At 47.9% G+C, this 282,257-nt stretch overlaps 5 protein-coding genes, 1 long non-coding RNA gene and 2 pseudogenes across 12 annotated transcripts; 6 read left to right on the forward strand and 2 right to left on the reverse strand.

Moving 5' to 3' along the window:
* Positions 1–75,468: 75,468 nt before the first annotated feature.
* LOC144153302 (uncharacterized) lies at positions 75,469–104,466 on the forward strand. The gene is made up of 6 exons (XM_077684954.1): positions 75,469–75,486; positions 77,139–77,215; positions 96,264–96,452; positions 96,496–97,453; positions 103,052–104,245; positions 104,359–104,466. Exons 1-6 carry the CDS (start codon positions 75,469–75,471, stop codon positions 104,464–104,466), a joined length of 2,544 nt encoding a protein of 847 aa, XP_077541080.1.
* A 1,836-nt stretch (positions 104,467–106,302) lies between these two features.
* Positions 106,303–195,620, reverse strand: LOC144152261 (uncharacterized). Of its 7 annotated transcripts, none has more exons than XR_013319121.1 (5): positions 195,466–195,603; positions 195,193–195,309; positions 179,037–179,210; positions 169,236–169,379; positions 107,265–107,550 (listed from the first exon to the last, which is right to left on the reverse strand). XR_013319121.1 is itself a non-coding variant. In XM_077683492.1 (4 exons), the coding sequence occupies exons 1-4, from the start codon at positions 195,559–195,561 to the stop codon at positions 107,264–107,266; spliced, it is 501 nt and encodes a 166-aa protein (XP_077539618.1). In that variant the 5' UTR covers positions 195,562–195,576; the 3' UTR covers positions 106,303–107,263. The 7 variants fall into 7 exon arrangements, 4 of the variants coding, with proteins under 4 accessions (XP_077539618.1, XP_077539620.1, XP_077539619.1 ...); XR_013319122.1 differs by lacking the exon at positions 195,466–195,603 and adding an exon at positions 195,390–195,442; XM_077683492.1 differs by lacking the exon at positions 179,037–179,210 and having other exon boundaries at positions 106,303–107,407; positions 195,466–195,576.
* On the reverse strand, positions 137,264–138,995 carry LOC144152246 (uncharacterized). The gene has a single exon (XM_077683480.1). The coding sequence runs from the start codon at positions 138,979–138,981 to the stop codon at positions 137,797–137,799; it is 1,185 nt and encodes a 394-aa protein (XP_077539606.1). The 5' UTR covers positions 138,982–138,995; the 3' UTR covers positions 137,264–137,796.
* LOC144152259 (uncharacterized) lies at positions 154,745–157,930 on the forward strand (annotated as a pseudogene).
* Positions 157,940–163,713, forward strand: LOC144152263 (uncharacterized). Its single transcript, XR_013319124.1, has 3 exons — positions 157,940–158,414; positions 158,495–158,606; positions 163,346–163,713. It is a non-coding gene; the product is annotated as an uncharacterized LOC144152263 (long non-coding RNA).
* LOC144152260 (uncharacterized) lies at positions 171,375–173,194 on the forward strand. The gene is made up of 3 exons (XM_077683491.1): positions 171,375–172,708; positions 172,777–172,863; positions 172,925–173,194. The coding sequence occupies exons 1-3, from the start codon at positions 172,518–172,520 to the stop codon at positions 173,178–173,180; spliced, it is 534 nt and encodes a 177-aa protein (XP_077539617.1). The 5' UTR covers positions 171,375–172,517; the 3' UTR covers positions 173,181–173,194.
* On the forward strand, positions 178,890–186,556 carry LOC144152391 (uncharacterized; annotated as a pseudogene).
* A 33,917-nt stretch (positions 195,621–229,537) lies between the features above and the next one.
* On the forward strand, positions 229,538–281,247 carry LOC144152720 (uncharacterized). The gene is made up of 20 exons (XM_077684126.1): positions 229,538–229,619; positions 235,341–235,504; positions 237,573–237,766; positions 240,051–240,180; positions 242,569–242,685; positions 243,918–244,046; positions 246,077–246,181; positions 247,418–247,557; positions 248,672–249,243; positions 252,339–252,511; positions 254,917–255,002; positions 257,511–257,589; positions 262,750–262,792; positions 263,728–263,972; positions 265,550–265,626; positions 268,813–268,881; positions 269,072–269,121; positions 270,037–271,595; positions 274,423–274,864; positions 276,154–281,247. The coding sequence occupies exons 1-20, from the start codon at positions 229,562–229,564 to the stop codon at positions 276,180–276,182; spliced, it is 4,461 nt and encodes a 1,486-aa protein (XP_077540252.1). The 5' UTR covers positions 229,538–229,561; the 3' UTR covers positions 276,183–281,247.
* Positions 281,248–282,257: the final 1,010 nt, after the last annotated feature.

The following is a 282,257-nucleotide window of genomic DNA, read 5'->3' on the forward strand; positions in this document are numbered from 1 at the left end:
TTTAAAGCGGAAGCTTTAGTGAGACCGATGGCATCCGTTTAAAAGATTAATGCATCGCCGCATTATCCGGTTGGTCGATTAAAATGCTCCATTAAGATCTCTGGACACACGCAGCGTGCCTGAAACCGGCCTTCCATTGTGCTCAACGGTTACTCTAAAATCGCGAAAAGGGAACGGTTCTAGATGAAACAATGGACGCGTCGATTATGAAGAAGGTGCACAATATAATACCTTTATCTCATAAACCACGCATCCGTATTCATTTAGGCAGTGCGTAGACGCCTTTACGCAGTGGGCCGAAAATGGAGGCATGGGTTATTGTTGTTGTATTTTTGCATTTTTTAAGGATAGACGATTGATTGGACGCATTTTCAGCGAGGTTGGACGCACTTTTTGCGAAGGTTTTGACAAACGTTTGGCGCACTTTTGATGTTAGAAAGCCTTCGTGCTTCTGTCAGCTTTCTTTCGTAAGGAATGCTCAATTTTGGGGTGGGGTTCCCTGACCCCTGTGGCTGAAGCCAGGGTGCTGCGGGGAATCCGAAAGGCAAAAAGGGTGGGAGATGAAAGTAGGCACCCACGGAACCTGCGATGCAGCCTTGGCTTTCAAGACCATTTATTTGAGGAGATAACAAGATATGTCCATACCGTTTCCAGTACGGGAACTCTTACCATTGCAAGGCGTTAGGCGGATAACTTGCTTTGCAGTAGCACCCTTTCCCAAACCTGATGAGAATTACACCACTGTTGTCATAAAACAGTTCGTACATCACCCGGCACATAAACGGATTGCATTTGCATGCACGTATAGTCGCCACAATTATGGCACTCACTTCCAGGGTATATTGCGTAGTCATGAAAAACCTGTCACTTACAGTCTCGCCTTTGAGAACAATCTTCCAACGCGCTATATTCAGGCGTCGTATAAAAATGTGCAGAAAATACTCTCAGCGGAAAACTTTAGGAGAAAAACTGCGCCTGGAGCAACGACCCAGGGGGACAAATGCCTTTTCGGGGAGCTGTAAGATGGTCGAGTTGTTGTTCGAAGTGGGATGCCACGTGACTTGGCATTTGATCATTGGAACAAGCTAAACTAGTTTCAAGGGTGTGGGCGCGCCACAGACACCTTTTGTTTACTGTGCAGGAGAGTGTGCCGACTAGTTTTGTCCTACCCGCTGTGGTAGCATTTGCGGTCTGGCAATAAAGTACTCGAGGGCTCTTGAGGTTCTCAGGTGAGCTGGTTTAATTTACTGACGATGGCGTTTTCTTATAATTCAAGACATCAAAATTATAGTATTAACTAATTTACACGGAAACAGGAAAATACTAAGTACACTCAGCCAAACACATGAAATTCGGGACGGTAACTCGCTGTCCGCCCTCGCCTCCTCTCTTTCGTTAGACTGACGCTTGTCTCTAGAGTCAAATCTGAAGCTTCCATGCCTCACCCACAATTACGAAACACTTGATTCAATTTCATTGCACAAATACCACGTCTCCAACGGCGTATAAGAACAAAAAGGGAGGAGGGCCTACTAACTTAATTACACTAGGCCGCAGACTGCCACATCAACAACCACGAATCCTAGGTTTATACACAAATAATTGCGTGATTTACAGTCTCATTCTCACTCGAAACTCCAAAGTATTCAACAAGGCACCAGTACAACACAGAAAAGAACCAACCAAGTAGAAGCAAACTACGAACGCTGACAATAACATTCGGCCGGCTCGTATAAAGTATTGTCCATACGATTTACGGCGACATTGCGCCCCACGACGACAGGAATTCCTTTCTTTGTCAACACGTCGCGCGCATAAAAAACCTGACCGTCGACCCAGTGACGTTTGCCGACGCACCGGGTACTTTCTATTAATAGCTTGCCTTCGGTCAAATTAAGCAGCTTTCAAGCAAGCACAACATGCCTCTCTCACCAACTGGGGGCGATTACTGAATGTGAAAAAAATACATGCTTCAACAGCATTACAGCGAGAACTTAAAATGCAGAAGATTTCCGTAAGGCAAGCAAAATATAGCGGCCATTCGTTCATGCTTCTTTTTTATTGGTCGCCATTGTAGCCAAGACAGAGGCCAAACACGGCTGGTTTTTTTGTCGCTGTTTTTGTTTCCTGAGCACCGTTTGTCGAGAATTTTTTTCAATTCATTAATTTATACCTTGCAGGGAAATTTTTTTCTGGGTAATTTTACAGGTTCCCAAAACACCCTTCATGATTACATGAATACCACTTTCCGCTGTGTTTTTCCACTGGCGGAAAAACGTTTCTCCTGTTGCTGTTGCTGCTTTCTATACCAAGTGGTTCTGTGATATAGTTAAAACTTGGCGAGTACTACAAATTTCTAATAAACGGGCTTTCCTATCTATTGATTGCATTGCACGCAATTTTACCTCTTTCAACCTTGAACGTTGGTCGCTCTTAAGTGAAGCATATACCCAAAAAAATATTTTCTTTCCTAAGAAGCCTTTTGGTTATAGGAGACAGTGCTGGCTTGCCATTAAGACCCCAGCCCCCGACACGCATTGTGTCACAACTACGGCGTTTCTGTGTCACAAGCAATATCTTACCAAGCAGCTGAGCATTAGCTTTTACAGACCTACCTTCTATTGCTTTGTTCACAAGGCTGGTCTGCACAAAGACGAATGGTGGTTTTCCCAGGCCATCCCATTCCAACAACTGTTCGTTCACGCTTCCCAAAGTGCTTGCGTCCGCATCACTGTCGTACTGGCTGTTCTGGTTCCAGGAAAAAAGCTCCGTAGGATCGCCACAGGATGTTTGGTTCGTCTGCGGGCAGTCAAAAACACGCACCAGTGCTCCAGCCGCTTAATACACCGTGTTTTAAAGTGAAAGCTTTCTTAGTGAGACCGATGCGTTCTGTGACAACAACACAGCGCTTCCCCATAGACCGGTTGGCCGATTAAAAATCTCTGATAAGATCTCTGTACACACGGCCCGCGCATGAAACGGGGCTTCGATTATGTCAAAACGGTCACTTATCAATCGCGAAAGGGGAACGGTTCTAGATAAGGGAATACACGCGTCGATCATAAAGAAAGAGAACAACAGTATCGCTTTATCTCATAAACCACGTGTCGGTACATATGGACATTGTTCGTAGATGCATTTACTTAGTACGCAAAAAATGGTTGTATGGTTCGTTCTTCCTTTGCGATGTGTGTCTTTGTCGGACGATCAATTGGACGCACTTTCAGCGAAATTTGAACGCACTTTTATCTTTCGCGCTTTGCTCAACCTAAAGAAGGCGTGGTAATTTTTGATGTACCTGAACAAGTTCGAAACACTTAAATGTTCACTGCTTGCTTGTATGTTCCCGTTGTAATTATAGTTATGAGCGAAGCTTGCCCATTACGCCGCAATTCTAAATGTGTCCCGCACCTGTCTCTGCATGGGCTAACTCGTGGCTCGTCATTCGTCGGGAAAGAGCATTTCTAGCGGCCTCTCAGTGAAGGAGGCGTTTTAATGAGAGGTCTGGCTTGAATTTACACGCTAAATCAAATAAGCTGTGGGATCGATGCGTCGCAGCTTGAAACGCAACTACAAGGTCCTCGAAAACGGTTTCATGAGGCAGGGTCGATAGGCTAATGTGATGATGATGATGGTTGGTGTTTTATGGCGCAAGGCCAACGAGGGCAAAGAGCGCCAAAGCAGTTATTGAGTTTTCATCAGACCGTAAGTACTAAAACATGTAACTAAAAGTAAAGGTGATGCAAAACAAAAGACAATGGAGATGGCTGGTGTATAGGGCCAGGGTGATTACACATGATATGACAAGAGCTGCAGAAAGTTTACCTCAGCTAAAAACTTAAAAACACGTTGACTAGAAAACATTGGTTCGTCGGCTAAAAAGTATGATGGGTGCAAAGGAATGTGTTGTCTGTATAATTCAGGGAAATGTTTGTGTCGTGTTGTGTCAAGTGCCTTGCATGTGATTAGTATGTGGACTACGGATAGGCCCTTTCCACACCTGCTACACGTGGGTCCCGAAGTACCAGTGAGCAGGTGGGAGTGCGTCGCATGTGTGTGGCCCATCCGCAGCCTAGCCAGGGCGACTTCAGTGTATCTGTTGTGTGAGTCAGTTATGTAGCGTCCAAGTTGTGGCTTTATTATGTGTAGTTTGTTGTCTGTTTGTTGACTCCAGTGTAATTGCCATGTGTTACGAAGCTGTCGTCTGATGTGTGTCTTTAGGTCGGTGTAAGGTACTGTTGTAACGTCAACTGTAGTCATGAGAGCAGCATCACCAGCCATTTGGTCGGCGGCCTCATTGCCAGGGATTCCACAATGCCCTGGTACCCAGCATATAGTTATTTCAAGATTTGAGGCATATGCAGACATTAGTACCTTGAAAAGAGCATTTATGACATAGTTTTTAGATGACCTTCCTAATGACAGTGCCTGTACAACGCTTTGAGAGTCTGTGTACACAATGGACTTGGGAATTTTATGTTTGATGATGTGGTTTGTAACGAGTAAAATGCCATATGCTTCTGCCGTGTAAATACTGTTATGAAAATTCATTGTTTTGCTTACTCTAAAATTTGGTCCGTGCGCTGCACAAGATACCGTAGAACCAGTTTTCGACGCGTCGCTATAGAATTCTGCGCACCTGTACTTGTCCTGCAGGAAGAGGAAGTGCTGCAGAATTGCATTCTTGGGTACCCTATTTTTTTCTACAAGAGTGAATGACAGGTCGCATGATACAGGACGAAGATGCCATGGTGCGATGAAATTTTGAATGGGTGTCTTGTGCGTGTCTGAAAGAGGGACCGTGAGTGCAGAAGCCTCCTCCCTAACTCTGAGAGAGAAAGGTAAGGAAACGGATGGCCTGTTTAAAAAGAGTTGCAAGTTTGATGTATTGTTCATGATGGGATTAAAAGGATGGTTGGTAAGGGACATAATCTTAGATGCATACAGCAGGTCAACATACTCCCGCTGATGCCCTAGACACCACTTGTCGCACTCGACATAAAGGCTTTCGACAGGGCTAGTGCGGAAAGCGCCGCATGAGAGGCGAAGGCCAAGATGCAGCACTGGGTCGAGCATTCTCAGTGCGGTCTTTGTCGCCGACCCATACACGACACTGCCGTAGTCGAGCCGGGACCCCACCAACGCTGTGTACAGGCGCAGCAGGAGTTGTTTGTCGGCCCCATAAGATTGATGCGAGAGAACCTTAAGAATATTCATTGCCCTTAGGCATTTACATTTCAGCTGTCTGACATGAGGAATGAATGTAAGTTTTTCATCGAATAAAATGCCTAAAAACTTGTGCTCCTTGTTCACAGGAATTGGCACATTCGCAAGAGTGATGTCTGGGTCCGGGTGGACCCCACGCTTCCTGGAGAATACAACACACGAGCTCTTTCCGGGATTAATTTTAAAACCATTCTTGTCTGCCCAGCCGGCAAGCCTCTTGACGCCGAGCTGGACTTGACGTTCGCAGATGGACATATTACATGATTTAAAAGATATCTGCACATCATCTACATACATGGAGTAAGAAATTGTAGGCGGCAGTGCCTTCCCAAGGGAGTTCATTTTTACTATGAAGAGAGTGCAGCTTAGAACTCCGCCTTGCGGCACGCCATTTTCTTGCACGTGTACCTTTGACAGTGCAGAACCAACTCTGACGCGAAAGGTTCTCTCCGACAAATAGCTAGCAAGGGTGTTAAACATATTACCAGACACACCGAATGACTTCAGGTCAGTAAGAATCCCATGACGCCAAGCGGTGTCATAGGCCTTTTCTAGGTCGAAAAACACAGTTAAACAGAACTGTTTATGCACGAAGGCATCCTTAATATACGACTCTAGTGCCACAAGTTGATCATTCGTGGATCGCCCCGCCCTGAACCCTGCCTGGCAGCTCTCGAGAAGGCCGTTATACTCCAAAAAGTACACGAGCCTCCGGTTTATCATCTTCTCGAGAAGCTTGCACAGGCAGCTGGTCAGGGCAATGGGTCGATAGCTAGCGGGAGAAGAAGGGTCCTTCCCTTCTTTCAAGAATGCTACAACTATGGCATCCCTCCAAGACTTTGGAATGTGCCCCGAAAGCCATATCTTGTTGAAAAGGTGAAGAAGTGTTACAAGAGTGTCTGTGTGTAAGTTCTGTATCATTGTATATGTAATGTTGTCTGGGCCTGGAGCTGAGGGTTTACACGTGCTCAGAGCAGCCCTCAGCTCATGTAGTGAAAACAGGGAGTTGTACGAAGTCTGTGATTTGTTGTTGTCGTGTAGGGACTTCTTTTCACAAGAGGCTTTATGTTTCAGGAAAGTGTTCTTGTAGTGTGCTGAACTGGACACGTGTTGAAAGTGTTGTGCGAGTGTGTCAGCCTGGTCTTCCAGAGTGTCCCCTGTTGTACTGACCAGGGGCAGGCTGTGTGTCTGTAGTCCTTTGAGTTTGCGTATACGTGTCCATACTTTCCGTGTGTCTGTGTAGGAGTTTATTGATGTTATGAATGTACGCCAACTCTCTCGTTTTGCCTCACGGCGCACACGTTTTCCTAATGCCTTGGCCCGTTTGAACAAGAGGAGGTTTCCCGACGTGGGGTACCGACGAAGGATACCCCACGCCTTGTTCTGGGCCTCTCGCGCCCGCCTACAGTCCTCATTCCACCACGGCCTCCACTGGTTGCGCGGGGCACCAGAGACGTGGGGAATGGACTTTTCGGCGGCGTCGAGGATGTGCGCCGTGAGGAGTTGGGTAGCTTCTTCAACGTGTAGGTGTCCTATGGATGTGTGGTGTAGTTTGGATGTCTCTGTGAATGTATTCCAGTTAGCTCGTGCTTCATTGAACCTATTATGGGAAGATGAACTGCTTGGGCCTTTATCTATATATGTAAGTGAGGTGGGGAAGTGGTCACTGCCATATGGGTCAGTTCCCACACCCCACTCGAGAAGAGGAAAGAGAACTGCGGAGCCAATCGCCAAGTCAAGACATGAGTATGTGTTGTGTCCTATGTTATGGTATGTAGGCTGTTTACTGTTGAAAAGGCATGCTCCTGAAGATGTAAGGAATTTCTCTATGAGGCGACCTCGGGCATCCGTGCGAGAAGAGCCCCAAAGAGTGTTGTGAGCATTAAGGTCGCCTGTCAGGATGTATGGTTCGGGCAGCTGGTCAACCAGCGCCTCGAAATCAGAGCTTAAAAGTGAAACATCAGGAGGAATGTATATGGAGCATACCGTTATCAACCTATTAAATATTATCGTTCGAATTGCCACAGCCTCCAGGATAGTGTTCAAGGTGACAGGGTGGCATGCTAAGGATTTGCGGGCGATTATGGCCACACCGCCAGAAGAGTGTGTGCAGCCAACCCTGTCCTTTCTGTATACCAGGTAACTATTCAAGAAATTTGTGTTCTTGGAATTCAGGTGTGTTTCCTGAACACACATTACACTTGGCTGATAAGCATGCAGAATCTCATAGACGTCGTCAAGATTATTTAGAAGGCCTCTGCAGTTCCATTGAACGATATTTTCTCTTCCCATTATTATGTATTAGAGCTACTGGAGTGTGACTATTTATGTAGGGTCTTTCGGGGCTTGGATTCTTGGACGGGGTTTTTTTACCTCCTCTGGAGGTTTAGATGGGGGGACCCGTTCCTTCCGCTGCGAAGCAGACAGGAAGGGTCCCACATCCATGTCATCATCTGATTTGGAAGGGGTACCCGGCGTACCGGACCCCCCGGACCTGGCACCCTTTGCGGTGCCCTTCGTTTTGGCCGCGACCGCCGAGGGCGTCAGGAGCGCCCCGGGTGGCACAGGCGGTGCGGCGGAGGTGGGAACTGCTGCGGTTTCCTCCAGCTCCATCTCCTCCGGGCCCTCGCATGTGCTTCGGGCCGGTGGAGAGGAGGAAACAGAGGGTGCAGCAGCATCCCCAACGGACGTGGATGCCACCACAGCCGCTGCTGACTTAGCAGGCGGTGCGGTGGCGGGTTGGGCTGCCAGAGGCAACCCAGGGGGGGGGCGGGGGCGGGACCAAGTCCGACTCGCGGTACTGGGTCCCCGCCGAAACAAGACGCCGCTCCGCCCCCCGGCGAGCTGCGTCGGCGTACCTCCCCAGGGGGAAAGAGGCGAACCTCTTTCGCGCCTCTGGGAAGGTAAGATTCTCAGTCACTTTTACCTTGATGATCTCCTTCTCCTGTTTGAATTTCTCACATGTTCTAGAGTAGGCCCCGTGGGGTCCCTTGCAGTTAGCACAGATGAGGGTTTGTGATGGGCAGTTGTCAGATGCGTGATCATGTTGTGCACACTTGGCGCATGTTAGTCGACCACGACAAGCATTAGTGCCATGTCCAAACCGCTGACACTTGTAGCAGCGGCGTGGGTTCGGCACGTAGGGTCGGACCGGACATCTCAGGAAACCTGCGCTGACCGATTCGGGAAGTGTTGAGCGGTCAAATGTCAATATTATGTGTTTAGTAGGTATTATTTGGTCATTTCGTCGTATCGTGATTCGCCGCACAGCTGTTACGCCCTGATCGCTAAGCCCTTCCAGCAGATCTGCTTCAGTCTCATTCATTAGATCTCTATCAGAGATCACGCCCTGGCAGCTATTAAGACTGCGATGGGGCGTGATCCTGATGTCGACATCGACCATGCGCGTTTGCTTCAAGAGGTTACAGGATTGTTGTTTGTTTTGGACTTCAATTAGGACTTCTCCGGTTGTGAGCTTTTTAGCCTTGTACGATTTGCCTACAAGGCTTTCAAGAAACTTGGAAATGACAAAGACAGACTGGGACGTGACGGGTTTTGATTTATCTAGGGATTCCATTACCAGGAAGCGCGAGAAATTATCGGGCTTTGGAATGGAGATCGAAGACAACGGAGGAAAAGATACTTCGGTGCGGCCCCTTTTCAGGGACCGATCACGTTTGGAGGGGGGGTTTGAAAATGCCATATGATACATTGGAAAGCAGGGGACGGGGGTACTTTCTTCCACAACCTTACCCTGATAGCTGAGGAGGTCCCGGAGCTCCCTGCCTGGTAAACAGACAGGGAGCCCATCCGCCGGAGCTTGACCTGGGCTCCGACGGCCACCGTTCGTGGTTTCTAACCCTCCACCTATAAACACATTGCCACGGTTGGATCCAGCGTATGTTTGGGGGCTCGGGGTCCGCGGTATCGCCAGTACCGTCACCAAAATTGCTCAAGGTGCCCCGTGCGGGGGATAGGCTAATGTGCGTGTGCGTGTGTGATTTACAAAATGGTCCTTATCAGATTTTTTTTTTCAGAGAAGCATTACACTACACTGCTTTTTCCAATACAAGCCACCAGGTTAGAGTGAGTACTGCGACTTGTATACTGTATACACAAGCAGTAGATAAAGCACAGTGAATGTTAGCTCATATTCGGAAGTTGTGCGTTAAGTACCCGCTGGAAGTTACCTCACTATCTCTTATTTGCCTCCTTTCCGGGGGCTCTATTCCCAGTGTCGGGAGCACCATCGAGAGACACGGCGGTCACAGTCTAGGAAAAGGCCAAGCTCACCACCATGTGTTGAATGCTGCATGGTCAAAAGTTATGGCAAAGGAGCTAACATGAAGTTTTGGTATTGAGGCTGTCGCATCTTGGTTCCGCACCCTCCCGGTCCGCACGATGCGTTTCGCATCTTGCGGACACGCATCATTGGATTCCGGTTCGCGCGAGCCTGGACCTGGTGACAGTGATGCAAAAGATGGTGCAAGCTGCGGAACGCCAGAAAAATTGAATTGACTTTAGCAAACCTCCTTCGTGTTTATCGCGGGAGGGTCGAAAGGGAGTGGAGGACCATACGAGGCGGGCGAGGGAGAGATGAGGGCCATTTAAGTTGCATGCGCTGCAGAAGGCTGTCGCCTCTCGACTACGTTTGCGCCGAAGTGAGCAGATACGCGGCCGTTTTTTTCACGATGCAGTAAGGGCACTCGTCCATTCCTCCTCTTCCCTCAACAAACACAAAAACTTTGAATGAAGGGTGAGAGGGTGCCACGGTCCCTTCTCCACCCTCATCCCACCTGCGCGCACTGCTGCCACATCGTCTTCGAAGATATTTATTCTATTTTTAAATCTAATTATTTTATTCAATTATCCACTTCGAATTGATTACTGCCGATATTGCAAGTGCGGTCCTTTGTTCTTTTACTGCCCGCAAGAGATATTAATCGTGAACGCGTTTTTATCAGTGAATGCGTTTTGTATGTATTGAACTGCGGCCGCTGCGGTCTAAACATGGCTCCAATTTGTATAAATCAGTGAATACATCTATGACTTAGTATTCAGGCAGACTTGAAGCTAAGTTAGTTTATGAAGTCAGGGGCTATATTAGGTGGAAGATCGCTCGTGTGAATGTGCTTAGCTCAACGTTAACTTCGCTGGAAATATTGAGGTGGGGCTGAAAAACGTTGAGCTTCAGGTGAAGTCGAAGCTGGTGGACTCGTTTGCCCACTTTTACGTGAAGAACTGCTGTGGTCCAGCAAAATATTTCAAGCGGTTATAACAGCGTTGAAATGCCAGCAGTAGTACAAGTAAACGCCTATTTCGACAAACAGACGAGATACACGGCGGTACCTGAGCTCGTTAAACTGTGCAGACATGCTATAAATAGGACAGTCATGTGCGTCCACTCATATAACGTCGCAGTTCCCCTCTTCTTTCACCCACATCTGGCGTAGCAAGTCGGGAGGCTGGTGTGGCAAACCTCGCTTGTTCATTAAAAAAGCTCCTCCACCACTTCGCCTCTTTTGAGACCTTCACGAAACTATCTTCTCACAAGTTCATGGTTGTCTGCGTCGGCGAGCTAAACCCTATAGGCATATAACCGCGCCACATAGCTACGTTGCTGCAGAATTTATTTGCTCTAGCCGACAGGCTATATAGAGCAAACTGAATAGAAGCTTCTACCGCGCTTACCCGCATAGGGGCTGAAACTCGACGATTCCCTCTGAATTCATCTCAAGCACAGCGCAAGGACTACCAAACACAGTCGCAAAGAAGGTACACGTCAACGCCTGCCTTTTTCTTGTCAGCCTGTGTTTCGAGGTCCTCGTACTGTGCCTAAGGTGAATACGTACCGGGCCGTCCACTTTAGGTGCCAACACTGCGCAGCGTGGCCGTGCTCCGCGGAGCACCAGCGCACAAGCCGCGGCCGCGCATCGAAGCTCAGCGGCGGAAGCGCACACGGGCTTGGAGGCGGGACTTCGTGTCGTCTGCTATTGCGCGGGAGCGAGCCGTTCTAGCTTTGCTGTGAAGCTCGCCTAACTCTCGGCATGCTTGTAGCGTCCTAGCGCGCAGCGACGCGTTGCGGGAAAGCGCACTTCGCTCACTGCGGCACCGTTTGTAGTTTCTGCGTAAGACAACTGAGCGCTTCCTTTTTTCCGTGCCACCATTCCAGTTCAATGCATGTGTTCTTACAAACATTTAAGGACTGCTTGGTTGTGATTATGGAGTTTAATGCGGCAAAACGACTCTGGCTATGAGAGGCTGTAGAGTAGCACTCAGGATAACCACCTGAAGCTCTGCAGTGATATAGCTCAGCAAACGCGCGTTCTTCCATTTTGCCTGTGTTGAAACGCTGCACCTGCTACCGGGATTGAACGTGGATCTCCTGGCTCAGTACCGGCAAGCACCATAACCACTAAGCCGCGGCGGCGGGGCATTCTCGGGTCTTCTCTGCATTCAGGAACTAAAGAGGGTCACGAAGCAAAGCTTTATTGTCTTCATGTGCTCCCTAAAGCAGATGGCCAATTTACCTGGAGAGGGCGTCTGGCTCGCTTTTTTTGTCTTATTACTTACATGCTCAGTGCAGCTCGGAAGCGCTCGTGGGTGGCTTGATGCGACTTCGAATGTGCCCAACGCACTCATAGAAATCTACAACAATTGTCGTAAATATGCAAATGCAAGTGCTTGTTTATATTTAAGGCATTGCTCGCATTATTAGGCAGGCTGTACGACGAAGTTATAATCATAGTGCTGAAACGCCTTATAATGGGTCGCTAAATCTCATGGTCTCGGCTGAGGTTTTTCCGCCAGCACAGATCCATCTAGTGTCACGCGGAATTCAACCCAAAGCACAGGAAACAACCGTAAAGAACCACAAGAACCGCTGCCAACTAGCAATAAAACTTTTATTGCTGCTGAGGCTACTAAAGCTTCACTGGTGCGACGTCTTTCGCGTGTGGGGCGAGCTTCCAGAAGTACCCGATGCTCAGTAGCGGGTCGGTTCCCGCCCAGCATTCAATGCAGCCGGTATTCTGTGCGACAGGGAGCAGTATAGGGACCGGCAGTAGTTGGTGTTAGATCTGAGCCGCTCCCATTCCTTCTGGACAATAGCCCACAGCGCGTCCGCTGTGAGGGCACGGAGCTGTCGGGTGGGCCAGAGCAGTCTTCATGTTGTCCCGGACATTTTCAATTACATTGAGGTCAGGCGACTGTGGAGGCCACTCGAGGACTGCCACTTCGCGACTCTCCAGCAACGCAGCAACTTTATTTGACTTGTGTATTGGAGAGTTATCGTGCTGCAGGATGAAGTATCCTCTTCGGGAAATGGTCCTCCAAGAAGGTATGGGAGTAGCACATCGTCGAGGACGGCGCAGTACGAATCGCCATTAAAGCGGTTCTCGATCCTCGCGAGGGGTCCCAGACTTTCTGCTGTCACGACGCCCCAAACTCTCACTGCAGAGCGACCACTGGCTGCGACTCGCTGCATGTCCTCCGGCATATACCTACAAAAAAATCAAAATGTTTTGTTGGCATCAGTATAAAATGCAAATGAAACCATTGGCTACAAAGAACAAGTACTAAACGGGATTCTCTTTTAGCTTTCTATTATGAACATGAACAGGGAAGAACTAATTTTTTTTAAACGCAGTTATGCAGAATATGCAAAACGCGGTCTCTCTTTTCTCAGTTCATGTGTTTCGGATATTATTACATAACCCCAGTTTTTGGCAGAACATCGTCTCTACGTATGCCACTGTGTGTGTAAATCGGATTTCTAACTGCTATTTCTTAAGAAGCAGTACATTCTACATGACTTATGATCTGAACTTGGCTAAACTCAAATTGTTGTACTGGCGCCATGCCCCGATGATTATATTTGTCTTCTCAATGTTCTGTTTAAAATGTTTAGCCGGATAAGCACAACGTAAATCTTAATTTCATACCATTCCGCCTGCGTTGCGTAGGCCCGTTAAACCTTACAATCAATCTAATTTCATCCCATTCTATCACGTCTCTTTCCCAACGTGCAGCTTTGGGACGTTCAAACATTATTATTATTATTATTATTAATATTATTATTATTACTATTATTATTGTATTCCTCTCTTAACCCAAGCGACTTATTTATTGCGAGAGAGAGAGAGAGAGAGAGAGAGAGAGAGAGAGAGAGAGAGAGAGAATAAACATCTTTAATTTCGAGCTTAATGGTGCAGGATGGTGAGGGCACCGGTGGGGGGCGTCCGCTAGTCCGAGAGAAATGTCATATGAATGCGGTTACTGTGGTAAGTTAAACATATTTCACATGCACTGATTCCGTGAAAGGCGCATTGTAGAGTTGCAACTCTGGCCTCAGGGATCTGCACGATTTACTACCTCGCACGCATGCTATATTCTATAAATCTCAAAGTCGGTGGTAAAGTGCCGTGACAATGGAATTCCTATTTTTTTACACAAACTTGAATATGCATGTGAACAGCCAAACCCGAAGTGCAAAATTTAAGTTAATACTTTCTAGGATACGAGAGCTTCTGTAAGTTGTGCTTACCGGCAGTTTTGGGGGTCGCCAGACTCGCTGCCGCTGGTCCCACCTTGTCGTGAATGTAGATTCGTCCGTAAAGACGACCTTCCCCCAGTGGTCCTCGGTCCATTGTTGGTGCTCCCGAGCAAATTCGAGGCGCTTTTGCTTATTAGCCTCGCTAACAATGGGCTTCTGAACCGCTGCTCTAGATTTGAGTCCAGCCTCGGGCAGACGACGCTTCACTGTTGTGGCTGACACAACGTCGAGCCCTGCACTGTTCTTGATTTCGCGAGCAGTTGCAGTTCGACCGTCCGCAACTGCTGTGACAATGGCCATGTCCTCGTCTTCTGTTGTCACTTTCGGGCGCGCTTTACAAGGAGCATCGTTAATTCGCCGCTCTTTTCGGTAGGCTTGGACTATCCGGTTTATTGTTGAAAGCGGCCGATTCGTCATTTCGGGTATCTGCCTCCAAGCGTATATGCTTGCAAGCTGAGATCCACAATTTGCCTTCTTTGGTCATCTGAAACACGCGACATCGCTGTCCTCCCGGTCGTTCGTGGAAAAGTGGTGCAGCTCTGCAAGGTTGCAGCCGTTTTAGTACCGAACAGGTGTGGAAAACAAGAAGAAATAAAAAAGCGCAATCCGTAACTAAAATGCTCATAGCGTGACGTTGCGTCAGGCGATAAAAAGACAGCGAGTAAAACGTCGGGTGGCTTCAGCGTTCACAAAGAATGGGACAATATTTCCCTTGGACAAAGCCGAGTTAGCTTAGAAATCTTTTTCAACCCGCCAGCAGATAAGACACTGCCATGCCCATGATAGCACAAGCCGCCACAGCCCGCTTTAGAGCGATCTTCGGAAGCGAGAACGCGAAGCGGGGCGAGGCGACAGGCGTCTTCCGAGGGTTGGGGGGGGAAGGGGGGGGGACACCAGAAATTTTAAGCATACTGCCTAAGGTTAAGCGTAGGTTGAGCATAGAAAAGGATTGATTTAAAGCAGTCGTTTGGTGACCTTTACTGCCGGATTGGAAAGGGGATGAACTACAGTAAGCTGTCACAATCCTTGCGATTGAATTGAAGACATTGAACCTACTGGTTATTTTTCTGTTCGTGGCGTTCAGCTAGGAAATGCGTTTGGGGATGGTAAAGAGAAGGACGCAGAAGTTATGGACCGCAAGAACGGAGAAGCTGTTACACAACGGTTGGGCATGGAACTAGTGACCACTGCTTCATTACTCGCGTAGGCCCATTGCGGGGAAGTACGGATCAGAACAGAAAAAAGGGTACGTAGCAGGTGGCAAGAAATGGTAGGTAGGGCCCCTGTGTCTCAAAAATTAGCCAGGTATATGCTTCGCAACTAATTATTTATGAATTATAACGCAGCAGGCTACAGTGGGACCAGCACAAGGCTCTGCCGGAGAGTAGGATGATCGTGCTGGATGCGTGAGACACGCTTGCTGGGCGGCTGCTTGAACTGTCTCGACGATGGGCGATACGTCTTGTAAAAAAATTGAAAAATCTTGCACTAAGTTACGCAAGGCTTGAACCATAGCGAAGATGGAGGATTTGTTTCTATGTTAGCACTGAAAGACCCCACCACGCATTGCATTAGTTTTGAAATTGTTTACTTACATGGCCTGTCGCTGCTTTTCACTTCGGTAGTAGTAGTCATAGTCATATTCCATCTTCTTCCTCATGCATAACTGCCGGATCCGGAACGTTTTGTAGGCAGGTTGGCACATTTCGCCCAAAGTGGAATGCGCCAGGACGCGCTAAAACCGGCGGCAACCGCCTTCGTGAACTGAGCGTCTGTAGCGCGAGCTGTATTGTCCCCCTCCCAGCCCCCCCACCCCTCGCTGAGGCGCGGACGCACGCCAACTGTTTTCTTGGTATTTATTTTGCGAGCGCCGACTGGACTTCTCCAAGCGCTCTTCGTGAGGCGCGTGCTCACATAAGCGGTAAACTGCGGAGTAACCATGGCCCAAGGTTTCCTGATGACACCGCACACATTTACGGCCTGCATCGAGAGCACCGCTGTTAAACATGCCAACAGATGTCGAGACCAAAGTCGCGGGATCGAAACCCAGCCGCATGTTGCCGAAATTCCATGGACGCGAAATGCACGGACCGTCATATACTGCATAATGCCAGTGCACATTAAATGAATCCTGCGGTCGAAATTATCCGCAGCACTCCCCTACATTAAACCAAACCAAACCAGTTCTGAAATGTTTGAAACAATACATGCAGTGAACTGGAATGGTGGCACGGCAAAAAGGAAGCGCTCAGTTGTCTTACGCCGAAACTACAAACGCGCCACAGTGAGCGAAGTGCGCTTTGCCGCAATAGGTCGCTGCGCGCAAAGGCGCTACAAGCATGCCAAGAGTTAGGCGAGCTTCACAGCAAAGCAAGCACGGCGCCCTCCCGCGCTATAGCAGACGACACGAAGCCCCGCCTCCAGTTCCCTGTGCGCCTGCACCGCTGAGCTTCGATGCGCGGCCCCGGATTGTGCGCTGGCGGTCCGCGGAGCACGGCCACGCTGCGCCGTGTTCGCACCTGAAGTGGACGGCCCTGTACATCGAAACACAACTACTCCAAACTCAGCTTCTTACCGTGTCTGCGCTGCATGTCTGGGACTCTTCGACATTCGGCAAGGTGGTCGTCGGGGAATTTCCCGGTGATTCTCCGAAACCTCGAACCGTGGCCGTCGCTGGGCGGACCAGGCCGGTGGCTGCTTGCGTGGTATCCTTTAAAGACAGCTGCTCTGCCCCGACATCCCCACATGCAGCGATATCCGGCATGGACGAGCTCCATCCCTTGCCCAGACCCAACTTCATCGCCAGAGCAGTAGTCACCGGGAGTCACCCTGGCCGCGATGTGCCTCCTGTGGCTCAGTTCGAACAAGAGGTGCCCTCTTGCTTTCGGAACGCCGACACGCTGGCGGCTATACGATGATAGTGATGACTGTGATTGTGATGATGATTGCGATGGCTCACACAAACTGGGGCATACCCACTAAGGGGGATTGGCGAATCAGTGCTGCGGTCACTCACTGTGCCGATTCACTCATTTGGTGTCAGTGTGAACGATGAAAAGCGCGTTAAACCTGCCCCCCCCCCCCTTCCCCCGCCGAGTAGCATGTCGGTGTCGTAATTCCGGCAAACATTTCGGCTTTTTTTCTAATAAAGAGCCTTCTTCTTCTTCTCACGTGGAGGGAGGTTGTTCAGATGATTCTCCACGTGGAGATACTTTCGTAGCTCAGCGCGTGTGCCACGTTTGGTGTAAAATAACAGTGGTCTAGTGATACTGCATCTTTTCTGTGAAATTTAAAGTAATGAAAAAGGAGAGCAGAAAAATACTAGACAAAGCGCAGTGCCTGAGAACCTTCTGCGATTCAAAGAATAGATCGTGAGGGGTGACGCGGAGTGTTATTGTTGAGCACCTGTAACTTGCAACAGAAGTAGCGCGATAACCAATTGCGTGGAAATGTCGCACTAATTATACTGCTCATTTCCGTCTGAGTAATTATACTTCACGAATGATTCGACACTTTCAATATTCGCTGTGTCTAAACGGCACTCTAGCCATGGCTCGAGTGTCGTCCGACGATATTCGAATTTTTAAGACTGGGCTGACCTAAGCCACAGCGTCTGCAGTTGTGGTGTACAGGTTCCGTCTTCCCTTCCTGTTGCTAAGGGTGGTGGTTTGAATACGGCTTTTCCCTGTGCTTTTTTTTAACATATAAACTTTTCATTCAAAGCTTCATCACTTAGCTTTCTTTTCGGCGTTTCAAATTACTTCATTCTGTTCGTTACGTAAAGTTAGGTTAGATTATGTTACCGTACGTTAGTGGAGCGTGAGTGAGTGAGTGAGCAGACTTTAGTGAAATCGCCTGCTGTGGTGTCCCTAATTGAGCACCATGACGCGGCCTACGTCATCCTGTCAAAGGCCCTTTACTCGGCAGCCGCCTCTATACTCCCCTCGGGGTCGTTCAGCCGCCACTGGATGGGAGGCCGAGCCCTCTCGGCTTTCGACCGGCTTCTGCCTTTCAAGGGCCGCCAGGATCAGCTGGACGTATTGCCTGACGCGGCAGTTTTTCATCACCCCGCACGGGGCACCTTGAGTATTCATGGTGACGGTACTGGCGATACCGCGGACCCCGAGCCCCCCAACATAAGCTGTGACCTACCGTGGTGACGTGTTTTTAAGGTGGAGGGTTAGAAACCACGAACGGTGGCCGTCGGAGCCCAGGTCAAGCTCCGGCGGATGGGCTCTCTGTCTGTTCACCAGGCAGGGAGCTCCGGGACCTCTCAAGCTATTAGGGTAAGGTTTGAGACGAAAGTACCCCCGTCCCCTACTTTTTTCCAATGCCACATGGATAAATCAAAACCCCCCCGCAAACCCGATCGGTCCCTGATAAGGGGCCGCACCGATGTTACGTACGCACCCCTTCCAACTCTCAATCTCCCGAAACCTGATAACTGTCCCCGATTCTTGATTATCGAATCCCTTGAAAAAGACAAGCCAGTTGCCTCAATGTCCGTTTTTCTGACTACAAAATTCATAGAAGGAATAATCGGTAAACACTACAAAGCCAAAAAGCAAAGAACTGGAGAGTTGCTGGTAGAAGTCACCACCCAGCAACAGGCCACAAGCCTCCTGAGCCAGACCCGTATTGCCGATCTTGGCATCAAGGTCACCCCCCACCGCAGCCTCAACAGCTCGCAGGGCGTGATCTCAGAGTCAGATCTGGCAAACGAGACGGAAGCCGATCTTCTAGAAGGCCTGAGAAATCAGGGTGTGACGGCAGTCAGGCGGATATCCATAAGACGAGATAATAAGGAAATACCTACCAGGCACATAATTCTCACTTTCGACCGTGCAACTCTTCCCGACCATATCAATGCAGGATTCATCCGGTGCTCTGTCCGAGCGTACATCCCGAATCCTCGGCGCTGTTACAAGTGCCAGCGGTTCGGGCATGGTACCAACTCGTGTCGGGGCCAACTAGCCTGCGCCAAGTGCGCGCAACAAGGTCATCACTCTGATAATTGTCCCTCTAACCAATTGCTTTGTGTGAATTGCAAAGGACCTCACGGCGCGTATTCGCGAGCCTGCGAGACATTCAAAATTGAAAAGAAAATTATCAACGTCAAAGTCACGGAAAACATCACCTTCCCGGAGGTGCGAAGGAGGTTCGCCTCTTTCCCCCTGGGGAGGTACGCCGACGCACCTCGCCAAGGGGCGGAGCGGCGTCTAGTTTCGGCGGGGACCCAGTACCGCGAGTCGGACTTGGTCCCGCCCCCCCCCCCCCCAGGGTTGCCCCAGGCAGCCCAACCAGCCTCTGCACCGCTAGCTCACCCAGCAGCGGCTGTGGTGGCAACAACATCTGTTGGGGATGCCGTTGCATCCACTGCTTCCTCTCCACCGGCCCAAAGCACATGCAAGGGCACGGAGATGGAGATGGAGACAGTCGCAGCGACCCCCTCCTCCGCCTCACTGCCGGTGCCATCTGTGGTACTCCCCACGCCTTCGGCACTGGCAGCGCAGGCAAAGAACACCCGAAAGGGTACAATGTCAAGGGGGCCCAGTCCGCTGGGCACCCCCTTGCCTTCAGATGACGACATGGACGTCGAGCCCTTCCGGCTTCCATCGCAGCGGAAGGAACGGGCTGCGACATCCAGGTCAGTAGAGAAGGCCAGAAAACCCCTTCCAAGAGTGCAAGCCCCGAAAGACCCTACATAAATAATCACACTCCAGTAGCTCTGAACACATAATAATGGGAAGAGAAAATATTGTTCAGTGGAACTGCAGAGGCCTTCTGAATAATCTTGACGACGTGTATAAGATTCTGCATGCCAATCAGCCAAGTGTAATGTGTGTTCAGGAAACACACCTGAATTCCAAGAACACAAATTTCTTGAATAGTTATTTGATATACAGAAAGGACAGGGATGGCTGCACGCACTCTTCTGGGGGTGTGGCCATAATTGCCCGGAAATCTTTAGCATGCCACCCTGTCACTCTGAACACTGTCGTTGAGGCTGTGGCAATTCGAACAATAATATTTAATAGATTGATAACGGTATGCTCCATATACATTCCTCCTGATGTTTCACTTTTAAGCTCTGACTTCGAGGCGCTGGTTGACCAGCTGCCCGAACCATACATCCTGACAGGCGACCTTAATGCTCACAACACTCTTTGGGGCTCTTCTCGCACGGATGCCCGAGGTCGCCTTATAGAGAAATTCCTTACATCTTCAGGAGCATGCCTTTTCAACAATAAACAGCCTACATACCATAACATAGGACACAACACATACTCATGTCTTGACTTGGCGATTGGCTCCGCAGTTCTCTTTCCTCTTCTCGAGTGGGGTGTGGGCACTGACCCATATGGCAGTGACCACTTCCCCACCTCACTCACATACATAGGTAAAGGCCCATGCAGTCCATCTTCCCATAATAGGTTCAATGAAGCACGAGCTAACTGGAATACATTTACAGAGACATCCAAACTACACCACACATCCATAGGACACCTACACGTCGAAGAAGCTACCCAACTCCTCACGGCGCACATCCTCGACGCCGCCGAAAAGTCCATTCCCCACGCCTCTGGTGCCCCGCGCAACCAGTGGAGGCCGTGGTGGAATGAGGACTGTAGGCGGGCGCGAGAGGCCCAGAACAAGGCGTGGGGTATCCTGCGCAGGTACCCCACGTCGGGAAACCTTTTATTGTTCAAAAGGGCTAAGGCGATGGGAAAACGTGTGCGCCGTGAGGCAAAACGAGAGAGTTGGCGCTCATTCGTAATATCCATAAACTCTTACACTGACTCTCGCACAGTCTGGACACGAATACGCAAACTAAAAGGACAACAGACACACAGCCTATTCCTGGTTAGTACAACAGGGGACAAACTGGAAGACCAGGCTAACACACTCGCACAACACTTCCAACACGTGTCCAGTTCAGCACACTACACTAGCACTTTCATGAAACACAAACAATCGGCTGAAAAGAAGTCTTTACGTGATAATGATAAGTCAACCTCCTCTTATAACTCGGAGTTTTCACTTCATGAGCTGAGGACCGCTCTGAGCACTTGTAAACCCTCAGCTCCAGGCCCAGACAACATCACATATACAATGATACAGCACCTACACTCGGACACTCTTCTAACACTCCTCCACCTATATAACAAGATTTGGCTTTCGGGGCACATTCCTCGCTCTTGGAGGGAGGCCATAGTAGTGGCTTTCCTAAAAGAAGGGAAAGACTCTTCCTCTCCTTCTAGTTACCGGCCCATTGCTTTGACAAGCTGCCTGTGCAAGCTCCTCGAGAAGATGATAAACCGTAGGCTCGTGTACTTCCTTGAGTACAACGGTCTTCTCGAGAGCTGCCAGGCTGGCTTCCGGGCAGGGCGATCCACAAATGATCAATTAGTTGCACTGGAATCTTACATTAAGGATGCCTTTATACACAGACAGTACTGCATGACCGTATTTTTTGATATCGAGAAAGCTTATGATACGGCATGGCGTTATGGCATTCTTGCAGACCTAAAATCCTATGGTGTGACAGGTAACATGCTTAATACTCTTTCAAGTTACCTGTCCGAACGAACATTTCGTGTCAGGGTCGGTTCGGCATTTTCAAACGTTCACGTGCAGGAGAATGGCGTGCCTCAAGGTGGGGTATTGAGCTGCACCTTGTTTATAGTTAAGATGAACTCTCTGCGAAAGGCACTGCCGCCAACCATATCCTGCTTGATGTACGTAGATGACGTTCAAATATCTTTCAAATCATGTAACATATCCATTTGTGAACGTCAGGTCCAGCTTGGGGTAAATAAACTTTCTCGCTGGGCAGATGAAAATGGGTTTAAACTTAACCCTTCTAAAAGTACCGGCGTTGTATTCTCAAAAAGGCGGGGCATCCTGCCCGATCCAGACTTAAAACTCTTTGGTGACTCGATTCCAGTAAAAAGAGAGCACAAGTTTTTGGGTGTGGTGTTTGACGAGAAACTCTCATTCATACCCCACATAAAACGACTCAAACAAAAATGCCTAAAAACAATGAATATTCTAAAAGTCCTGTCTCACCAATCGTACGGTGCAGACAAACAACTCCTGCTTCGACTTTATGCCGCGTTGGTGGGGTCACGGTTGGACTACGGAAGCGTTGTGTATGGGTCAGCCACAAAAACGGCACTTAAAATGCTCGACCCAGTGCTTCACTTGGGGCTTCGCCTGTCTTGTGGGGCATTCCGTACCAGTCCTGTCCACAGTCTTTATGCAGAGTGCGACAAATCGTGCTTAGCGTACCAGCGAACTTATGTTGACCTCCTATATGCCTCCAAAATCTCATCAATGAATAACCATCCCTTTAAACCGGTTTTTAATGATACGTCCACAACTAAACTCTTTTTAAACCGCCCATCAATTTCCCTTCCCTTCTCGCAGAGAGTGAGGGACGAGGTGACTATTCATGAGGTCTCCCTCTTAGACACATTCAAATCATCTCACACTGATCTTGTAGCACCATGGCATCTTCGTCCTGTAGCATGTGACTTGTCTTTCGTACAATACAATAAGAACAGGACACCAAGAAGTGGGATTTTGCAGCATTTCATGCATCTGCAGAATAAATACAGGGCTGCAGAGTTTTTCAGCGATGCATCTAAAACGTCCACTGCGGTGTCTTGTGCTGCGCATGGGCCCAATTTTGAAGCATGTAGAACAATGAATGTTAATACAAGTATTTTTACGGCAGAGGCATATGTCATATTTCTAGTTGCAGGTCACATAGTTGAACATCATATTCCTACATCCGTCATTTATACAGATTCGTTGAGCGTCGTCCGTGCATTATCATCCGGAAAGTCATCAAAAAACCATGTCATTAATCTTGTCTTCAGAACGATTATGGTAGCTTATTCTTCAAACCTTGGGGTGACTGTGTGTTGGGTGCCAGGCCACTCTGGCATTGGCGGTAATGAAGTGGCGGATGAAATGGCCGCCAATGCTGCACTCCGAAACACAGTCGACATGTCAACACTACCTTACACAGACCTCAAGCCACACATTAGACAGCAACTCCGTAAAACGTGGCAAGCAGACTGGAGCAAACAGACAGACAACAAACTACACGTAATAAAACCACACCTGGGACAATACACTACTGACTCACACAACAGGCACATTGAAGTTACCTTAGCTAGGTTACGGATAGGCCATACGCATGTAACGCACTCCCACCTGCTCACGGGATCTCCAAGACCCCTGTGTAGCAGGTGTGGGGAGGGCCTATCCGTAGTCCACATACTTATACAATGCAAGGCACTTGACACAACACGACACAAACACTTCAGAGAACTCTACAGACAACATATTCCCCTACACCCATCTCTGTTTCTAGGTGACGATGCCATGGTTTCTGTGAAACGCGTTTTTAAATATTTGTCAGATGTTAAGTTTTTAAACCTCATTTCCTATCATGCGTAATCACATCTGGCCCTATACACCAGCCATCACCATTATCTTTATTGATCTTACTATGTCCACTTTACACATTTTATACCTACCTTTTGTGGTAATCACTTGTTTTCATTAAATAACTTCTCTGGCGCTCTTTGCCCTCGTCGGCCTTGCGCCATTAAACCCCAAACATCATCATCATCATCAGTTTTTCATCAATACTCCAGTGGATGACGCTTTAGGGTAGTGCTTATTTTACCATTGGACGCCACTCCAGATACAGCCCTCAAGATTTATATCCGCACGCGGAGCTTCGTGGTTGCTGTTGCAAGGTTGATTAGAAAGTGTACACTCTTAACAAGAAAGCTCGTAAAAGGGTAGTAACGGCTGTATTTGCTAACTCCTTACGGAGTTTACTACTCCCAAGAACGGTACGTAGGTCCTACCACTAAGTCTGGAACCGTTACTAGTCTAGGCCATGCACTTAGTAACTGCTGCTGCTTTGATACTAACATTCAGTGAAGTAACAAATTCTATGAATTATTGAGCATAATAACTAGAGCTCTTTTTCCACCAAATCACGATTGAAAAGTTTTTGCAAATCCACATGCTATCTTGTATATGCTCACATTAAAATGCATAATTCTAAAATTGTCGCTACAATATTTCATTTTTACGACAAGCCCACCGACTCTCTCAGGGGACTTTCCGCTGCTAGCTATATAAAAGCAGGAAGAGCAAATGCATTTCTAAGGTAACTAAGTAATACTCGCTCTCCTCGCGCATCCCGTTGGATTTCTTGCTCCATTTAGTTGTTGATTGTACACGTGTGATATGTGCGTGATGAATGTGTCTATGTCGCGCTGCGCACTCAGCAGATCCACATTGTTACGCGTAGCTTTTTACTAGGTCATGCATGACCAGTTAGTGATGATGATGGTTAGAGTTTTTTGGCGCAAGGCCAGCTGGGGCAAAGAGCGCCAAACAAAAGTATCTAAAATAAAATAGTGGCTACTAAAGCCAAAATAACAATAAAATCAATTAACGGCAATGGTGACGGCTGGTGTATAGGGCCAGATTTGATTATGCGTGATAGGAGATGAGGTTTAAAAACTTCACGTCTGAGAAGTACTCAAACACGTTTCACGGAAAACATGGCATCGTCACCTAGAAACAGCGATGGATGTAGTGGGATATGTTGTCTGTAGAGTTTTCTGAAGTGTTTGTGACGTGTTGTGTGAAGTGCCTTGCATGTGATTAGTATGTGCACTACGGATAGGGCCTCTCCGCACCTGCTGCACTGGGATCTAGAAGATCCCGCCAACAGATAGAGTGCGTTGCATGGGTGTGCCCTATCCGCAGCCTACCCAAGGCGACTTCCGTGTGTCTGTTGTGCGAGTGATATGTGTACCGTCCCAAGTGTGGCTTTATTACATGTAGTTTGTTGTCTGTCTGTTCATTCCAGTGTGTTTGCCATGTTCTGCGCAAGTGTTGTCTTATGTGTGGCTTGAGGTCTGTGTAAGGTAGTGTTGTTATGTCTGCTGTGTTTCGGAGTGCGGCATTGGCGGCCATTTCATCTGCCAGTTCATTTCCGCCGATGCCAGAGTGGCCTGGCACCCAACACACAGTCACCTCAAGGTTTGAAGAATATGCCAGCACAATTGATTTTAAGACAAGGTTAACTACATGGTTTTTCGAGGACTCTCCGGATGACAATGTACGGACGACACTCAGCGAATCTGTATAGATGATGGATTTAGGAATGTGATGTTCAACTATGTGACTTACAACAAGAAAAATGCCATATGCTTCTGCCGTAAAAATACTTGTCTTTACATTCATTTTTCTATATGCTTCAAAATTCGGCCCATGCGCCGCACAAGACACTGCAGTGTACGTTTTCGATGCATCGCTGAAAAACTCTGCAGCCTTGTATTTATCCTGCACATACATGAAATGCTGCAAAATCCCACTTTTCGGTGTCCTGTTCTGATTGTATTTTAAAGAAGACAAGTCATATGCAAAAGGACGAAGATGCCATGGTGCTACAAGATCAGTGATAGATGACTTGAATGTGTCTACAAAGGAGACCTTATGAATAGTGACCTCGTCCCTTACTCTGAGCGAGAAGGGAACAGGAATAGATGGGCGATTTAAAAAGAGCTTTGATGTGGATGTATCATTAAAAACCGGTTTAAAAGGATGGTTGTCCATTGATGAAATTTTAGAGGCATATAACAAGTCAACATAGGTTCGCTGGTGTGATAAGCACCATTTGTCACACTCTGCGTAAAGACTCTGTACAGGGCTCGTACGGAATGCGCCACAAGAGAGGCGAAGCCCCAAGTGAAGCACTGGGTCGAGCCATGACCAGTTAGTAAAAGCAACTAAGTACCTAGTCAATACTGGGACAAGTAACTGGTTAGTGTTCTGTTAGTAAGTGCGCCGACCTTTTTTGTAAGAGTGTAGAGACAGCGAAGAGGCCGACACACTCGCTGCAAGATAGAACGACATCTGTCTGTTTATTGTGTGCTCCCGCGCAGCCCACGCTGGCCGCACGCCTCGTTCACCTCGTTTTCTGGGCTTGGCACAGCGCTTGGGAATTTCCCACCATGGCACTTGCCGCTGTACACTCAACGTCCTCGCGAGGCCGAGCATCGGGTGCCCTCCTCCAAAGTGTGTAAGCCATTGTAAGCGCTGCGTAGCCCGTCGGACTTGCTGGCCGTTTGGGAAGGTGATGGTGAAATGCATATCGATGCCATCAATGCCTTGGAAAACGCCTCGACCACTAGGTCGAGCTTCCGTTGGAGTGCCGGCACGTTGTCGTCCGGGGCAATCACTAAGTCGTTAACACGCAGTCGCCTCGATGACGATGGGTGGGCAGTGATGAGCGGAGCGTGGAAAGAAGGAAATATTTTACCTTCCAGCGTTTTAATAGTCGGCGCAGAAGCTCTTCTCTGTACGTCCCCCGCCATCGTAAGGAGAAGGCGGATAAACATGCCTATTGTGGACCGAATTTGCATGGCGTCTTCAGGAGGTGAAATCCTCAGTCCAGGACCCCATGTGCCTTGCCGGCCGCTGCAGCTTTCTCCACCAGTCGAAGCTGGTTGGACAGGCATGAGCTGTGCAAGGTGCGCCTCCAGAGTTCGGGAGAGTTCTGAGGATTAGGTTTGGGGAGTCATGCGCGGATGAGCTAGTCAGGCAGCCAGCAGTTCGTACTGGTAGCCTCACGGAGCGTTCGCCAACCAAAGAGTGTGATGGAGTTAGTGGTCCTAGGACCGTTTCGTTAGAGGCTGGCAGTTAGTGGCTGGTCAGCCTTGAGCCGAAGGCTGACCAGACGTGCTTGACGAGCCCTCGATTGAAACAGACAAGGTCGAGGCAGACATTGTTCAATTACGACCTTTATTGTGTTCCATTTCCGCTATCGCCTCATTTTTTAAAAAGACGCAGGTCAAGGGTTCCCTGTATACATCTTTGGTAAGAGCCGTTACTACTTCCCTCGAGATTTTGCTGTTGAAACACAAGCTAAAATTATAGCCACAGACAGGTGCTAAGTAGGGTCGAAAGACATCGCTTAGCGTTTCCGCTCATCAACTCAATAGTTATATGTATGTAAGGCCGCTTTAGGAAAAATTTGGCAGACATAGGATAGTTCCGAATACGACATAAGACCACATTACGAAAGACCACAGTGACGGCCAATGGCTGCTGTGTTTCAGGACATGGTCATTTCTTAGCGCAGGCAAGACGGTGCGCGCTACTCTGCCGTCATTTCGCAGTGCGTTGCCGCCGCGAGTATGTTGTTGGAAACCGTGGTTCGAACTTCCCGCGGAAACGTCGCGTGTTGGGTTGAGCCACGTAACGACAAGAACGACTAAGGATCGATTCACGCGCAGCGGATTCTGTGCTTTTGAGCGTTTTCTGAACATGAAATAACAAGGAACTTGCTTTCATGAATGCCGGATTTGAGTCTGTTTTTTACGGGCGCCACAAGACCCCAAATTTTTCCACACGTCTCGCGCAGCCTCAACGTACCGCCGTGCCCCTCACAGTTGAGCAATGTTTTCCTGCTCTGGTTTCCTTCCGACCCTAACTCGTCCGTCTTGCGTGTCTTCTTCGTTTGTTCGGTTACGACGAAGCTGACGCCGATGAAGGACATGAAACCAAAAGCGGGTGCCAAAGAGCTGAGCTGTAAAAATGCACCACACGGCTGAAGTCTACCAAATCGTTGAACAATTAAGTAATATTTTTTATAACTGCGGGCAAGTGTGCCAACATTCAAGCTTCTAAAAGTGCAGTGGCGAACACACAGCGTGAAAACATCGGCGAGATGCTTCTGCCGGCTGTAAACCGGTAGGAAAGTTTTCAACCGCGATACAAGTGTGAATTCTGATACGGTTTCCGGCTCTTAGTGCGGTATTTCAGGCGGTACCCCTGGTGCTCAGAACGACACACACTTTATTAGCATGAAGAAGCAAAAAACGATGTAGTACATTTTTTTTTAATGTTGACCCATCTCATGCACACCGGTCCAGAATGCTAGGAAATGTAGCCCTGCCGCACTTTCGATGCCATTATATATGATGCTGTTCGCTGCCTTTGTTGTGATACTGCAAAAGCAATGCTAGTGTTGATTCAGTGTATTAGCATGAGGATGCACAAAAGGATCTAACGCACTCGCTGAGGCGTTTGGCCATCACACACAGCCACGACCGTGCTGGTACAGAATGTAGCGCTTCAGCGGCTTCGGTAGAGGCAGCTGTTCAACTTCCCTCGGCATGGCTTGGCGCCTGGCTAGCGCAGCTCGGATTGTCAGTCTACAGAAGTGTCGCAGGCTTTGTTTCTCACGCAGAAGAGTTTCGTACTCGGCAGAGGGAGCGAAGGTCTTGACGAGAGTGAAGCATGCCTCGCGCAACTCCATGTCACCACGAGGTATCACGAGGGCGGCCAGCTGGTGGCAGCGCACAGCGTTGACCGAAGCGGGTATGTTCCTGAGCCCGTAGACAAGACCAGGTGGGTTCCTGCACAAGCCTATGAGCTTCCTGTAGACCCTCACCAACTGGTGCATGCTGGGGGGATCTTCACAACGACACGTGTCCTCGGGCCTCACCTCGGCCCCGTAGCGGAGCAGGGTGCTCAGCATCTGTGCGTTGCTAAAGTAGATGGCCGCGTACAGTGGGCGCATAAAGCAGCCACACAGACTTAGCTTGACGCAGGGGAGCTCAGCCGGGAAACCCATGTTGCCGTACAGCCACGGAAGATCTGCCTTGGTGGCGCGAGACAGCACCGTTTCGAAAAGGGACGTGGAGGCGAGGTTGGACAGTTTTGGAGGCGTGTGAACCTTGCCGAGCTCGTACTCAGTAGTCTCATTGCTCATTTTCGCAGCTATCAGGCACAGCTCACTCATGCAGGCGCCGCAAGAGAGAAGCAGGTGGAGACTGCGCTGCAAGCTCTCTTCGTTGTGGCTTGTACTGCAGGCCAGGTAGAGCACCAGAGCAGTCTCGTGAGGCCGATGCAACACGCTGCCTATCGGGTCAGGGTTTACTGAGCGCAAAGTTTCAAGATTTCTCTGGCAAGTGTGGATTGCGAACATGGTGCCAGTGCGGCTTCTTCTCACCTCGAGTGGCCTAAAAACAGGCGGCGGGTCTGCCTGAGGAGGTGGGGCGGGCATAGCCACGCCCACTTGGTTTGTTGAAGCGGCGGGACCGAGCGTGTTGTTCTGGTCAGCGCTCGAAGGAGCCTCGTCGAAGTCACACTGGCTTCCGGATGACATGTGGACTCTAGTGGCACACACCGCAGAGCAGGAGGACGTGAGATAAAGTCTGAAGATGCAGAATTTGCGTCAAACCTCTGAGGTAATCGGAAGGCTTCGCGCTTGCTGTTCTTTCCTTGCTTGGTGTAAGATTGACGATGGTGATTGCCCAAAGAAAATTTGAAACATACACACTCAGGGGGATTGGACCCCAGTAATTACGTTTACGTTTAACTAGACAATATATTCAGTCTAGATGAAATCAGCAGATGGGAAGAAAACATTTTGTCTGAATGGAAACACAATAGAAGATAGGGAAGGGAAGTTCAATTTGTCCAGAATACCTCGAGGGCGGCACATCCGCACCTCCAAAATTAATGGTTGGTGGCGTGGCATACCAGGCCCTCTGAAGATGAAACACAGGAAAGGTTAAAGGTGGTGGTGGCCCGAAAAATGGCGCATACCCGCTTAGGAGGATTGGCCAAGAAGAGTTATGTTTTCATTACAATCAATCATGCGAGGCAAAATAATGGAGCAGAAGAAAGAATTTGGCCTAGGTTAATGAGAGAGAGAGCGCGAAAACACGAAAAAAACAAAAAAAAACAACAGAGAAAAGAGTAGGAAAACTTAGTAAAAGTCAGCCTAATCGGAATGTTTTAAACACTCCAGACGAGCTGTCTCCGAAATGAAGGAGTGGATGGCGTTGCACACGTCCCTATGGCATCGGCCCAGCCTAGTCCCCCCAAACGACAATTGCACATTGGTTTTTGACCGTCTTCTTCGTTGGTTATGGAAACGGCGGAAGGCAAGGAACATCTTTAATTTACCGCATTTCTTCACACATATAACACAAAAGAAATGCCGGCAGGTAGACCACTGCGAAACGGTGTCAGTGACACTTCACACAAGCCATTTTGGCCCAGGCGTTTTCTTCCAGCTAAACCGGAGGTGTTCAAGCTCACGATATGAGTGCAGCCCGCGTATACGACATATCTTGGGCCAACATCTATTGCCGACAACGTGCCGGCAGCGCACCAGCAAAATAGTGTAGCGTATGAATAACCAGCCAGACAAGTGTGGTTCTAGCAATAGTATCAAATAGCTGCAATAAGAGATAATCCATAATGGCCATGCATCAAAACAAAACAAATTTCGCGCTGATGAGTTGGAACGCAAGCAACAACTTTTGACCGCAGGAGAAGTTCCCGAGGGAAGGTCTTCGCACACGGCAAAGAAGACCATGAGGAGCATCTCCCAAGGCAACGCGAAGACAAGTCCAAAGGCAACGCAACAATAGAGAATCATTTAGTGCTGGTGAGAAAGCACCTTTCAAACCTGGCGATGGTGTTTTTTTCAGAAACAGGGCTCCCTGTTAAAATTAGGTGGTTTATCCGCACGGGCATGCAGTGTGAATAATGTGACCCATAGAAGTGGGGACGATGGAATTTCAGGAAAGTGCAATGGTCTACGTCGCAAGTGTTTTTGCGATGCAAGCTCTTCCCGTAAAATGATCCCCAAATGTTTTCCAGAAACTGACCTTTGGTAAGGACGGTAAACAAACTTTCTCACAAACAACGCATACACAGTTGATTATTGCAATGAACAGCTTTATAACTTGTTAATTAATTGTATTTTGTGCATTATCAATAGTTGTCTAGAATAAGGCGAATTCGTTCTTTTCGCTCAACCCCTTGCTCAAGAGAATGCCATCTTAGGCCTGGCTGATCCCAGTCGCGGATCCCAGCCCTCATTTTTATCGTCGCAGCCGACAAAATAAAAAGTTAGGACAGGTCCTGACGTCACGTCTTGTGAAGCCACTCACGCCATGTCCGAACGTCATGTGAGGCCAATATTTAAGGAGTGGATGCGGGCGAAGTTTCATGGCTCCCCATGACTAATGGGGAAGGGGCCATAGTTGTGACGGCGATGGCTTTTCAAAAATGTTGAAAAAAATGGAGGAAGCTCACACTAACCGGCAAGACTTGAAGGTAGGGAGGCTGTACACAACCTTTACGACCATCACGGAGGTTTAAGTCCACGAATGCAGCTGATTTGCTTCTTTTACGCTGCCCCAACAACTTTTAGATGACACGCATCTCTTATTCGACCCTCCGTCGTCCGTCGGCGTCCGGCGTCCGCACCTCTCCTCCCCGTACCCCTCTCCACGCCAGCTGTGATAACGCTGCTATCCTCCTCGCCGCTCAGCTCGTCTCGTGCCGGCTCAGGGAGACACCGGCAACACTGTCGCTTCTGGAGCCCTGACCAGCTGTGATAACGCCGCTCTCCTCCTCGTCGCTCCTTCTCGCCACTCGGCTGTTCTCGTGCCGGCTTAGGAACACACCGGCAACACTGTCGCTTCAGAAGCCCTAACCAGCTGTAATAACGCCGCTCTCCTCCTCGCCGCTCGGCTCGTCTCGTGCCGGCTCAGGAAGACACCGGCAACACAGTCGTACAAAAGCCCTTAAAGGGGAAGCGTGCTCGTCTTGTGCCGGCCCAGGAAGACACCGGTGACACTGTCGCTCCAGGAGCCATCTCATGGTCGGATCTATGTCCCTCCCTTGTTGTTGCGCCGTCCACACCCCCACTGCGCATGCGCGTCTCTCCTCCATTCTCCTCTCCTCCAGCTGTATAAAAGCAGGTGCGCGCGCTGCGCGGCGTTGTCTGCTCCAAGACACCGCCTGCGCCGGTTCTGCTCCGGTGTGGAACCTACACGGAACCCCCATGCTTTGCATCACCACATAATACGCTTCGGGGAGATGGTGTATTTTTTTACTCCATCATTGTTGCTATAAGTGTGACCATCCTTCGTTCTTGATTCAGGTGCGAAGGCCAACGTCGACACAGAGTACGGTGCCGCTTTGGCGAAGGCCGAGCGGAAGGCCGTTCTTCAAAACAAAGTTCCGGAAGACCCCAACCCGTTGCCGCCCGGGAAATAGCCATTGGGCAACAGTGAGGCTAAAGCGAATAAGAACGGGCACGGCCCTCACGCCTAGTACGGCTCACGACCTCCTGGGGCGTGGCAACCCGTACAGCACTCCTAACTGCCAGAAATGTGGTACCGGGGCCCTGTGCAGTGTGCGACACCTCCTGTGGGAACGGCACTCAGTGTTCCTAGATAACGCTGCCAGAAGGCACTTGGCTTGGCCCGCTACGACCGGTAGACTAGGAACTTTGGGCTAATCCACTTGGAGCCCAACCTCAAAGGAAGCACCTGCTAGAGTCCGCTGACTTTCATCAGAGAAGCTGGCATTGAGGACTGTTTCCGGCTGCCTTCCTTTTTTCACTGTTCTCCCCGTTTCTTATTTCCTATCCTATTTCTATTTCCCACTCGACCGAGGCGTCGGGTCATGTCAATGGGACCCCCTCTCTCTCTCTCTCTCTCTCTCTCTCTCTCTCTCTCTCTCTCTCTCTCTCTCTCTCTCTCTCTCTCTCTCTCTCTCTCTCTCTCTCTCTCTCTCTCTCTCTCTCTCTCTCTCTTCATCAATAAACTTGTGTTCATTCATCAATTCATATTTTTGGACGTGGTAACCATTGCACATCACCCTAGCCGGTCGTAAACTGCGACGTGTCTTTCTCTTTCCGAGCAAGTGTTGCCCGGACTACGGCAACCGCTGGAGTCTATCTCGTTCCCAGCAAGTGTTGCCATAAATACGGCGAACGATGGAGGTTTTTTTTACCAATCTTGGCCAATCTCCCTAAGTGGTAATGCTCGGCTTGACAAACATGCGCTGGGGACGCTGGGCGGTCGCCGCGAAGGCACGCAGACCAGCACTTAGCATTTTCTTGGTTTTGTTAACTGCCGAGGGGTCGCCGCTCGGCCCGCGCTCACATGCGCGCGCTCCGCAGTTTCTTGGTATTTCTAACTGCGGACACGAAAAATTACGATTTGCTGAGCAGCCTCTCTGTTAAAATAGTTTACCTCGTTTAATTTGCGCCTATTTTCTGCTGGCAAGACTGTGGCTGGACTGAGTCTTATTCATGGCTGTGTACCAAACTGCAGCAATCTTTAAAGGGGCTGACGACCCCATGTTTGGAGTACAGGTCCTCTAGCTCAGATGAAAGCCAACGTGGTGAGGTAACAACAAGAGAATTCTAAATAAATTGGCGGAAATTCTTTCAATTCGGCACTCAAATTGTCTGAAATGTGAATGGGACTGCAATGTCATGTCTAAACGTGCCGCCTACCGTACGCAAATAGCTCCGTCGTCTTTATAGCGCGACTGAAAAATCCGTTAAAGGAATGAGAGTGACTTTATTTATCGTTTTTTTTAGTTTGGACAATTCTTAAAGCAAAGATGTTTTGGTTTCACTGATGGCGGTGCCCTAACCAAAATTCACTGCACCGTACGCAAGAAGAAAGAACTATAATAATAATCGTCGGGAAGTTAGACCACCCGACCTGTGCACATTGGCCCACGCTGCGACGATCGCGACAGATCGCTCAGAAAAGCCGATAAATCGCCTTGTTGTAGCCAACATTATTTTGTTTATCCTCTGCAACTACTTTGAGAGAGAGAGAGAGAGAGAGAGAGAGAGAGAGAGAGAGAGAGAGAGAGAGAGAGAGAGAGAGAGAGAGAGAGAGAGAGAGAGAGAGAGAGAGAGAGAGAGAGAGAGAGAGAGAGAGAGAGAGAGAGAGAGAGAGAGAACAATTTTATTTAGATCACCTGCAGATCGGTTTAGACGTCCCTCAGCAGCTTGGAGGGCTTGTCTTCGCCGCGACGCGGCCTGGACGTAAGGGATATTTTATTCAGTATGCAGTCATTTCAACGCACCACAACGCGATAAAATTAAGTACAACCAACTTTCGCTTTGGCTTCTAATCGAAAACACAAAGGGCGGCGAGGGTCGTCTGCTTTTGCATTACCCAGAGGTGTCGGACACGAGGGGGCGCTGCATGTCGCCAAACCTCCAGCGCACAGCCATATATAGTCGTGTAAGCCACAGTTTATGGCGCGAAAAGTACTCTTAAGCCATCCAGCAGTCATTCAGCGCCAAATTCAATTGGGATACACATGCAAGGTAAACTGAGCGAGTGTAAGATATTCAATGTGCGAGCGCGCGACCTTCTTCCGGTTGCACAACCCGCCACATTATCAAAAGGGAAATTGTTGCGTTGTGATAAATAAACTTTTGCAACCCCCCATTTTTGCACCCCTTATTGTAAGCACGACTTTCTTTTTCTGTACTTGTACACACACACTAGAGAAGAACAAAGAGCAGATTTTTTGTAAATGTTTTATTGCAGAAACGTACCATCGTACAGTAAAAACAAAACATGAATATTTTACGATTTTAGTCGCATGCAAAAAGGTACGCCACTTGCCGGATAACTAGGTATCAATCCAGTGCATATACATTATTTACGGAGGCTTTTTACAAAAGAAAAACACCAAAACCTATACACAAGTTCACAGCACTTACTCCGATATAAAATCATCCCGTGTATGGGACAAGACATTGAGGTATACCCGCGCACTTAAGACGTAAAGGAGCTCTAGGAAGTGGATAGAAGAATCCTAAGGTACCTGAGTTGGACATTGACACATTTTCTATTCCGCAGAAATTTCTTTATAAAAAATTAAGCATAAATATACAATATATTGAAGCGACTACAAGGTGACATGGGAAAATACCACGAAGGGTTTATGCATTCTTCAGCGGGACATATCTGCATTGTTTAAGGATAAAACCAAATACAAGCAAATAATTTGTACACACATACATGCCCCCTCCCGAGGCAAAAAATAGTGACCCATTATACAAACGAAATACTAACAACTACAAAAATTTCCGCATCTTCCGTGCCACAGCAGATTTTCTGCTGCGTTGTTTTCCAAGGGAAATATTAACAAAACGAATGTGCCACAACAGGCGAATCCTCGCGAAAAGGTGCACGAAGGCTTCCTTGCACTCTACCGTGCAGAATTCTTGCCTTTTCCCATAACCGTGCAAAATGCTTGCCAAAACTCGATTGACGTTAGGCAGGTGCGCCACAACACCAATATGCTCCAAAAAGCAAGCTTCCATGACCTTAAGGTCTTCAAAGCAATCGTCAGAAGGCACTGTAATACTTCCAAATAAGTCTGGGGAGTTCTTATTTGCCTTCAACATTGCAAAATATTGGTGTGAGGCACTAAGCCGGCGATCAACATTCTTCAGAAGGGCGCTGCACACACAGTGCGGAGGCCTCTTCAACAAAAATTGTCGCACAATATATCCCCCAACATAGTAGAGAACGTTATCTTCCACTATATCATGGCTAGCTGGCTGTTCCTCATGGGGAAGGATATCAACTGTTGATGCTGAATCAAAAGTAGTAGCAAGTGACGGAGGTCGCTCTGACATTTGTGCCAGCACAGTGCAGCGATCCTGCTCACAGTTTCCTTCGGAAAAAAGCGCAACCAGTTTGCCAACAGAAATGTGTTTTAGACCTGATGTGAACTGAAGCACATTTGGATTGTCATTGCAGCCATGCTTTAACCTAAGCAACCCGAAAAGATTCTCCAGGGAGTCCTGTTGTAACCAGCGAGTCAACAGAACACGAAAATCAAAATCTTGAAAGAGGTCGTCCCAGAGGAGAAGGATAGCCTTTATGGTGACCTTCCATGCTTCAACTGTGTGTGGTTGCCGAGACCCTTCAAATTTCCAGCTTTCAACCCATGACAGGCACTCCCGCAGAAAGGCTAGGTGTTCGGACCCTTCCGAAATTGCATAACGCAACTTGTCACCGTTTTTTTTTTACAGAAGAGCTGTTGAGACAGTCGAACAACTTATCGATCTTCTCGAGAAAATCAGCTGTCGGTTTTGCGAGTGTCGGTAACTCGCCAAGAGCAATGAACACGTCAATGGCCACTGAGACCGATTCGCTCATCACCTGGCTGGCATATTTAACTTTCATGTTATTGAAAGGCTTCCGGTAAATGTGGTTGTCGGTTAGTTTCTTTGCCAATTTTAGTTTGAGAGGATGCGAGCTTTCGTATAGTTGCGTAATGAAAGCCCAATCAACAATTTCTTGCCCGACATGGAGCTTGTGAGGTGCGCGAAGATTATTCCTTGTGCATTTGATTGATTGATGGTTGGTGTTTAATGGCGCAAGGCCGACGAGGGCAAAGAGCGCCAGAGAAGTTATTTAATGAAAACAAGTGATTACCACAAAAGGTAGGTATAAAATGTGTAAACTGGACATAGTAAGATCAATAAAGATAATGGTGATGGCTGGTGTATAGGGCCAGATGTGATTACGCATGATAGGAAATGAGGTTTAAAAACTTAACATCTGACAAATATTTAAAAAAAACGCGTTTGACAGAAACCATGGCATCGTCACCTAGAAACAGAGATGGGTGTAGGGGAATATGTTGTCTGTAGAGTTCTCTGAAGTGTTTGTGTCGTGTTGTGTCAAGTGCCTTGCATTGTATGATGATGATGATGGTTGGATGTTAATGGCGCAAGGCCAACTAGGGCAAAGAGCGCCAAAACAGTGGTTAAATATGAGGTGAGAACTTAGACACTGAAATCAATAAGCAAGAACAAAAGTAAAATCAATAAAAGACAGTGAGGATGGCTGGTGTAAAGGGCCAGATTTCATGATGCGTGATAGGAAATGAGGTTTAAAAACTTCACTTCTGACAAATACTCAAACACACGTTTGACGGAAACAATGGCATCGTCACCTAGGAAAAAAGATGGATGTAGGGGAATATGTTGTCTGTAGAGTTCTCTGAAGTGTTTGTGTCGTGTTGTGTGAAGTGCCTTGCATGTGATTAGTATGTGCACTACGGATAGGGCCTCTCCGCACCTGCCGCACTGGGGTCTAGGAGATCCCGTCAGCAGATACGAGTGGGTTGCATGGGTGTGCCCTATCCGCAGCCTACCCAAGGCGACTTCCGTGTGTCTGTTGTGCGAGTCAGATGTGTACCGTCCCAAGTGTGGCTTTATTACATGTAGTTTGTTGTCTGTCTGTTCATTCCAGTGTGTTTGCCATGTTCTGCGCAAGTGTTGTCTTATGTGTGGCTTGAGGTCTGTGTAAGGTAGTGTTATTATGTCTACTGTGTTTCGGAGTGCAGCATTGGCGGCCATTTCATCCGCCAGTTCATTTCCGCCGATGCCAGAGTGGCCTGGCACCCAACACACAGTCACCTCAAGGTTTGAAGAATATGCCAGCACAATTGATTTCAAGACAAGGTTAACTACATGGTTTTTCGAGGACTCTCCGGATGACAATGTACGGACGACACTCAGTGAATCTGTATAGATGATGGATTTAGGAATATGATGTTCAACTATGTGACTTACAACAAGAAAAATGCTATATGCTTCTGCCGTAAAAATACTTGTCTTTACATTCATGGTTCTATATGCTTCAAAATTCGGCCCATGCGCCGCACAAGACACTGCAGTGAACGTTTTCGATGCATCGCTGAAAAACTCTGCAGCCTTGTATTTATCCTGCACATACATGAAATGCTGCAGAATCCCACTTTTCGGTGTCCTGTTCTTATTGTATTTTAAGAAAGACAAGTCACATGCAACAGGACGAAGATGCCATGGTGCTACAAGATCAGTGATAGATGACTTGAATGTGTCTACAAAGGAGACCTCATGAATAGTGACCTCGTCCCTTACTCTGAGCGAGAAGGGAACAGGAATGGACGGGCGATTTAAAAAGAGTTTTGATGTGGATGTATCATTAAAAACCGGTTTAAAAGGATGGTTGTCCATTGATGAAATTTTAGAGGCATATAACAAGTCAACATAGGTTCGCTGGTGTGATAAGCACCATTTGTCACACTCTGCGTAAAGACTCTGTACAGGGCTCGTACGGAATGCGCCACAAGATAGGCGAAGCCCCAAGTGAAGCACTGGGTCGAGCATTTTAAGTGCTGTTTTAGTGGCTGACCCATACACAACACTCCCATAGTCCAATCTAGACCCCACTAGACTTGTGAAAATACGTAACAGGAGTTGCTTATCCGTTCCATACGACTGGTGGGACAAGATTTTAAGAATGTTGAGAGCCTTTAGACATTTATGTTTCAATTGTTTAATGTGAGGGATGAACGTAAGCCTTTCATCCAGCACCACACCTAAAAACTTGTGTTCCTTCCTCACAGGAATCGATACGCCATTAAGGATAATGTCTGGGTCCAGATGGATCCCACGCCTCCTGGAAAAGACAACACAGGTGCTTTTTTCTGGGTTAACTTTAAAACCGTTCTTGTCTGCCCAGCTGGCAAGTTTTTTGACACCGAGCTGGACTTGACGCTCACAGATGGACATATTACATGATTTAAAAGATAGCTGGATGTCGTCTACATACATTGAATAAGAAATTGTAGGTGGCAATGCCTTCCCAAGGGAGTTCATTTTAACTATGAACAGAGTGCAGCTTAGCACTCCACCTTGCGGAACGCCGTTTTCTTGCACATGAACTCTTGAGAGTGCGCTACCTACTCTCACGCGAAACGTTCTTTCGGACAAATAACTAGCAAGGGTGTTGAGCATATGGCCCGAAACACCGAAAGACTTTAGGTCACTTAAGATCCCGTAACGCCAAGCGGTGTCATAGGCCTTCTCAAGGTCAAAAAATACCGTTGTGCAAAACTGTTTGTGGATGAAAGCGTCCTTTATGTATGATTCAAGGGCGACAAGTTGGTCATTTGTAGATCGCCCCGCCCTGAAGCCTGCCTGGCAGCCCTCGAGAAGACCGTTGTACTCAAGGAAGTACACAAGTCTCCTGTTTATCATCTTCTCGAAGAGCTTGCAAAGGCAGCTTGTAAGGGCGATGGGCCGATAGCTAGCAGGAGAGGAAGGGTCCTTTCCTTCCTTCAGGAAAGCCACTACTATGGCCTCCCTCCAAGAGCGAGGAATGTGCCCCGAAAGCCATATGTTGTTGTATAGATGTAGGAGTGTTTCAAGAGTGTTTGGGTGTAGGTGTTGTATCATGGTGTATGTGATTTTGTCTGCACCTGGAGCTGAAGGCTTACATGTGCTCAGAGCAACCTTCAGCTCATGAATTGAAAAAGGAGAATTGTAAGAAGTGTGCGACTTCTTGCTATCACGCAGGGACTTCTTTTCCGCAGACGTTTTGTGCTTCATGAAAGTGTTTGTGTAGTGTGATGAGCTGGACACGTGTTCGAAGTGTTGTGCAAGTGTGTTGGCCTGGTCTTCGAGTGTGTCCCCTGTTGTGCTAACCAGGGGCAGGCTGTTTTTTTGTTGTCCTTTCAGCTTGCGTATTCGTGTCCAGACTATGTGTGTATCAGTGTATGAGTTGATGGAGGTGAGGAAGGTGCGCCAACTCTCCCTTTTCGCCTCACGACGCACTCGCTTCCCTAAAGCCTTTGCCCGTTTAAAAGAAATGAGGTTATCTGACGTGGGGTACCGGCGAAGGACACCCCACGCCTTGTTCTGGGCCTCTCGCGCCCGCCTGCAGTCCTCGTTCCACCAGGGCCTCCTTGGGCTGCGGGACCCACTGGAGGCCTGGGGAATGGACTTTTCGGCGGCGTCGAGGATGTGTGCCGTGACGAGTTGGGCGGCTTCCTCCACGTGTAGGTGTTTTATGGTTGTGTGGTGTAGTTTAGATGTTTCTGTGAATGTACTCCAGTTTGCTTTGGATTCATTAAACCTGTTATGGGAAGATGGACTGCTCGGGCCTATACCTATATACGTTAATGAAGTGGGGAAATGGTCACTACCATATGGGTCCGTGCCCACACCCCACTCAAGACATGGAAAGAGAACTGCGGAACCAATAGCCAAGTCAAGATGAGAGTATGTATTGTGTCCTAAGTTATGGTATGTGGGCTGTTTTTTGTTGAAAAGGCATGCTCCGGAGGATGTAAGAAACTTCTCTATCAGGCGACCTCGGGCATCCGTTCTAGAGGAGCCCCAAAGAGAGTTGTGTGCATTAAGGTCGCCTGTTATGATGTATGGTTCGGGCAGCTGGTCGACCAGCGCCTCGAAGTCAGAGCTCAGAAGTGCAAAATCAGGAGAGATGTAAATGGAGCATACCGTTATTAACCTATTAAATATTATCGTACGGATTGCTACAGCCTCAAGGACAGTGTTCAGAGTGACAGGGTGGCAGGCTAAGGATTTCCGGGCGACAATAGCCACACCTCCTGAAGAGTGTGTGCAGCCAACCCTGTCCTTTCTGAATACCATGTACCTATTTAAGAAATTTGTGTGTTTAGAATTGAGGTGGGTTTCCTGGAGACACATGATACTTGGCTGACTGGCATGCAGAATCTCATACACATCGTCAAGATTTTTAAGGAGGCCTCTGCAGTTCCATTGGATGATGTTTTCTGTTCCCATTATTTAGGTTTAAGAATGAATGGAGTGTGTGTATGTGTTCATGTGTCGTCTTTCGGGGCTGTTACTCTGGGGTTAGGCTTTTTAGGCCTGTCTGTAGGCTTGGAAGTCGGTGGCCGCTCCTTGCGCTGCGTTGCAGGCAGGAAGGGCCCGACATCCATCTCGTCGTCGGATGTCCGAGGGGTGCCCGACGGACCGGGCCCCCCGGACTTGGCCCCCCCTCGGGAGCCCTTCGTTTGAGCCGCCACCGCCGAGGGCGTCCGGGGCACCAGGGGTGGCACGGGCGGTGCGGTGACGGTGGGAGCCGGTGCGGGGCCCGTGGTGTCCATCACCTCGGTACCCTCCAACGGACTGGAGGACGGGGAGACAGAGGCGGGAGCGGCACCGGTCCCGACAGAAGTGGTTTGCACCACAACCGCTGCTGCCTCAGCAAGCGGCGTGGTGCCGGGTTGGGCTGCGTGAGGCAACCCAGCGGGGGGCGGGGGCGGGACCAGGTCAGACTCGCTGAACTGGGTCCCTGTGGAAACCAGACGCCGCTCCGCCCCCCGGCGAGCCGCGTCTGCGTACCTCCCCAGAGGGAAAGAGGCGAACCTCTTTCGCGCCTCTGGGAAGGTGATGTTCTCCGTGACCTTGATGTTAATTATCTTTTTTTCTATTTGGAATTTCTCACACTTGCGGGAGTACGCTGCATGCGGCCCCCCGCAGTTTACACAAGTGAGAGTTTCGGATGGGCAGTTCTCGCTCGGATGGTCGTGCGCCGCGCATTTTGCACACGTCGTTCGGCCACGGCAAGAGTTCGTACCGTGCCCGAACCTCTGGCACTTAAAACAGCGCCGCGGGTTCGGGATGTAGGGACGGATGGAGCAACGGATGAAACCTGCGTTTATGTATTGTGGAAGAACTGCGCGGTCGAAAGTCAAGATAATGTGTTTGGTCGGAATCTCCCTGTCGTCTCTGCGGATAGTGATGCGTCTCACGGCAGTGACGCCCTGATCCTTCAAGCCGGCAAGGAGATCCGCATCCGTTTCATTCAGGAGGTCTGTCTCGGATATCACACCCTGCGAGCTGTTGAGGCTCCGATGGGGTGTGACCCGGATGTCGAGATCAGCCAGTCTAGTCTGAGCAAGAAGCTTTGCAGACTGCTGCTTGTCATTTATTTCAATTAAGAGTTCACCAGACCTTTGTTTTTTGCATTTATACGATTTGCCTACTATGGCTTCAAGATACTTGGCAATCAAGAAGACTGACTGAGATGCAAGAGGGTGGGTTGGATTGATGGATTCCATGACAAGAAATCGAGAAAAATTATCTGGTTCAGGAAATGTCAAAGATGGCAATAAAGGAAAAGATACTTCGGTGCGGCCCCTTTTCAGGGACCGATCACGTTTGGGGGGGGGTTTAGAGAATGCCATACATCATAGTATAGAAGCAGGGGACGGGGGTTCTTTCTTCTCAAACCTTACCCTGATAGCCTGAGAGGTCCCGGAGCTCCCTGCCTGGTAAACAGACAGGGAGCCCATCCGCCGGAGCTTGACCTGGGCTCCGACGGCCACCGTTCGTGGTTTCTAACCCTCCACCTATAAACACATCGCCACGGTTGGATCCAGCTTATGTTTGGGGGCTCGGGGTCCGCGGTATCGCCAGTACCGTCACCAAGATTGCTCAAGGTGCCCCGTGCGGGGTCCTTGTGCATTTGAGTAAGTGTGGTGTGTCATATAAGAAGTAAATCTTACGGCCTTCAAGCACAAAAAATGGCTCTTCAGACGTCACACCTAGCTTATTTGCCACGGTGATGTTGCTCCCACCCTGGTCACAGATAAGCGCCTTCACAAACAACTGGATTCCTTGCAGCTGCTTAATTAACGTTATGATTAAATCATGTAGAGTATCTGCGGGCGCCTTGGTCCTTGATACTGTGTAAGCAACAGGTTCAATCCACGTTTTTGAAATGCCTGCAACAAGTATCAGGAGCGCTGAATTTGCCACGGCCGGTGTTCTTTGCGTACCACTATCGGAAAATCCCATCACAATGTCATGCCTTGCATCGTACTGAAGATTTTCCTTCAAAGACATTTCGTCAAATATTAATGTACACGCACGATCCGTTAAAGGCCAATCCCGAGTAGCTTCTTCGAGGGCTTCAATAACGGTTCGAATAACTCCGGGAGTCATTGGAATATTTGACAACCACTGTTTTAGCGACCTCACAGTTGGCATGTCAAGCAGTGTAGACAAATGTCTGTACGCTTTGGGACCATGAAAGTACAAGTTTAAAGCGAACTGGCGGTGCTCGGGCAACCACCTCCTTCCTCTGTGTTTCACACCATTACTTTTCACTTGCGCCTCAAGCAATCTAAAGAATTTCTTGCTGACGTAGGGCCTGATAGCATTCAACGCGTCTGACTTGGAAGTCTTTGTAACTTTTTTCTTGCCAGTTCTTGACATTGCCTTCCGAAGCCTTGCGTTTATCTTCCGCAGGTTGTCGATTTTTCTGGCTGTCCGGGGCGAGCACCTAGAAGTCTTGTGTTGCCGACCCGCTGGCATGGAACCTGAAACAATTATAAATAAAAGCTTAATATCCTACTGTATCTTTCCGAAATGCCACGATGATTTTTAAACGCACTAAAACTTTGGGCCGTCTCTACAATTAAAGTATTTTAATTATCTGTGATAGAAGTAATCACTTGCTTATATTTAGTTCTAGATGCTTCCCTTATTCAAACTTGAGGCATTGGGAGCAGGCCTCCCAGCAGCACATTGCTGGGTATTAAGCTTATTATTGGCCTATATAAACACCTAATGCATATGTATAGAGAAATCTTCATAATAAAAAACAAGAAGTGCCGGCTAACTATCAGTAATCATTAGCATGTTACTTCTTAACAACATTATTGATTATGCGTTGAAAATTGTATGTTTAAGAAAAAATAATGAATTGGTAGACTTTTCTTTCAAAGAAAATAATAGCGTTTAGTAGACAAACACGCAAGAAAGGGATCAGACAAGCGCTCGTCTTCTCTAGCCTTTAAGTAGTTCATCGCTCTTGTTCTCGTCTTCTAGCAATGTACGAGCTTCCCGATCTCCCATAATAGTGCATGTTAAGATCTGTGAAATGATTCGTGACATTAAAACGCTAAATTTACGACAAAATGTATGTGGAATGGTTTTAAAGAGCTTAAAAAGTAAAATAATTTGCGTACATGAGGGCGTAGTCTGTTGAGCTTGTTTATCGGCGCTGTCAGCGGACATCCTGCTCTTTTTTGCGGGCCGAGAAGAGCCTGTGAAAAGAGTGTAAAATATCACAGACTTTAGAGTGACGTTCTTAAAATTGGTATTAGGCGCAACATCAAACAATTACAAATAATCTCTTTTATAACACTTCGAGCATTCCTGCAAAAAACTATCACGCCGCTTAAAGGTGGCTCATGGCATTTAAAAAGACATAATTAAAAAGGCATAAGGGTTGTATAAAGAAAAAATGACCGTTTACACATTGTCAGTATTTAGTGTTGTACTAGTTTAAGGTCAGCTGATTCATACTTCTTGTTCGCTCAGGGACCGTGGTAGGCTTAAAATTAACCCTGGAGGTGCTAAATGAGACTGCATTACTAAACACGCATTAGCAATTTAAGTGATGATTTTTAAAGAGCTCATAAAGTAAAACAATTTTTTACACGTGGGCTCATCTTGAACTTGGCCATCTTCGCTGTGAGCAGGCATCGTAGGGGTATTCGCGGGCCGAGAGAAGCCTGTGAAAAGAGTAAAATTGCACAGATTTTAGTGTGACATACATAAAGCTGCTATTATGCGTCACATTAAATACTTATGATTAGTTTCATATCTAACATTTACAGCATTCATGCAAAAAACTATTACACCACTTAAATGGGGCTCAGAGAATTTAAAAAGGCATAAACCTTGTATAAGGGAAAAATCACTGTTCACATATTTTCAGTGTTTAGGTATGTACTAGTTTAAGTTTAAGGCTAATTTTTTTACATGGCTAGTTATATCTAGCAGCAAAATTATGCCGGCGAATTTATGGTTGCTCTGTGCACCATGCATTGGTATTGTTGGTGTAATCTACGGGGGAATCTCCAAAATACTGCGCCATGATAACTTTGGCAGGGAGACATTGTGTATTAAGCACATTTCTTTAAACAGATGTTGCAGGTAATAAAGTTTTTGCTGTTGTATGTTCAATTTACAGTAATCTCACCTGGGCTCTCGATGTGTGTCTGCCCATCGCCAAAGATGGAAACTGTTGGCACAGCACATCTTAGAAGCCTTGTCTGTCCAGGGTCCGCGTAGTCTCTGCTGGTGAAATGGGCAGAGCACAGCCGGTAGCTGCTGTAGATCTGACGAGGCGGCAAATGAGCCAGGTCTTGCCTTCTCGCATACTGGAGCCAAACGCGAGATCTGGAACACCAACGTTTGCATGTGTAGTATTTCGGTTATAATAGATTCTAGCTTCTTCCTATTTTCAGGGGCACATGAAATAGTTTTGAGTGAAAACTGTTTTCGAAATTAACGTTATTTGATATATTTCAAATCTTCATTTCTCAATTTGATTTTTCCTACAAGAACGACTTGTGACAACATCAATCATGCAGCATGAACATCGATCGTTTAAATTAAAACGTGGTTTTATTATTCAGAAACGCGAATACATAATTCTATGTGTGTGATCATAATGTTCTGTAGCAACGACCCAGCTTTCCTTTTAACCGAATATATATTTCTTGAGGCAAGAGCAGTCATCTCACATTAGGATTTTTAAACTATTATTCATGCATATACACTCTCCCGCACTGCGTAATCATGAAGTATTTCTTGGGCCTTGCAGTAAACCTGTAATTAATTATTGGGATATGTTATGCCTTCATTTTGCAATTATTTATCGGCTTATAGTAGTAACTGCATCCTTGCGAGTTTATTGTAATTTTACTTAAAGCTGAAAACCAAAGCATAAAATTGAAACATTGAATTCCAATACTTATAAATTATAAGTATTCGAATTATTATAATTATGATTATTATTACAAACATATGCAGTAATTGCTTAGTTGGAGTATTAATTGCTACCAATCACTCCTGCTATATGCCGTGGATTCATGTGAAGTCAAAACGCTAAACATACAATTTAGATGCAGTAATTTAAATAGCCCCCATGTAAACTCACATGTGTAAGTAATTTATGTAGTCATGAATTAATTAACATAGTGCTAACCACACCTGCTATGGACCCTCCCTTTGAGTCATGGACCTCGAGATGCCTTCCTCTAGGTTTAGACATTAATAGGCTGATGCTGCTGATGCTAATAATAATAATAATAACGAAAACAACAAGAATAACGCATGCTACGAAAATAAACTCAACGCAGGCAATGGAACGTCAATAAAAAGAGTCCGGATAAGGCCACGCTGTTCTATTAGTTATTTATAGGGTGCTACAAATATAATTTTCTGCATACCGCGAATTCACTTGAGCCAAAATGCAAAACACACAATCGAAATACAGTAAATTAGAAACCAACAACGTGTGTACCTAATGTAGTAATTGGATTAATTGCCAGATGATCTTCCGCGCATGTCATGAAGACGCAAAACTGAAGACGCAAAACAGGCAACCGGAAAGTAATTAATAACTAGCCTGCGTGTATGCTCAATTAAATTACATAGCTACTGCACCAACCGCATCCTGCTATGCCGCGCAAGCGTCGAAAATCAAAACGAGCAGCATGCACACCGTACAGGGGGGATTAAAAGAAATGCGAACAACGGAGCGCACAGCCTCCGACGCATGTCGCACCGTCTGGCTGCACCGTCAGTAAACTGCGCGCATGCATAGTTGTTTGGGAGCATTTGAGAGTGTGTCCTACATTTATGGGGGATGCTTGATCAAGAAGCGACGCCGGTCATTTATTTGAGGGGCCTTTTCACGCTGTGTCGCCACTGAGCAGGATGATCGTTGAATGGCATCTGCTATATGCAATCAGCTTGCTGCGGGCTTGGCTAGCGTATGTAGTAGATAACAGTATGCCCAGTGGCGACAGATCATAAAAAGATGCCTCAAAATAAATGACCCGCGTCCCTTCTTGATCAAGCGTTTCCCCAAACAGTAGGCCACAGTCTCAAACGCCCCGAAAGAACTACGCATGCGCGCAGTTTACTGACAGTGCAGCCAGACGGTGCGGCATGCTTCGGAGGCTGTGTGCTCCGTTGTTCGTATTTATTTTAATCCCCCCTGTACCTTTTGTCTGCCGGGATCCGGAAGAATTTTATGCCGGTGTGGCGTGCAGAATTTCGGCACCACTCAGCACAGCAGGATTTGTGATGACGGCGCGAATCCATGCATGCGTCTATTTCGCTGAAGGAAACTTGACGATGGTAAAAGCGGCCTTTCGAACACCTGAGACGGTATCATACATGTGCTCGCGACAAGAAACGCCCCTTTTCATCGGTGCGAATTAGAAAGGCGCGGTTCCCGTTTTCCACACCGGGTGGCGCTCGTATTTTCGCAATCTCGAACTGCAACTTCTAAGTTCACTTGCATATTAAAAACTCCGTTATTAATAGGTAACCTGTAAATAAATATAAAATGCAACAACAACGTTCATTTATGCTCGTATGTAGTACAGCCCCCAAACGTTAGGATCGCTGCAGTCACGGGACAGGAGAACGGCGGAGTTTCATCCCCCTGGCAGCGTTCCCGACTCGCTAGCAGTGACGTAAGGCGAGATGTCCGCCGGCGCGCGCCACATAGCGGATGAGTGCCTGAATAAGCGTCCCTACCTTTCCCACTGAAAAGCGCGCGACGCGTTAGGCAATGTTTATACAGGCGGCGTTGCTTAGACGCGACCGCGCTCATGTTGTCCTCGCAAGCATCGCCATGAACGGGACTAAGATAGTACAGCGTGCTCGTAAGTCTACCTGATGCGGAATCCTCAGTTTGCTTCTGTTTTCAGAAATGTCGTACTACATGAAGGGGTTCTAGACTGAATGATACACGGCGATAATACTGCTTTCCACATCCACTTCATTCCAGACGTGCAGTATTTGCCCATTGCAGTCGCTAATTTAGGACGCTAACAACAATTCTGTTCCGGAACGAGTCGTCAAGGCTTTCGACGCCGAAACAAACTGATGGCGCCGAAAAATCCGAGGCCTAGTACACATAAAAACAGTTAAGCCTCAGGTTAAGCCAAGTTCGTTCGAAAATCACAGGCCTGCGCCACACAATCAGACCCATGGTGGTCTAATGGTTTCCGCGCCAGTGTTCCCTATAGTTATTGGTATGAAGCTCTATGGCATGCGATGCCATATTGACAAAGGTATCTGCGCAATTGAAAGTTGTGCGAACCGGTGATACATTCTGGGAATAAGCGTGAAAAGGAAGACACGTAAAAAAAAGAAAAAAAAGACGACACTGTTGACAAGAACATCAAGTCGGAGCAGAGCAACAACACAGGCTGCCAGATGAAACATGGGATGCAGTATGTGCCTTGCGCACCCTCAGTTGTCTATCGTGTTCCGCTTGCTTGCAAGAAGGCCTATATCGGGCAGACTGGTCGGTGCCTTAACATCTGACTGCATGGGCACAACAGCCCTTTGAAGGGCAGGCCTTACACGCACTTGGCAGTGCCTTGTAAGGAGTGTGAAAAACATGGGTGCATGCCTGTCTTTGAAAAGACGACAGTCATGTAAAGACACAAAGGAAGAACTTAGAGATAAGTGAAGCGTACCATATCCGCCGGGAGCGGTCGATGCACGTTAGTCAACCTTCGCTAAGACTGCAGAATGCTGAATGGGAATTTCTAGAACCGCACGTGTAGTATGTGGCGTATGTACATCGTTCTGTTTTTAATTTGTTTTTTTTTCCTGGTGTTTTTGTTTGTTTGCACGCGTGCGATAGCACTGGTGAGTTGGAGTTTTTTTCACATAACACATATCTGCTTTTTTCACATAACAAATATCTGCTTTTTTTCTAATAAAATACCATTTGCTAGTAGCGTGGCGTCCTGTGTGTTCTTTTCTATGTGTCTTTTTTTTTCGCGCTTATTCCCAGAAAAGGGTGTCTTAGAACAGAACACCCTTCCGAGTGTTGCACTTAGGCATAACGTTAATGTCCTCTTCAATGCACCGCGCAAATTAGCAAAGATATGCCGATGCTGAAAAGGCGAAGTGATGCCGCTGCTCCAAAAAAACACGCAGTTCGAAACACGCAATAAACGAGAAATGTTGGACAATGAAATCTCACTAAACTGAAACGAGTTTACATCGGGCAAACGGGCCTTCGCTACAATTAGAGGGCAACAGAACACAACTGCGCTGTTAATAATAACGCCGGGGGACATTTGGTGGACAACTGTAAGCGTTGCAAGAGCAAACCGATTCTTAATAATACTAGGTGTATTGCGCGTTCCAGTGACAAGCCTGAAAGGGAGATACTAGAAGCTTTTCATATCGCAGGGGTTAGTAATAAGTGCATTAGCTCCCCGTCTGTGGCGGTTGCCGATGAGGTGGTGGCCTTTTTGACGCAATAAAAAACGTCGTCATGACAACACTGCGGTGCAATCCCTTATGTATCAAGAAGTTGTTTGTGTAAATAAAATTTGGTGGTACAGTCAAAAGCTTTAGAACAGCAATCACGGGAGTACGTGCAGAGCACTCTGGTGAGAGGCTGGCGCACTCTCCAAGTTCGTATGTTTAGGGGACACTCCATGACCAAACAACTTCTGGGTCGTGTATTCATATGCCCTCCGTCCGGCCATATGAAAATATCAGAGCCTGAATATAGAACACCTTGTATCACCCAATTGTCCAGCGAAGAATAAACGTTTGACGATTGGGCTTTTATTTTATATTATAGCCCTCTAGCTTAATGTTTTCCACTGCCTGAAAAAAGCCCCTGATGTACATTTGTCTTCCCTGCAATCATATCTAGATATCGGGACCGTAAAACAAAACCGTGCGATCACACCCTATCAGGGAGTGTGTAGGCTAAACTTGCAAATGGCGGGAAGGCCCTGGCTTGTCGCTAGACAACTCAACATGTAGTGAGCGGGACGCCCTCTCGTGTTGACTGACATAAAGCGTTTGACTGTACTTACTGCATGTCCAAAATACTTTTGGCAGAGGTGAAACTCCGGTGCAGTTGGCCTTTAACTTCTCTTGCTTTCTGTTGCGCCCCCTAAAATTCTTCCCGTAACGCACCCTTTCCACGATGCGGAGGAACCCACGGTTGCTATAAGGCGTAGCGTCAACATCCGTTGCTGTTCTTAACTTGTAACCGAGTCAAGCCCATACCTGTACTCTGCTGACGTTTGTAAAACACGCTACTTGAAGGCTAAACGTCCGTATTCTGGTATTTTCATAGAACCCCTGAAGGTACCGCGAAAGCCTTGTTGCGTTTGATGTAAGTGCGAAGAAGTGGAAGCTGTCAGCGCGAGTCTGTGCGTTCGACACCTGCTCCTGTCACGGTTTTCTTGTTTAGTTGCTGAAAATTTTGGGTCTTCCGTTCCTCATTACATCCAATGTGGCGCATATAATGCTGGCGGAATGATAAATTTATGTGCGGATTTGTGCGCAAGTGTGACAGTGAGCGAAATGTTAACCGAATGGTCCAGAAAACGGCGCAGGCATGATCTGTGCGAAATGCTTCTCCGGATCGAAATCGCCCGGAACATCTTGAGCGCCGATATCAACAGTAAGATCTGGTGCTATTGGCTTACTTTACTGAGATACGACACCTGCTACTGTTCGTTAAAGCACAAGTGTATTAGCATGAAGAGACACAAAGGGATTTAAGACATACTGTAGCGTTCGGCCATCACACGCATCCAGGACCGTGCTGGTACAGAATATAGCGCTGCAGCAGCTTCGGCAGAGGCAGCTGTTCAACTCCCTTCGGCATGGCTCGACGCCGGGATAGTGCCGCTCGGAGTGCGAGCCTGCAGAAGTGCTGCAAGCTTCCTTTCTCACGCAGTAGCATCTCGTACTCGGCAGGAGGAGTGAATGCCTTGGCGAGAGTGTAGCAAGCCTGGCGTAACTCCGCGTTATAACAAGGCATCATGAGTGCAGCCAGCTGGTGGCAGCGCACAAAGTTTACCGAAGACGACCTTTTCCCGCGCTTGTAGGTCGCACCAGTAGAGGGACAATACATGTCTGTCAGCACTAAGTAGACCCTTAACAACAGGTGCATGCGGCGTGTCTCCTCGCAGTGGCATGTGTCTTCGTGCCTCACCTCTGCCCCGTAGCGGAGCAGGGTACTCACCACATGCGCGTTGCTGAAGTAGATGGCAGCGTACAATGGGCGCAAGACGCATCGACACAGACCGAGCTTGACACAAGGGAACTCCGCCGGGCCACCCATGTTGCCGTAGAAGGACGGAAGGTCTGCCGTGGTTGCATGGGACAGCACTGTTTCGAAAATGGACATTGACGCGAAGTTGCGCTGTTTAGGTGGCGTGTGAGAACCACAGAGCAAGTCCTCAGTGAGGCCGTCGGTCTTGAGCACAACGATCATGCACAGTTCACTCATGCAGGCAGCACACTTGAGAAGCAGGTGGATGCTTTGCTCCATGATTTTCCCATCCTTGTTGTTTCTGGTGCAGCTCAGGCCAGCGCCCAGAGCCGTGCGTCCACGCAAAATGCTAGCTATCGGGTCCGGGTTGTCCGAGAGGAATGTCTCGAGATCTTTCTTGCAAACATGGTTCTTGAAGATGGTACTGGTGGGGCTTTTGCGCAGCAGAAGCTGTCGGAAAAAAGGCGGCCAGTCTGCTTCAGGTGATCGGTCAGACGACGCTACGCCTGCCTGGTTTGTTGGAGAGGCTAGTGTGGGCGATCTCCTCTGGTCGCCGCTCAAAGGAACCTCTTCCAAGTCACCTTCCCTTTCGGAAGACATATGGGATATCGAGTGCGCACTACGCAAACCAGGAGGACGGCGGGCGAAGTCGGCGGACGAACAGTTTGAGGAGAACCCTTCGGCGCCACTGGAAGGCTCGGCGCTCTGTATTCTGCCGTGTTTATCGCTGGGGTGGGCATGAGCGCATTGATTCAGGGCTTCATCGGGACCGTCTTTTTTGCTATCGACAATTGATAAATAAACAAGAGATAGCCCAACGCGTTGTTGCTGAACTTGCTTTTATGAAGCAACGTGATGCTGTAAGTTGACTGGTATGCAAAACGAATACTAACCAGTAATGGCGCAAAAATTACGACACGAAAGCTTTTCTGCGAAGTCGTAAGTGCAATTACTGTTACATGATATGCTCGTAATTTCTACGCGGTAGAGCACCTTCTTTGCCCATTGGTGAAGAATGTCTATGCGAAAAACTGCGCGTAAGAGGCGGGACTGTAAAGAAAGACAGTACGGGAGCACTGTTAAATTTTTTTTTGAAAATACCAATATAGAAATGCACCCCTCTCTGATCATGCGCACAAAGGCAGCCACTTGATTGAGTGCATTGACCGGTTTAAAAATTCCTGCTATTTTTTGCACAGGAACAGACGCCTCACTTGCACAACTGGCCGGTTCTTCGTACGAAAAGGGCCGCTATCAATTCGCCTGCGACTCGTTCCCAGCATCTGCTCAGCGCTTTTGTTTCGTTCACGCGTGGCTTGCATGGGCTTGCTATACAGTAGTGTGGCGGTGCAAACTCGTTTTTTTGTTGTTGTTGTTTAGAAGCCGTGTTTCGTAAGTTGATCATTTATACATCGGCCATTGCAAAAAAACAACTGGGCAGCTGACACTCCTCCTTCTTGAGTATGTGTACAAGGATGGAATAGAAATATTTATTTCCCTGGCCACTCTATTGCGCTGATAAACGCAAAGTAAACGGAGACTGTCCACAGGGGCCCACAGTTTATTCTTTCTGTTTTAGGCCATACAGTAGAGTAGACAAAGATAACAAGAACGAACGTTAATTGCTTAATTTATATCCCTGTATAATATGCCGTGGCGATGGAGTCGACGTCAGCGGAGACTACTGTGCATATTTCTACTGTGCATCCAAGCTTCGATAGCTCAGATAACGGCTGGCTGCGTGAGCTACGGTTCGCATACTCACAGCTGGGTATTTTGTACTTTGCATTCAAACACATCCACAAAGACGAATGTGCAGAGGCATCTAAAACAACTCATGAATTAAATAATGGTGGTACCCGCCGCGGTGGCTCAGTGGCTAAGGTGTTGCGCTGCTGTGCACGAGGTCGCGGGTTCGATTCCCGGCCGCGGCGGCCGCTTTTCTGATGGAGGCGAAAAGCAAAAACGCCGTGTGTGCGAGATTTCGGCGCACGATAAAGATCCCCAGGTGGTCAAAATTAATCCGGAGCCCTCCACTACGGCGCGCCTCATCGCCTGCGTTGCGTCGGCGCGTTAAACCCTACAATCAATCTAGTCACCACAAGGGACGAGCAAATTTCATACAATACAGTAGCCGAGCGATTTTTCGGACCTGGAGGGGGACGAAAAATTGTACGAATAATAGGGCTGCCCGAAAAATCCGTTAGCCATTACTCCTACGAGAAAACTGGCGCTTCCTCGGGAAAGTTCGGAATATCCAGCCAGTCCGAATTTTTGGAGTCCGAAAAAACTGTCGGCTACTGTAATACCTAGGGTCCTATTCTCGACTTCATAAATTCACCGTGAATTGGCCATGTTTTTCTCGTAAGCAAAACTTAAGCAACCAGTGACGTATGCACGTATACCTATGACGACATGCCGCGTAATTTGACGCTCAGTTTATAAATACCGGAACCAAGCGATCAAATAGTTTGCATGGGAGATATAGGAACACTTCTTATGTATCATAAAAAATATGACAGCAGGTGAGGCTGGCAAGAAAAACACATTTTTAAGGCTAAAATGTTCGTAATCACCACAAAGTCATCAAGTAACGGCGATTCAAAATCTACAAAATCGCGCGAAAGGCGTGTGTTAAGCTAAATAACATCACGGAATCTTTTTTGTATGCGTATTTATTTCTTTCAATTGCTGTTAGCAACATAGTTCATTTTTGTATGCTGAAATGAAAGTGTTGTTGCGTTATCACCTTCGCGGCCATCACCTGGTTACCGCCGCCACGCTATCTTCTGCAGCTAAAATACCAGTTTATGGCGTGACCACAGAAAAAGACGGCCGTAACCATCGGTTGTATGACGCGGTGAGGAAAGCGAAACGCTACGCCTTCTAACGGCATAGCGTACCGATGCCACCGATACACACATTCCTCAAGCTCGAATTCAATCACCGCCGTAATGAATAAAACAGCCACATTGATTTGTTATTTTTCACTTGAATTCGATCATATGACCCACCAATTTGCTACGAGGAGTGTGAAATAATGCCATGGGTTGTGTTTTTTTTTTCTTTTTTTTTTTGTAATGGAGGGGCTTTTACGGCCTTGTTATGTTGCTGTTGCGCCAACCAAATAATTGATATTTTATTGCCAAACATGAAAACAAAATGCGGGACGTTATTTTTATGCTCCGTTGTCGCTGGCTTGGAAACAGTCAAAACTATTCGTTCGCTAGAAAACTACGTTAAACTGCGCCTCGTGCAAGACAGCGCCTTCTGCACCTTCACGAGGATTTCATGGCGGCGAAAATTAGTGAAATGTTTTCCCTATTTCACGGCGACGGCAGTTGCCATTTGCAAGCTGTTACGCAACATCACGTCACTTTTACGCAGTCTTATGTCGCCAATGTGCAACGAAAACGTTCATGCCAACTTTTTATATTACGCCACGTCTTCACAGTCAATTACAGAAAGGGCGTGCCTTACAAGTCATATTGTTGCTGCGTAGCAAATACAGGGCTACGTTGTCATGTCTGCTGCATTTTGTCTAGTTTTTCATTGCCGGCCAAAAATTATGCGCTTTCAGTAGATACAAATAAGTCAAACTTTAAAACTGGGGCTAGTAAGTGTCATCAAGGTCAAAATTGTGAGCGCACACCCAGCCGCTTTCCCAGAAGCACGTGACCAAAAATGAAAACCAATAAGACAAGGCTTCCTACAGGCGAATTCACAGTTCACGCCGAATTTACATAGCCGAGAATAGGGACTCTAGGGCCATATTCTCGACACTCTGAATTCGCCATGTTTTCTGCGTAAGCAAAACGTGAGCAGTCAGTGACGTGTACACATACAGCTATGACAAAATCCACTGTAATTTGACGCTTAGCTTATAAAGATGACAAGAAAGGTGTCAAGTATTGAGCATAAAAGATACAAAAAACGGTTGGCGCGTTTTATAAAAATTGGATGCTGGCTGAGGCTGGCAAGAGAATAACATTTACTACTAAGGTTAAAATTGGCGCAAGCACTAAAAAGCGATTAAGTTACATTGACCCAAAAACTACAAAAGCGAGCGAAATGCGCGTATTAGGCTAGGTAACAGCCCACAGTCTTTTTTGCCGTATCTATTTATTTGTTTCAATCGCTTTTAGTAACATAGCGAAGCTCCCTGCTTAAATGCAAGTTTTGTTTCGTTACCATCACCTTCCCAGCCATCACCGCCGCCACTATATCGTCTGCTGCTCTGCTACAAGGCAGGTGTATGGCGCGGCCGGTGGACCGGTGTAGCACCAGGGTGACAATGTGGATACCGAGAGATAGGTCTGGAAGGAGCGCAAGGCCAAAAACCCGATGGAGGGACGAAATAAGGAAATTTGGGGGGCAAAGAATGGATTCGAGCAGTGTAGGACAGGGGCGATTGGAGGACAGTGGAAGAGGCCTTCGTCCTGCAGTGGACCTGTGTAGGCTGGTTATGATGATATGCTAACTGCACTGATACTATGTGTCATGCCATTATGGTTCACGACGGGCATCAAAAAAGTACTCTGACTACATCGACTTCACTGCATTGCAACACTCTTTAAAACGGGACTCATCAAACGTTACCCTTAAGAGCCTCCACACGTCGGGTGACTCGTAGAGGACGAAGTCGCATGTTGAAGTGCTCACGATCCCCATTTAATAATAATACTACTTTATTGATGGCATGAGTGCAATAAAATACAAGAGACGGGCCTGCCACAGCCACATAGGGGTTGAATGGCAGTGCCTGGCAGACAGCGACAGAGCCATCAGTAGCAAGTAATTAGCTTGAACGCAACAGTGAAATAAAAGTTCGGAAAAATTATAGGATTCCGATCACGCATTAATGTGTCTAAGAGCCTTTCTGAGACTACGTTTCGTTTTAACTTATTGTATGCAGGGGGGGGGGGGAGAGTGAACTAAACATTACAGGGACATAGTAGTTACGGAGTCTTCTACCGTATCTTATATTACAGCGGGGTGTAGCATAAGGATTCTTTGGTCTCAGGCAATGAGCAGGCACATAGGGAATTTTGTAGTGGCTTAACCAAAAATGTTTTAAGACAACGGTTTTGAACAGCCGAGCATTAAAATCTGGTAATGACAAGTCTTCTACCGTATCTTATATTACAGCGGGGTGTAGCATAAGGATTCTTTGGTCTCAGGCAACGAGCAGGCACATAGGGAATTTTGTAGTGGCTTAACCAAAAATGTTTTAAGACAACGGTCTCGAACAGCCGAGCATTGAAATCTGGTAATGACAAGATTTTGAACACATCGGATTAGGGGGAGACATCATAAGCAACATTCTTCAGAATACCACGAAGGATGCAATTTACCCGGTTTACCAAATGTTGAACGCCATGACCTTATATAGGTATCCTATACCGGACTACACTGTAGTACAGGGCATGAACTACGAGCTTTGAGACAGACAATAGCATATAGAATTTAATATTGTACAAAACACAAGACACGGCGCGAAGTCTTTGACAAACAGGTGCGAAATGAGAATTCCAGGATAAATCATTATCGAAGAAAACACCAAGGTACTTAATTGAATGGGCGTATTGCACAGGGTTACACGAACAGGGATTGCAGCATGATGTGTGCAGATATAATAGAGACGATTTGGCAAATTGCTTCACAGGGTTCTGAAAACAGATTCGTTGAGTTTTGGACACATTTAATGATGATGATGGTTGGATGTTAATGGCGCAAGGCCAACTAGGGCAAAGAGCGCCAAAAACAGTGGTTATTATGAAGGATGAAGGCCTAAACATTAAATCACTTAACAATAATGAAAGTAGAATCATTAAAGACGATGAGGATGATTGGTGTAATGATGATGGTTGGATGTTTATGGCGCAAGGCCAACGGGGGCAAAGAGCGCCAAAACAATAGTCATATATGAGGGGTGAAACCTTAAACACTAAGTAAAGTCAGCAAAAACAAAAGTAAAATCACAAAACGACAATGCGCATGGCTGGTGTATAGGGCCAGATTTCATTTTGCGTGATAGGAAATGAGGTTTAAAAACTTGACATCTGACAAATACTCAAACACACGTTTCACGGAAACAATGGCATCGTCACCTAGAAAAAACGATGGATGTAGGGGAATATGTTGTCTGTAGAGTTCTCTGAAGTGTTTGTGTCGTGTTGTGTGAAGTGCCTTGCATGTGATTAGTATGTGCACTACGGATAGGGCCTCTCCGCACCTCCTGCACTGGGGTCTAGAAGATCCCGTTAGCAGATACGAGTGCGTTGCATGGGTGTGCCCTATCCGCAGCCTACCCAAGGCGACTTCCGTGTGTCTGTTGTGTGAGTCAGTTGTGTATCGTCCCAAGTGTGGCTTTATTACGTGTAGTTTGTTATCTGTCTGTTCATTCCACTGTGCTTGCCATTTCCTACGAAGGTATTGTCGAATTTGTAGCTTAAGGTCACTCTGTGGTAGTATTGTTATATCTACTGTGTTCCTGAGTGCAGCAACTGCGGCCTTCTGATCCGCAACCTCATTGCCAGCAATCCCAGCATGGCCTGGAACCCAGCACAACACCAGAACAAGTTTTTGGGCATATATAGACATGATAGTGTTGAAAACCATATGGACAATTCTGTTTTTGCATGGCTTGTATGATGCCAATGCGCGCACAACGCTCAAGGAATCTGTATATATGATGGACTTCGAGATTTTGTGTTCAAGAATGTGTTGTGCAATGAGTAAGATGCCATATGCTTCAGCTGAGTAAATTGTGGTGTATGGGCTCATGGTTCTGCATGCATCAAAGTTTGGTCCATGAGCAGCGCAAGACACTATGGTTGCAGTTTTTGATGCGTCACTATAAAACTCTGCACATTGATACTTGTACTGCAGGGAGAACAAGTGCTGCAAAATTGCAGTTTGTGGTACCCTGGTTTTATCAATATTCATGAAAGACAAGTCACAACACACAGGTTGAAGCTGCCAGGGTGGTAAAACGCCAGTAACAGAAGATTATGTAAATGTCTGAAAAGGAGATGTTGAAATCCGAAGCTTCCTGTCTCACTCTAAGTGAGAATGGCAAAGGAACGGACGGGCGATTTACATACACTGGTGATGTGGATGCATCATTAAAAACAGGTTTAAAAGGATGGTTATTCATCGATGAAATTTTGAAAGCGTAGAGCAAGTCCATGTACGTTCGTTGGTCCTCAAGGCACCATTTGTTACATTCAACGTATAGACTCTTTGCCGGGCTAGTGAGGAACGCACCCGACGCAAGGCGGAGGCCAAAGTGGAGTACTGGGTCAAGCATTTTTAGTGCGGTTTTTGATGCCGACCCATACACGACGCTGCCGTAGTCTAACCGGGACCCGACTAAGGCGGTAAAGACCCGGAGAAGTAATTCTTTGTCTGCACCATAGGATTGGTGGGAGAGGACCTTGAGAATGTTTAGTGTTTTGAGGCATTTATGTTTAAGTGCTTTGACGTGAGGTATGAACGTGAGCTTGTTATCAAATATGACACCTAAAAACTTGTGCTCCCTTTTAACAGGAATAGATGCACGGCCAAGAGCAATCTCATGGTCCGCATTAAGCCCGCGCTTGCGGGAGAACAGAACACAAGTACTCTTGCCCGGGTTCAGTTTAAAACCGTTAAGGTCCGCCCATCCAGCAAGCTTCTTAACAACGAGCTGTACTTGACGTTCGCAAATTGACAGGTTACAGGATTTAAAAGATATTTGAAAATCGTCTACATAGATGGAACAGGAAATGGTTGGTGGCAATGCCTTTCGGAGGGAGTTCATCTTAACTATAAACAATGTGCAGCTTAGAACTCCACCTTGCGGCACACCATTTTCCTGCACATGTATCCCGGACAGGGATGACCCAACCTTAACACGAAATGTCCTCGTGGACATGTAACTAGAAATGGTATTTAACATGTTACCTGACACACCAAAGGACTTCAGGTGGCTAAGGATGCCATATCGCCAGGCTGTGTCGTAAGCCTTTTCAAGATCAAAGAATACCGTAAGGCCGAACTGCTTATGAGCAAATGCATCTTTTATGAAGGATTCCAACGCAACAAGTTGATCGTTGGTAGATCGCCCCACCCTAAAGCCTGCCTGGCAGCTCTCGAGAAGACCGTTGTACTCAAGGAAGTACACGAGCCTGCGATTTATCATCTTCTCGAGCAGCTTGCACAGGCAGCTTGTCAGAGCGATGGGACGATAACTGGCGGGAGAGGAAGGGTCCTTCCCTTCCATCAGGAACGCCACTACTATGGCCTCCCTCCAAGAGTGTGGAAACTGCCCCGAAAGCCATATTTTATTGTATAGGTGTAGGAGTGTTTCAAGAGTGTCTGGGTGAAGGTGTTGTATCATGGTGTATGTAATCTTATCTGCCCCTGGAGCTCAAGGTTTACATGTGCTCAGGGCAACCCTCAACTCATAGAGTGTAAATTCAGAATTGTAATCAGATTTTGACCTGTTATTGTCATGTAGGGACTTCTTTTCACAAGTATTTTTATGTTTTAGGAAAGTGTTTGTGTAGCGTGCAGAGCTGGAAACGTGTTGGAAGTGTTGTGCAAGTGTGTTAGCCTGGTCTTCTAGTGTGTCCCCTGTTGTACTGACCAGGGGCAGGCTGTGTGTCTGTTGTCCTTTAAGGTTACGTATTCGTGTCCAGACTTTGTGTGCATCAGTGTATGAGTTGATGGAAGTGAGGAAGGTGCGCCAACTCTCCCTTTTCGCCTCACGACGCACTCGCTTCCCAAAAGCCTTTGCCCGTTTAAAAGAAATGAGGTTATCTGACGTGGGGTACCGGCGAAGGACACCCCACGCCTTGTTCTGGGCCTCTCGCGCCCGCCTGCAGTCCTCGTTCCACCAGGGCCTCCTTGGGGTGCGGGACCCACTGGAGGCCTGGGGAATGGACTTTTCGGCGGCGTCGAGGATGTGCGCCGTGACGAGTTGGGCGGCTTCCTCCACGTGTAGGTGTTTTATGGATGTGTGGTGTAGTTTTAATGTTTGTGTGAATGTGCTCCAGTTTGCTTTTGATTCATTAAACTTTTTATGGGAAGATGGACTGCTCGGGCCTATACCTATATACGTTAATGAAGTGGGGAAATGGTCACTACCATATGGGTCCGTGCCCACGCCCCACTCAAGACATGGAAAGAGAATTGCCGAACCAATAGCCAAGTCAAGATGCGAGTATGTATTGTGTCCTAAGTTATGGTATGTAGGCTGTTTTTTGTTGAAAAGGCATGCTCCGGAGGATGTAAGAAACTTCTCTATCAGGCGACCTCGGGCATCCGTTCTAGAGGAGCCCCAAAGAGGGTTGTGCGCATTAAGGTCGCCTGTTAGGATGTATGGTTCGGGCAGCTGGTCGACCAGCGCCTCGAAATCAGAGATCGAAAGCGCATGATCAGGAGGAATGTAAATGGAGCATACCGTTATCAACCTATTAAATATTATCGTACGGATTGCTACAGCCTCAAGGACAGCGTTCAGAGTGACAGGGTGGCAGGCTAAGGATTTCCGGGCGACAATTGCCACACCTCCTGAAGAGTGTGTGCAGCCAACCCTGTCCTTTCTGAATACCATGTACCTATTTAAGAAATTTGTTTGTTTAGAATTGAGGTGGGTTTCCTGGAGACACATGATACTTGGCTGATTGGCATGCAGAATCTCATACACATCGTCAAGATTTTTAAGGAGGCCTCTGCAGTTCCATTGGATGATGTTTTCTGTTCCCATTATTTAAATTTAAGAATAACTGCAGTGTGTGTGTGTGTGTGTGTGTGTGTGTGTGTGTGTGTGTGTGTGTGTGTGTGTGTGTGTGTGTGTGTGTGTGTGTGTGTGTGTGTGTGTGTGTGTGTGTGTGTGTGTGTGTGTGTGTGTGTGTGTGTGTGTGTGTGTGTGTGTGTGTGTGTGTGTGTGTGTGTGTGTGTGTGTGTGTGTGTGTGTGTGTGTGTGTGTGTGTGTGTGTGTGTGTGTGTGTGTGTGTGTGTGTGTGTGTGTGTGTGTGTGTGTGTGTGTGTGTGTGTGTGTGTGTGTGTGTGTGTGTGTGTGTGTGTGTGTGTGTGTGTGTGTGTGTGTGTGTGTGTGTGTGTGTGTGTGTGTGTGTGTGTGTGTGTGTGTGTGTGTGTGTGTGTGTGTGTGTGTGTGTGTGTGTGTGTGTGTGTGTGTGTGTGTGTGTGTGTGTGTGTGTCCATGTGTCGTCTTTCGGGGCTGTATTCTAGAATTTTTAGGCTTTTCTGTCGGCTTAGACATCGGAGGCCGCAAGGGGGATGATTGGTGTAGAAGGCCAGGTTGTGATTATGCTTGGTATGAAATTAGGTCTAAAAATTTTGCTTCTGCTAAATATTTGAAGACACACTGGACAGAAAACATAGGATCGTCTGAGAGGAAAAGGGCTGGTTGTAATGAGATGTGTAGTCTGTACAGTTGTGGGAAGTGTTTCCGTCGTATTGTGCGGAGTGCTTTGCATTGAATGAGTATGTGAACTAGAGATAGGGCCTCTCCTCACCTGCTACACAGAGGTCTTGAAGACCGCGTGAGCAGATACGAGTGGGTTGCATGTGTGTGCCCTATCCGTAGCCTTGCAAGGGCAACTTCTGTGTTTCTGTTGTGGGTGTGCCAGTGTGTATGGTCCCAAGTGTGGTTTTATGACGTGTAATTTGTTGTCGGTCTGTCCACTTCAGTGTGTTTGCCAGGTTTTTCAAAGTTGTTTTCTGATGTGTGGCTTCATGTCGGTGATTGGTACTGTTGTTATGTCAACTGTCGTACTAAGTGCAGCAGCAGCGGCCATTTGATCTGCGGTCTCGTTCCCTAGCTGTGATCCAAGAGTGACCTGGCACTCAGTACACGGTCACTTCGAGACCTAACGCATATAAAGACATAATGGTGCTAATCAGAAGATTGACTACATCGTTTTTAGAAGTTTTTTGCGCTGACAATGTCCGCACAACACTTAAAGGAGCACTGACACGAAAATTTTGTTACACTTTTATTGCTTTTATCGATGCTTAATGGTCTGGCCAACCTGAAACAGCATTTCAAATACTTCAGCGCGCGATAGTTAATTACATTGAACGGCCTGAAAATCGTTTGTTTCAAATTCCCGCGCTTTCAGCCCGAACGGCGCATATGACAGACTCCCTGCCTGACCTTACCGCTTTGTGCGGACGTCACCGGCGCCCGCTTGAGAGGGTGTTGCGCCCGCTCGCCGCTCATGGGACCGCGCGCGTGAAGTGACGTCACGAGTTTTTGACGAGCGGTGTCGCGTCACTTCTTTTTCCTCTCCTGGAGTGATGTCACGCTGATGCCCATTTCCTGAGTGCCGCTCCGCGCGCTGCTCCGTCGGCGCGATAATTGAGATCCGATTGAACTATGTTCTTCGCGTCGCAGGCCGCTCATATTTCAGCCAGGGTATTCTGTTGAGTGAAGGAAGCGAACTGTGCAATAATATTAACGCCGAAAATTGGTGTCAGTGCTCCTAAGGAATCAGTATAGATTACGGACTGTAGAATTTTAGTTTGGAGGATATGGTTCATGACAAGTAGTATACCGGGAGCCTCGGCCGTGAAGATACTCGTGTACACATTCATGGTTTTACTAATATTCAAGCTGGGCCCGTGTGCAGCACAGGACACTGTGGTGGAAGTTTTTGAGGAGTCAGTATAGAATTCTGCACACTTGTATTTGTGTTGAAGAGGCAAGAAGTGTTGCAGGATCGCACTTCTTGGCGCTCGGTTTTTGTCGATATGTATAAAAGATAGGTCACATGGTATAGGACAAAGATGCCATGTGGCTATAGAATTAGTAACAGTCGGGTTCATGGTATCTAAAAAGGAGACAGAGTTCTGATGCTTCCTCTCTAGCTCTGTATGAGAACGGAGAAGAAATAGATGGGCGGTTTAAAAGAAGCTGGGATATGGATGTATCATAAAAGATGATGATGATGATGATGGTTGGGTTTTTTTGGCGCAAGGCCGACTATGGGCAAAGAGCGCCAAAGAAGAAGTTACTGAATTTTGATGACACCGTAAATACTAAAACATATGACTAAAAGTAAAAGTGACGCAAAACAAAAGACGATGGAGATGGCTGATGTATAGGGCCAGGATGATTACACGTGATATGGCAAGAGCTGCAGAAAGTTTACCTCAGCTAAAAGCTTAAAGCACGTTGACTAGAAAACATTGGTTCGTAGGGTAAAAAGTATGATGGATGCAGTGGAATGTGTCGTCTGTATAATTAAGGGAAATGTTTGTGTCGTGTTGTGTCAAGTGCCTTGCATGTGATTACTATGTGGACTACGGATAGGTCCCTTCCACACATGCTACACGTGGGTCGCGAAGATCCACTGAGCAGGTGGGAGTGCGTTACATGTGTGTGGCCTATCCGCAGCCTAGCCAGGGCGACTTCAGTGTATCTGTTGTGTGAGTCAGTTGTGTAGCGTCCCAATTGTGGTTTGATTACATGTAGTTTGTTGTCTGTTCGTTGACTCCACTGCAATTGTCATGTGTTACGAAGCTGTCGTCTGATGTCTGTCTTTAGGTCGGTGTAAGGTACTGTTGTAATGTCAACTGTAGTCATGAGAGCAGCATCACCAGCCATTTGGTCGGCGGCCTCATTGCCAGGGATTCCACAATACCCTGGTACCCAGCATATAGTTATTTCAAGATTTGAGGCGTATGCAGTCATTACTACTTTGAAAATAGCATTGATCACATAGTTTTTAGATGACCTTCCTAATGACAGTGCCTGTAACGCTTAGAGAATCTGTACACGATGGACTTGAGAATTTTATGTTTGATTATGTGGTTTGAAACAAGTAAAATGCCATACGCTTCTGAATGTAAATACTGTTATGAAAATTCATTGTTTTGCTAACTCTAAAATTTGGTCCGTGCGCTGCACAAGAGACAGTAGAAACAGTTTTCGACACGTCGCTATAGAATTCTGCGCACCTGTACTTGTCCTGCAGGAACAGGAAGTGCTGCAGAATTGAAGTCCTGGGTACCCTATTTTTTTCCTACTAGTGTGAATGATAGGTCGCATGATACAGGACGAAGGTGCCATGATGGAATAAAATTATGGATGGGTGTCTTGTGCGTGTCTGACAGCGACCTTCAGTGCAGAAGCCTCTTCCCTAACTCTGAGGGAGAAAGGTAAGGAGATAGATGACCTGTTTAAAAAGAGTTGTAAATTTGATGTATAGTTCATGACAGGATTAAAAGGATGGTTAGTAAGAGACGCGATCTTAGATGCATACAGCAAGTCAACATACTCCCGCTGATGTCCTAGGCACCATTTGTCACACTTGATATACAAACTCTCCACAAGACTAGTGCGGAAAGCACCGCATGAGAGGCGAAGGCCAAGATGCAGCACGGGGTCGAGCATTTTGAGTGCTGCCGTTTTAGCAGACCCATACACGACACTGCCGTAGTCGAGCCGAGACCCCACGAAGGCCGTGTAAAGGCGCAGCAGGAGTTGTTTGTAGGCCCCATAAGATTGATGTGAGAGGACCTTAAGAATATTCATAGTTTTTAAGCATTTGCATTTGAGCTGTCTGATATGCGGGATGAATGTAAGCTTTTCATCGAATAAAATGCCTAAAAACTTGTGCTTCTTGTTCACAGAATCGGCACATTCGCAAGAGTGATGTCTGGGTCTGGGTGGACCCCACGCTTCCTAAAGAACACAACACAAGAGCTTTTTCCGGGATTCAGTTTGAAACCATCCCCTGTGTCCATCCCCTCGGCACCCTCCAACGCACTAAAGGACGAAGAGGCAGGGGCGGGAGCGGCACCGGTCCCGACAGAGACGGTTAGAACCACAACCGCTGCTGCCTCAGCAAGCGGTGTGGTGACGGATCGGGCTGCGTGAGGCAACCCAGCGGGGGGCGCGGGAGGGACCAGGTCAGACTCGCTGAACTGGTTCCCTATGGAAACAAGACGCCGCTCCGCCCCCCGGCGAGCTGCGTCGGCGTACCTCCCCAGGGGGAAAGAGGTAAACCTCTTCCGCGCCTCTGGGGAGGTGATGTTCTCAGTTACCTTGATGTTTATTACCTTTTTCTCTATTTGAAATTTTTCACCTTTGCGGGAGTACGCTGCATGCGGCCCCCCGCAGTTCACACAAGCGAGGGTGACATATGGGCAGTTGTCGCTCGGATGATCGTGCGCCGCGCATTTTGCACACGTCGTTCGGACACGGCAGGAGTTGGTACCATGCCCGAACCGCTGGCACTTAAAACAACGTCGCGGGTTCGGGATGTAGGGACGGATGGAGCACCGGATAAAACCTGCATTGATATGTTGCGGGAGAACTGCGCGGTCAAAGGTGAAGATGATGTGCTTGGTGGGAATTTCCTTATCGTCTCTGCGGATGGTGATGCATTTCACGGCAGTGACGCCCTGATCCTTCAAGCCGGCAAGGAGATCCGCATCCATTTCGTTCAGGAGATCTGGTTCGGATATCACACCCTGCGAGCTGTTGAGGCGCCGATGGGGTGTGACCCCGATGCCTAGATCAGCCAGTCTACTCTGAGCTAGAAGTTTTGTGGACTGCTGCTTGTCATTTATTTCGATGAGGAGTTCACCAGACCTTTGCTTTTTGCACTTATACGATTTTCCTATTATGGTTTCAAGATATTTTGCAATCAAGAAGACTGAGATGCAAGAGGATGGGACGTACTGAGGGACTCCATGACAAGAAATCGAGAGTAATGATCCGGTTCAGGAAATGTTAAAGATGGTAATAGGGGAAAAGATACTTCGGTGCGGCCCATTTTCAGGCGCCGATCACGTTTGGGGGGGGGGGGGGTTAGAAAATACCATATAGCATAGTATAAAAGCAGGGAGACGGGGGTACTTTCTTCGTCAGCCTTACCCTGATAGCTGAAGAGGTCCCGGAGCTCCCTGCCTGGTAAACAGACAGGGAGCCCATCTGCCGGAGCTTAACCTGGGCTCCGACGGCCACCGTTTGAGGTTTCTACCATTCACCTTAAAACATATCGTAACGGTTGATCACAGCTTATGTATGGGGACTCGGGGTCCGCGCTGTCGCCAATACCGTCACCAAGATTGCTCAAGGTGCCCGTGCGGGGAGGTCAACATACTCCCGCTGATGCCCTAGTCACCATTTGTCGCACTCGACATAAAGAATTTCGACAGGGCTAGTGCGAAATGCGCCGCATGAGAGGCGAAGGCCAAGATTCAGCACTGGGTCGAGCATTTTCAGTGCTGTTTTTGTAGCCGACCCATACACAACACTGCCGTAGTCGAGCCCAGACCCCACCAAGGCTGTGTGAAGGCGCAGGAGGAGTTGTTTGTTGACCCCATAAGATTGATGCAGTGGCGTAGCCAGAGGGGGGGTTTAGGGGGTCAAACCCCCCCTCCGAAATTTTCACTGCAACCCCCCCCCCTCTCCTCATCCGTAGTTTTTAAGGAACCATATTCTGCCCACAGCGCCCCGCATAGTGCCTCCTTTTAGGCTCGTAGCAAGAGAAAATTATGAATGACGGCGATTTTCTTGCGACTTTCCGTAAGATCTCGATCAAGGTTTGGGTTCTAGTCGCTGTTGTGATCTCCCGGGTCGTCTAGTTTGCCTCCCTCACGCGGGTTTCTCTATCCGTCCGTCGCAAGTTCCAGTGTCGTAGCCAGGGGGGGGGGGGGGGGGGGGGGGGGGCGCCGACCGGGCTTCAGCCCCCTCCCCCGAAATTTTTCATGCCGGCGCCATGCTGCCTGTTATGCCTGGTACGTCGCCTGTGAACAAAGCCTCATACCCTTCGGATGTGCCACTATTAAAAACATTCACGACCCAATGCCTGTCCTAACGCATTGGTGTTTACACAAAACGAAGCGCCCGGGTCAGGATAATTGGGTTGGAGGGGTGCAGCTCCAAAAGCGATAATAGCCCGCTGGTACGCTCAGCGCACTCGACGCCAAAGGCGTGCGTTGTGTCCCTTTGTGTGTGGCATGTGGCCACACAGACAATAATTGGCCGGCTGAGTCGTTCTCAGCAGACGAGATTGACTCGTCACGGTACAACCGGGGAAGCAAGGAGTGGTCCACACTGACTCACGGCGGAAAAAAGAGAGACCGCCCGCCATTGATGGGTGAACACTGGTACGATAAAGAGCTGAAAGGAAAAAGGCGATCTTTGTATGTATAAACAGAACCACGTGCAAGCGGCGGTGGCAGACAGTCCTGCAAGTTAACTGAAGAAAGCGATGGGCCTGCGTATTGGGCGGAACGTGTGCTTTAGCTGGATGAATGTCGTGGATGGGCAGAGGGCCTTTGTAGATGAGTCGCATAGCAAAGTATACCCCTCTTCTGCGCGTCACCCCTTCATTCTTTTTTTACCTTTCTGTGGAGCCCGGGAGTGTGTTGGCGTGGGATAATTGAATGGACTCAGCTTGCGTGCACTGCGTGTCTTCTTCAGAAAGCGGTGTTGCAGACAGCCATATTCACCTCCGCGATTAGGCAGATTCGGTCGGCGGTATTTTTCGCTAACCTTGGAAACTGGGGAACAGCGAGTTTACAAAAAGGGCACGCTGCGACTCGCCGAGCGAGTCCCAGACTTTATCCTACGCGTGAAGGCTTTACGGTCACCAGCCCTGCAGACGGCGCTCGCGACAGTAACAAATACCCGATGGCCATCTTAATTCGACCTCGGTCACAACTAGAGTTCCTGTATATAGCTCCCGCAGGGAGCTAAGAGTTGCGCGACCGACCGCCATCTTTGTTATCCGGATTGCTGCGGGAAAGCCGCCCGTCGCGAGTGAAGGAGCCTCGCCGCCACGCTTCCGATGGCGGCCGACGCGCGGTGGGGGCGCTTCGGTCGGCGGCGCCTTACGGCGGCTACGCTGGATTCCTGCGGTGCCGCCCGCGTCGGCGGCTGCGGCGCAGCCGTAGTGGGGGCTTCTCTGCGCGGCATGGATAACTGGAGTGTCGCAATCACGGCGGCGCGTGGAAAAGGGTCGCGCAACTCTTAGCTCCCTGGGGGAGCTATATACAGGAACTCTAGTCACAACTAAAGCCTATTGCGTCAACAGCCGTTTTTTTGCCTGGGCGGCGGCTGCCCGGAGCACTGTATATTCAGGGGCCTGAGTCACAACAACGCCGACATGACAAAACAGTGCAAGGGCCGAAGCACCCTGGCTTTGGGAAGCTCATACTCGAAGTGCCATGCAACACACAAAAGAGGTTGCAATTGTAAGTAATTTTCTTCCCATGACCTTTGATTTATGCTTGCGTGATCACTGTTTCTTTTAATATTGAAATAATCGCTTCTTAATATTTACACAATGTCACAGTACCTTTATGTCTGCAAGCCAAAAAATTTATATCTCGTTTTATTTCTAATGCAATATTTGCGTTTGAATTGGTTTTTGAAAGGAGCGCCAGCTATGAAGCGGGTAGGTAACTTAAAAAGAGGGAAAACGTAAATTCTACTCATATAAACGCCTAAACATCTTATGATGCACAAAGTTGACGAGGGTTACTCAAAGCGTATCAGGAACGTTGCCGCTGTCTGTGATGTACGTGAACAGTTAAGGTACATGAAGAGTTAAAAACATATTAGTTCTCGCTGCAGTTTTAGTAGTTTGCTTCTACAGGCACGCAACTTCAAGTGAGGTAGCGGCTGTCGCATGGTGTGCCCGTTATCGTGACTTGCTACCCCATTTCACACCACGCGATCGGCCGCAGAATGCTAGCAAAAAAATTTTCTTCTGCGTTTTGGACAGCAGCAGCTAAGAAAAAAATCTCATTCTTACGGCTGCGCCATTTTATTGCGGATGTCACACTCATCATACCAGACACGTTGAAATAAAGCAAGTAATCGCATGAAACTATGCTCATTTAATGCAATGCCTGTACAAGGTGCCCATGCGTGCAGTATACGTACCGTATCACGGGCGCAGATTTGCACCCCGCGATTGTGGATTTTTTCCCAGTTTACAACTTCATCTGGCACTAAATACCATCATAATCAACACCAATATCATGAGAGACCTTAAGCCCATTTGAAGACAAAATACAACCTTGTTGAATTCGAAAGAACTAGCCTTTGGTAACTCACTCAGCTACATTCCAACCCCAGAAGACGTTTTTCAACCGGAGCCATGCAACAAATATCAAAAATTTTCAAATTTCGCGCTGCAGTGACGTGTATGGGCAGGAGTGATTTAGTATAGGCCAGCACTAAAACTTAGTTGAGTATGTTAACTGCACGTAACAATTGAAATGATAGCATCAATGGAACTACATGCTATCTGCTATCTACAATCGCGCAGCCATGTTGATTGGCTGTGTCTCAGGTCGTTTGACGCCAGATCCTGTGATGTCATAGAGAAATCGCCGGAAAGTGGGTGGGGAGTCACCGCTGCTTCATATGTTTTATTTCATATCTCAATTATCCCTTTGAAGTTTGCGATAAGATTGGTATCATTGTTATTGGGAAAAGGCTGTCTGTTTAATGAACCAAGCATGTAGTTTGTCTTGATAGCCTTTAAGGGCACCTGCAAACTACCTCGCTTTTTCTCTGCCGACGGGGGGAGGGGGGGTCTTAAAAACAACTTTAGCCCCCCCCCCCCCCCCCCCCTTCCCGAAAAAAAATCCTGGCTACGCGCCTGGAGTGATGTGAGAGGACCTTAAGAATATTCATTGTTTTTAAGCATTTGGATTTGAGCTGTCTGATATGCGGGATGAATGTAAGCTTTTCGTCGAATAAAATACCTAAAAACTTGTGCTCCTTGTTCACAGGAATCAACACAATCGCAAGTGATGTCTGGGTCTGAGTGGACCCCACGCCTCCTACATAACAGAACACAAGAGCTCTTTGCGGGATTAGGAGTAATACCATTCTTGTCAGCCCAGCCGGCAGGTTTCTTGACGCCGAGCTGAACTTGACGTTCGCAGATGGACAGGTTACACGATTTAAAGGATATCTGCACGTCATATACATACATGGAATAAGAGATTGTAGGTGGCAATGCCTTTCCAAGAGAGTTCATCTTTACTATGAAGAGAGTGCAGCTCAACACTCCACCTTGCGACACGCCATTTTCTTGCACGTGAACCTTTGACGGTGCACAACCAACTCTGACGCGAAAGGTTCTCTCCGACATATAACTACAAAGGATGTTCAACATGTCCGCAACACCGATTGACTTCAGGTCACTAAGGATGCCGTACAAGCGGTGTCATAGGCTTTCTCGATGTCGAAAAACACCGTAAGACAAAATTGTTTGTGCACGAAGGCATCCTTTATATATGATTCAAGAGCGACAAGTTGGTCGTTCGTAGATCGCCTCACCCTGAAGCCTGCCTGGCAGCCTTCGAGAAAACCGTTGTACTCCAAGTAGTACACGAGTCTTCTGTTTATCATCTTCTCGAGAAGCTTGAACAGGCAGCTGGTCAGGGCAATGGGTCCATAGCTAGCAGGAAAGGAAGGGTCCTTCCCCCCTTCTTTCAAGAATGCTACAACTATGGCCTCCCTCCAAGAGTTTGGAATGCGCCCCGAAAGAAATATCTTGTAAAGGTGAAGGAGTGTAACAAGAGTGTCTGCGTGTAAGTGCTGTATCATTGTATATGTTATGTTGTCTGGGCCTAGAGCTAAAGGTTTACAGGTATACTCAGAGCACTCCTCAGCTCATGAAGCGAAAACTCGGAGTTATAGGATGTGGTGGATCTGTCGCGGATATGTAAAGGCTTCTTTTCGGCTGAGACTTTGTGTTTCATGAAACTGTGTAGTGTGCTGAACCAGACACGTGTTAGAAGTGTTGTGCGAGTGTGTCAGCCTGGTCTTCGAGTGTGTCCCCTGTTGTGCTGACCAGAGGCAGACTGCGTGGTGGCTGTCCCTTGAATTTGCGTACTCGTTTCCATACTTTTCGTGTGTCGGTGTAGGAGTCTATTGATGTTATAAATGAGCACCAACTCTCTCGTTTTGCCTCACGGCACACACATTTTCACATCGCCTTTGCCCTTTTGAATAAAAGGTTTCTCGACGTGGGATACCGACGGAGAATACCCCATGCCTTGTTCTGGGCATCTCGCACCCGCCTACAGTCCTCATTTCACCACGGCCTCCTATGGTTGCGCGGGGCACCAGAGGTGTGGGGAATGGACTTTTCGGCGGCGTCGAGGATGTGTGCCGTGAGGAGTTGGGTAGCTTCTTTAACGTGTAGGTGTCCTATGGATGTGTGGTGTAGTTTGGAGGTCTCTGTAAATGTATTCCAGTTAGTTCTTGCTTCATAGAACCTGTTTTGGGAAGACAGACAGCATAGGCCTTTACCTATATACGTTAGCGAAGTGTGGAAGTGGTCACTACCATATGGGTCCGTGGCCACGCCCCACTCAAGACATGGAAAGAGAATTGTAGAACCAATAGCTAAGTCAAGATATGAGTATGTATTGTGTCCTAAGTTATGGTATGTGGGCGGTGTTTTGTTGAATAGGCATGCTCCCGAAGATGTTAGGAAATTCTCTATCAGGCGACCTCAGGCATCCGTGCGAGAAGAGCCCCAAAGAGAATTGTGCGCATTAAGTTCGCCTATTAGAATGAAAGGTTCGGGTAACTGATCTACCAGATCCTCGAAATCTGAGCTCGAGAGCTGGAGGTCAGGAGAGATGTAAAGAGAGCATAGTGTTACAAGACTATTAAAGATTATGGTTCAAATGGCAACAGCCTCTAGGACAGTCTGTAGTTGGACAGTGTGGCACGCCAAAGATTTTCGGGCAATGATGGCCACACCTCCTGAGGATGTGCCACACCATCTCCGTCCTTCCTAACTACCATGTAACTATTCAAGAAATTTGTGTGCCTCCAGTTTAGATGTGTTTCTTGAAGACATATTACACTTGGCTGATTGGAGTGCAGTATCTAGTACACATCGTCAAGGTTTTTAAGAAGGCCTCTGCAGTTCCATTGAATTATGTTTGGCGTCGGGACGCGTTCCTTGCGTTGCACCGCAGACAAGAACGGTCAGATGTCCATTTCATCCACGGATGTCCTCGGAGCGCCTGAGAGATCGGGCTCCTTGGACCGCGGACCCTTCGGGGCGCGCTTTTCCTTGCCCGCAACCGCCGAGGGTTTCAGGAATGCCTCGGATGGCGCAGGCGGTGCGGTGGGGATGGGAGCTGCCGCTGGTTCCCCCGTCTCCACCTCCTCCGGGCCCTCACGTGTGGTTTAGGACGCAGAGCGGAAGTTGAGGATGCAGCATCACTCCCACCAGACGCGGTTGTCTCCACAACCGCTGCTGGCTCAGCAAACGGTGTAGAGATGGGATGGGCCTCCAGAGGCAGCCCAGGTGGGGGCGGGGGCGGGACAAAGTCTGACTCGCAGTACCGTGTCCCCGCCGAAACCAGACGCCGCTCCGCCCCCCGGCGAACTTCGTCGGCGTACCTCCCCAGAGGGAAAGAGGCGAACCTCTTCCGTGCCTCTGGGAAGGTGATCTTTTCAGTGACCTTGATGTTTATGATTTTCTTTTCCAGTTGAAACTTTTCACATTTCCTGGAGTAGGCCGCGCGTGGACCCTGGCAGTTTACGCAAAGAAATCGTTGCACGTTACAGTTTTTGGACAGGTGGTCGTTCTGGGCGCATTTTGCACAGGTAAGTCTGCCGCGACAGGTGTTCGTGCTGTGACGCTCCCCGAAAGGAAGATGCCGTCACGCTACCAACTAGGTGGGTCCACGCAGAGTTGAGGGGAAATGAGACAACGCAGGCTCAAATATACCATTTAATTAACAATAATTAGTGCTGGTGCCAGTGCGCTCACCCGTTGAGAGGCTGGGACTCGGTAGAGGTGGGTCAGGTGGGCGGCTGGCGCCGGGTCGTGGAGCCGGGAACTCTTTCACATGCGGCGTTGCGGTGTGCACGTGCTCGTCTGGGCCGTTGAGTGGGTACCGGAACTCTCGTGCCGGGCAGCGCAGGTGGTCCGTACTCCGCTGGACCGTGGACGCAGTCCCGAGATGAGGCCGTTGGCTGGCTGGTCAACGAAGTTCGGGAGAGTCAGAAGCCGGAGGTCCCCTCGTCGCAATCTCGGCCCGGGTTGGGGAGGGAGCGCGCGATCGAATGACTCCTACGGTGGGCTTCCTCGTTCGGCCTAGCCGGATGGTGCACCGTACGGAGAGAGTCCTGGTGCCTCGTTCGCTGGCCTTCTTATACCCTCCTTGGGTTGCTGCAGGGAGGGCAAGGACGAGCTCGTTGTGGAATACTGCGAACCGGCCGGTCATCGCCCCGCGTGCGGGCACGCCACCCTGCATGCCTTCCGGGCGCTTCAAGGGCAACATTTCTGAATACGCGGGGGGGTGCATGTTCCGCGCGCGCGTGGTCTTTCCTCGTGGCAGCACGTGTTTGTCCGCGCACGTTGTCTCGCCACGTGGGAGCACGTTTTTGTGTGAGCACGTGTTGTCCGCGGCAGCCAGTGGCGACGTCCGACCGTCACAGCGCCGTGCCCGAACCATTGGCCCTTGAAACAGCGCTGCGGGTTCGGGATGTAAGGCCGGACTGGACATCGCACAAAACCTGCATTGATGTATTCTGAAAGGCTCGACCTGTCAAAAGTTAAGATGGGGTGCTTTGTGGGTATTTGTTTGTCCTCTCTACGTATGTTTGTGCGCCTGACCCCTTTTACTCCCTGACCTCGAAGGCCTTCCAGCAGGTCGGCTTCAGTTTCATTCAGTAGATCGTGATCGGAGATCACGCCCTGGTAGCTGTTTAAGCTGCGGTGGGGCGTGTCCCTGATGTCAGAATCAACGATTCGGGTCTGGCTCAAGAGTTTTTCTGCGTGCTGCTGCATGGTGAATTCCACCAGCAATTACCCAGTTCTTTGTTTCATGGCTTTGCACGCCTCTATTCACATGACGTCACCGCAGCGCAAACGTATGCTGGCACCGGGGTCGTGCAAGCGGCGGCCATAACGGTGGCAGCGATCAAACTTTTTTGGGCGAGCTGGGAGGCGATGTCTTTATGTTAATGTTGTTATCATGCGCGGAGTTGACAGTGATCAGACCGGTGGTGGTTGTTTGGTTGTGTTTGAACACTTGTGGTCCAATTTGGGTGCAGTCGCTTAAAAGTGCAATGAAGAAAAAGCAGCGGTGCTGGTGGCGTCGATCCGTCCCGGCTCTAGAACCTCGAAAACCGACGCTGCGCTTCTGCCTACAGTGGAAGGCTCGGACATTGAATATTACCTCGTTCACACGATTAGTTCCGTGACGCATCAACCCTTTAAAGCCGTTAGGTCACTAGGTGACCACAACCGTTTGACTAGTGGCTGATCGTTCAGCGGCCACAGCTGAAACAAGTTGGCGGCGGCGTCATTGTGCGCGGAAAGGTAAGACCTTGCCCGTATCGCTTTGGATTAGCGGCAGTGACTGTGTTTATAATTTCGTACGACAGAAACACCGGTGCTGGATGCTAGCGATCGCACTTGCAGCAACTCAAACTTTTGAGACTTCGCAAAATCGGGGCGAGGCAAGGAATCGAGAAAGACACGCTAGTCTTGTCTGATACGTTTTGGCTCTGTTTCATACGTTATCTTGTGTACTGATAAGCTCACACTCGGGCGCTCTCCAGCTAGCGGCTAAAAATGCTCGAATGAGCGCTATCGCGAAGCCGGTGTTCGTACGGCGCATTTCAAGCTCGGCAGATCTCGGCAGCGCTCGAGCGCAGCAATGAAACGGGAACGCTCGCAACTCAGTCCTCGACAGGGCGATGCTTTTCATGGACAATTGCAACCACGTTGCGAAAAAACTGTACTGAGAGAACAGCCAGGTAATTCAGCTGTTTCAGCTGATTTACTGATTAGTAGCTCCCCTAGTTTTTGTTGAGTACCTCGTAAGCATTACTTTGCTCATGCTTAACTTTTCATCATTCGCTCAGGGATGCTTATGCCCCTCTGTTTAAGTTCAGCAGTCCATGTCATAACGAGTAACCTTTACACAAGCTCTGTTATTGATGGCTACAAGTAGTGTTGACATTTGTTTGCGCTGTTCCCAATACATACTTCATCACCCTTTAACCACGCTGTTTACATTCGCAGGTGAAGAACTCCTAGGCCCTGTCGACAGAGCCACTGGAGCCATGGCTGCTGCTGAACGGATGTAGAGGCTCAATGTGTCCGACTCACCTCAATGCTTATTCTTTGTCGACGTGTGTGTTTAACGATGTATCAATTAGTAGTTGCTTAGTGGAATCGCCATGTTGTGAGCACATTGCTTATGATTTTTTTCTTGTAAGGAGGCAGTCGCAGTGTTTCTCCCGGAGTTGCCGCTGGTGAGGTTAAAATGCAAGTTGTACCGCAAATGTGTCTGGTCGTTCTTTGTTCACTATCATCGCTTAATGTTTGCAAATGTGGGTATTCAAGTATTCATTTCGTTTTTAATCTTAATTGTCATCTTGTTTTGCACACTGAAGCAGCCCGTTCAGTGTTCTTTTTACTTGTGTAAAATTTTATTGTTTGAATATTTATAAGAACCACTTAGCCACAGAATGGTCTATGAGAAAGGCGAGACGTTTATTATACGTGAACTACTATGTACATATGCACACATCATTGCCAGTCTCTGATTCCTAAAGCAGTCGAGCTCATGTTACATTTGAACCACCCACAACTGCCAATAATATGCTATCACCTGGTGGCAAGCTGTCGAGTATGCTGTACTCTGTCACCTTCCTGTTGCTTGTCCTGCCTCTCCAGCCTTCACAAATAAGAGCACTGACTCGCTCTCGGGCAATCACAAATAGAAACGTGGCGGTATGGTGATTATTGTAGCTAGACCACATCTTTGCACTAAAGATGGCCTGTTAATAAGCACTTCGAAACCCATGCTACAACTGCCACCAAGGTTCCAAATGCCTGTATGAAGCACGTGGGCACGGTGCGCCCTAGATATCCTTGTTCTGGCCCTTTTGCAATGTAAACAGGTGCACATACACAACATTGAGCCCCCGGCGTTCCCCAATCCTTGTCCGAGTCGCTTGACTCACCTGCAGAAAAGGGGAGGGGCTGTGTAAATAGTGGCATAGTTGCACTTCTTGTCCTCAAATGCAACTACAAGCTACACCATTTTGTTTTGAACGTCCTTATATGTGTGTACATCTTTCACAAGTATTGTAGTTCTGACTCAGGTCCCTGTAAACAAAAGGGCAGCCAGTAATAAAAAAGAAACATGAAAACTTGAGTGTAATAAATTACGGCCTCTAGCTATGTCACCGATGTCAACACATCCATTCACACTTTGTGCTGGAAGGTTGCAGTACTGAGCTATAGGGCCTGCAACTTCATGGTACTTCTTTTTGTCGGCTCTCATGGACCATTTATGCCTGCAACAATTGTACGAGAATTCCTTACCCTGCATCTTATGCGATGGCAATGAAAATATCCATGGCACAACAGCACACATTTTCTTCATGCACGTGAACATAACAGGGCAGCATTCAGAACAATGCCCCACAGTGTAATTAGGGCACAACATATCGTCTTTTTGCTGTCAGAAGTGCTGTTTCAAATAAACTGGTGGATGTAATAAAACACAAGAAGACCCACCTCACTATGTACTGCACTTGTCTCATAACCACAAGGCAGACAATCAGGCCACCATGTGTCCAACTTGTGCTGCAGAGTGAGAAAATACCTCAATCGAAGCAGCTTTGGTTAAGTCTTAGCCGTGTTGAGTAAGTTTCATCTATCAGGTAGTTTCCACGCAAAATGCAAGCAGACGCAAAATTGTTGGCGGCAATAAGAGGAAACAATCAGGTCATCGAGAGGTCTCATGTAATCAGCGCCGAGCCGTACGGTGCATGCGGGAACATAACAGCGTACGTTTCAAGCTTTTAGATGCAAAGCATCTGTTGCTCTCGACTCCGTCGTCCGTCGTCCGTCCATCCACCGGCCCAGGAAGACACCGGCAACAATTCCGCTCCAGGAGCCCTTTAAGGGGAAGCGTGCTTGTCTCGTGCCGGCCCAGGAAGACACCGGCAACACTGTCGCTCCAGCATCTCATCGTCGAACAAGCATATCGGGCCAGCAGGAGCAGAACCCTGATTGGTCCGTTAAAATGACGTCACACACACATTAACCGGATGTGACCTCTGATTTTTTTTTTCTCGCCAGGGCAGTCATTTGGCAATGCGTGAGTTCAGAGAACGGTTCTCTGTTCTGTGGTTCATCCTTTGTGCAACGCCAGACAGCCAGGTTCGAGTGATGTCATTACGCGGAGTTTTAGTTGGCGACAGCCAACTCAAATACATGTGCAGGTTGCGGCTGCGCTTGTTGCCGTTTGTGGAGACCTGTACACTTAGCTTCGGTGGCCACAACGCACCCCGGCTGTCCGAAGCAGTGTCGCGCTTGCGTTGCCGGCCGGCAGATTTCGCCGTTCTCTATGTTGGGGGGAACGATCTAGACCGGACCGGCGCAGATACGCAGCGGATATGTGACAACATCAAGGTGTGTACAGAGGAAACACTCGCACAATTTTTTTTGTGGGTGAAGGCGGGATGGACATCAAATGTCGCCCTGTTTGTGTTGTAGGCCCTGGTGACCCAGCTGCAGCGCGAGGTGGCCCCTGCCGTGTACGTCTTCAGGTGTTGCCTCGTTGCATCCAGTCGGCAAGCGCGAGTTCCACTCGTCGCTTGCTGAACAGGAAGCTAGCGGCCACCCTGAAGCGTATGCGGGACGTCTACATACTGAACGCCGAGGTAACAATGGACAAGCTCGTATAGGCCTACGTGTATGGTTTTGTACTCTAGTGGCTACGTATAACTATATTTCTAACGTGGCCTTAAAAAATTAGAAATTGTACACAACTTTAGCCAGTTTTGCGTGGAAGATATATATGTATAGAAGGTACCATTCTGTTGTAAAAACATGTTGACCGGCCACGTGCTTCGCCTGCGACGTCACTGTGTTCTCGAAATGCATGTTATCAAACTTGCCGTACCCCCTAGCGTTTGCGCTGAATTACGTTTATAGAGTCGGAAATAGGAGCTAAAAGTCCCACTTTGTATGAAACTGGTTTAATACCCCGGCTACATTAGAGTCCGAATGTCATTTGAACCAAATGGGGTGCTTCGAATGTCATTCAGCATCCGCCGTGCTACACTACAATTTCGATGGTATTTGAAAGATTTCACTATTTCTCGCCGTGCTGTATTGGCACTGTTGTCGCCCCGTTCCTAAACGATCAAATTTAGGAGCAGTCTAGGGCAGTAAAATTATGTCAAACTAGAAGAGGCACCAGTTTTTACTCTAATGTGGCGGCTGTCTTGCGCAGTTTTTTTGCGACTGACCCACTGGTTTTGAGAGTATTAAAATTAAATGTTTGTTTCATATTTTAAGTAAATCAGCAGTGAACAAAGTTCCACAAACAAATATTTTGTTTGTTTTACGTACGGAAGTATTACATATTTTATTGCCGATCGAAGACGCTGCGTGCGAGTGCTAGAAATGGAATTTGAAATCCCAAATGTCTCTTTTGGTGCTTATTTGGCTCGAATGTCATTTGAGCCGAATGGCATTTCAAAACCTAGTGTAGCAGGGGCATAAAAAGAACCTATTTATGGCAGAGAGTCGCACTAAATGTTTGCATACATGGTTAAAAAAGAACTTAGTAGTGAGCCGATGCCTTCTTCGCATTTCTTCGCGAGTCCTGTTGTTACCAAACAACAAATATCTGTACTGTGAAGTGTGCTTGCATTTGCCTTGACAGTCTGCTTGCTTTGTGGTTGAATTTGTGCGCAGCACCGTTTCCTGAACGCGACCAAACAGCCGAAGCGGTCCCTGTTTGCCGCGGATGGATACCACGTGTCCAGGGATCGTTGATGATGATGATGATGGTTAGGTTTTTTTTTGCGCAAGGCCAGCTGGGGCAAAGAGCGCCAAGCAAAATTATATAAGAGAAAACAGTGGCTACTAAAATGTCTAAGCCAGAATAACAGTAAAGTCAAATAACCGTTTGTGTTTAAAACCGTTTGTGTCCGCCCAGCCAGCAAGTTTGTTCACCCCAAGCTGGACTTGGCGTTCACAAATTGAAAAGTTACACGACTTAAAAGATATTTAAACGTCATCTACATATACAGAACAGGAAATTGTTGGTGGCAATGCCTTCCGGAGCGAGTTCATCTTAACAATGAATAGTGTGCAGCTCAGGACACCGCCTTGAGGAACGCCATTTTCCTGCACATATACATTGGAAAGTGCATCGCCAATCCTCACTCGAAAGGTCCTTTCCGACATGTAGCTAGTGAGGGTGTTCAGCATGTTGCCGGAGACACCAAACGACTTGAGGTCACTCAAGATGCCATACCGCCAGGCAGTGTCATAGGCCTTTTCCATATCAAAGAAGACTGTTATGCAAAACTGATTATGGATAAAGGCATCTTTTACATATGATTCCAACGCAACCAGTTGATCGTTGGTGGATCTCCCAGCCCTGAAGCCAGCCTGATGATTGATGGTTGGTGTTTAATGGCGCAAGGCCGACGAGGGCAAAGAGCGCCAGAGAAGTTATTTAATGAAAACAAGTGATTACCACAAAAGGTAGGTATAAAATGTGTAAACTGGACATAGTAAGATCAATAAAGATAATGGTGATGGCTGGTGTATAGGGCCAGATGTGATTACGCATGATAGGAAATGAGGTTTAAAAACTTAACATCTGACAAATATTTAAAAACGCGTTTGACAGAAACCATGGCATCGTCACCTAGAAACAGAGATGGGTGTAGGGGAATATGTTGTCTGTAGAGTTCTCTGAAGTGTTTGTGTCGTGTTGTGTCAAGTGCCTTGCATTGTATGAGTATGTGGACTACGGATAGGCCCTCCCCACACCTGCTACACAGGGGTCTTGGAGATCCCGTGAGCAGGTGCGAGTGCGTTACATGCGTATGGCCTATCCGTAACCTAGCTAAGGTAACTTCAATGTGCCTGCTGTGTGAGTCAGTAGTGTATTGTCCCAGGTGTGGTTTTATTACATGTAGTTTGTTGTCTGTCTGTTCGCTCCAGTCTGCTTGCCAAGTTTTACGGAGTTGTTGTCTAATGTGTGGCTTGAGGTCTGTGTAAGGTAGTGTTGACATGTCGACTGTGTTTCGGAGTGCAGCATTGGCGGCCATTTCATCCGCCACTTCATTACCGCCAATGCCAGAGTGGCCTGGCACCCAACACACAGTCACCCAAGGTTTGAAGAATAAGCTATCATAATCGTTCTCAAGACAAGATTAATGACATGGTTTTTTGATGACTTTCCGGATGATAATGCACGGACGACGCTCAACGAATCTGTATAAATGACGGATGTAGGAATATGATGTTCAACTATGTGACTTACAACTAGAAATATGCCATATGCCTCTGCCGTAAAAATACTTGTATTAACATTCATTGTCCCACATGCTTCAAAATTGGGCCCATGCGCAGCACAAGACACCGCAGTGGACGTTTTAGATGCATCGCTGAAAAACTCTGCAGCCCTGTATTTATTCTGCAGATGCATGAAATGCTGCAAAATCCCACTTCTTGGTGTCCTGTTCTTATTGTATTGTACGAAAGACAAGTCACATGCTACAGGACGAAGATGCCACGGTGCTACAAGATCAGTGTGAGATGATTTGAATGTGTCTAAGAGGGAGACCTCATGAATAGTCACCTCGTCCCTCACTCTCTGCGAGAAGGGAACGGAAATTGATGGGCTGTTTAAAAAGAGTTTAGTTGTGGACGTATCATTAAAAACCGGTTTAAAGGGATGGTTATTCATTGATGAGATTTTGGAGGCATATAGGAGGTCAACATAAGTTCGCTGGTACGCTAAGCACCATTTGTCGCACTCTGCATAAAGACTGTGGACAGGACTGGTACGGAATGCCCCACAAGACAGGCGAAGCCCCAAGTGAAGCACTGGGTCGAGCATTTTAAGTGCTGTTTTTGTGGCTGACCCATACACAACGCTTCCGTAGTCCAACCGTGACCCCACCAACGCGGCATAAAGTCGAAGCAGGAGTTGTTTGTCTGCACCGTACGATTGGTGAGACAGGACTTTTAGAATATTCATTGTTTTTAGGCATTTTTGTTTGAGTCGTTTTATGTGGGGTATGAATGAGAGTTTCTCGTCAAACACCACACCCAAAAACTTGTGCTCTCTTTTTACTGGAATCGAGTCACCAAAGAGTTTTAAGTCGGGATCGGGCAGGATGCCCCGCCTTTTTGAGAATACAACGCAGGTACTTTTAGAAGGATTAAGTTTAAATCCATTTTCATCTGCCCAGCGAGAAAGTTTATTTACCCCAAGCTGGACCTGACGTTCACAAATGGATATGTTACACGATTTGAAAGATATTTGAACGTCATCTACATACATCAAGCAGGATATGGTTGGCGGCAGTGCCTTTCGGAGAGAGTTCATCTTAACTATAAACAAGGTGCAGCTCAATACGCCACCTTGAGGCACGCCATTCTCCTGCACGTGAACGTTTGAAAGTGCCGAACCGACCCTGACACGACATGTTCGTTCGGACAGGTAACTTGAAAGAGTATTAAGCATGTTACCTGTCACACCATAGGATTTTAGGTCTGCAAGAATGCCATAACGCCATGCCGTATCATAAGCTTTCTCGATATCAAAAAATACGGTCATGCAGTACTGTCTGTGTATAAAGGCATCCTTAATGTAAGATTCCAGTGCAACTAATTGATCATTTGTGGATCGCCCTGCCCGGAAGCCTGCCTGGCAGCTCTCGAGAAGACCGTTGTACTCAAGGAAGTACACGAGCCTACGGTTTATCATCTTCTCTAGGAGCTTGCACAGGCAGCTTGTCAAAGCAATGGGCCGGTAACTAGAAGGAGAGGAAGAGTCCTTCCCTTCTTTTAGGAAAGCCACTACTATGGCCTCCCTCCAAGAGCGAGGAATGTGCCCCGAAAGCCAAATCTTGTTATATAGGTGCAGGAGTGTTGATGATGATGGATTGATTTTATTGGCGCAAGGCCGACATGGGCAAAGAGCGCCAAACACAAAGTGATTTGATAGGAGAGAACACGAAATAAAATCAGTTAAAAACAATGAGCACGGCTGGTGTAAAGGGCCAGGGTGAAGAACAAGAGTGGTTAAAAATTAAATAAGGTGGCTGGTGTATAGGACCAGGGGTAAAACTATGGGTGATAAGAGATGAGTTGTAAGCAATGAACTTCAGATAGGAACCTTAAGGTTCGCTGAACAGAGAACATGGCTTCATCTCCTAAGAAGTATGACGGGTGTGGTGGAATATGTCGTGTGTGTAGTTGTGGGAAGTGTTTTCGTCGTGTAATGTCGAGTGCCTTACATTGTATGAGGATGTGGATCACGGATAGGGCCTCTCCGCACCTGCTGCACAGAGGTCTTGGAGACCCCGTGAGAAGGTGCGAGTGCGTTGCATGAGTGTGCCCTATCCGTAATCTAGCCAAGGCGACTTCAGTGTATCTATTACGTGTGTCGGTGGTGTATGGTCCCAAGTGTGGTTTTATTACGTGTAACTTGTTGTCTGTTTGTTCACTCCAGTGCGTTTGCCATGTTTTGCGAAGTTGTTGTCTGATGTGTGGTTTCACGTCGGTGTAGGGTAATGTGGTTATGTCTACTGTATTCGAGAGTGTAGCAGCAGCAGCCATTCGGTCCGCTGCTTCGTTCCCGGATATACCACTGTGGCCAGGGACCCAGCAAAGAACCAGTTCAAACTTGCGTACATACACCGACATAATACCCTTGACTATTAGATTTACAACGTGATTTTTCGAAGACTTTGTTGACGACAACGCCCGCACGACACTGAGGGAGTCTGTATATATAATGGATTGTGTGATGTGACTTTGAAGTATATGATTGACAACAAGAAGTACACCGTAAGCCTCTGCCGTAAATATACTAGTATGACTATTCAGAGTTTTGGTGACACTAAGGCCGGGCCCATGCGCCGCGCAGGACACAGAGGTGGAAGTCTTAGAGGCATCCGTATAAAATTCAGAGCACTCATACTTCTGCTGCAAATACAAGAAATGCTGCAGAATTGCACATGTGGGAGCTCGGTTTTTATCTACATGTGTGAATGATGTGTCGCATGAGACAGGGCGGAGATGCCATGGTGCTACGAGATCTGTTACAGAACTTTGGATGGTATCTAAAAAGGAGACAGCAAGCTCTGACGCTTCCTCTCTAACTCTGTAAGAGAAGGGCGCAGAGAAAGATGGTCGATTTAAAAGGAGTTCAGTCATGGAGGTATCATGAAAAACTGATTTAAAAGGATGGTGAGGCATGGATGAAATTTTAAACGCATAAAGAAGGTCTGTGTATGCTCGCTGACATTGTAGGTTCCATTTGTTGCACTCTACATACAGGCTTTCGACTGGACTAGTCCGAAAGGCACCACAGGACAAGCGGAGCCCTAGATGAAGCACAGGGTCCAGCATTCTGAGGGATGTTTTAGTGGCTGACCCATAGACAACGCTGCCATAGTCCAATCGTGAGCCTATCAAGCTAGTAAAAACACGCAACAGAAGCTGTTTGTCAGCACCAAAAGAGATGTGCGAGAGAACCTTCAGGATATTCATTGTTTTTAAGCATTTATGTTTTAGTTGTTTTATGTGTGGGATGAATGTGAGCTTTTCGTCAAAGATTATACCTAAAAACTTGTGTTCCTTTTTGACAGGAATCGAGACACCGTGGAGTTGGATGTCTGGATCCGGCCGGATGCCACGCCTCTTGGAAAACAAGACACAAGTGCACTTCCCTGGATTAAATTTAAAACCGTTGCTGTCTGCCCAACCAGCTAGCTTGTTAACACCAAGCTGGACTTGGCGCTCGCAGACAGACAGGTTACAAGACTTAAAGGATAATTGTACGTCGTCTACATAAATTGAGCAGGAAATCGACGGTGGCAATGCCTTCCTCAGGGAATTCATTTTCACAATAAAAAGGGTGCAACTTAAAACTCCACCTTGTGGCACTCCATTTTCCTGCACATGCACCCTAGAGAGTGCATTTCCAAGTCGCACGCGAAACGTCCTTTCGGACATGTAACTGGAAAGCGTGTTTATCATGTTACCCGACATGCCAAAGGACTTCAAGTCGTTAAGGATGCCGTACCGCCAAGCAGTATCGTACGCCTTTTCAAGATCAAAGAAGACTGTCATACAGTACTGCTTGTGGAGGAAAGCATCTTTGATATAAGACTCTAATGCAACGAGTTGATCGTTGGTAGATCGCCCCGCCCTGAAGCCCGCCTGGCAGCTCTCGAGAAGGCCATTGTACTCTAAGAAGTACACAAGTCTCCTGTTTATCATCTTCTCGAAGAGCTTACACAGGCAGCTTGTCAGGGCAATGGGACGATAACTGGCGGGAGAGGAAGGGTCCTTCCCTTCCTTTAGGAAAGCCACTACTATGGCCTCCCTCCAAGAGCGTGGAATGTGCCCCGAAAGCCATATTTTATTGTATAGGTGTAAGAGTGTTTCAAGAGTGTCTGGGTGTAGGTGCTGTATCATGGTGTATGTAATCTTATCTGCGCCTGGAGCTGAAGGTTTGCACGAGCTCAGGGCAGCCCTCAACTCATAGAGAGTGAATTCAGAGTTGTAAGAAGTTTTTGATCTGTCTTTGTCGTGTAAGGGCTTTTTTTCTGCAGATGTTTTGTGTTTCATGAAAGTGTTCGTGTAGTGTGCTGAACTGGACACGTGTTCGAAGTGTTGTGCAAGCGTGTTAGCCTGGTCTTCAAGTGTGTCCCCTGTTGTGCTAACCAGGGGCAGGCTGTGTGTCTGTTGTCCTTTGAGCTTGCGTATACGTGTCCAGACTTTGTGTGTCTGTGTATGAATTAATGGATGTCAAGAAGGTGTGCCAACTCTCTCGTTTCGCCTCACGGCGCACACGTTTTCCTAACGCCTTGGCCCGTTTGAACAAAATGAGGTTACCCGACGTGGGGTACCGACGAAGGATACCCCACGCCTTGTTCTGGGCCTCTCGCGCCCGCCTGCAGTCCTCATTCCACCACGGCCTCCGCTGGTTACGCGGGGCACCAGAGGCGTGGGGAATGGACTTTTCGGCGGCGTCGAGGATGTGCGCCGTGAGGAGTTGGGTGGCTTCTTCAACCTGTAGGTGTCCTATGGATGTGTGGTGTAGTTTCGATGTCTCTGTAAATGTGTTCCAGTTAGCTCGTGCTTCATTGAACCTATTATGGGAAGAAGAACTGCTTGGGCCGTTACCTATATATGTTAGTGAAGTGGGGAAGTGGTCACTGCCATATGGGTCAGTGCCCACTCCCCACTCAAGACATGGAAAGAGAATTGCCGAACCAATAGCCAAGTCAAGATTTGAGTACGTATTGTGTCCTATGTTATGGTATGTAGGCTGTTTCTTGTTGAAAAGGCATGCTCCAGGGGATGTTAAAAACTTCTCTATCAGGCGACCTCGGGCATCCGTGCGAGATGAGCCCCAAAGAGAATTGTGTGCATTGAAGTCGCCTGTAAGTATGTATGGTTCGGGCAGCTGGTCAACCAGCGCCTCGAAGTCGGTGCTCGTAAGTGCAACATCAGGAGGAATGTATATGGAGCATACCGTTATCAATCTATTAAATATTATTGTGCGGACGGCTACAGCCTCGAGGACAGTGTTCAAGGTGACAGGGTGGCATGCTAAGGATTTGCGGGTGATTATGGCAACACCGCCAGAAGAGTGTGTGCAGCCATCCCTGTCTTTCCTGTATACCATGTAACTATTCAAGAAATTTGTGTGTTTGGAATTCAGATGTGTTTCCTGGACACACATTATACTTGGCTGATTGGCATGCAGAATCTCATAAACGTCGTCAAGATTATTCAGAAGGCCTCTGCAGTTCCATTGAACTATGTTTTCTCTTCCCATTATTATGTGTTCAGAGCTACTGGAGTGTGACTGTTTATGTAGGGTCTTTCGGGGCTTGGACTCTTGGGAGGGGCTTTCTGGCCTTCTCTACTGACCTGGACGTCGCAGCCCGTTCCTTCCGCTGCGATGAAAGCCGGAAGGGCTCGACGTCCATGTCGTCATCTGAAGGCAAGGGGGTGGCCAGCGGACTGGGCCCCCTTGGCGTGGTACCCTTTCGGGCGTTCTTTGCCTGCGCTGCCAGTGCCGAAGGCGTGGGGAGCACGACAGATGGCACAGGCAGTGAGGCAGGGGAGGGGGTCGCTGCGACTGCCTCCGTCTCCATCTCGTCCGGGCCCTTGCGTGTGCTTCGGGCCGGTGGAGAGGAGGAAACGGTGGGTGCAGCAGCATCCCCACCGGACGTGGATGCCACCACAGCCGCTGCTGGCTCAGCGAGCGGTGCGGAGGCGGGTTGGGCTGCTTAGAGGCAACCCAGGGGGGGGGGCGAGGGCGGGACCAAGTCCGACTCTCGGTACTGGGTCCCCGCCGAAACAAGACGCCGCTCCGCCCCCCGGCGAGCTGCGTCGGCGTACCTCCCCAGGGGAAAAGAGGCGAACCTCTTCCGCGCCTCTGGGAAGGTGATGTTTTCAGTGATTTTGAGATTTATTATTTTCTTTTCCATCTGGAACCTTTCACACGTGCGGGAGTACGCAGCATGAGGTCCATGACAGTTGCTGCACATTAATTGTTGAGCCTGGCAGTTATCTGTATCATGATCTTGGGATGAACATTTTGCACACGTTGTTTTGCCGCGACAGGAGGTGGTGCCATGCCCGAACCGTTGGCACTTGAAACAGCGCCGCGGGTTCGGGATGTAAGGCCGGACAGAACAGTGAATGAAACCTGCTTTGATGGATTCGGGGAGTGTGGAACGGTCAAATGTCAAGATTATATGCTTTGTCATGATTTGCTTATCATCTCGCCGCATGGTGATGCGCCTCACTGCCGTCACGCCCTCGCCTTTCAGACCTTCGAGCAGATCGGCTTCCGTCTCATTTATCAGATCTGGCTCAGAAATCACACCCTGAGAGCTATTGAGGCTACGGTGGGGTGTGACTCTGATGTCCAGATCTGCCATGCGATTCTGGGTAAGGAGGCTTGTGGCTTGCTGGTGAGTGTTCACCTCGACCAGAACTTCGCCGGCTCTCAGTTTCTTGGCTTGAAAAGACTTGCCAAGGATGCCTTCAAGGAATTTGGTGATAAGGAACACTGACTGGGAGATGGGATTTGATTTGTCAAGAGATTCAACAATCAAGAAGCGCGGATAGTTATCTGGCTTTTGGGATGCAATTGTTGGCAAGGGTGGGAATGAAGCTTCGGTGCGGCCCCTTTTCGGGGGCCGATCACGTTTGGGGGGGGGGGGGGGGGTTTGGAAAATGCCATATGATACATTGGGAAGCAGGGAGACGGGGGTACTTTCTTCTTTGACCTTACCCTGGTAGCCAAAGAGGTCCCGGAGCTCCCTGCCTGGTAGACAGACAGGGAGCCCATCCGCCGGAGCTTGACCTGGGCTCCGACGGCCACCGTTAGAGGTTTCTACCCTTCACCTTAAAAACACATCACCACGGTTGGATCCAGCTTATGTTTGGGGGCTCGGGGTCCGCGGTATCGCCAGTACCGTCACCAAGATTGCTCAAGGTGCCCCGTGCGGGGATTTATGATTTGTTTTTCTTGCTTAAATTTCTCACAAGTACGAGACCACGCTGCGTGGGGCCCCTGGCAGTTGGCACAGGTGAAACTCTGGGTGTTGCAGTTTTCGGACGGGTGGTCATGTTGGCCGCATTTCGCACAGGTAAGGCGGCCGCGGCAGGAGTTGGTGCCATGGCCAAACCGTTGGCACTTAAAACAGCGCTTTGGGTTAGGGATGTAAGGCCGGACCGGACATCGAACAAAACCTGCATTTATGTATTCTGGAAGGCTCGACCTGTCAAAAGTTAGGATAAGATGCTTTGTAGGTATTTGTTTGTCCTCTCTACGTATGTTTATGCGCCTGACCCCTGTTACGCCCTGACCTCGAAGGCCCTCCAGCAGGTCGGCTTCAGTTTCATTCAGTAGATCGGGATCGGAGATCACGCCCTGGGAGCTGTTTAAGCTGCGGTGGGGCGTGACCCTGATGTCAAGATCACCGATTCGGGTCTGGCTCAAGAGTTTTTCTGCCTGCTGCTGCTTGGTCACTTCGACCAGCAATTGCCCAGTTCTTTGTTTCTTGGCTTTGTACGCCTCACCAATTATACTCGTCAGGAACTTCGATAATAAAAAGACAGACAATGAAGCGACAGATCTTTCTGTGTCAGTTGACTCAACTACAAGAAAACGGGAATAGTTGTTTACAGTTGTTGGAAAGACAGTTGTTGAAAGAGGTGGAAATGGAACTTCGATGCGGCCCCTTTTCGGGGACCGATCACGTCTGGGGGGTGGTTTTGAAAATGCCATATAGCATAGTATAAAAGCAGGGAGACGGGGGTACTTTCTTCTTTGACCTTACCCTGGTAGCCAAAGAGGTCCCGGAGCTCCCTGCCTGGTGAACAGACAGGGAGCCCATCCGCCGGAGCTTGACCTGGGCTCCGACGGCCACCGTTCGTGGTTTCTAACCCTCCACCTATAAACACATCGCCACGGTTGGATCCAGCTTATGTTTGGGGTCCGCGGTATCGCCAGTACCGTCACCAAGATTGCTCAAGGTGCCCCGTGCGGGGGACAACCAGGCTGTAATTGCGGGGAATAAATAGGTAAAATACGATGGTGCCGTTGTGTCAAGATTACGGTGCACATTAAATAGCCCCAGGTTGTCTAAATTAGTCCGTATCCCTCCACTATGCTGTGCTTCATGGCCCAGGTGTTGCTTTTTTTAAAGATTAGACAGCGTAAGCAAAAGCAGGCATTTTCTGTTGTACAGGAGTATCTGTCCCCACAGTTGGCCTCTTGTAGCACTGCTAGTTTAGCCGTGATCAATTGTGGCAGCATGGAATCCCCCCCTCGGCTATCCAAAAAGAACCCATGGCAGCATGCTACCGAAGCGTGAGTGGACGGGGCTGCAGCACCGGGTGGGCCGTGGCCCAGGGTGGAAGTCCTCTGGAGCTTAACGGGCTCAGGCAGCGTTGGGTATGCACCATCCCCGGGAAACGGGCACTGGATAAGGGGTGCAAGAAAACATACAGGCAGTCCACAGCAACACTTTCAGCTCCGAAACAGGCTAAGTAGACTGCATGCGCACACATAAGCATGATATAGAAGACCGATTTCTGTGGCAGAACACAGGGCACTAACTTTCATTGTCCCGTCACCTGTTAGTCCCCGGGTAAGCATCAAGTAAGATTACTTTCATAGGCTGTACCAAGCATAAAGCGCCGAGCGCACAGCATTTGCTGTATTCAATACGCGACGGTACACTTCGTCTGCTCAGGAAGCTCGCTGAAGCGGATTAACGCAGGCGAAATAAAAGCAAACTATTCCAAGTTTTCTTACCTTCAGCACTGCCGAAGACCAGTTGCACAATCTCAGCGTCGAAATCGTGCATCGATCTGTGGTGGACGAGGTTATCAAAAGTTGCAACGCGGTGACCGTATTTGTCACACTTCATGTGGCTTTTTGAGCTTGTCCCCTCTTTGTGGTGCACGTTTCTCTCGTGTTTAAGCATGTGTTTTCGGTGCGAAAAGACCTTGTCGCAGTCAGAGCAGCTCCGACGATCCTCATCGGTGGGAGCAGCACTCTACGAGCCCGCCATGCCGCAGAAACGTAAACATGCCGCAAACCTCGGTGGTCAGAGCACGGCCGGATTCGACTCTCCTTAGAGCAGCGCGCATTTCTCCCATAAAAAAAGGCGATCCTTAAAAATGACGTCACATCCGCTTGTAAACCAACCAATCAGCGTGTTTAGAATCGACCAATCATGGTTCCGCTCCTGCTGTCCCCATATTCTTGTACCGTCGGGGCTATGTCCCTCCCTTGTTGTGGCGCCCCAAGTGCCCATTAGTTTTCAGTTCGTCGTTTCCGTTAGGTTGAGGTACGTAGCTACCGTTATATTTAGTTTTGTTTCCATGGTAACTACCACACTTTTCACGTACCGGAACTACGAAATGGGAAATTGCGTTAAGCCGATGGCTGTTTCGCATACTACTCAGGGTTCCCCTGCGGGAAGATGGTGTAATTTTAAATGCAGAGCATTTCTTTAACTCACGATGTCACCCGGCGTTGTCGGCGTTGGCGTGCCTCGGCGTCTGCAACAGCCGTTCCAGGTGCGCCCTCTCCCCCACTCCTCTCCCGCATCACGCTACCCTCCTCGCTCTCAACAACAGGTCCGCACCCCTCCCCCTACACTATATAAAAAAAATAATACTAACCGGCGTCTGGTTCCGATCCCACGACCCTGCGGGCGGAACGCGAGGTACATGGTGCTCTTCCCACTGCGCCACAAAACCGACACAGAATGAAAGGCTACGAACGCACCTTATATCCTTGACTCATTCAAACTACGTCAAGAAGCTGCTGATACAACGCATTTACTACCACCAACTCCCCAAACAATAAACGTTAACGTAATACACCCATCACCTATGCGACGCATTTACTCGAGTCCCCCTCGCGGGGAGATGGGCCCTTTTTTCATAAAACATTCACGCTGCCATCGCTTCGCACTTTCCCCATGAAAAACCAGGGTGATAAGGCAGGTGATTACGGTCAGGGGGACGCGTACTGTCAGATGAATTTGCAGTTGATTACACAACTGCGAGCACCTAAGCTGGACGATTGTCGGTGCGCATTATTTGTGCGCGCCGTGGGCAGTGACGATTATGCGGAGGCACTTTCTACCCTTCTGACACGCACCTCAAACCTATTTGCGCGCACACGCAGCATTAGGACCAGACGGCATCGTTCATTGCATTTTTCTGTTGTTTTTGGGCCCAGCGAGATCACGCTTGAGAAGTAAAGTGAGAAGCTCGATACAGTGCCAGTGCGCTCGCTCGGCACGCACGAAAACAGCGCGTGCACATGCGGAGCTGTAAATATACTTACCAGAAACCAAATGATCGCAGTAAACTTTGGCGTATCTTGTCTGTTGATGCCACCGCCGTTGACAGGACGAAACCACCCCTAGGGCACTCGGCGCGACGCTTCGGCGACATCTTTCGTCTTGTGCACAGCGTCAGGCGCCAAAAGGAAGCTCACCAGCTGATCGTTTTCACATCTGCCTCTTGTTCGCATCGACGTGTTACTGCAGTGTACGTAGTACTGAAGTACTATTAACCGCCACCCACGAGCTGCTAACCAACAAGCACACCAGAAAACTCCCGCCAACGTTATGGCGAATCGCTGATTCGCCCTTCCCATAAGGCCTTGCGGCAGCGCGATTGGGCCGGCGGTGAATGCTCCTTATACTTTCCAGGAACTTCGATAACAAGAAGACGGATAATGAAGCGACAGATCTTGCTGTGTCAGAATTACAAGAAAACGAGAACAGTTGTTTACGGTTGTTGGAAAGACAGTTGTTGAAAGAGGTGGAAATGAAACTTCGGTTTGGCCCCTTTTCGGGGGACAATCACGTTTGGGTTGGGGTTTAGATAATACCATTTAGCATAGTACAGAAGCAGGGGACGGGGGTGCTTTCTTCGTCAGCCTTACCCTGATAGCTGAAGAGGTCACGGAGCTCCCTGCCTGGTAAACAGACAGGGAGCCCATCCGCCGGAGCTTGACCTGGGCTCGGACAGCCACCGTTCGTGGTTTCTAACCTTCAGCATACAACACATCGCCGCGGTTGGTTCCAGCTTATGTTTGGGGGCGCGGGGTCCGTGGTGTCCCCAATACCGTCACCAAGATTGCTCAAGATGCCCCGTGCGGGGATGATGTCGTCCGGATATCTGTGAAATGACCGCAGAAAGTTTCCACGAATTTTAAGGACATCCTGTAGATATCCAGACGAAAGGCAATAGGGACATCGCCTGAATATCCTGTGGACATAAAGTGGGCGTTCACGGATATTCTCTGCACATTGAATATCGGGGAAGTTACATTGAATGGACATCCACAGGATGTTTTATGGTTTGTTGGGTTAATTGTTCTCTGATAAAGGTAGCTCGTTTCCTGTCCCCGAGTGTTAGTCCTAACATTATTCGTTCCATGGCCCATTCAGCCGACCTAAGCTTGCTTTCTAGTTGTTTAGTCAGGCGCCAAGTTTGAGCTCCGTATGTCATCACCGGCAGTGTGCACTGGTTGTAGATTTTTCTGAGTGACAGAGGTAGCTTGTCATCCGCAAACCTCAAACGGCTCAAGTATTCCCCATTTATACTTAATCCTGTTTCCCCACTCAAGCTTTCTAAATACCCCCTCGACATGCTGTGAAGTTTTGGAGATCGAATCTCCATGTCTTATTCCCTGTCGGATTGGGGAATTTACCGCTTCGCTTGTGAAGGGTTATCCTGCTTGTGCATTCCTTATATATTCCTTCTAGAGACCTTATGCAGGTCTCTATTCCCTGGTCTTTCATTGCTTTTAGCATGGCTGTGGTGCGTACAGAATCTCCATTCGCTGGTCTTTCAGTGCTTCTAGCATGGCTGTGGTACGTACAGAATCAAATGCTTTCTTAGAGTCTATAAATATCAGGTAAAAGGGTTTAGTGTATTCTGCAGATTTTTCTATCCCCTGATTGACAAGGATGTGATTCCTAGTCGAGTACCCTTTCCTAAACCGAGCGTGCTCTCTGGGTTGCTGGAAATCCAGGCTGTCACATACATGGCTCACTATAAATTTGGTAAACAGCTTGCAAAGAACTGAGAATAGGCTGGCAGATCTGCAAATCTTGAGGTCCTTGGGATCTCCCTTCTTATGAACCAGAATAAACCAGAATAATGTTGGCGTTTTTCCAGGCTATGGGCACTTTTTGAGTCTTCAAGCATTTCGAGAATAGTACAGCAAGCTTTTCCAACACAATATATCCTCCCTCGTTCAAAAGATCTATGGTTATGCCATCGTCACCTACAACTTTTCATATTTTCATGCCCTTGAAAGGCTTAACTTCCCCTTCAGTTACTAGTAGGACACGGCAAGTTGAGCTTGTACTCTCACTAGTTTCCCCTTCTCTCAATAAAAGGAAGCTCAATCAGTCGATAAATGGAAGCTAAAACTCCATATATTAGATAAGTGGAACTTCTTTTGAATAAAAACCATCTAAATGACCGTCATATCTCAATAAAATTGTTTTTTTTTTTAATGCCGCAACACTGCCGTGCTCTGCACTATGTAGGCTTCATCACAATTGAGGCGGCGCAGTCAAAGTGGCAGGTCAGCTGTCACTTGTACCAGCAACGCCTCTTTTCAGGGCAAACCTTCTCGTATGCCCAAAGTGCCGACGAAATCCGAGATCGAGAAAAAAATCAAGGCAGACGTTGCGAACTAATTGTAATGCTGCTATTGTGCTTTCCGTTTAATCGGAGGTTCAGTATATTTGAAGTGTTTTGCAGTCCCCGTGGGCTTCGTATTAACAGGAGTCGACTGTCTGCGAGTTCTGCACACCGGATAGCCAAGAGACACCTGATGCTAATGAAACCGTCCTGCTGCGAATTTCAGAACTTACCTGCAAATACTGCTGTGGCAGAAATGTTGGATTTTCCGTTCCAGCCCCTGGTGTGTTAGGACTCCGGAAGTTGTTGGCTAGAAAGGCAATTGCTTCCCTTCAGAAATTTCCGGTTGGTCGCTAAGGATGGGGTATGCCCTCACTAAAATGCTTTTAAAGTGCTTCCTGCAGCACCAGCTTTCTTCTTTGGTCCTTGCATGCTGGCCACGATGACAACTAAGGTATTAGAGTGAAAACAATAACTAGCAGGGACAAAGAAGACACCTTGAAGGCACTTCTGTTCCCAACATATTTACATTGCATTATCTAATACGATTTCCAAGCTTTTTGGTGCAGCTTAGGTTTCCTGTATTTTTTAGTACTTCCTTTCCCTAACTGTTTTCAAATAATGTATTGGCCAATCCCCCTGAGTGGGTACGTGTTATTTTCGTTTTCGACAACCCTGCTCTTCTATTTCTCCAATGAAGGGGGGAGGTGGGTCTTTGGACAATTTTTTTATTTTCAGTGCCAGCGTGATGAAAATTGGCAGGCTTGAGCAGTTTTTTATGCTGATTTCAAATATGTAATTGGTTTTAACATAGCAGAATTTGTTGAAGAATTACAGTCATTTGAAATGAATTTATTGAAGGATTTTTTTACGGGGGTTTAGAGCTATTTCGCTTTATCAAGCTCAAAGATGAATTATATGGACATAATGCCAAAAGTCCACTCTGCCAGGCTATGCTATTTTTATTCATTTCAAAAGCTTTTGCAAAGTATGAAAAAAGTGAACATTTCATACCAACAATTTCTATAAAATTATTTCATCTTTACTCAATTTCGCTTATAGGTGAACACTGTCAGAGTAATAAAAATAGCATAGCCTGCTAGATCAATTCAATACGAATACAATGATACCAGTCTTGTACCCTGTAAGGTGGAGCACGGTCTCGCAAAAAAAGAAACTGAGAAAAATGCATTTGAAGTTTCCGATCATGGTAACTTTTGTTACAGCACAGCTACAATAACAAAAATGGCATCACTGTGTAGCTCAGTTCTTTATGAAGAAAAGCACACTAAGTATGTGCCTGTACCACAAAAATAAGCATAAAACATTCAGCGTAAAGCCAAGCATAATCTCTGAAAACGGTTGAGAAAAAGTAGATTTTCTACTAATAAACTTCAGAAACCAGATTTACTATTTCCCAGCTTATTCCCGTGCCTCTGAAAACTACATACAAGCCCACACATCACATACTGCAGTCTCTTCTGCTACCTGTAATGCTAAAGCACAGCAGTCAATGAAAAAGTGACATTATTCCGTTATGCTTTTCAAAACTAAAGCAAAGACGTAGGTGAATTGCAATTTTCTAATCAACGCTAGGGCTGTACAAATAGCATCACCTGCTAGAGAAATTCAATACGAATGCAATGATACCAGTCTTATCATCATAGCTATACTGCAAGATAAAAAAAACACCCCGTAAAGGGGTATTCACACGAGAGAGAAATCCGCCGTTTCGCTCCTAGGAGTGCGCACCACGTGACCCCTACGTCACGGTTTCTCTCCGGCGCACCGCCTCCGATGGGAGATCGGAGCTTCTGCTCGCGAGCTACGGGATTTCGTCTGCTCGTCGGGCAGCTGGCCGCGACTGAAGTTCTAGAGCGGTTGCAGGCACTTTATTTTTATCGCTTCTTAATACATTGGACGCGAAAATGCGTGGCGCACATGACAGGCGCACTGAGGGAGCCGCGTATACCACCAGCACGGGCGCTTGGCGAGCGGCGGCTGCGGCTGCGAAGTGGCGCAGGCCGGCGCCGGTAGCTTGAGCGACAGCTTGTTATTGCTCCCCAAGGCGCAAACAAAGCTGCGTATACGAGAAATGGAGTAATGATGTGATGGAGAGTTGCTTTAAAAATCGTCACCTGAGCCGCTTGCCAGAGCGGCGATCGAATATTCGCCGCGGTGTTAAGCCTAACATCAGTATGCGGGCCTGTAGGTGGGCCGGTCGGCTGCTACTACGTCGCGCGCCGTTCTCTCCGCGCGGCAGCACCTGCATCGCGTCGACGACCAATTTTTGGTCGGTTGACAAGATCAGTACGTATGCGCATAACAGAAATTGCCGCCGTCGCGGAATCGGCGGTGCTACGGCAGCTATGCTTTCGAGATAGGCGGCTGCAAACAGTGATGTCCGTCCGAAAGTCGCATCCTCCGTGTGAGCGAAGGAGCTAGCCGAGCGGAGGTCCGCCTGCGGTGACGTCACGACCTCCCTCGGATTTCTCCGCTGAAACGCTCCGTCGTGTGAATACCCCTTAAGGGGGAGAGGGATCTCTCAAAACTAAAAACTGCAGGGCTGTAGCTGGATATTGCAATTGTGTGATCAACACTAGGGTTGTACAAATAGCATCACCTGCTAGAGAAATTCAATACGAATGCAATGATACTAGTCTTATCATCATAGCTCAATTGCAAGATAAAAAAGACCCCGTAAGGGGGAGAGGGATATCTCAAAACAAAAAAAACTGCACGGCTGTAGCTGGATATTGCAATTTTGTGATCAATACTAGGGTTGTAGAAATACCATCACCTGCTAGAGCAATTCAATACGAATGCAATGATTATCACGAATTTATCACGTCCAAGTCCACGATGACAAATTCCATGCCACTTTCCGAGCTTTCGCTCGCTGGTTCTCTGTCCGAAAGTTTCAACTTGCGCTCTATCGCCGACTGCGACGCCAAACGCTTCTTCACATCCTCCGCATGTTTAGCACGCCTGGCAGATTCACCAGCGGTCTAATACACGGTGTCGATGCGGTCCTGATTGGCACTCGAGGAGCCGGATGATGGTTCGCTGACGCCTGAAGCACTGCAACTTGCCATGGCCGGAGATTCCAAAAATCTGTCTCAGACGCAACAGGCAATAGCGTCCCCATGTTCCACGCGCGTTTCTGCCGCTTCCTGCACGCTTGACGCGTAATTTTTTTGATGCGAACATCTCCCGGTATTCTAGCACGAAAAAGAACACGTTGCACCAAATTACAGCAGCAGAGAGAAAAAGAGACGATGAGATAAACTACCGTGGAGGCGAACGCGAGGAAAGAAAAACAAAAATACAAACGCAAAAGGCGCCTGGTTCGCCGCGCCAACCAAACCCAGCCAGGGCCTGGCGTGTCTTCAAAGCCTTGCTGCGGCCTGCCACAACCAGCCGGCGCCCGCTGCAAACTGCTGCCATCGCCCGGGGCATCACCGAGGCAGGCCTGGCAGAGATTCTTGCGGACCAGTTCACCCAGTCTGTCCAAGCCCGCCCGCCTCCTCCCCCTCTCCGGCGGAACGTCACTGCGGCCGTCCTGCCGGAGCCCCGGGTCGTGGCCCTGTGCATCACGGAGCTGACCTTGCGGGAGCTGCAGGCCGCCCTGGACCGCTGCCCCAAAACGCAGAAGCGCCCCGGGAATCGATGGGGTGACGTACCAGATGCTGCGAAACCTGGACGTCACCCACCTGGGGCCACTCCTGCGGCTCTTCAACCACGCGTGGACAACGGGCATCCTCCCGGCAGCCTGGCTGGTGGGCCTGGTGTCTCCGATCCTCAAGGTGGGCAAGCCGCCGTCAGAGCCAGAGTCTTACCGGCCGGTGTCGCTCACGTCCACGGCGGGCAAGGTCCTGGAGCACGTGGCCTTGGCGCGCCTGCAGTGGATCGCCGACCAGCGGGCAGTGTTCCGGGAGCAGCAGAGCGGCTTCAGGCGGCACCGCTGCACTGCTGACTCCCTGGGCGATGTCGTCTCCATGCTCGAGCAGGTCCGCCACGACAAGGAGGTGGCCTACCTCCTGCTGCTCGACATGAAGGCGGCGTTCGACACTGTCCCACACGGCGCCATCCTGGAGGCGCTGGACGGCTTGGGCGTCGTGGGGCACCTCAAAGCCTACGTGCAGGCATTCCTCGCTGGCCGAACCTTCCGGGTCAAGGTCGGCCGGGCAACCAGCAGCCCACGGGACGTCTGCTCTGGGGTGCCCCAGGGGGGCGTGCTAAGCCCCTTCCTGTTCAACCTGGTGCTGGCCCCGCTTCCAGACTGCATCCCCGCTGGCCTCCAGTACCCAGTGGGGATGGCGGTCTATGCTGACGACATCGCCATCTGGACGCACAGGCCCACCGGGGAGAACAGGCGCGTGAGGGCGTGCCTGCAGACGGCACTGGACTCGGTCGCGGCTTTCCTGGCAAGCCGCGGCCTGGTGCTGTCCGAGGCAAAGACACAAGCCTTCATGCGGCACCCCTCCGGGAAGACCGCCCGCCGTCAAGCGCCGGAGTTTGTCCTGAATGGCAAGCCCCTTCCATGGCGCCTCCAAGTCACATATCTGGGGTTCCTGGTGGACTGCCGGCTCACCTGGATGATGATGATGGTTGGGTTTTATTGGCGCAAGGCCGACTATGGGCAAAGAGCGCCAAAGAAGAAGTTACTGAATTATGATGAGACGTACATACTAAAATATCTGACTAAAAGTAAAGGTGATGCAAAACAAAAGACAATGGAGATGGCTGGTGTATAGGGCCAGGGTGATTACACATGATATGACAAGAGCTGCAGAAAGTTTACCTCAGCTAAAAACTTAAAAACACTGACTAGAAAACATGGGTTCGTCGGCTAAAAAGTATGATGGGTGCAAAGGAATGTGTCGTCTGTATAATTCAGGGAAATGTTTGTGTCGTGTTGTGTCAAGTGCCTTGCATGTGATTAGTATGTGGACTACGGATAGGCCCTTTCCACACCTGCTACACGTGGGTCCCGAAGTTCCAGTGAGCAGGTGGGAGTGCGTCGCATGTGTGTGACCTATCCGCAGCCTAGCCAGGGCAACTTCAGTGTATCTGTTGTGTGAGTCAGTTATGTAGCGTCCCAGTTGCGGTTTTGTTACGTGTAGTTTGTTGTCTGTTTGTTGACTCCAGTGTAGTTGCCATGTGTTACGAAGCTGTCGTCTGATGTGTGTCTTTAGGTCGGTGTAAGGTACTGTTGTTATGTCAACTGTGGTCATGAGAGCAGCAGCACTAGCCATTTGATCAGCGGTCTCATTGCCAGGGATCCCACAGTGACCTGGTACCCAGCATATGGTTATTTCTAAATCTGAAGCATATGCAGTCATTATGACCTTTAAAAGAACATTGATTACATAGTTTTTTGACGACCTTCCTGATGACAATGCCTGCACAACGCTTAGAGAATCTGTGTAGACGATGGACTTTGGAATCTTATGTTCGAGGATGTGGTTTGAAACGAGTAATATGCCATAGGCTTCTGCCGTGAAAATACTGGTATGAAAATTCATTGTCTTAGTTACGGTAAAATTTGGTCCGTGTGCTGCACAAGATACAGTAAAACCAGTTTTCGACGCGTCACTATAGAATTCTGCGCGCCTGTACTTGTCCTGCAGGAACAGGAAGTGCTGCAGAATTGCACTCCTTGGTACCCTATTTTTTTCTACTAATGTGAATGATAGGTCGCATGATATAGGATGTAGATGCCATGGTGGAATTAAATTATGGATGGGTGTCTTGTGCGTATCTGAAAGAGGGACCGTGAGTGCAGAAGCCTCCTCCCTAACTCTGAGAGAGAAAGGTAAGGAAATAGATGGCCTATTTAAAAAGAGTTGCAAGTTTGATGTATTGTTCATGATGGGATTAAAAGGATGGTTGGTAAGGGACACAATCTTAGATGCATACAGCAGGTCAACATACTCCCGCTGATGCCCTAGACACCACTTGTCGCACTCGACATAAAGGCTTTCGACAGGGCTAGTGCGGAAAGCGCCGCATGAGAGGCGAAGGCCAAGATGCAGCACTGGGTCGAGCATTCTCAGTGCGGTCTTTGTCGCCGACCCATACACGACACTGCCGTAGTCGAGCCGGGACCCCACCAACGCTGTGTACAGGCGCAGCAGGAGTTGTTTGTCGGCCCCATAAGATTGATGTGAGAGAACCTTAAGAATATTCATTGCCTTTAGGCATTTACATTTGAGCTGTTTGACATGAGGAATGAATGTAAGTTTTTCATCGAATAAAATGCCTAAAAACTTGTGCTCCTTGTTCACAGGAATTGGCACATTCGCAAGAGTGATGTCTGGGTCCGGGTGGACCCCACGCTTCCTGGAGAATACAACACAAGAGCTCTTTCCGGGATTAATTTTAAAACCATTCTTGTCTGCCCAGCCCGCAAGCTTCTTGACGCCGAGCTGGACTTGACGTTCGCAGATGGACATATTACATGATTTAAAAGATATCTGCACGTCATCTCCATACATGGAGTAAGAAATTGTAGGCGGCAGTGACTTCCCAAGGGAGTTCATTTTTACTATGAAGAGAGTGCAGCTTAGAACTCCGCCTTGCGGCACGCCATTTTCTTGCACGTGTACCTTTGACAGTGCAGAACCAACTCTGACGCGAAAGGTTCTCTCCGACAAATAGCTAGCAAGGGTGTTAAACATATTACCAGAAACACCGAATGACTTCAGGTCAGTAAGGATCCCATAACGCCAAGCGGTGTCATAGGCCTTTTCAAGGTCGAAAAACACAAACAGAACTGTTTATGCACGAAGGCATCCTTAATATACGACTCTAGTGCCACAAGTTGATCATTCGTGGATCGCCCCGCCCTGAAGCCTGCCTGGCAGCTCTCGAGAAGGCCGTTATACTCCAAAAAGTACACGAGCCTCCGGTTTATCATCTTCTCGAGAAGCTTGCACAGGCAGCTGGTCAGGGCAATGGGTCGATAGCTAGCGGGAGAAGAAGGGTCCTTCCCTTCTTTCAAGAATGCTACAACTATGGCATCCCTCCAAGACTTTGGAATGTGCCCCAAAAGCCATATCTTGTTGAAAAGGTGAAGAAGTGTTACAAGAGTGTCTGTGTGTAAGTTCTGTATCATTGTATATGTAATGTTGTCTGGGCCTGGAGCTGAGGGTTTACACGTGCTCAGAGCAGCCCTCAGCTCATGTAGTGAAAACAGGGAGTTGTACGAAGTCTGTGATTTGTTGTTGTCGTGTAGGGACTTCTTTTCACAAGAGGCTTTATGTTTCAAGAAAGTGTTCGTGTAGTGTGCTGAACTTGACACGTGTTGGAAGTGTTGTGCGAGTGTGTCAGCCTGGTCTTCCAGAGTGTCCCCTGTTGTACTGACCAGGGGCAAGCTGTGTGTCTGTTGTCCTTTGAGTTTGCGTATACGTGTCCATACTTTCCGTGTGTCTGTGTAGGAGTTTATTGATGTTATGAATGTACGCCAACTCTCTCGTTTTGCCTCACGGCGCACACGTTTTCCTAATGCCTTGGCCCGTTTGAACAAGAGGAGGTTTCCCGACGTGGGGTACCGACGAAGGATACCCCACGCCTTGTTCTGGGCCTCTCGCGCCCGCCTACAGTCCTCATTCCACCACGGCCTCCGCTGGTTGCGCGGGGCACCAGAGACGTGGGGAATGGACTTTTTGGCGGCGTCGAGGATGTGCGCCATGAGGAGTTGGGTAGCTTCTTCAACGTGTAGGTGTCCTATGGATGTGTGGTGTAGTTTGGATGTCTTTGTAAATGTATTCCAGTTAGCTCGTGCTTCATTGAACCTATTATGGGAAGAGGAACTGCTTGGGCCTTTACCTATATATGTAAGTGAGGTGGGGAAGTGGTCACTGCCATATGGGTCAGTTCCCACACCCCACTCGAGAAGAGGAAAGAGAACTGCGGAGCCAATCGCCAAGTCAAGACATGAGTATGTGTTGTGTCCTATGTTATGGTATGTAGGCTGTTTACTGTTGAAAAGGCATGCTCCTGAAGATGTAAAGAATTTCTCTATGAGGCGACCTCGGGCATCCGTGCGAGAAGAGCCCCAAAGAGTGTTGTGAGCATTAAGGTCGCCTGTCAGGATGTATGGTTCGGGCAGCTGGTCAACCAGCGCCTCGAAGTCAGAGCTTAAAAGTGAAACATCAGGAGGAATGTATATGGAGCATACCGTTATCAACCTATTAAATATTATCGTTCGAATTGCCACAGCCTCCAGGATAGTGTTCAAGGTGACAGGGTGGCATGCTAAGGATTTGCGGGCGATTATGGCCACACCGCCAGAAGAGTGTGTGCAGCCAACCCTGTCCTTTCTGTATACCAGGTAACTATTCAAGAAATTTGTGTTCTTGGAATTCAGGTGTGTTTCCTGAACACACATTACACTTGGCTGATTAGCATGCAGAATCTCATAGACGTCGTCAAGATTATTTAGAAGGCCTCTGCAGTTCCATTGAACGATATTTTCTCTTCCCATTATTATGTATTAGAGCTACTGGAGTGTGACTATTTATGTAGGTTCTTTCGGGGCTTGGACTCTTGGACGGGGTTTCTTTACCTCCTCTGGAGGTTTAGATGGAGGGACCCGTTCCTTCCGCTGCGAAGCAGACAGGAAGGGTCCCACATCCAAGTCATCATCTGATTTGGAAGGGGTACCCGGCGTACCGGACCCCCCGGACCTGGCACCCTTTGCGGTGCCCTTCGTTTTGGCCGCGACCGCCGAGGGCGTCAGGAGCGCCCCGGGTGGCACAGGCGGTGCGGCGGAGGTGGGAACTGCTGCGGTTTCCTCCAGCTCCATCTCCTCCGGGCCCTCGCATGTGCTTCGGGCCGGTGGAGAGGAGGAAACAGAGGGTGCAGCAGCATCCCCAACGGACGTGGATGCCACCACAGCCGCTGCTGACTTAGCAGGCGGTGCGGTGGCGGGTTGGGCCGCCAGAGGCAACCCAGGGGGGGGGCGGGGGCGGGACCAAGTCCGACTCGCGGTACTGGGTCCCCGCCGAAACCAGACGCCTCTCCGCCCCCCGGCGAGCTGCGTCGGCGTACCTGCCCAGAGGGAAGGAGGCGAACCTCTTCCGTGCCTCTGGGAAGGTGATGTTTTCGTTGACTTTCAAGGCAATGATTTGTTTCTCTTGTTTGAACTTTTCACAGCTCCTAGAATAGGCAGCGTGTGGTCCCTGGCAGTTGGCACAGGTGAAGTTCTCGGATTTACAGTTGTCAGTTTGATGATCATGTGCTGCACATTTTGCGCACGTCAATTTACCACGACAAGACGTTGTGCCGTGCCCAAACCGCTGACACTTGAAACAGCGCCGTGGGTTTGGCACATAGGGTCGGATTGGACATCTCAAGAAACCTGCATTGACCGACTCAGGAAGGCTAGAGCGGTCAAGTGTCAAGATTATGTGCTTAGTTGGAATTATTTCATCATTTCGGCGTATGGTGATTCGCCTCACTGCTGTCACGCCCTGATCTCGGAGGCCCTCGAGCAGATCTGCTTCAGTCTCATTCATTAGATCCCGATCAGAGATCACGCCCTGGCAGCTATTGAGGCTGCGATGGGGCGTGATCTTGATGTCAACATCTACCATGCGCGTTTGCTTGAGGAGGTTAGAGGATTGCTGTTTGTTTTCAACTTCTATCAGAACTTCTCCCGTTGTGAGTTTCTTAGCCTTGTAGGACTTTCCGACAAGGCTTTCAAGAAACTTGGAGATTAGAAACACAGACTGGGAAGTGATTGGTTTTGCCTTGTCAACAGATTCCATGATCAGAAAGCGCGAAAAATTATCGGGCTTTCGGGAAGAGATCGATTGCAAAGGAGGAAAAGAAACTTCGGTGCGGCCCCTTTTCGGGGGCCGATCACGTCTGGGGGGGGTTTTGAAGATGCCATATGATACATTGGAAAGCAGGGAGACGGGGGTACTTTCTCCTTTGACCTTACCCTGGTAGTCAAAGAGGTCCCGGAGCTCCCTGCCTGGTAGACAGGCAGGGAGCCCATCGGCCGGAGCTTGACCAAGGCTCCGACGGCCACCATTCGTGGTTTCTAACCCTCCACCTATAAACACATTGCCACGGTTGGATCCAGCGTATGTTTGGGGGCTCGGGGTCCGCGGTATCGCCAGTACCGTCACCAAGATTGCTCAAGGTGCCCCGTGCGGGGCCGGCTCACCTGGACACCAGCCGTGCGGGCCCAACAGCGACGTGCTGCCGGGGTACTGCATGGAGTACGACAGCTGCTGGCCCGTGGCAACGGGTGCTCCCACCGTGTGGCATTGCGTATCTACAACAGCATGGCCACGTCGGCCGTGCTGTACGCGCTGCCGCTGGTGACGCTAAAGCGCCGCCGGTGGGGGGAGCTGGAGCTGGACCAGCGCCGGGCCATCCGACTCTGCCTCGACCTCCCCAGGTACTCTCCCGTTGCAGGCACCTACACCGAGGCGGCCACTTGGACCATCGAGATGCGGGCCCTCCAGACGGGTCTGCGCCACATCGATCGGCTGCAGAAGTCCCTGGATGGGGCCGCCCTGCTGCAGCGGTTCCGTGGCCGGCCCAACTCGCAGATGGGCACGCTGCTGAAGCTCTACGAGGAGAACATCGTGGTGCCGCAGCGGCCCCGTCTGGAGCCGCCTCTGCCTGGCACGGGGGAGGCCCTGCAGATCGCCACCAAGCTCCCCGGGGTACGCAGCAAGCGCACCACCCCACACGCGGCCATCTACCAGGAGGTGGCTACCCTGCTGCACGAGGGCGCCAGCGGACGCCTACATGTCTACACAGACGGCTCGGTGCTGCCCCACACGGGCACTGCGGCAGCTGCCTGCACGGCTCCTGCGCTGGGCGCCAGCCGAACGTGCCGCCTGCCCTTCCCTGCGTCGTCAACCACTGCAGAGCTGGCTGGCCTGCACCTGGCTGCGGACCTGCTGCTGGAACGGGCGGGCCAGGACAGCCAGGCTTTGGTCCTGACGGACTCTCGGCCAGCTCTGCTACGACTGCGGGAGGCAGACCAGCCGTCCAGCTCCTGCGGGCATGTAGAAACATCGTTCGCTGCCAAGCTCCATGCGGTTGCCTCTGGCGGCTGCAACATCCGCCTGCAGTGGCTGCCGTCCCACATGGGGATCCCGGGGAACGACGCCGCCGACGCCCTGGCCAAAGGTGCCCACCAGCCAGTCACCCCTGTCTCCCAGGACGTCACAGAATTCGACGCTGCACGCCAGCAGCTCGCCAAAGTGGCCCTTGCCATGCACCCAGACCGCCGTGTGGTGAGTGGCCAGACCCCTCGGGTCCTCCCGGGGCGTCTGAGCAGGGACGTCCGCAGCCTGCTGCTCCGGCTGCGGCTGAATTGTGTTGACGTGGCAGCCCGACTGCACCGCCAAGGCCGCCGCTCCTCCCCACCTGTGCCCACTGTCCCGAGCCTGAGACGCTGGAGCACCTGCTTTGCTCCTGCCCGGAGTTTGCGGCACACCGGGGAGTGCTGCAGACTTCGCTCCGTCTTGGGCTGCCCCACCAGCGCCTGGAGAACCTGCTACACCCAGCAGGCCCCGACGCCACCCGCCGTGATGTCTTCCGCCTCCTGCTGGCTTACTTGGAGGCTACAGGACTTGCTCAGCGCCTATAGACAATAGTCTGCTGGACGCGCCATTGCTGCTGCTTCACGGATATTCACGTCGAGGCTCCTCGCTCTTGTTGCTCGCCTACCTACCCTTTTATCACTCCCTTTCTCCTCTAATCTTTATATACCCCTCCTCCCCCTCCCCCCGCACTGGGTTGTATGCAGGTGAGCCCCCAGCTGGGCTCAATATCCCCAGTGCATATCCTTTCCTTTTCACTCGAACCACTTCGTTAGTTAGTTAGGGGCTCGCTCGCGCGCGCGCGGTCTGGCCAATCAGGGGCTCGTAAGTGACCTTCCGAAAAACGGCGAGCGAGGGCCCTCGCCATGCTACGCCATTTTGAGATATCGCAAAATACGCACAAAGAAACGACCTTCAAAACGCGTCCAAGATGGCTGCCGCCAGTCGTCTCCTTCGCGCATGGCGCGCGCGCGAAGTTCAAGCATTTCTTTCCCGATTTTCGACAATTTGGGGTCACCGTCATGTTTACAAAGTTGATTTTTGGACCCTTTTCGATCGAATTCAGCGGTGAAACTTTTAGAGTAGGTTCTTGAAGTTACAAAAGCTTCAAAACTGTATTTTTCTCAAAACGCGTTTTTTCGCGATTTTTGGTCATTCTAAGACCCGCGTCCCCCCTGAAATGGACCACCAAGCTACCACGTTGATCTTAGACAGCCCATTCAAATGACTATATGGCTGAAGCCCAAATGACTAAAGCCATCGATTCCACATGGGTTTAAAGAAACTTAATTTAATTTAGGGTTTCACACTTCCAAGCTACACTTTGGCTATCGGGCAGGCATGGTGGGGTGCATTGCCCTAACGTAGCCGGAGTGGTCACTGTGAGGGCAAAGCAAACGGGGCCCAGCCATGACGGATGGAGCAGACGGGGCTATACACGATAGTTTCGTTCCTGTACATCTTTATTTCTGCATTTACAGGTTACAATTGCAGCAGAAATTGAGTGCTTTATTGTGGTAGAGGGGGGGAACAATGCTTCTCCAAGGTGGCGCAGCAAAAAAACGGCCAGGTCCTCCTTTTCGTTTACACGGCACGTTCAGTTTTTCAGTTCAGTTTTCATGTCGTGAGAATTCCTGGGAACCACCCAGCACCCTACACGACTGAATTCGTCGCATGACATCAAAGCGCCCATGCGCACACAGCGCGTCGGATCGATGCCATTTCCACTGCTAGAGTCCCACGTTCAACAAGTGAACCCTCCGAGGCTAAGGAACAAGCTTCCAGATTTTTGGGCCCAGTAATGGTTAACCGGTCAAACGGTCAAAAAGTGGGTTTCTTGACTCATCGGACCTCTTCACTCGCTCGATCTTTCAACAAATTAGACCTTTTCACACGTCTAAGCCGAGTAAAGAGGTCCAATATTGGACCTTCTGACTTATTGGATCTCAGACTACCCTTTGACTCATTGCACCTGATGCTTGGATGTGCAAGCATCTAGCACCTGCAGAGCTCTCTTTCATCATTATTGCAAGACCATGCATTCATTAAGAGAGATCTGTACGGTTCTAGCATCATGCCTATGTTAAATAATTTACTTTTATTCTTTTGCATGTCTGGAGGAAAAAGCTGCCCCAGGCCCACTAGTGTGTCTTCTGTTTATATTTTCCCCTGTCAATGAGGCGCGATCTTGCTTTGTCGAAAGCGAAGCAGTTTATAATGCTGGTCACACAGTGTGTTGCGGCATCAGGGACGCGACCAATGGCACAGTGAGCATTGAGAATTGTCTGGACATTATCACCTGCGGAAGCACGTTTGGCATGTTGCATTTGAAAAGGATGTCTAGTGTAGTGGTGTTTGCGAAGGACGTAAGAAGCACCGGCAGCATCACTGTACGAAAGAAGTTTATTGTACACAACACATCAAATATATACATAAAAAACAGACGCGCCCCCTGGGGGTGAAAGAACACAAAGTAAAACCGAAACTGAATTTAACATGTAGGTGTAAATATATATTTCTGGAATTAATCAAATTGTTATCCTTGTGAAATATCTCGTTTGCATTTTAGCTAGCCAATGTTTCCCGAACGCAGTGTTCAATGAGAGAGGCTGATTAAAGGCCTTTAATTTGTGCGCGTGATGATGAAGGGACACTAGGCGATGTTATTAGTTTAAGATAATAATTGCACACCTTTGTTTGCAAAAGTAAAAACAGCTGCATTGCATTTTGTGCATCCTGTGCAGTCATTACAAACTTTGCTTCACCAAATGCATGCAAATTGTACTACAACGAAAATCTGCTGACTGTATGCCTCATGCGGTGGTGCTGTCTTGCATTTGCACAGTTTCAGGGCAATCAGCAAGGCCCCCCAGGGGGTCAGCAGATTCTGAATGCCCGTTCTACCAGATGCCTTAGGCTGCCTGCCAGTTGACCAGCCTCATGGAGGAGTTGGCGAATTGAAGATATGCCATTTGAATGGCTCAGTCAGCTACAAAAACTGAGCAGTGATCTTTGACATGGTGTTAACCTTCCTAGGTAACAGACATGTGAAGTCAACAGCAAAACTTGAATTTTCTTTGAAAAGCCAAATATGTCAAGTGCCCAAATGACATATATAGTAAGGGCAACAGCATGATCTAGGGCAGAAGGTTTTGTTGTGCACAGGCATTTTATACTCAACACGACCTATATGTACTCGAATGCCAATAAACCATACGATAATTGGCCCTCTCATTCACAAAGTTTATTGCCCGAAGTTGTGACAAAAAAAACATTACATGCAATGCTTCTGCACACAGGAGCAAATGCAAAAAATGAGATTTTCTGTACTGCTGCTTTTTTTATTCAGGTGGAAGTTGTTGAGGGGGCCCCTGAAGATGCAGACGTGCTTGCTGTGGGCATTGAGGTGCACAGCAGCTGCAGCAGTGTGCTCGAGGGTGGCAGTCCCGGGCCCAGCATCGCTGAATGCAACAGTGGCAGCAGGCACATCTGCAAGTGTTGCAGGGCCAGCCAAAGGACGAAAACGTTCATACAATGCTGGGCTTGATTGCGTCGTCCAGCTTCTGGAGGAGTCCAAGCAGGCGGGAAAGCTGCGCCAAGCTGAGCTGAAGATGCCCAGGCAGGCACTGCACCTGCAGAAGCAGTCTGTTGACCTCCAAAGAGAGATGAACGGCATCATGGCGCAGTATTTTGGTAATACAGATTAAACTGCTGCGTGTACTTGCAGAATTTACAACTTTCTCGTAGAAATGTGTTTGCTATGGCACGAGTTGTTGTGAAGCTTGTTGGCAACAGCGACAACAGTATTTGGTGTTGCCAGAGTCAAACAAACAGCTAAAGGTGACGAATAGCGGGAGGGCTGCTTTATATTTAGCACTAAGCAAAGGACAGCGCCGCAGCCCCTTTATGTCAGTCTGTCACTGTGGTGATATGGGTGCTTGCATATATGGTTGAAAGCATTGCTTGCAAGCACAGTATGGTTTGACATCACAGCTCAGGCTGTGTACTTAAGCCAGACAATGTGTGAAAACTCGTAGTTCACGGCGTCGACACCACCATGGTCGTGCCATTACATCATGCACACCTTCTACGACGACACTGCCTTGCTAATACACACAGAAACTGGATGCCAAAACGCGGCCAAAATGTGACGCCTTCCCGCTGCCAGTCTTTGCTTCTGCAACAACATCTTTATTGCCAACGTGTGCAGCTGTGCCTTTTTCTCTGCCAATAAATTTTAGTAATGCGTAAGCACTAACACGAACTCTTCCTCACGACTGCGGCCGCAGGTCAGCCTGCTTAGAGCCAATTCAGAGGATCGCGTGCACACACAGATTTCTAAAGGAACACCACTCTAAGAACAGGAGCGCGTTATTACATGTATGACAACGCTACACTTAAACTTTTACGCAAACACAAAAAGACACAGGGCTTGAGCCATACTGATCAGTACTGCCAACCAATGAGCAGCAACAAAACGACCGGCTTTGGATTGCGGTGGATGTGAACGAGCTGTTATAATATTTCCTTTATTTTCCATCCTTAGAGGTGGGGAAGGCAAGGAAAAAAAGCTGTGCAATCATCCACGGCCGGGCCAGAGCGCCGGTGCGCGCTGCGTTGATATTAGAGAGTTTTAATATAGCGGGCGCTAGCGTTTAGCGCGCGCAAAACATTGCGCTTGCGCGCCGTAAACGTTTTTCGCCAAACACGTTTTTAGTTTAGCATCCGCTAATAGCATTTCAACTGGATGTACGTTCATAAAAGTTGGGCTGCTTAGAATAGTTGCCAGCGCCATCTAGGAAGTAAAACGATAACTGTAATTTAACGAGCCAACCAGCCAGCCGATACGAGCGCGAGCCAAGCCTAGCCGGCGACGAGGCGACGGAATTTGTTTCTTCTATTGCTCACTCACGTTGCTTGGTGGTGCCTCAGCTATGCCACAAAGTATCTTGTGCGACAGGCGCTATCTGTCAATTTTTTGTCAATGTCGCCCTGTCGCCCTGTCAATGGACAGGGCGACAGCTTGTGTGACAGGATTTATTTGAAGGCGATAACCTGTATGAGTATTTTCGGCTCAAGGCCGAACGGCATATGATCAGTACCGGTCAAAAACCGGTCTGCTGGACTTCGCCGCCATCGATCCGGTTGTGTTCAGACAACAGTTCCGATTCGCAAAGGAAGACTTCAACGACCTGTACTGCAACCTGCGTGTGCCAGATGTTGTGACCAGTGCGCAGGGTGTGCGAGTGCCCGGGCGTGAGGCCCTGTGCATCGTACTGAGGAGGCTCGCTTACCCGAACCGTTAGTGCGACCTGGAGCCGATTTTCGGCCGCCACACCTCCATGATGTCAAGTGTGACGAGCCTGCTCCTGACAGACATTGCGGGCAGATTCAGGCACCTCCTCGAAAACATGAACTACAGTTGGCTGTCTGCCGAAGGTCTGGAGTGCTTGTCGCAAGCGAGTATTCAGATACTTTCGCTTATACTTTCAACGAAACATACCTATACAACGATCTCTATGTAACTCGAACTGTTTGTTTGACTAACGTTTCATGTGTCGCAGGATATTGTGGCCGTGGTTATTTTATATGCAGACTTACGAAATTAGTTATTGCTACTTTTGCCGGAAGCCTCCACAGAATTTTCGGTACTGCAATGCAACCCGCGATTTTTCTCTTGATCTTTAATATCAGTAAATGTCATTGCAGGCTGTGGAGGACAAGGGAGCCCGTCTTCCAAACTGCTGGGGCTTCATTGATGGAACTGCGCGGCCAATAGCTCGGCCGAAGCACAATCAGCAGGAGTACTTCTCTGGGCACAAAAGGTGCCATTGCCTAAAATATCAGGCAATCATGTGCCCAAATGGAATCGTGTGCAAACTCGATGGACCCCATCAGGGCAGACGCCATGACTCAGGTGAGCATCAACTATAGTTTGTGAATGACAGTTTAATTGTATCAGATGGCTCACTTTGTGAGTTCACCTAAACAAAACACTTATCACAGCATTAAAGCGAGTCATTGCTCCTTTAAAGAAGAACAGCTCTACCCCATTATTTGTCCCTTTGAGTTTGGTATAATATACCAATATATTCCCGCATTGTCGTTGCACAAGTAATGTCATGTGAACGCCCTCATTCCTCAGGATGATACCATTGCTCCTATCGTACTTATCTTTATTGCCCGTTGGCCTGACCGAAGTTTTCCTACAAGGCACTCGGTAAGGTTTCACTTCTCTGCCCCATAAAGCAGTAGGCATTGGTTGTCTTTCCAGTGGTAGGCGACAGCTGTTCAGTTAGCCCTCCCAATTATCGAAATCAGTTACAACTGCCTTGAATTGCCAGAAGCCCCTCCCCCCCCCCCCCCTTTCGTTTCCCTGTTTCACGAAGTATGCACCTTGTTTTGGCCGGCTGATCAGCCTACATGTCTGTTCGAAATAGACACAGCTTAAAGTTGTGGGGATCCTGGCGCCCGAGCGCGGCTCTTTTCCCCCTTTCTCCTTCGTCTCCTTCGAGTTGCTGGCTCGTCTCGGCGCCGCTGTGTAGAGCCGAGCCGTCTTCTAAAACTCCTGCAACCGTTGCGGCGATAAAACACTGTCACGCAGCGGGGGCTCCGCCCTGGTGTTGGAGCTAACCTCACCTCATTGGCCCGTTTGAACGATGCCCGAACACCACCCTCGCCAGGACGCGAACGCGCGCCCTGCGCGGGGGTCCGTTCGGGGAGACGCTCAGGAGGACAGCCGAAGGTGCGTAACTATTTTCTCACCGCCCGGTCGCAGCTCTTTTGCACCGGCTCTAAGCCGCTAGCCCTTCCGGCTGCCGGCCCGTGCCTTCGGTTGATCCTCAGTCCGTTCACTCACATATTAGCCGTACCTGACACTCGACGATCGCGCCGTGCGGTACGTGCCTGGGAACGGAAGGACAGTGTCTTTCTATTGCGAGCCCATCGGCCAGCACCCCAGATTTTGCCCTTATTGCTGAGCCCACCGGTTCAGCGCGCCGAGGACGCGCACACTTGCGCGTGGCGCCAGATCGCCCATCGTCCCTTTCCACCCACGGGGATGTTGAACTGTAACTGAAGGGGTTGGCGCGAATAAACGCCTTCTGACGTACTACACTGGGCTTATTCCTTTGTCGCCCTCTACTCCACCTGCCCAACAGAGGCGGTGTTGAGCTGGCGCGACGGCGTCTCAGTTCCGTGAGCGTTCTCAAATAGCTCGAACCCGCGGTGGCTCCTCGCAATGTGCATGAGTGCATGCCTTATGCAATGCTAGGGTGGTGCATATTGTGAGGTAGACATGAATGCCTGCCTTGTTCAAAGCTAGCGTTATGCATATTGTGAGGTAGAGAGACCACAAACTGGCGCCCAACGTGGGGCCATTGGCTCATTAGCCTTTGGCCGCTAATTAAACTGAGTACGCAACCGGAATCAGTCTTGATGCTTATCCGCTAGCGGTAGCTGCTACGGGGACGAGGCGACTGCCCCTCCGTACGCGAGTGTGCGTGCACCCCTCGTTAACGCAGCCCCACGGGGCAGTGCGACGGTTCAACCGCGCCCCACTGGAGCGGCGGTATACGTATTCCGGGAGAAAGGCCACAGCCGCCACTCGGAGTAGTGCACGCGAGATATATGCTTGTTGCCGTCCCCTGAGAGTAGAGCACGAACGTGGTAGTTGACGCGCTATCTCGTGCTTCGTAATATATCGAGATTCATTGTCCAAGTGTGACTTTAGCCGGCGGCGCAAAAGCGCGTGCCAGTAAAGGAGGCAAAATTGACAGCCGTTCAGTGGAGGAAGAGGGCCCAGAGTTGAGAAAGAGCGCGCGGACACCCCGCAGAGAGGGGCAGGCGCTTTTCGCGAACTCCATGCCGCCGGAAAGCGGACGGGCCTCGGCTGTAAAATCAGGAGGGGGAAGCGATGCCCGTTGCAAGGCGGTTGTATTGAGCCGAAAAGAGCTAGTAGCCGGCCAGCAGAGTGACCCGTTTGTCGCTGGATGTGCGACGGTCTCTGGGAGACAATTTTTTTTTGTTTGATTTTTTTTAGACGCCGAGACGTAGCTTGTCCTGCTGCGGGCGTGCGCCGAGATGCTACTTGTCTTGTAGCAGGCGCGGGAGGGGGGCTGAAGTCAGCGTGTGTTGCCGACGCCCCGGGGGACTCATTTCTGCTGGACGGTGAAGGACTCGTGCTTAAATACGTAGCCACCGATGATGAGGCAATTAAACCATTCAATGTGGTAACCCCCTAAGTCTGAGTTGCGCACTTCTGCGCTAACCTCATGACGAACCATTCGCCGGGCATTTAGGCGGCTCCAAAGTTTTGGTAAACTGAGTCGCTCCGTGACCTGGCCCGGGACGAAGCGAGATCATTTCACTGTTGCCGGTCCTGCCATGTCTGTGAAACGGCGAGGGCGCGCGGTGGGAATCCGCCTGGAATTGTGAAGCCATTTGATAGTGTGCGTCCATGGCAGGTAGTTGCTTGCGACTTGAAGGGACCTTTGCCGAGAAGCAAGCAGAGCTATTACTTATACGGTGTCACGGGCTGACTATTTGGCGCTAGAGCACAGTGGCTCTGCGCGGTGATGACAAGGCACCCACGCTTATCCAGGCTTCTCTCGGCCAGTTCATCAATATAAATTCGCGAAGAGGTCACCTCAGTAATTATAGCACGCTAAACGGCAGGTACTTTCGCCGCCCGTGCAGACTTCACTTCTTTCAGTCTCAGTGAGCGCGGCCGCCCTGGCCGCCCCAGCCCATTGTGTGTGGTCAGTTCCCGCTACCCTCCAGCAAGTTGTAAGCAAATGTTTCTCTTTTTGTTCGGTTTGCAAGAGTGTGCATGTTACGGGGCGTTGTTTGTAGTGTCATCGTGTTCCATTTTATGCCTGCTGAGGGCGAATGGTGTTTTGTCTGGGTGACTGTTTTGTGCGCTCGCTTTAGCGTACTGCAGGATGGAGTTGTGTTGACCATTTGTATATAGCGTGTAGCGTGAAGGCATTTTCTTTTTTTGCTTTTTTTTTTACATGGTTCTGTATGGTCCGAGTGGTTGGCCTTGCTGAAGGCGTTAAGTGTTACTTTTTTTGTGCAGGATGCAAAGTAGTGTTTCTTTTCTGTGTTTTTTTTTTTGTTATTTGTTTGGGCACAGGAACCCTCCTTAGTCTGTGCATGTAGGACGAAGTATGTACTATGGTTCTTTTTATTTACTTCTACGTAGCGAGAAAGGCTAGCATTCTTTTGGAGTTGCTTCTTTCGGGGCGTACGGTGTTGGCGGGAGAGCGAGGGTAAGAGGGTGATAGCTCGGTCGGTCTTCGAGGACATCCCCTGCTCCTCGCGCGCGGGGTTCGAGAAGTAATGGGCTTGTTTTTGAAAGTGTCCGATTTCGGCCGTCCGCGGCCCCTGTGTTCGGGCGAGCAGCGCGTACTGGAGGCCGTTGCGTGAACTGTGTGAAGTTGGGAGAGCAGGCCAGACCTTGGGGGACCATATACTCAATGCCAACGGGAGGTTGTGTTTTCCTGGAAAACGCGGGCCGGGCGTATGCTACGAGTGGGGCGCACCGCGTTGTGGCGAAGGAACTTGGCCCTGGTGGCACGAACACTGTGACACGCATGTTGTGCGGGTATTCGTGAGTGCGTGTGGTGTGTGCTTCTGCCGGCTTCAGCGAACCCAATGGTGCATTCCGCGAGTGGCTTCGGCTTCGTCCGGTGCGGGCCGCCGTCACGTGGTGTCTCGTCGGTGTGGTGGAGGGTCCGCAGGTGCCCGTTTCTGGAACTTGACCGAGCCCGGAACAGTTACGCTGACTATGGGGGTTCAACGGCATGTAAGGCTGGCGAATGCAGCCGGGCTGCCCGGCACCGACGAGAGCGGGACTGGCGGCCGGTTGCGAGCTGCGGAAGAGGTGCCCTCTTCAGATGTGGACAATGTGGTGCCATATCGGAACTGCACCATGCGTCATCGGCACCACGGCTGTCGTCCGGCAGCTGCCTCGCTCGCACTGGGCGGCAGCCACCACCAGCGTCGGGTCACCGCTCTTTGGCGGGGAACCCACCGGGTTCCACGCGAGGTCTACACATGAGCAGCGCCCTCGCGGTCATCATACCTGCCGGCTGGCTGCTCAAGCCGCATTTCCTTCTGGCTGGTACCCCCCCTTCACGGAGCTGCTGTCTCGACGCTACGGTGAGGTCGTTCCGGCACTGGCGCCCACCATCTTCCTTTCTTGACTGACCACAACGGACGTTACCCCTAAAAAACTTTCGTGCTCCCAACCGCAGAACTTTGCACAAGCCCCGCGGAACTGAGTCTCCTGAATTTGTATAAATATTATTTTCGTAGCTCAGCGTAGTTTCTAGCATGCCTGTGCCTTCTCTTTTGCGCTAATTCTTTGTCGTCGTAGTGTGTTTCTTTCTTTTTTTTTGTAATCCTATGTTGCATAGTGTCGTCCTGCATGTATATATTATTACCCTTATTGTTATTATTATAGTATCGCATTGATTGTAATTGTACATTTCAATAGCTTCATTTTGTGCATGCATGTGGAACCAATTACTATGTATTATGTATCTCAGTGTCGCGTGTAGTTTTCCGGTATGTATCATTTGTGCTGGAGGGGGGGGGGGGTAGTGTTGTTAGTGTAGTTTGTAAATATTTTGTATGGGCTGGGGACTGAGACTGCCCTGTGCATGCATTCTTTTCTACTCTTTGCCGTCTTTTGCATGCCTGGGCGATGGCCGGTCAACTCTTCTCAGACCGGCGAGGGCATTTAAGGAGAGGGGAGTGTGGGGATCCTAGCGCCCGAGGCCATTGCGCGATCACTGGGTTTGTGCCATCACGCGGCGCTTTTCCCCTCTCTCCTCCGAAATTCCGGCTCGTCTTGGCGCCTCTGTGTAGAGCCGAGCCGTCTCTCAAACTCTTGCGTGAGGTGAAGCCTGCAGAGACCGTTGCGGCGATAAAACACTGTCACGCAGCGGGCGCTCCGCCCTGGTAGCGGAGCTAACCTCACCTCATTGGTCTGTTTGAACGAGGCCCGAACCCGACTCTCGCCGGGAGGCGAACGCGCGTCCTGCGCGGGGGTCCGTTCGGGGAGACGCTTCCAGGACGCCGAAGGCGTTGGCCGAAGGTATGTGACGCTTTCTTTACCAGCCGGCGGCAACTCTGTTGCGCCGGCGAAAGCCCACCAGCCCTTCCGGCTGCGGCCCGTGCCCAAGGCTGCTCCTGTTGTCCCTACGCCTGCATATAGTAAGGCCGTACCTACCACTCGACGAACACGCCGTGCGGTACGCGCCTGTGAGCGAATGGGCCCCGTCTCCCTCGCTGCTGCGAGCCGATCCGGCCAGCACGGCGATGCGCGCGCGCACAACGTGCGTGCACCCCGGAATTTGCCCTGTCAGAAGAGCCCACTGGCTCTGCGCCGACGAAACGTGCGCACTTGCGCGTGGCGCCCCATCGCCCCTTTCACCTAACGGGAAGTACGTACCTGTACAGTAAATTGTGTAATTGGGACTGTAAAATATGTGATTAGAACGTCAGTGTAAAATAAACGTCTTCCCTCCGTACCCTGGGCATATTCCTTTGTCGCCCCCTTCTCCACCTGCCCAACAGAGGCGGTGTTAGGTTGGCGCGACGGCGTTTCAGTATCGTGAGCGTGCTCAACTAGCCCGAACCCACGGTGGTTCCTCGCAGTGTGCATGAATGCCTGCCTTGTACAAAGCTAGCGTTATGCATATTGTGAGGTAGAGACACCACAAAGTGTAGCATGTTTAACTGAACATAGCTTACAGAATCATGCAGAGCCATAAAAGCTGCACGAAAAAAAAAATTTCACTTCTGAAAGTGAACTGCTTCACTTCTCTTATCAGTCATGGTGACGCTTGGCTGTTGCTTGTTTCCTTAAGAATAGGAAATTCAAAGCCTAAATCATTAAACATTTCGCTTCGTGCATATTTTCTGAACACCTTTTTTTTCCCATGTATCTTGAGGGACTGTGGAGCCTATGAAAAGCTGCAGCGGCTGATGGAGGGTAAGGAAAAGGGGTACGCTATTTATGGCGATCCAGCGTATGCGTTGCTGCCACTGCTCATGAAGCCGTATGGTGGGGCTCACATCACTTCTTCGCAGCAAACATTCAACATGAAAATGAGTCAACTGTGTCAAGCCGTTGAATGGGGCTTTGGAAAGGTTATAGCCGAGTTTGCGTTCTTGGACTTCAAGAAAAATCAGAAACTGCTTCGGCAGCAGGTTTCACAAATGTACAGAGTGAGCACCTTGCTCAGCAACTGCCACACGTGCCTGTATGGCAGCCAGGTTTCCCAATACTTTGACCTGGAGCCACCTTGCCGAAGGCATTACCTTCAAGTCAATGAGCCGTGAAATGCCACAGGGTTGATAATTCCTACCTCAACATTCAGGGACTTTTATTTCTTTAGATGAGATTACATCTAGAATCTTCAGGAAATTCTCTCGCTGATTCTCGATCAACTGCCGATGCCGGTCCCTCTCTTCGGCACTACGTTGCTCTCGCTCTCGCTCAAGTGCCTGGCGGTCCTCTTCCAGTGCGAGCCGAGCCGCCTTTCTTCTAGCGCCAGACACATTTCCTCCAGCTTCAGTTCTCTTTCCTTTAACTCTTTTTCAATGTACATCCGCTTCTGTAGATACTCAACATCTGCATCCTTTTTACGTTTTCGTGCAGTGGAAAGGAACATTGCTTGGAACTGAAAAATTGCCCAGAACCACTCTTTTTAATGGAATAAAGAGAACATTATGGGAAGGAATTTTCTGTGGACCTGCTGCAATCTCCAAGCTGCGGGACAGCAATTTCCGGCAAGGTCATTGAGAAAATGACGACGCAGGATCCCACCGCAGCGTGCGCGCCGCGAGACTCACAGCGTCAGCGCAACCAAGTCCATTTCACGCGCGTTGAAGAGGAAATGCGTCGCCTAGGATATACTTTGACGTGGCAGCAGCTCAGGACGCACTGGAAGAATTTGAAAGGAAAGTACAACAAAGAAAGTGTTGCTGTTTATTCTTCTTTAACGAGTCCATAGACCTCGCAGACGACAATGCCTGCTTAGTAGTCGGGCTTGAAATATTGTTTTCTGCGTACTCTTTGAAAGGGAGCTGCAGAAGCTGAGTGGTGCGCCGCCATCGAAGTGGCTCTGGAACAATGAAATGAGTGCGATTCTGGCCCATCGCCCTATGGTTGAAGCCCAAGAATACGGTGTGGATAGCGACGCAGTCAACGACAACGATGCTGCGAACAGCCCAACACCAGGTAAGTAAATTTGTTGTTTTGGTGCCATTCGGTGTAAAGTGATATTGAAAAACAACGGCGTAAAGAAATAACGAACAGAACACCTTTCTGTGTTCTTGTTTCCCACGGAGATTGCGCTCCCGAGAAGCTGCCGGACACGCGAGCCGTCTCCTCCCAGAGCTTCGCGCGCACGACCTGGAGTACTTCAGAGAGTAAGTTTTTTTTTTTTTTATTTCTGCCTCTGTAATCCTTAAAACCGCTGCAAGCAGGATCTTGTATATGTTCCCCTCTCCTACAGCTTCATCAGAATGCCGCCTCAGGCTTTCGACCAGCTGCTTGAGCTGGTACGGAGCCGAATCTCAAAGCAAGATACCAACTTCAGAGACGCGATCTCCGCTCACGATCGCTTGGCCATAACGTTGAGGTGAGAAATATGCCACAGCGAATCGTGTCGATGTGTACGGCTGATCACGAAGCTGTTAATGGGACTGAGCTCTGTTCATTGCGCTTTCTCTCCCTCTCGTCGTCGCAGGTTTCTAGCTGCCGGCAGTACACTTCGCAGCATTTCTTTCGACTTCCGGGTGGGCCGCTCAACCGCGTGCGATGTGGTCGCGGACGTCTGCGCGGCCCTCTGGGACATCCTGAAGCCTCTGTACCTCGTCTCACCACAAACAGCTGACGAGTGGATCAAGGCAAGAAATTGGTTCAACAGCCTATGCTTCCGTGTTCATACATTTTCTTGAACAGCTTTTGTGTTCATACGAGTAGACTTCAGTTGATGTTGGTATTATTAGCAGCTAATTCCATTTTGTGTTCATACGATTAGCCTTCAGTTGATGTTGGTCACAACTAGTCATGCACTGCCAATTTGATAAGTTGCTGTTCTTTTATTTTCACGTTCAGATTGCAGCTGATTTCGAGCAGCGCTGGAATTTTCCCCACTGCATGGGTGCTATCGATGGGAAGCACGTGAACGTGGAATGTCCTCCAAATTCCGGGAGCTTGGACCGCAACTACAAAGGTGCCTTCAGCAAGTCTCTGCTTGCTGAAGGCACCTTGTGTATGGGCTGAAGGTCCCATATCTATGCTGCTTGATATTGAAAAACAACGGCGTAAAGAAATAACGAACAGAACACCTTTCTGTGTTCTTGTTTCCCACGGAGATTGCAGAGCAGTAAAAAGAAATTGTTAGTGCAAATAAAGAATGCATTATATTTTGCATGCACTTATTACCAGAGGAAACCTGTACAAGTATGGGCAAGACTAATTTATGCGACAACCTCCCCCTTCAGGTTTTCATGCCTGGGAACCATATTTCACAGTGAAATGCCAAACAATTTTCGCTCACAGCTGAATTCGCCCGCATATTTATTCAATGCCCACCTTTTGTCTGACTTTTATGCTGATGCTTGTCCTTTTGTGAAGGAATTTGCTCTTGCCAATAAATGTCACCAAACCTATATGCAGTCTCTCGTGTGTCTGGCTTTTCTGAATAACTGACGCGTTGTGCAAAAGGCCGACCTTAAAAACATGCTACATTGGGAAATTAAACGTACAAGTCGTGAGGCGAAGTGACTTTTTTTTTTGACATACCAAGCGAGGTTTGGCAAAAAAGAATGTGAGGGGGCAGGGCAAAAGTTTCGGGAAGGGTTTCACGGGTTCTTGAAATGCCCATGGGACCCCCATTTGAGAAGCATTGCTATAGACAATGCATGGTGAATACAAAAGCAGGTTCAGGTAAGTGGTTCAAGGGAATTAGCTGTGCATGCATGCACATATCTAAAGCAGTTTGCAATATCATTATAACAGTAAATAAAAATATCTGCAATTTAGGTCCCATTTAAAAGCCCATGTAACAAATGAATTTTAATTTTTGTTAAAACATTCACAACCATATGTGCCCTATCTACAGTAAAAATATATGTAATTTAGGTCACATTTAAAGCACACGTAACAAATGAATTTCAATTTCTGTTAAAACATTCACAACCTTGTGCGTCCTGCCTGCATCAGTATAGGAACAATGTAGCTCTGCGTAGAGCTTTATACCACACACAGGAGGCCCCACATAAAGCTGCATGGAGCTCCATGTTCCACCACATGGGCCCATGTATATATTCATGAATCACATACAACCCTGTATGGGGGTTGAAACGTGCTTGTAAGAATTCACATGGGGATATCATATGGTTCCATTAGAATTCATATATCGGTAGCCCTCTTTTGGGTCCGTATCATATGGGCCCGTAAGAATTCATTTGGACCCCTATATGAATTCTTACAGGCCAGTATGAATTTTATGGTCTCTATATAAAAATCATATGGTTTTTTTCGATAGGGAAGTTAATAAATGTGGAAGTAAAGGTACAGATGCTGTGTTATGTTTACAGAAGATCAAGGCAATTGAACTGCTTTACTGCCAGCATGTGCCATTTTACAATGATTTCAAAAGCCAGAACCTTGGTTTCAACTGGTGATGCCCACTGAACACAATTTGAAATAATACCTATTGAACACAATTGAGAGACCAACACAATTGGTTCAACTTGTTAGGAAACAATTGGTTCAACCTGTTGGAAGCAATTGGTTCAGCCCAATAGGTTTCAGTTGGGTACTACAACCCAACTGGTATACAGAATTGGAAATTTTACAATTGCTTACAATTGTTTTTTCTACCGAGATACTGCTGAAACCAAACGCAGTATCCAATTAAATTTAGACTCTGAGCATCATTACAGCATTGCAGTCAGGTAAACCTAGTAAGAACCATTTCCATTTTTTATCAAGTTAATAGCAGGCTGTACTTTTACAAAAACCGGGGAGCACTATAATAGTTCGGTTAACAATCAGAAAAACGAAGGTCCTGGAGACCAGCAGAAGCCATGTCTAGGCTGAAACTTTCACGGGAAAATGGAAGCTCATTTGAGCAATGATACTCCGCGGCAACATGCGACAACACCCGCATATCACTTTTAGCAAAGTGCCACAACCGCAACTAAGCTTTTAATTTTTGCGCGGACAAAACACGAGACATACACAAACAAACCTGGCCCAGTGGGCCACCCAGAGTTAGTCTTCACAGGGTTTGTTCATGCAATGCCGTCCCGTTGCTGTATTTCCCGCATCAGCACGAGCTTCACTACGTATGAGTTTATAAAAAAAAGTACTGCAAGCAGCCAACCAATAAAAACAAACTTTTCCCTCACATAACCTCCGTGTCCAGTAACTTTCAAATGACTACTTCAAAACTGCAACTATAGTGGAGCAAATGGCTGGGCACCAGACATTGGTGGCAAACTGAGTTTGCCTCTGGAATCAAAATTTCGTTTAATTTTCATTACACCACACTAATCATGCCTCAGCAAAAGGCTCCAAAGAAAAGCAAGATACGGATAACAGATGACACGATTTGTGGTGCAAGTGCTAGTTGAGAGGAAGAAAGTTAACAAAAAGCATAAAAGTGTAGTTACAGCAGCTCCCTGCACCTGAATAGATGGCACACATGCCCAGTGTAGGCACATACACCAGCAGTGGTGGCGTATGTTAGCAAGATACATCAACAAAAACACCGATTAGAAACGTGTGGAAGAGGTCATCTTCAAGAAAGATTGCTATCTACAGTGAGGGCATGTTGCTTTTCAAGACGTACTGGCATGAAGTACTGGATGGTGTTTTCCCACATATGAAGTCAGTACCACAACATAGATGCCTGTGTATAAGATGTTAAAGGTGCTCATCTGAACTAAGCTAACTGTAGCACTGCTCTGGGGATCAGCTTGCTGTTTACACACAAATCCAAGTTAAAGCAAGCACATCATAGTTTTGCTAAACAAAGTAAAATTACCATGCACCTTTCATGTGCTTTTGCCACTTGCCTGAAACCAAGTCACCTTCCTTTTGTGATTAGCATTGTGATATTCTGTGAAGTAGCTTTACAAAATAACAGGTGAACACTAAAGTACCAACTTGCATTGGTGATGTTTGTTTTTTACCTCATTGCTGTTGTTCTGTGGCATTTTTTATGTGCAGGCAGCCTGACAGAGCACAGACAAAGCCAGAAGCAGGAAACATTGAAAGATGTCAAGAAAGCTGCAATGTCTTGGTTTCGACACACGATGGAGAGCATCGTAGAACAGAAGCCTCTCAAGGACACAAGGGCCAGCACTGTGGATGAAGAGCTCAACTAAATTGAAAGATTTCTGACACTTTTCTGAGCTTCTAAATTTCAATAAAAATTTTCTTTGTACGTGGTGTTTTTGTCACAGCTTTATCGTCAAGCACAACATATTTCAAGTCACTCCTAAAAGTATTTCAGAGACATACCAAGGCAGTTCTTTTTTGTTCTGCTTGGGATGACAAGTAACCATACAAATGAATAAAACATGTCCCAAAAAGGACCTACAAGCACATTTTTGGAACATCCAAGGGAACTCCTTTCTTTAAAAGACATGGGAGATTCGACCTCCCAGTAAAGTCCTATCTGGGACATCCCAGAGAGGTCTTTTTTGTATCACTTGGGATGTCTTTGCAACTTAATTGGGATGTCCTTGGGAGATTCATAACTCTCAAGTGGGACATCCCTAGCACTTACTTAGGATGTCTGTGTGTTGTCTGGGTGGAGGACATCCCCGTTTCTTCGGAAAATTGAGATTATTATTATTTGGCACCTCTGGTAAGCTGTCAGTGGTAGAACGCTGACCTTGACAAAAGGCAATATTTGTTTCGAAACTGTCACTGGTCATTTTTTTTATTGACTCAACTGCAAGAACAACTTTCTGCAAGCGACTGAAAATGTATGCGTCATGTGCCTCCTGTTATGCTTCAGTGGACAAAGAGACTTTCCAGCGCCTTCAGGACCCAAACATTGGCCCAAACATTGCTTTCCCAAGCCTTTTGAGGGAGCCCTCTGCGAAAGCTTCTTCTGCGAGTTGAAAATGAAAGATAATACCACACATCATGAGCAAGAAACTTGCCTTAACAAAATGTTCGTGGTCTGTGGACGAAAGCGAAGAGTTTCGGAGCAATTTGCCGCATAGTTATCGCAACTGAGACATGGCTTAGTCCTAATATTTCATCTCACTACTACTTCCCACCCGACTATAATGTGTTCCGCAGTGACCATAACTGTTCCATACCCAAAGGTATGGTAAATGTAGAGATGCGTCGCTCAGGAGCGAGCCGGATCTTTTGAACCGCTTCTTTTGAAAATCAGGTGAGCCGTGGCTCAGTAAAAGTGAGCGGTGGTTCTTTTGGAGAGAGGGAGTCCCTTCTCGCCCGCTCTGTGATCCGTGCGGAACCGAGCAAGCCACAGCAGAGTCACCACGGAGGAAGAGCCAACTGAGCCGAAGAGCTGAGTCAAATGAGCCAGCTCTTTGGTGCGAGTTTCGCGCCAGCTATTACCGGCGCAAGAAAGCAGCTGCCCTGCCGGGTCAGGTGGGGCAGATTTGCCAAAGTCCTCCAGCGCCTCCTGTCGTGTGAGCAGACAGATTGATTCAGGAGAGCCGGATCTTTTGAGCCGTTCTTCAGATCTTCTGAGATGCTCTTTAGGAGGGAGCGGCGATTCTCAGTTCTCGGCGGATCTTCTCAAGAGCCGCTCTTCGTAGAGCCGGTTGAGAAACTGTGAGGCCGCAATGGCAGCAGTGAACGAACTGAGTCTGCATTTTGAAAGTAATAAGAAAATAAACACTCCTGTGACCTATATGATTCACCACAGTTGCATTTCTGCACTCAGCTATAGGCAGCCTGCATCCGCCAGGAGGCTCCCCATTTGCAGTTGCAAACAGCGCCACGAGTGGCCACCAGCGCGTTGGAATTGTGCATGCTCTGCCGATACTCCAGCAACCGTAGTACAACTGACAGCCATGAAGCCCAGTTCGTCCGTTCCTCTGTTAATAACAGCGGGGTTCAGGCCTGTGGTGGCATATGAGAGCGTTTTTAGGGGAGAGAATTTAGCAAAAGGGACACTTCTTTTCGAAGCCGACATGTGCATGACAAGCAGGAGCTTGTGTCCAGTGAGTGCATCGAAGTGGCGGAGCAGTGCATACCGCAAATGCATAAACACAGCACATCCAAGTCGGTAAAGCTGTCGGCAAGTACACGCTTTCCTACCTGAAATTTTGGTCGTTTATATGTAGTTTTATGCTTTTTGCAGCTGTCCTTGGAAAGGAACATCATAAAAGCCGCGTGCGACTGCAAAGCAGGGGTTGCCGGGAAATGTAAACACGTGGCTGCTGTCACTGTGTTTCTGACCCGCTTTGACTCGTCCAAAACAAGCCATCCACGCACATGGGGGCTGCCTGCCGGGCCAAAAAAAGTGTACGCGAAGTTCGCTAAGCCACGAAAGTTGACCAAGAAAAACGGTATGGCGAGGCTTGTCAAGCGGTTGTTTGGACTGCTTTTTTCTTGCCACCCTCAGTTTTTTGTTACCCCCTGTACCAAAACACTGGAATAATGATTGATTGATTGCATACACAACGGCCGGGTCCATTTGATGCAAATTTTTGCCTGAACATCATTTGCGAGTGTGCGCCTACAATGCAGACCCGACGAATTTCGTGACCTGAGGTCCCCTTGCAAGGGTTCATTTTTTATTCTTTTAAAAGTGTATGGCGATGCAGAACTTTCTTAATCTCTGATTTTAGTGACTGCGAAGGCTTTTCCAGTACAACACATTTGGTGGCATTTTGGGGACTTGAAATGCGCTCTGAACGACCTTCTAGGGGAAGGTCTGAACGACCTGAGCGGGAAGCGCTGGTCAGCGAACTAGCCAAGACGGGGAGTGCAAAGGCCACTCAGTTGGTCCGTACAGTGGCCGAGCTCGAGAGAACAAGGACCAGCTAGAAAAAAATTCACAGCACATCCACGGGGTGAATGATGATGAGTGGGCGAAGCTCCTGAGGGGAAATCATCAGTAAAACCGTGACTCTTCAGTGAAAGTTCGCCCACTACATCTGTGTCCGAACGTAACGTCTAGAAAGTCTCGCTTAAACCGCGCGTCGGCACCTTGGGGCTGAGCTCGCCTGATGCATTTTGCTGACGCCTCACGAGCTCTCACTGCATTGGGGTCTGCCTGCCGATACGCGCGCTTTCTCGCCGCTTCCCGTTCTCTGACGTTTTGGAGATCCTCTTCGCGCCGCAGCCGTGCCGCTTCGCGTATGGCAGGGTCCTCGCGCCGTTGCCGTGACGCTTGGGCCTCTCGTTCTCGAACGCTGGGATCTTGGCGGCGGCGTCGCGCAGCCAGACGACACGCTTCGGCCTCCCGCTCTCGTACGGCAGGATCTTGGCGGCGGCGTCGCGCAGCTTCACGGAGCGCTTCTGCCTCGCGGGCTCGCACATCTGCAGCCTTATCCATCGGGCGACTCCGAGCGCGCACCAACAGCGAACGGATTTTATTACAACGCCCCCCGCCATCTAGTAAACAATCCAAGAACTAAACTAGAGGTAGCCACGCCATCTAGTAAACAATCCAAGCGCATCTTTTCATCATATACAAGTACCGCCATCTAGTAAACAATCCAAGAACTAAACTAGAGGTAGCCACGCCATCTAGTAAACAATCCAAGAACTAAACTAGAGGTGGCTACATACATACGTCGAGGATGGACAGACCCACGCCTTAAGGAGCTTCGCCCCTAAAACGGGTTGAGGAGCTAGCGACTCTGGCAGCGGGTGGCGACAAGCCTGAGTGGTGGCGTCAGCACAAAGCATAGCACAACAGTGAAGGCAAAGAGGCACAGGGGGCTAGGGATGTTGCGCACAAGAGCGATGGTGGGCACCCCAGTGCGGACCCAGATAACAGGGATAGCTCCAAGGCGGGACACGGAGGAGGAGGGCAACCAGCCAAGTCATTTGCTGACATGGCTGACCTGAGTGGACCAGTTGCCCAAGCACATGCCAAGGAAAACGAGAGGAGGTGATGGGTCATCGTGGCTGGCGACTCAAACATGAGCAAGGCAGGAAAAGTGATCAACGGTGCACAACGACAAACGGCTGAAGGGCAGCAAGCTTCCTGGACAAAGACTAGGAGCAGTGATGGAGCAGGCGAAGGTGCGACTGTGGGACACAAAGAATCGCAGCCTGGTGGTGATCATGGAGGAGTAAACGACATGCTGGAAAAATGCGGGGAGGATTTATGAAGCCCATTGCGAAAGCGGTGACCGAACTGAGGGCAGTCTCTTGGAATATGGGCAAATCGCGGTCTGCACAGTACTGGAGGTTCAGAAGTAAGCGTCCACGGAGAAAGGGCTGTGGTTGCTGCAAATAGGGAACTTTGGACTCTAGGTAAAGCAATGAACTTTACTCTGGTCAGCCTCAACCAGAACCTAGACCGTGCAGGCTGCAACAGGTGTTGGTGTATGACGGCGTATACATAGCGATCGCCTCGCAGAACCTGTATAGAGTCCTTCCTCTGGATCGTGCAACAGCAGGTATCTTAGTGGACTGCATTGAAAAAGGCCTGACTGAGCCACCGAACGAGAATGTGCTGTGCTTCTCCAGTGATGACCCAAACACCATGAAAAGCGTTGTTGGGTGTGGAACTCTGGGAGGGGAGCCCTCCCCAAGGCCGAACAGAAGCAAGTGTTTAGACCGTCGGCTGACTGGCCGACTCATTTGGAGCATATATGACAGGTACTGGAACGATTCCGAACTGCGGGCCTAACTGTGAATGCGGAAAAACGTCAGTTGGGAAGGGCGTGTGTCACCTATTTGGGAAACACGATAGGCCGGGGAAAGCATGAGCCTATGGCAACGAATGTTGCTGCCATCCGTGAATTTCCCAAGCCGCTGAGAAAGAAGGATGTGAGGTCTTTTCTGGGAATGACAGGCTATTATCAGCACTACATCTCGAACTACTCGGATGCGGCCAGTCCCTTAACTGATAGTTTGCGTAAGCTAGAACCTGAGGTTGTAACTTGGACGGCGGCCAAAGTAGCAGCATTTCAATCTCTGAAGGAAGCTTTGGCTTCGAGACCAGTGTTGGCTTCACCGGATTTCGACCGTGAATTTGTAGTTCAGTGCGACGCGAGCAACCGTGGGCTAGGTGTCGTTCTGTCACAGATTGATCAAAATGGTGAGGAACACCCCGTGCTGTACCTTATTGTCCTTATTGTCAATCTGTCCATTTGCAGCTGCTAAATAGCTTACGTAATTGTTATTTTCATGCGAGCACTTTTGTCTTCTGTAATTTCACAACTAGAGGTTATACTTCCTGCCATACTGGTTCACACTTGCTCGCGCAGTCATGTCTCAATCGTCAGACTTGGATGAGTCGTTTCCACCGGATTTTTTAAATGTTGCTGCGGCAGTAGCGGCGAAGCATTTTCAATTCGACCCGCTGGCCAGCAGCGACTCGGAGAATGGCGACGACGGAATCGACGCGGGCGGCGATGATGACGACCCAGAATGCTGGAGGTTGGGCAACGTGAACTGGCATTTGAGTAAATGCCAATGACGCTTCCATGTTGCAAGTGCACTTAATGTCCCTGTTTGCAGCCTTTACAATTGTACGGTTCCTGAAGAGTAATGAAGTGGAGGCTGTACCTTCTTCATGGGCATGTAACAAGATTTGCTTTTGGCTGGTCGACTACAGTACAACATGGCTGAAAAGGGGCAATTACTCACTTTGAGCAACCGGACTCTTCCTTCAAAAAACACAACGTACAGGTTCTTGGCACAGTAAGTAAGTGCTTATACCTACCTCGTGGACAGTGTAAGGCTAAATGATGGGGCAGGGAAAACTGACTACACTGCTGTGTGCTATCTCAGGTGTCAGCCGTCTCCAAAGCTTCGGATAATTCTCGCGCCGAGAGTCAAAAACGAAAGCAGACACTGGCGGCCTGCCGAAGGGACCAAGCTCGGAGAACGAAGCACTTGAAACCACGACCGCCGCAGCAACCACGACCGGATGTTTATACCGAGCGTGCATGGTGCGAGCTTTGGACTCTTGCGTGTTGCGTGTGTATGCTGTTCGCCCAGGAGAGTCGCCCCACGCCTGCGCACCGCGTCAAGACGTTTCCTCCCCGTGCACCTCTGTCCTGGCCCACTGTAACCTCAGTTTTCTCAATAATTAAACCTTTTTAACTCTCAAAACCTAGTTTCTCCCAGTCGATCTTCATTCGAGCCACGACCTAGCTAACACAGGTGAGTAGTCTTTTTCCTTGCGCCTATTATTCGGGGAAAAACCCAAGGTGGTAGAGACTGCACATGAATGAAGCTCATTTGTTTAATTGCAGTGGCTGTCATCCGCATTTGGTGTGTCTAGTTACTCATTTACCTTTTCATTGCATGCGTTTTCGGCGTTAAGTTTGTGTTACGCAGAACAGTAAATGTTCTTTTTGTGCTGTGTTGGCAAGTGCCATTTGCAATAGTGATTGCTGATAATTTGGTTTCAACCGTGCTTACAGTGCTTACTCCAAGGAGAAAAGTGTTTTCATGCTGTTCATGGCGTTTTATCTGTTTAGAAAAAGTTTGACATTGCTGGCTCCAGGTGAGCACTGGTATTTATTCTGCCTAGCCATTTTGTTACTTTTTACGGCGATCTTTCAAATAAACTCCGTTAGATTGTTTCACTTTCTTAAGTGGCTGCCATGTTTTGCAGAACACGCTGCCTTTGCATTTTATTGTTTAACCTTAAAAAGCAAACGTAGTCGTCCACAGGCTCATGTGGAGCGCCTGAGCGGTGTGCTTCGCCACACTTGGGAAATTCCTGCCGGTGGCGTATGGGTTCGGAGCAGCTTGCTTCATGCATTCGAGGCTTTATCAATGCTCGCACCTTCATTGTTTTGCCGCATCACGGGTTTCCAGTGGCTGACTGTCATGTTGGGCAGCGTAGGCACAGCCCATAATGTGGCGCAAAATGAACAAATAAATGACACGGGAGCGTGATAATGGAATGATGCTAAATTCATGTGGCTTGTGTGGCGTCACTTTAAAGGGAAGCTGGCTGCTACAAAGGCGCAACTCCTCCAGTCACAACACCAGCTCAAATACTGGAAGGAGTTGTACTGGAGAAGAGGGGGCTGACTGCTGAACCTGAACCTCATTCATGAGCTGAGCGAATGCCAGTATTACAGTGGTTTACCGTCGTTCGCAATGTTTTAAGCCCTACACAAAGCCCTTGCAAACAATATGCCATGCCCCAGCAAAGAGCCTGAGCCGAAGTTGAGCATGCGGAAGAGTTTTCGATGGTGCTAGTGCACCTGTGAATGGGACTTATGATTAAGGAGCTTCCGCGCAACTTTGGAGTGACAATGTCACACTGCAGTAAGACATTTTCCAAGTGGGTCCTGTACATGCAGGCAGCCCTAAAAGCATGACAAGGTTTCCCGCATTTTCTGAGGTTTAGCGAAACCTGCCGCACCATTTCAGAAGCTTCAAAGACATGCGGATAGTCATTGATTGCACTGAAATTGAGATTCAAAAGCCAAGTGCTATATAAGTGCAAAAACATACCTTTTCCCCTTAAAAACACGACAACACGCAGAAGGTGTGACTTGGAGCCACACCTGATGGCTTTATTTGCTTTGTGTCGAGAGCGTAGGGAGGTTCACAGTCAGACCACGAGATGGTGATCAAGAGTGACCTGCTCAGCCTCTTGAGCCCTGGCGATGCAATCATGATGGATAAAGGGTTTAAGATTTTTTATGTTCTGGCATCAAAGTCCCCATGCCCCCATTGAATAGGCCGCCACAGAGTCAAATGAGTGCGGCAGATGTGTTAAAAACTAGACAAATAGCAAGAGCACGTGTGCACATCAAACGAGTGATCCGTCGCATGAAAGAATACCCCATTCTTGGAACAGGTTGCTACCGACTAACCATGGCTGATGTTGACGCAGTCGTCCGATCCTGTGCTTATTTATGCAACTTTATGCCTCGTCGACGGGAGCAATGGGTGGCCACTGCCACCCATTGCTCCCCGACGCCACGACTTCCCCCGACGTTACCCCGACGCCATGTAAAAAGCAACTTTTTGCGTGGCGTCGGGGAAGGCTTTCCTGTCCTCCAGACCTTCGCGGATGGGCAGGGGGGATGACCATTTGTGGAGCTTCATGGAGGCGTCAGTGAACATCTCGTTAGCCTCGTTGTAGAGTTTCAAGGCCGCTTCCTAGTCGTTGGCTCCCGTTAGGAGGTCATCCACATAGAGGCTGCGTCTCAATTGATGTGCAGTGAGGGGAAACTGCTCCTCGCAGCCACTCAGGTGGTGCTGTAAAGTGGCCGACAAGAGAAATGGGCTTGCCGTCGTCCCAAATGGAACACGTGTCTTTCTCCAAGTGTCGACCGGAGGCATCGTGTTGCCAGGCTGGTGTGTCTCACGGAAGTTACGGAACCACATAAATCAGAGGGCATTTCTGTCGTCTTTCCTGACACCTATTTGCAGGAAAGCTTGTTCAATATCCGCGACGAGAGCTATTCGATGTCTCCGGAAGTTGAGTAGCAGTCCGACAGGATTGGCCGTCAAGTTCGGCCCAGTCTCTAGGTTTTCGTTGAGGGACTTCAAGTTCTTGTGGTGTGATGAGGCATCAAATACTATTCGGAGTTTTCTGGACTCACGAATCAGTGCCTGGTGTGGCATGTAGTAGACGTTCTGCCCATCGTCCACTTCTCCTTCGACGCGTTCTACAATGCCTTGAGCAATGTATTGTCTGATGACCGCATCATATTCTTCAAGCAGCTCTGGCGACTTCAAAAGCCTTTTTGTTAACTGCTGCAGCCTTTTTGTAGCGATTTTCTTTTTGTCGTCAAGAGATATCTCCGTTTTCCAAGGCAGTGCCACTTCGTACCGGCCGTCGACATTCGTTAATGTCTGTTTGAAGACCTCCATTGCAGTGCATTCGGTTGGCTTGCATTCTTCCTTGTCAGTGATTCCGATGGATTCCAAGGTCCAGAATTTGCTCAGGACATCTGCCGTCTTGTCTTAAACGACCGATGTCCGCAAAGTAACAGTCCCAGTACACTGGTTCTGCTGAGATGTCCCTTCTATTGGACCCTGCACGCACCAACCGAACACCATCTCAACAGCCCTCAGACTTTCACCAAGGTTTCTCGTTCGGCCAGTTGTGAGGCCCCAGACGTACTTGGAGCCGATGAGTAAACTAATGTCCTCAGGAGCATCACCGTTGGCGAGGTCGGCGATGTCGCAGTCAAGGTATCCAAGCTGATGCCCGACTGACTGTGGCGGAGCCAGTATTTTATGGTAGCAAATGACGTCGGTTCAGCATCACCGTTTCTCGCTGGAACATCTTTTCTTCTTGACGACCGCCGAACCCGCCAACTGTCAATCTTTTGTTTCCCACGACTTGACATCCGAGCCTTTTCGATGTGGCAGACGTTATAAATGAGCTTTGGCTTCTTCCATCGAAGAGCGTGCGGATTTCAGCGTTGTAAGTTTCTCTGCTGCACATAACCTTCGCCGTTGGAAGCAAGACGACCGTCGTCTTAGCTGCAGGCACCCCATCATGGGTTACGGTTCCTAGGCTCACGTGAGAGTTGTTGACAGGCTCTGTTGATTCAAGCGACTTTCTCGTATACGTTGGATCGCACATGGTGGTGGCATGCTTCTTGTCGCATTTCATGCATTTTATGTTCAACACGGCATGCGCATGCTTCCCCGTCGTGCAACAAAAGCATTGTCCGGCAGAAAGCAACATCTTCTTTTCCTCAATCGACCTTCCAGAGCTGCAGTTCTGGGTGGAATGCGCGTTGTCGTCGCAGAAAAAGCAGCATTCTTGACTGGCACTCTGGGTCAACGTTGAAATGGAGGATGCATGCTTTTGAGGTCACTTTTTAGGTTGTTTTTGGCGATCTTTTTGCTCGTGCTTCGCTTCCTGCCTTACGTCCATGCGACAAAGAGCAGCCAGGTTCTCCAGACTTTCCACTTCTACTCTCAAAAAGTCCAGAAGCCGAGAAAAAGACATCACGGTACCTTTATGCGAGTCAGTGGTAGTCTCGGGCACAACCTCAGTGTGAGGCGTTTGTCGGTTGTAGTGGCCATCGTTCGATGTCTCGAGGACGAGTTTCTGACTATAATCCAGCAGTAGGTCCCCTGGCAACACCCTCTGTGCGATGGGTAGCAACTTAGAACTGAAGGTCTCCAGCTTGCGCCCGAGTGTCTCCAGGCCTCTGATGTGGGCTGCCAGGGTGTCGTGCAGTCGACGCAGTCTGCGCACATCTTCCGACGAATAAACAGGCTTCAAATCAATCAGCTTTTTGAAGTGTTCTTGGATGAGGAGTTCCTCGTTTCCGAATTGTTTTTTTAGTAGTTGCACGGCATCGTTGTAGCAACGAGCTGTCGGTAGAAGTCCAGCGATGGCGGTGGCAGCATCTCCAGTGACGGATGCCCTGAGGAAGTTGTACTTGTCGGTAGATGAAAGGTCTTCATTTTTGTCGACAACTTCCTCGAAGAGCTCCCAAAAGTGCTGCCACTCGTTGCTTCGCCTGCTGAACTTGATCAGCTCCAGCTTTGGCAACTTGATTTTGGACCGCTGTGCTCTGTGCTGACCACCGCGTTGATGACCGTTGATGGAGCAGCACTCGGCACTGAGTCGCCGTCTATGCGTTGCTGGAGTCTTGTGAGGCACGATAAGATGCGGTCGTTATAGTCCAGCACCTGCGCGCACTCGTCCTCAAATTCTTCATCTGGCACGAGCGTCTCGATTTTGTTGTCAAGGGTCTCCAGGTTCTTCGTTACTTTTTTCAGACGAGCGTGCCGAACTGCAGCTTCGCTTCGTAGCAGGTCCCTCTGCATAGCATCTTGGAACTCGTTCAAGATCAGGGTGACTTGAGAGCGGAGAGCGGCACATTTTCTGGGGCAGTGTTCCATGGCGTTGAGCTTACCGGAAGGCCCGATGACGTTCGTTAGCGGAGCGTGCAAGTCGTTGTGGAGACACGCAGTCTATTGAAGCCAATAATTGGGCGACTCCCGGGTTTCGGCATCAAAGTTTTTGTCCTTGACGTAGAACAACAAGCATCGGCACTTCCAGTAAGCAAATAAAAACACTGCTTTCATTAGGCTAAATGCAGTGCATACAAAATTCACATCTTCGTCCGTCGCGTTCCTTTTGCCACTGCCCGTCCATCGTACACTTCCCTCACTCTTGGCCAGGGCTCAGAGTCCAATAGCCACCGGGCGGCAGGCTCTCCCCCTCTGTCTGGGTCATGAAGCCCGATTTGGGGGCTGTGTGCGAGACGTTGTGTTTAGGCGACGGGCCATGTTTCCTGCTGGTCGGGAGGCCCGGATATGGGGGCCGCATTCGATGTCTTGTGCCCGAACTCAGGGGCCGTATACTGGCGCTTCGTTCGCGACAAATGGCTTCGCTGGCGTGAAGGGCCCCTCTTGCATACCGTGTTTCGGCCTTAGTGCAAGATGGAGGCAGTCAAGGGAGGCGTGCACCCACACGGTGCGGGAGTGGCTAGGTGGATGACGTGCGTTCTTGCACTAAATTGCACACAGCAGCCGCAATGGGCAGGTGTGTTAAAGCAAGTGCGAGATAGGGATGATGTGTGTTGTTGTGCTTGCTTGCACGTGGGGCCCGCAACGAACAGGTGCATGAGAGGCACAAGTGGAACCAGCACGACCTCCTCCCCGGAACAAGCCTAAGTAGATGGAGAGGAGAGAGCATGGGTGAAGAAGAAATTAAAAGATACGAGGTTTCTTCGATGGAAAGTGTGCGAGGTTCAGGCAGTCTGCGTTGGGGTCATAGCTCGTCTCTGACGGGGTGTCGCAGGCACATGGCGACCAACGGACTTGCAGTATCCTCGTTGTAAAAAGTGTCAATAGAAAAGTTTTCATTTTATCCCTACGGGTCATCATTGACGTCATCACTTCTGCAGTGATGCACCAAAACGCAACGCAGGGAAAGCAGAACCCTGAGGATCACCACCAGCCGCCTTGAACGGAGGCGACAAAGGAAAGACAAGGGTGGACTGCTTTACCCCTCTGAAGATGGGTAAAGCCTCCTAAGACCAGGGAGGAGGAGTCATCACGAGCTGAAATGAGGTGCTTAGATGCAAAGTTGCCTCAGCTGATACAGACAAGCGAAATCTCTTCCCTGATGGACACATAAACAATTTTTTGATGAGAAACAGTTGAAAGTGCTTCAAGGGTTGATGAATAGCGGCAGACAGTCTTGACCAGTTTTAGTATAGCGTTTTCCCTGGCCGGTTTGCGTGTTTCACTCGCAGCGCTGTTGCGGCAAACGAGCAAAGCTTTCAGAAGGCGTAAATTACAAAATTTTCAAACACTTTAGTGATTGATTGTGGGGGTTTAACGCGCCGACGCAACGCAGGCGATGAGGCGCGCCGTAGTGGAGGGCTCCGGATTAATTTTGACCACCTGAGGATCTTTAACGTGCGCCGAAATCTCGTACACACGGGCGTTTTTGCTTTTCGCCTCCATCAGAAAAGCGGCCGCCGCGGCCGGGAATCGAACCCGCGACCTCGAATACTTTAGTGGGTGTACTATATTTTGCCTTCAATGCAACAAATAATGGAGCAAGTATAGTTAAAATATTTTTTTTCTTTTCAAAATATTGGAGCGTCAGCATAATGAAGTCAACACAATCCAATATCAGTACTGCGGCTACAGTTATTTCAATTGGGCATGACATGCGACTGGGCAACGCTTCTGCCATTTCTGTGCGCCGCTTCTCTCAGTTGTAGTCTTTTCTCTTGTGTTTTCCGTTACTGTACATAACTTTCAACGCTGCACATAATTTCAGCGTTTGTTTTAGCTTTTTTTCCCTATTCAGTGTTGTTTCCTACTAAATGGCGTTGTGTGTTCGGTCGTGACCAATGTAGTTGTGTTGTGTTGTGTTTTATGGCGCATAAGCAACTAAGGCTATCATGCGCCAAACAAAAGGTTTTGTGTTTTTTGTGGATAATAACCGATTGCTTTATCTTGTTATAGCTTGTTTAGAAGTGTAGCTTCTTTTAAAAAACTAAAGACAGAGGGAAGTTTGACAACAGCATTCTCTCCTAGAAGTAGGCTGGGGTGAAATGGAATTTGCTCGCTGTAGAACAGCCTAAAATGTTTTTTCCTCAAGGCCTCAAATTTCGTACATGAGAATAAGATGTGATTTACTGTAAGTTCCTGGTCACAATCTTCACATCTCGGTTTGTCTTGTTTCATAAGAAGAAAGTTATGTGTAAGATGTGTGTGTCCAATGCGGAGACGGCATAAAATCACTTCTTTGAGGCGTTCTTCATGTCTGCTTGATTCCCACTCTTCTATCGTGGGTTTAACCAGGTGGAGTTTGTTGTCGATTTCCTTATCCCATGAGGACTGCCAAGTTTCCCTCAGTTTGCTCTGTATAAATTTCATGCAGTCGCTGTGAGGAATCTGTACTGTCTCTATTGTTCCGTTACCCGCCTGTGCGGCACATGCGTCGGCTCTCTCATTTCCTTTGATTCCCACATGGCTAGGGACCCAGCACAACTTAATTTCCTGTCCTTGTGTTGTGATTGTTACCAAATTGTGTATTATTTCTCCTAGTAGAGGTTGAGCTGCATTTTTGTATTGCACTGCTGTGACTGCGCTGAGAGAGTCTGTATATATAATACTGCGTTTAATTTTATTCCTCATTATCCTTTCTACCGCCACAGCAATGGCATAACATTCAGCTGTGTAAACCGAAGCGCACTGGGGTAGCCTGATCACCTTTTCCCATTTCCCTTGCACTACTGCACTCCCAACATAGCATGATGTTTTGGAACCGTCTGTGTAAAATGAGGTGTAATCTTTGTATTTTTCGTTTAGTGCCAAAAATTCCTGCAAAATATTGTCTTGCGGTGTCTGCTTTTTTTGAAGGCGTGTTAGTGTGAAGTCACATGTTGTAGGAAAACTATACCAAGGGGGTAGTTGGTTCTGTCTATGGGAAATTTGAGGTAATGTGTGCAGCGTAGTGAATTCTTGGCATCTCTCTTCAAACCGAAGAAGCAATGGTCTGATAGCTTGGGGTTTATTATTGAACAGTGTTCTAGATGGGCATTTTGTAACTATGGGGTAACACAGATGTTTCGGCAGTGAACGGATCTTTAGTACGTATGAGCATGTGAGCATTGTTCTTCTATATGTGAGTGGTGGTTCATTTGTTTCTACGTAGAGGCTGTTTATTGGGGATGTCCTATACGCCCCAGACGAGAGACGTAAACCTAAATTGTGAACGGGATCCAATCGTTTCAAGTAGGACTGTCTCGCGGAGCCATAAACAATGCTACCATAGTCTAGGCAGGAGCGAACAACGGAGCGATAAACTTGTAGAAGGCATGATCTGTCGGAACCCCAGTGTTTCCGTGACAGAACCTTAAGTATATTTAGAGCTCGCGAAGCTTTCTTTTTAAGCATATTGATGTGGGGCAGGAAAGTGAGTTTTTTGTCGAACATTATGCCTAGAAATTTATGTTCGTTTTGTATGGGTAAGTCGGTTTCCTTGAGGTGTAGGGTCGGATTGGTCTGTAAGCCTCTTTTGAGAGAGAAGAGAATAGCCACTGTTTTACGTGCTGAAAACTGGAAACCATTTCTGTCTGCCCATGTTGTCAGTTTGTTTATAGTCAACTGTACTTGTCTCTCGCATGTTGCTACATTGGAAGATGTACAAGCAATTTGAAGATCATCAACATAGACAGAGTACATAATCGACTTCGGAATTATTTTGCATATGGAGTTCATTTTTACAACGAACAGTGTTGTGCTTAGAATACACCCTTGAGGGACCCCGTTCTCCTGTACAAATGTTCTCGAGAGGGTTGAGCCCAGGCGTACTTGAAATGAACGGTTTGCCATGAAATCATTCAGGCAATTCAACATTCTTCCACGGATGCCTAACTCTACTAAATCCCGCATTATTCCAAACCTCCACGTAGTGTCATAAGCCTTCTCCAGATCAAAAAAGACAGCAAGACAGTGTTGTTTGTGTATGAATGCTTCTCGTACGGTATTTTCGAGGCGGACAAGATGATCAGTTGTTGAGCACGCCTTTTTAAACCCGCACTGGTGAATGTCAAGAAGTTCGTTTGATTGTAGTACAAAACTTAGCCTGGTATTCACGACAAGTTCAAAAGTTTTGGCTAGACAGCTCGTGAGGGCTATTGGTCTATAACTACTTGGGGAGGTTGGCGGCTTTCCGGGTTTGAGTAAAGCTACAATGAATGCTTTTTTCCAGGCTACCGGCATCCTTCCCGATACCCAAACTTTATTAAAAAACTTCAGAAGTACTTCTACAGAAGGACCCGAAAGATGTGCGAGCATTTCATAATGTATATCATCTGGGCCGGGTGCAGTCTGCTTACCGGCCGATAGAGCTCTCTTCAATTCTTGGAGCGTTATTAAACTATTATAAGGTTCGTTTATACCACCGTGTGTTGGAAGTTTTTGTTTCTCTACAGTGTGTTTGTATTTTAAAAATGCTTCTGCATAATGCACAGAACTGGAGACGCTGGAGAAATGTTCACCCAGTATATCCGCCTGCTCTTCTAGGCTACTTTGTACACCAGGTGCTGTTAGAAGAGGAACTGTAAAAGGGGAGTACGTGCCATTGAGTTTCCGAACTTGCTCCCACATTTTTTTTGATGTGACTGAGCTGTTTATAGACGAGACGTAATTTTTCCATGAATGTTTCTCGGCATTCCGCCGAATGTATCGGGCTTTAGCTCGTTTCCTTTTAAACTCTAATAAATTTTCTTGCGTTGGATATCTTCGCAAGACTCCCCATGCTTTGTTTTGCTGCTTTTTGGCTTCCTTACACTCTTGTGTCCACCATACTTTGTTGTTTTGTCTCACCATTCCCGAGGACTGTGGAATAGCTAAGCGTGCAGCCTTAAGAATGCAAGATGTAAACCTTTCATTCAATTCGTCGATGCTCAGTGTGTCCGAAAAAACTTGGTCTAAAGTAGCTTCGGAAGTAAAAAGACCCCAGTCGGCAAACTGAAGTTTCCACCTGCGTGGTTTTGTCGGGATAATGGTTGGTGATGATGATGTTACGCTAATGATTACAGGTAGATGATCGCTCCCGTATGGGTTATCAATGACATCCCACTTAATATCGCTAAAAACACTTGGTGAACTAAAGGATAAATCTATGCAGCTCATTTTGCCTGAGCTTGGAGAGCAGTATGTAGGTTTGCCGGTGTTTAAAAGACAAACATTATTGGATAAAATAAAATCCTCTAAAATCTGCCCCCTTGCGTCAGTTTTTTCGCTCCCCCAAAAAGAAGAGTGGGCATTAAAATCGCCAACTATTAAAAAAGGCTCCGGTAGTTGGTTTACCAAGTCTTCAAAATCTTGCAGTGTTACTGTGAGGTGTGGTTCAATGTACACGCAGCACACTGTAATTGTTTTAAATGCAAGCAGGGTGACCGCCACTGCTTCTAGCCTAGTTTTAAGTTTGTCTTCTCGAGTTGCTATGCCATTTTGGACAATTATTGCCACTCCGCCCGAGAGCCTACTCGCCTGCTCTCGGTCGCAGCGAAAGACCTGGTAACCTTTGAGTATATTATGGTGTTTAGGACCTAAGTTTGTTTCCTGAACACAAACGGCTACAGGAGAGTGTGTGGCGAAGATGTCTTTGATGTCATTTAAATTATTTAAAAGTCCTCTGCAATTCCAGTGGACAATGAATGCCATGCTGCTTTTTTTGGTGGGGTGAAAACTAGGTTTTCGGTCCTGTGATTCGGGGCTTGTTTCTCTTTATGTTGTCTAGGGAGTTCCGCCGCCCATCCGACGTAGAGGGCGCAGAACCTCCTTCAGATGTGTCCATCGTCTCTTCGGAGACGCTGGAGGTTCGTGCAGAACGCACGTGTGTCGAACTGTTTGACCTCACCGTGTGGGGTGAGGCCTTGGAGACTGCCGAACCAGGGGTCCGTGCAGCCCGCTTCGGAGGTGGTGGCGCAGCGCTAGCTGCTTCCACCGGGGGCGCGGGGTGCCTTGCTGGAACCTCACTCTGTGTGGCTTCAGCAAGCGCCGAAGACCGCTGTGATGCTGCGCCCTGTTGCACCACAACGGAGTAGGGTCGCGTATGCGCCGAGGAGAGTCGCCTCCGTGCTTCGCGAAATGTCAGGTTCTCTGTTACTTTGAGTGTTATTATCTCTTTTTCTTTTTTCCATGCAGGGCAAACACGTGAGTACGCTGCGTGGTTGCCCTCACAGTTTACACAAAGATATGTTTGGGCTTGACAGTTTTCAGGAGGGTGTTCATGAGAGGCACATTTCGCACATGTCTGTTGGCCCCGGCAGTTCAATGAGCCGTGGCCATAGCGTTGGCATTTGTAGCATCGCCGTGGGTTGGGGATGTAGGGTCGAAGTTTCATTTTGGTATAGCCCACCTCCACAGATTCTGGAAGGATGCTTGATGCAAAGGTGAGGACGATATGCCTTGTCTGAATTTCTTTGTTTTCTCTTTTGATTTTGATACGGTAGACATTTGTCACATTTTGTTCCTTCAGACCTTCTAGAAGCTCTTCCTCGGACACATACTTTAGGTCGTCATCTGAGATGACTCCGCGGACTGTATTTAGTGATCGGTGCTCACTGACAGTTACAGGAATTTCTCCGAAAGAAGTTAACGCTGAGAGCTTGTCGAGCTGATGTTTGTAAAGTACTTCGAGTAGAAGGTCTCCATTTGCAAGCTTCTTGATCTTATAGCCTTCCCCAATGGTGGCAGTTAGGGTCTTTGCGACTAGAAATGGCGATACAAGTCGGGCAGTCTTCTCTTCGTCACTGCTGTGTATTACGTGGAAGCGTGGAAAGTTGGCAACGTTCTTCGTGAAAAACTGGGCGGTTGCATCGGTGCCTCCTCTTTTACGAGAGGGATCAGATGGGCGAAAAAAGGAAGCCATAAATTGAAAAAACTGTTCGGCCATGGTACCAGCCACCCACCATGGAGCCCAACAAGGGGACGGGACATGAACTCGTGAGCAAGTCATGCCTACGCCAGCTGTACACCGCGACTATAACCAAATATGGCTGAACACAGGGTTGTCCGCCACACAAGGTTAACCCTAGCCGCCAGGAAAAAAGGAAACTGAGAAAGAACGAGACGACAGGAAAGTTGTTAGAGAGAAGATAGGAAAGTGAAAGGTTGAAGGGGAGGACAGGAAAAGGCGACTGCCGATTCCCCCCGGGCGGGTCAGACCGGAGGTGCCGTCTACGAGAAGCGGAGGCCAAAGTGGTGTGTTGCCTTCGCCAAGGGGCCTTAAAGGTCCAAGCACTCGGCGTCGGCTCAACCACCAGGACCCTCTTTTCCCCGGTCACGGCGCTGCCACGTACGGCTAGACGTGGGTGCTCGGGGTCCGTGGTGTCGCACAGTACACGCAAACATCTGCTTTAGCAGATGCCCCCTGCGGGGTGACCAATGTAGTGCTCCTGATCGTTGAACGATGCCCAAGTTGAGGCCAACCCGTGCCAGCGTCCTTTGTGACCAGCTTTTGTATTTAGATTTGAGTTGGTCAGACTTGGAGGACCTTTTTCGCGGCTACCGGGAGCCAAAGCCACGCCAATACAAATCGAGCGGCGGGCTGCTGGATGTCAACAGTTTCGATGAAGAGGAGTTCCAAAGGATGTTCCGCTTCGCAAAGCAGAACCTCGACTTTAAAAGCGGGAACTAAGAGTGCCGGATATAATCCGAAGCAGCCAAGGTGAAAAGTTTCGGGCCAGGAGGCACTCCTGATGGGTCTGCGGCGACTGGCATACCCCGACAGGTGGTGGGACTTAGAGCCGATGTTCGGTCGTCATTTGTCGTCCATGTCGAGTGTGGTAAGCATACTGTTCAACCACGTCGAGACCACGTTTGGCCACCTGTTGGAAGGCCTCAACTCCCATCAGTGGCTCACCGTGGACGACCTCCCGGAGTTGGCCGAGGTTAGTACATGCTTGCTTACGTTACTATTCAACGTGGTGTTCAGCACTCGGCAAGCTCTGAAATACAGAAACCCGGGGTCTGTCCGGCATGACACTTCTTTAAATAAGGGAGCCGAGAATCTCTGTTTTTATTTCACATTCCTGCCAATTACATTCCAGTGCACTGCATTGTATTGGTAGTAGTGTGCACGTGCTGTATCTCAGGAATCTTATGAATGATCTTTGGGGAATGTGACCCGGAGAATGTCGGCAGAGGGTATAACACGTGTAAATTTCTTTGAAGTTGCTTTCGCTCTTGCAGAAAGTTGTGGCTCACCGCTTCACAAAGCATACTCAGCCACTTGACAGTCCCATCATAAAAAAAGTGGTACTTGTTACAACTAAGCTGTAACACATCTACTTGTCCTGGGGTTTTATAGCTCCTGTAGTCTATGCTATGACACCTCAAAAAGGTGGCTCATAGCAAGCAGCGATGCAGTGAGGTCCACCTTTTGAAAGCTTTCTCCAATTTCAGAACAATAAAGACTACATTAAGACACGTCAAATAGGGAACATGTATAAACAGAGCAATTGTTCCTTTTTAGTGCTAAAGGACTCCTATGAGATCTTCCTTTGTTAAGCAGCCGACCTGGCATTAATTTTTTTTTTCTTTTTGTCCGTGCTGGTACGGTTAGAAGCTTTGCTCGCATTGCGTGTTAAATCAATACTTTCTTCACTGCAGGCTGTGCACAACAGAGGAGCTGCACTGACGAACTGCTGGGGCTTTGTGGATGGCACTGCAAGGCCCATCTGCCGGCCATCCGTGGAGCAGAGGATCTACTTCTCGGGGCACAAGAGGGTCCATGCGGTCAAGTACCAGGCCATTATGTGACCCAATGGCATAGTGTGCGAACTGGATGGGCCTTACCCAGGGCACAGGCATGATGCTGGTGAGTGTAGCTATTGTCGTCGGGTATAGACCACAATAGCTGCGAAGGCAAAGGACACTTGCAGTGTTTGGAAAAGGGCACTTGTGGTATCGGGGCATGAGCATAAAGTTTAACCTTTGTAGACATTAATGCGATTTTGGGCTACTAAGAAATATGAACACATTGCCATGTTTTCGACGAGCCCGTTCTACAGCCATTTTTTCGTAATCGGAAGCAGAGACCTCTAACCGACCTCTAACCTCTTTTTGCGTAATCGGAAGCAGAGACCTCTAACTGACCTCTAACCTCTAGCCGGCAACCGAGCAAACCTCCGAATTCAGTGTCTTGAGGACAGCACGCCCCGAAGGTGACATGTGTAAAGTGACCGTATTGACCAAGAATGAAAGTAACGAAGAGAACACTACAAAGACAAATCTCTCATTTGTCCCAATTTCTTATTTTAAATAAAAAAGACGCGAGTGGCAGCTTGCTGGCACACTGGCTGCCTGTGACTGCGAACCGGCTGGCTATGGCTTGTTACAGGCCTTCCATACTTTCGGCCAAAAGCAGGACAAACCGCCTTCCCGAAGCAGGGGGCCGGGAGAGAGAATATGGGGATTGATCCACTGGAAGTCATGCAAGACGTGCCTACACGATGGAATAGCGAACATGCTATGATGTCCAGGCTTCTGGAGCTTCGCCCTGCCATCTCTGCAGAGCTCTCCGAGTCGGACAGTGTTGAGAACCTGTCGTCTGCAGAGTGGAAGCTAATGGCAGGGCTGGTCAGTGTACTTGAGCCCATTCAGCAAGCAACAACGGAGCTGCCTGCAGCCACATACCCAACACTCTCGCAGGTGATACCCTTGCTTGAGTGCACCAAGATTACTCTGAAAGAGTACATTTCGCAAGCCAATGTAGCAGCATCCTTTGCTGGCAGCCTGCTGCGAAGTCTCAAGACCAGGTTTGTGGATGTGAAGATTTGTCCACTATTGGTGCTGGCAGTGCTGGTCGATCCCCATTATAAAGCATTTTTTTTATTCCGCACCAAGCGAAAAGGTTTGGGCAAGCAGCCTGCTGCTTTCTGAAGTTGAAAAACTGCACACGACTGGAACAGCAGAAGCCACAGAGAACGAAACTGCCACAAGCACCACAGTAGAGGCATGCTCTGTGTGGGCTGCGTTCTCAAAAGTGAAAATGGCTTCAGAGGAAAGACGGCAGTCGGTCGGCATGTCCCAGCACCAGAAACAGGTAAATGAGAATGAGTATCTCCAAACCGAACTGCTTGGCCGGTCAGAGGATCCCCTCCTGTGGTGGTTAACCCTGGGCTCCCAGCTCTTCCCTGCAGTGGCTACAGTCGCGCAGAAGTACCTGTCGATTCCAGCTACCCAGGCATCCAGCGAGCGGGTCTTCTCAACTGCAGCGAACATTGTGACGACCAGGAGGGAGCACCTGCTTCCAGAGCACGTCGAAGAACTTGTACTCCTTCACGACAACTGCCTGAGCTGTGTCCCATTTCATTTAGTCTTTCATATTTGTGTTCTAATAAATAATTCATACTAGAAATTACTGTTATCTCATTTGCACAAATTAAGTTAGTTTGGTCAACAATTGCACGCATCTAATAATGCTCTCGCATGTCACCTTTGGGCCAAGTATTTTTAACAACTATTCGATATTCGATTCAAAAATATTCGGCCATAATCACTATTCGCTTCTAACTCAAAATCCACTATTCGCACAACCCTACATGTGTACGCTATGCACACAATCACAGGACGTCTGGCAACATGACAAAGGCAGCGGCAGCGTCAGAAGCAACGCCACCTTCACCAGCAGGGTCACCACCACCAACAGTGCCACCCCCACCCGCAGCAGCCCGTGCCGAAATAACGATGCAGATCTTTGAGAACAAAGCAAACTATGAAGACTCGGAGAGTGTGTCTGTTGTCAGACGAGGATGTCATGGAGGAGCTGAGTGATGGCACAGAGTTGTTGCCAGCAAGTGCTGTGTTGTCGGGCGGTGCTCTGTCGGGCGATGCACTGTCGTCATGCTCGAGTGTGCCACCGTCATGTGCTGGGTCCGCACTGAGGAGACCGTCAAAAAAAAGAAAAGAGACAGATGACCCTCTTTACACCCACATACTAAATGACTCATGTGGTAAGAAGAGCGCCTGAGAAGAAGATGATGGAAGAAAAGACGAAGAGAAAGAAGAATCAGCGTACGGGATGGCGAGAAGGATTTGGAAGGGACCAATGAAGAAGACACACAGGCAGACCGAAGAGGAGGAGGAGGTTAGCTGGACCAGCAAATGGGAGCCTCACACGGTACGATGCGAGGTGAAGAGGTGGATGACGAAGTTGGAGTAGACAGGGTGGAACGAGGTCTTGGGAGGAATGGTGGCAAGTTCGGGCCGTGCCCCACAACGCACCAGCGGCATCGCTCCGTTTGGCAGCGGGCAGCTCGGAACCACCTATTACCAGCGGCTTCGCACTGCTGGCCTCCTGCTGAGCCGTGCTGCTCAGGGAACCCACAGCGTTGCACCACCGTCATCCAGACCACTGAAGACCACCACGCGCCATCGCGACATGCGGTGACGTTCGGCAACACGTAAGCCAACCTACCAACTGGGCCACGTCATCGCACCGGGTTCGTCGTGGTACCGGCGGTAGGATTTGTTTTGAATTTGGCATGGACAGTTAATGTGTTGTAGTGACTTTTTTGACTAGATTTTTGGTAGGGTGAGGTTGTGCTTGCTTTTTTGGTGTATGGTGATATGCTTGTTCATTTGTAAATATATTGTGTGGGCATCGAATGCCTCAACCCGAGCCTCATCTCTGCCGCGTGAGACACGTGACAATGACGTATCAGAAAAACTGGCAGCTTGGAAGCCACTTGACAGTGACGAATACTTTGCTATGTCACTAGTGAGTTACATGCGAAAAGTTCAAGAGGATGTAAAAATAGAGATGCGTATGAAAGTTATGCAGGCAATCAGAGACTACATGAACTAACTAACACCCGAGCCTCATTTCTCTGCCGCGTGAGACACGTGACAATGACGTATCAGAAAAACTGGCAGCTTGGAAGCCACTTGACAGTGACGAATACTTTGCTATGTCACTAGTGAGTTACATGCGAAAAGTTCAAGAGGATGTAAAACTAGAGATGCGTATGAAAGTTATGCAGGCAATCAGAGACTACATGAACTAACTAACACCCGAGCCTCATTTCTCTGCCGCGTGAGACACGTGACAATGACGTATCAGAAAAACTGGCAGCTTGGAAGCCACTTGACAGTGACGAATACTTTGCTATGTCACTAGTGAGTTACATGCGAAAAGTTCAAGAGGATGTAAAACTAGAGATGCGTATGAAAGTTATGCAGGCAATCAGAGACTACATGAACTAACTAAAACCCGAGCCTCATTTCTCTGCCGCGTGAGACACGTGACAATGACGTATCAGAAAAACTGGCAGCTTGGAAGCCACTTGACAGTGACGAATACTTTGCTATGTCACTAGTGAGTTACATGCGAAAAGTTCAAGAGGATGTAAAACTAGAGATGCGTATGAAAGTTATGCAGGCAATCAGAGACTACATGAACTAACTAAAACCCGAGCCTCATTTCTCTGCCGCGTGAGACACGTGACAATGACGTATCAGAAAAACTGGCAGCTTGGAAGCCACTTGACAGTGACGAATACTTTGCTATGTCACTAGTGAGTTACATGCGAAAAGTTCAAGAGGATGTAAAACTAGAGATGCGTATGAAAGTTATGCAGGCAATCAGAGACTACATGAACTAACTAACACCCGAGCCTCATTTCTCTGCCGCGTGAGACACGTGACAATCACGTATCAGAAAAACTGGCAGCTTGGAAGCCACTTGACAGTGACGAATACTTTGCTATGTCACTAGTGAGTTACATGCGAAAAGTTCAAGAGGATGTAAAACTAGAGATGCGTATGAAAGTTATGCAGGCAATCAGAGACTACATGAACTAACTAAAACCCGAGCCTCATTTCTCTGCCGCGTGAGACACGTGACAATGACGTATCAGAAAAACTGGCAGCTTGGAAGCCACTTGACACTGACGAATACTTTGCTATGTCACTAGTGAGTTACATGCGAAAAGTTCAAGAGGATGTAAAAATAGAGATGCGTATGAAAGTTATGCAGGCAATCAGAGACTACATGAACTAACTAAAACCCGAGCCTCATTTCTCTGCCGCGTGAGACACGTGACAATGACGTATCAGAAAAACTGGCAGCTTGGAAGCCACTTGACAGTGACGAATACTTTGCTATGTCACTAGTGAGTTACATGCGAAAAGTTCAAGAGGATGTAAAACTAGAGATGCGTATGAAAGTTATGCAGGCAATCAGAGACTACATGAACTAACTAACACCCGAGCCTCATTTCTCTGCCGCGTGAGACACGTGACAATGACGTATCAGAAAAACTGGCAGCTTGGAAGCCACTTGACAGTGACGAATACTTTGCTATGTCACTAGTGAGTTACATGCGAAAAGTTCAAGAGGATGTAAAACTAGAGATGCGTATGAAAGTTATGCAGGCAATCAGAGACTACATGAACTAACTAACACCCGAGCCTCATTTCTCTGCCGCGTGAGACACGTGACAATCACGTATCAGAAAAACTGGCAGCTTGGAAGCCACTTGACAGTGACGAATACTTTGCTATGTCACTAGTGAGTTACATGCGAAAAGTTCAAGAGGATGTAAAACTAGAGATGCGTATGAAAGTTATGCAGGCAATCAGAGACTACATGAACTAACTAAAACCCGAGCCTCATTTCTCTGCCGCGTGAGACACGTGACAATGACGTATCAGAAAAACTGGCAGCTTGGAAGCCACTTGACACTGACGAATACTTTGCTATGTCACTAGTGAGTTACATGCGAAAAGTTCAAGAGGATGTAAAACTAGAGATGCGTATGAAAGTTATGCAGGCAATCAGAGACTACATGAACTAACTAAAACCCGAGCCTCATTTCTCTGCCGCGTGAGACACGTGACAATCACGTATCAGAAAAACTGGCAGCTTGGAAGCCACTTGACAGTGACGAATACTTTGCTATGTCACTAGTGAGTTACATGCGAAAAGTTCAAGAGGATGTAAAACTAGAGATGCGTATGAAAGTTATGCAGGCAATCAGAGACTACATGAACTAACTAAAACCCGAGCCTCATTTCTCTGCCGCGTGAGACACGTGACAATGACGTATCAGAAAAACTGGCAGCTTGGAAGCCACTTGACAGTGACGAATACTTTGCTATGTCACTAGTGAGTTACATGCGAAAAGTTCAAGAGGATGTAAAACTAGAGATGCGTATGAAAGTTATGCAGGCAATCAGAGACTACATGAACTAACTAACACCCGAGCCTCATTTCTCTGCCGCGTGAGACACGTGACAATGACGTATCAGAAAAACTGGCAGCTTGGAAGCCACTTGACAGTGACGAATACTTTGCTATGTCACTAGTGAGTTACATGCGAAAAGTTCAAGAGGATGTAAAACTAGAGATGCGTATGAAAGTTATGCAGGCAATCAGAGACTACATGAACTAACTAACACCCGAGCCTCATTTCTCTGCCGCGTGAGACACGTGACAATGACGTATCAGAAAAACTGGCAGCTTGGAAGCCACTTGACAGTGACGAATACTTTGCTATGTCACTAGTGAGTTACATGCGAAAAGTTCAAGAGGATGTAAAACTAGAGATGCGTATGAAAGTTATGCAGGCAATCAGAGACTACATGAACTAACTAAAACCCGAGCCTCATTTCTCTGCCGCGTGAGACACGTGACAATGACGTATCAGAAAAACTGGCAGCTTGGAAGCCACTTGACAGTGACGAATACTTTGCTATGTCACTAGTGAGTTACATGCGAAAAGTTCAAGAGGATGTAAAACTAGAGATGCGTATGAAAGTTATGCAGGCAATCAGAGACTACATGAACTAACTAACACCCGAGCCTCATTTCTCTGCCGCGTGAGACACGTGACAATGACGTATCAGAAAAACTGGCAGCTTGGAAGCCACTTGACAGTGACGAATACTTTGCTATGTCACTAGTGAGTTACATGCGAAAAGTTCAAGAGGATGTAAAACTAGAGATGCGTATGAAAGTTATGCAGGCAATCAGAGACTACATGAACTAACTAAAACCCGAGCCTCATTTCTCTGCCGCGTGAGACACGTGACAATGACGTATCAGAAAAACTGGCAGCTTGGAAGCCACTTGACAGTGACGAATACTTTGCTATGTCACTAGTGAGTTACATGCGAAAAGTTAAAAGAGGATGTAAAAATAGAGATGCGTATGAAAGTTATGCAGGCAATCAGAGACTACATGAACTAACTAAAACCCGAGCCTCATTTCTCTGCCGCGTGAGACACGTGACAATGACGTATCAGAAAAACTGGCAGCTTGGAAGCCACTTGACAGTGACGAATACTTTGCTATGTCACTAGTGAGTTACATGCGAAAAGTTCAAGAGGATGTAAAACTAGAGATGCGTATGAAAGTTATGCAGGCAATCAGAGACTACATGAACTAACTAACACCCGAGCCTCATTTCTCTGCCGCGTGAGACACGTGACAATGACGTATCAGAAAAACTGGCAGCTTGGAAGCCACTTGACAGTGACGAATACTTTGCTATGTCACTAGTGAGTTACATGCGAAAAGTTCAAGAGGATGTAAAAATAGAGATGCGTATGAAAGTTATGCAGGCAATCAGAGACTACATGAACTAACTAAAACCCGAGCCTCATTTCTCTGCCGCGTGAGACACGTGACAATGACGTATCAGAAAAACTGGCAGCTTGGAAGCCACTTGACAGTGACGAATACTTTGCTATGTCACTAGTGAGTTACATGCGAAAAGTTCAAGAGGATGTAAAACTAGAGATGCGTATGAAAGTTATGCAGGCAATCAGAGACTACATGAACTAACTAAAACCCGAGCCTCATTTCTCTGCCGCGTGAGACACGTGACAATGACGTATCAGAAAAACTGGCAGCTTGGAAGCCACTTGACAGTGACGAATACTTTGCTATGTCACTAGTGAGTTACATGCGAAAAGTTCAAGAGGATGTAAAAATAGAGATGCGTATGAAAGTTATGCAGGCAATCAGAGACTACATGAACTAACTAAAACCCGAGCCTCATTTCTCTGCCGCGTGAGACACGTGACAATGACGTATCAGAAAAACTGGCAGCTTGGAAGCCACTTGACAGTGACGAATACTTTGCTATGTCACTAGTGAGTTACATGCGAAAAGTTCAAGAGGATGTAAAAATAGAGATGCGTATGAAAGTTATGCAGGCAATCAGAGACTACATGAACTAACTAAAACCCGAGCCTCATTTCTCTGCCGCGTGAGACACGTGACAATGACGTATCAGAAAAACTGGCAGCTTGGAAGCCACTTGACAGTGACGAATACTTTGCTATGTCACTAGTGAGTTACATGCGAAAAGTTCAAGAGGATGTAAAACTAGAGATGCGTATGAAAGTTATGCAGGCAATCAGAGACTACATGAACTAACTAACACCCGAGCCTCATTTCTCTGCCGCGTGAGACACGTGACAATGACGTATCAGAAAAACTGGCAGCTTGGAAGCCACTTGACAGTGACGAATACTTTGCTATGTCACTAGTGAGTTACATGCGAAAAGTTCAAGAGGATGTAAAACTAGAGATGCGTATGAAAGTTATGCAGGCAATCAGAGACTACATGAACTAACTAAAACCCGAGCCTCATTTCTCTGCCGCGTGAGACACGTGACAATGACGTATCAGAAAAACTGGCAGCTTGGAAGCCACTTGACAGTGACGAATACTTTGCTATGTCACTAGTGAGTTACATGCGAAAAGTTCAAGAGGATGTAAAACTAGAGATGCGTATGAAAGTTATGCAGGCAATCAGAGACTACATGAACTAACTAAAACCCGAGCCTCATTTCTCTGCCGCGTGAGACACGTGACAATCACGTATCAGAAAAACTGGCAGCTTGGAAGCCACTTGACAGTGACGAATACTTTGCTATGTCACTAGTGAGTTACATGCGAAAAGTTCAAGAGGATGTAAAACTAGAGATGCGTATGAAAGTTATGCAGGCAATCAGAGACTACATGAACTAACTAAAACCCGAGCCTCATTTCTCTGCCGCGTGAGACACGTGACAATCACGTATCAGAAAAACTGGCAGCTTGGAAGCCACTTGACAGTGACGAATACTTTGCTATGTCACTAGTGAGTTACATGCGAAAAGTTCAAGAGGATGTAAAACTAGAGATGCGTATGAAAGTTATGCAGGATATCAGAGACTACATGAACTAACTAACACCCGAGCCTCATTTCTCTGCCGCGTGAGACACGTGACAATGACGTATCAGAAAAACTGGCAGCTTGGAAGCCACTTGACAGTGACGAATACTTTGCTATGTCACTAGTGAGTTACATGCGAAAAGTTCAAGAGGATGTAAAACTAGAGATGCGTATGAAAGTTATGCAGGCAATCAGAGACTACATGAACTAACTAACACCCGAGCCTCATTTCTCTGCCGCGTGAGACACGTGACAATGACGTATCAGAAAAACTGGCAGCTTGGAAGCCACTTGACAGTGACGAATACTTTGCTATGTCACTAGTGAGTTACATGCGAAAAGTTCAAGAGGATGTAAAACTAGAGATGCGTATGAAAGTTATGCAGGCAATCAGAGACTACATGAACTAACTAAAACCCGAGCCTCATTTCTCTGCCGCGTGAGACACGTGACAATGACGTATCAGAAAAACTGGCAGCTTGGAAGCCACTTGACAGTGACGAATACTTTGCTATGTCACTAGTGAGTTACATGCGAAAAGTTCAAGAGGATGTAAAACTAGAGATGCGTATGAAAGTTATGCAGGCAATCAGAGACTACATGAACTAACTAACACCCGAGCCTCATTTCTCTGCCGCGTGAGACACGTGACAATGACGTATCAGAAAAACTGGCAGCTTGGAAGCCACTTGACAGTGACGAATACTTTGCTATGTCACTAGTGAGTTACATGCGAAAAGTTCAAGAGGATGTAAAACTAGAGATGCGTATGAAAGTTATGCAGGCAATCAGAGACTACATGAACTAACTAAAACCCGAGCCTCATTTCTCTGCCGCGTGAGACACGTGACAATGACGTATCAGAAAAACTGGCAGCTTGGAAGCCACTTGACAGTGACGAATACTTTGCTATGTCACTAGTGAGTTACATGCGAAAAGTTCAAGAGGATGTAAAAATAGAGATGCGTATGAAAGTTATGCAGGCAATCAGAGACTACATGAACTAACTAAAACCCGAGCCTCATTTCTCTGCCGCGTGAGACACGTGACAATGACGTATCAGAAAAACTGGCAGCTTGGAAGCCACTTGACAGTGACGAATACTTTGCTATGTCACTAGTGAGTTACATGCGAAAAGTTCAAGAGGATGTAAAACTAGAGATGCGTATGAAAGTTATGCAGGCAATCAGAGACTACATGAACTAACTAACACCCGAGCCTCATTTCTCTGCCGCGTGAGACACGTGACAATGACGTATCAGAAAAACTGGCAGCTTGGAAGCCACTTGACAGTGACGAATACTTTGCTATGTCACTAGTGAGTTACATGCGAAAAGTTCAAGAGGATGTAAAAATAGAGATGCGTATGAAAGTTATGCAGGCAATCAGAGACTACATGAACTAACTAAAACCCGAGCCTCATTTCTCTGCCGCGTGAGACACGTGACAATGACGTATCAGAAAAACTGGCAGCTTGGAAGCCACTTGACAGTGACGAATACTTTGCTATGTCACTAGTGAGTTACATGCGAAAAGTTCAAGAGGATGTAAAACTAGAGATGCGTATGAAAGTTATGCAGGCAATCAGAGACTACATGAACTAACTAAAACCCGAGCCTCATTTCTCTGCCGCGTGAGACACGTGACAATGACGTATCAGAAAAACTGGCAGCTTGGAAGCCACTTGACAGTGACGAATACTTTGCTATGTCACTAGTGAGTTACATGCGAAAAGTTCAAGAGGATGTAAAACTAGAGATGCGTATGAAAGTTATGCAGGCAATCAGAGACTACATGAACTAACTAAAACCCGAGCCTCATTTCTCTGCCGCGTGAGACACGTGACAATCACGTATCAGAAAAACTGGCAGCTTGGAAGCCACTTGACAGTGACGAATACTTTGCTATGTCACTAGTGAGTTACATGCGAAAAGTTCAAGAGGATGTAAAACTAGAGATGCGTATGAAAGTTATGCAGGCAATCAGAGACTACATGAACTAACTAAAACCCGAGCCTCATTTCTCTGCCGCGTGAGACACGTGACAATGACGTATCAGAAAAACTGGCAGCTTGGAAGCCACTTGACAGTGACGAATACTTTGCTATGTCACTAGTGAGTTACATGCGAAAAGTTCAAGAGGATGTAAAACTAGAGATGCGTATGAAAGTTATGCAGGCAATCAGAGACTACATGAACTAACTAAAACCCGAGCCTCATTTCTCTGCCGCGTGAGACACGTGACAATGACGTATCAGAAAAACTGGCAGCTTGGAAGCCACTTGACAGTGACGAATACTTTGCTATGTCACTAGTGAGTTACATGCGAAAAGTTCAAGAGGATGTAAAAATAGAGATGCGTATGAAAGTTATGCAGGCAATCAGAGACTACATGAACTAACTAACACCCGAGCCTCATTTCTCTGCCGCGTGAGACACGTGACAATGACGTATCAGAAAAACTGGCAGCTTGGAAGCCACTTGACAGTGACGAATACTTTGCTATGTCACTAGTGAGTTACATGCGAAAAGTTCAAGAGGATGTAAAACTAGAGATGCGTATGAAAGTTATGCAGGCAATCAGAGACTACATGAACTAACTAAAACCCGAGCCTCATTTCTCTGCCGCGTGAGACACGTGACAATGACGTATCAGAAAAACTGGCAGCTTGGAAGCCACTTGACAGTGACGAATACTTTGCTATGTCACTAGTGAGTTACATGCGAAAAGTTCAAGAGGATGTAAAACTAGAGATGCGTATGAAAGTTATGCAGGCAATCAGAGACTACATGAACTAACTAAAACCCGAGCCTCATTTCTCTGCCGCGTGAGACACGTGACAATGACGTATCAGAAAAACTGGCAGCTTGGAAGCCACTTGACAGTGACGAATACTTTGCTATGTCACTAGTGAGTTACATGCGAAAAGTTCAAGAGGATGTAAAACTAGAGATGCGTATGAAAGTTATGCAGGCAATCAGAGACTACATGAACTAACTAAAACCCGAGCCTCATTTCTCTGCCGCGTGAGACACGTGACAATGACGTATCAGAAAAACTGGCAGCTTGGAAGCCACTTGACAGTGACGAATACTTTGCTATGTCACTAGTGAGTTACATGCGAAAAGTTCAAGAGGATGTAAAAATAGAGATGCGTATGAAAGTTATGCAGGCAATCAGAGACTACATGAACTAACTAACACCCGAGCCTCATTTCTCTGCCACGTGAGACACGTGACAATGACGTATCAGAAAAACTGGCAGCTTGGAAGCCACTTGACAGTGACGAATACTTTGCTATGTCACTAGTGAGTTACATGCGAAAAGTTCAAGAGGATGTAAAACTAGAGATGCGTATGAAAGTTATGCAGGCAATCAGAGACTACATGAACTAACTAACACCCGAGCCTCATTTCTCTGCCGCGTGAGACACGTGACAATGACGTATCAGAAAAACTGGCAGCTTGGAAGCCACTTGACAGTGACGAATACTTTGCTATGTCACTAGTGAGTTACATGCGAAAAGTTCAAGAGGATGTAAAAATAGAGATGCGTATGAAAGTTATGCAGGCAATCAGAGACTACATGAACTAACTAACACCCGAGCCTCATTTCTCTGCCGCGTGAGACACGTGACAATCACGTATCAGAAAAACTGGCAGCTTGGAAGCCACTTGACAGTGACGAATACTTTGCTATGTCACTAGTGAGTTACATGCGAAAAGTTCAAGAGGATGTAAAACTAGAGATGCGTATGAAAGTTATGCAGGCAATCAGAGACTACATGAACTAACTAAAACCCGAGCCTCATTTCTCTGCCGCGTGAGACACGTGACAATGACGTATCAGAAAAACTGGCAGCTTGGAAGCCACTTGACACTGACGAATACTTTGCTATGTCACTAGTGAGTTACATGCGAAAAGTTCAAGAGGATGTAAAACTAGAGATGCGTATGAAAGTTATGCAGGCAATCAGAGACTACATGAACTAACTAACACCCGAGCCTCATTTCTCTGCCGCGTGAGACACGTGACAATGACGTATCAGAAAAACTGGCAGCTTGGAAGCCACTTGACAGTGACGAATACTTTGCTATGTCACTAGTGAGTTACATGCGAAAAGTTCAAGAGGATGTAAAACTAGAGATGCGAATGAAAGTTATGCAGGCAATCAGAGACTACATGAACTAACTAAAACCCGAGCCTCATTTCTCTGCCGCGTGAGACACGTGACAATGACGTATCAGAAAAACTGGCAGCTTGGAAGCCACTTGACAGTGACGAATACTTTGCTATGTCACTAGTGAGTTACATGCGAAAAGTTCAAGAGGATGTAAAACTAGAGATGCGTATGAAAGTTATGCAGGCAATCAGAGACTACATGAACTAACTAAAACCCGAGCCTCATTTCTCTGCCGCGTGAGACACGTGACAATGACGTATCAGAAAAACTGGCAGCTTGGAAGCCACTTGACAGTGACGAATACTTTGCTATGTCACTAGTGAGTTACATGCGAAAAGTTCAAGAGGATGTAAAACTAGAGATGCGTATGAAAGTTATGCAGGCAATCAGAGACTACATGAACTAACTAAAACCCGAGCCTCATTTCTCTGCCGCGTGAGACACGTGACAATGACGTATCAGAAAAACTGGCAGCTTGGAAGCCACTTGACAGTGACGAATACTTTGCTATGTCACTAGTGAGTTACATGCGAAAAGTTCAAGAGGATGTAAAAATAGAGATGCGTATGAAAGTTATGCAGGCAATCAGAGACTACATGAACTAACTAACACCCGAGCCTCATTTCTCTGCCGCATGAGACACGTGACAATGACGTATCAGAAAAACTGGCAGCTTGGAAGCCACTTGACAGTGACGAATACTTTGCTATGTCACTAGTGAGTTACATGCGAAAAGTTCAAGAGGATGTAAAACTAGAGATGCGTATGAAAGTTATGCAGGCAATCAGAGACTACATGAACTAACTAACACCCGAGCCTCATTTCTCTGCCGCGTGAGACACGTGACAATGACGTATCAGAAAAACTGGCAGCTTGGAAGCCACTTGACAGTGACGAATACTTTGCTATGTCACTAGTGAGTTACATGCGAAAAGTTCAAGAGGATGTAAAACTAGAGATGCGTATGAAAGTTATGCAGGCAATCAGAGACTACATGAACTAACTAAAACCCGAGCCTCATTTCTCTGCCGCGTGAGACACGTGACAATGACGTATCAGAAAAACTGGCAGCTTGGAAGCCACTTGACAGTGACGAATACTTTGCTATGTCACTAGTGAGTTACATGCGAAAAGTTCAAGAGGATGTAAAAATAGAGATGCGTATGAAAGTTATGCAGGCAATCAGAGACTACATGAACTAACTAAAACCCGAGCCTCATTTCTCTGCCGCGTGAGACACGTGACAATGACGTATCAGAAAAACTGGCAGCTTGGAAGCCACTTGACAGTGACGAATACTTTGCTATGTCACTAGTGAGTTACATGCGAAAAGTTCAAGAGGATGTAAAACTAGAGATGCGTATGAAAGTTATGCAGGCAATCAGAGACTGCATGAACTAACTAAAATGACTTCCTGAATTATCAGTATTGCTTTTTTTCTTCCTCTAGTTGTTCCATTACACTGCTTCTGCTATCCCTATCACATCACTTGCTTTGCCAATTTCGTTTCCTTTTTTTTTCGCTTCCATTTATTCAATTATCCTGTTCCTTCCCTGAACGATTGTTTTATCTCTTAAGGGGGGACGCAGGTCTTTAGCGTCGAAAAATCGATACAAAATCAGTTTTTCAGTTTTATCATATTTGGCAATATGAGGTTTATTTCTACCTATAGGCCAAGTATGGGGGCCTAAAATGGCGTAGTTATTTAGAAATTGCCATATAAATTAGCCCTCTCGACGCAGTAAATCACGAAAGCGCGTCAAAAAGTGCCCACATTCCGCATCCCTGCATTTCAAAACCAACCGCCTTCACGCGGCCATTTTGGTACCATTCGAAAGAGCCACTCTTCGCGCCTTTACCTGCCAAGCAGCGAGCACCTGCTACCCTTTGTAGCGCCAGCAAAAGCCAAAAACAAAAATCGAGTTCCACCTTGCTATTGGTTGCTTGGTACCACGTGCAAAAACTGGCGATTCTCATTGGCCAGTGTCATTTGGTGCGACGGCAAGTTTGCCGGAGGGCGCCGCCATTTTGAAAAATCAGCGTTCCCGACTCATCGTGTCAGCAATGGCAAGGCCGAATAAAAAGTTCCGCGTCGTCCACAAATTTGGAAAAACCCGCAAAAGAAGGAATAGGACGCAAAGCAGGCCAGCGATGACGACCAGCGATAGCGTGGAGCTAGAACGTCAACCAGCGGTGACGAGTTCGGCTTCCGATTGCGTGGAGCCAGAACGTGAATCAGTGGCGATAACTTCGGCGTCCGGTTCGCACGACATCGGCAGTCGGCGGCGTCAGCGGCTGCAAGATAACGATGGTGAACGCCAGCTATCTGAGGAGCAGGCTGGCGATAAGATCTCTAGAGCCGCTCTGGAGCGTGAATCAGCGAGCGAGGAAACGAGCGCGGCGTCCGCTTCGGACGACGTCGGCGATCGGGCGCGTCGAACGCGCATAGATACATTTCTGAGCAGTGCCGATCGCGAGCAACCGCAGAAGCGGGCCGAAGACAAGATTGCCAGTCTGTCGTCAATATCCGCGAGTGAAAGAAAGCTGTCGACACTCCCAATTACGTACGACGACGCGGGCCCTTCTGCATCGGCTTCGACTTACACGGTCGTTGATTTGGCCGCGATCAACAGCTTACTTCAGCATATTACGTGTCGGACATGCGGCGCGGACGTCTCCATCACGAAAGGTGAGAGAGAATATGGCATCGCCGTGAAGTTGTGCCTTCAGTGCAGTAACTGTGGAATTGTGGACAAAAAGTGGAGCTCCCCGCGGGCACCGAGAACGGCAAAATGCCGCCCCTTCAAGATCAACCTACTGGCGTCTCGTACTCTACAAAGCACAGGGAACGGTCAGACTACGCTCAACGACGTCTTTTCCGCGATGGGGGTCTCCCACAGGGGTCTCCACCACAAAACGTATCAGAGCCACTTGAAGGATAAGTTCATGCCTGCTGCAACTCAGGCTGAAGAAAAGGTTCTGTCCAACTGTGCCCTGACCGTCAAGAACCTGTACTCCGAGCTCCAATTTGGCCACGCTGGAAACATAGCTGTGTGTTTCGATGGGACATGGATGACAAGAGGTCACCTGTCCCACATCGGTGTTGGCACTGTAATATAGCTTTTTTCCGGTTACGTCTTGGACTACATTGTGCTTTCCAACTTCTGTGCGGGCTGCAAGAATGCACCCCCAGAAGAGGACCCACAGTAGGCCATTTGGAAGGCAAACCACATTTGCCAAAAGAATACGGAGAGCAAATCGGGCCACATGGAAGTAGAGGCTGCGGTCACCCTCTTTGAGCGCTCCATCTTGCGCCATGGCCTTCGCTACACAACGATGTTGTGCGATGGAGACAGCAGGTCATTCCGTGCCATCGTAGAGGCCAGTGTTTACGGCTTCATACCGGTGACTAAAGAGGACTGTATCAACCATGTGCAAAAGCGAATGGGCACAGCGCTCCGCAACCTTGTGCACAAGCACAGTGGTGAGACAGTGAGCGGGAAAGGTCGCCTTACAGGTGACCTCATCGTGAAGCTCACGAACTATTATGGCTGGGCCCTGAAGTCGAACGTGGGCAACGTTGAACGAATGCAACAAGCGGTGATGGCTACATTTCATCGCGTCACATCTACTGATGAGCGGCCCAATCACAGCCTGTGTCCAAGTGGCAGGGACTCATGGTGCAAGTACAACGCTGCAGTCACGAGGGATGAGCCGCCACCTAGACACAGGTACAACCTCCCAGACCATGTGAGCCAGGCACTGCGACCAGTGTATGAGCGGCTCTCTGACAAAGAACTGCTTGAACGGTGCCACAGGGGCAAAACGCCAACGAAGCCCTTCATTCGGTGATATGGTCTTTGATGCCGAAAGACAAGCACGCATCACTGATTGCTGTGCAAACAGCTGTTGCAGAGGCGGCAATCCGCTTCAACTCTGGCTCAACAGCTGCCTCGGCACTGATTCTAAGGGAGCTTCAAATGGAGGAGAACTGCAAAAGCAGCCAAAGAAATCGAGAAAAGGACTCTAGCCGTGCCAAGAAGTCTGAGCGAAAGCGAGCAGCCTCAGTGACATCTCTGCAGGCAGCGAAACGGGGGCGCCATGCACAAGCATCTGCTGCAGATTACTGTCCTGGTGCATTCTAAGCCACTGGGCTGTGCAATGAAACATTTTTTTTTTTGAACAAGGTTTCAACATAAAATTTTGCTTTTTGTACATTTCTGTTGAATTTTTTTCCATCTCGTTTAGCTCTGACACTTGAAATTCACCATGCTTGTTTTGTTTTAATTTAGCATTACTAATGAATTTATAAATGAGAGAAGGTAAAACAAGATATAGCTGCACAAATGAGTAGAGAAAGAGTAAGCTCCTATTTTGAGCAAACACAGGCTGCCTCACCCACTATTTGCTGCTGCTGAAGCCAAGATAGCTACTAAAAATAAATGCCAGACATTCCTGTAGCATTCACTTCTTCTTTGGTGGGGTTTTTTGGCGCAAGGGCATCTAAGGCCAAGAGCGCCATTTCTATGATGAGGTAAAAATGTGCTAATGAAATGAGTGCAAATAGTGCATAAAATTACTTCGGTGTAAAGGGCCGGATCCAAAAGATGAGTGAGGAGCGTGATGAGGCATGGAATGAGCTAACGGTGTATAGGGCCATGGTAAATAGAACCCTACGGATGAACAAGGTGGATGAGAATGCTACTTTCTAAAACAAACCTGCTTTAAAAAACCGATAGCATCAAGGTATTCCGAAACTCTGCTGAACTCGAACACAGGACAGTCTGATAAAAACATTGCAATGTGCCGTGGCATATTCTTACGGTACATTTCCGGGAAATAGCGTCTCCTTTCTGGTTCCATGGCCGAGCACTCAACCAAAACATGGAGGACTGAAAGACCCTCACCACATCTGGCACAGTTTGGAGGCTGGTCACCAGTCAGGAGGTAGGAATGCGTGCCATGTGTGTGTCCTATTCGTAGTCTGCATCGCCAGACCTCAAAGGCCCTGTTTTTTTCCCTGGCAGCTGATCGGCCGATTATAGGTTGTACCAAGTGAAGCTTGTTGTTGACTTCTCCGTCCCATTCTTTCTGCCAGAGCTGAAGGAGTATGTGTTTTACTGCTGGTTTCATATCGAGGTAAGGTACTTGCGTGATGTCAATACTGGTTCTTTCAGCTGCTCTGGCAGCAGCCTGGTCGGCTTCCTCGTTGCCAGCTATGCCACAATGGCCAGGAACCCAGCACACTATAATTTCTAAATTTAGCTGGTGTGCTTTGTACAGAGCTTTAAGAAGGGCAGTAAATGTGGGATTCTTCGTTCCCTTTCCTGTGGACAGGGCTGTGACAACGCTGAGTGAGTCTGTGAAGATAACAGACTTTTGTGTTTTGCTTGTGATAATGTGGTCCACAGCCAGATATACTCCGTGTGCTTCTGCTGTAAATATGGTTGTGTTTTTATGCATTGTTTTTGCTATTGAAAGATGCTGTCCAACAACTGCACAGGCCACAGCCGATTTGGTTTTCGATGCATCAGTGAAAAACTGAGCAGCCTTGTACTTGTCTTGGAGGTATGCGAAGTGCTGTTTGACTGCCAATAGTGAGCCTTTCCTGTCTACTTGTCTAAATGAGGTGTCGCATGATATGATGCTTGTATCCCAGGGTGCCACGCATTCATCTGGAGTCATTTTGAGCGTGTCATCAAACGAGATCGATAGTTTTGTAGAGATGGAATTGATCAGCAGTGGAAACGGTTGAGCTAAGGAAGGTCGATTTGAAAAGAGCAGCATTCTTGAGTTATCTCTAATCAGGGAGTCACACGGGTGCTCGGGCTGTGACGTAACCTTCAGGGCATAAATAATACCAATAAAAGTTCGCTGGTACTCCAGAGACCAACAGCCTGATTCAGCATAGAGGCTCAGTACTGGACTAGTGCGGAAGGCCCCTGTGGCCAACCTGATACCCAGATTGTGGATAGGATCAAGCATTTTCAGTGCAGTGCTAGAGGCTGACCCATAAACTACACATCCATAATCTAGGCGGGACAAAACAAGACTTTTGTACAAATGTAGTAGACACTTCTTGTCAGTGCCCCACTTCATGTGTGCTAGTATCTTAAGCACATTCATTGCCTTCAAACACTTCAGTTTCAGATGCTTCAGGTGGGGGGTGAACGAGAGTCTCGAGTCGAAAATCAATCCGAGAAACTTATGTTCTGTTTTAACAGGAAGCGGCTGTCCATTTAAGTAGATTTCTGGTGCAGGGGCAATGCCCCTTTTTTTCGAGAACAGTACACAGGCACTTTTTGAGGGGTTAAATTTGAAGCCATTCTCATCTGCCCATTTGGACAGCTTATTCACTGACAGCTGAATTTGGCGTTCACAAAAGGAGAGATTGCAGGACTTGAAGCCGATCTGCACATCGTCAACATACACTGAGTAAAACATGGTTGGCGGAAGTACAGTGCGTAGGGAATTCATTTTTACAATGAAAAGTGTGCAGCTCAGCCCACCTCCCTGTGGCACCCCTGTCTCTTGTGTGAATGGTTTAGACAGAGTACTGCCTATCCTTACACGAAATGTCCTATCAGAGAGGTAGCTTTCAATTGTTTTTAGCATATTTCCTTGTATCCCAAGGGCACATAGATCTCTCAATATACCAAACCGCCAAGTAGTATCATAGGCCTTTTCAAGGTCAAAGAATACAGACAGAAAGTACTGTTTATGCGCGAACGCATATCTTATTTGGGACTCCAAGCGCACAAGTTGGTCAAGCGTGGATCTTTGTTCTCGAAAGCCACACTGGAATGGATCCAGGAGCCTGTTTGCTTCTAGAAAATGCATTAATCTTCGGTTGATCATTTTTTCAAATACTTTGCACAAACAGCTAGTCAGAGCTATAGGTCTGTAGCTAGATGCAACTGCTGGGTCCTTCCCTTCCTTCAATACTGGAACAACAATGGCCTCTTTCAGCCTTGGAGGGATATATCCATTGTTCCAGATCCTATTAAAAAGTGATAGTAATGCAAGTTGAGTTTCTGGGTGCAAGTTCTTGATCATTTCATAGTGAATATTGTCAGGTCCAGGTGCTGCTTTACCAAGAGTGTTTAGGCAAGCTTCGAACTCAGCAATAGAGAACTCAGCATTATATGCCTCACTTGGAGGTGATTTACGATGAAGTTGCAGTTTTTCTTCCCTACGTTTCAATTTAAGAAACTTCGCTGAGTAGTGCGCTGCACTTGAAACCGACTCAAAGTATGCTCCCAGTGCATCCGCCTGATCTTCCATAGTGCCACCAGCATTATCAACTAGAGGGCGGGGACAAGTCTGCTGCCCTTGCAACTTGCGTATCCTATTCCATACTTTATTTTGGTCGGTGTAAGAGTTAATACCCTCTATGTACTTCTCCCAACTCTCACTTTTTGCTATCCGTCTCACTCTTCTCGATTGGGATTTGATGCGTTTGAAGTTTATGTAGTTTTCAGTCGTGGGAGAGTCACGGAAGAGGCGCCATGCTGCATTTTGTTTTTTCCTAGCACTTTGGCAGTCCTCATTCCACCAAGGAATCGGCTTTCTTTTTGGGTTACCAGAACTTTGTGGGATACATTCACTAGCGGCTTCAATTATGTGCTTTTCGATAAAGGAAAGTGCGCTGTCGATGTCCAGTGAATCTAGATAGTCACGTGGAAGACAGGTTAGCTGCCGAAACTTTTTCCAGTCAGCAGACCCCATCCTCCATCGTGGTACACTGTTCGGCCCATGTGTCGACACTACCTTTTCTTTCAGCACGATTGGAAAGTGGTCGCTTCCATAAGGGTCATCCAGGACGTGCCAGTCCAGTAGTGGGAAGAGAGTAGCAGTGCAGAGAGCTAAGTCAATTGATGAGGATGTTTTGTGTGTGGGACTGAAGTATGTGGGCTTCTTTTTGTTCAATATGCAAGCTCCAGTGGAGACTAGTAATTTTTCTATCATTCGCCCTCTTGAATCGTAGTTTTCACAGCCCCAGAGAGGATGATGGGCATTGTAGTCTCCTGCTATTATGTACGGCTCTGGGAGCTGGTCCATTAGATTTTCAAATTCAGATTTCTGTAGTCGCTTGTCTGGGGGAATGTAAATGGAGCAAATTGTTATTAGTCGCTGCAACCATATAACTCTCACAGCTACAGCCTCTAGTTCAGTCCTGAGTTTAACTTCCTTAGCTGTGGTTGACCTTTGAAGGATAATAGCCACACCACCCGATGGTTGGCTGGTGTTTTGCCTGTCCTTTCTGTATGTGATGTACTGGGGTAAAAAGTCTGTGTGTTTGCTGCTTAAGTGGGTTTCTTGGATACACACTGCCAGAGGTGCATGCTCCCAGAGCAGCTCTTTAACATCATCCAAGTTTTTCAGAAGCCCCCTGCAGTTCCACTGCAGTACAGTACAAAAAGCCATTACTAGTATTGAGAAGTTTGTTACTAAAGACAGGCTCAGCTTGTTAGCTGCCAGAGCCTTTTCCAGTAGGAGACACCTTAGGGAGCTCTGCTTTTTTGATCAGTTCCTGGGAGTTCGTACGTTCCAGAGGTTTGTGGCGATCCTTCGGCGTGATTGACGCAGAGGATGGCTCACTTGTGTCCATAGCCTCCAAAGAAGGCTTCTTTGTTGACGGTTTGAGACCTGGGGCCTTGGCTGGCCTCCGGTTCTCCTGTGAGGTTACAACCATCTCAGTGGTGTTAGTCAGCTGTGCAGACCGCGAGGCTGCAGCTGACACATTGGCCGTTTTCGGGCCACCATTTCCTTGAGGTGCAGCAGGTGTCGCTGTTTGCACCTGGGGGGCTGAAGATGTCTCCTCAGGCCCTCTCAACGAGGTCCCTGATTGGACAGTTGCCGCACGTGGCGCCGCCCCCTGACGCGCCACGTCGGCGTATGCTATCTTATGCGTGATAGCAAGACGCCTGCGTGCTTCGGGGTAAGAGATGTTTTCTTTTACTTTCAACGCAATGATTTCTTTTTCTTTTTTCCATTGCTGGCATGAGCGTGAGTATGCAGCATGGTCACCGCTGCAGTTGACACAGTGTGGTGGGGCAGTGCAGCTTTCCGACACATGGTCGGTTTTGCTGCATTTTGCACATGTCTGCTTACCCCTGCAACTCTGTGATCCGTGGCCGAATTTCTGACATGTATAGCACCGGCGCGGGTTGGGGATGTAAGGTCTGACTCGGATTTTCACGTAGCCAGCTTCTACGGTCTCCAGGAGAACCGTTGTGCCAAAGGTGAGAACAATGTGCTTGGTGGGGATTTCTTTGTTGTCGCGGCGGATGACTATCCGCTGAACTTTGATGACATTTTGCTCATGGAAGCCTTCAAGGAGTTCATTTTCAGTAAGGTCTAGGAGGTCTGCTTCACTTATAACACCACGCACGGTGTTCATGGAGCGGTGAGGACTGACAGTAACAGCGGTGTCACCAATTTTGTCAACTTTGAGGAGCTTGTCACATTGAGTCTTATCTTTAACTTCAATCAGCAGGTCGCCATTGGACATTTTTTGTGCCTTGTAGCCAGCCCCAATGAGGTTCGACAGACATTTGGACACAAGAAATGGTGACATCTTTCTCATTGTTGTGTTCTCATTTTCCGAGTGCATCACGTGGAAGCGTGGAAAACACTCTTGCCTCTTTGAAAGAAAAAATTCAAAGGTGGTTGTCTCGGTGCGCCCCCTTTTAAGAGAGCGATTCATGGAAAAGGGATTTGAAGATGCCATACAGCAAGTATGTGTTCGGTGGCAAGGCCGGTCGCCCACCACCGAGCCCAACAAGGGAACGTGGCTTCTTCATGAAAAGCACACGCTAACCGTACCTTGCCACTATAACCCTATGCTTGAAATCAAGAGTGATGTCTTTGCACAGGGTTAACCCTCGCCGCCTGGAGAAGCATGGAAGCAAAGAAGGAAGGAGATGACAGGACAGGGTTAGGAAAGACGATAGGAAAGCAAAAGAATGAAGAAGAGGACAGGAAAAGGCGACTGGCTGATTCCCCCCAGGTCGGGTCAGACTGGGGGCACCGTCTACGGGAAGCGGGGGCCGAAGTGGTGTGTTGCCTCTGCCAGGGGGCCATGAAGGTCCAAAACAACCCTGGCTTTGGCTCAACCACCAGGATGCCCTTTTCCCCGAACACGGCAAAGCCACGCACAGCCGAGGGCGTGGGTGGGTCCAACCCACATGGGCTCGGGGTCCGCGGTGTCGCCACTACCGTCACCTTGAAATGCAAGGCGCCCCTGCGGGCACTGTAGCATTCACTAAACAAATAAGCTGCAGAAATTAATGTTTCTGTACACACAGAAGAATTTTAAAGTTTGTGAGCGTCTTTTTCATTTTTCTTAATTTGATGTTTTTTGTCATTTGACAACTCTGCATGAGCCATATCTTGGCTTCTACTCATTAGATCTTGACCAAATTTAGTTTATTTGCAAGCTAAATAATCAGAGAGTGCAAGGAAACTATAAGATCAGGCTAGACAGTTTAGGAAATATTTTTTAATATTTCTGTGAAATAGAGCTTCACTCCCTTGTTTCAAACAACGAAGTTTGAACCCTCATACAATTGGTTGTAGGAAGGCTAGAAGCATGGGAACACTTTTATTGCACTCCCTGGTTGCTAAACAATGCAATGAAGTGCAGTTTAGAAGCATCATTAAAGCAGATTTTTTTTAATTAGGGATAGGCTTTTAACAATGAAATCTGTATGAAATTATAACTAATTGTGATATCCAAAATCTAAATTGATATTTGAAATCAGAATGCTGAAATACATCTGTTTGGAAGTTTTCATCTCAATAGCTTGAAAAATAAAAACGTTTTGTCTAAGTCCAGCCTCCCAGCCTCGTGTATTTATACCTTGCCATATTTCGTGCCCTCATTCATATCAATGTATGCCTGCAATAAAGTATGGTGCACATTGCATTTCTTTTGTTTGCATCAATGTTACCCAACTTTTCCTCGTGCACTTTCCAACAGCCCACATGTTTCAGTCTATTCAAAGTCCCAATGTAAGTTGGTGCACTTTCACTATTTTTCATTTGCATTTCGAACGTTCTTTTTGTACTGGCGAAAGAAGCACGTTCATGGTAAAAGGCACAAATGATCAAACAGGATTTCAGGAAATGAAAAACAACAATAGAGAGTTTTAGTATAGCGTTCTGTGCCTTTGCGTACGTCAAACAATAAATTCTTGCGTTACGCTACGTCGGCACCGCGCAGAGAGTTTTAGTACAGCGTTTCATTGGTTGTGCTTTGCGGCCCACTAGCCCACTATTATGACACCATCTGTTGAACTGAATGCAAAGCGATGCTTATCTGGCCGAACGAGCACCCGGAATTTTGCACGACTACCCAACCAGTGGAACCAAATGTCTTCCCGTTAGAATTGCATGCAAGAAGTGCACAACATGATAAAAAAAATTCTCCTACATAAGCACACTCTATAGCGGACACACTGAAGCCCCCAGGTTACTTGTTTTGTGGTCTTTCGAGAGTTTGGAGTGTCAGCTCACCATCCCGGGCATCCGCTCGAAGAGATATACACCAGTGGCGGAAGCGAGAATGTTAGCACTTGAGCACTTGGACCGGTCGTACAGAGATTGTGTTCATGTGTTCACAGACGGATCTGTCGACAGAGAAGCAGATACCAGCGCAGCGGCCTTTGTGATTCTCAGCAAGAACGTTTCCTGGGCGGCTCGCATTGATCAGTTGACGTTATCAACAACGGCAGAGTGCATAGCGATCGAGGCAGCCTTGAAAAAGATCAAATCGCTTCGGGTGCAGCATGCGGTAATTCTAACGGATTCCAAGTCGGGCCTACAACTCTTGCAGCTTGGATTTCCCACAGATAAAATTTACCAACGCTCCCTGCGTCTTCTTCAGCAGATAAAGGAAAACGGATTTAGCGTTCGCTTCCAGTGGGTGCCTTCCCACGTAGGAGTGCTTGGAAACGAGGCTGCGGACCAGTTGGCTCGTGAAGCGACATCGTCCACTCGTCTTCTGAAGGTGGCCCCAGATGAACGGCGCATTTTAAAAACAATCATACAAGATCATCTCCGCTCTCTTTGGCGACCACAACATCGACCTTGTGTCACCAAAGGAATGAAGACAGAGGCAACCTTACTGTTCCGCATCCGGTCCAACTCAGCGCGGACACCGGCGTGGCTTCATAAGCTGAACATTATCTCTTCACCTCTGTGTGGAACGTGTGGTGCTACAGGCGACATCGGTCATTTTATTATGGACTGGGAAGAGCATGCGGAGGAGCGGTTAGCTTTGTTTAAAGAACTGCGAAGGATAGCCGCTCCGCATGCCTCTTTGAACGATTTAATTTTCCCGGAAGGCCATTGGATCACGAGGAGGGACATCTTTCGTTTGATCCTGCAATTTTTACGTGTCACAAGCCTCAGCGAGTCATGGTGAATTCCCGCGCATAGCGGTAAAAGGTGCTGATCGGGTGAGCAATTGCCGGCATATCACGCAAGCCTAGGTCCACCCGTCAATAAACATCACCACCACCACCACCAAGGACTGGGCTTCGCATGCGCAGTTCCACTGACGCAAGGGAATGGCGAGCGGGAACACTTTGCGCAGGGCTGAAAACGCTCTACTGAAACTCTCTAATATCAAAAGAATAAATATTTCACAAAAATGTAAAATAGTGAGAATCAGCTGACCGTGAACACCTGCATTTTCATAAAAAAATGTAACCGGGTGGAAGTAACGCAATGCACCAGCTACGATGGCACAGTACCTGGACTATGTGTTTGACCCCAATGCAGTGGGTCTTACTCTGCTACTATATGGCACGTATGAAAAATAGAGCCGCCTGTGGAAAATGTGCTGCTGGGATTTTGTGATTTCTAGAGCATACAACAGGGTGCTCATGTGAATTATCCTGGAGTACTCAAAAAAAAGCTCAGTGCACTTTCCTCATTAGCAGTACAGATTATGTGGTGGTGAAGGCATTCACCTTTATCGGTGAATGCCTTCACCGATTGAAGGGTATGTTGCAAAGTTCCCTAAGTGAGCTTGGGTACGATTTTACTTGATAGTCGCCACCTTCCTGACAGCCTGTTGCCATTTTTGCTTTCATAAAAAGCATTAGACGCCAACAAGAAAGGGCGTCGTGGTCCACCCTCTACGTACAACAGTTGAGCGTACTTCTACACAGAGTTTTTTAGACATACCGTATTTTCCGGTGTATAAGTCGCGGTTTTTTTCAAAAAATTTTTGTGGTGCGACTTATACAAAGGTGCGACTTATATATAAACTTTTCGGTAAAAACGGCTTACCGTACTTACCCGATTCTAACGCGCACCTGATTTTCCAGGCAATAAACCGAAAAAACTTGCACCTCCGATTGTAACGCGCGCGGAACTTTGGGAGCAAGAAAAACAAATGCCACAGAAACGGGCGATTTATTTCCTGAAGTAATCTCACTCATATCACTCCTCGTCGCTCTCCGCTGACCACAAGATCTCGTCCTCGGTTCCGTCAAGCGCATTTGCGATGCCACACTTCTGAACGAACGTTCAACCATGGTCGATGGGATTGTGGCCCACACCTCGCACGGCCATCCCGCGAGCTTCTCTTCCTTTTCCCACCGGGCACAAAATAAAGTTGTTCTCTCTCTCTCTCTCTCTCTCTCTCTCTCTCTCTCTCTCTCTCTCTCTCTCTCTCTCTCTCTCTCTCTCTCTCTCTCTCTCTCTCTCTCTCTCTCTCTCTCTCTCTCTCTCTCTCTCTCTCTCTCTCTCTCTCTCTCTCCAGAGACACATACATACTTCAGCCGACCACTCGTTTTGAACGCGCGAGAGCCGTCCGTAAGCCGTGGAAGCGGTGCGCCATCTTCCGTCGCACACAGTAACTATGCGGCCATAGGTGGTGTTGCCCGATCCAGGCGGCGCTGCAGCATTCGCTTTGTTCCCCACTTGTTTCGTCCACGGTGTTTCGACCACGTGAAGCTCGTTTCGACGTTGCGCGAACCACGACCAAGGTGTGGACATGCCGCCACCGATACCGCGGAAAAGTTACACTGCGAAGTTGAAGTTGTCTGCTGTCGCGTATGCGAATGAAAATGGGAACCGTGCAGCCGGACGGCACTTCAACGTCAGCGAGAAAGTTGTCCGGGACTGGCGAAAAGCTGCGAGCGTGCTGAAGGCGATGAAGAGCTCGAAGAAGGCTAATCGCGGCAAAAAGGCGCGCTGGCCTCAGCTAGAGGATCGCCTGCGAACATGGATACTCGAACAGCGTGCAGCAGGCAGGGGGCTGTCCACAGTACAGGTGCGTCTCAAGGCCCAGACATTGGCGAAAAAGATGAACGTGGATGACTTCGTTGGCAGACAGTCTTGGTGCTTCCGATTTATGAGGCGCCACCAGCTGGTCATCAGAGCTCGAACAACGGCCTGTCAGAAACTCCCTGACGACTTTCAGGAGAAAATGGCAAGTTTCCAGGCATTCGTCAAAGAAAAAATCCAAGACCGTTAGGCCTAGCCACATCGTTAACATGGACGAAGTCCCGCTGACTTTCGATATACCAATGGGCAGGACCGTGGCCGAGAAGGGCAAAAACACGATCAGTGTGAGGCCAACCAGCCACGAAAAGTCACATTTTACCGTCGTGTTGGCGTGCTGTGCAGATGGAACCAAACTGCCGCCTATGATTATTTTCAAGAGGAAAACCATGCCAAAAGACGTCTTCTCGTCCGGAGTCGTCGTTCAGTACAACGTGAAAGGTTGGATGGACGTGCAAATGATGGGGCTGTGGCTGGAGAAATGCTTCTCGCGGCGACCGGACGCATTTTTTCGCACGAAGAAGGGACTTCTCGTGATGGACAGCATGAGGGCACACATGACTAATTTGATCAAGACGAAGATCAAATCCAAGAACTGCATCTCGGTCATTATTCCTGGCGGCACGACGAAGATGCTGCAGCCCCTCGACATAGCCGTGAACCGCAGCTTCAAAGCTATTCTGCGGCGTCTGTGGGAGACTTGGATGACAGACGGCGACCACAGTTTTACGAAAACTGGCCGCATGAGGCACGCGTCCTTGAGCGAGGTGGCCGAGTGGGTCAGTGAAGCCTGGAACTCCGTCTCCGTAAGAACTGTGACTGCCGGTTTTAAGAAAGCAGGACTGATTGACTCTGTGCCTGAGAGCGGTGCCACTGAAACGGACTACAGCAGCGGGCCTGACGACGATGAAGAGGAGCTGACCGGGCTGGATCCAGAGATCGCCGCACTCTTTCAAACTGACTCGGAAAGCGAGGAATTTGACGGCTTTACCAAATAGACTTGGTATGACAAGGCAGTAATAATAAAGGCCTTACAGCATCTGACCGGCCTATGGCTTCGTATTCTTTTGCTTCGCTCCAATAACATTGAAAGGTAAGTGGTACGCTCGTATCTCTTGCGGTTTGGAGCGTCACTGTTGCGCATATCGCGGGAGCGATGTGCGTAAAAAAAAATGCGAACCCTGCAAAAAGGTGCGACTTATACAAAAGTGCGACTTACATACAAACTTTTCTGTGAAAATTTTCAAAAAACGGAAGTGCGACTTATACAACGGTGCGACTTATAGTCCGGAAAATACGGTAATTTAAACTTGTTTTGTTGTTAAAAAGGAAACTGAGTAGTGAACCTTAATGAGAGGTTGCAAGAGAAATATTGCAACCCAACGCACTCTTCAGTTTTGGAGTTTATTATCATAAAGCTTACCACAAGTTTGTGCTGATAAACATGCATAAAGCAGAAAGGTTCACCTTGTAGTTGTAGAACAAGCTGCCCGATTTTGGAGGTGCAGCGATCGCCACGTGCTTGCCGTTGACGGCTCCCAGGCAGTTGGGGAACTGCCATCGGCGGCTGTAGCCGTCAGCACTAGCGGCCCAATCCTCCGTCGTCGGCACCTGAAATTACATTAACATGAGTCATCACTACTTAACAACAGGTGAAGCATGGGCGCAGCAAATTGCAATATCGCATGGACCTGATTGACTGCTGTGTTTAACAAACAGCCATACCTGGTGGTGAATCTTTATCAGCAGTAACTAATAGTGTGGAATAAAAAATGCCCCAACTATCTCACACCTTCCTCAGGTTTCGCTACTGGAACCCAAATTTTGGGTGTAGCTTTTGATTACAATTTGCTTGCCTGCTTGAAATTGTACGAAGAATGGTGTGCAATCTATGATAAATAAGCAAGTAGACCATTTATAACGTAACCGCTTATAGTGCGGGACCGGATATAACGCGGGTTTTTGTGACCACCGGTTTGCCTCCCATAGAACTCAATGCATAAGCATACCGCTTAAGATGCGGTTGGCCGAAGCACAATACCGTTTATAGTGCGGTTTTTCGGCGGATCTGCTCATCGACCGGCGCAGCTGGGGCATCGTTTTAGAGTAGCAAAAGAAAAAAAGAAATGATGAAATCGGCCATCTGACGCAGCGCGCAACAGAAGCAAAAAATAGGCACCCTTTAGTTCGCGCGTACGTGATAACCACAACTGACTTTGCTTGATGCACCTCGGAAGATAGCGGCCGGCTCCCCGTCCGCGCGTGGCAAGTTGTTTCTATTAATCGTGAACCGCATGGCCCGTTTTCGCACACGAATTTTGCACATCGGCGTTGCGCGTGCGTTTTTTTCGTGCTCGCGTCTACGATTCCGCGCCCGCGGTGGCTTCTTCGCGTGGCAGTGGGAGGAGCCTGATGACTTGCACCAACGGAAAGACGCGCACCTAATGGCGGGAGATTCGAAGCGCTCCGAGCAGGCTAGCCGCGCCAGAGGTGTTTAGGCTAAAGTCCCTCGATCAGATGAAGGGACTTTAGTTTAGGCTTACCACCGCGGTATTTTTTGATGGGCGCTTTCACAAGCGGCGTGGATGGCAGTTCATATTCCACTTTGCGGTCACATTATCAGCTCTTTTCCTGCATGAGCATCTTCGCTTGCGCCTCGTGCGGCATTTCAGCGAGCGGTTAGAACTGGTCGCTGGAGCTGCCTGCACCGCTTCACGGCCAGTGCCGACGCCATCTTGCCGCCGCTTACCGCGCCGCACACATTACGTCAGTTGTATCATAGCCTCCTTTATACTTTCTGTGCCTGCGACGTGCGCCGCCAGCGACCGTCGGCGGTCCGCTCGCCGACTGCCACCGGCCGCCGAGGGGCGGCGCTAGTCACGTAGGGCTGGCGCCGCGCCGCCGCTGCCCCGCTGCCGCCGCCGATCTCTGTTCCCGCACAGAGTTCTTTTCTTGGAGAATCGCACGTTGCTTCTCCTCCACGTGCAATGTTGAGTACCTGCACCCTTTAGTGCATGGTTCTTTCGTTTCGGACGCCGGAGGGATGTGGAAGAAGTCCTGTCATCACTAGGAAGTCCAGTAGTGATCCCATAGAATCTCTGTTCGGCACTTTGCAAAGATCACTGCGTTCCAATGACCAGTTAGATGTTGGTTAGGAAGCTGTCAGCGAACAGCAGCTGTCGCACATGTTATGTGCGACAGCTGATGTTTGCTGACTACGGAGCACGGTCCGATCAGCCACTCACGGAACCAAGACAGAGGCGGACTGCTGTACCCTTCTGATAAGCTCGTCTATGTCTTGGACATGTCCTGCGCCTGTTCATAGAAACTGCCCTGAAAGACGAGCCGAAGCTGAAGAAGCCATTGAGGACACTTCAGGAAGCGGCTATACTTGCCATTGTTGATTCTGGCCTCCTCAGCTGCCCCCACAGTGAACAGCTGCACCACAAGGAGCTGGCACAGCTGATCTGCCTGAAATTTTTCAGGTCACTACTTGTGAACTATACCTGTGCAGCCACCGACAAAAATGACGTGTATAAATCATTCTCAAAAAAGCCTTTTTGCAGAAAGTATGTAAAGCTTTAAAAAGCAGCCTTTATTTATTGGGTCTATTCGTTTCGGCTGCACCACGAGAACCAGTTCAGGCGGTGCCGCACCCTGCCATTCGTTTCAGCGGTGCAGCCTAGCGCCCCCTGCACCCAGCCGTTCGTTTCAAAAAGTTCACGAAAGGTGCAGCGCTGGTTCTTGAATTTGCTGCACCCGCTCAGACGGTGGTGCCGCGTTGGTGCAAGGACTTTGTTGTTGACAACCGCAAAGCGGACCACCAGCAGACGATGTCTTCAGCGGACGACTTGCGCACGCTGGTTATTCCAGTTAATGGAATTCAGACTCCGCTTACCCCCCTCATCGGCGAAGGTGGAAAGCGAGTGCCGCTTGGCGACGGTTTCGCCTACAGGATGCCTGGTATGTTTACTTTTGGACGCACGTGGTCAGCGCCATCGTTTTCAACCTCCGAATTCCGGTGAATTGAACTTGCAAATTAGGACCTGGACTTAGGTCCTGCGGAAAAGAAAAGTTTGTTCTCTTTCTCTCCGAAATTCCTGTTACTGCAGCTGTACGACCTCGTTAAGTTGCAGAAATTGTTATTTCAGTGCACGGTGTGAATTTTGTTCCCACGTGCTGTTCGCATGTGAATATGAAATTTTTACGCGCTGCTCCTCGGAAAACGAAGTCCGCGGAAACAGCAACTGGCACCGTGAAAGGAAAACGAGCAACAAAGGCTGCTGTAGCAAATAATTACAATAACAACAACACGCGTGTGCATTTATGGTTTTAACGTCAGCCACGGCTACGGCCATGTGCAAACTCAATGCGTTATTATTTTCTGCCGCAGATGGGACGGTGATAACACTGGTGTTCCGTGAGGCACTGAGCGCCCGAGACGCTTCGCCCCTCATGCCCGATGCTCCACCTGCGGGCGAACTGCCTGAAGGGCTCGGCGCCGCACAGGTGGATGGGCGCCCCGGATCACCTGAGGCCGATCTTTGGAACGGCCGGAGGACCCGGTTCGTGATCGCGAAGTACAAAGAATTTAATCCTTTGGTGGGCACCAAGGGCGGATTTCGGCAAGTTTTATTTACCTTGTCAGTGAATTGCTAAATTGTAAGAAATAAATTTGACCCTTGTTTGCTTAGGCCTTTGTTAGCATACATTGCTTTTAATGTGCTGGAATTGACCACGTTGTAATCCATGACGTCTCCCTACAGGACAAAAAAGGCCATGTGGCAGAGAATGGCAGAGCAGCTCTCGGCAGAGTTTTCCACGGAGGTAACTGCGCTACAAGTGCAGAACAAGTGGAAAAGTTTAGAGCGGGCTTACAAGAAGACCAAGGCAAATAATGGGTCAAGTGGTGCAGCACGAGTTGTCTGCGAGTACGAAGAGTAAGTGCTGTTGCTGACCATTGCATGCACTGACAGGTGCTCTTGAACTAATCCTTTTTTCTTCTTAGTGAACTCAGCGACGTGCTTGAAAAAGAGCATCACATAAACCCCACGGTCGTCTTGAGGCCTGGTACAACCATTGAAAAAACCAGCAGGTGACTGCCTCCCTTGGATTTCAGTTCTTCATTCCTCCTAATACTGCGTTTTTGTTTTTAGCCAGCCTCAAGACTCAGACGAGAACAGCAGCAGCTGTGAGGAGCCACCGGCCAGCCCTGCATCAGCTGCAGCACCTGGAGAAGGCAGGAGCGCCGCAGGGAAGAAAAGAAAAAGCAACGGCTCCACTGTGGCAGCAATGCTTCTGGAATTTAAAGAGGCAAAAAAGGAGCGGGCAGACCGCTTCGAAAAAAAAATGGCATTATTGGACCGCCTGGTCACTGCCGTGGAAAAAGTAGCTGCTGGCTGCAGCCAATAAAAAGGCTGAAAAAACTGAAACTTGGGTATGTGTGTTATGACTACACCAAGGTCACAAATTGAGTAGCCAGGGTCGCAATACAGGTCCCGGCGTCTTAATCCTTTTATCTCGCAATCAAGTAACATCACACAATCTTCACTGCAGCATTTGAAATGCAATGGGAAGCAAGTAATGTTCTTAATGGCACAAATGAAATTACAAAATGTAGATACAAACGAACTGCGCTTCAGCACTGCTCTTCAGCAATTTTTTTGCGCAGGCACTCGCTGTAGCCCGCCACACTGCGGTCGACAACTACGCCACTTTCTTCGCTGTTGCCTACTTCTTCCAGGTCAGGTAGTTCCTGCAGCTCATCGAACAAGTCTCGCTCGTCATTGCACAGGTTGTGTAGGACGCACGCACCCATGATTATCAAGCAGCACTGCTTGATGCCGGCTGCATCCACCAAGTACAGCCTCCTGAAGCGTTGCTTCAAAAGTCCAAATGCACCTTCAATGGCAACTCTTTGCTGGGAGTGGCACTTGTTGTACTTCTTCTTCCAGGTGGGGAAGCTTCGAGCAGTGTCTTTATAGGGGGTCATGAGCCACGGAAGCAGCGGATAGGCACAGTCCCCTAGTATGTACCCGTTGCTGCACTTTTGTGTTGCTTCCTCGAAAAAGGGTCCCTCACGGAGCACCCTAGCATCATGGGCCGAACCCGGGAATCCGATAAGCACGTCCGTGAATCTGTTTGCGTTGTCGCAAATCCCCTGCAGAATCAGTGACGGAAACTTCTTCCGGTTGAAGTACGACTGCGGAGATTCCTTTGGGGTGTTGATCTCCACATGGCTTCCGTCCACGCAGCCAATGGTGTTACGTGGCCCCTTTCCAGCACTCTTTAGCAAGAAGCCAGCCTTGATGCGTTCTTGTTCTCGCTCGTCCGGCCAAGAGATCACTTCAGCACTGAGGCTGTGCAAGAGGTCGAGCACCCTCTCAATACACGCGTGCACAGATGATTCTGATATGTCAAACCTGTCGGCGATCGAGTACATGCTGCACTGGTTCCCGAGGTAGGTCAGGACGACAAGACACGTTTTCTCAGCACTGATTCGTGGGCGCCCTCCATGGAACTCCGGGAAGAAAGGAGACGCTTGGTAGCGGTCTGCAAGATCGTTGAAGGTCTCGCGAGACAGCCTGAACATCCGCTTGAATTCGAACTCAAAATATCTGCCAACGACCTCCTCACAGTAGAGTGGAATACGATTCCTGTCCTTTCTCACCAGCTTTACAGCTAGCGCTGCGACCAAGTCGTCGAACTCCTCGTCTTCGCTGTCGGAGTCCACGAGCTCCATTGCTACTTGAACGACAGTAGCTAATGTGGCACAGTCCATCGTCGTCCTTTGGCGCAGCAGCGATGTACACACACGCAAAAATATCCTGCGCACGTACACGTTAAGAAAATAAAGCCGCAAACAAGTTCTCTGGCGCGCAAACCACGAGCACAGCAAAACTAAATGCGGCGCGCACGAAAACACGAAGCAGACGGCCTGCACAACACCTGCACTTTGGCATTCGTTTCTCCGTGGCGCTAGTGTCGCGCTGCAGCTGCACCCCTTGAACTGGCGCTGCACAAAAACGGAACCCGTCCGTGCGCCATTGTGAACTGGTGCAAGCGGTGCAGCTGAAACGAATAGACCCATTGTCTCTTGTTCTTGAGAATAAAATGTTTGAGTGCTTTTTGGTTTCCACTGAATGAGTTAATTGCCTGGTATTTTGCGCTGCTTAGCACGATGTCGCGGGTTCGATTCCCGGCCGCTTTTCTGATGGAGGCGAAAAGCAAAAAACGACCGTGTGTACGAGATTTCGGCGCACGTTGGTCCCGTATAGGCCTCCTGCGCTGCCCAGGGGGCGCTGCGCAAGCGGCTTCCGGGCAGTACTTCCGGGTAGTACAAAGCTGCGCGGGTCCCATAGGATCCCGTGTTGACAGAAGCAAACTGAGCTCGACGCTCCCGATTATTTTGCGACATGGTCACCAGTTCATTCCCGACGCGTCCGATCTATTTCAGCGATCAACTTGGCATTAGGGGGAGAAGCTTTGCAGCGCTTAACACGTTTACAGCGCCGACGAAAGTGCCGGGACCGTGACGGCGTCTGCTACTCGCAGGTTCACCGATCGATGGTCGTACGAAGTAAAATTTTGAGTGAAATTTCTAGTTTAAACTAATACTCTAGGTGAGAGAGACTTCTCAAAAACAGCCAAGAAGAGTGACGCAATCGGTGATGATCGCGCTTTAAAAAGCCAGCGAGTCCGGCGGACCGCAGGCTCGCCTGCTGCGGTGCGCCGCTCTTTTGCGTACCTGCACACTATGCGTGCACTTTCATCAAACAGTGCTCGTTTGCGTCGCCGTTACGAATACACGGTGCAGCGTTAGCTTGCCGTTTTGTTGCGTGTCTCAGTGACAAATTGCCGCGACCGTCAGAAGCGTGAAATCTGTTTTGCGATTCCGAAATTATATATAGTGGCCGTAAAACAAAGTGGTCGGGCGAACTAAGAGGCCGCTCGCTTTCCTTGTTTGCTCTCGCTTTACTTAATTACGCTCTTGCAGTATACATTCCCAGTTCGCACTTAATAGCCTAGAATGAGCGTCAGCAACGGCCGAGTTCCATGCAGCCGACACGGCGGAGGGCTGGACGGCAAATCGGAGGGGGGGGGCTTTGAATGCAAAGAGAAAAAATTCAGCGAATTTCTAATAATATTTGACAATAATCTGGCGAAGTGTGAAGATGGGGGTGCAATTCAACTGGAGGACGCCAATTCTCTGTTCTTACCTCGCTGTCTAACTCCATTTGAAGTCAAAACTGGGGTGTCGGCGTTTAGATTCGACGACCCCTGCACTAGGAAACCAACACAGTCAGTGATGATCGTATGTAAATATTCGGGGCCCCGCGCCGTGTATGCGGCTGTGTTATGTTATGCTGTGTTATGTGGTGTTATAGAAGTACACATCTCTGCAGGCAGCGGGCGTGTGATTTGGTGCATGTTTTGCGTCCTTTAATAGCGCTTAATTTGTTTATTTGGCGCTATTGCCCCACCTACTCGCTAGTATACATGTACCCTCCCGTTCGTAAATCGTGCGGCGTAAAACGTTACGCAAGAATCATTTAGTTTGCGAAAATACGAAACAAAATTTCCACTCGTTTCAAAGGCGGTGCCAGGCCAGCAGTGTCAGCTGAGTCGGCTGCGCAATTCTTGCGTTCGCTTGCATGCTCCCGCTGAAGCAACCTTTTGCAGTTACCTCAGGATATAGGATGAGCAGCGTTCCTTGTTTATGCTACTCGTGAACTTTCCTTTGTCGGCCGCACGCAAGAAGAAAAAACTGTAACTGTCGTGAAACAGTTAAACCACCCGACCTGGCGATACTTTCCCACGCCGCGACCATCGCGAAAGCTCGCTAAAAGAAAGCCGACAAATCGGCTTCTTTTAGCGGATATTATTTTGTTTAGCCTCTGCAACTACTTTAAGGGCTATTTCATACAATATGCAGTCATTTAAACTCGCCACAAAGCGCCACAACCAACTTTCACTCTGGCTTGTAATTGAAAACACATGGAGGGCGGCGGGGGTCGTCTGCTTTTGTACTACCCAGAGGCGTTGGCCGCTAGGGGCGCTGCATGTCGCCAAAACTCCAGCGCAGGAGGCCTATAGGGCGGGCAATGTGCAAAACTTCAGCGACGGTTTCCCTCCACTCTCCGTAGGAGTATGAAAGAAAGTGCCGACGGCACGCGGGCTCCAGGCGGGATTCGGCCGACGTGCCGCAATGGCCCAAGAATGCGGCAGCAAGATCCCCAGGTGGTCAAAATTAATCCGGAACCCTCCACTACAGCGCGCCTCATCGTGTCTCATTGCCTGCATTGCGTCGGCGCGTTAAACCCTACAATCAGTATCAGTATCTTGTTTTCTGCCCACTGGGTTGCACCCCATTTCAACTTAACATGCTTTCCTGCCTGTTCCATTTGTTTCACTTAGCATGCCGCACGCTCGAAAAAAAAAAAAAAAAAAAGACGCGCGTCACGACATCCATCACGGGCTTCTCCAACAAAAAAATGCGATGCTGTTTGTAACAGCACGTTTATATGCACTTAAGCATTTTATTTTCCTTCTTTTATAGTACTTTTTGGGGTCGTGGTAATCGTAAGCCAACTCCGCACAGTGCCCACCGCAGTCTGTGAAGACGTCGTGCTGCTACGCATGTTGGTGTTCATTAAGTGTTCATGTGTACACAAGTGTTCATTAAATATTACTCTTACGTTTGGCACCACTTGAACCCTTTGAATAAGGGCTGTACAACTTCCTGTATTTCCACCAGTAGAGATATTGTTAGAAAGCACGCAACCTGCGAGCAAGAGAGCTCTAAAACGGTGCGAACGGGTGCACGCCGGCACTGCTGCGCGCTCGCCATCGGCGCGCCGACGGCCCCGGCACTATACGTAAGTGGCGCCCCCACCAAAGTGAGCGGCCGCTCTCCGCAACTCGAGCGACGGAGCCCTCCCATTGTTCTCCCGGCGACGTCGCAGGCACAGAAAGTATAAAGGAGGCTATGGTTGTATCCGCGCCGGCGTCGCCGCGCCTGCGGCGTGCGCTGCACGTTTTCGCGAGAAATCGCTCCATGCGGTTCACGCTTTAGAACGTTGTGCAGATAAGCCACCGCTCTTCCCGAACAAGCGAGCCGCGCGAAGATTTCCACCACCAGTACGTTGCGCTGATAAGCAGCCGCCTTTGGCATCGTGAACACAGAGTGGGGTAAAAAAAAAAAAAAAAGAATCCCGCTGGCCTTTTTTATCATGTCCTGCGGCATCTTCATAGACGCAAAAAACGCAGCCATGGTCTTTCAAAATACAAATACAACGGAAGTTAAAGCCGCACTCGCCGTTTGTAAGACCGCGCTTTTGCAATGTGTGAGACCCGGCAGCAGCGGCTGATGTTAAAAATAATACGAAATAAAGACCCTTCCTTCGTTTTTAGGCGCTGTGCGTTTGGGTGATAAAAAATTTAGGATGACTTGAGAGACAGGTCGCGATTTGGTTGAATTCGCGCACGTTTTGGTTATAGTGCGGTACCGCTTATAGTGCGGATTTTTGCGGCTCCCGCGACATACGTTATAAGCGGTCTACACGTAAATGAATTGTGGGTTCTCCAACACCTGAACGCCATCTACACGGGTTTTTGGTGCATGTCAGCAGTATCCTTAGGTAGTGCGAAGTAGTTTGCAGATTCCCACTGCACCATGCTTCATGGCCCAGGTGCTGCTTCAGCATGTTAAAAACGGGACGTGTGATATGACCTGCATGGGTTTTATTACATTTTCCATTCATACAAAAATACATCCTCCCCAATCATAACCTTCGCTTTCAACACCGGTCCAACTGTTGCCCTGTGACTACCATTACAGTGCATTCCCTGGAACACAGTGATCTCTTGTGGGGTCGTACCTTCACGTACTTGTCCTTCAAGCGTGCCCAGATGGCTTGGCACATGTCGTGAATGGCCATCCGGGCCGTCTCGATGCCCATGCGGTAGGCCAGGGCCACGTCTTTAATGTCCTGCCCCGAGGCAAGGTAGCTGCAACAAGAACAGAAAGCGCAGGTGCCTTGTAACTGCCACTACCACGTGCTGCCAAGCAAACGTTGGCTAACCACGAAAAACATAACTATGACGTGCAGAACAGCTTGCATGGTGGCACACACTGGTACGTTGTTGGTATGCAATGCAAATCATGACGCTGCTCGCAATGAAAAAATTGCTGCAGCCAAGCGAACCGCAACGCTTTTAAGTAACGTTTTTGAGATGAAATAAATGTGAGCGGAAATTTCAACCAACCTCAAGGCAATTGCAAGCCTTTCGCCTGGCTCGAGAGGCTCCCGGACGAAGTACTGCTGCTTGAGGTCAACCCTGTCATATGCCTTCTCCACGACAGCAAGAGGTCGAAGTTCCTCGGCGTCATTCTATAAAATATTTAAAAAAGGCGTGGTCGCCCTCCCGCAAGCGCTGCATCTGCAAATAACGGGAAAAATTGAGGCCCATACTAAGGCAGTAGTAAGACAGGCGACATCACGAACTGCGCCGAGACTTCCGAAAGGATGAGCTACTGCTTGCTCATCATGCTCGCTATCGCTAGCATGAAGCGACGCAATTGTGCACTCATGCAATGTGTAATCTACCTCTACCATTCATTTAAAGTGGTACAAACATAAAGCTAAAGGGCTATAATATAAAATAAAAGCCCAAACAGACAGAGAATCCAGTTACTTACTGCAGTGTAATTGTAATATAAACCTTCTTGTTTGCGGAACTGGAACACTTGCCGCACCCACAGCCGCCGAATTTTTTATTCTTTTTCGCCTCCTCACTGTCTCCAGCACCAACAAATGTTTCCGGAGAACCATGACCTGGTACTTGTTCATGGCTCTGGAGGTGGAGCGGTCGCACAAACAGAACAGCAGCAGCAGACGAAGCTCGCAACCTCGCGCGAATATGGCGGCACACTGTTGCTCGAACAAAAGGCTTTCGTCGGCTTGATGCAACCGGCATTTTTTCTTCAGCGTTTAGACAACGCAGTTGGATGCAGTTTAGCAACGTTAAAGTTACTTAAGTGCATTTATAAACAAAAATAAACGTTTACTTTAAAGCCTAATTACAAAAAAAAACTCTGCACAACTTGTATATGTTGGCACAGAGCTAGGCAAGCAAGTCTGGCAACACACACCAACAGCAGCTGCGACACCCAGAGACTCAACAGCTTCTGTCAGAGGGGGACAGCTGGGAGCTCATGGTGTTGGTCGTTGCGGCTCTATTCAAGGAAGAACACCCAAGTGGCGCCTCAGAAGGGATTAAGCATGGATGCACTAAGCAGGACTGCACAGAGACCAACACAGATGGGCAAGGGCAGGATGGAGGGCCCGCAGCAGACCTAGAAGAGTGGCTTGTGTCGGTAGGAGAAACCGAGTTAAAGCGGGCTCTAACTCACATACCGGCCCGAACAGCAACGGGTCTGGACAGCTTCCCAGCGACTCTGCTTAAGTGTCTGGGCCATGGGCAACGTGAGGCATTACGTGAAATGTCCAGCATCATTCTGGTGACGGGGCAGGTGCCCAAAGAGTGGAGCTCAAGGGAACTGGAGATCGCAGCAACTGGAAGGCCTACAGGTCAATCACGGTCACAGCGGTGCTGTACCGGGTCTTCACCCAGATCCTTCGGAGACGGCTGCAGGCATGGGCAGAACGAGAGGGGGCCCTGGGAGAGCTCCAAAACGGCTTTCGCAGGGGCAGACGGCTGGATGACAACCTCTACGTCCTGACCCAGTGCATAGAGGTGGCCCGCCTGCAAGGGCGGGAACTGTGGGCTGCTTTCCTGGACGTGGAAAAGGCATACGACAGGGTTGACCACACCTTGCTGTGGAAGAAGCTACAGGAAAAGGGCCTGCCAGTGGAGGTAGTGGAATTGCTGCAGAGCCTGTATGCGGACACAGAAGTGGTTGTGGAATGGCAGGGCGTGTGCTCCCAGCCCGTACCTGTCGAGCGGGGCCTCCGTCAGGGTTGCCCTCTGTCCCCTCTGCTATTCATGCTGTCCCTGAGCGATCTGGAGGCAAAGCTGGAGGGAAGTACAATAGGCTTTGATTGGACCTATATGGAGGAGGGGAGGACAATCCACCAGTGACTACCTGGCCTCATGTATGCTGAGGATATTGTCCTTACAGCGGACTCTCGTTCGGACCTGCAGCGACTCCTGAACATTTGCACCAAGCACGCAGAGCTGCTGGGGCTGAGGTTCAGTGTGCCGAAGTGTGCCATACTTCGCTGGGGCGACACGGGCACACTACCAGAGGGAGAAGAGCTCACAGTGCAGGAGAAGCTCGCGGAAAGGCACTGCGCAGCCAGAACATCCTGAGGGCCCGAATCCTCTGGTCCTTCAACAGGGTGGAGGTTGTCAAGGGCCTCTGGAAGATGGTGCACGTTCCGGTGCTCACATTTGCTAATGCAGTGCTTTGCCTGTCATCAGCCACCTGAGAGTACTTGGAGAGAAGACAGAGGGTGACTGGCCCTGGGTGCCCACCGGTCGACACCAAATGAGGCAGTCCAAGGGGATGTGGGCTGGTCCTCATTTGAGCCACGAGAGGCCGTAGCCAAGCTCGGCTTCGACATCCGCGCATGCTCGCTAAGCGACACGCTCTGGGTACACCGGGTTCACCGGTGTATGCTGCTCGCAGGTGACGCCACACGGTGGAAGAAAAGGGTGCGCGCACTGGCCCACAAGAACGAAGTGCCGCTACCGGTCTTAAATAACATCAAGGAGACCAGCCTGAGCGGGAAACAGCTGCGGGAGCGAGTGGTAGCAGCGGAAACGAGAAGATGGGCGGACAGGGCCGTGGCGAAACCATCTCTCCATCTGTACGCGTCACACAAACACTATTTCCCAGGAGCACTTCTACGACAACTTGCCAGGAAGTGCGATGTTCAAAGCGCGCGCTGGGGTGTTGAGGATGCGGATGTGGAGGCGGAAATGGGACGATGCGGAGGAGGTGATGAGGAGGCAAGTCACCTGAAGAACGGGAACGTCTGTTGACCAGCTTTTGCAAGATGCTGCATGCACCTACACACAGCACGTACAACGAGGCAAAGGAAGAATTTGACAGGTACGCAAGTGCAGAAGCTGCCAGCTATTTCACAAAAAACTGGGGTGGCATTACTGACATGCGGGTGCGGCACCTCTGTGATCGCGAGTTTACAGGAGGTAACAATACCACCAACCGTGTTGAGTCGCATAATGCAAAAATCAAAAATGTCTTGTCATCTTCATGTAAGCTCCATGAAGCGGTACGTGGGCTCTTAAAGATTTCGACAAGCATGTCACAAGAAGCACATCACAAGACCTCCCTCTTGAAGACGTGTGACTTTTACTGCCACGAAGTGCGTGGAGGTGTACAGGAGCAGTGCAGCAAGAAACTGACACCGTATGCCTGCAAATTAGTGAGCGGGGAGCTGGCCCAGTTGCATGACGACCCTCGATAGATAAAACAGCTGTCAGCTCATACCTACGCTGTATTGTCGACATCTGGTGACATCTGGCACGATGTTTCATTTGAGAACAATTCATGCAGCTGTACCACCTACTCTAAAATGAAGCTGCTTGGTCGGCACATGCTTGCTGTGTGTGTAAGGTTCAATTTGGAGCCTTGTTTGGAGAAGGTTGTCAGCAAGCGATGGTTCAAGTCATACCAGGTTGAGTGCCTTGGTAGCACTGTAGAAAGAAACCATCAAGAAGCTGATTCCAGGTCTGGAGCAGGTAGTTCTGGGGAAGTACAAATAGTCGCCATGCCAGGACCCTCTTTTGAAAAAAATGAACAGAAGTCAACACTTCAACTATGCGATGAGGACGCTCAAGGCTGTCGCGGATAACCTAGCCGACTGCCAGCCAGATGTCTGCAGCGAGACTGGCTTTTTTAGAGTCGGTAAATGCTGCATGGCTGAGGCAAGATGACGTAGCACTAACGCATCATGAAGATGAAAAAAATGATGTACCAGGAAACGCCAAGGTGCAAGATGCCTGCGCCGCTGATACATTGCATTCTAGGCACGTCCTGCAGGTATCGATTGATAAGCCCGCTGGTGACAACCGGCACACTAGCAGCAGCAGCAGTGCGACTGTTGGAACGGCAGCAGTAGATGCAAGCCAAGAGATGACAGCATCTAATTCCTCGTGCGAAATAAGACTCCCTTAAGTCAAGAGCCGAGGTCGTCCTTGCAAGAGACTGCTGCAGAACCGGGCAAAGCGAGCAAGGGAAGTTGATGATGGCAGTCCTGTGCCATTCAAGCAGCTGTCCGGAAAGGCACGAGCAAAATGTAAGTCAGTCAGACGTGCATTGTGGTGTTTAATCTATCTTATCTTTGGTTTGTTTTCGTTGCAATTTTATTTTTCCAGTGCTGTAGGCAAGCTTCGACAGGAACCTCTGCCAGAAGGTGGTGGATGGGGAGTACGTTCTGCAGGAAGAAGACCTTGAAGTGCACCCAGAAGCCCTCCCCAGTGCTCTGCTGGACTGCCGGGTATCTTTGCCGAAACTAAAGAAATACTTTTCTCCTGATGCATGGTTTCTTTTAAATTCATCAGGTAAGCAAATCATAAAATATTCTGTTTTCATTTGTTGCTTTTTCTTAATTTAAGCACTGCTTTTTTATTTCTTCTCACAGTTGCTGTAAAGAAGCAGAACAAACTTTGGACTTGCAGCCTATGCAAGGAAAAAGATGATGGAAAAATTACCATGGTTTGCTGCGACCAATGCCTGGAATGGTTTCACTGGTGACTGCATGTTTCCCTAGCATTTAATTGCTATTCTGTGTTATGGAAAATTTTAAGCTGCTTCACAAGAAACTCTGAACTATAGAAAAAGACGTAACCATTTAACTTGTAGTCTGGTTCTCTTGTTTTCATTTTATACAAAAGCCTCCTTCCCACGATTACGCTTATTAGTGATCTCCGAGGCATAACAGTAGCAAAGTGGTAATCTGATTGTCATTAACATTGTGAAAATTTAAGTGCAAGATACTTGCAAGATAAATGCAAGATCAGCGCTCGTCCCGTCGTCTTTCTGTGTCCTTGCTTATATTTGCGCTCCTTAGCATACAAAGGGAGCACCAGGTTATTGCATAAGCGCTGTATCATCATTATCTGCACTGTGCATTCATTTCCACATATTCCAGGCCATGTGCCGGAGTTTTTAAGGAAACTGCAAGGAAGCTGTGGTACTGCACTGGATGCACTGGAGAGTCTCCTGCCACTGGCTAAATTTGAGTCATGTGAGCACCTTTTGATAATCTTGTATGGTATGGCTGTACAGAAATAAATTCTATCATGTGCACAGAGCCCTTTCAATGCTAGCTACTAAGCGACATTACAAAAAGAATCCACACTATCTGCATGGTCTTAGCATGGTGAAATATATTAGCTTCTTGGTATTGCACAACATTACAGTACCGCCAAACAACTTGCATCATGGAAGAGGTTGTATTTGGTGCCAAATAGAGATGCCAAATGTACAGCCGTCATATCCCTGTAAGTTAACTTGGACAAAAAAAAAAGGAATTGTGATTACCAGGCCACATTTCGACCAGGTTATAAACTTGTAGCGATACACATTTTTCTGGTAGGTATATTTTGCCGGGAGCTATTATAAAATATATATTCTAGGAAATAAAATGACGGCCCTTTAGTCTGTGGGCTATTACTGACGGGCAGAATTTTGCTATCAGCAGCACTGTTTTCGTAACATTTTCTCTGTACCTAACACCCAAGCAACTCCAATACAAGAAGTGTATCACAAGTACTGACCCCACAAGCAACACAACTCAGCAGGACATCCGCATGACCTAGACCTACAGTTACAAAAGTGCTCAGGGTTGAACCAGTGCTCTCGACCCCAACAAGTGCAAGCAACCACTGGGCTGCACCACGTAAGCCATGGGAGAACTGACGGTGAGGCATAAATACCAGCCATAAATAAATTAACACTAGGTATAAGTACTGCAGTCATAGTAGTGAAGCAAGTGACTAAGAATTTTACAGTGCTGGCAAAATATCCTGCCAAAAAAAAAAAAATGTTGCGCCTGTAGGTATGGGACATACCCAATCAAAGACACTTTAACTGGCAGGGGCTTTGACAAAGCCCGTGCCAGTTAAAGTGTCCGCAGTGCAACTAACTGACAATTTTTCACGGCAGTACGCGAGAGGCGAGATGGAGATGTCAAGAGTGACCACTGGGGTTGATTTCACGCCCGCATCACAGCTCACAGTGGGGGGCAACAATATGCCTCGACTTTTAACCAGCCCACCAAACCGCCTTTGCTGAATAACTAGCCAGAGTCACTGTTATTGATTAATCGTAGCGATGACATTTGACACGGGCAGACCGCTCCCATCGTGGCTTGTGATGTAAGCACAAAAGGGGTTTCCCGGGGGGTCTTGCCGACCGCTGAAATGTTCAAAATGTGCTTGCACGACAAAACAATCGCACACCTAATTGCTGTAGGATGTTAACTGAGAGGACGATCGCGAACCAACAAAGCATCGCCTGCTGAACCGAGCCTTTAGTGGTTTTTTTTGTTGTTGTTGTTATTATTATTTCATGGCATTTTCACGTTAGTCACGCCGTTATCCGCTAGATGGCGCGGGCGTGTCACGTCGTGCGTACAGCCTTTTCCGGTCTGAGTACACGACGTCGTGCGTACAGCATTACTCTTTTTTTACTGTTGTTATTGCGTCATTTTGCCCCTCGGAATTTGTTCTGTGCCCGAGTTAGTTTCTTTCCACGTAGATGATACCCGCGTGATACGTTGTCGTGGCCGGTTATTTAAATCAAGTAAGTGTATCGTCGAAGTGTCCCTCGGCGTCGCGTTGTCTGTTTCTCTGAGCCAGCTCACGAATGAAGCCGTCACCTTGAGCCCTCGCCGGTGAAACGGCGACAACACGATGACACCGATCTTTTCCCTAACGATCGATGACGAAGTGTGACACCACTAGTTGTGCGCCCCCATATCCTACAAGAAAACAAGTTACGTTGCCGTCAGCAACAACATGCAGCAAAAAAGTTCACCAAGCAAGGATATGCCGTGCTGTGATGCAGCGAATTCAGTGATGTGGAAATGATTGTGTGCATTGGGGTGCCACGCTGGATGTACCACATTCGGCTTGTAATTGTGGTGACAGGTAAATGTGCAAACGAGACATGGTCGAGCTCACTGTGTTCTGGTACATCTACAAATTCTACGGTAACAGAGAGAGAGAGAGAGAGAGAAAACCTTTAATGAAAGCTGAAGAGGTCAGTCCCACTAACGGAGAATTTGTTTCATGGTAAAAGCGAGATTAGCCATTCACTTAGCTTGCTATCGCCCTTGATGTCTGCGCTCTTGATGGCTAGTGCGATGCTTGCACGGGCAGCAATTTTTTGCAGGCAGCTGTGTGGTGCGGGCTTCCACATACAAGTGCCTTACATACATACTATTACATATTGCATATACTATTTTACATTGCCTGACTGGTGTAAAGAGCAAACTTTAAATCGTAAATCAGCAGAAAGCTGAAGGCATGCAAAGTTTGATAACTGCACGTCGCAGGCCTTATAGCTACAGAAAGTGGTGAGCCTGTCTTATATGCACCTCCTGCAGTTGTAACTGCCCTACCTGGCCTAATTGCACCCAGTGATGGTACAGGACGAGAATATTAACAGATAAGCCATTTGCAGTGTCGTGGTACTTTATTGTCCCTCTGTTTTCTTAGTGCAGGAACACACCCAGCTCAGTATCATCACAAACTTAATAAATCGGAGCAAAGTGAAGTTCATCCAGCTGTGAGTGGTGATAGCGCTGTATTCTTATTTTTATAGCAAGCCTTCCCTGACCAAAACACCTTTTCACATGGTGTTATACACCCACGACTACTATTCCCGAGACCCACTTTGGGTTGCCCATAGAAGCAGCCATTCCACTGAGAGAAGGAAGAGTCACCTATGCAAGTCTTCCCCATCAAGATGCCAATAGTCGGCTGTACTCATGCTATTGTCACTCCAATCGCCTTTGGAACTCTCAGCTGTGCATTGTGCTGTCGAAACTGCAAATGCTCAACGCAGGAACACACATGTACACTAGCTCAATCAGTGCAGTAAAGCACTGGGACAGGAAGATGCTTTGAGTCTTCCAGCATATTCATGGTCACTATTCAATATTTCTATCCGGTGATTTCAAAGACACAGCCTGAATGCTTCTAACCACTTTGCCGACCACATTGGTAGTCCATGCTGGTAGACCATGGTAGACCATGCTGGTAGTTAACAAGGTTAATATTTGGGGGGAAACTTATTCGAGACTCATTTTATTAATTTTACAGTTATTTCAAATAATAAGTTGTTTGAAGAGCTTGGAAATGTTTTTGAGTGTGCTTATGAAAACGTCGCCTTTGTGGTGAACCGGTGCACCGACCATCAGCTACACTTTAACAAAAGTTGTCGCTGAGCGAGTTGGTTCGTACTTGAAGAAAAAGGAAAATGTGGTGTAACACAGTCGTGGACGAAGACAAGATAGGATGGATACAGGCGCCCGTGTCTGTCATATCTTGTCTTCGTCGAAGTACGTTTTGTTTCTTTTTTTCGTCAGCTACAACTTCCACAACAGCATATTAGCAGATCAGCCATACGTTCCTTCAACTCCGGCGTGACTAACGTTAGGTATACGATCACACACTGCCAGCTCGTTCAACGAACCCACAGTTGCCACGGCTTACAGCTACCACAGAACAGGGAGAATTATGGCTACCTCGTGGCTCGTTAACATGGTAAAGCGTAGTGAAGAAAGCAATTCCAAAAAACTGCTTAAGAATCCAATTGCCATGCCAGCGTACGCCAGAAGCTGTGGTCTTCCCATAACCCCCCTCCCCCCGATGACATGGATTCCCAGGTGCAGTTTCCTCTCCAACCAAGAAACTCTATGCCTTCCGGCACTTTTCCCAAAGCGGGCAGAAATTTACCGGTAAAATAACGCCCGCGAAAATGTGCCGGCAGAATAATCACGTGGTCAGGGCCAGCCCATGGGAAAGAACTGCCGGCAACTTTTCTGCCGGGCTAATCTGCCGGCTGCGGCAAAACAGGCGCAGCCAAACATTATTGCCACTTTTCAGTACGAGGAAGTCGTATACATTCCAGCATGAATGGCCTAGGTCCTAGCAGGCGTCGTGAAATCACCCGCCCACCCCCGTCCTAACACCCAGCCCAGTGTACCACGAGTGCTGGCCCCTTCGACTATTCAAGAAGTTAACATAAGGGAGTGGCTAGTCTGCCGGCAGCCGGGAGAAATACGTTTTCGAAATTCTCTCGGCAGTCGAATTTCATTGGCTGATGGAGTCATGTGCAGTGTTGCGAGATTGGGCTATTTACAGCCAAACTGGGCGACTTATTTTCTGGCGTCGTTTTAGACGACGTGGCTACGTGGCTGTTTTTGGGCTACATCTTTACAAATGATATCCCACTCTAAAAAGCGTGTTTTAAGGATGCGCTACGTTTGGTAAGCGTTGCACTGGGTGCTGAATGTGCTGATTTTTGTTGGTTGGGTATGCAGCGTACTAAAGGCTACAGAACTAAGCTAGACAAAGGCTAGAGTTGTTAGAGAACTTTAAGTTCTTAAGGCCCTGCTATGTTCACAACGCACCTTTTACCACATTTCACAAGGTCGTTTCTATGGTCACAGCACCATGCGGCACATCAATCCTTGAGTGTGAGTATGTGGCGTTGCAGGCGGTGCACTCTTCTCTTGCATTGAGCGACAATGTTAGCGAATTCTGGAGGGCTGTCGCGAAAGCTACTAACAGTGTGGGTGAAGCTCTTTTTCCTAACTTGTCAGCGATGGTGTTTGCACTTCTTTGTTTACCTGCGTAGAACGCCGCTGTAGAGAGAGTGTTCAGTCTCGTGACTAACAAAGACGGACCACAGAAACAAACTCACTGTGCGGAATCTGGAAATGATTCTGCACGTTCGGTGTGGCTTGAAAGAGTACTTCGGCTGCTGTAACAATTTTAAGCCAAGCGAGCGCTTTTTGGAGAAATTTAACAGTGCTGCCATGTATGAGGTGTAATATGTTCCTAGAGCATCGGGTGGTGTGCGACGATGTGCAATATTTTCCTAGTCTTGCTTTACATCAGTTTACTTGTAATCACAAGGAAGTCGGCCAGTGTTTTTCAGTCTGACTGTTATCAATCTGGCAGCAAGTTGTACGTACGGCGAGGTTTGCTGTGCTTTCTTGCATGTCTCATGTCAGTTGTATTTACACGGAAGTTAGCAAGTATTTTCTTCTCTGATTGGTATCAATTTGGCAGCAAGTCTTGTGCTTCGAGGTGTGTGTTTTCATTCTTGCTGTATCTCCATGGATGTGTATTTAGAAGAAATTCACTGAGTGTCTTTTTTGTCATTGATAAGATTAAAAGTATCTTGCTGTTTCTCAAGTTATTTGTATAGGCGTAAAAGCCTTGTTTTTTTCTGTCACAGTAATTCTAGGTAATAAAAAACTGTTTGTACCACTTTGCAGTGCATGGTTTTTGTACATCAATCTGGCTACATTGGGCTATGTACTATCTGTGCCCGATTGCATGGGTGGTATGGTGGCTAGAAGGGAGAGGTGAGAGAAACGCGGAGGGCGGCGCATAGCGCCGGCTGAAGCAGTAATTCATGCTAGCGACAGGTGGCGCGCAAATGACAAGGTAGATGCCTTTTCGCAGCCAGCAGCGCAGCGAAGAGTAGGAGAATCCTGGTCGTGTGCGTTATGCTAGCTTGTTCAGAGGCGTATTCTAGGATATCTGCCGTCAGTGTTATCGAGCGGACCAACGTTTAATTGTCATCATGACACAAGCGACGATGGATAAGCCTCCGAAGCGCCAAAAGCATTGCTTTGCTCCCGGGTGCGTGAGCGGGTATGTTTCTTCGCGGAAGAAAGGCAAAAAAGCGTCAGTTTTCGGTGTACCAAAGGATGAAGAAAGGTTCAGGGCTTGGCAGCAGGCCATTCCACGAGCGGACAAACCTCTTGACAAAGCGTCAGTGCTGTGCGAGTTACACTTTGAGCCGAACTTCATCGTGCGGGATTATACCCATGTTGTGAATGGCGAGGTTGTCAAAATTCCACGCGATCGACCCAGCCTCAGCGAAGATGCAGTACCAACAATTTTTCCCAACACGCCTCATTACCTATCAAAGAAGCTACCACAGAAGCGTCAGTCAAGAACTTCCAGAGGAGAGGTACTGGGAAAAAAAATAAAGCTAGACGACGACGCACAACATGAGAGTGCTTCGTTGGAACACGACGGCATCAGCGACGCAACCGCGGACAACACAGTTGCCGACGACACATGCACCTTGGATAAACTGGACTATCTACACAGTGAGAAGCTGCCCAGCAGGTATTGGTCTAGGAATCTTGTCGTGGAAGCCCCCCGGTCTGTAGCATTTAGCATTTGTGCGCAGGCTGGTGACACTGTGTGCTTCAGGAAGCTGGTGCTGTGTTCGGCAGAGGACACTCATTACCACTGTTCGGTGTTTGTGCAAGGTGTGTGTTTGAAGAAACAGAACCTATCGGACGCTGATTCTGTAGAAATGCTGCTCCATTCTGTAGAGCACATGAACGCATGCTGTGGATTCGAGAAAAATGTACTGGAGGAAAAAGGTCACAACTTGACTCGGCCAAAGCATAGAGTGCATGGGAATAGCATGCACAGCAAAAGCTGCTCAGGAGCATCGCTGGATGAAAGGGCATGCATTCAGTGCAGATACCTGAGGAAACTGCTTTTGAATCAAGCGTCATATAAAAGAAGGAAAGCAAGAGGGACTGCTGCCTTTAGCACTGCAAAAAAGGTCATGAAACGTGACCAGCAGTTACGACGTGAAAAAGCAAAGGTGGGGAACCTAAAGGGAATGCTCACAAGAATGAAAGAAGAAAATGCTGCCATTTCATCGCAAAAAGTCGAAGAAAGGCTCTCTGGGCTTACCCAAAAGCAGCAGCAGCAGGTTCGCACGTGCTTCAAAGCCTCCGGTAGGAAGGGCACTCAAGGAATGAAATACAGCCAAGAATGGATACTTCAGTGTATTTTGATGCGGATGAAAAGCCCGAAGCTTTATGAGCATATCCGGAAGCATAAAATCATGGTGCTCCCAAGCAAGAGCTGCTTGCTCAAGTACATGAAAAACTATAAGAGCAGCTTTGGTTTGAACGAAAATTTGTTTGCTGCAGTTTCAGAAAAAACCAAAACTATGGATGAATTTGAGAGGCATGGGGGCATCCTCATAGATGAAATGAAGCTTTCGGAGAATCTAAAAGTTACCAACAGTGGGTTCATTGAAGGCTTTGTTTATCTGGGTGCCTACACCTCTCTAGATCAATCCATGGAGAGATGCGATCATGGTTTGGTTGTACTATTCCAGCCATTTTCCGGCCACTTTCAACAGATCCTTGGGGTCTTTGGTTCCCGCAGCAACGTGAAGGCGGACATTCTTTCGAAGATCATACTGGACGCAACGCTAGCTGCAGAAAAAGCTGGCCTGTTTGTTGATTTCGTCACAACAGATGGTGCTGCGTGGAACCGGAGTATGTGGCGGCAGTTTGGAATCAACGGAAGCCCGAAAAAAACGGTCTGCAAAGTCAAGCATCTTGCAGATGAGACTAGAAGCCTGCATTTCCTGTCTGACTTCCCTCACCTGGTGAAATGTGTCAGGGACAGTGTTGTCAAGACAGGCCTCGAGATACCAAAGGGAAGGGTCAGAACGGACGTGGTGAAAGAAGCTTGGAAATGTGATAATAGTAATGTTGTCAGACTACAAGCAATGCCACATGTAACAAGGGCTGTCATAGAACCCAATGGGTTCGAAAAAATGAAGGTGAAATATGCTTTCACTTTTTTCAGTGATGAAGTTCTCAGGGGGCTTTCTGTATACAAAGAAGATATTGAAGATACGTGTGGCAGCGGCTCCACCGAAGCAACAGTCTCCTTCGTACGCAGAATGTCCAAGCTCATTTCTGCAATGACATCAAGGTGCAGCCGTGATGCTATGCGTCTGAAATCGCAAGCTCTCAGTGAAGTGGAAAATTTTCTTTCCTACTTAAACACTTGGGAATCTGAAGTAAAGCTGGGCTTCATCAGTAAAGCAACTGCGGAGGGGCTGCGTGTCACATTAACAAGCACAATATCCATTCTTGACTACTGCACAGGAAAGTTGGGCTATAAGTATTTGCTGACTTCACGCATGAGCCAAGACCCACTGGAAAACATTTTCGGGATCCTACGACAAATGTCCGGAAGCAATGACCATCCGACTCCAGCGCAATTCCTACTTTCAGCAAACTGCCTGTCCTTTTGCAGCTTAGCGAAAGCACCAGGTAATGAAAATGTGCCGCCGACTGTACTCAAGAGCCTACTGGATAAAAAGGAGAACCCGAAAGAAGCACAGTCGAGGCTTGATCAGCTGATGGACGTAGGGTGCCTCAATGAGGTACATGAGCTACTGGAATCATGTGATATGCTCCCCTACCACAGTTCAATCGCTACAGCCAGGAGTGACTCCAGAATAACTTATTATGTGACTGGCTATGTTGCCCGCAAAATGCTGAGCAAGACAAAATGTGAAGGCTGCTCAAAAGCACTGCTGCTACCTGCTGGATGTGAGGCACCTAAAGAAGCCTGCCTCACAAAGGAAATTGACAAGGGTGGACTGCTTTACCCCTCGAAAGACCTCCAGGCCTTTGTCGCAAAGATTGAAGACGCGTTTACTTATTGTTTTAGCCACAACAAGCTTAAAGCAAATAGTTACCTTGATTTGATCTCATGCCTGGCCCAAAACCGCATAAACTTTGTCGGCTGCACCCAGCATAGGCAAGATGTCACGAACAGCCTGATCAAATTCTACACGTTGACGAGACTACACTTCCTTGTGAAAGCTCAGAATCGGGCAATGCAGGAAAGGAGGCAGAGAATGCACTTCCTCAAGATGCGTCGTGTTACTTGAGCTTTTCATTCTATTTCTACCAGTATCCATTGCTTCTGTGTAAATTCTGCACACGTTTCGCCTCATAGGTGCATAACTGGAATAAACAGTAATTGTTTTCAGCCCGAATACGATGTGTCTTATTTTTTTTACCAGAAATATTGGATGATATAACCTGGTGACCATCGCGCTCAACTCAGTTTAGGATCCGCCACTCTAGACACAAGTTAGCCCTGGTAAGCACGCGCCAAAAAACAGCTAACAGCGAGGAAACACTCCCCTATGCTTTCTTGGTTTCGCATGATGGTTGGTTTACTTAATGAGCGTTGTCACGCGTTCACTACAACAGCACCTCTCGGTTACTCTAGCACGTCTGATCAAAAATAGGTGAATCCGCAGATTTCGCGCTAGGCTGCTGATACCAAGGTCGCTGGTTCGATTTTGACTGCGGCGTCCGTATTGCGGTGCAGACGAAATACAAAAATTCCTGTGTGAACGCCATGTCGCCGCACGTTAAGGAACTACATGTGGTCTAAATTAGTGTGAAGCCCTTCCCCACGGCGTCCCTTAAAGCTCGTATGTCTTTTCAGGACGTTAAGCCCCTCAATTTATGGGTGAGTCGGTATTTTTGTTACGAGTCGTCGGCCGCCCGTTTGAATGGGGGTGACTGTAACAGTAAAACCTTCTGACAGCAACACCCGCGCAGATACTACACATGCGCGCGGCTAAGTTCGCCAATCGCATCTGCTATTTATAACCTTACTGTTAATATGAAGTAAAAGCGATGCAGATAAAAAAAAACATTGGAGCTTAACCGCAACAGCGCGCAGAAGCCGCACCGGCGAAGCGATCTACCTGACGACGGCAGCGCCACCGCCGCTAGCATGACTGCCTACTTCGCTCCACGGCAGCCGATGCTCTCACCTCCCCTTCCAGCCACCATATGGGTGGCTATTTTTGGGCTTATATGTTTTTATAATTTCGGCTGCGCCCCATTTTGCCATCTGGCAACACTGGTCACGTGACAAACGCGTGACGTCGCGCGTAATTTTGGCGCACTCCCAGTGATGCCAACCCTAGGGATTTATCCCTAGATCTAGGGGTTTTTTGTCTCTTAGAGATTTGGCGTCTTTTAGTGAAATCTAGGGATTTTTTAGAGTCTGTTGAAATGAAACGCTATGCAGCTTAGTGACTGGTGTTGCTGAGTAACCACACGTTTTCAACAATAAGCGACTGCAAAGAATGTAATTTTTTGCTAATTTCTATTTTTCATTTCTAACTTTCCTTCGCTATTTCTATCACAAGAGTTTCCCCTGTTGTCAGCGTTTATGAAAAACATTTTGTGCCTACCACACTCCAGCGCTGCGGTCGAACGTGTTTTCGCAAGTAAATCTGCTGAAAACAAAGCAAAGAAACAGGTTGTCAACAGATGCGTTGTGCGGCTTGCTGCACGCAAAAAGGACCTTGATGGACAGCTCCTGCTACACCTTCCAGATCACTCCATCGCATTTGAAGCGGATGAAGAAAGAAATGTATAGTGATTAAGACTTCAAAGGGTTACGTGTCACGATGTCCAGCATTTTCGTCGTCCTGCAAGCCTCGGCCGGCTGCCTGGGTAATTTGCGCATACAGAGAAGAGACTGTTGCGAGAGCATTTCAAGAGGCGTTGCTGTGAAACCAGAGTCGTCTGCTCGAAGAAGCGAATTCACATCACTCCACAGAAAATGTACAAAAAAAGAGCTGCAGTTGCTGCTATAGGCTGTATCTAAACTATAATAAGATTCAGAGCAAACGAAGCGAAGAGCAAGCTGCGTTTAGACTAATAAAGGTGAATGCCAACTTGCGAAAATAAAAAAAAAATGCAATCTGGGGAATTTGTCTGCTATCTAGGGATTTTTGAGGGGTCATTCTAGGGATAAAGCGTTGCCTCAGGTTGGCATCACTGCGCACTCCACACGGGCAAAAAGTTCTTGGCATGGTCGGCGGGACACATGGCTCATCAAATTGGGGCGAAGATTGTTTGAGACAGTGTTAGTGTTTTTAGCCATGGATCAAATTAGCTCCGAGTCGCTCCCTGAATCGGGAGCTACGCGATCGTCACCACTGCAAGAGACGAGCAATGCTGCCACGGAAATTTCTGCTAGCCGACTCCTCGCTGTCGGCGAGAAGTTCGCAACGTTCACGCAGTTGGATGAAAGAATGTCCAGGTACAGCGTAGAAAACTGTGTGCGGCTTTGGGAACGCGAAGCTCTGACCATCGAGGCAGCAAGAAAACGAGTGGTTAGGTTAGGTTAGGTTTTCTTGTGTTTTTCGAAAACGTATTCTCCCGGCTGCCGGCAGAATACGAAAAGTTTAATTTTCCCGGCACTTTTGACGTCACTTCATCAGCCAATGAGATTCGACTGCCGGGAGAATTTCGAAAACGTGTTTCTCCCGGCTGCCGGCAGAATAGCAAAAACAAGGAGAGACCTCACCGACATTTTTCGTCCGGCAGTCTGCTGCAAAACAGCGGGTGGCTGCTTTCACACGGTTGCACCAGGTTGCACGTTGGCCAAGTCTCGTGCCCCACCTTGACGGCGCATACTGCGCACGCCGCTGTGAGCAATGGATGAAAGGAAAGGATCTGTGTCAACAGGTTTCCGCCTATCTTCGCAGGCGGCGCGAGGGACTTTCACCTTGAGCGCATATCCACTGTAGAATTGACGACAGAACAAAACGGAACAGAAATACCACCAGCACACTTCAACTTACCGTTGACAACAGGACATCGGCAACATCGGTCGGCAGATGCCAAATGCCGCGCCACGTGACACGGCTGACGCCGATTGGCTCCGTTTTCCAGTCCATTTGACATACAGATCGCTCGATGGCGCTAGCCACCAACCCTTGACGCGCGCGCGAGAACAAGTTGCCACGACCTATTTTTAAAAAGCGTCTTACAGAAAATATAAAGTGTTTATAATGTTGCATTAGTTTAGTTTGTTTTCACTCGCGCTGGGCTACAGGCGCTTGTAAAGCCTGGAACGAGGTGGCGCTACTTGTACTCTCCCTTCCTACTTCATGTATGGTCCCTAGGGACCATACTAAAATCCTCCCTGTTCTGTGACCATACTTCATGTCCTACTCGTACTACTTCCCTGCTCGGAGGCATAGAGTTTCATACAAATAACTATTGTATGAAACTCTATGCTCGGAGGTTCCTCGCGCGCTCGAGCAGCCTGCAGCTCTTTAAATTTTCTTGTAATTTCTCACTCTGTTTGCAGCTGTTTGGTTTCTCTCGGCTACCAAAATATGAATGTGAAAGCAGAAATTAAGCTTCAAGGGGCGTCGAAATGGAATCGATGACGGTACCTTTTGCATTTGCGTCAAACGTGCACTGATAAGCGCTTTTTTGTTATCATCTGTAAATTTCTGCCCGAATGTACGTATTGCAGTGCGCAATTAGAACTCACAGTAATTTCTGTGGGCAGTAGCAGCACGTGGGTAAGCGAAGGTAGAACCAGAACTGAACCTGCCAGGGGGGCCCAGTGGTTATGGCGCTGTGCTGCTGGGCCCAAGGTCGCGGGTTCAATTCCCAGACGCAGCGGCCGCGTTTCCGCTGGAAGTGAAAAGCTAGAACGCCGTGTGTCGAAATTGTGGCTCACTTTAAAGATCCCCAGGGGGTCAAAGTTAATCCGGAGCCCTCCACTACGACGCGCCTCATAGCCTAGCTGTAGCTTCGGCGCGTTAATCAATCAAATCAACTAGTAGTGAGAACGAAACCCTTGCTTCGCACCTACCTGCAATTTTCGTTTGTTGCGAGCAATCAAATTTGGCGGGAAAGCAGGTCACGTGACCGAAAACGCTTCGCGCCTCGCTGCGCACTCCTCCCCGTTCTATTTTCCTCCCATCCTCCGATGGCGAACGCGGGCAGGCTGAGACCTGTCCCTTCAATCTTCCCGCGGGACAGCGGTTCCGTACGGGGCAAGGTCGTGAACCGCAGCCCCCTCGTCCCTCCTAAGCCTCCTTCCACCCCAGCTGTGTAACGCAAAGCAGACCAACACCACAACAGACCGAACAGAGTCGCGTAGTAGAACACGCACTTTGAAAGGGCAAACGTTACCTTCGCCGGGCGTCCCGTCTTCTCTTCTGCCGTTTTGTACGGCCTCCCCGTTCCGGCTCGCCACTCTCCCTTTTCCAGTGTCCCCGAATGCGGTGTCTTGTTTGTTTACGTCTGGGCAGCCTACAACCGCGCAAGGAAAGGGGGATATCATATGGCTTCGCTTCTGCTGCCGAAACTCGCAAAAGCGGCCTCAAATTGTTTCCGGGCGCATGAACGCGCGGTGTGAGGAGCACGGGAGAAAGGAATTGGAGGACGAGGAGCTGCGCAGGCGGTGGTAGGTTCTCTTCTGTGGAGACTAGTCCCCTCCCGCCTTCACCCGGCTCCTTTCCCCTTGTCCTTCGGGTGGGGGGTAAGGAAGGTCCCTGTTCTTTTGCCTCGTTTCTGTTGTGTTTGTTTGCGTTCGCGTTGCCTCCTCCGGGTTGTAGGTACTGTTTATCTCCCCCACCGGCAACCAAGGAACGCGAACAAAGCGAACCGGCGAAGGAAAAAGAGAGGGGACGGGCACACCAGCCCCTTTTTACCGAGCCCCAGCGGGATCTCGAAATAATCACGTATAAAAGCGGGGCTTCCCGGTTGCACCTGGTGCGGTGAGTCAACCTGGAAGATTCTAGGCCACACTGCTTAGTCGCTGAGCATCAGACGTGTTTGGGCACGCTGCAGACGGTGGCTCCGTTCTGCTTTTACTTCTCCTCGTTCGAGTTTGGTTTTCTTTGGGTTTTTTTTTTTTTTCGAGACCTTTGACTGGGGTATTGAAAACATATGGGTTCGAACACTGCGATCGCTACGTTCAGCTTTTATTCGATTACAACTTACAACGCTGCGACAGCACCTCATAAGTTTATGTCTCAGTTGACATTCACTTTTCTCAACAGACGGTAGTTTTTCTTGAGCTACCTAAACACGAAATTTTTGTCTGTCTGTCACTCGATTCAGCCGTCAAGCCAAAGTGAAATAATGTACAGGAAGTATTTATATGCAAATCAGTTCGAAAAGATTAAAACTGCTGGGATACGGCCCATAGGTGCCAAGATTGTTGAGACCAATAAAAACCTCAATCATACTTGAGGCACAATGTACGTACGTAACCAAAAGTACTAGTGCTCTTCAAATCAGGAATGACATCAAGAATGCACGTTGGATTGGTTTTTGCAAATGAAAAATTAAGACCAAGAGAGACTAGATAAACGCGAACACTGAAAGGACGTCGGTTCGGGCCGTTATGGGGGCTATTTGCTGTCCCTAATAGAAGACACACACAAAAAAATGAAAAAAAGTACACGCGCTGCCCCAAAAGATGACGCGCGAGCCGGTTTAACGCGATAAAATTGAACTGTATTGAACCCCACATTGCGTTCCATGTGGGAGGCGAAGGAACTGCCAAGAAGGGAAAGGAAGAGCGTGAGGAGGGAAAAGGGAAGGCAGCATAGGAAGTTGCGTGGCAGGCCGGGGAGGCACACTCTTTTTACGGCACTTGCAGCGAAGCAAACAGTCACGTGACTAATTATTTAGGGGCGGAGCCCCTTAGGGGCTCTGACTGTCGGCGTCTCCTGTCGTCGCCGTTGGCTACTCATGTAGTCACGCTACTAAAACATTGGGACACTCGTTTTCCAACGCCTCGCGCTAAAACGTAAGGCGTACTATTAAAAGAATACACCGGACAACTCGTTTTCCGACGGCTCGCGCTAGGACGTTTCATCTCCATGGACAAAAACAAAAGAACACAGCGGGACACTCATTTCCAACACCTCCCGCTAAAACGCTTCGTGCTTCAAAGACAGGAGACTTTCACAGCAAAACTGTATACCTCTACCCCAAACGGTTTCATCTCAGTGGGCAGAAACGCCAAGGCGCCAAGAATGCACTTAGAAACTGCATGCTTCGCCCCTCCAGGTTTCACGTTAGTGGAGATGGCCCGCTGATTTCTTTGCTTTCTTTCTTTACTCCCCTACGTCCACCTACATTGCTGCAGAGTGTGCGCCAGCAAGGAGACGTAAAGACGGGAGACGAAAACTTAACTTTTATCGAAGTTGCTCCCTCGTCTTGAATGTTTTCATCCTCTAAGAGTTCATGACTTGGAAATGTTGGTCATGCATGTTGGAATGATATACTTGTAGCCACCAAAAAGCGTACCTTCTCCTTTTTGGTCTTAAAAATCTCCACGGCAAAATAATTCATTTGAGGCTGAATGTCGCGCGTACTCCACCAGGCTGGCACCTCGGAGACAACTGGTTTTGTGTGCCACTGGGCTACGCCACCGCAGACGCGGGCATGACGAAGTTCACTGCGTGGTTATCACTTCCGCAGGGGTTGCCGCATGGGTTGTGCACGATTCCACCTAATCCCAACCGCAGCAGTGGGCTTCAAGTCCACCCTACTTGGATCATGCATCCGAATTATAGCGTTGCAAAGGCTGGAAGGCATGCATCCAAGTGCTATTTCGGTTTGTTTTCCCTGTCGAATTTTGTGTTCGTGCTTTTTGCTCCCTTTGTCGTTTTCTTGGAATGGTCGTCAAAAATTATCGTACTATTTCTAAATCATTTCGGTGCCGAAAAATAACGTTCCCTCGTATCGAACCACATATAAGAATGGTTCGGGGAAGCTGGACTTTTGGCACACGGGGATTATTGCGCGGGGTATTGTTCGCGGGGCATTTGAGACACGGGGCTAACATAGCGGGGCTTTTGCGGCGGGGCTTCGGCGCGCGGTGCAATCGTGATACACCCCATGCACCCGCCTCTAACCCGTCATTGGAAACTTCCGTCCCCAACCTGGCCCGCTGTGCCGCATGGTGTGTGAGTGTCAGCGAACCTCATCCGTTACCCCCACCCAATGTACTATAGCAGTGGGCGGGCCAGCTAGCATCACCGACCTCTCTGTCCAGCGTAGCCTGGTGGAGAAAGGCTGGGCCACGGCCGCTGGATGAGAGCGCACGCACGTCAGTGCGCCTTTCATCCAGCGGCCGTGGCTGGGCAGTCAGCGGGTACCAGGGCTTCCCGGACTAGAGAGCTTCCCGGACCCAACGCGTGAAGCTCGGGGAAATAAAGTTTATTTACTCTCGCTCACCAACTCTTTATATGCAACTTCGGAATCCTGACACACCTCCCCGACCCTCTATTACGCGGCCCACTACAACATCCGTTGACATGCCACCCAGTCGTCGCCTGTTCCGACAACCCGATCCCCGTCAAAACCCTCCCAGGCGCAGCGGCAATCGGTGTTGTCCAGCTCTCCACATATGGGTCCCAGGGGCGTAGCCCGAGGGGAAGGGGGGGGGGGGGCTCTAACCCCTCACGAATTTTTTTCCAGGCAGTGCGTAAGAGAGAAGTAGGGCTCATTTAGACAAAAATCACCCTTTTCCATAACCCAGAACCCCCTCCGAAAAAAATTTCTGGCTATGGCCCTGGCGGGGCCTGCCAAACAATGCGGAAATGCCTAAGGTCAAGGACCCGGTGATTGTGTGGTGGCAGTAAATGCTGTCCAGCCTATACACCGGAAAGATCAGCAGGAGATGATCGCAAGGGCAAGATTGATTGATTGATTGTAGGGTTTAACGCGCCGACGCAACGCAGGCGATGAGGCGCGCCGTAGTGGAGGGCTCCGGATTAATTTTGACCACCTGGGGATCTTTAACGTGCGCCGAAATCTCGAACACACAGGCGTTTTTGCTTTTCGCCTCCATCAGAAAAGCGGTCGCCGCGGCCGGCAATCAAACCCGCGACCTCGTGCTCAGTCGCAAGGGCAAGATCGGCACTCGGTAACAGGGGGACTTTGACTTGACTTGAGTAAAATTTTATGGAAACCCACCCCGTCTCCGTGTCTGGAGGCACAGTGGGGGGAGTTCTTAGACCAGGAGTCCCTGGCTCTGCAGCTAGGGCTTGAGCCCGTCTCACCAGGTTAAGCTGGGAGCCGGGTTCAGGGCTGCACAGCTTGGCCGCCCAATGTGAAAGGGAGAGATTAGGAGGGAGATCGGATGTGTGGGAACATTCCCATGCGACGTGTACCTCTTTCGATGCACAACTTGCACTTGGAGAGTCAGAGGTATAGGGAAGGTCGATTGCCAAAGTGTATTGTGAGGGAAGGTGCGGGTTTGAAGTTGACGGAGAGTGATTTCGTCAGCCTTTGCTAGAAAGGGGTGGGGTCCGACCAACAATTTTTGGGTTCAAATAAAGAATGTCTTCATCATCACCTTCTTCGCAGAAAGACAACGCGGCCATCTGGTCGAGAGCCATCCAATGATGGGAGGCTGAACACACCATTCCTCTTACTTTATCCGAATAAACTGTTTCTTTCTACTTTCTTTGTGTTTCTCTTTTTTCTAATAAACTTTGATATCGATGGTTGTTAGTGGTGAATGTCTCTTAGGCATCCGCGCTAACCGTTTTCAGCCATTGTTAAATATGTGCAATAAGAAAATTGGTCAGTGAAGCCACCTTGCCTACCGAAAGCGGATGGAAGGCGGAGCTGTTACATACACTAAGGGTTGATCAAAGGATACAGAACTTCGTATTAGAACAATGATTTATTTCGTGGAAATTGCATGCAGTGACAATGGCTACCCGCTCACCATGGTACACAGTGATGGACACGGCCACAACTATGCTCTCTCGTAGTACAAAGTTTTTGCACACTATAGATGCTTTGAGGTTGGGAAGGGCCGCTTGAAGACTTCAGTTCAAAATCCTCTCATTCTCCCGCCTTTGTCGCTCGTGATTCGATATAAATCATTCTCATAACACAGGCGGTCGCATAGACTGAAGCTAAGTTGAAATTCACGTTCTAAGAGTAGGCGCTGGAATACAGCACCGGCTTCTTTCAAGTTTTAAAGTTTTACACTCACGTCTCGGTAGCATTTCGGCTGGCGTACCCGCAAATTTTCCCGCCATTTTTTCGCGGGGCTACCATGTTTGCCAGACCAGGACTGCCCTGTGTTGATTAGCTCGCATCATCCGTAAAGGCCGCGGATCTGTCAGCCCGCTCCGGGTATACAAACCCCCTGCGCGCTCGCGCCGCTGGCTCGGGCTCTAGCCAGGGTTTTTTTTTCGCTTCGTCCCCATGGTTGCCAGACCAGGACTGCCCTCCCCTTTACGGACTGCCTTTACGGGCCCCATACGTTTGTAGTACCTCCCGTGGGGACGAAACGAAAAAAAAAACCCGGGCTCGAGCCCGAGCCCGCGCGGCGAACGCGCAGGGGTTTGTAACCAAGCGGACTGACAGATCCGCTTTTTTACGGATGATGCGAGCTAATCAACAGAGGGCAGTCCTGATCTGGCAACCATGGTAGCCCCGCGAAAAAATGGCGGGAAAATTTGCGGGTACGCCAGCCGAAATGCTACGTCTCTAGGTGCGTCGTCGTACTCTTCTTGCCTAGCTTGGCCACCTCCGCGTGGATATTGAGGCTGACGATGATGATGCTTCCTTAGAGAGTGGCAAATACCCAATGAGGGTGTGTATACGGGCCAACCATGGATGGTTGAACAAGAGATCTTATTTAACTACAGGGCCTGATCATAAAGGTAACTTAGACCAGCTTGTAATAATCTTAGGCATGTCGAACTTCCATTTCCCCTGAATTTCCAACGCCATCCATAGCACACGCTGTTCCATAGCATGACACCCAGCGGCTGCAGGGTGGACGTTCTTGTTTACAGGCATACGGCATACACAAAATGTTCCGACTCGCGAGAGGCTAACAGCTTCGCTTTAAAATACTTCCTGTCGGCCAGTGCTTGGAGTGGAACTCCAATCACGACGATATAGCCAGTCAACCCTGCCGACTGCTCCGCCAGGAAGCATCCACGAAAATCGCGTGAAAACGTGGTTTAAATCCCGAGCACAGAGCTCGCGAGCCCCACAATAAGCTTCGAAAGTCTCAGCATGAATCTTCTCCCTACTCTTGCGAAAAACAGACAGGACGTGATAGAGATGAGTTCGTTATTACCGAGTTATCGGCCGTGGGCGGTTTGTTCGGCATTGGAATATTTGTATACGGTGCATTGGGGCTCTCAGCTTCGCCGCCGGGAACCCCGGGCCGCGTGCACCCAAACTTCCATCTTGCACGCTCTCTCTCTCTCTCTCTCTCTCTCTCTCTCTCTCTCTCTCTCTCTCTCTCTCTCTCTCTCTCTCTCTCCAGTTCATTCGGTGGCGCACAAACGTACCGCGAGCTGTTCTCGTACCGCTTCACTCACACTGAGCCGCAGTACGAGAATGAAGGTTCCAACCGCTTGAGTCGGCCATCACGACCTGACTCGCCGGGAACATTTCGTGTTCCAAGTTCGGAAGAAGTCTTCCCACGGGCAGTGGTTCTGAAGTGAATAAGACGTCGAGGAAAATGGGGTGTCCTGGGGCAGTATTCTGAGTGCACCCGTTTCGAAAATGTCGATTTCGCGTCCGTTTTAGTCATGACGGATAGTTGCACTTGCGAAACCTCTGACCAACGGATGCGCCGCGTTACTTTCGGTAGTCTGCTTTCAGCCAATCAGGGCTCGCTCGAAACGGGCACTTTGAAACGGACATTCAAGGGACAAAACTGAGAATTCCTCCCCTGGTTTGAAGGTCAAACTAAAGGTTCTCTCGCTTTTATTATTTTGACCGGGTTAAAACGAGCGGAGGAGAAAAGTTGACGTGCATTTAGCTGTAGGAAAACTACGTAGACAAATAAAATACCTTTGTTTCTTGAAATGCCTATTTTCTTACTTAGGTGGGTAAATTTTTGAACGCCCCACGTAGGTTGCAAGACTAAGTTGCAAAACTTTGTGTACAACTGAAATTTTGTTGGGCGGTAGAGGGTATCTCCGGGGCATTCGCTGCTTCCCTATAATAGCGGCGAAAAAGGTAATAGAAGTGAGGTGAACAAACAACCGATTCATATTCAAGTATGGGCCTAACGAAAGTTTTGAACGCTGTCCGTTTGGGTTCTTTTGGCGAGTTGCTTAATGTGCGTCTGAGACTGAAGAGCCTTATCGAAGATTATTTCGACGTGCGCTTGTGCCATTTTAAATTTGTTGCTGCAGTTACACAGAGGTACTTATATGAGATCGCTATTAGTACAAGTCAAAGAAGGGGGCAGTTTCTTGTTTGAAAAAGTCATGACTACAGTCTCTTTGAAGTTAATAGACATTTTCCAGGTTTCACTCCAGTTACAAAACAACGAAGAAATATTATTCAATGCAACCTGATCATAGAATGTATGCAGACGACTACGTCATTTATAAAGCTGACGTTGCCGTCTGCATACATTCTAAGTTTTACTTGAGTGTCACCGATTGTTTCTGCTACGCCATTTATGTAAAAAATGAACAAAAGCGGCCCCAGCACCGAGCCTTGAGGCACCCCTAGTGCGATCTGCACCTCTGATGACTTCGCGCGTCCGACATCAATAAAACAACGGGAAATACGTCTGCCGCGGAACGGCAGCCGAACCCGCAGCCTCGAGCTCAGATACAGACTTCCTGAACAACTCGGCTATTGCAGTGGGCATGAATACGTGCTTCACGTCGGCGTCCTTTCTCGTCGAGAGCGCTTCTGCCGCTTCTGCCTGCCTGCGCAGGTACAGGAGGACGACTACTGCGGAGCAAATGACCCTGCCCCCTTCTCGCCCTCTTTCTTTGATCGAGCGTGCGTTACGGCTCCCCCCGTAGCTCCGGTGGAATACGATCGAGGCTCGGTCATCATGCAGGGGGGCTGCTGGCCGAACCGCCGCAGCTGATGGCATCTAAATTGAAACTGGGCGCACGGACCGGAGTGTGAGGGGGACGCGGGAGGTCTTTGCGCCATCACCGGAAACGCCCCGGGACTCCGGCGGGACGGGGTGAGGTGGAGGGGGCATCTAATAGAGCAGGGGAAAAGCCTCTTGACGCAGCGTATACAGTGGTGGTTCAGTTCATTCCGTCGAAGTGTTGTGTCGCCGTTGTCGTCCATAAACAGGTTTCCTCTGCAGCGCGTGCTCAGATGCAACCGTGCGGCACCTTTTTGCCTTACTTTCGGGAGGCACACGCCATTTACTTTTTTTTATTCCTGTTGCTTTCATTCGCCGTTGTTTGGTCGCTTGTTGTGTACGCTCGCGTGTGTACGTTTATATGTATTATGTCCCGGCACAAGTGATAATGCTGGCCGGCGGCGTCCTCACCCTCATTCCATGCAATTCTTCCTCCTGACAGTCTTTCAAGTTTCAGGCTAGTCGGAACTTTTCTTTGTTCTTTTGTCTCGGGGCCTGACAGCAGTTAAGCTTGTGATTACGACGCAAGGAACGCGCACACACGTCGTAAATGACCTGGTGGCCGGTAATGGCTGTTCGAGAGCTTGTATAGGAACACCCCTCTGTTTTTAAAATAACTGACTATATTTTCGGATTGACCGGAAATACGCAAAACAAAATACACACAATGGTGCTATAGAAATGCGACAGCACTTGTATGAGCACACCAACCATACATCCGACATCGTATGCCCCCCCCCCCCCCTTTTTTTTTTCCCCCGGACATTTTCGAAAGGTAGCAATGAGAAGGCTGACGCGCTCGCCCGCGCGACGGAAAATGGAACAAAAAATGACATGCTCCGTCTAGCACAAACACCCTGCCCCCACCAACCAGATTATACGTTTTAAACTCACATCGTCAGCCCCAGTCTGTAGGGTCGGTATCCACGTCGGATCGCAATTGTACACTTTAGAAAACGAAAAGGAACGCCCAGTTACGTATATAGTTATCCTTAAAACGTTGCGGAGCGGTCATTTGCACTTCTCAACCTCAATTTACTGCCTTAAAAAATACCCGGGCCATCTCCACTAACGTGAAACCTGGGGAGGGGCGAAGCATGCAGTGTATAAGTGTTTTCTTGGCGCCTTGGAGCTTCTGCCAACGGAGATGAAACCGTTTGGGGGTAGAGGCATACAGCTTTGCTGTAAAAGTATCTTGTCTTTGAAGCACGAAGCGTTCTTGCGTGATGCGTAAACGAGTGTCGGGGTGCATTTTTTTTTTTTTAGTGCGCGTTACGAAGCGCTCCAGTGCAAGGCGTAAACGAGTGTCCCATTAGCACGCGTTACGTTCTAGCGCTAGGCGTAAACGAGTTTCCCGGTGTTTTAGTACCGTGACTACATGAGACGACGATTACGACGACGACGACAGGAGACGCCAACAGTCCGAGCCCCTATGGGGCTTTGCTCCTATATAAATTGGCCACGTATCTGCTCACGTCGCTGTAAATATCGTTAGAAGACAACAGTCTCTGTCGCTCCTACAACGTATGTCCCTCTCCCTTGTCCCCCTCCCGAATCGACCCTCGGTGATCTTCCCTTCCCTTCGCACTCCTCTCACGATGAATTAAATAGAAATTCATTCAGCGCAATTCTATTTTCCCGCGTCCGCCCTTCGTGGGTGCCATCTGTTGGGACAGCCCAGGTCTCGTCTTGTTTTAAAGCAAAGCTTAATGGCGGCGTCTTCGGCCATCTGGACGGCCCAGAGTTGAACCGTCACGGGTCTGAACTGAGCAGCACAGTCTCCCACTGCTCTGAGGAAGTGATGTTTAGTGTTTGAGGTGTGGTGTTGACTTTTGAGGGGGCAAGCCCATAAAATGTGTTGCTGAACATAATTTACACTTATTTTCATACAGTCCGGTGTAAAAATGACTCTACGTTACCGGGTTCGGAAAAGTGTATACATATACGACTGAAGTAGACGCCATTCTACTGACTGCCACTTTCCCAAGGTGCGATGAGCTGCGGTGTAGCTGGCTCTCCCTAATCTGCAATGATCAATTATCTCCGTATAGGTCACCATGCGGTCCCTACCCCTCGTGCGGAACGATGCCTCATGCAGGTGTTTCTGGGCAGTCTCGGAAGCTCAGACCTCGAACTGCCTCGTGAGCGTTTTCGTTCCCCGGAAGTGCAGAGTGCACCGGTGCCCATATAATTCGGACCCCTCGGGGTCTTAATTCTTTGAATCCTCTAAGCATTCGTTAGGCCTCGGGTGATATCCTTCCCTTTGCGAAGTTTATGATCGCAGATTTGGAATGGCTTATTATGAATTTCGCTTTTGTAGAAGAAAGCGCCAGTGCAATGGCTGCCTCTTCTCCTACCTCCATGCGGATCCTTGCGGAGGCTATGCAATGGCCCGGCCGATCGACTACTGCCACGGCCACGGCGTTGTGTCCACGGTACTTTTGCCGCGTCCACGTGGACCACGTCATCAGAGCGTTCGGATCGCTTTTGGGGCGCTTTGGCTCTTTCATTCCTGCGCTGTGGGTTATGCACGGGATGCATATTTCTGGGCAGAGGGGTTGTGTATATGCGTGCCCTCTGCTCGGTAAGGGTATCCACCTTTTTACCTTGTTTAGTTTCATATATGTAATTTGAAGCTCTTGTAGGATGTGTCTACCTGTTGTGCTTTTGGAGAGTCTTTCTAGCTGTGCTATTTTTCTTTCTATCTGTATTAGAAGCTCGCCTATGGGGTTGTGCAGCGGTGCCGTAATGTGTATACGTAGTGCGCGGCTGGCTTAATGATAGTATTCATTTTTTTTTCTTTCATCGGCTTTCAGAGGGAGGGAGATACACTTTATTTTGAGGAAGGGTCTCGAGGAGAATCGAAGTCCGAATGGTGGTGGCAGGTAACGGGCTGAAGGCTCGCCCCCTCCTGGACGTCCTCTCCTTGACTTAGGTTGGTGGTCCCGTGGTGGCCGTTGGCTGGTGCCTTCCGGCGACCTCTTCCGCCCTCTTGACCAGGCGGACCTGTAGGCCCGGGTCAGGGCTGCGAAGCGAGGCCTCCCACCTCTCCTCAGAGGGGATTTCGGGGAGAGGGTCCGTGGGGAAAACGCGTACTAAAAGAACACACCGGGACATTCGTTTTCTAACGCCTCGTGCTAGAACGCTTCGTGCTTCGAAGACACGAGACTTGCATGCAGCAAAGCTGTACACCTCTACTCCCCAACGGTTTCATTTCCGTGGGCAAAAACGCCAAGGCAAATACACTTATACACTGCATGCTTCGCCCCTCCCTATAGGTTTCACGTTAGGGGAGATGGCCCGGGATTTTTCCACTGTTTTCTTTTTTTTTTTTTTTTGGGGGGGGGGGGCAGTTGAATTGACGCACAAGGAGACAGACCAAAATTTTCGTGTTTAGGTAGCCCATCAAAGACTGTTTGAAAATACCGGACTAATCGGTTTTTTTAAAAGCCATAGTGCCATATTTGTTCATAATAAATGTATTATGAACAAATGTATTATGAACAAATGTATTATGAACCCCATTCATTTGACCGGTGGGTCGCACATAAGACAAACACAGACGGACGCCATGCGGACGCTTATTTGCCGGCTATAAGGCCGAGAAACTTGTTGCAGCTACGAAAATGTCAAAGGAAGCACGTATGCAGTCCAGCTCGCTTTTCCTCATTCTTATTTCGTAATCCCTTCAGCGCAAGACGTCGTCGAGTGCGAGCCGCGTTCGTTGTCCCAGGAGAGACCGCCAGGATCAACCCGCTCGTTCCTCCAAGAGCCCCACTTGGCGGCCCACGCATCGGCCGCCCTTTGTCCGCTTCCCGGTGCCAAAGGCCACGGGCGCGGGGCGGCCGCTGTCGACGTCTTTGCATCGGCGGGCGTGCGCGCATCTTGTACGAACGCTTGAATTTGGAGCAGACGAGAATATCAGATAAAAAGTATACGCGAGAGCTAGGCGGCGAAGCGAGGAGAGAGGTCAGCGGTTGGCATGCCGCACGCAGCTGAAGAGCAACGGCGATAGATGCACACCCTGCGGGCCGCCGAGAATCGCTGCGTTGCGAGGGTGGAGGAGACAGCAACTTCGCTCGCACACTTCGCCGTACCCTTCAGACATGACCGTGTCCACGGAGTGCGCAGCGCAGAGCGGCACGTACTCTGTGTTCCCCACCGCACCAAGAAAAACCCTTTCGATACGGCCGTTGGGATAAGCACGCTCGTACACGACTTGCGTGCAGGACTGGTTTTTCTCTGCCGATGTTTTGTTGCTTACCATTGAGGCAGTTTCGCGCTTGAAAAAGCGAAGTAATGTACACGGTCACCTCGGTTCAGCGCGTATAAGGTGTCCGTCTGGCCGTCGTGAAAGGAACAAGCCGGCGAAGCAGCGGGTTGGAAAACTTGCAGAGGATATACCGTTTGCCAAGGGGGTGTAACGGGAGCTTGTTTGCGAAGTTTGTGCCTACTCCTCAAGCCTGTTATGTTTTGCTCACAAATTCTAGATTAAGGGGTTTAACACCCGGGCTGTGGATCACTTTTGACCACCTGGGAATCTTCAACGTGCACCTACACACGGGCGTTTTCGCTTTTCTCTTCATCTGAAAAGCAGCCACCGCGGTCGGGATGTAATCCCACGTCCTTGTGCTCAGCAGCACAACGCCTCCTTCGCCACTGAGCCACCGCGGCGGCTGCTCACGAAGTCTATCTGTCGCTATTGAAGATGCATATTACTACAGTTAAACCTGGATGTAACGTACCTCTATGAAACGATTTGCCGGATTTAACGAAATTTTTCAATACCCTATTGTCAACCCCATTGAAGTCGGTGTGTTCGTGACCTCTGTGTAACGAAACATCGCAGCAATTAACCTAGATGTAACAAAGTCTGCAAGCTCATCAGTAATTGTTTCTGAAACTTGTACTCAAAAATCGGCCGGAGAAATGAACTACTCGTGCGTTTCCACTGCAATCTGTGGTGTCGGTTCGTCGGTGATGAGTTCTGCTGCCAGAAAACGAGAAGTTGTGCCTTTTCAAGACAAGCGCACAAGTTTAAATGCCGTCTCCACCGGCGAGAAAGAAAAGAATATCGCCGCCGCATACAGTATCCCAGCTAGCCCCATCTCAACAATGTTGAGTGCGGTATAAAGAGCACCAACTTCGCATCATGTAAGGCACTTCCGTATACGGTATCAATTTCTGCGATCGACGTGAACCATCGGCGTGTGCACGGATGGCGCAAAAAAAAATTTCCCCCATACCTTTCCTCAATCGAACCTGTCCCGTAGGGTTATGACCACGGTCTGTTCTCACGATAATGGAAGCCGAAAGAACCGTGATGTTACCTTCCAAAAGCTGTTTACATTCAGCCCCGGCAAGGCGGGGACCAAAAGCAGGCCGTTGTGGGAAACACGTTGTCACTTAATTTTCATTTTTAATTGCATATATTGCGGAGCTTGTCCTCTCTCTACTTTTCCTCGTAAATAACGTGAGTTGAGCAAAACAGCTGCGTAAAAAGAGTTACAGAATAGACAATGTTAACTTTATACATTCTTACGCATAACCATGCCCCGCCTTTGAATTGCGTTATGACCGTTAGGCCTTAAGTGGCAAAAGGTCGGGAGTTGCCGTGGAGGGAGCGCTGCGGTAAGACTTCGCCCCCCCTAATCGAGAACCCTGCTCACGCCTATGACGTGAGCCTTCGTGATTGCCTTTAAACTGGCGCGCGTTATAACGCGCGTTTACAGCTGGCGCGCGTTATACAACGTAACCAAGGCACGTTAACCTCCTCTCCACTTTCCCACCGTCTCTTCCTTGAACGTTCCTATATCCCCCCCTCCACGCCGCCCCTCCCTCTCCGGTTGTTCTTTCCGCTTGACCACCCGTTGCGGCCAGGACCACGGAGCCAGCGCCAGGAAAAACTCCTCGAAGCTTCCCACGTTAACAACGCCCTAAAAATGTCTTTCGTGGCGCTTAAGACTACAGACATGACTGAAGGCCGTTTCTGGAATTGCAATCTTCCTCTCCACCCACGGGTCTTGTTTCTCTATCGTGGCCGCATCTGACTCGGTCGAACCGCGGTGTTGCTCAGCGCGTGACGGAAAATTCTGCATGTACACGTACGCGCATCGCTACAGTTTAAGACCTTGTTGCCTTTTCGAGACACGCGCGGCGCGCCATTGTAAAAGAAGAACAGTGGGAAGACCTGCTGCGCAAGACCGCCGCCTCCCTTTGTTCACGCTTGAGGTGAAATTCTCGAGGATTACATTTCGCCGCTAACAAGATCAGCAGAGGCTGCGCGCTGGTCGTGGCAGTGACCATGGCCCATCGATTACCCGCCAGGTATAGAAGCTTAGACGAAGGAGAGGGTAAAAGGGAGGGGCCGAAAGAGACAGAGAGGCCAGCAGACTGGCTTACGGAATCTTGAATGGAATGCCGGGGCACGTATGTATACTTCCTAACGGGTATTCTCCGTACTCTACACTCTACGCACGGCCGCCACCTACGCGTGCCAGCGCGTGGAAAGACGAGTTTGTAGCAACACCTCTCAGGTGATAAAGCCATCAGATTAGGTCTCGCTAGCAGCTCCATCCTCGTCGAGTGACCTCAGCGGAAGAGTTCTGTCCAACGTGTTTCTCTTCAACTAGGAAAATGAGACGAATAATTTCGTGCGATCGCGCTCTCACAGCGTATAAGTGGGTACATAAGCTTCCTCGACGTCTGGGTGGTGTTTGTTTGTGGCAGCCAGGGCTCCCCTTGTTGCGCGCTTGCCCGCTCTTCCTGGCCTGCACACGGGCGTGTCTCTGTTTGCCCAGATTGTCGTCGTCGTGGTCGTGAGCGGCGTGCATTCGCGGCGGTGTACTACAAGGGCCACCCCCCTTCTCACCCGGAAATGCGCCGTACACCACTCACTCAACGGCCACCACATGCTTATCTTTTTTACTTCTTTATCTCTAGTATGTCGCGCGTGCACGTGTATTCTACTCGAGTGGTGGGCTGTGGAGCCAGAAGGGGTAACAGGATGCGGTTGCGTGCACGGTTCGCGCAGTGCGTGGATAGAAACAGATGAAGCGTCTTTTTGGATGACTCAAGACGAATCGATATGTAAGGAGCTAGAGAAAAAAACAATAACAGTCGCACAAAGTAATGAATGAATGAATGAATGAATGAATGAAGCACTTGCGGCAAAAGTTATATATCGGGAATCCCATTAACGATTTCCTTAAATTACATTCAACCGTTACGCCATTGATAGGCAGAGCGTATTGAATGGCAGCTGATTAATTGTTTTTACAAAAAAAAGTTTCTTTAGTGATTGTGGGGTTTAACGCGCCGACGCAACGCAGGCGATGAGGCATGCCGTAGTGGAGGGCTCTAGATTAATTTTGACCACCTGGGGATCTTTAACGGGCGCCGAAATCTCGTACACACGGGCGTTTTTGCTTTTCGCCTCCATCAGAAAAGCGGCCGCCGCGGCCGGGAATCGAACCCGCAACCTCTGGCTCAGTAGCAGAGTGTCTTAGCCACTGAGCCACCGCGGCGGGTAGAGAAATACAGTCGCATAAATGAATGAATGAATGAATGAATACTTGCGGCATAACTTCTATATCAGGAATCCCATTAACGATTTGTGCTTGCTAAACAAGTTTCCATTTGACGACAACAAAAAGGAACCCTTAAAAGTACTGCTTGATTCTAGTTCCCGTACATGTATTCTATGCGTTCATCATGCATCACACAGTAGCGTTTGGTAAGTTCTAATATTTTCTATGTTTCGATCTGTCGGTGTTTGAGAAAGCTCTGTCTATAGCACCTCAATCAGTGCAGCCGAGGCGACACCGCCATCGGCTTCCTCACCCTCGGTGTCTACTGCAGGATGAACCCCAAATATATTCTGCACCCTCCGATGCAGTATTTGCCTCTGAATTCGGTCATTTCATCCTGCTACGAAGTGTTCTTTTTTTTTTTAAACTTCGTGTTTTCGTCTTTCCACACCTTCTCATTACATCCCCTGGTGGCCATTCCCCTACTATGGTGCGCCGTATACCTTTTATCCGTCGACCGTATACAGCACTTCACTAGCGAACCTGAACATGTGACTTTTCGTTTCTGCACAGGCATTTGGGAAAGTTCAGTAACTCACTCAATGCAAGGCACTTGACACAACACGACGCAAACACTTCCCACAATTATACAGACTACACATCCCACTACACCCAGCGTTTTTACTCTCTGATGAACCCGTGTTTTCTGTCAAGGGCATTTTTAAATATTTAGCAAAACTTAAATTTTCAGAACTAATCTCATACCGCGCATAATCACAACCTGGCCTTCTACACCAGCCATGCTCTTACTGATTTTACTTTTGTTCTTGTTGAGCGATTTAGTGTTCACGTACTCACCCCTCATACATACATAACTAGTGTTTTCGCGCACTTTGCCCCATTTGGCCTTGCGCCATTAACATAAAACCAACATCGGTAACTCAGGAGGCACGTCCAATGCTTCTCCCTCAATTGGATCCGTAAAGACACGGGATCTGTGCATGTGCACACGTAATGGCTCTGTACACGCATATACCTCTTATGTACAGGCACACTGTATGACCATAGTATCCCCCGGCCTTCTCATTAGACATCAAGCCTGTTGTTAGTTCCAGCGATTCCGTACGCGCGGATATCCGTGGCCTCGCCCACAGTAAGCAACATCCTACTCAAAAACGAACAAACTTCTCCCCGAGCACACATCAGTGACGTCACTGGCTCCCCCGGCGCCTGTTTCTCACGGCGTTGTATGACTGGGCCCAGACAGCACTGCGGACGATCATGCTGCCAGAACATTCCCGGGATGCGGGTGGGTCGACTTTCCTCTACGGTATCCTGTGTTCGAACGACGACCAAGGACGAGCGTTGGAGTTTGAGAGACTGGGAAGTCCCGCCGGCGAGAACGGCGGACAAGGGATTCTGGGAGTAACACCTGACCTTTGCTGTGAATGGTCCATGCCTAAATGTTGTGCCGCTGAGCACAAGGAAGCGGGTTCGACCCTAGTACGGCGGATGTTCTTCAGGGGGAGCTGAGGAGCGAAAACTTTTGTATGTCCAGATTTCGGCGCACGCTGCAGAGCCCTCTCCAGTGCGGCGCGACTCACAGCAGCTTCGGGGCATTACACTTGCGAAATTTGAAATGTCCCATGCCTGCACTTATGAACTTACGAAGTGTGGGGCATAAATCCTATTTAAGACGGTGCTAGTCATTTTTTTGGCGGCTCACTCATGCAGCTAACATCTGTATTACAAACAATGTAACAACATCATTTGTACGTACATTTTAATTGATTGATTGATTGATTGATTGATTGATTGATTGATTGATTGATTGATTGATTGATTGATTGATTGATTGATTGATTGATTGATTGTGGAATTTAGCGCGCCGACGCTACACAGACGATGAGGCGCGCCGTAGTGGAGGGCTACGGATTAATTTTGACCACATGGGGATCTTTAAAGTGTACACCCACCGTCAAAAGTTTACGGACCACGAAAGCAGCAATTTTGGGTTATTTCTCTGCCGCGGGGGAGCCCGGGGTACTATGTGCCGTATTTTTCAATACTTCAGTAACTATACGACATCTCACATGCACACGGCAGTTTGTCGGGCTGCTATAAACTAAAATTGCCATTTTCCTGATCGTGGCGGTACGTACATTTGGTCATCGGTCTTTCAAACTTAAATCTCGCTCTGATGCCATCGGAACCGTTGCGTTTTATTCTAATGTGTATTAGTACAAAACTGACCCACCGCTGTCGCCCAGGGGCTGGCGTTGTGCTGATGAGCACAAGGATGCGGGTTCGATTCCCGGCTGCGGCGGCCGCTTTTCTGATTGAGGCGAAAGTGGAAAACGCCCGTGTGTTCGAGATTTCGGCGCACGTTAATAAAGTACCCCGGGTGATAAAAATTAATCGGGAGCCCTCCACTACGGCGCGCCTCATCTCCTGTGAAGCGTCGGCGCGTACTATACCTCATAATCAATCAATAAAGATTTCGAGCATTCGCACTATTTCTTGTCTCTTTTTTTTGTGTGTGTGTGTGTGTGGAAACAACGTCCTTCGAAGCCGAAATGGAATTTAGTGGGTTACTAAAAGTAGTTGCTTGAAATGATGATGATTGAACGTTTCAAATAAAACGAAGTTCGTATTTCGTCTTCGGCGTGTCCGCAGGTCCGCTGGCAGTGTTCAGTAGCAGTGGTGACTAGAAGAAGAGGCGATGTGTGTGTCGGGCAATTACTAGTATCATCAATAATAATAATCAATAATAATGTCAATAATAACAAAAACAATAACACGACAGCCAGGTATCGTTGGCACGATCATAAATCTTGCCTGGCGATAGCAGTGTCGTCGCTGGTTTCTTTGATGAAAGCAAGTCGAGTCACGCTCTGTGCTGATAACGTCGGACGACGACGGGGGCTGTTTATTCTGCGTGTAAGCATGCGACCTTCGAGAGACTCGCCGCAACTTACGGTTTCCGGAGCGCGTTCCAGGAGATTCGCGGAAAGGGCGCGCCTTGTCCAGCCTGTTTCGCCAGGCTGTTTCTATATATGTGAGGACTTCTCGGTTCTGTTTATTATTCGCGCCTTTCGCCGTCGCGAAACTCGTACGCCACTTCCTTCTTGCATGCAACCATGGGAAGCGTCTGTCTTCCTTTACGGTGCGTACCTTAGCGTGCTCGTACACGAGCTGCAAAAAAAGAAAAAAATAATAATAATGTAGCAGAAACCATCATGATTGCCGCCTGCGGCATCTATACACTCGGCGTCCAAAGTTCCCGAGACGCTATTTCGAAAATCGATGTCAATTTCTCTCACTAATTTCTCTGCTGTCTTATGGCTCAGCACTTGATTTGCCTTCCTGAGCGAATTCACTTCAAGGCATCATCATATGATAGCATAGCAGAAGCTCAGCTACCAGGCAGCAGAGTATTTCACTTTGATTTTTGAAATCGCGTCCCGCGGTAACTTTTGAAGCCGGGTGTACATTTGTCTCGTAAGTTTAGTAAACCTAATTGCCCCACCCACTTTTCTGATCCTTCCCGTTCTTCTACCACCACCATTATCATTATCATTATCGTCGCTCTTATTGTCATCATTATCATCATCAGTTGGTTGTTGTCGTTGAGGAAAGAAAAGCTTTCCCGCCACGGTTGGTGTCCACTACAAAACCAAGACCTGTCCATGCACCTAGCTATTTTATGCGGATTCCCTCATTGCTTTCATTTTTGTTTTCTATCCACGCATAAAGTTGTCTGTCTTTCCGAATTTTCACTCCGTCCATCTACCGACATTCTTTTGCTCGGATGGTCCACTGTTGTCATCCGTACGCATTGTATACCAGAAAAACAATACCGACGCCTCGCCTTCTACTAGGCGCAGAGGAGGCCAGAAATCTTAGGAGTTTCCAGATAAGTACAACAAAGAATTTCATAAATGCTATCAGAAGGCAGAACTTTCCCACACTGCATAGAACTGCACGACTATATGGCAACAGAATAACAACACATGGGAAGTGGCATTGTCCCGCCAATTGGACCTCTCAAGTCAGTGAGAACTGCTGGAAAGAGTCGAGTTAGGAGCTTTCGCCACTTGAATCCTGGAAATAGGATTCCCCTTCGCCTACTGCTATATGCCCGCCAAAAAACACTTTTTTTTTTTCTCAATACGAGCGAGTCATTTGTGCGAAGCATTTGAGCGAGGTGGCATTTTGTGGCGTGCAGCATATATGGCATACGGCGATTGCCAGGACATTTTGTGGCACCTATACACACTATTTGCGAACTGTGGTGTCCTCAAAACATTTTCTCGCCGAGACTAATTTTTCAGCGCTGATACCCTCTGCGGTTAAGCGGTTTTCGCGAAAGTAGCACAAAGACAGCGGGGGGGAACGTATATGCGAAACGAGTTCTCAGAGACTTCCCCGCCGCAGTCGACCTTTCGGCATCGCAACCACTCACGCGGAACCGTACAGATATATACATAATTATGTACAGCTACTTCCCATTTCTCAATTTGTCGTGGGCGTCGGACACGAGCCTGCGCCAGAACGTATACTTAGTCGTGCACTGAGTAGCCTGTCGTTGAGTCGTTGAGCAAGCTGAGCGCTTATTCACCGCGCGCCCGTTTCGTCTGCAGAATAATTAAGTCGAGTCTGCAAACGCTCGCTCGAAGAAACAGCGAACGAATACACTCGCTTTGGTTAGCGTCACGACGTCGACTGCAGGACCAAATCCTCGGAGGAAAGTGAGAGAAGACAAGTGATCGGGCGTGTGTAGTATATACGGGGTGGAAATATCCGTTAACGAGGCTTATTATGCATGCAAGGCCGCCGAATCGTTTAGGTCGCACAGGTCGTACGATCTTACGAAGCGAGTTGGATTCACTCTCACTGAGTAAACTAGTTCATATGACATTGTGTGTTTCGACGGGGAAGTTTTAGTGGCAGCTGAGCCTTGGCTTTGCCGCTTAATTTACTTGAGAAACTATATCATGACTTTCCCTGAACTCGAAGCAAGGGCTGAGCGGATGCAGACGAAAGATTCCGGCGGAGATTTCTGCACTAGGAAATAGCACTGGCACAGAAGAGCTGTCCGAGTGTTTCATAACGTCCCCGCAAAAGTTTTGAAAAAATTGTAAAGCGTGGTAAGAAATAGCTGAAGCTGTCCGGCTTACCCAAATTATTCTAGGACATATTGCTTAGAGGCTGACGCGCCTAATGCAAAATCTTTTAGCACGGTAGCCATTAAAGTGTGGAACTTCCTTCTTGCGCGATTTGGAGTTTAGGAGATAGTTTGACCCCGATCAAGAGATACCGGAGCTCATGGGTGTAACTCTAGGAAGAGAGGTATAAAAAAAAAACTTTATTTAGCGACTCAAGTCTGAGTCGGGCAACAACTCCTGCAGACGACGTTGCACAGATTATTGGCAGACGGTTGCACAGACGGGATACAACGTTGGTTTGCCTTGAAGCTTCCGCCTCCTCGGGCATAAATTATGATAAATTACCATGCTAATTTGCAACAACCCACCTTCACCACTGCAAAAATGTACTCGCTGTGAGCACCGTTTAAAGGGCCAGCCCACCGCCTTTTGTGGAGTGCACGCATGTCCCCTAAATCATAGAAAGCCAGCATTCTGTGATTTCGAAGTAAATAGGCGGAAATAATTTTAATTGGGCACTAAACTTTCCATAACCGGAAGTATTGCGCCATGTAATGCATAAACGTGACACTACTGTCCGTATGGAAACAGCTCCGTTTCGGTTTCAATACGTTCAAAAACCGCACAACTGAATATGAAAGACCGCTATTTATTATTATTTTAGATGGGGACAAGTTTATAAATACCTCTTTTAATCTCACGTTAAAGCATGTTGCCGCGCGGATCACTGTCATTGTTGAAAGAATAAGTCTTGATAGCATACGTAAGGCTGGTAGGTTTAATAAAAATTCAGCTTTCGAACTTTCTATAGGGCGCTATCAGGAAAACCGTTTCGGTTCGAGGTGTTTCAAATGACGCCCTTTCATTCGGGATAATGAGCATATACTCCACAAAAATCCGTTGGCTGCCCCTGGGTGATGATGATGTTGATAATGACGATGATGATAGTCAGAATTACAATTATAAGCCAGCGCTGGTTTTCTGCCCTCACCGTAGCACACGTTCCTTGCCGTGGAGCCCTCTTTAAAGGCAAGCATTGGTGATAATGATGCTGACACGGACTAAATTAACTCCGCCTTTATCCTTTGAGCGAAACGGCTGGGATTGTGACAAGACTTCTTGAGCTTTTACATTCCATCACGAGGCATAAGGATACGACACACGCTCGCAGGAGCCGTGAGATCCATCCCCCCATTATTCCTTCACGTCACGAGCTTCGGAAAGGCGCCAAGTTTTCTCCGAGTGTTTTCGCAGAAACGCGTCCGCGGAAGCAAGTGGACGGTAGCACGGCACGCACGCATAATTAGCAACGCCTCGTCTCGGAAACCGGCAACCATTTGTTTTCCAGGGAGCGCCGAGCGGCCCAAATCGCTGCGCGCGCACGCACGCGTTTTGCGCATTGCACGGAGCGTTCGCACGGCAGCATTTGTCCGGTTGAAATATAGAAACCGCGCAGCCGGTGCATTGCGGTTTCTGCGTGCCTCGCCTCAGTCATGGCCTCGACGCAGCTATCTGCCCAGCTGCTTAGCATATAGCACAGCCCCCCGCGTCGCGGCAGCCCGGCCCGAAATCGCCGCAGGACTCGGCGTCAACGCAGTTGTTATTCCCAGCACATATATATTCGCGTCGAATGAGGCGGCTGCGTGAAATAGTGCGCCCAGCAGCTCATATACGCTGCGTGCCTCATTGGCTAACCTACAATGGTACGCCGCATACACTACTAAATGCGGGCTGCCGCCGTATACATGCACGGCCGGTCGCCCGGCGACGTGCTATCGTTCTTTGTCTGGCGTCGGTCGCGTTTCCTGCGTCGCCGCCACCGCCGCCACCGAACTGTGGGAGCGCGCACGAAACCGCCGCACTTTCCCGTCTCTGCAGCTCTTTCGTTCCCTTTCGCTTTCCTTTCTGTTTCCTGTGCTTTTTTTTAACCCGAATTATCGCTTGTTTTTGTCGTTTCTGGATGCCCTTCCTGCTTTGCTCGCACGAACACGGACGGCCTTGTTTGCTGAATCGGGTGTTATCTTCTTGAAAGTTCTCTGACTCCATCGTTGCTTGGAGGAGTTTCTCGCGAGGATAACTGCGGATGAAAACAGCTCGAACACGGGAGTGAGAAGACACGCAAGTGAAGGCACAAACGGAGAAAAAAGGAAAATAAAAAGATTTTGGCAGAGGAGCTCTTATCTGTTGTGCCAGAGATACAGTTGTATAACAGCGTAATACATTTTGTAAGCAGCAGACGGAGAAAAAAGATGTATGCTGCTGTATTGATTCAGCCTTGTTTCGGGTTTATTACGTGTCCCAGTGGTGTTTAATTGAGCCACGGGCTATACATTAAAAATCTTTATTTGAGGAATTTGTGCAAATCTTAGAATGTCGGACATTCGAATGGGCAACCCTAAGGCACAAAAATCAGTTAAATCCCTTTATTGGCCTAAAATATCCCGAATACACCAAGCACTCCGTCTGACGCAGCGAATGCGAGTTCATTAGAGTTTTTTTCAGTAGCCATACTTTTCATCTGATTACCGTCGTCGTCGTCATCATCATCATCATCATCATCACATTTTTCGCTTGGCAGAACGTTGCATAGCCGCGACGCTGAGCCTTACGGCGTGCCAAGCAACGTCACAGTCATTGTTCATCAAGCTGCGGGTGCTACTATTTACGACGTGGAGCTCGAAGTGTAACGTTAGGCCTAACATCAGGCCGGCACATATATCCGCGTTCGCATTTCTTACGCGCCATCTTTTGTAGATACCGCCACGCCAGTGGCGTATAGTGAGAAATATTTTTCAGGGGGTGGTGTACGCGACTGGTAAAAAATCATGCACCCCTCTATCTAACGGCGACGATGGTTGAACGCGAAGCTCTCTGATGGATACTTTGGTTGGCCAATCCCACACTGCGTGTATGAGGTACTCTGGAGGTACGCACCACTTTTCTAGAATACCCACAGCAACTCTCGGGTGTGCACTCCGTAGGCCTAAGGTATGGGTTTGGGGTGTACGGCACGAATCGGTACCTGCTGCTTGGCACTCGCTTCGAACATGTCGAAATGTCGGATGTATTCGCCGACGGATGTACAGTCGGATGTATACGCATGTATATCGGATGTATACGCATGTCGGATGTATAGTCGGATGCATACGCATGTATATCGGATATATACGCATGTCGGATGGATAGTCGGATGTATACGCCGGCTTCATAACGCGAGGGACCCAGGTTCGATTCCGGCCACCGGAAGCGTTTTTCTCTTTCAATTCACCCTCGGTCATTCATCATCATCGTCAGAGAAATTTGGCTTTCATGCAGGGCGTATTGGCCTACAACGGCATCAGCGAGGACGTTAAAGCTTCGCTTTGAAAAATAAAGAGAAAAAATCCTGCACCCAAACAATATCGCAGTCATTTTTCTTCTTTAATAAAGTCAAAGGATTCTTTGCTTCGTTCACTGTAGTACATAAAGATGCAGGTGTGCTCAGCACTCCGACGGCTTGATCCGCGAGGACATACCTATATTTCGTCGCAAAAAAGAAAGTACTTCCACAAAAAATAAAAAAAGAGAAAGGCCGAAAGGAGGAGGGGATGCAGCGCGCAGAAAATTTCGGGGGTTTGCTAACACCAACCCCCCTTCCCCCCCCCCCTCCTTTCGGCGACGCCCCTGCACCGTGCCGTCGCAGATTACATTGTACGCAGTATACTCGATGTCAGCGTCAAGGCTAAATGGGCATTTAGAGGGGAGTGGTTACAAAAACGAACCACGAAAGTTTTACATAAGTTTTACATGCCAGGCAAAGAGGAAGTTTAGAGGACACCTACTTTGTTACTCATTTAATTACTACTTGTGTAATTAGCATGCTTAACTTGCTAATGCAGGCTTCAGTACATTCACTAGGTCCACCAGCTAGACTTAGCGTTACTAAATAAGCGAAGCGTAGCTTATTTAGTGAGGCTAAGGCTTTTTTTTACGCTTATTTAGTTACGCTAAAAAGCCTTTATTGACGCTAGCTAGACTCATCAAGCTGCGGTGTCGTGGGAGGAGCGGGCATGTCTCGCATTCCAGAGGCCGCGAGTTCGATTTCCACTGACGCTGAACGGTTCGTGGTTTTATTTTGAACTCAATTACTTTGTTTGTGGGAGATTTTCCGGAAAATTGGGGGCAGTACGAGCATTCTTTGGCTTGTTTTCTTAAATCGAAATCTTTCTCAGTGGCACCGATGGCGTCCTGCCAAAAAAACTAATGCATTTCCCCTTAGACCGGTTGGTCGACCGAAAAGCTCTGATAAGATATCTGGATACACGGCGCCTGCGCGAATCCGGGTTTCCATGGGGTCAAAACGGTTATGAAAACCGCGAAAAAGGAACGGTTCTCTAAATAAGACAATACACGCATCGATCGTGAAAAAGGAGTAAATATAGTATACCTTTGTCTCATAAACGTCCACGTATCGGTATACATTTAAATGCGTATAATTAGTGCGCGAAAAATGGTCGCGTTCGTTCGTTTCTTCGATCTGGCTCTTTGAATTAAAGTTTGACGACCATTTGAACGCACTTTCAGCGAAGGCAGGACACATTTTTAGCGAAGGTTTCGACGCATGCACTTTTTACGCAGTTTTGATGTGAGGAAGCTTTCGCGCTTCTCTCAACTTTCTTTAGGAAGGGAGATGGGGTAAATGTTTGGCTCTATCAGGCACTTTGTGTACCGTCTTCTGTGCGAGACGAAGAGGGAGAATTTGTGAAAAACATGTCGAATTTCTTAACTTAGCTGGAGCAGAAATTATTTTTAAGAAATCATGAAACTACTCTTAAAACATTTGTTCGCATTCTTCATGCTACAACCGACTCAATCGCTTAATAGAGTTTCCCTTTAGCCCGCCGCGGTGGCTCTGTGGCTAAGGCGTTGTGCTGCTGAGCACGAGGACGCGGGTTCGATTCCCGGCCGCGACAGCCGCTTTTCTGATGGAGGCGAAAAGCAGAAACGGCCGCAGTGTGTGGAGATTTTGGCGCACGTTAAAGATCCCAAGGCGGTCAAAATTAATCCGGAGCCCTCCACTACGGCGCGTTAAACCCTATACATTCAATCAATCAATCAATCAATCAATCAATCAATCAATCAATCAATCAATCAATCAATCAATCAATCAATCAATCAATCAATCAATCAATCAATCAATCAATCAATCAATCAATCAATTAATCAATCAATCAATCAATCAATCAATGAGTTTCCCTTTACCGTGTTCTTTAGCGATGTCATGATTCTGGCACAGCTTGGAATGTCTCTCTTTCGTGACAACGTCTGGTAGGAAAACCGGTTCATAAAGCGTGTTCCATGATAAAATGCACTGGCATTTCACCCCCCAAAATGCGAAGTTGAGCTGTATCACTTTCACGCAACGCAGGGGAATTGATTCTACGACAGCTTTCAGATAACGTTATGTATGTCGGGTAACTAACGGAATTAATTTTTTTTATAATTTTAAAATTTTGACAAGCCGAGTGCGCGACATAAATTAAACGATAGCTTTCAAAGATCGAGCAAACGAACGAAATTACTCTGTCAACTAGGTCAAGCTTTGTCAACTGAAGCATGAGCTTAAAGATGCTCCCTCTCATGTAAAATACCTGGCCTACACCACTTTTATTAGACCAAAATTAGAATAGGCCTGTATAGTCTCTCTACAACAAATTTAACATCAATAGGATCGAGAAAATCCAAAGAAGAGCTGTACGCTTTTCTTTTTTTTTTATTGCGGAAGTTTGCTATTCAGCATAAGGAAAAATTAAATGCAGATACACTTCGGATTCCCGAAGGAATCGGAGCAGGGGGCCATGATGTGAACCTTGTATCCACACCATGAAATATGGCGGACGTCCAGGGCGCGGGCCGCAGGAGGCGAAGTGCTCAAGGCGTATATATATGCTTCTCAGGGCAGGGCAGCTCTACACCAAGTGCTCTGCTGTAGCTGGTCAACAGGAGCGGGGCAAAAATGGCACGTGGAGTTAAACGAAGCATATGGCACTGAGGTGGCCAGGACCTCGTCACAGCCAGCATGAGGGCGACTCCCAGGTGAAGACGTAGGAGCAGGACCTCATCTCGGCGAGACAACCTGCCAGGGAGATCCGTACCACGCAGGGGGTATAAGAGCGCGCGCGGTGCGCCGTAGACGTTCTTCTTCACTGGCAAGGCGAGCAGCGTTTGACGAAGGTGCAAGATGAGCGGGATATTGCACACGCACGGGGTGTGTACCGGAATCTGCAGCCTGCATTGCGGGGTGGCTGTTGCGTTGGCGCCATGACACGCGAACACGGTATGGGTAAGTGTCCACTATGTTCTGAATTTCTAGCAGAAGTTCATTGGATGTAAGCGTTTTACGAAGCTCTCGTACAGCTGCCGACGAATCAGTGTAAATTGTACACAGCGGTGAAGCGAGGTTGACTATCAACGATGTGCGTAGCAGAGCATCCCGCACTGCAAGGAGTTCTGCCTGCGTTGACCGGGTAAGTGCAGGTCACTGGATCGGGAGCCACAGTCGGGCAAAGTAGAGCGGTATGAAGAAAGGTATCAAAAGCCCTGTCGTCGACAAACATCAGCGAGGAAGAGCTATCAATGTCCACGGAAGGCGGAATCGGAGCAACAACCGTTCGGGGATGAATACGGGCAACAACAGGTCGTGTATCCGTTAATTGGTGGAACTTCCATGGGCGCTTACTCAAAATACAATCGCCGTGAGGCTGTTACCGACCTTATGACCGGTAATAACATCCTGGGTTAGACCATACTGCCTATCTTAGATTCATTTCAACAAGAAAAACCCGCCACACCCGAGGCTTTTCTTCAACCCCCTTTTTCGCCAGGACTAACTTTCAAGTTTTCATGGTTTCCTCGCACCGTTGAAGAATAAAATTTGTTACCTGTAGCTGCACCTTGATCTGTACAAAACCTAGCGTATCTAAACCGAAGTGCCGCTGTTCCGAACTGAAGTTTGCTGTGTTGATGCATTGCAGTCCTGCGAATAATTGTCTATCATTCTTTCCCCCGTATCGTGTTTTCTTTCGCCGTGACGCTGTTACTGATTTATTCCTTTTTTACCCCGTATTTCCTGTATTTTTGTTCGCTTTTTGCTCAAAGTGACTTGCGTAGAGTTGTACTTGTCTTGCCACTCCTGCTTGGGCTTTGTAAGCTTGCAGTATTTAATAAATAAACAAAATAAAAACAAATAAATAACTCCCTCAGTATCTTTATTTCAGTAATTCCATCAGAATGGCAATTCTCACTATTCGTTCAGTGCCTTTTTCAGTAATCCCCACAGAATGACCATTCCCACACTATCTAAAAATCAGCTACAATAATATGGCGCTAAAAATACTTTCTATACCCCTATAAGATGCGGAAGATTTATCTCAGGAAAACAGTAAAATTGTGACAGTAGCAAACCGTATGATTGGCAACAGAGCTCGAGTTACGTTCAACACGCTATGCAGAAACAAGCACGGGCATGCCTTACAGTTTTAAGCGATGGTTCCCATTTTCCCACGCCAGTTCCGCCTCCTCCAGACGGCTGCCGGCAGACGACGACGACAAAACGACGCGAGAGAAAATAAGAGCGCACCCGGCGATAAAGCCGGCAGACACAGGAGAAGAAAGGGACAGCAGCAGCTCGGTGTGGGGGCCAGTGCGCTGGGCGACGCGATCCTTTCTGGCGGAGTGTCGAGGGTCCAGAAACAGAATACGCACCCGGCTGGCAGTCAAATAAAAAAGAACGAGGAAGCGCGAAGCACCGCTACTGCGACGAAAAAAAAAAAAAAAAATAGAAGCCTACCTACGGCGGCGGAAACGGCTCGTTTTCCCCCCATAAGCGCTCCCCCCTTCCCAGCTTATCCATCCCCGCAGCGGCTTCACGGAGGGGCAGAAATCGCGCGCGCGTTGCCTCTGCAGAGCGGACGACCGTCCGAATCGCCGCTCACGCAACCGGTGTTTCATATTCCCGCCCTTTTTGTTTCTTGTCTAGCTTGCTGACCGGCGGTGGCGGTGGTGGTGGTGCTCCAGTGTTCGTTTCGCGTCGTCGAGCCATCATTATAATACGCGAAAAGAGGATCAAGAGCGCCTCCGCAGGGGCAGGCACAATGCACAGGCGCACACTCACACGGTGGGGGGAGAGCCCCTTCCGACTTCTCCGCTCCGCTTTCCGCGCGCCCTCCGCCTCCTCCCCGGCGGAGCGGATAAAACGAAGCGAAAAACGAAAGCTTTTTCCGGTCGCGGAGGAGAAAATCGTGACGGGCTGCGGCGGAGGCTGCTGCTGCCGTAGCGGCGGTGGCGGCAAGAGGGTAGACTCCGGGAGCGAAGCGCGGAGAGCAGGTTGTCCCGCGGCGCTGTGCGTGCCGGCAACCCTGGTGCACGCTCTCGGAGGGGGGCAGATCTCCTGCGTAGAGGGGCGAGAACTCCATGGAGCGGCTGTGCGGATTTCCAGCGGCGGCGGCGGTGTAGAGATCTGAGGTGGAATAGTTCGTCCATTTCGTGTCCGTTTCGAGCGAGTCCTGATTGGGTAAAGCAGATGACCCAAATGGGTCGCCGGGTCAAGCAAGGCGGGGCGTCGGTTTCCGAGACTTAGCAAATGCAGCTACGTCATGATTGAAATTACGCGAAATGGACATTTTCGAAACTGACAAACTTAGAATTCCCATGCTAGGATTCTTTTGTCGAGGGCACTTGCAAACAAGGCTCGAGGTGGATGAACGTACAGCCGCTGTCAAGTTTCTAGGCTAAGCAAAAAGTTTCTGGGCCGCAAAGAATTTAAGCAAAAGGTTGCCGTTCAGGTTTGACCTAATAGGAAGTTTTAGCATATCGTTACCGTGTTTACGTTACCGTTTACCGTGTTTGCGGGAGTAGACTGCGCAGCGCGAGAGTTACCGCGAACGGTAACTTACCGGCACAGGCTTCACCGTCGCCAGCGCTTCCGGTAACACGGTAAACGGTAACGCAAACACGGTAACGATATGCTAAAACTGCCTAATAACTATTAAGCTTGTCTGCTTATATCTTTGTGTCCTACTAACTTTTGTCGCTGCCTAGAAACTTTTGACGAAGACTGTAAGGTACAATTATTGCGAGCATGTCAAGTGCTTAGGATAAGAGGAACAAAGTTTGAAGATCCACGGTTTAGCTAAACCTAAGTTAGGTGTTCCTCAGATTTTTAGCATGCTGGCTAGCTTGTTTGATTTATAAGCTCTTTTTTTTAATGCATAAACATAAGCCCGATATTTTGTGTTCTGGTGTGGCGGTGGGCTTATAGCAGAATTCTACGCGTTGAATAGATAACGATGTAATAAAATTATTATTGAGTGTGGAGTACGTGAAAAAAATTTCCAGTATTTAAGCTCTTCGGGGTCGAAGAAAAATATTTTACTGGTTTAAGCCATAGTAAAGAAGGGTCATCATTTTTTTTTTTTTTGTTGCTTGGCCATTCTGAAGTTGAAGCTTTACAAGGCTCCGGTACACATCATTTGAATAAATATATATGCTTACTATATTAAAGTCCATAAAGAATAGTCCTACAAAAAATTCGTTAACCGTGAAATTCGATATAACCGAACCTCGTAACCTGGCGAGGTCAAAAAAGGCTGCGTTCGCCCAAACTTCTTATTTCGAGCGGTTGCAGCTTGCACAGAATCGAAGCCACGAGGGCGGTTATCTTTAGCCTCTCAGTGTTCCTCGCATCAGTTTCCGCGGCTGAGTCTATGGGCATCGACACCCTGAACAAGTCAGTCCGCGTACTAAACAGAAGCGCAGTAACTCCAAAACGTGCGTGCAGTTTGGCTTTACTGCGCTTGTGTTTGGGATAATTTGGCGTTACTGCGCCTGTACACGTGCAGTTGCGCCCAGTTTGATTTGCAAAGCTAATTCGCATTTAGAGCTTCCTCCAAGCTGTGTTTAAAATCAATCAGAGCCTTAAAAATAAGTACGCCTGAGACACATATAGCCTCAAAAGGCATCGGTCGTGGTACCGATGTTTATACGTCTAGAGTGATATTACCACCTGAATACCGATTAGCTTGAGCGCGCCGTACGGGGTGAACGACAGAGGATTACGCCTGAAAAGAATATCAAGGACACAGAAAGAGTTTCAAAGCAAGAAAACCACGCCGCAAACAGAAGAACGTGAAAGGCGGCCGACACGGTGCTCGCCGCACGAAATAGACAGGGGAAAAAGTGGGGGTGAGGGTTGATGGGCATCTGATTGCAGGGCATCTGATTGCAGAGAGACTCATTAAGGTTACTCGGGGGCAATGAAGTAACCTAACCTCAGCTCGGCTTGCCGCGGAGGGGGAAAATCTCGCACAGGAACGCGAGCATTAAATATGCAAAAAGGGAAAGTGAAGCAATATTCCGTCTTTAGAGCAGTTGATGGGAACGCGAAGTTTGACACACACTGAATTATTTATGTTTTCGTTCGATATGCCCAAAATTCCAGCCATAACATTAAATTACTTAAAATGCAAAGATAAAAAAAGTTGGTATATCCGAGTTTGCTATAACGGGGTCCGACTGTGTGCAGTGCAAGTCCGTAGAAAAAAACTGTGGTTGATTCCTCTGTCATAAGAATCAGTAAATCACGAAAGTGAAATGTGCAGCGAAATCTGCAGCTGAGCATGATTTGCGGGGGATCGGCGGCTGTCTTGTGGGCGTGCTTGGCGAGCGACGTCCTGCTGGCGGGTCGCTTTGGCAAAGGCGCACTGGCGTTATTTCAGTGACGGATATGACGTCACTGATATCTTGGTGTATCCAGGCATGAAACACTTTCGCATTAAAATATAAAACCCGAAAACGAACAACCCTAGGTATAACGTACTCTTTAGTACAAAGGTTGCTTCCCCGTAAGAAGACCCTGTGTGCAGGGGTGCACCCTTTACAGGCCGCTTGCTTCGTGGCACTGGTGTAATTTCCGTGACGGATATGACGTCAGTTAAATCTTCGTAGATCCCGGAATGAAACACCTTCGTGTTAAAAAAAAGAACGAGTTGTGCGCAGAATAAGATCTCGGCACACTCGGGATGAATGACGCGCAATGCCTCGACTGATCAACGTGACCTCTATCTGCACGAAAGAAAAAAAAGTGACAGTAGTTTGTTTTCTGTCTCGTTGGCTAATATAACTGCTATCCTACAGCTGCGTGTTCGCTTTATATCTCACTGCACGCGCAGTTCCCAGAAATCTTGGCAGTCGGCCTCTGGTGTACGCCCAAAAAGCTTCATGAAACTCAGCGTTTCCCGCTAGTGAAATAAAATGAAGGGTACAAGGTAAAATGTTTCGGTAGGCTTTATTACATTAGGCATACAAAAAAGGGTAAACTACGAGAGTTACTCTGTCATGTGGAATAATAATAATAATAATATTAATAAACAAATAGCAACACAGCAGCAACAATAATAACAATTATTATTAATATTGTAGGTAATTCATGTACACCACATTAATCTTGCGAGGCCTGCAGGGTTGTTACGTTTAGTCTATTAATTTGTTTATCAAATTTTGTTTTTTGTTATCCGTGCACCAACTGCAGCCGTTGTTCCTGGGCAGCTAAATGAACCCAATTGTCTGATTATTTTATGCCCAAGTCGTTGTTTCATATTAATCACAAACCACGGTGAACAGTTTCACTTCAAGTAAATAAACATCGAAACAAAATTCATGTACCAGTCCAGAAAACGGCAATTAGTGCTTTAAGTTCCCTTATTCGGGGCATCCAGGATGCTTTAATTAGATGCCCAGAACCCCTGCCCTCCTAGTGAGCATTCCCTTCAACAAAAAACAACCGTCGCATGTAAGATTCCCATGCTACGTGTAGAATCCCGACACTCCGTGCGGTACATTTCATTCAACAAAAATCAATCGTCGCATGTCAGATGCCCAGAATCCTGACACTCCGTGCGGGACATTTCATTCAACAAAAAACAACCGTCGCATGTCAGATGCCCAGGCTACGCGTAGAATCCTGACCCTCCGTGTGGAACATTCTATTCAACAAAAAACAACCGTCACATGTCAGTTGCCCAGGCTACGTGTAGAATCCCGACCCTCCGCGCGGACATTCCCTTCAACGAAAAATCCGCGGCATGTCAAGTGTGACCGCTATAGAACCAACGCTTCCTGCGCTCATCTAAACGCATGGTTGCGTAAACAATAAGTTCGACACCGGAACAGACCGGAAAGCGCACCTGCTCGGAGCGCACGGCCGCTCCGAAGCATCGCAACGGAAAGCGGACCTCGAGCGATTGCGTATGAGTCAGTGGGCGCCACCTTACGGCGAGCGACGGTAGTAGGGGGGAAGATGGCGTATATCAACATAGCAGAATGGACACCGGAGCACGTCGCGGACTGGTTAAGAGGTAATTACCGTTTAATTTCCTTGAGAATGGGGTTTGTGATGTGTGTCAAAGTGGCCTCCATCGTTCGCGACCCATAAACGCTCGGCAGCGCGTGCCTAGACGCTCGTAGTCGTCTCGTGCCATCCGCTGTCGGAGGGAGTTCACCACGGCGCCCAGGTTATGATGCTCGCTGTGGTGGAATTTCGGAATCGCTTTGATTCTGCGCTTGTTTTGTTACACCACGCGATAGGCGAGGTCAAAACACTGCAGTGTTAGTTTATGGTTCGCTGTTATGACTGGCAACCGCGTCGTTTGTACCGACGACCTGTCGGCGCGTCGATACGCTGATCAAGTTAGCGTGAAACCGGCCGTTTAAAGGGCCCTGACGGTTCGCTGCATTGGCGGCGCGCTTCGTAGAAACCGCTTGTCAGTTGCCTCATCCCTCGAAACGTCGTTCGAAGCTCGCTGAAACGAGCTCCGGTGCTCTTCAACTTTATTGGCATTCGTTTTTACTCGAAACTTATCAGAGTTCACGTTCGATTGCTTAACAATTGAGCGTCGCTTTGATCTTTCCGTACCGCCGGAACGAAAATACGCGATGGAAAAACCGCGCCGGTTGTGGAGCGATCGATTTTTTTCGCACGTGCGGTTGGGATCGCCGCAACGCCCGCTTCCGTTTTTAAACCGTGGGAACGAAACCAACCAGACCTTATCCCCGACGAGGAGAAAGCGCAGTTGTCTTAGAGTTATTGTGGAGCGATTATTGATTTCCCCCGGCGCGTTTTGCGTCGCCGACTGTTTTCTGATCTATGACCACTTGTTGCGAAACTCGCGTCGTTCGATCTTCGAAATCGACTAAATTCAATTACCGCGCGGACATTGTGATACAAAGTTTTCGCATTTGCGCCGTGCCTTCCTTTTTTTTTTTTTTTTTCCCGGCCGTTGCTGTGACGCAAGTGTTCCCCGTTTTGTGCTGCTTTTTATGCGTGGCAGCCGAGTTATTAGAAGCCGCTGTTTCGCGCCGCGATGACTCAAGGTCTACGGAGCGAGTCATACAGCGCGCTCATTACGGCGCCACGCTTCCGAGTGCAGTGCGTGTTTTTACTTTTTGTCTTTTCGCGCTCTTCCTTGCAAAGACGGGCCCGTCAAAGCCCGCCTTTGTGTCTTATTGCGCGCGGTTAAGGCGCTTACTCGCAGGGTCCATTATTGCCAAGGCGTTACTTTGCGACCAAACGGGATAATAACCGGACCTCTTGTTGTTGGCCGCTCTTTGCCTTTGTATGTGCGTTGTAGGCGCGGTGAGGTGTCATTAAAGGCGCGGAAAGAGTAGCGTCGAACAGGGAACAGGCCTTGACCCAATTGGCTCGTTGCAGTCACTCAGTTGTGTTTTGGTGTCTTGAGGAAGTGGCGCAAATTCAAGCTTGAAAAATTGGGCAGGCGAGTTCTGTGAGATCATCTTTTTGAAGCTGTTGTCAGTTCTGTCAAATATTCCACAGCTACCGGTGTTTGCCAACATAATATTATGCGAGCACTCTTATTTGAGTTTAGGATATCACATCCCCTACGCAAAAGTTTGCATCCTATGCGTATCATTAAAACGGTCCTTTGAACACATCACAATCGTGTAGTCGTAAGGGCTCATCTGAGCCAAGTGCCACTTTTTTTGCGCACACAAGAAAGCTCACAATTACGTTGCAAAATTGGTGACTACTTGTGCGTGCCTGCTTTGAATCTTCGTACTGAATTTGCGCATCACCTCCGTGTTTTGTTTATGCGTCACAAATCAGATGTTCGAGGTATTGAACATTTTTTTGGGTGCTTCCAGTGATGTGCAGCTGTTTTCGTTGCATCGATGAGCTGCTCAATATCAGCCAGCACTTTCAAAGCTGACAGTTCTAGTTAATTAGCATACTCTGCAGCATGACTCTGCACTTTTGTGTTCGTCTCTGTTGATGACTTATTTTTTGGGTATCCTTTCATGGGCCTTGGAACATGACGTGCACTCATCATGTGGGAGGTCGTCGCTTTTAGGCTGCACGAATGCGCTGTGCGTGTGTCGAGTCTAAAAAAACATCTCATCAAGCAGGGCATGTACCGAAACACGTTTCATAATAGTGGTATTCCAACCTCTCTAATTTGCGCACCTTGATTACCTAAAAAGAAATAAAAGAACCAAATAACGCGAATGGAATGACAAAAGCACAAACTGCTGCAGGTGGCTGCCTTAAATGATGTACTTTTTGCTGCGAGTTTGAGAAATGTCAGAGGCATTTGCTTCATTGTTGGGGTCATTGATGGTCGTGCGATGGGGCTATGTGGGGGATTGCAAAGACTTAATCTAAGTGCTCAGAATATGATAAATTACGGTAATTCTTGTTAATTACTAATTGCGGTACATGCACAATGCTGTGACCTCCCCCGCCTGCACATTGTGTTTTGGACTAGTTTGTTGGACGCACAAGAGATGGCGCCACAACCTGCTTGAAGTGAAAGTGTAGACCCAAGGGGATACAATGTTTTTGCTGAGGGACAAGGAGACGGGGACATCGCACTGAGCCAGATTCAACTGCACTGAAAACAATGCAGGAAGAAAGAAAGAAATTAGCACTCTTTTGATGTGTGAGGACGGTAGAAGAAATCTTGAGGGAGGAGGTTACCTAAACTGTTCCCTTACTATTCCTAAACTATTCCCTTATGTGTGTTTAGTGTAGTTTTGGGCAGTAACTAGTCGCTGATGGTGTGCTACCAGTAACTCTATACGTATTTCTCGATGATTTGCTACCAACGCATTACCTTTTTAATTCCAGGGATGGAAACCAGCGTTACTTTATTTAGCATGATCTGTCTGTTGCGGTTACTTTTAACTCTCTGTAGAAAACAAAAATGAAGTAACGACAAGCGTGGTCATGGGACCTATGGGCTGTCACAGAAACTGTAAAGCAACGTTGGAAAGCAATTCTGTAAACGCGCAAGGGAAAGTTTAGCAAAACTTTGTTGCTGGGTCCATGTTGTAGTCTAGGTTGAACAAGTCTGGCTGGGTGTGCCCAGTGCCGATCCAAAGTTTCACAGCTTCAAGTGCCTGCATCTGATCAACAGATCTACAGCAGCAAGTCAGAGATCTCAGTTGCACGAGCTAACAACGTTCTTTAAGATCGTGATCTTCATTCAGCAAAGTGCAGGAATTCTGTATGTTTCACCAACTGAATTTTTATTTAGTGTTTTTTCATCAAGAGAGGGCAAGTCCCAGATGAAAACTTTGAGCAACAGCTATTGTTAACTGTTTTTTTCAACTATGTATATGCCATCACACATGCACTAAGTGTGGAGGAGGCGATTGAAATGGAATTTTTTATCCAGCTGCTTGTCTGCCCAACTTTCCATCAAAAAAAATTATTGTTAAGGTTCAATTTCGATCACCTTTTCATAGAGATGAATAAGTAGCAATGTTGCTTTTTTGAGTGATGTAACATGGTATTCATTCAAACTTTGAAAGTAATGTAGGTAACCATAATGAAGTTCTGGCATGTGCCCATCACTGTTAAAACGTTTGGGGAAAGGGGCTTTGTGGCCCTTTGAATCATGTTATTTTACATTTTTAATGAATGGGATTGAGTCTTGGCATGCCAATGACCAGTCTAGAAAAACTTTACCAATACAAAACGGTGGACAAAACGGCAGAAAGTATAAAGCACTGGTTTCAATGCTCGAAATGAGCCACTGTGAATGCAGTAGGTGTGTGTGCTTTGTGTCTCCTTCCTGCACTTTGAAACGAACTTTTGCTGCTGGTGGTAAACAGCAGTAGCTTGTTGCCAATAGGTCATTCCCCTTCCCATCCTTTTTACACTTTGTTCCTTTCTGCTTACTCGTGCTCTAGCTGCGGCTGGGTTTTTATACATGGGCATGTGGTACATTGCTTGATGTGTACTGCTAGAAAAAGTGATGAGCGCCCAATTGATGCCCCGTTTCCGACTCTTTTCCGGCTTGATGAAGTATTATCGCCACCTATTTGAACCTTGTTCACCGAGCCAAGTGACAGTAGTCAGGACATGAGTTCATCATCATCATCATCATCATCATAAACCAACAACAACCCGCCGTGGGGGTTAAAGCTGCGTTCCAATTCGCGGACAGCTTGGTAGACAGCCTACGAAGCAGTCTAACTAGACGTTTAAAGGAATAAAATTGGAACGACGCCGCGGTCGCAAATGCAACACCAGCGCAGACGACAGCGTCGTAGCAGACGTTGATATTTGCAAGCCGCAAGTTTCGTAACTTATATTACCATTGCTGTTACAAACGTTACGTAATTTAAAAATTAAACAAAGTCATCTTTCTCACTAGTAAACTATGCTAAATATTTCAATAAAATGATAAGTGCTTTTGTTTTAACATCAATACACAAAAAGGTGGCGCTGGCGTTACTTATTAGTTTAGACAGGAAGGTAGCCTGCATCGTTGCTGACTTTGATGCTGTCTCCTTGAAGCAGTCTTCGTTGACTGCTTCATTCGAATTGCAACGGGGCTTAACATGGTGGACTGTCCGCGAAGACGGCAACGAAGCTGTCTAAATGGTAAATTGGAATGCACCCTGAGTGGCTGAGGTGTTGTGCTGCTGAGCCCAAGGTCGTGGGTTCGATCCCAGCTACGGTGGCCATTTTTCTCATGGAGGCGCAAAACGAAAACTTCTGTGTGTTGAGGCTTCGGTGCATGTGAAAGATCCCCAGGTGTTTAAAATGAAGCCTGAACCCCCCACCATAGAGCTTCATACTAATATATGCTAGAGGAAAATCTGGCGCCGCAGTGTAGGCATGCCACGCTTCAGCGAGCGTTCTGTCATGTACCGGGCAGGAATGTTCCGCTTGTCCTTGGCGTGGCTCATGAACAGGCTGAAAAGTTGCCTGTGGCTGCAAAAAAGCAACTATACTACTGTAGAAGGTTTTTCAGGTTTGTTTTGTTATAATAAAATTAAAGCTCCTGGAAGATTTAGTTGTCAGTAATTATTTAAAAACTTCATGCAAGATGAACAACAAAAAGATGTTACCCTTTTTTGTTGATTTTGGCTTCGAGACAAAAAAGGAGCCATGTGACTAGCCAAGCCAAGTAGGTGAAGAACGTCGCTAGCTGCATGGCAGTACCCACGACGACCCGTGATTGCAGCGCCAGATTTCCTTTTAGTATGCATTGGTATGAAATCTATGCTGTCCCCTATGGTGTGCCTGATAGCCTGTATGTAGCTTTGGTATGTCAAACCTCCGAATTCATTTAAGAACAACAGTGAAGCAGCAAGAACCCATGAAATGTAGAGTTACTCAATATACACTGGCTGCAAAACTTCCCATATGCCCCATGTATCAAGAAGTGGTCTGCAGTTAGCCCCCTTGCTCTGGGGCAAGCAGGGGCTGGCACGGGGCAGTTGACTAGCCTGTCATCTGCTGGCAGAAAGTTGAAGTAGTACCTTAGTAAATATAACCTAGTTTAATGTTTCCCAGTTTGAAAAGCAAGCCTTATGTATTGAGTTGTATTACTAAGTAAAATGTTTAGCCAAGTTCAGTTTTTGCCCCCTAGGTTCTGCACCATTGCAGTTGCCCCTCAGCTGCAATGAGGCAAAGGTGCTCACAGGACCCAGATCGTGAAGTAGAGTTTTTCAAGTGGTATATTTCGAGGACCTCTGGTGCTGTCTAATTAATGGATGCAGTGATCCGAGGTGGCTGCCCAGTAACGTCTCCCTCCTCCCTGTCGCAGGCCTGGACGACATCATCATCCCGTACGTGCACTTCTTCCTGAACAACAACATCGATGGCCACCACCTGCTCACCCTGGGCCCCGACGACCTCAGCAGCCTCAACATCGCCAAGGCCGGCCACCAGGAGCTCATTCTGGAGGCCGTCGACCAGCTGCGCCAGCTCGTGAGTGTCCTCCTCTTGATTCCGGGCCTGGGGGACGACGTTGGCGTCTGTGGCAGTGGTTTTGCTGTCTCTGGATGGGAATGCACCCTTGGCTTGAAACTTTAGCTTTGCTTAACATGGTTTATGCCCCCCCCCCCCCCCCCCCTCCAAAAAAAAAAAAAATAGAGCCGTTCCACTCCATGTGAAAGCTGTCAGAAGTGCAGAGCAGTGATTCGCCATAATGGGCTGTGGCGCCATTATCTACTCACTGGTACCACCCAAAGCGATTCCATGGCTGTAGAGGGTAGACGAACTTAAATTTTCACGAAATTACCCAACATTATAGACTAGCGCGTAAGGTACTTCCCCCGGCTAATCCACAGCTTTTTTCGGTCAAAAAAAAGTGTCTCGTGGCTAAATGGAGCTGAGGGAGCTACCAAATGCCAGTTCTCTCAAATCGAACTAGGTTGTGTTTTGTCTCCGTTGCTTTTTTTCAATGAACCTGTTGATTTCACCCCCCAGTAGAACTAGCAGTTCTTCTCCGTGAACAGTTGCAGACATGAAAGGGTAGAGCCACTAGTGTAGCTTATTTTGTGGCTCCATGAAAGGGGTTGTAAAAGAGGTCGGGGATGTGAACATTAAAGGGGCACTGACACAAAAATTTTGCATCTTGTTTTTTTTGTTGCGATAAGTAGCTAGTGACCTACTTATAACCTGTAGAAACCTCATTTGCTTCAGCGTGCGACGGTTGTTTAATTAGAGGCATTTTCAATGCGGCCAGTCGCAGTTTCGGTTTCAGCGAGTGCCGCGAAACGATGGATTTTGTGGATTTTGTGCGAACAAAGCTGACCACGTGACCATCGGAGGGATATCACAGAGCAGAGCCGCCGTAGCACTGTCGAATCCGCATCGACGGCAGTTTCTGCGAATGCCCCCACGTACTGATCTCGTGAGGCGCTTAATTAAAAAGTGACTGTGGATGTGACGCAGGCGCTGCGAGTGCAAATGCTACCGCGGCTAAAGAACGACGCGCGACGCTCGAGACGGTGGGTGGCAAGACGCGCGCTGGGAGCAGCCGGCCGGTCTGCCTACAGGTCCGCCTACAGATGTGTTCGGCTCAGCACTGCGGCGGATATTCGAGTGCCGCTCTCGTAAGCGGTGCAGATGACAATTTTTAATGCAACCCGCCATCGCATCATTAACTCCTTTCTCACGTAAGCCAACATGGTCGGGACTTGGGGACAATTTCGTGCAGCGGTAACAAGCTAGATCGCTCGAGCTACCTGCGCCGGCCTGGGCCACTTCGTGGCCGTGGCCGCCGCCTGCACAGCGACCGTGCGGCTAGCTCAGTGGGCTTTTCGTGCCTCCGGCGCGTTCGCATCCAATGGTAATAAACAGTAATAGAAACAGAGTGCCTGGAATCGCTGTAGAACTTTGGTCGCGGCCAGATGCCCGATTAGCTGACGAAATCACGGCGCCTCCGACGCCAACGATCGGGTTGTTCGTTCTCGAGAGCAGAAGCTCCGCCCTCCGGCCCTCCGATTGGAGCGGCGAGCCGCGCGAGCCGGCGCAAAACGCCGGTAGTGCGGAAGCGGCAAACACAAACTCGTGACGTGTTTGGATGTTGTTTATTTACAATTGCGCGTGGTCCTCTGCTGGCTGCTCGGTTGCGTTTCGCACACTTCAAAACTGATTTTAAATATGTTCTAGGCTGTATTCGCCGCTGATATTTTGCAGATGATGTATGTGTGTTCCCTCCAATCTATCTCCGAAGTTATCTCGCCTTCAAAATTTTGTGTCAGTGCCCCTTTAACGCATATTCTTAAAGCTTTTTGTGCCTTGCATCCACTGCTGACTTATGAGGGGGGAGAGGCCCTGTCAAGCAGTGCGAATTCACTGCTGTTTTCTTTCAACTGCAGTTCGTAAGTTCAAAATGAAAATAAATTTATTGATTGACCGATTTATTAATTGATTGACTGACTGATTAATTGGTTGACTGACTGACTGTTTGATCGACTGATTCATTAATTGATTGGATTGGATTGGATCTGATTGCTGACCGATTCTTCCTTGACGTGGTGGCTTGCAGCACTACAAGCTGATCACGGAGAACCTCCAGTCGCTGGCGCTGAAGCTGGGCTGCCGGGCGCGCAGCGTCTACAATGACATCAAGCGCATCACGCCCAGCGAGCAGGACAGTGCCACCAAGATTGCCACCTCCATCCTGGCCGACGTCTCCGAGGTCCTGCTGGCCGTCAAGGCCTTCGTTTCCTGGCTTGACAGGTGGGGCCACACTCTCGGTCCTCTGTTCTAGTGCTGGCGAGCAACTCCTGCTTTATTGGGGGCGCACAGCTGCAGCTACTGCTGTTTTGCACTGCTGTTAGGCGGCGGGGGTCTGCCAATTGTTTTCCTGCTTCTGTGGTTAGATACAGGGTTCTCGTCAAGATGGGCACGGCTTGAGCCCTAACGGTTAAAGGAGCACTGACACGAAAATTTTATGTTACACTTTTATTGCTTTTATCGATGCTTAATGGTCTGGCCAACCTGAAACAGCACTTCAAATACTTCAGCACGCGATAGTTAATTACATTGAATGGCCTGAAAATCGTTTGTTTCAAATTGCCGCGCTTTCATCCCGAACGCCGCATATGACAGACTCCCTGCCTGACCTCACCGCTTTGTGCGGACGTCACCGGCGCCCGCTTGAGAGGGTGTTGCGCCCGCTCGCCGCTCGTGGGGCCGCGTGCGTTAAGTGACGTCACGAGTTTTTGACGAGCGCTGATGCGTCACTTCTTTTTCCTCTCCTGGAGTGATGTCACGCTGATGTCCATTTGCTGAGTGCCGCTCCGCGCGCTGCTCCGTCGGCGCGATAAATGAGATCCAATTGAACTATGTTCTTCGCGTCGCAGGCCGCTCATGTTTCAGCCAGGGTATTCTGTTGAGTGAAGGAAGCGAACTGTGCAATAATGTTAACGCCCAAAATTGGTGTCAGTGCTCCTTTAAGCTTTTCTTCTTCACTTACTTGCTTGTAATCTATCTCTCGAGTTTTCCTCGTATGGGGTGCGGGGTTATTTTTTGGGGGAATGTGAGGAATAAATACCAGAGTTTTGTCCTGGCTCCAGGCAAAAACTTGTCTGTGCGCATGTTGGTGCTTATGTCGCAGTGTTCCCATTATCGTTTCTGTAATTACAAAAAAGAGATAAAAAGGGTCCCCCTTCTATAGGTTATTCTTGAGGAGCAACCTTGCTTGGGGCTTTACACTGCACCTGAACTTCACTTATTGATTGGGAAGCTGCAAAGCTATGAACATGCTTGTGGACGGGGTGGGCAAACTGGATGAATACCTGTCCTCAATAGCACAACAGGAATGTAGTGAGGTGGGATAGAGGTAGAAGGGTGAGGGGAAGTTTCCGTCCTGAAAGTGGGAATCCAGGTACAATACAGCGTCTGCAGGCAGATGTATTTACAAGGCATTTTATTTTGATCGCAACAACATATTAAAGAAAGGTAAAAGTTCAATGCATCTCAGTTTTCATGAGTGCCTGCGTTTCTGAGCGGCCACTAGAAAGTGCAGTGGTGATTGCAGTGGTTAGCGTAATTCACCCAAATATATTAGTTGACTTTCTAATTTGAGTTTTGGGGTAGTGCACGGTTTGGCAAGAAATCAGAGTCGGCTAAAAACAAAGCTGGCTCACTTTGCAGAAATCCCAAATCCTGTTTCTGTAAAGTATATTCTAGTGTAAAACTGTGTGCATACGTGTGGACCCGCCCCTCCGTGATATTAAACGCCCCATATGCCGCAGCCTGAAAACTCAGCCTAGGCATCTCGTTTCAGTGAATGTATGTTGCAAGTGCAAAAAATGGTAAAGCAGAAGATTTTTCAGTGTGACCGATGGCGTTCCGTCAAAAATCTAATGTATTTCTCCATAGGCCGGTTGGTCTACTGAAAAGCTCTGATAAGATCTCTGTACACACGGCATGTTCGTGAAACTGGGCTTGCGTTGTGTCTGAACGGTTACTTGAAAATTGTGAATAAGGAACTGTTCCAGATAAGACAATACATGCATCACTCATGAACAAGGAGTACAGTAGTGTACCTGTATCTTGTTGGTATACATTTAGATTGTTGTAAGATGTGTTTAGTCAGTGCGTGAGAAATCGTCGCATGGGCTCGTTCTTCATTTCTGATTTGGGTTTTTGAAGCTTTGACGATCGATTGAAGGCGGTTTCAGTGAGGGTTGGATGCACTTTTTAGCAAAGGTTTCGATGCACTTTTGACACAGTTTTGATGTTAGAAAGATTTCGCTTATTTCTCAACTTTCTTTAGGAAGAGATAGTAATTTTCTTTTTTTTTTCTTTTTGTAATTTCTCTGTCCTTTAAAACGGCTGTTTGAAACAGTTCAGTAGCAGTCAAACCATTTTTGACACATTTTATCAGGTTTCAAAAGCGTCTGGTTCCTGTATGCACCTAGCAGCAAAGCTCCCGTGTTGCTCTCAGGTGGTCCACGGGGTCTTAACGCCGACTACATTGCGTGTGTTGGGATTGTGGGTGTGTGTCTTTTTTCAGGGCACCCTTTGAAGGCCAGGAGCGCTACACCAACATCCGGCAGGCAGTGCTGAAACTGGGCATTGAGCTGGCGTCCACGGCGCAGCGGGACCACTTTGCGGCCAAGCCGTACGCTGTCATCCAAAGCAGCGTGAGTGTCGAGGATTCAGTCACCCTTACTTGTGTCGCAATTGTTGGCACGGTAACTGGCAAACTTTTTAAGTTACAGAAATTCGGACGGCAGAGCTCTTTTGTCTCATCCAGCTGTCGGTGCTTTTTTTGTAGAGGCATGTAAATACAGCCGAACCTGGTTACAACAAAGTAGTATCGGGACAGTAATTTAGTTCGTTATATCCAATATTCGTTGTAACAGTAGAGCTAAAAATCGGTTCAAAACAATCAGTAATCCGGCTCCCACAAAAATCCTGGATACAAAAACGCATTATTTGAATCTTTGAACCTACTATGAACAAGGTAACCCTTATCTTTCTCCTTGTGGAATTTCAAGCTCAATGAACCAGAACATGAAACGGGAAATTACAACAGAACAAAGTTTATTTGCAAAACAGGTCTGCGTTCCTATTTTTTCGAGGAAGGATGTGACCTTTGTCGGGTGGCAATTCACAGAACTGAGCGGGACGAAGTTTTCTACAGCGCTCATGAACAAAGGGGCCTTTTCTACTCCGGAAGCTTTTCCAAGTAGCTTCTCAGCCTACTGGTCAAAAATTTCTTCGTTATGTCTGATAGTGCGCGCGGCTCTCACAGTCTCGCATTCGTTACAAAAGAGTACCCTAAGTGTCATTGAAATGAGGCGTGACCAACCAAAGTTCGTATCTAGTTCGCTATAGCTGATAATTCGCTATATCAGTGTTTGTTATAACGAGGTTCAACTATAAACCTTGACTGGAATAGGATTCTTGCACAAAATTTAATCATTGAATGGTAGGATTTTCACTTCAAATAAAGAAATGCAAGTGCAAAATAAATGGTTCCCCGTATTTGTACTTTTCATTCAGAGTTTAAAGAATGAGTGGTGTTGTTTTAAACTTGTTTGGAACCAAAGAGTTCTACACTCTCGTGTGAAGAGCACATTCAGTTTTGAAAATTTGGCTGGGTTCAAATAGCTTGCGGCTCTTTGCACAAATGAATGGTGCCTAGGCAGTAACTGGCCCTGTGTTGGCGATATTTGAAGGAGCCTCTTTTTATCTTCCTTGGTGTTGTTTATGTCTCCTGGCTCTGTATGTCAACACCGCTAAAGCAACGGAGGCAATGCTACCAGTACAATGTCACTTTTCCTGGTGTCAGGGATTGTGGCAGCACATCTCAATTGTAGACTTTCCTGAAACAGCCGTAATGGGAGTTTAGCTCGCAAGTTTAAATTACAGCAGCAGTTAGGGCAAGTCTGTTTGACAAATATCTGGCATGCTATAGTGCCAGTCGCATACAAAACGGGTTGAGTGAAGTGTTGATATTTGTACTTCAAAATGACATAAATTTCTTTATTAGGAATTTGGTCTTCTTGGAATAGATTATTTTCTCAGTCGTTATAGTTCGAATTCAAAGCTTCAACATCTCTACTTTCTTGCACCAGCCCTCGGAGCAATAGTTGAGTGCTATTTCAGTTGGGAGGACACAGTTTTTGAAGCGAAATACTAACAGTTACGCGGAGTAGTGGAGCTCATGTGTGAGATGGGAGAGCTGTTCTGGAGGCACTTTTGTTTTTAACCAGTTGCGGCTAACTCATCTTCGCAGCTGCAGTAATTGATAGAAAAACTCTCTCGATTAAAATTACTTTTAGATGACACAGGGGGGGTTGGCTTAAAGGTATATACAAAGTGGGGAGGCAGTGTGCCACATCATGTCAGTTGCTAAAAGCTGCATGTAACTGGCCTACGGGTTCGGAGATTTGTTGGCATTTTTAGTTCAAAGTAGCATTTGGGATTCGAGGCAAGGGGAGCACTAAAGGCATTCTCACTTATGATACCTCATTTGCTACTGCATGTTATACGTTGTTGTTAGGGCAAGCAGTCCAAGTGCTTGCGAATTCAAGCCATTCGTCACGGCTGTGGTCGGGGCTAGAAGGAATAGAAAGGAGCAATACAAGGATGTGAAACCTGCCTCGGTGGTGCAGTGGCTAAGGCATTGTGCTGCTGAGCCCAAGGACCCTGGTTTGATTCCCAGCTGCGGTGGCTGCTTTTCAAAGGGGGCGAAAAGCAAAACGCCTGTGGGTTGAAATTAAGGTGCACATTAAAAATCCCCAGGTGGTCGAAATTAGTCCGTAGCCCTCCACTACAGTGTGCCTCATAGCTCAGGCGTAGCCTCGGCGCATTAAACCCCACAATCAATCAATCAATCAATCAATAAACCAGTCACTATAAGTTGTCGAAGTGGTTGTGCATTCAAGCCATTTTTCATGGCTGGGGAAAATACCCAGAAGGAATGCAGAAGTGATAAGTGGTTTTAAGGAATTTTCGAATGCAGAAGTGAAAATTCTACAAGTATCTGTGTTGCTCATAACCTGTACTCCTGCCGAACCCAGTGCTACAACCTGGCGGACATTTGTGATATCATCATCCAAGAGTGCCATGACTCCCTCATCATCCAGCCTGCCTCCCTCGATGTAGCCACGGTCAAGAAGAAAACGGAAGAGGAATGGGTACGCCACCTTTTTTCTTCTTTGTTTAAGTGCAGAGCACTTTAGGGGCTCGCCTTGTCGTCGTAGCTCACTCGCTGGACCCAAGTAGAGCCCCCACGGCGTTCCATCATCACAGCGTCCCACAGAGGCTTCAAAAGCCAAGCGGTTTAAATAGTCATAAGCGTTCGAAACTTGTGAACCGCTGGCGCTTGTCATACATCTCCCCGTTGTTTAGCGCAAAGAAAACTGCAGGCACATTTGAGGCAAATTATGCGTAATTAACCAGCAGTGCCCGCGTTCATTTAGTTTGGAACGCTCGTTAAGTTGGTTTTTACGATAGTAAGCGAAAAAAAAAGTGGCAGTGCAATGCCGGCACGTGCGGGAAGAAAAGCAAGCACAAAAAGAACGGAACTCCCGCTGGCGCAGTTGCAGGAAGGGGGTGCAGGAGCACTGCGAAGGCGGGAAATTTGAATTGCGTTGAATGGTAGCGGTGAGCAGAAAACGGCGCTACAGCCCACTATAGAGAATCACTGCTCTGCATTTCTGACAGCTTTCACATTGAGTGGAACGGCTTTAATTTTTATATTGTTCCCTCCCTCTTTTTTTTTGGGGGGGCTCACTGTTAAGTCTTTCGGCACTTCCTCAATGTGAGCACACTATTTCATATTGCCGTTGTTGCACAGAAAAAAAACTAGGTTGGGAAATAGTGAGGGGAAAAAAGTCGTAGCCAAACTAACAATAAGATTGGGCGCCCAATTTGAACGTAGTTGGGACTGCTTTTATGCGCACGGCAAGTTTTGTAGTTCCTACTTCTGGCATTAAAAGAGTTTCATCCCTCCTCCTACTCCTGTTTCTTGCACCATAGAGGGAAGACCGGTGAAATTTCGCGATGTGGCATTCGTGCAATGCTAACTGATGCGAAGGACATTGTGTTATGCAGCCAGATTGAGACCCGAAGTTTTAATTGCCGATTTGAATGGAAGTTGGTTGTACTTGTTTCATTTAGCACATTGCAGCTTGCACATTTGTGTTTAATTCCATCCTGATATATGGGAGCACACAGTTCTCAAAGGAGCTCGTTGCTGGTGACGTAACACCGGAAAGTTTTGGGAAGTGTAGGTGAAATGCCGGTGTGCCTGCCATCCAAAGAAATGAATACACCTGTCGCATGTCATCGTACCGGGTGTCCTTGCCAATTCCTTTGTGAAGATAATTGACCCCGAATCCGTCCTCTTTCTTTGCGTCCCTCCCAGGGCATGCAGATAAACTCCTCCTACTCGGGCATTCATGTGGTCGGCGGCGTCAAGTTCCAGAGTCCCAGTCACCGGTGCGGCAAAGTCGATGTCGGCGATGAGATCGTCCAGATCAACTACCAGACTGTGGTACGCGCTCTCCTCTTAGTCCCGGGCATGCTGCACGATTTGTGCTGGACGTGGGGTGGCCAGATCTCCCATTTCGACCGTGGCAGTCCACTTTCAGATGTTTATTGCGGGTACCATGACTTTTTTTACGGTGAAGCTGTTTACTTATAGCACCTGTGTGCATGCCCTGCATGTGTTCCCGTCGGGGGGGTTCCGGAGCTGGGAGGTTTCCGTGAACAGAAATCATGGTAGGGAGAGAGGGTGTGGCGAGTCGGTCTCATGTTGTGTGGCGTTCTGTAGCATGAGGCGGCGAGCCGCTGAAGTGAAAAAGTAAGTTACGCTAGATAGATAGATTAGCTTACCGAGAACACGAATATACCACTCTTACGCGAAGCTTTTTTTTAAAAATTAAGATGAAAAATAGTGAAAACGTGAAGACGGTGGCCGCCGCCACTGGCTGTACCGCACAGCTTGCACCAGAAGTGCTTAAGTCTTCTTGCGTGTGCAATGTCTGCTTGATGGCGCTACAGATCTATACATGGGGCGGCAGTACCGCTTTTCAAAGGAGCGTGCGAGCTATGCATGAGCGGTTGGTTCGATGCCAACATTCGCGGGGCATCAAAAGGACAATATTTTTTCGTTCAACATAGCGTCAGTACTGATTACAGGTCCCACGAAGGAACATTTTGCTTAGTGGTCTGGAGCAGCAAAGGACGTGGAAGTGGGAGTTGGGGAAAGCACAACTGATTTGACAGAAACTGACCAAACCGCTCGGTATGTGGTAGCGCTGTATTCGGTTGCTTCTATACCACTATACATCACTGCTGCCTCGCTTACTTCCGGTTTATCGTGGCGCAAACAGCGACTGCAATCGCTGTTTGCGCCACACTTGATTAGTTTTTTGTTAGTGATTTCTCAGCAATTAAGGCATCTTTTGGCACCGAATCAACACTAAAATGGCCCTTGGGAGGTCAGCCTTTTGTTTGAAACCAACTTTCTGGTTGCCTTTAGTGTCCCTTTAACAATCAGCGCACAAAAGACAAGACACAAGAAAGAAGTAACCGACAGAACAGCGCTGCCCAATTCACAGTCCTCTTGGACATTTATGCTTTTTCGCATTCACAACCCATAAAAAGTGCTGAGGTTTCTTCGGGCTCTCTGTTTTGTGAATCTGTGCAACCCAATGAAACTGAAACAGCTTCGCTGGGTGATCCCCCCGCCAAGTAAATAATTTGACCTTTGAATTTGTTTTGTTTCAATTAAGTATCACGACTTATTTTGCAGGTATGAGAGATTGAAAGTTTGTTTTACTAGCTACGTACGGAATAATTACAAAATAGTTATGGAATAATTATTTAATAAAAAATAAGCAGCGGTGGGGGCCAGTGAACGAGAGAATATGCGGCAGCATAGAGGAGCTGTCAGTCTCTCAGATGCAACCTGAGCAAGATGCAGTGCTGGCTGCTTATGCTCACCCCCGCATTCCCTGTTCTCTGTTAAGTGCAGAGCACTTTAGGGGCTCGTTTTGTCGTCATAGCTCGCCCGCTGGACCCACGTAGAGCCACACGGCATTCCATCATCGCGGCGTAACCCAGAGGCTTCAAAAGCCAATCAGTTTATATAGTCATAAGCGTTTGAAACTCGTGAACCGCTGGCGCTTGTCATACATCTCCCCGTTGTTTAGCGCAAAGAAAGCTGCAGGTACACCGGAAGCAAAATATGCGTAATTAACCGGCTGTGCCCGCGTTCATTTAGTTAGGAACGCTCGTTGGGTTGGTTTTTACGACAGTAAGCGGAAAAAAAAAAAGTGGCAGTGCAACGCCGGCACGTGCGGGAGGAAAAGCAAGCACAAAAAGAACGGAACTACCGCTGGCGCAGTTTCAGGCAGGTGGTGCGGGAGCACTGCGAAGGCGGGAAATTTGAATTGCGTTGAATGGTAGCAGTGGGCGGATAACAGTGCTACGGCCCATTATGGCAAATCACTGCTGTGCACTTCTGACAGCTTTCACACTGAGTGGAACGGCGTTAATTTTTTACGAAAAATGTTCCAGGTGGGGTGGCAGCTGAAGCACCTGGTGTACATGCTCCAGGAGCACCCCACTGAGGTCCTGCTCACCCTCAAGAAGAGGCCCCGCCACACCAACATCCTCGGACAGGTCAGTCGGGGGGTTCCTTTTTCTCGGCACTGAATGTTGGCTTTCCTCACCCTTTTCAACGCGATAGTGTTATTAGGCTCATCGAGCACTTCTCCGCGGGCACCAGGGGTGCATTGCAATTTTTTGTTTAGACGGCTTCATTTCCGTCTTCGTGGACAGTCAGCCGTGTTAAGCTCCGTCCCGATTCAAACGCAGCCAGCAACAAAGACTGCTTCGCGGAGACATTGTCGAGGTCAAGAGCAATGCACGCTACCTTGCTGTCTACAAGCTAACTTTGACAAGCTAACTTGTACTTTAATTTAAATGTTTCGTGTAATTTAGTAGTTGTGAAGAGGCTTCTTCTTACTTTGTAAATTACGTAATGTTAGTATATAATAACAATATTTTTATTTTTTGCAAAACTGCGGCTTGAGTTTTTTAACATGCTACAACAATGTTTTCTTTTGTGGTGGTGGCCAACTGCGCCATTCCAATTCTTGTCACTTTGGACTGCTTCGTAAGCCATCTATCATGCTTTCCTCGAATTGGAATGCAGCATAGGTGTCCACAACTGTCGTGCTTATCAGCCATCAGCAATCATCTTCTGTGGAAAGAAAAAAAAAATTATTTCCTGGGCTACCCAAAAACAACAGATGGGCACTAGTTTCCTATTTTCGTATGTATGTAAATAACTGTTGTATTTACAGAGCTCATATTTGCAGTAATATTCTACAAGGGCCTTATGTTCAAATTGTATTTTCCCGAATTTTTTTTGTGTGTACCATATGCAAAGTAGCATTGATGTTTTCATCAATTTTATTTTCTATTTGTTACTTTTTCTGTCTTGATAATTGTTTATAAAATTCTTAATAAATCTATTGTTTGAAATTATTACTTTTGGAAAGCCCTATCCTTGCTCTATCATTTCGTACCTTGCACTTTCGCATCAATCATTTGCTCTGGCAGGGAAACAAATATTTCCTGGACTGCCAAAAACCAATCGATTTTTCCACGGTCACGGAAGTGTTAAAGAAGTCCCTAGGCATGATGTCTCAGAACAACCAATCTCACACCCCACATTGGAATCACAAGCCAAGAAGGCTACATGTGTCACTAAATTTCTTCGGCTACTGACTGTGAAGCGCGTTACTGTTACTTGGCTTCAGTTTGGGGGAGTCCCTCGTTTTTTAATTTGGGTGCATTCTCGTCCCATTTCTGTGATGTGACTCCCCTGATATTCTGTCCCGTCATGTGCAGGTGATTGTCTTGAGGCCCTACAGGATACCCCTGAAGAAGGTCACCTATGGCAAGGTCATGTGGCCGGAAAACGGTGTGCAGCCAGTCAACATAGAGGAGGTCTTTCCCAACAAAACGCCCCAGGAGCCCTCAAGCCCAAGGCAAGCCCAATTTGACCTCTGACCTTTAGCAGCCTGAACACTCATGTTGCAGCTGGTCACACGACACCACAGGGAGAGGGAAAGGCAGGAATGAGGGAAGCAGAGAGAGAGAGAGAGAGAGAGAGAGAGAGAGAGAGAGAGAGAGAGAGAGAGAGAGAGAGAGAGAGAGAGAGAGAGAGAGAGAGAGAGAGAGAGAGAGAGAGAGAGAGAGAGAGAGAGAGAGAGAGAGAGAGAGAGAGAGAGAGAGAGAGAGAGAGAGAGATTTTCACTGTCCAGTGGGAAGGTTTTTGGGCACTAATTCGATGCGCTGGATTTGTACTGTTGGAAGGCTGAAGAGAAAGAAGTGACCTGTATAATAGAAGAAAACCTTGTTGTGGTAAGAATCGGTTCTCATGAAATTGCTTGAACTGAAGTTGTTCTATTTTCAGTTTTTTTTTCTTGTTTTGCGATGAAAAAATAAGCTGGCCAAAGTTTATCAAATCAGTGGCTCTACACGGTCAAAATAGATTCTTATTTGGCTTGGCTTGGCATGGCAATGGCCAGAGCTTACTTGTTGCCTGTCTATTTAGAATGCAGCAGAGTTGCTTGCTTGTGAGTGCAGTGTTGTGGCTGAGGTACTTCTTGGGGAATTAAAAAAGCAATCGCACTTAGATTTCCAGGTCATTCTTGTTGTCCCTGCAAGTTCCTTTATGGCAGCTTCTTACAAACAACATACCAAGTTGCTTGTTTGTTACTGATATATAACAAACAATATAGCTGTAACCGCTTCGCTTAGTAATCATTTTCCTGACTAACAGGCCTCTACCTGACCAGACACCATTTCATCAAACACCACGGTGATTTGGTGGCTGAAGCGTTGCGCTGTTCAAAGTAGGGTCACGTTTTTAATTCTCGGCTGCCGAGCCAGAATTTTTCTGGGAGGCAAAAGCGAAGACATCTTTGTGTACAATATTTCAACAACACAGAGTGGTCTGTACTAATCTGTGGCCCTTCACTACAGTCCGCCTTATATCCCAGATATAGCTTTTGTGCCGGGACACACGCACATGCAGACACAAAAAGAAGAAGTCTAGTTCAAACACTTCTTTCACTTCTTTGTTGGGTGCTTGTCCAGGGTGGTGCTTCGAGAGGTGGAAGATGACGATTCAGCCTTCCTGCCAGACGCGGCCGTGCAGAGTGCCACCTCGACGGCAACTGCATCGGTCGCGGCACCATCCTCCATCCGCGCCCAAGTCTTCCCTCCCCGGTCGCGGGCCGCCATCCACCGGCGAGCCACGGTCAGCGGCGCGTCCCCGACGGTCACCAAGGCCCCCGTCAGTCTGCAAGACCTAGTCGCGGGCGGAATCCCCGGCCTCTTTGGCGGCGGCTCCAAGAAGAAAGACACGGTGTTCCGTTCGGTCTCCCACGACCCGGGTTGCCACGGCGCTGGCGGAAAGCTGACCGTTGCGGAAGGCTCTCCGGCGAGCGCGGAGGACGGGAAGGAGCCGGAAGCCAAGCTGGTCGAGCAGCCGGATAGCAAGAAGCATGAGTCGGCTGCGCATGGGGCTTCGGAAGCCGCCGCACCCGTGGTGACCAAGGCGCGGACTTCGTCGGACTCTGCGGTCGTTCCCCTGGTGGGCAGGTCGTTTGGCATGGCGGGGACGCTTTCGTCGCGCCTCAGGGAGGCCAGAGGATTGGCAACAGGCGGTGAGTTGGGATTTCGCTGTGTGTGTGTGCCTCTTTTTAAAGTGAAGCTGTCTTGCGCCAGTGTTTTTCAATATACACCAGTGGCGAGACTCCACCTTGGAATCAAGGTCGCGTGCGCACCCCTGCTTTGTTGAAGCTGATGGTGCCGCTAAATGGTGCCACATTTAGTGGACAAAGACTGAACTTTGCTAAAAAGTAACTTAATAACACAACTTAATAATGTAACTTTTTCGGTACTGCTCCATAGGCCATCGATCACATATGATCGATGGTTTCGCGAGCCTGCAGAATACAAATTTTCGCTCGATGGAACACCTAGCGACATCTAGGAGATAGTTTGAAAACTGGAGTTTTTCTTTTGTGGAGTTTCTTTTTTTATCGCCTGGCGGCAACACATCAGATATTTTATTCTGACAGGCAGTGGTTTCGAATGTAAACAAACATGGCGTCATACTAGCGCGAGCGCGTTAAGAAATCCGCCTCGTCTTGTCTCGCATATCTTCGCCTTCTACTGTTGATTTTAACGATGAGAGTGGCAGTGAAGAGTTGGAATGCGGCTTTAGAAGTCGGATTTCAGCTCGAGTGAGGATTCGGGTGTCGATTAGCCTGGAACATCAAATTGCGCTCCAAAGGTGGGTGTTGGTTTCGGTTTCAGTTGGTCTGGAGTAGGTATGTGCGCTCGAAATATGTTCTGGCTGGTTTATATTTGTTCGCTAGGGTGTTAACTACCTATGGTGTGATCTCCTTCCACCAGCGCAGAAACGGATCAAGTTTTCCCGAGACGAGAGCCTGGCGTGTAACTGGGCGACGACGTAGCCATGGCCCTAGCGCCATAGAGGTCACACAAAACAAAGAACCAGTTACACCCAGCCGCATCAAACTTTCGCGATAAAGAAGCAAAGCATTGTGTAAGTTTTGTATATCCTGAAGTAATTTTATTCTTTTTAATATTCTTATATTTACGCTTTTTTCTATCTTTTTCTGTAGTTTTTTTACGAAGTTCTTACTTCAGATTTTTTCCTGGTTCTATCGTCAGTGTTGAAGTAAAACTAGGTATTGTATGTGAAAGAACATATAATTAGCTGCATTTTGGTATATGCTAAGGCAGGATGGTGCCTTTCCTTTATGTAATAAAAAATTTGTACTGAGACCTCCCTTTTTCATCACTTTTTCCGGCGGTCCCGAAAGAGTTAAACCTTGCTTTTTAAATTAGAAAACATCACATTGGTAATGTTTACTTCTAGTTCCGTGGTTTTTCTTTTACGGCAGCAGGTGCAAGCACTTGAGTGCTACTTTCTGCTGGCAGGTGGGAGGGCTAGTCTACTTGTCCCCATTTGTCTTCAGTGCGGGGGCCAACCGTGGACCGTTTTTGGTACATAGGGCCTACAGGGAGTTTTGCAACTGGTGGATATTGTGTAAGCTGGTCTTGCGTTAGGTTCTGACCAAAATTGCATGCACTTATCCAGTCACTCCGACTAAGAGTACACGCTCACTTTAGAGCTAGCGTAAAAAGCTCTGTAGCGCTCAGTCTAATGTGGGTACCTCGGAAAAATCGTACTAAAATTGGCCGCGAAGACGACTCTATCATTACACCGAGTTTTGGTTACTTGTCGCAGTTAGTTTACCGGTGAAGTTGTGAACACTACACAATTCCTAACTGCTGTTAGTATACATGTCCACTTATACACATATCCATGTATATGGGGGAAGCGTAGCTACAGAAAACGGCTGTCACCTTTGTTTGATCAAAACTATCCTGAAGTGAATTATAATTACCTCTAAGGAAGTTATGTGTATTTGTCCTTATTTAGTGGACATAGGAAGTCACCATGCATAACTCACTACAGTTACCCACCAATAAAGCTTCACTGGCCCTCCATCTTCACAGTGGTGGAGGGGCTCTAAATATCTTTTTCTAGGAGTAAAGTGACTGCTGAACAGGTGCTGAATTTTGTGCCTGTTGGGGCCTCGGAGAATGCCATAGGCAAGAAGGCTGGGGCGTGGGGTGCGAAAATTTACAAGGGGCAGTTGCAGGGCACAAGGTTTGATGATAGTGAGTATGTGTTGCTACAGTTTTGCACTCAAGCTGTCATCACCGTTAGGCCAAGCCTTCCTGCTTCTACATCCCAGGAAAATATTACAATTCTGATTCTATGTTTGAGACACGTAGTATAGCCCAATTAAAGTGAAACAGTGGTAATGTGAAATTTTATTGCTGTATGCACTTTTTCAGTGTGTCTTACAAAATCAGAGCATGAAGTATGCAGAGTATAGCACTGAATTTGCAGTAACTGCCTTAATTAAATTTTATGAGAACGTAATTATTGCGTATTTCACAAATTGCATGCGTGAAAATATGGCCTCGAGTCATCTTCAGAATCTTTCTCAGTGCAGCTTTTTTTATCCTAGAGGAAAACCTGCCGCGTTGGCTCAGTGACTATGGCGTTGCGCTGCTGAGCATAAGGACGCGGGGTCGATTCCCGGCTGCGGCGGCCGCTTTTCTGATGGAGGAGGAAAGTACAAACGCCCTTGTGCATGTACGAGATTTCGGCGCACGTTTAAGATCCTCAGGTGGTCAAAATTAATCCAGAGCCCTCCACTACGGTGCACCTCATCGCCTGCATTGCATTGGCGCATTAAACCCTACAATCAGTCAATCAACCTTGCTTTCTCACACACTAATCATTGCCGTATTTTATCTGGCCCACTTTCATGCTTTGGGTGAGGACTGTCTACACCCTCACAGTAACAAATTTAACTGCATTACACCGATACCGAAGATATTTTAAGTGAGTGTTGTCGATGTGCGAAGAGCGCAGACAAAAGTTTGTGTCAACGTTCTTTGGTCCTAGCTGCCTTTGCATCATAAAAATGCACATGCTACTATACTGCTACTCCTACCTCGCTTTCTCGTCTAACTTTGCACCTGCCAAATTGCTTCTCACCTCTTGTGTTTCAAATTGCACAGCTTTTAGCTTGGGGCACCTCACTTAAGAGCCTTTGGGAATTGCTAAAGAAGGCAGCCATTCCCCCTCCCCCCCCGTTTAGAGGTCTCTATGCTGGTACTACAAACCTTTTCCTGTTCTTTTCTTTAGAGTCGGCAGCGAAGCACCCCATTGGGCCTGCCGTGTCCGGAGCAGGTGGGAGCCACGCGCCATCTGACGTCCGTCCCGATGTGGGGAGCCAGTCCCCGCGCGAGAGAAGGCTGTTTGGTCCTGGCATGGGGAAGCGCACGCCGATGGTCACCCTCAAGGTCCCCAAGATTGAGGTACGGCTGGTTTCGCTGCTTCCAATGCGCTGTCGCATGGCTTTCTCGTTTTGGAGTAGGATGTGTGCAAGGTGTTGACACAGTCAACGCCAAGTGTGACACAGAAAAATATCTGTGTGTGAGGCATGATGCATCACCATTATCCTTACAGTGATGAAAACTGCCCTGACCTTATCATCCTTACACTATGCTTACATCCTTACTCCAAACTATCCTTACATTATCATCTTTACAGTGATGAAAACTGCCCTGTCCTTATCACCCTTACATTATCCTTACATCCTTACACCAAACTATCCTTACATTATCATCCTTACAGTGATGAAAACTGCCCTGTCCTTATCATTCTTACATTATCCTTACATTCTTACACCAAACTATCCTTATATTATCATCTTTACAGTAATGAAAACTTGTCATAAGCAATATCACTGTAAGTTGGTGTTTAGTGAAGAGGCCAGAGGAAAACTCCTGAGTAGTACACCATTGTATGGGTGTGAGGGTGAAGGAACCGGAACCATAGATTAAAATAAAATTCGAACACCCCTCCGTCTAACGGCGACGATGGTTGAAACACAAAGCTTTTTTGCAAACTATTCAAATGGTGGAGTGTCAAAGTCAAGGTGAGAATGAATGTAGTGGAGTGATCGCTGTGAGTAATCTTGGAGTAATCATTACGATGAATGAAGACACGTATTAAAGAGATTGCCTTTATTGAATCTGATGTTGGAATGGCGCAATGGGATAGACATTGGCTTCATAACTTGAGGGACCCAGGTTCGGTTCCGATTACGGAAATCATTTTCTTGTTGAGGCCTTTGTGTAAAGTTGGTTTTCCTGTAGTGCATTTCGCTGTGTGCCAGACACTATCAAAGAGGCATAGAAAACTTTGTTTCAATAACTGGAGAAACAATGAGAAAAAAAAGAAACTAGAAAAGGAAGCGAGGGGCAGTTGTTGCACAGTACTAGCTTAGCTGCTTTTCGATTCAGTTCTCTTCCTCTCAGTTCTGAGTAAAAGCTGATTGCACAAAAGGTCGCAGGTGTGTGCACAATGCTGTGCATGCAATCTTAGCGCTAATCAGAGGTCAATAAGCTGTGGCAGATTGCATGCGCCCCTGTTCGGCTTTTCACACAGGAAAAAAGCTAGTACCGTGCAGTGCTCCTTTGTACTGCTGTCAGTGGAACTGCCATTTTGTGGCAACACAGAGTTGAACCCTCTCCCCCCCCCCCCCCTTTCTCTCTCTCTCTCTCTCTCTCTCTCTCTCTCCTCTCTCTCTCTCTCTCTCTCTCTCTCTCTCTCCTCTCTCTCTCTCCTCTCTCTCTCTCTCTCTCTCTCCTCTCTTCCTCTCTCTCTCTCTCTCTATCTCTCTCTCTCTCTCTCTCTCTCTCTCTCTCTATCTCTCTCTCTCTCTCTCTCTCTCTCTCTCTCTCTCTCTCTTCTCTCTCTCTCTCTCTCTCTCTCTCTCTCTCTCTCTTTATTTTTTATGGAACTGCAATCTTGAGTTACGGCATATCTGATCCAAGAGGGAGAAAGAACACTGAACTCCAGACGAAGGTGATGTGATAAGATGATAACATAGATGACACACTTACGGACAGAAAAAAAAAAAAAGCAGGAGTTGCTGCTTGCCTAGGCAGCACTCCGTCACCTTCAGGGACTGTCTGTATTGTCGGCGGCCACCGAAGCCCGCATGTTTTATTGGCGACTGTGCGAGCACTGCATTGGGAAGCCCAGGGGTCACGCATGCTAGCCATAATTTTGCCTCCGCTCCGGTTTTTGATCGTGAAGTTGTCCTTTTGCACACATTTATTTCAATTCTATGGCCACAGGCTTTGTTGCGTAGTCTAATTGCGCTACAACAGTTGCCACTTCAACGAAATCTCTCGTACTGGAAGGATTTCCGACACCCCGTGGAGACAGTTACCACCCATAAGTGCTAATACGCAAAAAGTTCACTTTGTAGACAATGACTTTCTTTGAACTATTCTGCTTTGACAGAATTTTAATGATGGAATAAGAATAAAAGAATTACCGTATTTATTCTATTATGAGGTGGTCACGATTATAAGTGAGGGTTCAGTTTAGATAGTAAAAAAAACGTTTTTGTATACAAAATTTATATCTCTCTCTCTCTCTATATATATATATATATATATATATATATATATATATATATATATATAAAATCTTATCGTTTGAAAAGGGTTGCCAGGATACCAGAAATTATGAATGAAGCTGCATAAGATTAATTGTTCTGTGGTGTTCTAACAATTTCTTGGTTGATGTTCAAACAAAGGGTGTTCAAAACGTCGACTCGAGGTTTAAAATACCTTTATAAAAGTTTCAACGTGTGAGAATTCCATTTCTACAAGTGCCTAATTTGTTTCGGTTGCTGTTTACGCAGGACTTGAAGAGAAACCACTTGCACGACAGGGGAAGCAAATCCAGGACTCAGGAGTCGTCTTCTTCAAGTGCCCAAGCTAATTCCAGGTGGGTTCATCATTGCCGACGAGACAATCAGCTTTGCTGCCACCCTTAAACGTTTAAAGGCGCCGTGAAATCAAAGGACAGCTGTGTTCAATTTGAAGGAACTACTTTGTGGTGAAATCGCTCAGCTACATTCCAGCCACGAAAGACGGTTTCTTAACCCCCAAAAATGCAAGAAATATTAATGAGACAGACAACCGATTTTAGTCGAGTATATGTTCTCTAGCTTATATTAAAGCCAGCATTTCATACAGCGGGGTAACCACAAGCAATTTATAAACAAAGTGGCGGAAGTAATTTTAATTTGGCACCAGACTTTCTGAAATTGGAAGGGTGGCGGTTCGTGAGGTAGAGACTTGACACTACAATACGCGTCCCAGTCACGTGACCTGCAAACCTAGCAGCTACTTTAACTGGTGAAACGTTTATTCACTTATTGAAAACCTTTTAACACAAGTGTTTGTGTAAGTTTAAATTGTATATGTACTTTTAAACATTATTTTGAAAATTTTTAAGACACACCACCCGTTGCCGCTGGGTTGCTCTCAGTGTGGCTAACAGAATCAACGGCAGACCCCGTGAAAAAGCTTTGACGATTCTATCGGAGTCAGGGGCGTTTCTTCTAACAAAATATTCGATTTCAGTTTCCAAAAACGCCATTGGCAGCTTAAAAAAATAGAAAAAGAAAAGAAGGATGCGCTCGGGGAGAAACGAGCTGCCGACCTCCATAATGTGAAGCCAGATTCTGCCTATTTTCCATCCCAACAGATGGTGCCTTCGTGCAGAACAGACTAGTGAATATAAAAAAGAACACATAAAGGAATACGAAAGCCTGCGATTCACACTTTGTTAGCTGGGGATAAGCTTGTAAATACAGCTTTTCTTCTCGCATACAGACAAAAGTATGTTGCCCCGCTACTGTACGCCATGATTGCCAGCATTAGTTTTGGGAGGACACATACGGCTTGTAGATCTAAAAATTTCTATTTAATTAAAAAGTTCTAGGGCGTTATCAGCAAAATTGTTCCTTATTAAGGTGCTTTAAGTGATGCCCTTTCATTTGGGATAGAGAACGTTTACTCGACAAAAATTGGTTGTCTGTCCCTTTCAAGTTTTCAAACTTCAAACTTTCAAATTTTGCGCTACAGGGGCGCAATATGGGGCAGCACTAGAAATGCAGTTATCAGAGTATTAAGTGCACGTTAGCATTCAAGTGATACGATCAAATGAAACTAGGGGCCCCACTACAATGGCCCAGTCATGTTTCTTAGCAATAATTTAGGTCAGCGGCCGCCCATTGCACAGACGAGATTCCTTGATGTCGTAGAGCGATCGCCGGACAGTGGCCGGGGTGTGGCCATTGCTTCGCATGTTTTCTTTAATATCTCTGTTATTTTTTTTTTAATTTTTTGCGATATAATATGTACCATTTTTATCGGGGCAAAGCAGTCTTTTTAGTGAGCCAAACTTGTGTTTGGTCTTCATGGCCGTCTAAGTTAATGTGCATGACCTTGTGCAGAACCACTGAAGTAATAGTTGTACCAAAAATCAGCGCATTTGCTTCGCGGTTTTTGAACTAGGAGACCTGCAGATATTTGTGTCTAATTTACGTGCTTCACGTTTAAAACATTTAATTGCAACTGATTTACCCTAAATATGCCTTTCTGTTTTTGGTGCATTCCAAATTTTCCTGCAGAGTCGTGCTGTATGTGTGTATATGTGTATGTATATATATATATAAATATATATACAGTGTAGACCATTTGTAACGTAACCACTTGAAGTGCCGGACCAAATATTGTGCGGATACAGAACTGTGTGCATAAGCAAACCGCATATAATGCAGTTGCCGGGAGCACAATACTGTTTATAATGCGGTTTGTTGGCGGGTTCGCTGATCGACGAGCCGGGTCATCATTTTAGGGTCACAAAAAAGAAGGATTCGCGCCGGCATAAGCCAGGCTTCTTCCCTCTCTGCAGCTTCCGCTCTTCTAGACGCTAAGAAATGTGGATCAGAACATAAAATAAGCACAAAGTATAAGTTAAAGCCGCACTTGCAATCTGTAAAACCATGCAGCACCGTGTGATACGGAAAAAAGAAGAAAGACTGAACCTCTGTTTTTAAATGGCTTTCATTCGAGTGACGAACAAAGAATGATTGAAAGTTAGCATGTGATATGGTTGAATTTGCACATGTTTTGTTTATAGTGCAGTCCTGCTTATAGTGCGGATTTTTGCGGCTTCCGCGACAGGCATTATAATCGGTCTACACCGTATACAAAAAAACAAACAAGTTGCAGAGTTTGTGTTCTTAATGTCGTTACTTGATTGCATATCCCTGTGAAGGAAAGTAGCTCAGCAAAGCATCTTAGCGCAGCATCTTTTCTTGCGACATTTCTTGTGCCTTGTTCAATGCTTGCCCAAACAGAGATTTCCATTGTTTGGGCCTAACGTAGCTTTGCACAGGCCATTGTTTCAGCTTCAAAGGATAAAATTTTCTTTTCGTTATAGTGCGGGCTCTGACAGTGATCCGCCCAGTGCGAAAGTGGCTTTCGCTGCCAAGGAGTCTCCCAAGAAACCTATCGGCCAGGTGGGTGACAGTTTCTTCTCTTTTTTAATCTCTCTTTCTTCATTCTTTCTTTTTCATTTTTCCACAAAGTGTGAAGGAATTCCTAGTGCCCTGTGAGAAATGCTGGGCCTACTATTTGCATAGCGAGCTGTTAGCACACTAAGCTAGTAGCAAACATAGAGCGCACGAACTCAACCTTACTGGTTTAAAAACAAAGCTACCTTTGTGCTAAAAAAAGCTTGCTTTAGGTCTGTGAGTTTGTGTTCTTGTAGAGTCATATTGAACGGTGCAGACATCAGTTGGTTGGGATTAGCTAGCAAGCATTGTGAAGTCTTCACCGGTCATAATGGCCGAACTCTGCAGCTAACGTTAAGGTCTAAATGAAAAACAAAAAAGCATATTTGCGTGGTGTAGCTTATTTATTGGGAACTATGGAATCACAACTGGCCAGCAAGAAATTCTAAACGACAATGTTTCAGTTGAAAACTGTCACTGTAAGAAAAACAAGAGGTCAGAAAAAGGCGGCATTCAAACTGCTAGAAAATTTTAACTATTGTAGGAGTACTATTTAATTAAGGAACAGCTGCTTTCGAAAGGCGTGGAACTTTTGCTTGAGCCATTCGTTCCGTCTAGTAATATTGTCCATTGCGAAAAGACAGGAAGGGATTTACACGACTTGGGCCCCGGCTTATCACAAGTTTAATAAAAACAAGTCCAGCCGACGGCATTCACTACTACTGCACAGTCCACTTATAGCGATCCCATATATAACAATTCATTGCTTGTAATGACTGTTTTTTCTAGAACTGTAAATTTTCCCATAGGAGCTATTGAAAAAAAAAAGTGCATATAGTAAGTAGTTTTTCTTTGCATATTGATTGTAATAATCAAGCCATGGCTGTCTGGGGTGTTTTTTTGGGGGAAGTTTGTTAGAGAATTAATTAAAAAAAGCAGTGGTTGTTGAACAAATGATGAAAACATGCTTTTGAATCATCCGGCATGAGCTCGTTCCAAAAGCTCTGCAAGCAGGCACTGTGCCCGTTCTAGCACTGGCATCATGATTAGCAGTATTGATAGCCGATCTGATCCGAGCCGATCCGTTCTGCCTTTGCTGCCTGCTCTTGCTTTGTAGTTGCATTTAGCGACAGAGTCAGGCCAGTTGTGCACAATAACTCTTCGTAGAGCGCAATGGTGCTCTAATGAAGTGGAGGGCAGTCTCACTCGAGGTGAAGCTAGAAATGTTAAAAGATGCATGATAAGGGGCCATTTTAACAAGGCTCGCAATGTGTGAGCTCTTCCAGTTCACAATATCCGTCATCGTCAAGAGCTTAAAGGGCCATGCAGACGAAACACGTTTGGCTCATTCGAAAGATTGCTTCGTTAAAATAATACTGACACCACTTTTAACGCACACTTCGCTCAAATAAGCTACATAATCGGGAAAAAAGGGAATGGCCATGCGACCCACTAGCTCATTTCCCGCAACATAACCTATGATGTCATATGTCCAGCTGTGCGATTGGTTGAGGCGGGCAAAAGCAAACGCAAATTAGGCACAGCTTATAAGCTTGCCGAACGAGCTATTTGTGCTTAATTGTGATGCATATTCATTTTACAGCAGTAAGAATGCTGGGGTAAACAAAGAAAATTGCGAAAATACACATAAGAATAGAAGTAGCGATGCGCACTGCTGTTGGTACTGGGCGCACTATGCTTGTTTTAGCTGCACAGCAGGCCGCTGCTTTGGAGTTGTCTGGCATGACACTGGCCGATTGGCATAAGCGACGTTGTCTTACGTGACCCTGTTTGTCGAGCATAGACTATGTTTCATGAAACTACTACTTTCTACAGTAACAAAAACAAGCCAGGTGCAAATGCGGTCAAAAACAAAGCAGCGGCGGACAACTGTGGATGAGTATGGTAGCGCCATCTGGGAGGACTGACGGCAAGTAAGGCTGCAGAGCCGAATGATGCAGTTTGAATACGTGCACTTATGGCTTCTTTGCTGATGTCCCGAAAACACACAATTTGGCGGGAAAATCAAAATTTTAGCCTAAACCGATTAATTTCTCAGTGATTATGGCATCATTTGCTGCTGGACAATCGCTGGGGGCACTATAAAACACGAAATCTTGCGAATAAAACCAACTTGTATTTTGTCTGCATGGCTCCTTGTGACAAAAAAAGAGCCCTGTGACAAAAAAAGAGCCTTCGATGGCCACCACAAAGAGAGAAGACAATTCTGTCACTCCATCAGTGAATTTCACTTGCATTGGCTGTCTCTCGACATGTTCAGGCAGCACTGAACTAACAGCATTATGGGTAGATACACTTTGCCGGAAATGTAACGAGACTTGTCGGGTGCCGTGGCACATTATTCGTGCTTCCCTTGTCCCTTTTTGCCACGTTTTTTCCGCCCACTTAACCACACTGACCACACACCCTGAGGACGCTGCCACAGCGAAGTATGTGATTCGCCGCTTTTTTGCCACGCTGTTCCTTGCTTCGACGCAGTGCCGGTGGCCTGTGGCTAGCATGCGTAAGTGGCTGCTGAAGCTCGGGGGTTTTCGAACCCCGTTTGGTCGTTCCCAGAGGCTCGTTTTTGAAGAACTCTTCTCGTCACGCATGCCTCGTCCTCAAAGCTGGACTCTGTTTCTTCCGATTTGGTTTTGCACGGCTTTTTGTCTGGCCTGTTTAAAGTTATTTTTTTCAACTCCAATAAATAAGCAGAAAATGACAAGTTACCATCGATTCATGTGCCTAGCTTAGTTCATGCTTGCAGGCATTGTAAAGCATAACTGGGCAGCGTTGGCACAAGCTAAGTTCTTTGGACTAAAACTTTGAGAACAAATTGTTTGGTTATCTAACAGACCAGTTGAAATGGAAACGCACCCCTTTTAAAGTCTTGCATATAATTTTGCTTTGGGCGTACGACTCACCATTATCTGAAACAGCATTTGTGTTTGGATCAAATTTTCGAAAAACCCATTTGTTTAATATGTGTATACACACAGGGAAGTTCTGAATCCTCAGGAACTTTTTACATCCGTGCTGTTCTTGCAAAAAAAAGAAAGTAAAGAAAATGACAGTAAATGGAGAGAGAAAGTGGAAGCTAAAACGTCGTTAGAGATGTACAGGGCAGAGGAATTGGGCATCAGAAAGGTAAATTTTTAGGATAATTCCAAGGGCAGTGTTTTGCTTTTTGAGGCTAGAGCAGGTTGCTTGCGAACTAAGAGCTTTGTGGGGAAGTATACAGAAAATGAGGTGGTATGCGTGGTCTGTGGAAAAGAAATGAACACTATGCGCCACATATTTTTAAAATGTGAGTGTATTCATCCAAATCTTCAAGAGGGAAATATTCAGCTTCCAGAAGCCCTAAGATTTAAGGGTAGAACAGAGGGAGTTAACTTCAAGGCTGCCGAAACGACTAAAAGGAAGATTAGAATGCTGGTGGGTGAAAAGCAGAGGGGGGAATAATGCCTAGGGCAGCTAACACCTGCAACAGAAAAAATTAAGTATTTTGTGTTTGCCCTCGAGCAGCGCTAGTATGAAACCAAGAGTATAGAACATAGATATATTAGTTTTTTTCTTGGTAAGATGACACATCATCACCCCGTTTCAAAAATGATACCGCAATCAATCAATCAATCAATCAATCAATCAATCAATCAATCAATCAATCAATCAATCAATCAATCAATCAATCAATCGATCGATCGATCGATCGAGCACCTTGCATACATGAGCATGGTTTGGTTCTTGTGCGAAAGGTATTCAGTATTCTTACCTGCTTTTCATGAATGGCCCGTTCAGCCACTTTTTGTGGGCTTTCTAAGTGAGTGGCTTGAAATTTTATACAAGCGTTGCCGTGTGCATTGTTTTTTTTGGCTTTGGTTGTTGAAGTCGGTGTTCCGATTGTAATGCGCCTACCTGTTTGTTTGCTTTTGCTTTATTGCTATTTAATCTTGCCACGAAAATGCTGTCACAAGTTAGGTTAATGTCAAGCTGCATTAGTGGGGAGTTTTTGTAAACACTACTATTCTGACAATACCACTTTTTCTGGCGGAATATGGTGTTTTGGCCAAGTGTTTACGTAACACGTAAATTAGAGTATATTGTGTACCATATTTCACTATATTATGTAGATGTGGTATATTTTATTTTTATACAATACTGTACTGATTATGTACGGGGATGTTTACGTAATATTATATTAAATTATGTACATTTACTGTAATATTACGGTACATGGTGGGGTGCCCCAGTGTTTAAGCTTAGTTTTTAGAGATACAAAAAATATTTTTTTTGTCTGCCACCAGAGTCGCGTTGATGGATACAAATGTGCACGCAACCTGTAAAGCTTGACTGGCTGTCTTAAGTTTTATATAGCTAGACGTGTTGGTTTGCTTTGATGTTGTAAACAGTCCCCTACAATCGGCTTTCCCGGAACAGCCTCAAAGTCAGCCATTTCAATCATAATTTGAATTGCTGGTAACAGGTTACCCACACACGCGCACACACGTGCACCTACACGCGCACAAATTCATCCAAAAAAGTCTATAGAGTGTGTGTGGAATGTTTATTATTCTTGTATCCATTAGTGTGAATGGCTCTTCAGACTTTACACACTGGCAGGGAGTGGGAAAACAAACTTATAACATAGTTCATAACATAACATAACATGACAAATCATAACATAACGCCGTCATGCACACTTTTTCGTTGCAACCAGGGTTGGTGGTTTGCTGGAAGTTTTTTTTCAAATAGGCTACTTTTGTTGTAGTTGTAGCACTGTGCAGTTGAACAGTTACGAGTGCTTGTTTCAGTGTTGTGTTTGTCCGTGTCACTGGCGCTGTTCTAGGCTAGCTTTTACCGCGAGCTTATAGCAGTCGCATTTTTATTTTAATGATCCCCAGTAGCCGCTTTGTTATTGGGTGCGTTTTTCAGCCTTTTGGCACCATTTGTTCTGTCTGCCTGAAGTGTACAAGTGTTTGTTCATGTTTTGAAGTGTTTGTTTCTCTTGCGTTTCGTTACGTTTTGTATTGTGCCTGCCGTGTTTGTTTCCGTCTTGTTGCACGCCCTTCGTCTGTCTCCTTTTTGCTAGCAGTGTTTGTGTTTTGTTCCTACATAGATTTTTTCTTTCCTTTTGCTTCCCCTTTTTTTTTGCACTCGCCATTGCAGCCTCCACCGATGAACACAAAGACACAATGTTCAGAGAGACTCGGTGAGTTTGTCGACGACTGGTACACGGTGACTCCTTGAACCCCCCTTCTCCTTCTCTCTTTCCACTGGAGTAATGTTGGTCAATTCCTCTAAGGATTGAATGCCTCGAGATCTTTTCATTCTTCCCTGCTTCAATTCCTGTTGTGTTCAGGAGAACGAACTAGGCAGAAAAAGTTCCAAGTGACTATGATAATTTTTTGATGTGTTCTCATATCAGCCCCAGATGTTTAAGGACATTGTGTGCGTGTGTGTGCCTTTGTTTAAACTGTTTTACCTGTGTGTGTGCATGTGCGTGTGTATGTGTGTTGTGAAAGCGTCAAAGCAAACCTGGGAAATTTATGATTGGGCCCTCCATAAAGTCCGTGCGTGAAATTACACTTCAGCAAATGGTGACATGTTTGTCGATGTGCAAAAACGAAAAAGAAAAAAAAGAAAAGGAAGAGATGCTCACGTGCAGGATATTCTTGCATTGTGGTAGACCAACATGTGTGGACCAAAGTAGCTGAAACATAGTGCAGAAACTTGGTGCCACTGCTGCACTTCTTCAGCAGGGGGTCCGTGCACATCGCTGTGCTGTGCTTACTGTACTCGCTGTAGCTGTTTTTTCCGTAGTGGGGTTACTGCTGGACTTGCGCTACCGGTTGTCGTAGCCATAGTAATAGTTGTGCTTTGCTGAAGGTAGCGGAAGTTTTTTCCAGCCAGCTGTGAAGTGGTACCGAACTTTCTCTGTACCTCACACTGAGCCCCAAGTCAGTGTCTTTCACTTCTCCAGACGTGGTTGCCAACATATTCTGTAAACGTAGAACCCGTTGGAGTGCTATCAAAGTGGTGAGGCATGTGTACAGAATGGGTGAGCGTTGTAGTGTGTGTTCCGTCTGCCGTGTGCAAACGCTGGCCCCCCTGAACCGCACGCCTGACTCCCCGCTGTGTTTGCAGGTCATCGTGGGGTGCCGTGCCCGGAGCTGGGGGTGGCCGAGTGCGAAGGGTGGCTCCTCCGGCGCCGCTGGTGCCGGGGGGGGAGGCAGGGGGGGCAAGCACCCCCCTTCCTCCTAGCGGGGGCAACGACGGGGCCGAAGGGGGTGGCGAGCAGCCAGCAGCAGCCGCAGCCGCAGCTGCCACCCTGGCGCCGCCGCTGGGCGCTCCTCCGGGGTCCCCAGCTCTTCCTCTACGCCTCTCCCCAGGTAAGAATGTGAAAGGTAGAAAAAATGGCCGATGATTACTGTACTTCCTAATGCAAAATTTGTCTGCAACTGCAGTCTTCTCGGTCACAGCGCATAGATGCTGCATCTCGGGAAGAGATCGTGTGATAAGTGATAACGCTACTCTGCCGTTATCTCGCAGTGCGTCGCCACCGCCCAGCATTTTGTTGTAAATAGTGTTTAAACCTCCCGCGCAAATGCCAGTGATAGTCAGCCTCTGCGTTGGCGGCGCGAACTGTGTCTCAGAAAGCGATCGCAATCTGCGTCTCGGGGAGTGAACGCGTTATCATTGAGTGCGCGACGGCACGCACTGCTATGGCGTCATCGTGCAGCGCGTCGCCACCGCCCAGCACGTGTCACGGGCTCCCCCTCACTCTTTCGCCACGTATGTAATATTTGATATTTTCTGTCATGAACACATAACCTAGGGATTTCACGCTTGAAATCATGACCTTTGGAAGCCTATTTAAAGCCCCGTTAAGGCCTGAAAAAGGTTTTGTGTTAGGATTGAGCAGTGACGGAACGATCGTCACAACACATTGTCACCGTCGTCACCACCTACCCCTCACTATAACTGGGGAGGTGCAGGGTGGAACAAAGAAGCGCATCATTGTTCAAGTGCAGTGTTTACCGCGAATGCCAGCATCTTCGAAAGTTGGCTTACAATGGTTTCCTACAGGTTAGAGCAATGAAGAATGATATAAATTTGCCAATTATTGTGCGTGCATTTTATTGTTAATATCATGTGACAGTGCAAAAGCATTGCAATATCACCACACTGTCACCTAATTACAGTTCGCTTCTGTTAATACAAAGTTCACGGGGGCTGGAAAAAACTTCGAATTAACCGAACTTCCATTGAAAGAAAGAGCACAGTGACAGCATTGTTAGCAGTCCGCAACACGTCTCCATTCTTGATTCTGTTCAGAATCCCGGACTTCTATTCCCAAGTTGAGCCACTGCTTACATGGTGCTGTGTGTAACAACAAAAAAAGTTGAGAACTTATCAACTGTACGCTGCCTTAGTTGCGATGGAGCCAACGTCAGTACAGAACATGGTGCTGTTTTTGCGCTTGAAAATTTTGAATTTTAGCGAGAAAGGATGGTCACCTCGATGCTTTTTATTCAAAATAACTTCCAATTCACTGATATACTGAATTATAGCTTCGAATTATCAAACAATTTTTTTCATTGGATTGCACGTAAAATTGCAGGGACCAGCACTGCACTTCCAGTCAAACGGAAATTCCAATTAAGCAACTTCGAATTATCGAAAGTTTACCGTATCACAATGATTGATCGGTTATGAGGTTTAAGGTGCCAACGCAACACAGGCGATGAGGAGGTGCGTGTTGTGGAGGGCTCTGGATTAATTTTGACCCGGGTTAATTTTCTAACGTGCGTTGGAATCTCGAACACACAGGCGTTTTCACTTTTTGCCTTCATCGACTGTATCACTATTGCTGTGCTGTCATTTCGCATCATGTTGCGTGACCATCCTTACCTTTTTTTTTTGTTTTTTCGTTCTCGCGTTTGATGCGCGCACGTATTACTTGCAGGACCAGAAAGCAGAATGCCTGCTGTATGTGCCTGGTTTTGTGGCGTCCCTTGCGCTCGACTGTAAATCTAAAAACTGGTGAGTGTGAACGCATTTTTAACAGCCAAGCTGTTTAGCAAAGCGTAAATTTTAGTGTCCGCAGTTAAAAGTACCGAGAAATTTCCGAGTGCACGTGTGAGTGTGTGCCTTGCGGCGACTGCCCGGCAGTTAACAAACCACGAAAATGCCTAGCACTCGTGGGTGCGTGCCTTGCGACGACCGCCCCGTGTCCCTGGTGCACGTTTGTCAAGCCAAGCACACCCACTTAGTAAGATAAGGCAAGATCGGCCAAAAAAAGACTCCAGTCTCACAATAAAAGTTCTTCTATATATATGTGTTCGCCGTAATCGCGGTGACACTTGCTCGGTATGAGAAAGACACGTCATAGCGTACGCCCCTCAAAGGTGGTGTCCAGTGATTATCACTTCCAGAAAAATGAAGGAAGCTCACACTTACAGCAACAAAGATGGAGTAAAGATCGTTGCGGCAGCGAAGAAGAAGCAGATCGCCTGCAATCGTGCATGTAAACCTTCGTGATGGTCGTGAAGGTTGCGTGCAGCTTCGCAACCTTCAAGTCTTACGCGTTAGTGTGAGCTTTTGCCCGTGACGCCACGGCGCTGCTCACCGAATCGCAGCCAGTTGCGTTTGAAATGAGGTCGGCCACTTAAGGGTGCCGTGAAAACAAAGTGCAACTGTGTTAAATTTGAATGAACTAGAATTTGGTAACTCACACAACTACATTCCAGCCATGAAAGACGTATTCTAACGGAAAAAATGGAAGAAATATAAAAAAACTTTCAAATTTCACGCTACCGTGACGCAATATGGGGCAGCACTAGAAATGTAGTTATCAGCGTATTAAATGCATGTTAGCGTTAGAGTAATACGGCCAAATGGAACTGGAGGTCCCACTACAATGGCCCAGTCTTGCTTCTTGGTGGTGGCTTAGTTCGGCAGCCGCCCATCACCCAAACGAGATTCCTTGACGTCGTAGAGCAATCGCCAGAAAGTGGACAGGGTGTGGCCACTGCTTCACATTTTCTTTGAAAATCTCCGTTATTTTTTTTATTTTGCGATAAAATTTGTATTGTTTTTATCGGGACAAAGCAGTTTTTTTAGCGAGCCAAATTTGGGTTTTTTTTTTGTGGCCCCTTTAGCATGAGATGTCTACCAAGGACACATTCTTACGTAGTGGAAGAAATAAATGCGGTGTAGTTGGCACTCGTTATTTAATTTTCTTGCTGTTGAAACCCTATACACTGGCATGAACTGGAATTGCGAGTTAGTTTTTGTGTAGAAAAACGTAACTGTAAAGATTGCGACTTTTGAACCAAGAAATTTGTAAGCTGGCATTTCTAAAACTTATTTCTTTAAATTTCTAAAGCTGCAATTTCTTTTTCATCTTTTTATTGCTTTTACTGTTGACACTGGGTTTTGTAAAATGGAATGGAGTGCTAATTTTTTTATTTGGCGAACGAATTCGGATTTGCCAGAAAAGCTGGGGCACACCTTTTTCTTGAACTTGTGAAATACTTTTGCAGTTCCGAACAACTTCTTGCAAATACGGATTTCATTTTTATCACCTGTTTCAAGAGTAATTTCTCTCACAGCTCACAAATGCTGTGGCATTTCGCAAGCTATGGTAGCGGACATTATACCTGTGAATGTTGCATAGTAAGACACATCTGCTGCAAGGATACTGCTGTATTGAATCAGCTTTCGCGTAAAGTCTGAAGATTCCTTGGATGACGAGAGGACTGTCTTGCAGCGGTAAATGCACCCAGAAATAAAAGCAACTCAATTCTTGTAATAGAGTAATGCTGATAGAATTTTTGCAGTGATGATGTTATCTTCATTATTTGTTATTAGGACAAAAAAATCAATATGCATTGATAGCAAATTTCGTAATAGTAAATGGTCACTGAAAATCTTGCATTTCGTTCTTTATAATTTATTTTCGTTAGTGTGTCGGTGCAGCTGTGAACAAATTCTCATAAGCTATGGTGATTGATTCGTGAAAAAGGCATAGCCGCATAAGTTTTGTGGCAGCCATTACGCTCCAAGAAAGATTGCATAATCACATTTCCTGTAGCTTTCAAATCTGTGCATCTGGACGTCTTGGAAATGAAGCTCTAGCAAGGTTGCGCAGGTATGGGTTTGTGTATGTATAATATGTGTTATATCGCTGCACACATTTTGTTGCCAGATTGACCTTTGTCATGGGCCATGCAGACAAAATACAAGTTTGTTTGATTCGAAAGATTGCGTGTTCTATGGTGCCCCCAGCGCTTGTCCCAAAGTGAACGATGCTGTATTCACTTCCAAATTAATCAATTCAAGTTAAAATTTTGATGGTTTCGCCAAATTGTGTGTTTTCGTGACGTCTGCAATGACGCCTTATGTGCTGGGGAGCCTTGTTTACCGTTAGTCAACCTAGATGCCGCCACCATACCGCGGCGAGCCATTTTCTGCCTATATTGGCCGTATTTGCACCTGGCTTGTTTTTGATACGGTGCTCGCTTGACAAATATGGTCACGTAAGACTGGCCAGTGTCGTCTGAGACAACCCCAAAGCGCTGCAGTGCTGTGCAGCTAAAACAGGATAGTGTGTGCAGTACAAACAGCAGTACACATCAGTACTTCTATGTTTAGATGTACTTTCGTAACTTCCACTGTTTGCCCCACCATTCTTACTGCTATAAAAAGAGTGGGCCCTGCATTTAAGCGCAAACAGCTCATTTGGCAAGCTTATAAGCCCTGCCTAATTTGCGTTTGCTTTTGCCGGCCTCTGCCATTCACAGATCTGGGCACATATGACATCATAGGTTCTGTTGCGGTAAATGAGCTAGTGGGTCGCAGGGCCATTCCTTTTTCTCCTAATTTTATAGCTTATTTGAGCGAACTTTACATTAAAAGTGGTGTCAGTATGATTCTAACGAGGCACTCTTTCAAATGAACCAAACTTGTGTTTTGTCTTCATGGCTCCTTTAAGCCGTTTTCTTGTGGCCTGTGTTTTTAAACGTCCGTTGAAGATTTTTCGAAGTACAACCCGTCTGTAAGCAAAGCTCCTAGACGAGGAAAAAAAAAGACCGTGTTCATGGTATCAAAAACATTTTACAAGTTGGAATTTTTGGGCCATTTTTGATACGTTCTGACGTTTTTATATGCTTTCCTGACACTCGACTGCACCTTATAAGCAGTATCAACTTTTTTTCCCTCCCACAGTGCCTTCAAGCTCACCAACTCAGAAAACACTTTTTATTTTGCGTCGGAATCCCAAGCTGACACTTCAAGGTAAGCGTGGACGTCCGGTTGTCTCGGCTGTGGACTTCGTGTGAGGTTTATCCTTAGAAGGCTGCTTTGCTTGAAAGTTATGTGCATTGCTTTCGTGCATAAGTTCTCAGGTCGTTGCTTTTGGGGTTGGACTGGCAGCTTCCGTAAGCTATGCTTTAGTATATTGCTGACGGCTTTTGCTATCTTCCAGATGGTTAACCAAGCTCCAGCAAGCAGCCAAAGTTTTTCCTAGCTACTCAGGTAAGAAGCCTTTGATATGTCACTCTCGGTTTCTTATTTCTTCTCTCTCTCCCTGCCCCTCTTTTTTTCTTAAAGAAATAATACTTTGACTTTTAGTCAGTGGTTTAGTTGGTGTGTAAGTATCCTAGGAGTATGAGTGTTTTGAGCACCTTGCAAAGAAAGAAAAAAAGGTAGGACGTCGATAAATTAAATCCAGTAAATCTGTTACTGCTAAGGCCAGAGAAGTTAAAGAAAGAACAGCAAAAAATAACATGGTCTCGCTAACACTGCCACGTAAGCATAAAGATCGCTGGGAATCAAAGGAGTACAGTACACTATGATCTCAGTGATACGGTTGCAATGGTCAGATGTTCGTGGTGACACAAATTAAATGAATTTCTCCATTGCGAAGCGCATTGCTTACAATGGGCTAAACTTTGGTCACGAGGAACACGTTGTTGTGGTGTAATGGATATGAATTGGTGAGGATTTCTTAGGGGGGGATTATATTGTCCCATAAAATGGTTGTTACTCGAGGTATCTTGTAAGTATTTTAAAACAAAATTATATTGCGTTTGACTGTTAAATGATTGTTCAGGGTGTTGCAAGAATAACTGAGCGTCTTTGACATTTTTTCCTTACCAAACCGCTTCTCTGTTCACCCTTGAACTTTGCAATAAGGTTGAAGTTCGCAATCTATGTTGTTTGACACCAAGCACAGTGGCAACACTTACCTCGTTTATAAAATGAATAAAAATGATTTTTGCGTGTAGAAGAGCCCCACTGACCGTCTCAAAAAAATGACTGTCCTGTTAGCTGCTATTGCTTTTGTGTTAGTTTCATGATAGCTTCTTGTTTGTTTCCTGTTTGCTCCAAAAATATCTTATGAACTCCAACACATCTCTCTCTCCCTCTCATTTCTTTTTGTAATGGCAGGTCCCTGCTTCTGGGCCAGTGACAATGACGAGGACTCGGTGCTGGACGTTTTCAAGCCGGCAACAACACGTGCCCACTTTCCTAGCCCCAAGGCCACCGCCCCAGTGATAACGCCTTCGGACAGGCCAAGGCAGCCATCTCCAAAGCCCATGCCCCGCACCATATTCCTGCGGTCGACTCTGACGCCGCCGCAACTGACCGACAGGTCCGCCATGCTTTCTCCACGGAGAACTACCGGCGAGCCTCCGACGACGTCAAGCACTCCGACTGCCTCGCTGCCCAGAAGCCGGGAGTCACCCGTGTCTTCTCTGCTGACCGCACCGTCCTCTTCGTCGCTGGAACTGTCCTCGGAGTGCGTCGACAGTCCCACGTGCAACCCAGCCGCGAAGCAGCGTCTGTCCGGTGCGTGGGACCGATTCACCGACGCCCTCAACGTTCAGCCTGCAAAGCGAGACCTTACCAGTCCCAAGTCAAAGCCACCGTCCGGCCTGTACGTCAATGTCTCCTTCAAGCACAGCAGCAATGCAGAGCAGCCGTCCACTCAAGCCAGCACGAGCCGGCGGAAGTCGGGCGAATCCATATCCACAGCCAACAACGCCTCCACCCCCGGCAGAGTGAATAAGTCGCCGTCGTCGCCGGCTTTGTCTCGCGCCGTGCAACGACGCCCGTCCTCGTCTTCTTCAAAGGTTTCCCGCAGCAGGACTGTGGACAACTTCTCAGAGGTGACCCCGAGGGAAGAAACGCTGCTGGATCGAGAGTACAACCGGGTGTTTAAGAAGTCGCCTTCGGCGTCATCCTCTCCCGATCCGGCCACGTTGTCGGACAGCCCAGCCACTTCCCCCGTGCCGCTCCTTCCGGTCTTGTCCAATTCCCTAGTTCCGCGGTGCGCCACGAGTCAGGAGATCAAAGACCTGTACACGAACCGGCGGAATTCCTGGAGGGGATCCCAGCAGGAGTTGTTGATTCCGCTGTCTTCGGTCGGCGGCGAGTTAGGGTCTCCTCTTGAAGGATGCACTGCTCAGTCGCCAGAGTACTCCTTTCGTGATTACTCAGCGCCGGAATACCCTCCGCCGCCGCAGCGGCCAGACGTCATTCCCTCCCAGTACCATCACCAAGGTCGTCCCAAGGTCGTCCCGGAAGATAGGGTTGGATCAGATCCCTGGCTTCCTCGGGGCGGTGGGAACACCACAACACCACTCTCGCAGGAGAGAATGCAGTACGGCGGTGGCGAAAAGGCATCGTCGGTGCCCTTCCTGAGGGCGGGCTCAGCTGGTGGTGTCGCACCCGTGTCGACGTGCTGCCAGGCGTCCTCTCCGCTACCTCCTCCCACGCCGTCCAAGTCGACGAGCCGATTCTTTCACTCGCCCAAGTTCCTCAAGAAGTTTGCCTCGTCGACCCGCGAGGGCCTGTCCAACATTCTCCGGTCGCCGCGGATGGAGCGGAAGAAGCTGGCCGCGGAGAGGGACATGTATGGGTCGCCCAAGCTGAGCAGGTCGGCGGGCGTGCGGCTACTCAAGTCGTCGGCGTCGGCGTCTGCGGTCTCGCCCGCACCGGCAGAGGTGAGCGTTGCCAGTTGCATGGATTCCCTCACTGATGTATGCCCTGTAGTGCTAGAAAGAAGCTAGCGATAGGAAGTCTGAAAATTTGGCAGAATAGAATGTGAGTGTACGGTGAATTTTCTAAAAAAATAAAATAAGTGTAGTCAAGAATGCGACACTGGAAGAGTAGAATGAGACATGGGTAGGTTCTACTGTGTCAAAACGGTTACTTGAAAATTGGTAAAAAGAAACCGTTCTAGATAAGACAACACACGCATTGATCATGAAGAAGGAGCACAATACCGTATTTTCGCGCGTATAACCCGCACAAAAAAATGCGAAAATTTCAGTGGCAATGGAAGGGTGCGGATAATATGCGGGGTTTTTCCTTCAGTGCAGCTTCATGGCAAATCATCTTGTGCTGTGAAGCTCCTATGCAGTAACACTGACTGAGCCTTCCATGGCAGCAATTGCGGAAAACATGCAAGGACAAGGAAGAAAAAACAAGGACGAGCGCACTCTAATGACTGAATTTTATTAGTGAATTGTGATTTTCGCCTTGCAGTCAGTGTATTCTACTTGCTAAATATACGCTTTTTCTGTCTACATGTGTAGCTTGAGCAGTAGCTTTGGTGCAGCACTTCCTGTATACGCGTCAATACGCGAGATATTTTTTTTCTTTTCCGGCAGGCTGAAAGTGGGGGTGCGGAATATATGCAGGGGTGGGTTGTATGCGTGAAAATACGGTATAGTACACCTTTATTTTATAAGCAGGGCTGCGGGTCTTCGGAGTTTATTTTTGAGCCAAATTTTGGTGTTTTTCGGAGTCTACATCTTGTAAACATACAATTCTCCGAAATTCGGGCTATATTCCACTGTATTTTAACTACTCCAAATCATAGGTAAAATGATATTTGAACACGCATGCCTGAGAACAATCGTAGAAAATTTTTGTCTCAGAGGTTTGACAGGCAGACACACATATATGTACGCAGGCACGAACAGTTATCAACTAAGCATGTACGTTTTTCTTATTACCAACTTAAAGCTTTTTGCGATACACGCTAGCCTACTTTACAAGATTTTTGTCACTGATGGAAGCATGCTGCTTTCGATTTATGATTCTCAGCATCGAAAATCCCCTTTCAACTTTTGCACTATAATTAAGTTCCCATTAAATTTTTCCCATTAAATTGACCTCTTTTATAACAGGCATTGGACGTAGAAGATTTTGGCTATCGAGAACAAGTTATCCTTGAATTTTGGTCAACAATGTCACTTGTAACAGACATTTTAACTTTAGATGCGGTGCCACCAGTTACTAACGGCAGTTGCATCTATTGTGAAATCAAAGAGAACGATAGACACCCGCACTCGCTATTCATTATAACTTCAGCAAACACACAGGGGTTCAGTCAGCTATGAAACGATGACAAGAAGCCCTGCCAATGTAAATGCAATGTACACAAGTGGTTAAAGCTTACTGCCATGCATACGAGCGTGACCGCGTGTGCAGCCTTCTGCGCCAGCCAAGAATACCGGGAGTGCACGGTGCGCTCTCCCCATTGCGTAGGTTCCAATCAAGAAGCACCGCAGATGTCGTGTCCTACGTGCCTGATGAATAGCCAGAGCGCACAGCTTCTTCCGGTGTGGGCAGGGGTGGATCCAGTTTTTTTTCTCAAGGGGGGGGGGGGTCAGCTTCTATAAGTCATGATGATGATGATGATGAGGAGGAGGAGGATAGTAGTCTTTTTAATTCACGATAAGTTTTGATGAGCAAAAATACAAGAAATATAAAAAAATGAACAACTTCTTCTGCAACCTGATGGGTCATCTTATTGGGGGTATCGATTTCAAAATTAAAGGGGGGGTCAGGACAGCCAGCCAATGGCTGTGTGGTCTGGCTATTCATCAGGCTTGTGAACTCAACATCTATGATTCTTCATCTTCTGCAGAGAGTGAAAAAAAAGAAAAAGCTTGTAGAATTTGTTGTAAAAAAACAGTGTAAGTATAGTCATCAAGCAAGCAAAGATTCAGAACTATTTCATAAATTCTGGGGGCCAAACATAAATTAGAATGAATCTTTCGCAATATGCTGTAGTGTTCTATTGAGCTTATTTTAGCCGTCGGGTGCCCACATTGAACTACTGGTTGATCAGTTAATGAAAACATGGTACCCTGCTTATGAGAGGCCTCTCATATAAGAGGCAGAAACTACTACCCGGTCTCTTATAAAGGGGTTCAACTGTACCGCAAAAAATGGCATCTGTGCTGTTGTCACACCGCAGATACTATATTTTGCTCTAATTGCATACTGGGCCTCGTCATTCGCCAAATTTGTGCATTTGCTCACTATGATTTGGACGTCCTAGAATGTAGTGGTGGAGCCCAACTGCGATAATTTCCAAGGGTGTAATTATCGTTAAAAAGTGTGAATGCCCCCACGTGCCGAAAACTTACCTCGTAATATCTGAAGCCTGAACTTCACTCCTCATTTCTTGCCGCTGTGTGCTCTAAAGTCAGTGTTCATCGGATAAATCCGAATTGTCCAAAATCTCCCCAGCGATTGAGTTTTTGGAGTTTTTAGGATAAATCCGAAAACCCGTACTTATAAGCCTCGTATCGGTATACATTAGACGTATGCGTTTACCTAGTGCGCGAAAAATCATTGCACTGGTTTGTTCTTTGCCTGTGATTTGGGTCTTTGAAGGTCTGACAATCGATTAACCGCAGTTTTAGCGTAGATGTTTTGATGCACTTTTTGACACAGTTTTGGTGTGAGGTTTTAGGCTTCTCTCAACGTTCTCCAGGAAGGGTTGGTAAAGTTTTTTCCCCGGTGCTTGCGCAGGTGCCAGAGGAGACATTGTCACCGTCGCCCCTGACGCACAAGAGCGGCAGCAGCAGCAGCCTCAACAGCAGCACCTCTGCGGGGAGCTTCGTGACGTCGTCATCGTCGTCGCACTGCTACGCCGAGGTGTTTGCGCCGCACCCGGCGATGACACCGACCGGAATGGCACCGCTGGCGCGGCCCGAGACGCCGGAGACGCCGCGCGCCCGCCCCACCATGGGGGTGTCCATGCTGAGGGGCAAGCGGCGGACCTCGTCGAGCGCGGCGGGATCCGAGGAGCGGTCGTTCTCGCCCTGCTCCCTGGCCTCGTCGGCAGGGGGAAGCGGAGGCGGTCCTCCGTACGCGCGCGACGACGGCAGCGTGTTTGGCGAGGAAGAGACGGCGTCGCCGGGCAGCGTCTTCCAGTTTGGCCACGTTGCGATGGACGGGAGCCCCGAGAGTGGTGAGAGAGCGTTGGTGTCTTTTGGGGGTGTTGAGAAGTACCGTATTTGCACGATTGTAATGCAGCCGCTGCGGTGGCTCAGTGGCTAAGGCGTTGTGCTGCTGAGCACGAGGTCGCGGGTTCGGTTCCCGGCCGCAGCGGCCACTTTTCTGGTGGAGGCGAAAAGCAAAAACGCGTGTGTGTTTGAGATTTTGGCGCACGTTAAAGATCCCCAGGAGGTCGAAATTAATCCGGAGCCCTCAACTAAGGCGCACCGCATCGCCTGCGTTGCGTCGGTGCGTTAAACCTTACAATCAATCAATCAATCAACGATTGTAACGCTTAGGTAAGTTTACTCATGAAAATCTAAAAAAGATCTAATCTAAAATAAACATTTGCAACAGCTGGATAAGGTACCTATGCCCAACGGAAGATAAGTATGCCAAAATTTGCTCACGTGTCGTTGACGGATTGTTATCAACTGAATTGAGTTGGATTTTGGGAGGAGTTTGTGTCTATGGCTACACTGCTGGACTTTTTGAAGCTGATTTCAGGTTTTCGCCCGATTGTAACGTGCGTACAAAGTTGAAGGCTGCTTTTAGCGAAAAAGCATGCGCGTTAGAGTTGTGCAAATATGGTACCTTGGAAGTTAGTTCCTTTTTTGTGAGAATATTCCTGTCTAAATTGGGCTTATTCAAATGCTAGTTGATGTCTTCTACTCCGATCATGTTTGTAAAGATATCCCTGCCCCATCCCACAGTGAGGACAGTGATTTGCTGGGGAATTGTTAGCAATATTGAAGTGATTTTTTTGATGAGACTAGTAATGTACTAGTATTGTGAAATGTTAATTTGTACTAATAGGTATGGCGACGTTCAAAAAGCAAGGACGGCACCAAGGACTAGCACTTTATCAAAGTGCTAGTTGATGTTTGCAACACCAATTATGTCGATAAAGGTAGCCTCACCCCAAAAGTGATGAGTGAAGGCAGTATCTGTTTGAAGGTCTTTCGAAATGAGTTTAAAACGTTGTGTAGTTACCCATGTTGTGTAAAACCTACTACCTTATTTACTCTAATCTAAGCACCTCCTTTTTTTTTGCGACTGTGATCCAGAAAGTGAAGGGGGTTCGAAGATTTGAAAAACTTAATTGCCCCCACGTTGCGGAAATTTTTTTTACAGCGGTAGCTTGATGAGATGGGTGCATGGAATAATGTCTTATTTATTCAAGCTAGTTGGATTTACAAATCCTAGTCCAACAACATGCTGTACCATTCTAACAGTTTCGTCATTCTTTTTTTTTTTCCCCAGCTTTAGGGAGTGGGTCTGAAAGGGATTGACGGTTCTCCTGGACTCTAGTGACTTCCTGGGACACATCAGGCGGCAAGCATCCAACCAAAACCCCCGCACCAGTATTCCTCCGTCTAGTTTCTAGGCTTCGATACAGTTTGTAGCGCTGCTTTCAGCGTGCCTGCGTAGATGCAGCGCACAGCGAACTGACATATCAACGTTGTTGCGTTGTTGCGCCTCTGAAGCCACCACTTGCCTCGCTCGAAATGCAATGCTGGCCATTGCAGAAGAGCTGTGTAGTTGACAATGCCAGTGGTAGAAGCTGTTTTCTGAACAACGTTATGGGCTGTTAAAGGAGCCATGAAGACAAAATACAATTTTGGTTAATTAAAAACTCTACTTTGTCCTGATAAGGGATACCAAATTTCATCGCAAAGTTCAGACAAGTAATCTAGATATAGAAGAAAGCGTACAAAGCAGTGGCAACATCTCGGCCACTTTTTGGCAAAGTTTCCGCAAAATCGCGGAATCTTGTTTGTGGTTAGGGAGATTGGAGATTGCTAACCAAAGCCACTGATAAGAAACGTGACTGGGTGGTTGTACTGGGGCCTCTAGTTCCCTTTGATCGTATCAGTTGAGTGCTAATGTGTAATTAACGCACTGATAACTATGTTTCCAGATAACTATGAAGTTTTCAGATAACTGATAACTATGATAGGTGCTTGCCCTTATCACGTCACAGTTGTGCATATTGCCTCAGTGTAGCATGAAATTTGAAAGTGTATCAATATGTATTTCGTTTTTCTTGGTTAAAAAAGTGTCTTCATGGCTGGGATTGAACTGAAACAGTTACCAATGGCAAGTTCTGTCAAATTGAACCCAGTTGTACGTTGTCTTCATGGCTCCTTGAAGTACCTGCATAGTCGATGTACTTTTACAGGGAGCGGGTACCCGCCTGATGTTACTGCTAGTGAATTGGCACTGGCTATTTTTCACCACTTTAATACACCGTTGCATATCAAGGCTTGAATCAGAATGGGTGCCCAGAAAAAATTGCAGTATAAGCTTGTGAAGCTTGGTGATGCAAATTTTGTTGATGTCTAACTCGATTGTGAAGCCTGGCATGCCAGACAAACTGTGGCAAAACTGTCAGTGCCAAGAAGCTTTCAGATGAAGGGTTTTACAATTCGGAACGAATGAACTTACGCGTGTATTTCTTTTAAGCTTCAGGCAGCGCATGGCAAGTGTAATGGAATAGTTGTGTGGTAAATGTAAGCGATACTGGTCGCGCGACGTCAGGAGACTCAAACGTTGTGATCTGCGTCAATATCCGCGTGTTGCGGTGATCCCCTTTTGGGATGGTGATCGTGGAAGTGCCCCAACAGCATGGCATTAAACGAGCTTGGTGAGAGCTTGATGTTCCTCATACCAAAACCTATACTGACTGGTACACCGACATACCGCCCAGAGGAGGTGCTTGTTTAGCATAAGGTTGTGGCCTCTGGCACGGAGTCTTCTGTACCGTGCATTATTTTTAGTACTGTTGTGAAGCAAAATAAGCAAATAAGTGCCACAGTGTCTCCCGTACTCAGTGCCATTATTTTGTTCCTCGCCGGTCGTGAGGCATTTCAGTCGAACTCTGTGGTGCTTTCGCAGTTTTGAATCGTGCCCTTCTGTGGACACTTTGTCGTGAATGACAGGGGGCGAACTTTGGGATGCTTGCGTTGTATCATAAGTTGGTGTGTAGGTTGAACTGGTGTCACTTGTAGTTGCTTTTTAGTGAACTGCTGTTGCCTATGTAAAATAACCTCTTTTTTCGTCCTCTAAGTGCATTTTGTGTCCAGTCGATGGCTTGGACTTCATCTATGGTTTTAAATGGGCTGCGGTCGAGAGTGTATGTTAGTGCTGCTTATTTCTGCAGCCGAGTGTAAATTGCGCACTAACCTTAGGCTGGATTTGCAGTGCCGTTTTATCGTACCTCTTTTGCCGCCATAGCTTCGCGTTTGTGTACACCACTGTCCTTGCGGTCGTCTACTCTGCAGGTTATTCTTAGGCGTTGTTTCAGTGAGGCCACCTTATGAAGACTGTCCTTGTCTTGTCTTGTGAAGCTCTGCAACTGACTCCCCTCCTTTTTTTTTACACATTCATTTGTGGCTCAGTAAAGCAGTGTCTGTTATCCTTTGAGCTTGACTTTCAGAAGTGTCTGTGAACAAAGTTATCACAGTGTTTTTTTGTGAGCAGTTCCTGTTGTGTTAAACGTGTACATATCAGTGGGGCAAAGGGGGTGTTTTAGTCGTGCCAGCTGCCTAAACTGCACTGTTTTGAGGCACATAGGATGTTAACCGTGAATGCGTTGTTGTAAACTGGTAAGGTTAGGGGAAGAACAATCTATATGGGGTTGAATGTATAAGCAATGCCCTTACACTCAAGTGCTTGCCTCGTGGACAATTGTGGCTTGTTTGGCTTCTTTGCCCTGCTTCATTGTTGTGCAGGGAAGCCAGAATAAAGGTTTGAGCTGTAAAAGTGCCAGAATGTTTGTGCTATGTGGGAAAGCCAACTTGTTACGTCTCTTTCAAGGTTAGGGAAGTCAGAATGCCACAAGAGCTTGGTCCACGTACCGCGTTACGGGATAAGTTGCAGCTCATACGACAATAAAACGTGCTGTTGGGCTAGTGGGTGCATACTGAATGGGAGTCCTAGCCCAAAAAAGACGAGGACGGTTGCAGACGAGACAGGCGCTTGTCTCGTCTGTCACTGTTCTCGTCTTTTTTGTGCAAAGCCTCCCATTGAACACATGAGTCCACCGCGGCAGCTCACCGGCTAAGGCGTTGTGCTGCTACGCCCAAGGACACGGGTTCGCTTCTCGGCTGTGGCGGCCACTTTTCCGGTGTAGGCGAAAAACGAAAACACTGTGTCCAGAGATTTTGGCGCACGTTTTAAGATTGCAGGTTGTCAAAATTAATCCGGAACTCTCCAGTATCTGCGCCTCGTAGCCCAAGTGTAGCTTTAGCGTACTAAACAGCCAAAACTTGAAAATGTTGCACACGTTGTGTCACACTTCCAGCGCAAATGCGAAATAGTATGCGGAAAGCCAATCTTTATTCCCCATTTATGTGCTCCCAATGACATGGGTGGCCTGTAAGCTTGCAAAATGTTCATCTGAACATCAAGGATGGTGTGTGAGGAAGATTCGCTTGCCTGATCCAGTAAAGGGAGTAGCTGTAGTTTTTCAGACTTTCTCGCTTTGCCGGGCTCAGTCTGCCTACAGTGTGTTGAGCAAAGAGTGTTGCTGTCTTTGACGTCTTTTTACACACGTAGCTGTGTCATTCCTCATTCCGTGTGAAATAGTCAGTGCAGGTGAGCCAAGGAGGAAACGTCCTGCCGTCTTTTAACTCAGGGGCCAACTAAAACCATCTAATCAAACGCTTATCAGTGGTGTTCCTTCTTTTTATTTAGTGGTATCTTTGACTAGCTCGTATTCTAGCAGCCGTTGAATGGTGTGTGCATTATGAATGGTTACACAAGCAGTCATTGTTAGGAATTTTTCAGCAGACTGACTGGTTGGTGGAAAAAATAGTGCACCACATTTGTTGGTATATCGTTTCCGTGTGATGCTGTTCTGACAATTGTAACTGCTCGTTCAATAAGCAGATGTGTTCAAGACTTTGCAGACAGGGACGGATGTTTGTTAGGATGGTTTCCCACATTAGATGACGTGCTTTCCAGCCAGTCAATCGTCACAAACGCCACTTTTGATGTTGAGGCGTTTGTTCAGGCATCTATGTGTTTCGTGCTGTTAGGAAATGTTTGCTCAGCTGGTATACTCCGGGTTGACAAAGGCTTGTGGGGGGAATGGCCGTAATGAAGTGAGTGACATTGAAATGAGTGACCGAAGCAGGGAATTTTGCTGGCACGTGTTCAGAGGAATGTACAGGGTAGAGCTTCGTGTGTGTGTATGTGCGCCAAACTGATTTGCAGTGGTCGAGTTTGTATTGTATTGTATCTATCGCAGCTTGTTCTTTTGTTAGTATCCCTTCCCGTAGCATACAAGTAGTCTAGCCTTTCTAATTTACTTTTTTACCCATTCTTTATTCGTTAATTGCGAAATTGCACAGGCACTGTTTGCAGTACTGTGCTAAAGAAAGAAAATTAATTTGTAAGTTTCTGTAGGCAGCCTGATTAATGATGCAAAAATCGTTTGAGCTTTCGGGAAATTTTAAACTGCAACTATATTTCCTCACTGTAGATGTAGATCACAGCGCAGTGGACTTTGCAGTAGGCTAAGTTTGAAGAGATTTCTTGTGGTATAATCTAGCTTAAACAAGCTGGTTAGATTGGGGTTGGATTGGATTGGATTAAACTGGTTGGGTCGGGGCGCTGGAAAGTTGAGACCTGAAAGTTGTGCACGTGTTCTGTAGATAAAGATTATTTACTGGGAGCATGAAATGCTTTGTAATGTCACGCGACTTTTGCCCGCACACTTACAGTGGCATGTAACTATTTTTGACGATGGGAAATTCAGCACTGCTAAATTTTTGTTCTAGAAGAAGCTGAACAGTTGGTGTAACTCTTTCCTGTATTTTCACTCACGGCTCTCAGTTAAACGACAAAAAAAAAAAAAAAGCTCGTCCATTCTCATGTTTGTCTTTGAACATATGTGTTGTACAGGAACAGGAAACAACGTGACGGGTCAACCCACTCAAGGACGCTTATAGCATTCGGCCCCTTGTAATGTTGTTCCTGTTTGTATTTGACAGGACTGTATATGCTTTCCTCTACAATAATATTGTCACACGCCACTAACTTGTCCTGTGTGCTATTGTTGGCAAATAACTTGTCATAGAACTTGCTTTACTTGTAGAAACTCGTTTTAAATCCGTTGACGGAATTTTTCGTTTCTTACTAAATCTTTCTGGTGAGAGCGTGAAGGTGTGGAAAGTGTTGCTTTTTGATTTTAGAGTACTGACAGCATGAGTGAAGTGACATTAACTTTTTTTTAATGAATGCTGCTACGATGTACAAATGTATATTTCTTTTTTTCTTCCGGTTATGTAAATAGGTCTGTATACACATCGTGCTTATAATAAATATTTTATCCAGTGTTATGCTTCATAACAGCTTGTTGAGAGTTGTCATTGCTTCTGAGCCTCTACCGCTGTGTTAAACAATCAGCCGCCTTCGTACAGTGCGGGGTGCCTATAACACCATTGCTCCTAGTGTCACTTTCAGCTGCCTCTCAGCATTTGATGACAGAAGGGCACGCTCACTTAACTTCGTAGCCATCCTCTGGTTAAAAATATCCCTACTCCGCTCTGAATTTTGTTGCTTATTGAAAGATGTGTGCTGATTGTGCTGCACACCTTCTGAGCATGGCAAAGGAGGGCATTCTTGCTGGAACCACATCATATTGAACCTCCTGCACTGAATTCATCAAGAAGGTTACGAATATTCGCACAAAAATGCTCGCACATTCTCATAGCCTGCTCCGAAGTCCTGGCTCGTAGTGGGTCGTTTTTTCGTAGATTCCAGGAAGTGCTGATAGTTGATCTCCTGTGCCTTGGTATTCGGTGGCCTGAGTATACAGGTACTCCTAGTGCTGCTACAGCGAAAGCAGCAGGTGGCATCTACGGTATGCATGTCTTAAGATGTGAGACGCAGTAGCATTACCTTGTCGTTGAGGCAGTAGTTTTGGAACAGTGCTGCTGCATTCACAGAAGTTCTGAATGGCAGCTGAGAGTGACACTAGCAGCAACAGTTTCATAGGCAACTTGTATGGTACGAAGGCTGCTGGGAGTGCATCACTTTTGTTACACACGCCTGCAGTAACACACTAGGGCTTCGATAAACGAGTGGCAGTTTCTTGGTTATCAGCTAGTGCTTGATGCACCGTGTCAACGTTTTTCAGAGTTGGGACTAAAGGGGTTCCCACGCCACCATGATTGTGAAATAGCGGTGTTGCTCAGGGAGCAAGTACAGTAAACCCTCGTTACAAGAGACACTGTTACAAGAGACACTTGGTTATAAGAGACATTTCAATGAAAATGATTTGGTCGGTTTTCCTATGTTCGCCATGTTGCATACAATAAACCTTGGTTACAAGAAACAAGTTTCTTGGTTCCCTTGAG

Source organism: Haemaphysalis longicornis, unplaced genomic scaffold (genome assembly GCF_048455015.1).
Source record: "Haemaphysalis longicornis isolate Haplotype H1 unplaced genomic scaffold, Haemaphysalis longicornis Haplotype H1 scaffold_9, whole genome shotgun sequence".
Lineage (NCBI taxonomy): Eukaryota > Metazoa > Arthropoda > Arachnida > Ixodida > Ixodidae > Haemaphysalis > Haemaphysalis longicornis.

What these genes read in the sequence shown, in the direction of transcription:
- LOC144152260 (XM_077683491.1), top strand. Translation starts at nt 172,518, where the DNA reads ATGACGTCTCCCTACAGGACAAAAAAGGCCATGTGGCAGAGAATGGCA. An exon ending in GTTGTCTGCGAGTACGAAGA is followed by an intron (nt 172,709 to 172,776) that starts GTAAGTGCTGTT and finishes TTTTCTTCTTAG; the next exon opens with TGAACTCAGCGACGTGCTTG. An exon ending in ACCATTGAAAAAACCAGCAG is followed by an intron (nt 172,864 to 172,924) that starts GTGACTGCCTCC and finishes TTTTGTTTTTAG; the next exon opens with CCAGCCTCAAGACTCAGACG.
- LOC144152720 (XM_077684126.1), top strand. Translation starts at nt 229,562, where the DNA reads ATGGCGTATATCAACATAGCAGAATGGACACCGGAGCACGTCGCGGAC. An exon ending in AGTGCCCAAGCTAATTCCAG is followed by an intron (nt 255,003 to 257,510) that starts GTGGGTTCATCA and finishes TTTTCGTTATAG; the next exon opens with TGCGGGCTCTGACAGTGATC. An exon ending in GGACGGGAGCCCCGAGAGTG is followed by an intron (nt 274,865 to 276,153) that starts GTGAGAGAGCGT and finishes TTTTTTCCCCAG; the next exon opens with CTTTAGGGAGTGGGTCTGAA.
- LOC144153302 (XM_077684954.1), top strand. An exon ending in TGCCTCGTTGCATCCAGTCG is followed by an intron (nt 77,216 to 96,263) that starts GCAAGCGCGAGT and finishes TGCCACAACCAG; the next exon opens with CCGGCGCCCGCTGCAAACTG. An exon ending in TGCATCACGGAGCTGACCTT is followed by an intron (nt 96,453 to 96,495) that starts GCGGGAGCTGCA and finishes CCCAAAACGCAG; the next exon opens with AAGCGCCCCGGGAATCGATG.
- LOC144152246 (XM_077683480.1), bottom strand. Translation starts at nt 138,981, where the DNA reads ATGGCTTCCTTTTTTCGCCCATCTGATCCCTCTCGTAAAAGAGGAGGC.
- LOC144152261 (XM_077683492.1), bottom strand. Translation starts at nt 195,561, where the DNA reads ATGGACTGGAAAACGGAGCCAATCGGCGTCAGCCGTGTCACGTGGCGC. An exon ending in CCGATGTCCTGTTGTCAACG is followed by an intron (nt 195,310 to 195,465) that starts GTAAGTTGAAGT and finishes CATTGCTCACAG; the next exon opens with CGGCGTGCGCAGTATGCGCC. An exon ending in GCTTGTTCTACAACTACAAG is followed by an intron (nt 107,408 to 169,235) that starts GTGAACCTTTCT and finishes CAACACTTGCAG; the next exon opens with ATGTGCCTGCTGCCACTGTT.